The 227872-nt window shown below is 45.9% G+C and overlaps 41 protein-coding genes, 1 long non-coding RNA gene and 1 other non-coding gene across 79 annotated transcripts; 20 read left to right on the plus strand and 23 right to left on the minus strand.

The window, feature by feature from the left end:
• Positions 1–3312: 3312 nt before the first annotated feature.
• Positions 3313–34865, plus strand: LOC108025256 (transcription factor kayak). 4 transcript variants are annotated; one of them, XM_017095610.3, is made up of 3 exons: positions 3313–4930; positions 32092–32419; positions 32489–34865. In XM_017095610.3, the coding sequence occupies exons 1-3, from the start codon at positions 4367–4369 to the stop codon at positions 33709–33711; spliced, it is 2115 nt and encodes a 704-aa protein (XP_016951099.1). In that variant the 5' UTR covers positions 3313–4366; the 3' UTR covers positions 33712–34865. The 4 variants fall into 4 exon arrangements, with proteins under 4 accessions (XP_016951099.1, XP_016951100.1, XP_016951102.1 ...); XM_017095611.3 differs by lacking the exon at positions 3313–4930 and adding an exon at positions 11750–12643; XM_017095613.3 differs by lacking the exon at positions 3313–4930 and adding an exon at positions 22994–23485.
• On the minus strand, positions 19154–20402 carry LOC108025257 (protein phosphatase PTC7 homolog fig). The gene has a single exon (XM_017095614.3). The coding sequence runs from the start codon at positions 20285–20287 to the stop codon at positions 19325–19327; it is 963 nt and encodes a 320-aa protein (XP_016951103.1). The 5' UTR covers positions 20288–20402; the 3' UTR covers positions 19154–19324.
• A 612-nt stretch (positions 34866–35477) lies between the features above and the next one.
• Positions 35478–36597, plus strand: LOC108025414 (D-beta-hydroxybutyrate dehydrogenase, mitochondrial). The gene is made up of 2 exons (XM_017095896.3): positions 35478–35597; positions 35657–36597. Exons 1-2 carry the CDS (start codon positions 35482–35484, stop codon positions 36546–36548), a joined length of 1008 nt encoding a protein of 335 aa, XP_016951385.2. The 5' UTR covers positions 35478–35481; the 3' UTR covers positions 36549–36597.
• Positions 36544–40442, minus strand: LOC108025413 (uncharacterized). Its single transcript, XM_017095895.3, has 8 exons — positions 40204–40442; positions 40002–40094; positions 39087–39680; positions 38688–39026; positions 38418–38624; positions 37815–38356; positions 37677–37752; positions 36544–37609 (listed from the first exon to the last, which is right to left on the minus strand). Exons 1-8 carry the CDS (start codon positions 40363–40365, stop codon positions 36701–36703), a joined length of 2922 nt encoding a protein of 973 aa, XP_016951384.1. The 5' UTR covers positions 40366–40442; the 3' UTR covers positions 36544–36700.
• Positions 40443–40847: 405 nt separating this feature from the next.
• Positions 40848–42721, plus strand: LOC108025374 (caspase). The gene has a single exon (XM_017095842.3). The coding sequence runs from the start codon at positions 41079–41081 to the stop codon at positions 42099–42101; it is 1023 nt and encodes a 340-aa protein (XP_016951331.1). The 5' UTR covers positions 40848–41078; the 3' UTR covers positions 42102–42721.
• On the minus strand, positions 42573–44106 carry LOC108025375 (electron transfer flavoprotein subunit beta). 4 transcript variants are annotated; one of them, XR_007764518.1, is made up of 5 exons: positions 44022–44106; positions 43907–43960; positions 43047–43778; positions 42864–42981; positions 42573–42781 (listed from the first exon to the last, which is right to left on the minus strand). XR_007764518.1 is itself a non-coding variant. In XM_017095844.3 (4 exons), the coding sequence occupies exons 2-3, from the start codon at positions 43955–43957 to the stop codon at positions 43068–43070; spliced, it is 762 nt and encodes a 253-aa protein (XP_016951333.1). In that variant the 5' UTR covers positions 43958–43960; positions 44022–44106; the 3' UTR covers positions 42842–42981; positions 43047–43067. The 4 variants fall into 4 exon arrangements, 2 of the variants coding, with proteins under 2 accessions (XP_016951333.1, XP_050744497.1); XR_001768210.3 differs by having other exon boundaries at positions 42864–43778; XM_017095844.3 differs by lacking the exon at positions 42573–42781 and having other exon boundaries at positions 42842–42981.
• A 204-nt stretch (positions 44107–44310) lies between these two features.
• Positions 44311–45518, plus strand: LOC108025251 (3'(2'),5'-bisphosphate nucleotidase 1). The gene is made up of 2 exons (XM_017095603.3): positions 44311–44809; positions 44874–45518. Exons 1-2 carry the CDS (start codon positions 44431–44433, stop codon positions 45416–45418), a joined length of 924 nt encoding a protein of 307 aa, XP_016951092.1. The 5' UTR covers positions 44311–44430; the 3' UTR covers positions 45419–45518.
• Positions 45414–47897, minus strand: LOC108025249 (protein claret segregational). The gene is made up of 3 exons (XM_017095601.3): positions 47536–47897; positions 46832–47475; positions 45414–46771 (listed from the first exon to the last, which is right to left on the minus strand). Exons 1-3 carry the CDS (start codon positions 47762–47764, stop codon positions 45530–45532), a joined length of 2115 nt encoding a protein of 704 aa, XP_016951090.1. The 5' UTR covers positions 47765–47897; the 3' UTR covers positions 45414–45529.
• Positions 47898–47980: 83 nt separating this feature from the next.
• LOC108025248 (uncharacterized) lies at positions 47981–56200 on the plus strand. The gene is made up of 15 exons (XM_017095599.3): positions 47981–48737; positions 48929–49542; positions 49599–50145; positions 50427–50959; positions 51019–51329; positions 51386–51928; positions 51993–52296; positions 52359–52586; positions 52644–52776; positions 52833–52948; positions 53008–53177; positions 53241–53322; positions 53381–53623; positions 53677–54120; positions 54181–56200. Exons 1-15 carry the CDS (start codon positions 48473–48475, stop codon positions 55555–55557), a joined length of 5910 nt encoding a protein of 1969 aa, XP_016951088.1. The 5' UTR covers positions 47981–48472; the 3' UTR covers positions 55558–56200.
• Positions 56049–57586, minus strand: LOC108025250 (vacuolar protein sorting-associated protein 16B). The gene has a single exon (XM_017095602.3). It carries the CDS (start codon positions 57531–57533, stop codon positions 56196–56198), a length of 1338 nt encoding a protein of 445 aa, XP_016951091.1. The 5' UTR covers positions 57534–57586; the 3' UTR covers positions 56049–56195.
• Positions 57587–58237: 651 nt separating this feature from the next.
• Positions 58238–59128, minus strand: LOC108025118 (trypsin-1). Its single transcript, XM_017095383.3, has 2 exons — positions 58680–59128; positions 58238–58619 (listed from the first exon to the last, which is right to left on the minus strand). Exons 1-2 carry the CDS (start codon positions 59058–59060, stop codon positions 58245–58247), a joined length of 756 nt encoding a protein of 251 aa, XP_016950872.1. The 5' UTR covers positions 59061–59128; the 3' UTR covers positions 58238–58244.
• A 1252-nt stretch (positions 59129–60380) lies between these two features.
• Positions 60381–67766, plus strand: LOC108025539 (uncharacterized). The gene is made up of 8 exons (XM_017096067.3): positions 60381–60551; positions 63548–63941; positions 63998–64158; positions 64218–64419; positions 64610–64861; positions 65272–66203; positions 66810–67010; positions 67141–67766. The coding sequence occupies exons 2-8, from the start codon at positions 63568–63570 to the stop codon at positions 67251–67253; spliced, it is 2235 nt and encodes a 744-aa protein (XP_016951556.1). The 5' UTR covers positions 60381–60551; positions 63548–63567; the 3' UTR covers positions 67254–67766.
• A 1451-nt stretch (positions 67767–69217) lies between these two features.
• Positions 69218–76603, minus strand: LOC108025439 (autophagy-related protein 16). Of its 4 annotated transcripts, none has more exons than XM_017095931.3 (10): positions 76259–76603; positions 75863–76124; positions 75318–75480; positions 74686–74774; positions 73403–73848; positions 73158–73300; positions 70103–70403; positions 69961–70045; positions 69759–69902; positions 69218–69622 (listed from the first exon to the last, which is right to left on the minus strand). In XM_017095931.3, the coding sequence occupies exons 1-10, from the start codon at positions 76356–76358 to the stop codon at positions 69529–69531; spliced, it is 1827 nt and encodes a 608-aa protein (XP_016951420.1). In that variant the 5' UTR covers positions 76359–76603; the 3' UTR covers positions 69218–69528. The 4 variants fall into 4 exon arrangements, with proteins under 4 accessions (XP_016951420.1, XP_016951419.1, XP_016951422.1 ...); XM_017095930.3 differs by having other exon boundaries at positions 73403–73872; XM_017095933.3 differs by lacking the exons at positions 75318–75480; positions 75863–76124; positions 76259–76603 and adding an exon at positions 75197–75279 and having other exon boundaries at positions 73403–73872.
• On the plus strand, positions 72365–73163 carry LOC127011519 (uncharacterized). The gene is made up of 2 exons (XR_007764519.1): positions 72365–72926; positions 72987–73163. It is a non-coding gene; the product is annotated as an uncharacterized LOC127011519 (long non-coding RNA).
• A 211-nt stretch (positions 76604–76814) lies between the features above and the next one.
• LOC108025017 (uncharacterized) lies at positions 76815–77576 on the minus strand. Its single transcript, XM_017095273.3, has one exon. It carries the CDS (start codon positions 77481–77483, stop codon positions 76920–76922), a length of 564 nt encoding a protein of 187 aa, XP_016950762.1. The 5' UTR covers positions 77484–77576; the 3' UTR covers positions 76815–76919.
• Positions 77577–77633: 57 nt separating this feature from the next.
• On the plus strand, positions 77634–78531 carry LOC108025016 (protamine-like protein 99C). The gene is made up of 3 exons (XM_017095272.3): positions 77634–77937; positions 77990–78348; positions 78404–78531. The coding sequence occupies exons 1-3, from the start codon at positions 77731–77733 to the stop codon at positions 78420–78422; spliced, it is 585 nt and encodes a 194-aa protein (XP_016950761.2). The 5' UTR covers positions 77634–77730; the 3' UTR covers positions 78423–78531.
• A 4713-nt stretch (positions 78532–83244) lies between these two features.
• On the plus strand, positions 83245–97021 carry LOC108025284 (cadherin-99C). Its single transcript, XM_017095661.3, has 12 exons — positions 83245–83366; positions 84236–84388; positions 87497–87658; positions 88943–89121; positions 89197–89319; positions 91498–91674; positions 91737–91802; positions 91974–94883; positions 94946–95473; positions 95545–95663; positions 95721–96449; positions 96510–97021. Exons 3-12 carry the CDS (start codon positions 87505–87507, stop codon positions 96643–96645), a joined length of 5121 nt encoding a protein of 1706 aa, XP_016951150.1. The 5' UTR covers positions 83245–83366; positions 84236–84388; positions 87497–87504; the 3' UTR covers positions 96646–97021.
• Positions 97022–97125: 104 nt separating this feature from the next.
• LOC108025283 (KAT8 regulatory NSL complex subunit 2) lies at positions 97126–99922 on the minus strand. Of its 2 annotated transcripts, XM_017095659.3 has the most exons (6): positions 99330–99922; positions 99075–99267; positions 98794–98957; positions 98338–98735; positions 97485–98009; positions 97257–97405 (listed from the first exon to the last, which is right to left on the minus strand). In XM_017095659.3, the coding sequence occupies exons 1-5, from the start codon at positions 99832–99834 to the stop codon at positions 97503–97505; spliced, it is 1767 nt and encodes a 588-aa protein (XP_016951148.1). In that variant the 5' UTR covers positions 99835–99922; the 3' UTR covers positions 97257–97405; positions 97485–97502. The 2 variants fall into 2 exon arrangements, with proteins under 2 accessions (XP_016951149.1, XP_016951148.1); XM_017095660.3 differs by lacking the exon at positions 97485–98009 and having other exon boundaries at positions 97126–97405.
• A 184-nt stretch (positions 99923–100106) lies between these two features.
• Positions 100107–101681, minus strand: LOC108025051 (uncharacterized). Its single transcript, XM_017095308.3, has 2 exons — positions 101519–101681; positions 100107–101463 (listed from the first exon to the last, which is right to left on the minus strand). The coding sequence occupies exons 1-2, from the start codon at positions 101664–101666 to the stop codon at positions 100343–100345; spliced, it is 1269 nt and encodes a 422-aa protein (XP_016950797.1). The 5' UTR covers positions 101667–101681; the 3' UTR covers positions 100107–100342.
• Positions 101682–101996: 315 nt separating this feature from the next.
• On the minus strand, positions 101997–104344 carry LOC108025426 (uncharacterized). 4 transcript variants are annotated; one of them, XM_050889507.1, is made up of 3 exons: positions 104202–104344; positions 102878–104151; positions 101997–102589 (listed from the first exon to the last, which is right to left on the minus strand). In XM_050889507.1, exons 1-3 carry the CDS (start codon positions 104284–104286, stop codon positions 102002–102004), a joined length of 1947 nt encoding a protein of 648 aa, XP_050745464.1. In that variant the 5' UTR covers positions 104287–104344; the 3' UTR covers positions 101997–102001. The 4 variants fall into 4 exon arrangements, with proteins under 4 accessions (XP_050745464.1, XP_050745463.1, XP_050745462.1 ...); XM_050889506.1 differs by having other exon boundaries at positions 101997–102516; positions 102805–104151; XM_050889505.1 differs by having other exon boundaries at positions 101997–104151; positions 104205–104344.
• Positions 104345–104697: 353 nt separating this feature from the next.
• Positions 104698–106093, minus strand: LOC108025427 (uncharacterized). 2 transcript variants are annotated; one of them, XM_017095914.3, is made up of 2 exons: positions 105147–106093; positions 104698–105065 (listed from the first exon to the last, which is right to left on the minus strand). In XM_017095914.3, the coding sequence occupies exons 1-2, from the start codon at positions 105813–105815 to the stop codon at positions 104802–104804; spliced, it is 933 nt and encodes a 310-aa protein (XP_016951403.1). In that variant the 5' UTR covers positions 105816–106093; the 3' UTR covers positions 104698–104801. The 2 variants fall into 2 exon arrangements, with proteins under 2 accessions (XP_016951403.1, XP_016951401.1); XM_017095912.3 differs by having other exon boundaries at positions 104698–105086; positions 105147–106090.
• A 251-nt stretch (positions 106094–106344) lies between these two features.
• On the plus strand, positions 106345–108284 carry LOC108025378 (40S ribosomal protein S8). The gene is made up of 4 exons (XM_017095850.3): positions 106345–106473; positions 106756–106862; positions 107478–107889; positions 108105–108284. The coding sequence occupies exons 1-4, from the start codon at positions 106470–106472 to the stop codon at positions 108206–108208; spliced, it is 627 nt and encodes a 208-aa protein (XP_016951339.1). The 5' UTR covers positions 106345–106469; the 3' UTR covers positions 108209–108284.
• Positions 107989–108034, plus strand: LOC122817831 (small nucleolar RNA R442). Its single transcript, XR_006367402.1, has one exon. It is a non-coding gene; the product is annotated as a small nucleolar RNA R442 (small nucleolar RNA).
• A 73-nt stretch (positions 108285–108357) lies between the features above and the next one.
• LOC108025376 (zinc transporter ZIP13 homolog) lies at positions 108358–113263 on the minus strand. 3 transcript variants are annotated; one of them, XM_050889509.1, is made up of 6 exons: positions 113025–113263; positions 109735–110080; positions 109558–109665; positions 109081–109494; positions 108865–109020; positions 108358–108800 (listed from the first exon to the last, which is right to left on the minus strand). In XM_050889509.1, the coding sequence occupies exons 2-6, from the start codon at positions 109943–109945 to the stop codon at positions 108622–108624; spliced, it is 1068 nt and encodes a 355-aa protein (XP_050745466.1). In that variant the 5' UTR covers positions 109946–110080; positions 113025–113263; the 3' UTR covers positions 108358–108621. The 3 variants fall into 3 exon arrangements, with proteins under 3 accessions (XP_050745466.1, XP_050745465.1, XP_050745467.1); XM_050889508.1 differs by having other exon boundaries at positions 112902–113262; XM_050889510.1 differs by lacking the exon at positions 113025–113263 and adding an exon at positions 111550–111808.
• A 479-nt stretch (positions 113264–113742) lies between these two features.
• Positions 113743–119537, plus strand: LOC108025373 (WD repeat-containing protein 44). Of its 3 annotated transcripts, XM_017095839.3 has the most exons (11): positions 113743–114211; positions 114275–114479; positions 115456–115545; positions 115637–115775; positions 115844–116606; positions 116671–116871; positions 116929–117038; positions 117093–117652; positions 117712–118530; positions 118590–118718; positions 118783–119537. In XM_017095839.3, the coding sequence occupies exons 1-11, from the start codon at positions 114126–114128 to the stop codon at positions 118936–118938; spliced, it is 3258 nt and encodes a 1085-aa protein (XP_016951328.1). In that variant the 5' UTR covers positions 113743–114125; the 3' UTR covers positions 118939–119537. The 3 variants fall into 3 exon arrangements, with proteins under 3 accessions (XP_016951328.1, XP_016951327.1, XP_016951330.1); XM_017095838.3 differs by having other exon boundaries at positions 116929–117652; XM_017095841.3 differs by lacking the exon at positions 115456–115545 and having other exon boundaries at positions 116929–117652.
• A 2129-nt stretch (positions 119538–121666) lies between these two features.
• Positions 121667–139696, plus strand: LOC108025321 (uncharacterized). Of its 11 annotated transcripts, none has more exons than XM_050888467.1 (4): positions 121667–121799; positions 122567–124515; positions 133258–133600; positions 138598–139696. In XM_050888467.1, the coding sequence occupies exons 2-4, from the start codon at positions 123041–123043 to the stop codon at positions 139000–139002; spliced, it is 2223 nt and encodes a 740-aa protein (XP_050744424.1). In that variant the 5' UTR covers positions 121667–121799; positions 122567–123040; the 3' UTR covers positions 139003–139696. The 11 variants fall into 11 exon arrangements, with proteins under 11 accessions (XP_050744424.1, XP_016951223.1, XP_016951222.1 ...); XM_017095734.3 differs by having other exon boundaries at positions 121667–121793; XM_017095733.3 differs by having other exon boundaries at positions 121667–121789.
• A 32-nt stretch (positions 139697–139728) lies between these two features.
• LOC108025015 (uncharacterized) lies at positions 139729–140260 on the minus strand. The gene is made up of 2 exons (XM_017095271.3): positions 140074–140260; positions 139729–140022 (listed from the first exon to the last, which is right to left on the minus strand). Exons 1-2 carry the CDS (start codon positions 140258–140260, stop codon positions 139733–139735), a joined length of 477 nt encoding a protein of 158 aa, XP_016950760.1. The 3' UTR covers positions 139729–139732.
• Positions 140261–142125: 1865 nt separating this feature from the next.
• On the plus strand, positions 142126–143340 carry LOC108025122 (uncharacterized). The gene is made up of 3 exons (XM_017095388.3): positions 142126–142210; positions 142870–142997; positions 143055–143340. The coding sequence occupies exons 1-3, from the start codon at positions 142193–142195 to the stop codon at positions 143278–143280; spliced, it is 372 nt and encodes a 123-aa protein (XP_016950877.1). The 5' UTR covers positions 142126–142192; the 3' UTR covers positions 143281–143340.
• A 1726-nt stretch (positions 143341–145066) lies between these two features.
• LOC108025328 (uncharacterized) lies at positions 145067–150012 on the plus strand. Of its 5 annotated transcripts, none has more exons than XM_050888703.1 (9): positions 145067–145364; positions 146105–146289; positions 146344–146552; positions 146635–147261; positions 147478–147638; positions 147695–147896; positions 147966–149107; positions 149292–149496; positions 149622–150012. In XM_050888703.1, exons 1-9 carry the CDS (start codon positions 145229–145231, stop codon positions 149917–149919), a joined length of 3165 nt encoding a protein of 1054 aa, XP_050744660.1. In that variant the 5' UTR covers positions 145067–145228; the 3' UTR covers positions 149920–150012. The 5 variants fall into 5 exon arrangements, 4 of the variants coding, with proteins under 4 accessions (XP_050744660.1, XP_016951243.1, XP_050744661.1 ...); XM_017095754.3 differs by having other exon boundaries at positions 147966–148984; XM_050888704.1 differs by having other exon boundaries at positions 147481–147638.
• Positions 150013–150085: 73 nt separating this feature from the next.
• LOC108025327 (cardio acceleratory peptide 2b) lies at positions 150086–151462 on the minus strand. Its single transcript, XM_017095753.3, has 3 exons — positions 151298–151462; positions 150576–150737; positions 150086–150510 (listed from the first exon to the last, which is right to left on the minus strand). The coding sequence occupies exons 1-3, from the start codon at positions 151359–151361 to the stop codon at positions 150281–150283; spliced, it is 456 nt and encodes a 151-aa protein (XP_016951242.3). The 5' UTR covers positions 151362–151462; the 3' UTR covers positions 150086–150280.
• A 168-nt stretch (positions 151463–151630) lies between these two features.
• LOC108025326 (transient receptor potential protein) lies at positions 151631–157526 on the minus strand. The gene is made up of 14 exons (XM_017095752.3): positions 157189–157526; positions 156893–157130; positions 156694–156836; positions 155901–156102; positions 155644–155820; positions 155331–155565; positions 154975–155273; positions 154547–154914; positions 154130–154487; positions 153561–153780; positions 153180–153345; positions 152956–153116; positions 152715–152869; positions 151631–152659 (listed from the first exon to the last, which is right to left on the minus strand). Exons 1-14 carry the CDS (start codon positions 157335–157337, stop codon positions 151715–151717), a joined length of 3816 nt encoding a protein of 1271 aa, XP_016951241.1. The 5' UTR covers positions 157338–157526; the 3' UTR covers positions 151631–151714.
• Positions 157527–158026: 500 nt separating this feature from the next.
• On the plus strand, positions 158027–167485 carry LOC108025114 (uncharacterized). 4 transcript variants are annotated; one of them, XM_044094393.2, is made up of 3 exons: positions 158027–158091; positions 166533–166799; positions 166878–167485. In XM_044094393.2, the coding sequence occupies exons 2-3, from the start codon at positions 166673–166675 to the stop codon at positions 167288–167290; spliced, it is 540 nt and encodes a 179-aa protein (XP_043950328.1). In that variant the 5' UTR covers positions 158027–158091; positions 166533–166672; the 3' UTR covers positions 167291–167485. The 4 variants fall into 4 exon arrangements, with proteins under 4 accessions (XP_043950328.1, XP_016950868.1, XP_043950326.1 ...); XM_017095379.3 differs by lacking the exon at positions 158027–158091 and adding an exon at positions 165664–165952; XM_044094391.2 differs by lacking the exon at positions 158027–158091 and adding an exon at positions 165664–165856.
• Positions 159542–160417, plus strand: LOC108025042 (serine protease 1-like). Its single transcript, XM_017095298.3, has one exon. The coding sequence runs from the start codon at positions 159559–159561 to the stop codon at positions 160357–160359; it is 801 nt and encodes a 266-aa protein (XP_016950787.1). The 5' UTR covers positions 159542–159558; the 3' UTR covers positions 160360–160417.
• Positions 161144–162019, minus strand: LOC108025513 (serine protease 1-like). The gene has a single exon (XM_017096034.3). It carries the CDS (start codon positions 162000–162002, stop codon positions 161202–161204), a length of 801 nt encoding a protein of 266 aa, XP_016951523.1. The 5' UTR covers positions 162003–162019; the 3' UTR covers positions 161144–161201.
• Positions 162783–163750, minus strand: LOC108025086 (serine protease 3). Its single transcript, XM_017095346.1, has 2 exons — positions 163482–163750; positions 162783–163426 (listed from the first exon to the last, which is right to left on the minus strand). Exons 1-2 carry the CDS (start codon positions 163748–163750, stop codon positions 162871–162873), a joined length of 825 nt encoding a protein of 274 aa, XP_016950835.1. The 3' UTR covers positions 162783–162870.
• On the minus strand, positions 164009–165120 carry LOC108025077 (serine protease 3-like). Its single transcript, XM_017095335.3, has 2 exons — positions 164685–165120; positions 164009–164629 (listed from the first exon to the last, which is right to left on the minus strand). The coding sequence occupies exons 1-2, from the start codon at positions 164942–164944 to the stop codon at positions 164074–164076; spliced, it is 816 nt and encodes a 271-aa protein (XP_016950824.1). The 5' UTR covers positions 164945–165120; the 3' UTR covers positions 164009–164073.
• An 82-nt stretch (positions 167486–167567) lies between the features above and the next one.
• Positions 167568–169220, minus strand: LOC108025014 (mannosyl-oligosaccharide alpha-1,2-mannosidase IA). The gene has a single exon (XM_017095269.3). The coding sequence runs from the start codon at positions 169189–169191 to the stop codon at positions 167617–167619; it is 1575 nt and encodes a 524-aa protein (XP_016950758.1). The 5' UTR covers positions 169192–169220; the 3' UTR covers positions 167568–167616.
• Positions 169221–169360: 140 nt separating this feature from the next.
• LOC108025477 (conserved oligomeric Golgi complex subunit 7) lies at positions 169361–171918 on the minus strand. The gene is made up of 4 exons (XM_017095989.3): positions 171708–171918; positions 171352–171645; positions 170610–171296; positions 169361–170553 (listed from the first exon to the last, which is right to left on the minus strand). The coding sequence occupies exons 1-4, from the start codon at positions 171864–171866 to the stop codon at positions 169462–169464; spliced, it is 2232 nt and encodes a 743-aa protein (XP_016951478.1). The 5' UTR covers positions 171867–171918; the 3' UTR covers positions 169361–169461.
• A 285-nt stretch (positions 171919–172203) lies between these two features.
• On the plus strand, positions 172204–172835 carry LOC108025506 (uncharacterized). Its single transcript, XM_017096028.3, has 2 exons — positions 172204–172475; positions 172531–172835. Exons 1-2 carry the CDS (start codon positions 172286–172288, stop codon positions 172833–172835), a joined length of 495 nt encoding a protein of 164 aa, XP_016951517.1. The 5' UTR covers positions 172204–172285.
• A 10-nt stretch (positions 172836–172845) lies between these two features.
• On the plus strand, positions 172846–173660 carry LOC108025507 (protein PFC0760c). The gene is made up of 2 exons (XM_017096029.3): positions 172846–172992; positions 173293–173660. The coding sequence occupies exons 1-2, from the start codon at positions 172846–172848 to the stop codon at positions 173524–173526; spliced, it is 381 nt and encodes a 126-aa protein (XP_016951518.1). The 3' UTR covers positions 173527–173660.
• Positions 173651–175001, minus strand: LOC108025505 (translation initiation factor eIF-2B subunit alpha). Its single transcript, XM_017096027.3, has 6 exons — positions 174861–175001; positions 174699–174800; positions 174426–174637; positions 174203–174357; positions 173874–174144; positions 173651–173823 (listed from the first exon to the last, which is right to left on the minus strand). Exons 1-6 carry the CDS (start codon positions 174892–174894, stop codon positions 173677–173679), a joined length of 921 nt encoding a protein of 306 aa, XP_016951516.1. The 5' UTR covers positions 174895–175001; the 3' UTR covers positions 173651–173676.
• A 13-nt stretch (positions 175002–175014) lies between these two features.
• On the plus strand, positions 175015–187364 carry LOC108025272 (intermembrane lipid transfer protein VPS13B). 2 transcript variants are annotated; one of them, XM_017095633.3, is made up of 14 exons: positions 175047–176516; positions 176572–177919; positions 177978–178720; positions 178774–178972; positions 179032–179651; positions 179714–181584; positions 181644–181800; positions 181859–182080; positions 182136–183169; positions 183229–183588; positions 183643–184401; positions 184457–184941; positions 185000–186942; positions 187004–187364. In XM_017095633.3, the coding sequence occupies exons 1-14, from the start codon at positions 175230–175232 to the stop codon at positions 187214–187216; spliced, it is 11241 nt and encodes a 3746-aa protein (XP_016951122.3). In that variant the 5' UTR covers positions 175047–175229; the 3' UTR covers positions 187217–187364. The 2 variants fall into 2 exon arrangements, with proteins under 2 accessions (XP_016951123.1, XP_016951122.3); XM_017095634.3 differs by lacking the exons at positions 177978–178720; positions 178774–178972; positions 179032–179651; ... (7 more) ...; positions 185000–186942; positions 187004–187364 and having other exon boundaries at positions 175015–176516; positions 176572–176859; positions 176918–177057.
• A 2497-nt stretch (positions 187365–189861) lies between these two features.
• On the minus strand, positions 189862–216592 carry LOC108025545 (tachykinin-like peptides receptor 99D). The gene is made up of 10 exons (XM_017096075.3): positions 216123–216592; positions 207652–207960; positions 203977–204203; positions 196330–196504; positions 194862–195077; positions 193628–193778; positions 192622–192818; positions 190947–191086; positions 190820–190885; positions 189862–190735 (listed from the first exon to the last, which is right to left on the minus strand). Exons 2-10 carry the CDS (start codon positions 207834–207836, stop codon positions 190557–190559), a joined length of 1536 nt encoding a protein of 511 aa, XP_016951564.2. The 5' UTR covers positions 207837–207960; positions 216123–216592; the 3' UTR covers positions 189862–190556.
• Positions 216593–227872: the final 11280 nt, after the last annotated feature.

Here is a 227872-nt window from a genome sequence, read left to right on the forward strand (position 1 = left end):
AAAATATTTCTTACTAATATATTTAGATTAGAGTTAAGATCAGGATAATTAACCACAATGATAGGATATTAATAGGATATAATATTTAATATTTGATAGAATATTAGTAGGATATAATATTTTCTCTTTATCATTTATTGATTTTTTTTTAATTCGGTATTAATCACAGTGCATTTATATATGTATTCGCAGTCGTATTTACTTGTATGTATAGTATCTGTGGCGATGGGACCGCTCCCTCGCCAAAAACGGAAAAAAACAATTTGTATCCTCGCGCGCTCCTCGCTCCATAAACAATGAGAAATGTTGCATCCGCCTTTGTTTTTGTTGGCTGAGTTTGCGATCTGCCTGGTTTGTTGTTGGCATTATAAAAGTGTCATTAACATGTCAACGGGTCGCCGAAGTTCGACGCATTTTTGCAGTGGGAGGGTGACCGTGGGGTGGCTATCAAACTGGAACTGAAACTGGACCCAAAATGTTTGCGACCACCAATTGTTTTGAGGGGCTGAGCGAACATGTAGATTCCGCGTTTTTATTAATTTAAATCAAGAGTGAAATAAAACCCTTTAATTCAAAGGTACAGAGCGAGAAAAAATGGCAAGGATTGGCTGATTTATTAAAGAAACAAAATAGAATTAATGGTGACTCATATGATCTGCGGTTGTTTTGTTTCAAATATATTATGGTCTAACTTAAATATAAAATTTAATTGTTACTTCGGTCACATCTATTTTGAAACTCCCCATAGTAACACAATCTTATAGGGTATATCTGAAAGTGAGTAATTTATAAAAATATTTCATTTGTCAAATAATGATTAAGTGTAGGGAAATATTAATTTTAACTTTCTTATAAAACGCAAATATTTAATTATATTTTCTTATACCTTTAAAATCAATTTTTCCACATAATTATTTAAGATAGAACTTGATTTGAATCAAAATGCTATCTAAGGGTAGTTTTAAAACACATTATATTTTTTTTTTATATTTTTGAGCATGCTAGTTCTATTTTCCTATTTGATCTTATTTTTGTGCCGTGTACCCTTTCTCCCTTTTGTTGTCAAGCGAAAAAGCTAAACGGTAACCGGCCCAAAGTTCATTCTGCTCTCCCGCTCACTTCGCCACCCACTCTGTCGTCCCCTCTCCTCTCTCTGAACCGCAAAAAAACCTTCCAGCAGAAAGGAACACCAACACAACAACAACAGGGGCACAACACAGGCAGCAGTCCAAAAACAAAAACTATGTGACGCCAGAGCAGAGAAGTCAATGATCGGCTGGCGCTGGCGTTGTTGTTGTTGCTGTCAAAATTAAACGCGACAAATAAAATTTGAAGAAAAAAAAGAGCCGCCGCCGTCGCCAGGCTAAAATACAACAACAACACAACAATGAGACAACAATAAATTCTTCAATTAACATTCGCACAGGTAAGAGAGAGGGCGAGCGATAGGCAGAACAGAGCGAAAGCGAGTGGGGGTGAGCAGGAGGAGAGGGCGCAGAGAGCGTGACAGTCCGCCAGCGCTTTGGTAGTGGTGTGCATTCACTGTGTGTGTGCCAGGATCATTTGCATTTTCGCAAGGTGTCGCATAAAGGCAACAACAACAACAGTTGGCTGATTAAAATGCATTTACAGAAAATAAACAAAAACAAGAACAAATTTCGCTGCTGCAAAAAAGTGGGCACGTCGCGCATATTTTTGAGATCCCCTTTGTGGTTGTTGCGCTTGTTGTTGTTGCATAGATTAAAAATCAGCAAAACAAAATTTTGAACACAGGTGAGGGAGCGGATAAAATGGCCAGGCAGTGCTGGCTGATCTGGCTATTTTCGAGCTGAATTTTATAGGGGTTACAAAAATATAGTATCTTTCAAATTTAAAGCATACTTTCTGACAGATATTTGACAAGGGGTCAAACCTTATACATGCTTGTTTTTCTTAAAAAATAATTTCAAGAAAATATTTAAACAAAAACTTAAGATAAACAAATTGTTTACTTGCCATTTAATTTCGTTATCCTTTGTTTTCCGAGAAAATATGTACGCAAGTTCATTTAACTAAAAGTCAACAGCTATTAGTCATGTTTTAAAATTTAAACATTATCTTTAAGAAAAAAATGTAAGCGATATTTTCTGCCCATACTTAAAAACAATGAATTCCCTTAGGAATATTTTTATTAAGTTAAATATAGTAAATACAAAGATAGTTAAAATCGTAAATAGAAAAGAATAGAGTTGTAAAAGTCGATTTAAAAAAAATTGCTTGCTATAAATACTAAAACGTTTATTTTGTGATTAAAAACTGACTCATTAAAGTTACAAATGTATATTTACATTATTTTGTACTTATAAAAAGGATTGACACTTACTTTAATATTTGTACGCTTTAAAGTTACAGAGAGGCATGCCCATGTATGTTAGTTTTAAAAAAAATATCACTGTCTTCTTTTATATATCTTCAATAAATGTATTAAAGTAGGGACTTGAACTTGTCCCCCAATATAAAAAAAGGTTTGTTAAATTTTTTCTATAAAAATATTTAGTTTTCTAATGTTTTGGGATCAACATTATTATTACTGTTATCACTACTATTATTGATACCAGCCGGCCTATTTGTGGTGCTCCGGAAAATCTGCCACCTTCCGACCGCACTTGATGTTGCTGTTGTTGCAGCTCCCGCCGCTGGGGTTGTTGTTGCTGCGGCTGCCGCCGTGCCTGTTCTACATATTGTTATTGTAGTTGGAGCCGCCGCGTGCCAGCGGGGATTAGTCATAGTTTTTCAGCGCTGACGTCGGCGCAGGCAGCCAAGAAGACGTCGGCGACGACAGTGCGCAGTGATCTATGGGCCAGCGCACGGAGCGGATCGCCGATTTCAGCCAATTGGCGCCAAATCGTAGCAAACAAACAGTCGCAGAGTGTGGGGAACCGCCAGCAAACCCCTTTTTGCGAAAATACAACCCGGTGGACCACCGCCGCACATGCGATTAGTCACAAAAAGAGAAAAAAGCCTGAAACACGCCTCGTAATAATTCGCTTCTGCGGCCCGTGTGTTATATATATTTCTTTAATTTTTTTGGGGTTTTCGTATTTTGGTAGCCTTTCAGCGCGGTTTTACCTGGTCTCAGAGCGCAGCGAAAAATACTGAAAGCCCCCCGAAAGGCAGAAAAAATAAAAAAAAAGAAAACAAAGTGATCGCGAGCGTACTTCGGCTTTTGTCGCCTGCCTTCGGCTCGCTCGGGCGTGTGCGTGTGTGAGTGCGCCTTTGAGCGCAGGTTTATCAAAATTTTCATTTTCAGTTTTAATACACTTTCTGCCGCGCTGCCGTGTGGACGTCTTCCCGGAGTCGGTCCTGGAAATAGCATAGAAACGAACGCAGGAACGTGCAGTGCTCGATGGAAGTTTGGGGAATAATACGAAACAATCGGCCACAGCTCGGAGGTCTGGCTAGTAAATAAATAAATTAACAGAAGCATGCAGTGTCTGGTTTTTTACGGCTAAATCACGTAACGCGATCCGTGTTTGTTGGCCCGATTCGGTGTTTGTTTACGCCTCGTTTACCGTTACCAGCCACTTGGCCCGCACGTGCTGATCGAAAATCGAATCGAGAGAATCGCAGGCCGATCGAAGGGGCGCAGAGTGGATCGCCTCCAAGTGGGCGTGCCAAATTATTAAAACAAATTCGTGGAGCAGCAGGTTGACTCACCATCTCGTCGTCTCGCCTGTGCAATCGCCAAGAATAAAAAACGTTGTAAATAAATTGAGAAGAAACTGAAGCTAAAAACCAAAAGTCATTAGAGCCAATAAACAGTATTTAATACTGTATTAGGACAACAAGAACTAGGAGTAATAACAATAACTAAAGCATCCAGCCAAACGAAAAGATTAAACCTCAAAGTCAATAAAAAGATTTATTTTTATAGCCCATAAAAACGGATAAATACTTCAAAAACCATTTGAAACAATTTTGAGAAAAATAAAACTATATAAAAACATTCTAGTGCCTGCAAAAGATTTAAAAAGCATGCACTTGCTTCGAAAAACATTTAAAACCACTTCGCGTAAAAACAAAATTATATAAAAATATCTAAGTGCCTGCTTGCGATTTAAGCCGTAATAAAAGCCAACCGCCAATCCAAACAAATTGCCAAAAATTAAATATAGCCACCCAACAAACACACCCGAACACGCCGAAACAAAAGCGTGTAAGTTGCGTAAAATTAAAAATACGTGTAGTAAATGCAGCAAACAGAAAACAGCAAACAAGCAGCGATAAATCAGCCAAAAATAAGTTCGCAAAATACAAAATAATTAACAAAGGAGAGCAGGAAATTGCAGCATCTTGTGATAAACGCTGACAATTTGTTGCCCGTTGAATGATTGCAATAAAGGCCATCGAGATGCAGCACAACAACGGCGGCGGCAGCAACGCACTGCAGCAGCAGCAGCAACAACTGCAGCAGCAACTGCTGCAGCAGCAGCAGCAGCACAATTCGCCCGATAATAATTATATTTGGGGAAACAGCCACAATGGCAGTATGGGCGGCAACAGCAACAGCCACAACAACCCAATGTTGCAGTTGCAGCAGCAGCAACAACTGCGTGCCGCCAACTGGATAACCGATTGCAATAAGCAGCGCCACATGAACAACAACAACAGCATGAATGTCAATTACAATCAGCACTTGCCGCAACAGCAACAGCAGCAGCAGCAGTACTTGCAATCCAATTGCAGCCTCTACACGCAACAGCAGCAACATCTTGTGCCAGCAACAACAGCCCCGTCCAACAATCATTTCTACCCCTGCCAGCAGCAGCAGCAACAGCAGCAATTCCTGGCCCCCACAACAACGGCGGCGGCAGCAACATCCCACCAGCAACACCAGTCGCAGCAGCAACATCAGCGGCAGGATTATGCCTCCCTTCAATTGGCCAGACAAGTAAGTGAAAATATATTTTTTAATCGAAGGAGGTTATAGTTCAAATGATATTTTTTATAAAATAATATTTAGTGATTAAAGTTTGAATTCCAAATGTGAAACATAAAAATCTTTTTAAGTTATTAATATTGCATTAAAGCATATGAGCCTGAATTCCAGACGAAATTAAAAAAATAATAACAAATTCTTATTGTCAGTGAATCTTATGATGAATATTAAAATAAGATAATATTAAATATACCAATATACAAAATGTATCTTAAGGATACAGACATTTCATAGTTTCCTTTTCAAAGAATACTTTGGAATGAATTACTGGCCCCTGATTGAAGCCTAAAATGTTAACCCCTGTAAAGTATGAGACCTTCTTGAACCGAGAACTTTAGTAACCTAATTTCCCTCAGTGTATTTGTAACAAGTGCGCATATGTATGTACACAAATGGGCATTATGGTTTGCCATCTCCCTCATCTCCGCTCATGATTTGCTGATCCCACTCGGCCTGCGGCTTTGTGGGCGGCGCTTCGTCCCAACTTTAAGTTTTCGCCCGCCTTTGTTTCCGCTGATTTTGCACTTGTTTTCCTCCTCTTAATTGCGCCTTAGTTGTGTGCGAACCTAGTGGCTCGGCTGGGAAAACTAACCAAAATGGCGGCCAAGGGGCGTATACTTGATCTTGCTCCCGAGCTTTCGTCACGCATACGACATGTGGAGCGGCGGAGTGTTATCCGCCAAAAATACATACTTTATCTGAGGTAAATATTTACTGCCCAATGTGGCGTGGGAATGCCACTCCCCAAACACACAAAAAAGGGGAATAAGTAAATAAAACAAACAATAAAAAATACATTTCGAGTAATTTAATTCGCTTCAACTGCGAATAAAAAAACTGGATTTCGCAAACACATATAGATGTGTTTTAAATAAATTTAAATTAAATCAGCAGACAGTTACAGCTTTCAGAGGGCACAAAAGGGTTGATTTGACCTTTTGGGAGAGGGAGATCTGACCTGTTTTGACCCCATTACACAAGGTTCCCTTTCGAAAAAAGTTTAATTTTAGCTCTCAGGCTTTCTAAATTTATTTAAAGTGAAATATTTTAAGAAGCAGATCTGTTGCAATTATTAAATTAGCACGTTGCAAATTGAATCATTGATATTAAATCATTTTACAATTGATTAGAGCCTTGAATTACATTTAGGGATTTCAATATTTGTTTAAATTTGAGCTTAAGGAATTTTTCCTTTTTCGATTTGCTCAACAATAAACAAAGTATTTGACTGAATTTTTGTACTTAACGGTTGGTTTTTCAGGCCGAATAATTCTTAAAAAATCAACTTGAAAGACAAGTATTAAGTGTAACCCTGAGCCAAAGTGATAAACGACGAGTGTGATTTTCTTCATTGTCGTCAGCGGGGCATTATCTTCGGGCAGAAAACCCCTTTGCTTTAGGTTTAATCTGGGCGATCGTCGCCGTGTGTATATAGATACATATAGCGCACCGCCACCCTAGAGTCCCCGGCACCTGATAGCGTCATGGGGTAAAAATACGGGGTGATGCATGCCCACATGCGAGCATGTCCGTGTCGCGCCGGAAAGTCTGCGCTGTTGCCTTTGGCCGGGCATTATCGCCAGACTCTCTACAGAAAACCTTAAAGTACGAACCCCACCTGATGACAGCGCGCACATGTCGTTGGCGGAGTGGAAACGGGCATGGGCAGGGGCACTGGAATCGGAATCGGAGCACCTTCCTCCAGATAACAGGCCACTTGCATAGTCACGAACGCTTGGCCAGGAAGTGTAAGAGCCGTAAACAGCTCCATAAGTCCACAAGTCCGCACGGCGAACACCAAGAAAGCAAAAAACCCGCACACAGCTGAAAGCAAAGGCCCGTAGAACGGAAATGCCAAGAGCCGAACACTCCGGAGCACATTCGCAGTACAACACAAAGTGTGTTTGGGTTGGGAAAAGGGCACATTGGGGTGATTCTCGGCACTTATCTTCGGCCTTCGCTGTGGGCCACCTCACTGGGAGGCGGCTGACTAGGCCAAATAGATTCACGTTGGTTAGGCCCGTCAGTTTCCCATGCTGCCTTATCAATCGGGCCTAGCGCCCTATCAGTGTGATGCCGGGGAGATTCTCGAACAGGTGCTGAATCACCTTAAGTGGCTGTTTCAGATACTTCCCTTCAGCTGATTGTAGTTGATTGGGTGGGCTTATACTTAAATAAAGTGCTTCGAGGGAGGTTAAGTACTGCTTGTACTTCGACTTTTTATCCAAGTTATGGTGGCATATGCAATCTCAAGATGTATATTATGTTTATGACTTGTTTAAACGCCAAAAAAGTTTAGAAGTTATCACAATTTTTTAACACTTGAATATGATTTTTTTACCGGAACTCTTTTTGATATGAGAAAAAATGTTGGCGAAGCTCATAAAATTCTTAAGGAGAACTTCGTTGACTTGGGTTTTTGAGAACTTTTTATAAGTATTTATTTAAATTCTAAAAATAGTTGCTTGAATTCCTTGTAAGCACAACCAAAACTCTAAAAACAACCTATTATGTGAGCTGTTTTTGAAGAAACCCCACGCTTTCCCAACAGAATTATGATTAACTATGCTTCTAATGATTTTTCCCCGTAAACTACAACTTTCAGGTCATTCATAAAGATAAGCAACTCCAGAAAACTTTAAAATTGCATTACGCACATATCGATTTCCGGGAAAAAAGATGTTGTAGAAATCGCAAGTACTTGGGGACCTGTTCATAACGTCACTTAGCCCCTGGGAAATGGGTGCTTTCATGTTTTGCTAAGAGTGCTGTCCTTGAACTTATTGTTTTTTCTAGAGGCGATTTCGAGGGCCCCTCTCTGTTTTGTTGGTCTTAATTATTACAAAAACAATTAGGCGCTCGAAATTAACAACTTTAATTTGCAGTCGTTTAGGTTTTATTGTTGCCATATCTGTTATTACTCCGTGTGCTTAATTTTTTAATGAGCGTCGCTCGATTTGTTTTCTGCCCTGTTTCTGGCTGCAAAACGGTTCTACAACAGAGTCATTAAGTTTTCTTAATCATTTAAGCTGCAGCTAGTTGGCACCCAGCCACGCCCCCTCCGCCTCCCCAATCTGTATAAATATCAGCCCATTAGCAGACCCAGTAATCAGCTGTTTTGCGAGCGAAGGTCTCTTGGACTTCGAATGCGCTTGCCTAATTGGGATTTGTTTTTCCATCAATAGATGGGAAAGTGCCAAGGCACTTGTCCCTGAAATGGATTTACACCCGAGGTGAAAAATAGAGCGAAGCAACAGCGGTTGCACGTGCACTTTTCCTGATGATAGTGGCGGCGGAAATGGCTTAGGGTATGATTAATACCCCATAGACCCGCTGGCACCTCAAACTCCCACTGTTTTTGTTCTTGAATATGCCGATGTTAGGTATACCCGCAACTTTCTCGGCTTATTCATTCGGTACCCAGAAGTACAAACGATATTCTGGGAACTCGATGACTTGCTGGCGGATCGATGACGTCGCTCCATGACGCGATCGAAACTTTAATCAATGCAAACATTATTCAAGAGATCATATCGCCGAGTAAATAACTAAGTACGAGTACAAGTTGTGTGGACTTAAATAAATTGAGCGTCAGCCAAGCACTTGAAGTGAAATATACATATAATTATAATGTAATTGAAACTTTGAGATACAAATGACGAGCAAACAGTGAATCGAGATCTGAGTAAATTTATTGTGGATGGGAAAGTGTGGTACTGATAAATGTTTGCTCGAAGTGTTTGAAGTGTACATTTATTTATGTGGTTCTCAAAACAATTTCTTAATGTGAAAGCTCCCAAATTATGTTTTGGTGTTCTTAGGACTATGTTTTTTTGGGGGACTTACCGTTCTGTTTAAGGTTAAGCCTATAAATTTAGTAGTGATAAGCAGGGGAAAATCTAGTAACTGCTGTTTCCGATGGTTTTTTTATGATTACCCCTAAAAAGTGGATCCTTTAGCGCTGAAAACCATTTATTCTATATCAAAATTCGGATGAATTTGATACTCCAGAAATCTGAATTGAACCAGCATTCCAAACTACAATTTGGTGCCTTATCATGCCGATTTTTTTGTTTTGGCAATGGATAAGCCGAACATTTTTCACAGTTTCCGCTTCCGATTTCGAGTGGTAATTCCAGCGAATTCTTAGCCCATAAAATATGAGCTAGAATGGTAACCTAATCGGCGCTGCCCCGTGCAGTCGCCTGGCAAATTACAGCCACATTACCATCAACAAACACCAGAGGAAGAAAAGGCAGCCTGAATCAAAGGCATTCAACCCTCAGCCTTGATATACGCCTCGTATACTCATATATCCCTGCCTCGGAGTCGGGAGTCCAGAGCCCAGAGTCGGGAATCGGGAATTGGGAAGTGCTAGGGCGTCGCCAGGCACTCAGACAGTGCTTATCGAGCTCGTGCTGTGAGAGGATCCTCGGTCGAGTCTCGCTTCCCCGCTAATGGCCACAAAACATTTCGGCTACCTGGGCCCGGACACCTCACCTAATGGGCCTCGCATCGGAATCTGAATCTGAGTCTGAATGGGATTGGGAATGGAAGTGGCATTAATGCATACGCAATGCATTGCTTTGGGAGGCAACTGCGACTAATAGACGCATTTAGCACGCGCCCAAATGCATCCCGGCCATACTCATTAACTGACCTCAATCGGAAAATGTCTGCACAGGGAGAAAATGTAGTACAATAGGGGAAGACAAACAAAATTAAAACATTATTTCTGAAAATCTATATAAGTCCAATGCCCATCTGAATTCATTGTTACTATTTTATTAAATTTAAAAATCTAAGAAATGGGTGGTGGATAGAAACTAATAAAAAATATTAATAAAAATAGTCAAACATTTGTTTCATTAAACAAGACAATACTTAAATATTTTTGGAACGCAAAACAACCACAAAACATCTTAGAAAGAATTTGAAGAAAAGAGAAAGTAAAATATTTTTAATTTCACCACATTTTGAAACACCAGAGAGTTACTATGTGACTGAATAAAAATATATACAAATGTTAATAGAATAAATATAATTTTGAAACCCGCTTTCTCCAGCTTCAATAAATACATCTGAGATTTTACCGATTTTTTTCGGCGTGTGGCACTTGCATTGGCCGCCAATTGGCGATGGAATTAAGAAGGCGGGGGTTTTATAAACGAACCCAGGTAACCTGTCCGCGTATCTGAGCCTCTGAATGCCTCTGAGTATCTCCGGATTGCGGGAGGCCCACAGCAGTTTCTCAGTTTCTCTAGATTCGCCCAGCATTAGTATTGGTGCCTGGTATCCGTGTGTAAAAACCCCGATGAGTCACCGTCGTCATCCATTTCAGAGTGCCGATGCGTGGCACACATAACATACAAATCGGATTCGAAACCAGCAAAAAATCCAACATGTGCCCGGGCAACTGGTCCTCGATTTTCGAGTGAGATACCTTCGCACAGAGAGAGAGAGGCGGAGTGAGAACCGAGAAACCAAAACAAAAACGTATCTTTCAAGTGGAAAGTGTCAACAAACGAGCTGCGCGCCAAATTGCCAATTTGAGTTTCGTTTCGAGTCGAGTGGAAACTGAAATCGCACTCGAGAACTGAGCCGCTCTCGTGCTCTATTAAAAATCGCATGCGACAACTGCCCGACGTGCGATTTGTATCTGTATCTGTGAGTTTGTTTGGCAGCTCTCTCGCTCGCGCTCTCCCCTTTGCCGCCTCGTTCTGACAGTTATTGTGCCGTCCCACTTCACACCGCCGTTCGTCAGGGCCGCGAGAATCATGTGGAGCATACGAAAATCGCTCAGCCGGGTTTTTCCATGCCGTTTCTGGCGGTTTTATGGATTTTTCTGATTACTGCTCGCCGATTGTTACGATTATTTTCGGCGCGGTCAAGGAGGTATTTTTGGGCTGTGTGAAATTCCGTAACGGCTAACGGAAGTGTGGAATTATTTAAAAACTCAAAGCGCTAATTGCCTTACCGAGTCGAAATTAAGTCAATGAGTTACAAACCAGGTGATTTCAAGCCGGAATTAATATTGATATGTTTGGTATTAAGGTAAACACCTGACCAACAATGCTCACTCACAAATCAATAATAAATAACGTAACTCATTTGTTATATATTCATTTATTTCACTATTTGTAGCTTATGTTAATCCTGTTGGTCGAAAAGCTCTTAAGTCACTGGTTTTCCGAAAAGTAGGCACTACTTAAGAGGTTGCAGTTTTAAAAAGCATACTTTTTGTCAACTGGTTAGGCAATAAAAATATGGAACCTTTTCTTTTCTGTAATAATGCTAATAAAATAAAAAAAATTAAAATCAATTTAATTACCTTTTTATATTTTAACAGGCCAAATTACTTATACAGTTTCATTATAATTCTGTGATTTTAGAGCTTAGATCTGTTGTTTAAAGGCGGAAATATTCAAGAAAATATTATAACTTAGTTTAAATGTCCAATATCTACAATCTCTAAGATATATACTTCCCAAATCCCAGCTCTGTCACTGGTTCCGCCTGTTCAGAGACTTTTGCCAGCCCTGGCATCTACGCAACTTGATTTCCAGGCTGGCCGCCTGTGTGCGTGTATCTGTGTGGGCCGCCCGTGTGCGTCCGCGCGAGTGTGTGTGCGAGGCAATGGCCAAGACGTCACCCGTCGCTTGGAAGGCGAGTGCGAGGGAGAGGGCGCGAGCGGCGCGCAGGGGAGAGCGGCAGCGGTCTGTTGCCGCAGCCGTCGCCGTCGCCAGTTGCCAGTTGCTCAGCTCGGTTATTCAGTTATTTTTCGCTTTTTGTTAAGGCAACTCAGGCGACTGCAGCAACGGCAGCGGAAAGCCACGCGGCCGTCTCCCTCTCGCTCTCGCTCTCGCTCTCGCGCCACTCTCTCTGTCTCTCTCTCTCTCTCGTTAATCAGTCGTCCAGTCCGTGCCGCCACCACCCCCCACGCCCATTCGCCGCACTCCCGCTCGCACGCATCCGAGAGCCACGTTGGTAGGAGCGAGACAGAAGACCCCCTCCCCCACTCGGCCTTTATGAGGAAATCCACCCAACTTGTTGTTGTTACACTTAGTTTTTAACACTTTCACAAGTGCAAAGCCAGAACATTCCCAATAAGCCGTGAAGAAATTGCAAAACTGTCGTGTTATCTAGGCAGAAGCCGAAAGTATTGTGTATCTGTGAGAGCGCCCTGCCAAAACCGAGAAATCTTTAAGAAATTACGAAATATTCGAGCGAAAAGCGTTCGAAGTTCGATAAACAACGGTGTGTGGTGCGGGGCGTGGTCCGCCCGACGTTAATCTAGAGAATTCTGCGCTTTTAACTGCTGAAAAAGGCTAACAAAAAGCAGGGGCTGTGCGTGTGTGTGTGAGTGCCAGCTGCACATGTAAATTTTGTTTATGAACGCCAATTGAGAGCGCATAAAAAGCAGCAGCAATGAAAGTTAAAGTCGACCGCACGACCAAAAAGCCCGCCATCACAAAGGCCGAAGATCTGGGGCGGGACCGCGAGGAGCCGGAGGGTGGCGACCAGGACCAGGACCAGGAGCACCTCGAGGAGGAGGAGCTGGACTTTCTGCCCGCCGATCTAACCGCGGCGATATCGACGCCGACCACAACGAAAATAGCAGCAACTGTCGCCACACCAACGTCGGCTGTCATGCGCAATCTTATCGTAAGTGCGATACTCTATTTGTATACCCTACATGCCGGGTGCTATCAGCTGGGGAGGAGACTGAAGGAAGAATCCACAAGTGGTACTGACTTCGAGGTACGCTCTGCGGCTCAAGATTTTCTCGAACTAAGCAGAAAGGTCAACCTATCCCTAGATAAAGCACCATCATTGTTTATATAAACAAGCTTTTTAAAGACCTAGTGAAAATGTATCTTTATCTTATGTGTAGCTCAGTGAGCACTAGCATAGTTCACAGATAACTCTATGAAACTAGGGAAATGCATGTATTATATCTTTCTAGTGTAGGATCATAGGCTTTCTATCTAAATTGAAGCAAAAAAGTGTCTTATATCCATTAATGTTAGGTTCTTATTAGTAGTGACAAAGATATTTTAAAGGAACTTAGCTTAAAGAAGGTAATATATGGTGTTCCTATAATAAGATACAATATTTAACAAGTTACTATTAAAGTATTGATGAGATTTTCGATGGTTTCTAATGGAACCTGGACCAAAAAGTCCTTTAGAGACCACTGAAAGGGTATTTCCGCTTCGTTACCACCTGGTTTTTCGCCATTCCCAGGGATTAGGGTAAGAGGAAGAGCTATAGAGCGGTACAAACTGGTACTGCATAGAACGCAATAATCCCGTACTCCCCCTGGTTTTGGATCCGAGTCCCAACACTTCTCACTAAAGCTGAAAGCTGGGAGGCTAAGCTGACTTCGCCGCTGAAACCTATAGAAAACGGCACACATACGGGGCTCTGGAAACTTGTTTAAAAAATATATTGAACTTTTTTTATACATGTATGGTTTTTGTTGTTGTTGTTGTTGCTATGTATATTTCGTCTGGCCTTTTATTATGATTATTCGCCGAATTGTGTGGTGCGCACTTTGTTGTAGCTTTCCATTGTTATTGTTGCCGCTGTTGCTGTCTCGTTTTGGGTTTTTATTTCGTATTTACTTTGTCGACATCTTTGGAATTTCAATTTACACTTTTGTTGTTGTTTTCGCGCTGTCACTCCGCCGCTCTGCTCGCTCACCCATACTCGGCCGTCGCAGGCAGAGGCAGAGAGAGAGAGAGAGCTCACACAGATACGGATCGGACACGTTCACAGATTCTTTTATCGCATGCGAGAGAGCCCGGGCGAGCGGGAGAGAGGCGTTGACTGGGTCTTTGTGCATTCCCCCATTGCACTTGCTTCGCAGCCGCAGCCAAGGTTGCCCCCTTTGCATTTGTTTTTCTATTTCTCTGCCTCTCTATTTTGGCGTGTTTTTTTTTGTATCTCTGCACATTTTCGCTTTCTGCATCTGTATCTTTTTTGGCGTAGGTGCGGTTTTTATTTCTGCTCGATTCTCGTTTGCAACACGTGCATCGCCAATTTCAATTTCATATTGCTGCAATGTGGCCAATAAGCCAAGAAAACCGCCCTGAGGTCAAGGCTTCCGTTTCCGTTTCTAATTGGATTCCACTTGGGACTGCAGTAATGTGAAGTGCTCTGAATCTTATCTGTGCTTTAAGTATTTCGATTATATTTTAGTATAGCTGAAAGCAGAGTGAAATACTTTTTAATAAAAATTTTAATGATGATCTTTTTGAAAGTGATAATAAAAATAAATGTTTATTGAAATAATAAACAACATCCTCTGTAATAAAACATTAATCACTTATAAAAATTCCCGGAATATTATATATATTTTTATTAGATCATATAACTTTATAAATCGGTTTGATTTTTACTGCTTTGATTTTTGCCATCTAAGTAAGAGACCGTTCATCTGCATCAAATATTTAAAAGGCGGATTCACACTCAAAAATAGACTTGTCTTCTGTTCAGCACACAAATCCCTCGGCTAACACCAGACTTGACAGGCGACATATATGCCACTCTCCCCTCTTTCATTTCTATCCCTCGATTTCCCTCTCGCCTGACATTCGAAATTATGCTGCAGTTGATTTCGCCATAAAATTAAATCCAATGCCAAGGTCAAATGGCACTCAGATGCTGCGGCTCACCCCTGTTTTCGAGACCCCTGAACCCCGAGTCCCCCCGATGCCTCGCTGGTATTCCACTTAGAATGTCAAGCGACTCACGCGTCGCAATGTTTGAGATTCGATGGGGATGGGGTGGTGAGTGCGGCGATCAGGATGGGGTTGGTGCGAGGGGATGTTCACTGTATATGGTGCCATGCACTTGAACAACTCGAATTGCCTTTTTCGCAATGCGCTGCATAAAACATGCAGCGCGCTACATAAATATTCCATGCATTAAAAGCAAACGCATTAAAAGTCACGAGCAAATCGGCTAACGAGCGGCGAACTCTCCTCGGAGATAACCTTTTTACAGATTTGTAAGTGTGCACAGTGGGGGTCAGGAAAATAAAAGTTTATGAATTGTAGGGCATGGGGCTTATCTAAGATCACTTACCACTTACGCCAATTTCTGTAGTTTCCCTGAAAAGGTGTCTAAAAGTATGCAGTGAAAAAAGAAGATAGTTTTCTGTTATTGCATACATTTATACACCTTTTTAAGTGAAATTTATTTTACAAAAATGTATCTCTTCTGGGATGTAGAAATGTATCTTTTATCTTTATCTTTATTTTTCATGATGTATCTTTTTGGAATCGTGTAAACTCTCCTAAAGGCACTTCAGTTTTGACCCCACTGTACAGCGCAGGCACACGTTTGTTATATTCGTATTTTAGCGCTTTATAATCACGATCAGATATCCAGCAGAAATTGCCAATTTAATGTGCGCATCAACTAAAAATAAATAAATATAAAATTGCCAATGCCTTGCCGCCGCCGCTTTTGTTTCTTTTGTTGATCGACGCGTTGTTCACTTAGCCAGCAAATAAATAAATAAACGCTCGCAACCCGACAAACAATTAATTATTATTGTTCTTGCGTTGTTGTAATTTCGGTTTCTGTTCCTCGACTTTGACTTCTTCTCCTTATTATTCACTCCTACGTTTTTTATGGCGAAACTTTTACGACATTTCGCGTTTGCCTGTCCTCGCACTCTTTTTTTACTCTTTATTTGTTTTTATTATTATGGCTTTCGATTGTTCCAGGAAAATTTCAGGGGATTTCGTAAATTCGATAGCGTCGCTAAATGCACGTCCATAGATTAAAATGTATATAGATGGTGGAGATAGCAGAATGTGTACACTTGCAATTGGCATTGAAGCACTTGTTACCCACAGACGCTTTCTTTGATTGACTTTTGGCCTCTTTAATATTTCTGGGAAAATATTTGTAATAATCTTTGATTTAATTGATAGAAAAAAAGTAAACAGAAGTTTTCATTTTTCCAGGGAAAACATGGGAAATATTCTAAGGCTGATTATTTGGCTTGACTTTCAGTGAAAAATAATGTTGTAGGTTCTTAAAAATACGTTTCTTAAATTTCTTATTAAATAGTAGTGAAATGTAGCTAGTCACAATTGATTGAAGTTTTTCTAGGACTGGTAAATGCTTGTGAATATGAATTTGCACATTTTTTATCAGCTCTTTATCAGATTACTTGCTTTATCTAGATCTTTAAAGCTCCTACTCTTTGTTCTTTCTGGGGATTTGCTCTTTCAATTAGGGGAAATCACCTGTAAAAAAATACAAGTCCCCATATCTTCCCTTCAAAGACCGTTTAGCTTGTGCATTTTGGCGATACGCTAATGAAATTATCTCATGACGTCAATGGCTTAAACTTAGCAAAAGCAAAGGCCTTTCAAGAAAAATACGAAAAATCAACTTTAAAGTAGAGAAGCCGGTTTTCGAACTCGCTTCGTTTGAGAGCCCAATTTGGTCACACGATTGCTCCGCCAGATGACGTCACTAGTGGAGGGAGAGGAAAGCGATCGCTTTTCAATTCCGAAGCTAATTTTCCTGAAAAACCAACCATTATGTCATCACTTATTTGAGTGTTTCAAATTAACTGACAGCGATAGAGGAAAAAAAACAACAGGAAAATGTCAAAAGTTGCGTGTTTTCGCACTAGCTTTCGATTTTCTTGGAATCCAAATGGGTCGTCATGGGAGGCAAAAGACAGGGGAATAAATACGTTTATCAGGAGCGCTGTTTATGGGGGGGATAAGTACACATGGGGCAAGCCTGATTCGATGCGAGGTGTAGATAGTGCACTGATAGGGCTTATCTTCTGTATATAGGACACTGCGCAAACTAATAGTCATCCCTTCATCTGGAATTGATAAGGTTAGTGGGCAAAAATATAAACAGCGGAATCCAAACTATTATTTTAATAGCTATTCATTTCGTCATATAGATTTTTCTAGGAATTTTACGTTACGTTTAAGTGCTCTTATTTTAAAGTTAATAACTAAAGATAATTTATTTATCAGAGAAATGTCCAAAAGTATGCAGTGAAAATTCCAATTGCTGCCTACTTTTATACACCTTTTTAGATGTGTTCACACTTTTATCAATTTTTTCGGTAACCCTTTAAATCTCCTTTAAAATTCTATTGACCCCGCTACTGCGCGTCAATTAATTTATTTTCTGTGGGTTTGTTGAACCCCCTGGTGAAAATGGTTTAGCCAGAAAGGTGAAAAGTGGGTGGCGGCGCCGCTACTTAATGCTAAATGGCAGTTGGTCGAAGTTCGGAGATAAACCCCCTAATTGAGTTATACATCGGCAACACAACTAATTCCAGGCGGAAATGGCACATGCCGGCAAATGGGATTGGGAAACGGGTGTGGAATTGGCTTCGATGGGGCTGGCTGGTGGGATTGGCATTGCAAGTGGAACTGGAGCACATCTGGAAGCGAGTGGAGTGCGGCTAAAAATGCACTCGCCAGTGAAAGATTTACACGATCCTGCTTTGCTGGCGATGGTCCGTGCTCCCCGGCCTCCAAAATAATGCACTTTGAGACGCGTCATCCGATGTGGAATTCCGAGAAGGGGCGCAGCATCCCAGGCACTGGCATTCCGCAGGTCAGGAGGGGATCCTCGGTGCGTTGGGGGCCGGACGAGGAGGGGCTTCACCATCGCCATCAGTCGCAATTCGCCACGGCGTTGAAAAGTGCGAAACGGGGAACAAGATAAAGCCAAGGGAAGTTATCGGGAACCGACGCCCGACCAAGCACTCCCCAGATTGTGTCAACTCCTTTGAAACGCAGCTGAAATATAGGGGTATTTCGGGTTCGCAGGGAGTTTGACAAATGCATTTCACGAAAGGCATTCATTTTTACCTGTTTAGCAGAGGGAGATTTTGGAGAGCTATGCTACTTAAGGATTCTTGAACATTATAAATCCAGACTCTTATTATAATCCTAGTTAAGTATGTATCTATAAGATACCTTTCATGATCCCTTAATAAGATAATGCTGTTTATAAAATATAACATATGACTTCTTAGATTTTCTGGAATATTCTATTCTATTTTCAAAAGCCAAAGGTCTATAGAACCATAAATGTGGTTTTGTAAGTTTAAGTAGGGATAGATATATTTTTGTGCAAAAAGGATTACAAAGAATCGAATTTTACAATAGCTAACTATGCAGGGTATATAAATGGCTAACTCCTCATATTAAAGGCTAAAATAATGTTCCTGATAACCAGTGTCCTTTTATATCTTTTATTTGTATTTCTGAGGTATTCCCCTGTCGAGTACCGCCATTATTTTTTATCGGAGCCCTTATGCTGGGGGGAATTTCGCAATGCTGCATTGGGATTTCCAGCGCCATAGCCTCGCATCGCCTGATTTCGCCTGGCTGCCTCTCCTTATGCTGAGTGCACTAGTTTGCGGAGCTCTCTTGGCCTTTCGGCTCACTGGGTTGAGTGACTCAAAGTGGCTGAGTGAAAAGCGGAGCGTGGAACCAGTTTCGCTGAGCACAGTGGATTTGCAAGTGGGTGCCAAGTGTGGAGCTCCGCGGCCCTAGGCCTCGACACGTCCCTCTCTCCCACACCAAGGGGGCCAAAATGGAAAACAGAAAAACAAAACGCACGAATTCTGGTTAAAACGGCTATGAGTCATCGCCGCGATGTGCAGTGTGTGTGGAATCGGTTGTAGCTTTTTTCAGCCCGTCCATTCATAATCGCGTTTGCTGAATGAACGAACGTCTATATAGGCACACACGAATCGGCGTCTTTATAAACAAATATATAGTACAGCTGCGGTCGAGATAGTAGAAAAATGACGGAATTTCACGATATTTGCATGTGCAATAAATCAATAGTAATGTTATGTTACCTCTTCCTGCCCTAATCGACTGAATAATTAGTTGGTAATTGTTTTGTTTGTAATCCAGTGATATCATGGCATCCTACTTGGGGGAATACAAAAATCTTAAAATAATAGATATAGTGATAGAATAATTAAAAATCATTAGTTATGATTTTCTTTTAATACTCCACAAAAATATAGGGACTTCCGACTTATAGCTGAGATCTTTTTGGCCACCACTGCGTATGCGTGATATGCCTTACTGCAATTTTTTAACGCACAGTCTATAAAATAGCAAAACAGAATCATAAAAGGCTTTGAAAACACACTTTCTATTGCCAAGACATTTCCATAATTATATGCCTGCTCCTGTATTTTTCGAGGCCTAGATCTTTGTAAACAAAGTGTATTTGGGTTTTTTATCGCCCACTGCTGATAGACATGGAATAATATTTGCCGCGAACGCGTTTTGCTGGCGACACACTGGCTCTCGACTTTGGCTAGGCATTCGGCACCTCGACGCTGGCCAGGATTAGGGTGATGTCATCGGGCTTGCCGCCGCCGGAGTAGGGAACGTTGTGCTCCCTTGCTTTCAGGGCGAAGGGCGACTGAAAACTGGCATTCAACGAGAGTTCCCTGGCCTTCTCCACCACCTGGCTGGCGCCCTCGAGAAGATCGCGTTCTCCCCGCTCCTTCAGGCCATTCAAAATCTTGAGCAACATGCTCTCGGGCAAGTTGTCAAACAGCCCATCCGTGGCCAGCAGCACCAGATCTCCTGGAAGCAGGGAGTACCTGGTGGACACGGCCATCTCGGGAGAATCCATGTAGAAGGACTCCTTCCGATCCTCCGGAGCCACAGTCAGCTGATAGGGGGTGTTGAAATCGTGCGTCTGCTCCTGGGAGCGGTGCAGCACTCGACCATTTCGCACCACCAGGAAGCCACTGTCCCCCAGATTGGCGGTGTACAGGGTGCAGTCCCTGCGGTGCATGGTGACCACGCAGGCGGTGCTGCTGCCCACCACCGGGTTCTCCCGGTGGGTCAACTCCTGGTAGCCGGCGATGAGCAAGTCCCGCGGATTGCGCCCATCGAAGCCGGAACTCTGGGTCTGCCCGGAGCAGCAGGACATCAGCTCCTTGGCGAAGCGCCCCGCGTCCACGCCCAAGTCCCGCCAGCCGCCCACGCCGTCGGCCACGCCCATCACCTCGGCCAGGGGCGTGGAGCTGACGAACCAGCTGTCCTCGCCGAAACGCTGGTTGGCCCGCTGATCACCTGGGTATCGCGGCTTCTTCGATCGTCCCTGCACCACCGTGATGAGGTAGGGATCCCGCGAGGATTTGCCGGACGAGCGGGCGAACTGCTGGATCGAGTGGCGGGCTATCTGCAGCGGAGTCCTCAGCTGCCGCACGAAGCGGTTGAGCAGACGCGGCCAGCTCTTCAGCCGCGAGCACATGGTGGACATCATCTTTCTATCCTACTGTAAGCACTGGAATTTAAATATGTTTCTGCGAGATCTTACTGAATCGGGTTTCGAATTGTGAGTTTGCTTTGGGGAAACAGTTCCGAAGATGAAGCGCCACTAGTAAAAAAGCCTGCTAGTGGGTGAGGATGAGGATTGTGGAATTTTTCGGGATTTTGCTTTAATATTGTATATAATATTTTAAAAAATATATTGGTAAAATTATTTGTCTAAAGCATTTTACAAACAAAGCTGAGGATACAGATACATATTCAATACTGTAAAAAATATTAGCTTTAAATATAAAGGTCTTCAGATATGCAAAGCTAAAATATTTGCTATAGGTATTATAGTTTTCTTCTATCATCCTCTGCTTATTAATTTATTTAAGTTAATCTAGAAAGTACTAAAAATAACCTAAAGTCCCTGCAACATCCCATGATTATTCACCCACAAACTGCCCACTTTCCTCGTAATGGGAGCAAAAGCTCTTTGAAAGTTGTAAAAATGTATCACAACGCAATTGCAATCTTCGGTTTCTGTTTACACCATAAACATTGGCACTGCCAGATATAGGGGCCATATATGGACGGGCCTGTTCCAGGTATTTGTCATAGGTAGATTTGATTTCTTTGTTGCTCCCTGGCCGTCCATTGTCCAATCTTATCTCGACCAAGTCTACGACACCGTGGACTCGACGTCGGACCCCCAGACCCCCAGACCTCCGGACCTCTAGACCCCCATCACCATCATCACCGGAAGTTTTGATCATGCTGCGGAACTGCAAATGTTATCGTTATAGCTTTTTCCCAAGGCGTTTTCGCTTATCGGCGAAAAGGAAAACAATACGGCCACGCAATGATAACTTTATTTAAAACCCCTGATGTGAACGCCTTTCAGATACCAGGGGCTTATCAAGCCCCCGTAACGCATTCGGCAGAATCGCTCATTATTCATTATTTGAGTTGTTATTCCGATGTCTCCGCCAAATTATAAGGAAACCTTAGGTACCGCTTCCTGTCGAGTGCACTTCTACGAGCCGTACTACATACGTGTTATATGCGGGGCGTTAGAGTGGGAATACTACGTATTCCGGCTTCCGAATGCCGGGTTATCTGGCACTGGAAGTGAGCGTCAGTGTCGCGACACCGAGTTATCACAGCGTTTCTTGTGACGTCTACAGAAAAGAAATAAAAAGTTTTTTCCGGCGGTAGCTACTTTTTTTGGCACGAGTTTTTAGATCTTCCTGCCGACCGGAACCCGTGATAGCGTTCTGAGAAAGCATAGTATAGGGGTTAACCAGCATCCGCTTGAAACATGTTCTATAAAAAACAACAGGCTGCTTGCGAAAGTTTTCGGAGGAAGTTTTTTATAAGCAATTTTTTGTAGCATACTTTTTTACACTATATTTTTGACCGATCAAATTTTCAGGGATGGGAAAAGGCTAAGATAATCCCGAACTTTAGTATTTTTTTTCTTATTCTATACTAAATAACATATATTATTGTTTATTTTTTACAGCTCCTATTTTTTAATCATTTTTTTAAACTGTTATGATTAAATTAAATTTCCCAGGGATCATACAATTTAACCACGAGCCAAGTCACCAAAAGTCTTAGAAGCTTTTGTTTGTTCTGCCTCTGAATCATGGTGATTAAAAACTGTGTTATCCGAGCTGCATTTAAAACACATCCCAAGTATATTAAAAATCCTGACTTAGTATGAATAATGTGTTTTGCTTAAATTTTGAATCACTGAGATTAGGCTTAAGCTAAGGCAGCGCGTGTCTGAATCATAGTGATAAGGTGTGGTTATCAAGCCAGACTTGAGTTCTCGCTCCTTCCTATCGACGGGGTCAGTTAGTGTGGCAGTCGCCAATCCTAATTGACTGTGAATTTCCTACTCCGTTGCAGGTAAGTAGAGCGGAGCCCATAGCCCATAGTTGCCACAAATGTCCAGTGTCACATGACCCAGTTTTCAGCGGCACCAACCCCTCGGCGCTTTTTCACAGAAAGGGGTTCGGCTTGGGTTTCAGTTTCTCATGTAAGTGGCGCCGCAAGGTCAGCGTGGCCTTTTTTACATGGCCGAGCGGCCCCATCAATATTTATTGAAAGCTGGCATATCTATAGATAAATGCCTAGAACACCTAACACCTGCAACCGGCGAGCATAGAGCCACCTGAGCCTCCGCCGGCGGCGATGGCGATGGCGACCCATTTCGGAAAGCTATTCCCTGATAAGAGCCAAAGCCACAAAGGCGCACCATTCACCTAATGGCGCGGCTGCAGTTCTGCTTTTTTTGGGGGGTTTGGGGCCTGGGGGTTTACCTGGCTCTTTAAATTTAGTTGCTTATGTCATAACTAAATTGTCCCGCCGCCGCGATAAGATAAGGCGCAATCGGGGGCCCAGGAATGGGGTAAACAAGAAGCGTAGTCAAAGAAAAACTGGGCACGTGAGAGCCCCCAGAAAAGTGCAAAAAACATTATATCCCAGAGCCACAGAGCAGTGGGTTTTACCCAAGTTGTGCGGACTTTTTCGAGCACCATTTCACACGTATACTGTACGGTTTTTGCTCAGGAAATACCAGAGTAGCGAAGCTTTCGACTCGAAGAGCGAGCTCGCCGAGGTTTTCACTCCGAGAGTGCCGATAAAAACGCTCAATCCGAATTGGCTGGGTTTTTCGTATAAAAAGCGAACCGTCGCCGATGACGCATTTAGTCTAAACAAGTTGGCCGAGCCAAACGCTTCGGTGCTACACAGTGAAATTCCCTTCACCACGGAAAAGGCAACAGAAACCCGTGAAAACTACGTGAAATAGGCGGAAAAGTGTGTGCGAAAATATACGGCAAACTGTCTCAGCATGTGCGGTGCCTGAAAATTAAACAAAAACAGAACGAGAATTCTAGGAAATATTAAAAACAATTCGCACGATCGCGCGCCGCCACAGATACAGATACAGATACATTTGCGACAGATACATTGAGTATATTCGGCGTGTGCGAATTTCGCCAGAAGTCGCTTGACTCACGAATTTAGACTTTGTGCGAGAAAGGCGACCAAGGAAAATAAAATATATACTTGGCGTATTTTAAAAGCCATCAAAACGGAAGACCTACTGATCTGCGACAAGATGACGCTGGACAATTACAACATCTTCAACGATGAGTACTTGTTCAACATGCCGCTGTCGCCGCTACCAAAAGTGGTAAGATCCCGGGGTTTTTACTATATTTTTACACTGCCTGGTGCCATCCCCGCCCTCTTTTGGCACAGTTCAGTGCCAGAGCTGCCTTATCAGTGTTTGCCATGAGTTTTTCTAGAATTCCTATGGGCGAAATACTGATATATTTCCATACAGACCCCTTCCTATAGGGGTGCTCTTGCACGAGCGCTTATCGTCGCCAATTGATTCTCGGAAATCGGAGATCCCCGATTCCGCTTTTGTGTGCACATTGTGTTTGCCCTGCGATAATGGGCCCAAACTATTCATACTTATTCCCATCGTTAACCGAAATTTAATTGTTTTAGTTTTCATTCGCGATAAGGGTATTATTGTTGGCTGTGGCAAGTGTTTTTCGTGGGCACATCCATCATGGGTTTCGTAACTACGGAAAGTGTGTATTTTGCGTTCTCTATTTTCGAAGCTACGTGACTGATTGTTAAGTAAAATACTGCTGAGTCTCGATATGGTTAAAAAAATAATGAATATATTGAATTTAAATATTTATATTTCTAAGTTCTTAAAAAACCTATATATTATCGCCTGCATTTTCCAAAAACCCCTTATGCCTCTCCCGTTAACTTATTAACTTTTGCGTGTGCGGTTTCATTAAATCAAGTGCACCCTGCCGCAACTCCTGCACACCTATTGCCAAAAAATCACCCTCGGTTCGGCATCACGTTGCGATTTCATGCCACCATTAACGGTTACCATTTTCCGGCTTAAAGTCGGTTTCTTGCAGTTTTTCAGCCACTTTTTCATGCCTCTCGTGGCCCATTGCATTTCACAGTCCAGTGATCCGGTCTGGCTTTTTGGACTGCGTCTGGTTTTCGGCTCCGGCTCTGGTTAATGGTTAATGGCAATGTTTCTGGGTCTGTTTTCTGCTTTCGGTTACTCCATCGCCATGGAAAAAAGACTAAAAACCAGCGGCGCCATTCGCTGATATCGCACACGTGCGATTTTCGTGACAATTTATCAAGCTTTGAATATTATTTTTCACTTTCCGCCAAAGCCGAAAGGGTCTTAATTCGATGGTAGAAAGCGAACGAGGGTCCGATTGAGCGACCCTTGACTTGTGAACCCCCGAAGCACTCGCGTGACACTTGACACTCGACTTTATAGCGAGGGACAGATGTGTGTATTATATGTCATATGTGCCACATAAGCACTTGCTAGGCTCTCAAACGGTTCCATTAGGTACCACATGTAGCCAGCAGCGCCCCCACAACACTCGTAATCCCGGAGCCCCGGCCAGAGTCCAACTTTCTTTTAATTAACTGAATAACCGAATATGGTGCTGGTCTTTTGGTCTTTTGGTGAGGGGGTTAACTGGCACTTTCGCAATTGTTTTTACTTTACTTCTTGGGCTCAGGGGTGGGCGTCTTCGATTGGTTGTTTGAGTTTGGGTTTGAGTTTCGTGTTTGACATGAAAGAAATCACTTGAAGGCCTTGCTGTTCGGGCCTGACAATAACTTTCCTTTGTCTGCGGCTGCCCACAACCTCTAGAACTGGCCTAAAAAGGTACAGATCTCTGCTTTTTGGTTAGCTGATCATGCCATGCTTGTGGAGCGTGCAACAAAGACTGCGCTCAATTAAGATCGAGCTTAGTATTAAATATGTCTACGAAATGCGAGCGCACTAATTGCATTTCCAGTCAATTTAATTGGGCTTCTTCTTAATGGAATTAAATGCAATTTGGCATTACTTTATCGTGCTTCTCTTCTGGGCTGCCAGCCAAGCTTGGGCAGTTGACTTGACAGGGGAGCCGGGCGATTGAGGTCCTTTGCTAAGGACCTTCCTTGTCTTGCTTTGCGATTTTTATTCCCCCGGCTGCCGCTGGTAATTTCGTGTTGGCAAATGTCCTGGCTTTTGATGGCTGCGGTCACGTCCTTCTCGGAACTGGCCGGCAGGGAAAGTGAAAACAACTTTTACCACTGTCTGGCTCCCTTTGTGTCTAGGCTGCAGCTCGTCCTTTTTATTTGCGCTCTTCGCTGTCCTTTCTGGCGCCCGAAAGACGCGTCGTTTGTTTGCCATTTCCTCGAACTGCAAACTTTGCCATAAATTCGCTCCCCCATTTGGCCGGGGGTTGCCCCGGTGTCTCTTCGCTTGTCGCGACAAAATGCATTTAAATAAATTGTTCCCCCGAATGACGCGTCATTTTACTAGCGAGTGACCACTCTAGTTGGCCAAATCGGCTTAATTAAGCCATCTTAATGGCCCGAGTGCAGCGAGAAGTGTGCTATCGACTGGAGGGCCACCCAGGCCAGGTAAATAAAATATTGTGCGCATAAGAGCCGGGGTTCAATGCCCTGCTTAACAGGCAGAACATAAATATTTTCACTCTTTCTGCTGCTTTTTTCTGTTTAATATCTCATGCAAATTTGCTTTTCCCTTGTCCACGCCCTCGGAACAAAAGTCTGATTAATTTGACACTGAACCTAAGGCCCGGGCCTCGGAGTCCTGAAAGCGGCTGCAAATTTATTTGTCGGCTGTGTTTTTTACCCCTTCTGCTGCCCCTTTCCTTTGGCAAATTTTGAATTATTGCCCTGTTGCCGGCCAGCGAGAAATGTGTAAACTTTAATTCAATTTCGCTGGCGTGGGCGTTGCGCTTTCGTTCCGAAAATGGACAAACGTCAAGTGATTTCAATGACGGCGCTGCTTTCTGTATAAAAACATATATACATTTAGTATACTTTGCATAAATGTTGGTTATATAAGGGGCCTCGCTGTGTTTTCGTTTGGCGTGCCTAAAAAAGGCCGGCCCGCCGTGGGGATGCGACTTCTGTCGACTTTTTCAGCCGGCCGTTGACTCTGGGCCACTCCAAAAAATTCTTTGGGCCAGGGGAAGAGCCGGCAAGGGGCGGGGAAACTGGGCTTTATCAACCGACAGAAGACGGACGACAGCCGGCACTTAGCACAGTCAACACTACACGCCGATCGGCCATTTCGCTTGGGCATTGCGGTCACGTTCTCCTTTTGCAGCTCGAAAACAGCGAAAATAATAAGCGGCATTAATAAAATAAAATAAAATACGGCGGAATATGATTTCTGTCCCTCCTCCGCGTTAATTGTTTTATTCGCAGAATTTGCATTCATATGCAGTTCGCACAACAGACTTGCAAAAATTCCCGATATGAGCATGGATTTATGCTTATCGCCAAGGGAAGTGCATTACAAAGTTGTGGGGGCACAAGTATCATTTAAAACTGTCATGGTTAAACCTAAAAAATCTGCAAAAAATATATCAGAAGAGAAGAATACTATCCAAGATATACAGATCATATCATAAATATAGTGTTTCTTATAAAAGATACACTTACATTCCAAAAAGTATCTTTGGATTTCAGTACCTGCTGGCCAATATTTAAATGTATTTTTGTATATACCCACTATTTCTCGCTGTGCACTTCCCGCAGAAGACGCCGCACTTGAACTTGTCAACTTTTCAGCTCTCGCTTCTGCACTTTTCGCTTTTTTCGCTGTGACATTGCTGCAACTTTGAGCAAACAATGCTGGAGCTGCAGTTTATTCAAGTCTTTGCCAATTGAAAAATCAAAATTGTATTATTTTTTTCAGATAATTATGCGCATTTCTAACTAAACAACCGCGGCGACCTTCAGCATGCAATTTTCGTATACATTTTGCATTTAACAAGCTAGCCAACTAATTTATTCGCAGCCAACAAAGGCAACTAAAGCGTCTAAACAAAGGCGAAATGCGAGTCTGAATTCCGAGTGTTAACGCTTAACATTTGGCCAAAACCGAGGCCTATGCTAGCCCCGGCTGTTGGCGGTTATTAGCCACTCTTGATATAAACAATACAAATTGTCATCGCCTGTTTTCGTTTTGTTTTTGCCTCTGGTGATGCCAAGTTTTGTTTTTTTTTCGTATTTCTGCCGTGTCATTACGTCATTGTCAGGCTAAAATTGGCTTTAAAAATAGCCCAACACGTCAGCTAGAGGCAGAAGGCAAAGTCTTGGGGGCCCCAGAGAGCATTTCTAAGGCACTCAACTTGTTGCACCTTCACTTGCCTTCGAAAAATCGTTTTCGAGCTAATTAGAGTCAAGGTCAAAGTGTTTGCTTGGATTTAAAAGGAATTTCTTTTCAATTCACGGGAATTAAACGTGTGGAAACCGCTTTCTTTATAGGGTATAGATGTTTATGCAGAAACAAAGCCATTTTTGGTACAGCTTTCTTGGAATTCGGCCTTGTTTTAAAAAATAAAAATATAAACTCTGTGTTTCATGGGTATTTCTAAGCGATATAACTTAAATATCTTCCCCAGAAGGGAAACTGTTTTTTGGTAGTTAAAAAAAGATTGTAGAGTTTTAAAAAATCACTGGGAATTTTTCAACGATTGCACGGTTCACTGTGGCAATCAAATTTGCAGTCTGATGTGTTAGTCAGCAATTTGCTCGTTTTTCGCTGACTACGTCAGTGCTTTTTCACTGCGATGTTCGCTGCCGGTTCCATTTGGTTCATAATTGACCCCAGAAGTGAACTCGCCGCCCAGAGACCTCCGCTCGGCCGATAAGGCAGATCGCCGTGACCATCGCTCGGGCTCCAATTTAGACAATTCAATTCGCGGCCCTTGCCTGCCAGTAGTTCGCATTCGTGTTATTGTCATTTTTATGATCACTTTGCATATGGGGCGAACTCTGGCTAAATTGACTGATTCATCGGCTCATGTGTGCCCGGGGAACAAGTTCAAACGGCCTGCTATACTGCATGGAAAGTGGGTTAAAATGAAAGTCCCCAAAGAGCCACAAAGGTGGCTACAAGCGCGGAGGGCGGCCGACTTGAAAGTAAAAATTCCAAAAGGCAAATATATAAAATGAGCGCCTACAAAGAATAAAACCGATTGTTTGCCGTCAATAAGGGAACGGCCTCTGGGATTGGGAAACGCGGCTGCGATAAGATCGCCAAATAAATAAGCACACAATCAGCAGAAACTCCCTGCACAGAGAGGAAGTCATAAAAAACAATAAATAAATATTTAAATACATGTGACATTTTAAAAGGTTAATATAAAGCTTTAGAATTTATTACAATAATATTAAGACACTTATTTTTAGAGAATAAAATATATAATATATATTTTTTTATCAAATCAAATATCTAAAGATATGCCATAGGTTATCTATAATTAAACAAAAACATTTAAGCAAGTGTTATAGGGTCCTTAGTAAGTTCCCTTCAACATTTTATACCTTCAAGATCTGCCTTTTCTTTTCCTTTAGTTTTTTTAATAACAAGGTATTCCTTGTAGTAAAAAACCCCCTATTTTTCTCCGTGCACCTAGTATATACAATGTTTTTGGCCCACAACAAAGCCAGCAATTAGCGTATTGGCCAACTTGCTGGCGACGGAAATAAACACCCTGGCGAGACAGGGGGTCTGAGCCGAACAGCAGATGAAGAGTCGCTGGTGATGTCCCGCACGCACACACACCTGTTCGTGGCCCATCTGTCACTGTAAATACGTACATCACATCCCATAGTATGTGCCCATTCGGAACCATAACTTTGGCCAAACGATTTCGCCGAAAGTATTGAGTGTGCTTTCCCTGTGGCCTCCAATTTATGGGCGACCGAAAGGCGTTTCGATGGAGGGAAGAGCGGCTGCTGCTGCCGCAAAATCGGCAAATCGGAACTAACCCACACGCGAGCGCTGCATATAATGCCAGGGCATATACTATGCCGTGGCATGGCATATGCTTTTTCCTATAAAAGTGCGGCGAGCGTGGTCGTCGTGTGGGCAGCCGCTCAATTAAGAGCAGGCAGCGTTTAGCATTATTTGATTTCCCCAGCGGCTGTCTTCTAATTTGAGCAAACAGCTCGCCGAACAGGCGGCACACACCCAGAAGACAGCTCTCTTAGTTCTCTAGTTCTGCAGTTCGGTAGATCCGCGGATCCGTGGATCTCTAGATACGAGCGCGTGTATCGCGATCGCTGCCAATTCCGCTCGCCGGAGATTCAGATTGCGATTCGGAATCAGTCGCAAACGAACAACGAACCATCGAAGTTTAGAAAATATCTAACAACTAGAAGCGATCGCGCGCGCGCTTTTTCCCTCGAATCTCTAGAAACTCTCGAATCTCGCGAATACCTCGCATCCCGAACAACGAAACGAAAATAAATTTGGAAAATTGCAATTGTCGTTTTGCTTACGGCGCGCGTGCATTGCCAAAAACGAGCCAGAAACACACAAATGCAGAAAACAACGAATCGAGAAAGGAGAATTGTATAGAAACGACGCACATTTCTCAGTTGCATGCCGCGTGGATCGAAATATATACAGCTTAATATAAAATAAAATACGTATACCCCCACCTATATGATTATATATAGCCAAACTCAGAAGTAAAGGCGAAAAAGGGAGGATAACTCTGAGAGGCGTTGCCCGTTTGGCCAAGGAATTTTTCACAGAAATACGCATGAAAATTAATGCAGCATTTTGGGAAACTAGCTCAAGGCTCGAGACCCCCGCTCTCTTTCTGCGCCACAAATCCGTATAATTATATAATCCAATTTGTGTGATTTATCGCGGCCTTTGCCGGGCAGTGAACTGATTTGAACTGGAGGCACGTGTCACTAGACTTGGGATTTGAGATTTCCCGAGCCTCGCGCCCTTACGATACACTGCGTTGATTATGAGCGCTTTCGCCGGGCGGAATGTACACTTCAGTTTCCATCCTTTGCGAAATCAGCAAATGCTTATCGTCAAGCGCCTGAGACCGCCGGAGAGCCAGAACTTCAGGAACTGAGCCGCTGAACCGAGCAGCCGAACCACGAATACACTTACGAAATCTGCTCGCAACGAACCCTTTTTATTTCAATTAAAAACCAACGAAACACAGAAGCTCTAATATATAGCCATATATAAAGCCAAAAACGAACGAATTTAAAGCAACTATAACAACACACTGCGACAACAAGCACAAAATATCCAAGGAACCGGAAACATAAAGACAACAAAGGATCATCACATTGTTAAAGAACTTTTCGCGGAGCAAAAGTCTCTTTTCTTGTACATATACACTAGAATTTAGGTTGTTTTTGTTGATTTTGAATGCAAAACTCATAGATATATATCATTGTTGTCCCACTTTGTTGTGTTAGCTTAGCTAGACTAAAGAGCCCCCAACGAATACTAGTCAGCCGCCCAACTGTGCGTATACGCAACGTGGCCACATTGCGTATACTTAATATCTAAGTTAGTTCCCTAAGGATAAACGAACAAATGATGAAAAATCTCAACGGTAGGGCGCACAATGCGTGCTACCATCCCTACTACCACCAGTCGCTGCACTTTGCGCAGCAGCAGCATCTGCAGCAGCATCAGCAGCAGCAGCAGCATCAGCAGCAGCAACATCTGCAGCAGCAGCAGCAGCAGCCCCAGCAGCAATTGTTACGTCAGCAGCAACGGCAACTGCCCACGCAGGCTGCCTACCAGCAACAGCAGCAACATCAGGAGCAACAGCAACAACAGCAACAGCAACTGAGGCAATCGTTTGCCCACAATGCCTTCCCACTGCGCAGCGGCAACAGCAACAATTATGGCCATGTTGCTGGTAGCGCCTACGCCGGCAACAGCAGCAACAATGCGGCTGCCATGGCCGCCGTGTGCCAAATGCAGAATTTTTTTAGTCAGCAGCAACCACAGGAGTACAACAACAATTCCTTGCCCATTAACTATTATCAGCAGCAGCTACAGCAGCAGCAGCAGCAGCAGAGACAGCAGCAATCGCAGCCACAACAACAGCAATTGCAGCAACAACAGGCAATTACAGCTGCGACAACGGCAGCAACATGCAATGCCACAGCAGCAGCAACAACATCCTCGGCAGCAGCAGCAACAGCCACATCAGCAGCAGCAGCAACACCAACAACATCCACAAACAACGACAACAACAGCGATAACTTTGCAATGGACGCCAGTGAAATCGCCACTTTCCTCGCCAACGAGCTTTTCCTACAGCAGGTAGCGCCCTTAAATATCGATGATATTCAATCAGAAAATCCCGATGCTGTCGAAGTTCGGGTGGTTCTATTTGGGCGCGAAACAATTGGCAAGCGGTGTGCGTACTTATTCATCGCCGAAAATAGAACAAATGCGGAACAACAAAAGGGGTGGGCAGATATAAACAAAGTGATGGATTGGGTTGATGGTCCTCTCTTGGGTTCTCTTTTCTTTTATATTGGCGAAAAAACAAAAAACACGTTCGCTAATTCCCAGAAGTGTACGGATAAGCTAAGGGGTCTTACCGTCTTAGCAATTGCTTTTGAAGTTGGGAAGATATCTGACTAAATATCTCAGATTTAGTCGTTTACTTAGCCCAATGCTTTTTAAGTAATACAACTTAAAGATATATCATATAAGAATACAAATATAATATAATTTAAAATGCAATCTATTCCTTATTCTTAAAGATCTTTGGAGACTTGATTTTATTAGAGATTTGGGATTGGTGTTTGGTACAAGAACACTTTAAAATTCCACTAAAAACTTAAAATTTATTTATTAAATACATTTTTAAGTACCTCTTAAACCAGCATTGAACTAACGTAGCTTACCCACTTCCCTTGCAGCTCGGCAACTTCGAGACCGTTCAGAGTGTCCTAACGCTGACGACGCCCACGTTGACCCCGACCACGACGCGCAGCATCGAGGACTCCTTTTTCCAGATAATTTCGGACACGCAAAATGATCGTGGAGCAGGCTGCGCGGGATTCGCCGTGCCCCTGGTGCTGCCCAATGCTGCGAACGGAGGAAACGAGTCCAATGGCAACGGCATCGCCGCGATCCCCAGCCAGCAGCCGTACGATGTGAGCCTGGTGCCTGGCAGCGAGTCTGAGGACTCCAATGGCTCGTATAATGATACGCAGATGAACGAGGAGCAGGACACAACCGATACTTGTAAGTGCATCCCTCGGATAGGATTCCTCCTTGCAGCTAACTAATGGACTACCCCTCTCGATCCTTTAGCAAGTGCCCATACGGACAGCACCTCGTACCAGAATGGCCACATACTGCAGGGCGGCAGTGTCAACGGCGGCGTCAACAACTTCACCAATGTCCTGGCCGCCGTGAATACAGCCAACCGAGGCGAGTCCTCATCAACGAATACCTCAAACACCCCGGCGCGACGTGGAGGTGGCCGGCGGCCCAACCGCTCGGCCAACATGACGCCGGAGGAGGAGCAGAAGCGGGCCCTGCGCCGGGAGCGGAACAAGCAGGCGGCGGCGCGCTGCCGGAAGCGGCGGGTGGACCAGACCAACGAGCTCACCGAGGAGGTGGAGCAGCTGGAGAAGCGCGGCGACGCCATGCGCAAGGAGATCGAGGCGCTGACGAACAGCAAGAACCAGCTGGAGTACCTGCTGGCCGCCCATCGGCCCACCTGCCACAAGATCCGCGCGAATCTGCTGAGTGTGACCACCTGCAATGGGCTGATTGCTCCGGCCGGACTCCTGAGTGCCGGCAGCAGTGTCAGCGCGGGATCGAGCAGCCACCACAACCACAACAGCAACGACAGCAGCAATGGCACGATCACGGGCATGGACGCCACCCTAAACTCCACCGGCAGGAGCAACTCGCCATTGGATCTCAAGCCGGCGGCGAATCTGGACAACCTGCTGCTGCACATCAAGGACGAGCCATTGGACGGGGGCCTGGACTCGGGCTCGAGTCTGGACCAGGATGGTCCGCCGCCCAGCAAGCGGTTCACGCTGCCGCCCATGTCCACGATGCCGCACATGTCCACGCTGATGACGCCCACCGGTGCCTCGTCGGGATCTCTGCAGACGCCGATAACGAGCACGGCGCCGGGGGGATTTGGCAGTGCCTTTCCGGTGACCAGCAATGGGGGAGGAGGCGGCAGCAACAGCATGAACAGTCCCACGCTGAATGCCCTGAACAAGGTGCCCAAGGAGCGGCCCAACACGCTGGCCTTCCAGCGACCCCTGGGCCAGAGCATGCAACTGAACCTGGCCAGCAGCAACAAGGCGCAGCCGGGCGGACCCACGCAGATCCAGGGCGTGCCCATCCAAACGCCCTCGACGGGCACCTTCAACTTCGACTCCCTGATGGACGGCGGCACCGGGCTGACCCCCGTCTCCGGACCCCTCGTGCCCAACAGCTCCGCCACGAACAAGCATCCGCTGGAGCTGCAGACGCCCACCGCCGAGCCCTCGAAGCTGGTCAGCTTATAACCACGGGACAGGATGTGGGCCAGGGCCGGCGGGTAGGATAGCTCGAGTCAGGATTAGGTTAAGTTTTATATGATTGGAGGAGCGTAGCGATTATATTTACACTTGCTGACAGAAGAGGGAAGCGAGGAAAACATTTTCTTAGTTGTAATATGTGTGTAATACGAGATGTTTTCACTCTTTTGTAACTTCGTTAACTCTAATGTTTTTCGTATTATTACCTTTATCATTATTATGGTTAATTTATGATTTTGCTATGTCTTTTACATACGACGAGCTGCATATGTTATGCACTCGTGTCTTGTGCAATTTTCAAACCTTTTCATTGCGTGTTATATATTTTCAAAAAATATACAAATGCGAACGATCGATGCCTGGAAACCGCTGTTGAGCATGATAAGGATGTGGGGAGTGTAGATTTGAAGGATGCGTTGTGATATTTATTATAAAACGAATACAAAAGATAAAGATAACAGATAAACGATAAAAAACAAGAGCCGTAAACAAAAGCGTGTAATGAAAGGAACTAAGCCGGTTTTAAAATTGTACATTTAAACATTTAAGCGAATCGCGTGAGTATAGAGAGATATGAATATATGTATATGCAGCATACAAACTAAACACTAAATACAATGCCTTGAGAGAGAATTAAGAAATGCAAAACACTTTATATAAAAATATATGTATATGTACGTTTAAACCTAAACAATAATCGCGTTGAAGCAAGTTTTATATTGAGCAAAAGCAAGAGCCAGAGCAAAAGCAAATGTGAAATGAGATAAATATACTTATTGTACTCTGTAAGCTGCAGTAGAAACCCAAATATATTTTTACTAAACGCAACAAGTGCGCTATTTTCAAATACCATTTATAAGAAATGACAAAAGCAAAGCAATTATTTAATATGTAATTATGTATTATGTATACCCAAGTACGATTTAACGAACGCTGATCAGGTAAAAGCAAAACAGAAATAGTAACTCTCGCCACAGTTTCCACAGTAAGGTCTCCGAAACTCTCTGTTCAAAATTATCAATTTATCCAATAAACCAAACCGATCGATAGTAACTAAATGCACTTATAAGGGCAGAAAACACCAAAATTGACAAAAATGAAATAAAATAAAATAAAAACACCGAAAAAAACCTAAAAACAAATTGTGTATTTATTGTTAGTGATATGAGCAGCGAAAGGAATAACACTGCGATTCACATGACTTGCAAAACGTCTGGCTTATCGGCAGGTAAGCCCAGCAGGTAAATTAGGGTGGACCGGTTTTAAAAAATATGTGTTCGTCCCACAAACTAAGATATTTTTCGAGAAGTCATTTTTGATTACATTCTACAAGCAACACTTTTAAAGATCTTCTATGCTTACAAATATTTCATATATATTATTCTTATAAAGGTGGTCCTATATTTAGGTGAAAGATAATAATAAATCAATTCATAAATTGATTCTTTTTTAAAACCACTGTATAGGATCTTTATTATTATACTACCTTCTGCTAAAAAACTAAAAAATTACCCTTATCTCCCTTCAAACCCACTCGAAAGAAAGATCAAAAAACCTGCTTCCGAAAATGTTGAGCTCCACTCTAAAGGGCAGGTAAACAGCAGTGTTCTTCCATTCGTCCACAGATAATGGTTACATATGTATACCGAATGCATATATTCATTTTCGGGTTCTGCCTTATTTTGCATTTTTTGGATCTGTTATTTTCGGTGCACTCGTAAATCGGATCTTTGTGTCAGTTACTCGAGCACAGGCGACATGAGCGGTAGTCAATTTCTTCGCGCCCTGGGACGCACTCTGGGATGGGGCAGGAGCCAGCTGAAGGTCGATAGCCGGCATGTGGTGGTCATCACGGGATGCGACTCGGGATTGGGGTAAGGGGTAAATGAACCTGTAATGAGCAGCTCATACTGACTGATCTCTTTCTGGATAGCCACTCCATGGCCGTTTACTGCCATGAATCTCTGCACATGACGGTGGTTTCCTGCTGCCACAATCTAAAGTCCGAAGGAGCCCAGCTGCTGCAGGATCTCAACTCATCCAAGGATGGCATGACCAGAATGCACACCTTGGAGCTGGATCTCCTGGAACCCGATTCCATTCGCCAGGTGCATCAGCAACTCAGGGATATACTGGCCAAGGATCCAGGACATCGTCTAACAGCCCTCATAAACAATGCAGGAGTGATGTGCTTCGGCGAATTCGAATGGCAGTTGCCCGAGCAGATCGAGGCGCAGATCAACTGCAACCTGCTGGGCACCATGAGACTGACCCGGGAACTGCTGCCCCTGCTCCGCCAGCAGCAGGGCAGGATCATCAACGTGACCAGCCACTGCGGACTGCAGGCACTCCCCGCTCTGGGTCCCTATGCCGCATCCAAGGCAGCTCTTCGCTTCTGGACAGATGCCCTGCGCGTGGAACTGCAGCAGTATGGCATGGAGGTGGTCAACTTCATACCGGGATCCTTCGTCCTGGACAGCAACATCGCAGCCAGGCAGCAGCAGCATGCCCAGAAGATGCGGGAGGCCTTTAGCCAGGAGCAACATGCTCTGTACGACACCTACTTCGAGGCCTTCAATGGCTACCTGAAGGTCCTGAGTGGTTTCAAGCCACCCAATCGCCTGAGGAACGAGTCGCTGCTGCGCAAGTTCAAAGATGCCCTGACCAGCTCCCAGCCTCTGGCCTTGTACATCGAGGAGCCCCGCAGATATCGCCTCTACCGCTGGCTCTTCGCCCTCTGTCCTACGCCACTGGTGGATTGGCTCACCCTGCGCTTCTGCGCCATGCCCACTTACGAGTCGACAAGCCGGCAAAAGAAGGTTTAGGTTAATACGTAGTCTATACATTTTAAATATACATTGTAGCACATTGGAATACTTGGCGAAGGGCTGTGGCAAATAGCAATTATATCGAGCGGAATCCAGGGAATGGAAAGCGGCGGAAAATACGATCACAGAACGCAACTGGGTGGTGGGGCCTAGTAGCCAGTGCTGCGGCATCGCTCGAACACCGCATCGTTGAGCAGCTGGAACCACTCGCTGGCATAGGTGGAGTCCTCTGCCGCCCGGAACAACTGGAGCTTCTCCTGGGCCGGCAGCGAGGAGCAGAGATAGTAGCTGATGGCCGTCTCTGTCAGCTCGGCGTGGTAGTTCTTTAGCGCCCATTCCAGCAGGCGCAGGCAGTTATGGGAGTCCAGGAACTGGATGAGTCTCTGCTGCAGGATCACCTCCATCTCTGGCATGATGTACACACGGGACATCTCGAAGGCCTGCAGGAGGGCAGGGTAATCCGGTTCCGTAAGGTGCCGTTCCTGGCACACGATTAAATGCAGAAAGTAGCGCAGTCCATTGGCGGTGTAATCCTGCAGCTGAATCTCGCCATGGTGACCCTCGCGGAAGTCACTGTTGAGCATCTTGTTGAACACTTCGCTTGTTTCACAGAGCAACTGCTTGTTAAAGCCAATGGTCACGGAGTCCTCGCCTTCTCCAACAAGGAATCGCATGTCGCAATTGTCATGCAGTGGAGCGGACTCATTCAACTTCTGGTTGCAAATCCCTGCTGTGCTCTCCGCGGGCTCAGCCTCTGGCAACACAATGCCCAGGGTATAGCGGGCCATCGAAGTCACCGCATCCACGGCCTCATCTGCATAGTGATCGTCGGTCTTTTTGCGCAGCATCAGATCGAAGAGCAGGTTCAGCGCATTGCCGTCGTACAGGAACTGGTAGAGCAACCGGTGACTCTTGATGATGTAGGCCACCGAAATGGCGGCTCTCTGCTGGGCCTTCACATCATCGCAGCGTAGAAGACGCACCAGTTCCTCCTTGCCATAATTTGATTCCCCAACGTTGGTGAGGGTCTCCAAAAAAGCGAAGCCATCTTTGCGCATCTAAAAAGGGAAGGAGATTTATTAATTATACAATATATGGAATAATAAGAGCTTTCTCTTATATTACCTCCTCCACCTTGGTGAGTTGGTACAGCTGATGGACCACACCATGCTTGATAATCTGGGCAAAGAACTGGCTCTCCCTAAAATGACATAATATATTAATTGAATGTACAACATTCTGCAGATGACCACTTCAACTCACAGTAATATATTTGTCAGAGCATTTGCAAAGTTGTTGTTCGCTCCGAATAAGTTGAGTGCCCTTATAAGAGTATCCAGCGTTTCCGGCTTGCCCAGCTCCACCCGCTTGTTCACCATCAGCGTGATGCGGTAGATAAGATTCTCGATAATGTCGATGGTATCGCCAGCTTGATTTCGAAACTGGGCTAGCTTGGGCGGTACATCCGAGCTGAGCTCCTCGAGATCTTCTTTGTCGGACAGCGGATCATCTATGGGTTCGCTGCCCTCATCGATTAGTTTCAATATGTCTAGGACATTGGAGGTCTGAGCGCGATTGGCGGCTATGCGCCGTTCCCTAGTATCCCCTGTATTCGTGCTGTCATCCTCATCTTCATCATCATCACTGCAGGCCGGTGAATAGTTGTCGTCGTCATCATTCGTCAGCAGATCTTTGCATACGGGCGACATGCTGCGTGAGCTGCAGGGACTGGTTGTGCGATAAGACCTCGGGGAACTGCTCGGCGAGTCAAAGTCCGAGCCTAAGGCCTCGTGGGTCTTTGAGAACTGTTTATAAACAACATAACAAATTAACACCTGCCATAAGTTTAGAATTATAATCAAATACCTTGCTTAGCGTCTCTGGCGTTGTGGGATCCGTCAACTTCCTCTTTTTGCCGCCTTGCAATCTCTCCTCCCGGCGACGTTTGTGATGCTCATCATCGCTGGTCAGGTAATCGTTCAATTCCCTCACCAGCATGGGCACAAGTCCCTCGTAAAGCAGGAGTTCCATGCTCAAGTTGTCATATTGAAAGTTGTTGAGAATGTGGAGGAGCTGTTGGGTATACAAGATTACTGTCTCATGATGGTTTCTAACAATTAAAGCAAGCAAACATACCGATGAACGCTCACTCTGGGAATTAGAGTCCCGAATCATGGCCACCAGCTTGCGCAGAGCTCCACATCTTCGGATCTTTGAGCGACTACAGGCATCCGTGGATAGGGTCAATATGATATTGATGCAGTGTCGACTCTCGCTCTCGTTCAGTGGCTTGGCCATGTTCACGGCCATCAGCATCTCACAGGCAGCCACTATGGCATCTGCTGTGCTCAGCATATAGAAGGCGCAGGGATCCTTGCAGAAGTTGGAAAGGATTTTCAAAGCGGAGGCCCGCTGATCGCCGTCTTCCTTTACGAAGCACACAATCGAAGCCAGCGAGGTGTTGCGGGAAATTGACTAATAAAGATAGGATACAGATACATTAGGTATGATTTTCTAGGGATTTGACTGACTCACCTCCCAAGCTTTCATTCCAATCTGCTGGGCTGATATCAAGACCAGACACTTTAAAATCTCGAGGGCCAACTCAACAGCCGCCTCGTTCTCCTTGGGCAGCGCATAGTCGCAGTTCCTCGTGGAGTTCTTGAGCATCTGATAGTCGAAGATATCACTGCGTACGCCCTCCAAGTTCCTGGCCACCTCCTCGAAATACTTCTCGCGGTGTTGGTTCCTTTTGAGGCCAATCAGCGTGGACACCTCAATGTCCGGAACGGGCTCCTTGGGCGCCTCTTCGTTTTTCATCACGGCCAGAAAGATGCGCATTAGCTGCAGGAATCCATTGGCCACGAGAAAGTGCTTAAGGAACTGGCTGCTGGCCAGGAGGAAGCGGCAGACGCGGAAGGCCATGATGCGGGTCTGCACCGCACTGGTGGACTCGATGATGTGGCAGATGGCCGGGGCAATGGCTGCATAGTGAACGTTGAGATACTGGGAGGCCTTCTTGCTTTTGGCCAGGTTCCCCAGCAGCCGGCAGGCACGGCATTGGATCACGGGATTGGGAATGGTCTTGAGAATGGTCACCAGTGGGGGAATCACCTTGCATTCAACGGCCTGTGAAGAGGAAATTTTAGAAACCAATAATAATATGTATTCATGTTGATATAGGAAAGTGTGAAGACATTTTAGAATAAGAGGTAAATATTAAGTTGTTTTTACCAATAAGATTAAATTTATAAATATATCTATGTTAATGTTTTTATAAATAAGAAATATTTTATTTTTACTTTAACTTAAAAAGGATTAAGTTTTAAAACATGTTTTATTTTCTTCGAATTAGTACTTAAAATGGTATAGTATAGTATGGTATATGGATTTAAACAACATTTAGAAGCAGTTTCTATAAATATGTTCTCTGTTTTTCAAGTTTCTCACCTCAATGCAGGCTTGTTCGTCCGTGCAGCAGTTGCCCAGTATGCTCAGCACCACCTCCATGATCTTTTCATTCAGCTTGGTGATCAGTCGCACCTGGAAGACGCAATTAAATATCATTCAAAAATCGATTTGAATCACGATCCCAGGTTGTGCAAGGCAGTGGCTGCAAAACTGCCATGAGCGCGGTGACTCCCAAACCCACCATGATGTGAACGCCCCCAGCAGTGCGAAATAAAACAATTCCATTTTTGTCCTTCACAAGGTCGGTGCGCAGCTTCACGAGACATTTGTAGATCACGGTCCGATCGGTGGAGGTTTTGAGAAGATCGAGGTGGAGTTCCACATGCTCTGGCGTCCAGATCATTGGCAATTTTCGTAATATTTTAAACAAAATGGACCAATTCAACAATTTTTAACAGTGCGTCTCAAACCTTTCTAAGGGTGTGCCCGTGAGGCGGACGGTACTTTTAGTATTCATCGGCACTTAACTGCGTTTTTTGAAATTGTAACTGCGGTCTCACGCGAGTGCGAACAAAGGACGAAAAATAGAATGGATTTTATTGGAAATAAGGGTGTTTTTACACTAAGAGAAACGTGAAGTATTTTAATTTCTAAAAGTTCACACTTTATAACATTTTTACATAACTAGTACATATAATTACTTTTGATTAGAGCCTTACTTTGGTCCGTACTTTGTAAGACTATTAATTAGCACTTTTTCAGAAAAAGAAACCCCTAAAAACATCTTGATTCAGATGAATTTAATTCACTTAGCTTCTTTGTTTACTTTTTCATTATTGTCGTGACACGGCCTTAGAGTCCCATCCCAAGATCAGGCGCTATTTGGTATTTTTCAACTGCCTGCAACGGTAACACTAAACTCACGAATAAAGCAAAGCCACTAAAAATAATTAGTTAATAACTAGTTGTCTTTGTTGCACGTAAACACGGACTTCCCCAGAACTTAACAAATTAGCCAAAGTCGTGAAGATCAGTTTTCCACGAATTCAAGGGAAAACCAGTTTGGAAGTGCTTGTGACTCATCAGTTTTCGCAGGCTCAAGGAGACAATTTCACCATGGACGCCAGCAGCAACAATGGAGAGTCCGGCGATCAGGTGGGAATAAGGGTGGATAGCAATCCCGAGCAGCAGCCCCTCGATCACACGGATGCCCTGGGATCCGTTGGATCGGGCAGCAGCGGCCTGGCCACAGGATCATTGTCGCATCCTTACGGCACTGGAGCCATCGGGCAGCTGGCCAACGGGTACAGCTCACCCTCGTCCAGCTACCGCAAGAATGTGGCCAAAATGGTCACCGAACGTCATGCAGCCGAGTACAATATGCGCCACAAGAATCGGGGAATGGCCCTGATCTTCAACCACGAGCACTTCGAGGTGCCCACACTGAAATCCCGAGCAGGAACCAATGTGGACTGCGAGAATCTTACGAGGGTGCTCAAGCAGCTGGATTTCGAGGTCACCGTGTACAAGGACAGTCGCTACAAGGAAATCTTAAGGACAATTGAGTACGCGGCCTCACAGAATCACGGGGACAGCGACTGCATCCTGGTGGCGATCTTGTCGCACGGCGAGATGGGCTACATCTACGCCAAGGACACGCAGTACAAGCTGGAGAACATATGGAGCTACTTCACGGCCAATCACTGCCCCTCGTTGGCCGGAAAGCCCAAGTTGTTCTTCATACAAGCCTGTCAGGGCGATCGATTGGACGGCGGAGTGACCATGCAGCGCGGCCAGACGGAAACCGATGGCGACTCCTCGATGAGCTACAAGATTCCGGTGCACGCCGACTTCCTGATTGCCTACTCCACCGTGCCGGGCTTCTATTCGTGGCGCAACACCACCCGCGGCAGCTGGTTCATGCAGAGCCTGTGCGCCGAGTTGGCGGCCAATGGCAAGCGGCTGGACATCCTGACCCTGCTGACTTTCGTGTGCCAGCGGGTGGCCGTCGACTTTGAGTCCTGCACCCCGGACACGCCGGAGATGCACCAGCAGAAGCAGATCCCCTGCATCACCACCATGCTGACGCGCATTCTGCGTTTCAGCGACAAGCAGTTGGTGCCGGCTGGACGGGTTTGATGGCTAATGGTATGGATTGGGCGCTGGCTACGGCGAGGTGTGTGATAAACCAAGTCGCAATTAAGATAAAACTACCCCGGCTATCGGCCTTAGCAGCATTTTTTATAAAACACTTTTTATATCCTGGCCAAGTGCTTGCCGCGCTCGGCTCCACTGCCACTTTTTCTTTTATTTAAGCACAAAGTATCTTTCGCATTTGCCCGTATGTATATTAGGGTGGGTAGATTAATATAACTAAGAAACCTAAGGGGTTTTTTGGCCATCAGTTTTACAACTTTAACTTGACTAATTTGATCTCAAAATTCAAAATTCCAATTTGAATCTACACAATATTTTCGTCCCCTCTCGATCAGGAAAGTCGACCCACCCTTATCTATATCTTAGACCATTTACTCTCTTTTTGAATGTTTATACACATAAATATCTTTATATTTTAAGCATGTGTGTCATGATCGTCCAAAACAAAAAGCATAGGATTTTAGCCTGTAGTTGAGAATTTTATGAACAAACATATACTATCTCTATACGATTTTTACTCTTATATAAAACACATTAGCAAATGTTTTCCTTTCAAGTTTACCGCTAATAAATACGATCGAAAACAATGAAAAATCAATGAACATTGGGTGTTGACCTCGGCGCCTTTTTTTGGGCATCAAGTTGAGCGGGGTTGCGATTTCCTGAAAAGGCATCATCCGGGGAGAGAAAAAATAGACGAAACGAGTCATTGGCTGACCCCGTTTGTACGATTTCAGAGCTTACAATCACTTTATTCTTACAGCTGGACACACCGAAAATAAATTCCAATTTAGATTTCACTTAAAGCACACGGGGGATGGGTAGAATTTTAAAGCCTGTCAGCAGATCCGACGATCGGAGGCTGGGATAAATGCACGTTTCTGATAGGTAACTTCAACTAATTAAAAACGTAGAATTTGCGCTCACAATTTGCTAGTTAAGGAGGATCTAGACGTGGCCGCCCTCCTTCAGCTTGGCCACCAGGGCATCCACATCGGCGACGGTGGCACCGGCCTGGCGCACTGGAGGATCCTCCACGGAGACGACCTCGATGCGCGGAGAGGTGTCCACGCCGAGATCCTTGGCCGTGACCTTCTTCAGAGGCTTCTTCTTGGCCTTCATGATGTTGGGCAGCGTTGCGTAGCGAGGAGTGTTCAGCCGGAGATCGGCACTCAGGACAGCCGGTGTCTTGGTCTTGATCGTCTCCAGACCGCCGTCAATCTCACGGGTGATGGTCAGACCGGCATCGGTCTTCTCGATCTTGTTGCAGAAGGTGCCCTGGGGCCAGTCCAGGACAGCGGCCGTCATCTGGGCCGTCTGGTTGGCATCATCGTCGATGGCCTGCTTGCCCAGGATCACCAGGTCGGCCTTCTCGTCCAGCGCCAGCTTGGCCAGGATCTTGGACACGTGGATGGGCTGCAGGAGCTCGTACTCGGCGGCTGGGATCTCCACGTGGACGCCACGATCGGCGCCCATGGCCAGGGCGGTGCGGATCACCTCCTGGGACTGGGCAGGACCGACGGAGACGGCGATGACCTCCTCGGCCAGCTTCTTCTCCTTCAGCTTCACTGCCTCCTCCACGGCGATCTCGTCGAAGGGATTCATCGAGTGCTTCACGCCTTGGGTGACCACGCCCGACTTGTCAGGCTTGACGCGCACCTGAGGATTGGGAATACATAAGGAATTACTTTAATTGCCCTTTAATTAAGGCGATTACGCAAAACGGAGCGCAACAAGTGATAAAAAAAAGATGGATGCAGATGCGCAACAGGCGATTCTGGGCTCACCTTGACGGCGTAGTCGATCACACGCTTAACTCCAACCAAGACACGCGCCATTTTCTGTAAAAATATATTTGATTTTTAATACATTGCTTGATTTTTATTAAATTCAAGAGCTTACCTTTTGCAAGATAGAAATGAACTGATTTATAGGCGGAGGGGGAGCGGGTGGTCCAAAGGTCTTGTGTGCCGACAGCGTTGCCAGACTGGGTAAAATTATGTATAGCTATAAAAAGGCTGAAATTAGCGCTTAATTTAATATCTATTTTTTTTTAAGCAACATGTTTAAAAGAAATCTTAAATAAAGGAAAAGGTTTAGGGACATGTAGTATTAAATTATATATATAAATATTAATCGGTAAACTTTTCCCGCACTTAAGAACTTTTGATTTTGGCTCCTCCCTAGCCGCAATCAGCTGTGGAACTTTCACCACAACCATTTCTCCGCAGCGGCAATACCTTCCCATTCCAAATCTCAGAGAAGATCTCCCATATCATATCTCTATCCAACCCAAGTAAACAAGATAACGATGGCTGCGACTGCTCCGGTGATAATGCGCGTTATGGCATCCTCGATAAGCACGGCCAAGCGCGCAGGAGGAATCATCCGAGATGTGCTCAAGAAAGGAGACCTGGGAATAGTGGACAAGGGAAAGAACGACCCACAGACGGAGGCAGACCGCTCTGCCCAGCGCTGCATCATTGCCTCGTTGACCAAAAAGTTCCCCAGCGTGAAGATCATTGGCGAGGAGGGTGGCTCCGACCTAAATGTTTGCGATGATTGGCTGGTGAGCGAGCTGGATGAGGGATTCCTGCAACAAAGCTGCCCGGCGGAGTGGAAGGACGCCAAGCCGGAGGACTTTGTCATCTGGGTGGATCCCCTGGACGGCACAGCGGAGTACACACAGGGTAGGGTCTACAAATTCCGTTTATAACCTTGATCTTATAGCTAATCCTATACCTTCCCCCGCAGGACATGTGGAGCATGTAACTGTGCTGATCGGCATAGCTGTCAAGGATTCAGCTGTGGGCGGCATCATCCATCAGCCCTTCTTCAAGCAACCCGATGGAGAATTGGGTCGCACCATTTGGGGCCTTAAGGGTCTGGGCACGGGAGGATTCACAGCGGTGCCCGCTCCGCCTGGCCAGTTCATCATAACCACCACTCGCTCGCATTCCAATGCCCTGCACCAGCAGGCCCTGAACGCATTTGCATCCACCGAGGTGCTGAAAGTCGGAGGAGCCGGGTTCAAGGTGCTCCAGTTGTTGGAGGGAAAGGCACACGCCTATGTCTTCGCCACGCCGGGCTGCAAGAAGTGGGACACCTGCGCACCCGAGGCAGTGCTAGAGGCCCAGGGCGGCTGCCTCACTAACATCAACGGCGAGCACTATGCCTACAATGCGGATGTGGAGCACGTGAATCGCCAGGGAGTGCTGGCCAGTCTGGGACAGAACCATGCCGAACTGGTGGAGAAGATTCCCGCCGAGGTGCGGGCGGCAGTTGGAGCCAAGCTTTGAATTCCAGCACTTTATTAGTTATGTTTTTTCACTAAAAGTAAACACATAAATTAAGCAATAACAGGTTAGAAAATTTGGAAATTGTTAGAACTGGGAACAAGACTTATTTATTTATTTATCGAAACTGCTGCTGCTGTTGCTCTGTGTGCTGTTGTTGGCCACCGAACTGTTGAGGTAACGATTCCGCTTGGCCTTGGTCATCTTACAGGAGTTTACAGAGGCGGCGAAGCGCAGGGATTTCACCGACTCCTGGAAACAGTCCTGGAACGGCGATACATTGATGAACATGAGGGTCTTGGAGTTGCCGCCCAGCGAGGGCATCAAGAGGTGGGTCAGCTTGGAGTTGCGGTACGGGATGTAATCCTGCTTCTGCAGCAGCGCCAGGATCACGTTGGTGAGCTCCGAGAGCGAGCGGTTGATGTTCTTCGTCTCGGTCATGCGGGTGCTCGTCTTGGGAGATTCAGATCCGGCCAAATCCACCAGATTTATGGATCCAACCGAGATCTCCTGCTTCTCGGCATGGCGACCTATCAGCTCCAGCTTGGTAACAGCGTGGGAGCGGGAGGACCGCTCGTTGCCAGCCGTTGAGGCCGTGGCTCTGTTCATCTTGGCCGTGTGCATCAGATGGCGCAGATGGTTGGGATCCAGCACAGTCTCCTCCGTAATGTTGGACACGTAGATATCGTTCTTGTTGTTCTTGGCCATCCGAATCTCCATATCCTTTTGCTCGTTGCTCAGCAGATCGTACAGCACCTCGTTGTAGATTTCCAGAAATGTGGCCTTGATCTCGTACTCCCAGCCCAGATTGCGGTAGCCCCGAATGGAGTCAAAAAGGAGGTCAACCGTGCGAGGAATGACGCCCACATTGTCTGCCACTCCGTCCATCGTGTAGGTCTTGCCACTGCCCGTCTGTCCGTAGGCAAAGATGCATATGTTGTAGCCATCCAGAGCCGACTGGATGAGCGGGGAGACCATCTCGAAAATGTCCGACTGGGAGGAGAGCGGATGGAAGACCTGGTCGAAGGAGAAGATCTGTTGGCCCATCTTGCTCTTGGCCTGCGCATCGATGCTTTGCAGCTCCACCGTGGCCTCGTCGTGGTACGTCCAGGTGCAGCACATACGGTTCTCCTCGGACTCCAGCGGCGGTCGTATTCGACAGAAGACGCGGATGTTGCCGCGCAGATCCATCACCGTGTTGTGCAGCTCCTTGCGCTCCATGTTCGACTGGAAGAGCTGCTCCTTGCACGTCTCCAGCTCGGCGGCCTGTTGCTCATTGCTGCGCAGCAGTTCCTCGGTGCGCTGGCGCAGATGAACAACTTCTTTGCTCAGAGCAGCATGCTCCGTTTTTACTTTCTGGAAATAAATATTTATTAAAAATATTTTCGCAATAGTTTGTCTTATTTATAGCCTCACCTCATGTATTGCCTGCAGCTCAGAGAGCTCCTCTTTAGTCCTGCCCAGCGACGAGGTGATCGTCTCTATATTCTTGGTATGCTGCTTCACTTGCCGCTGGAGACACTCGTTGTCGGTGAGTGTGTTCTTCAGCGAGTTCTCCGTCTCGTAGAGTTTGTTCTGTGCCTCCTCCAGTTGCGTGGGCATGGACTCCAGCTCTCCCATGTCCTCCGTTTGCTTCTCGTACTTGGTTTTCAGCGCTTTATGCTTCTCCAGAAGATCATGGAAGCGGGCCTTGAAGTCATAGGGTGCGATACGCTTGGCTGGGGCTGCAGAAGCGCCTCCGGCTGTTGCGGATGCCCCTCCCCCTGTGGGTTTTTTGGTGGCTGCAGGCGCGGCAGCTCGAGGAGCAGGACGCGTTACTGCTGGTCTTTTGGCAGCTGTGGAAGCAGTGGCTGTTGCGGAGACCCCCGGACGTCCGGGCTTCTGGCCGGGGGCAGTTAAAGTGCTGCCTAGGCGGGAGACTTTGCTGGGAATGCTGGGCAAACTAGGAGCAGCAGCTGTGCGTTTGTTTCCGCGCAGTTCGTTGATGTCGCAGGCGCTCCGACTGCGTCTTAGCTTGGCCCGATTGCCCATCTTTACGGGCTCCGGCGAGGCGGCACGTGCTGGTGGCAGATGAGCAAAGGATTAGGGGCAAATCCTTAGAAACGTATTCCTTTACTCACCTCCTGCTCCTGCGCGGCGCTCCAGCACCTGGGGAAGATTGCTGAGGTCCCTGGACAGGGGGGGCAGCAAGTTCCCGCAGTACGTCTGGTTGACACTGAAGGTACTGCCGCCAGTAGCTCCTCCGAATCCTGCAGTGCCTCCTGCGCGAATGCGATCTGTGGGCAGAATGGTTTTCACCGGCATCTGCGGTCTCTTAAGGGCCGATGGCTTCGGCAATCGGGATTCCATTGTAGTACTAAATTTATGAGATTATTTCCCGATCGTCTACCGCCCTGCAATTGCGTTTTTCAATTATTTTCGGATTGTTGATATTCAGACAAGCGACGCCTCCAATTCCCGCCGTTATTTTCGATTGCAGGGATGCACTGGGAAAGTGTGACCGTCTTGGACTGAGCCGGCTGGCGTTGCCACCTGGCTGCCCTTTCAGTTCGCCAATCAGATGTTTTCAGTGCTGCAGCCTTGGCCATCGGGCACGACGTTCCGCCTTGATTCGCGTTTTCCGCAGGTTTTCCGCGAGTGCAAACCACCCAAAGGGGTGTGAGAATAAGTGGCTGCTACTGATGAAGCGGGCTTTTTGCGGAAAAGTCGGCGGCAGTTGGTTTAACAGCCTGAAAATTAAAGACTTGTGCGCAGCACGAGTGGCGTTGCCAGACAGCTGCAGCAGTTTACTGTGGTTATTTTAAGAGTTTTCTTAACTTTTACCGTGTGAAGTCAGTGCGGAGGGGGGCCGCGGTTTTGGGAAAACGTAATTTTCCCTGAGAAGCATTGCAAAACTGTGTTTCAGTTGGAAAATCGTTGCGTGAGTAGGGCGTTGCCAGACCGCCGGCAGGTCTCACGCGCGCATCACTAGTTTGTTTTCATTCGGAATTTTGGGGAAAAAGCTCCTTGCACTGATTTTGTGAATTAAAATTGGCTTCTCCCACGAATCCCCTCGAGATGTCGGGGCAGGCGGAGCTCAAGGAGCTGGGCATGTTCGAACTGCGCCCGCTGATCACCAACATCAGTTGCAAGCTGTCCGCGGTGACGGCTGGCCTGGATGAAAAGCAGTTCCTGTGCCTGGTCACCGATGAAAACGAGATCCTTTTGCGCTACATCAGCGCCTCCTCCGGCCAGGAGGTGGTCAAGATGATATCCTGGTTCCGCAACCGCGTCATCCACGACGTCTGCTTCGATCCGGCGGGCACTTGGCTCCTGGTGCTATGTGAGTATGAGCATGAGTGTGGGCATGAGTATGAGTACCACCACCCACTTTTTGATGGGTGGCAAGTGCTAAAATTACTTTGCCTTCATGTGTGCGTGTGTGGTTATTGATTTTTTGGTTGGCTTCTCGGCTTTCATTCACCGATCAAATGGTGCTCCTTCACTGACCATGTCCACTGTGATCCCTGCCAGGTTTCGACAACACACTGCACATTGTGCCCGCCCTGGCGCTGGTGGACAAGTCCCATGGACTCTCCGCCTGCTCGCTGTACAGCACCACCCAGGTCACCTCCTACATCATACCCTTCGTGGGTCCACACGAGTGCCCCAACTCGAAGAAGTGTCCCAATCACTCGGCGGGTCTAGGCGAGCAGCCGCCCACAGTGGAGCAGGTGGCCGAGAACATGGAGCAGGTGCGGCTGCAGGAGGGTGAGCAGGACCAGGAGAACGAGCCACTGGGTCACGATCTGCCTGAGCACATGCTGGTGCGGAATAGCGGACCAGAGGAGTCGGGACTCCAAACACCACAGCAACCGCAGCTGCCGACAATCGATGCCACTGGCAACAGCCAGGTGATGGCCACCTCTTTCATGGCGTCCAAGACCTGCCCCTATCCCCTGTCCGTCGTCTGGTGGAAAACCAACAGCGGCCAGAACAGGGCCATCATCGGCTACTCGGACGGATCCATCTGCTTTGTGGGCCTTAGTCCCAACTGCCCCATGATTGCGAGCACTGCCATTGAGAACGGATCTGTGATGCGCCTGGTTATCTGCAAGGACAAGGCCTATGATGGCGTCATGCTGCTGGTAAGAATTTGAGATGAGTTTTTCGATCCTGTTGATTAATAATAATCACCTTTCAGATAACCTCCTCGCTGAAGCAGCAGTATAAGCTCCTGCTGGAGCAAAAGGCAATCAAGTACGTTTATCCTGGAGACAGTTCCCCAACGACCCGCGAAGGAGCCTGGCAAATCGTAATGTCCGTGCAGGAAAAGCAGCAAATGGCAGCTACGGGCGCCAGACAAAGCAATAGTTCCGATCCGGCCTCGGACAGCAGCCAGCTGGAGGAGGATGTTTTTGCACCGCCGTCCAGCGAGGATGCAGCCTGCAGTAGTCAAGCGACGGCCCCCGCAGACTCGACCACCGTCCCGGCGTCCATCGCAGAGGGTTCAGTAATAAACGCAGATGAGCCACCACCGCCGGCGCCGCCTTCTTACAGCGAGGCAGTGGCGCGGCAAAGCGGGGAGCAAGGAGGCGTTCGCTTCCAGCAACAGCAACTGCCAGCGGGCAGCATGGATGGCATTCTGCCCGCCACCAGAGCCCGCCTGGCCTCGCTCAAGAGCCTGGGAACCAAGAAGCTGCAGGCCATCAAGATGCGACTCTCCGATCAGCGGCAAAAGTTCGATGAATGTGCGTAAGCTAGCATTAGGCAGTTCCTTCATTTTTCCATTCCCTATTTTAACATATTTTCTTGCCTACATTCTGTTAAACTTTGTTAATTTTTAAATGCCGTTTTTTGTATATTTTATATTTTTTATTGGTGTGCAGTTTTGAGAGAACTGTTGCATCTATTGAAGCGTCACTTGCGTGGTGAGTTTGAACAACTCTCACACTCGACAGACCAAGTAGAAGCAGCTTAAATCTTTCGCATAAATCCCATTCTCATCGCAATCCCTCCTATTTGCTTGTAGTTATGCCGGACTCGACGATGGGCTCGTTTGCAATCATGGATTCGCCCTCGGTGACGCCAGAGCCACTGGGCACCACCACCGGCTCCTTTTACACCATACAGAACCTGCGCAGCACCTTCCTTTTGAGTGCCCTGCACAGCAATAGCCACAGCTTGACCGTGCACAGCATCGACATCAGTCTGAAGCCGCTGTTCGTTTACAAGATCCCCAAGCACACCCAGGAAATACTCATCAGCTCCAACATACTCTACGGCATACACTACGTGGACCTGCACTGCCGCAGCGATTCGGCCATTTCCACGGCGGCATCGTCGCTGGAGGATCCTCTGGTGGCCAATACGGATAAAGAGAACCGGGATGCGGACATTGAGAAGCTGGAGCAGGCGGACGTGAGTGCCCAGAAAAGCGATACGACCAGCGCCACGACCACGGCCACCTCGAGTCTGGATCAAAGCGAGATGCCTAGTAACGCCATAAATGCCGTCAGCGTGATCAGCAGCGCCATGGCCTCTCTGCATACCTCCGATGAAGATGTGAGTTATAAGTTCACCTATGCGTCAGCTATTCTTTAATTCCCTTTTTCCCTTGGCAGCGCTTCAATAATATGGCTCAGTTAGGTCTCTTTCGCTTCGAGCATGAAACTGTGCTGCATTTATATCAGATGGCACAGTATCGCAATCCCGCCGCCCAACCAGAGACCCTAACCAAAGAGGAGAAGGCCAAGGCCTTTGAGCTGAAGGACATTCACACGCCTATGGATTATATCCAGTTTTATGAGACGGCGGATGTGAGCAGTGAGTTTTCGCTGCGGCAAATGGAGATAATGCAGTCTGAGTTTCCGAAGATCAACTATGATCCGAGCTATGTGATCACCAATAAGAATGTTTACACAATACAGCTGAGGTGCGTTTTTCTTATTAATTATATGTCGACCGTTTACTGAGTTGTACGTCTTGCAGGAAGGAGCCCTTTGAATTGTTTCTGGATGCCGCCTTGCAGAACGAGTTTAACCAGTGCCGCGACTTCTGCAACACCTTCGACCTCTCCTTCGAGCAGTGCATCGAGTTTGCCGGGGATTACCTGCTGAGGCGTAAGAAGATCACACAGGCGTTGCTCACGTACAACAAGGCGCGTGTGAAACCGATACGCACAGCTCTGAAACTGGCCATGTACGGACATACCTACGCCCTGATGCAGCTGAGTGCTATGGCCCTAAAGTCCACATATCTGCTGCGATCGCGGTACTTGGGGCATCCGCTGCTTAAAGGAATTCTAAGCGACATTACCTACCGACACTCGGAGGATGTGCGTGTGATCCTGCCCGAGAAACAGGAGCAGGAGGATGTAATCAGCGGCGCCGTCTGCAGCGATTATCACTATGGCGTGGACGAGTCTATTAGCGCTCTTCAAATGTCACCTTCATCGCAGTTCCATTTGGCCAACCTGCTGCTCATTACGATGGCCGAGAAGGCAGTGAACGATAAAAACTACATACCGCTGTGGTGAGTTGGGCTTTATAAGGGTTTAATCTTTGTACAACCTTTAATACTTTTTTTATATTTTTAGGAACTTCCTGGTGACGAATAGCAAGTATCACACCAACATGACGAGCATAGTTCTCTGCCAAAGTGGACTCTTCTCGTCGGCCATTATATTGGCCAAGATACGGGGCGTCTGTCTGGACACTTTCAATGCCCTGATCAGCGTGGTGGCCCAGGAGTTTGGGTGGTACAACGAGCTCAACGTGTGCCTGTACAATCTGAGCGAGAATATATTTATGGAGACAATAACTTACTTGCCGCACGTGTCCATGGATTACTTTGCTTTCATCCAGGAGAAGCTGGATCATATCAGGCCTTGTGTGTTGCAGGTAGATATGAGGTGTTTTATAGGTGTAGCTCAATTTGCTAATCAAAATAAATCATTTTTCAGCGCCTGGCGAAGCAACTGAATCCTTTTTCTGCCGCTCTACGACCCATTGTATCCCACAACAGTGATTGCGCGATATCGAACGACAATAATCCGCAGTTGTTTGAGTTTTGCAAGAGTCTTGTTGAAACTTACTTGGCCGTGCTCATACATATGGAATCCCAGCGAGTGAAGCGTGACTCTATTGTAAATGCTTTATCAAATTTCCGTATCAACTATGAAGACAATCAGGCAAGTCTTTTAGCTAAATTTTTTAGTTATATATTTAAAACGATTTTCTTTCCTTAGTTTGCCATTGAATCATCACGCTTCAAACCGATCTCAGCTGGTTGTGCCTACTGCGCCTGTGTGGTGGATGGAACCGCCTACTTCTGGGGCTCCAGCGGCATTCCCAGTTACTATAGTGCTCAAAAGTCAACAGGTGGGATTTGTTCTTATACTAACCTCCATGTAATATAACATATATATCTATTTTAGAGCCGCCTGAGCCTGCGCATGCTGTGAAAAGTCTGGACCTCCTTTCCCAGCTCAATTTGCAAGTGCACGCCATCAAGTGTGGACGACAGCACACACTTATTCTAACTAATAATGGCGTAGGTTTCCTCAGTAGGACTTCCATTTAGTATAATACTAATTGCTGTGCTATTTCAAGGTCTATTCCGTGGGAAATAACAATCTCTGCCAGCTTGGTATTGGGCGGCACATGCAGATGGCCTTGCAACCGATGCTGGTGACGGCATTGGATGGCATGAATATAACCATGCTCGAGGCGGGTCAATATCACAACGCGGCCGTCGCGGATGGCAAGCTCTATATGTGGGGGTAAGTGAGGAACCATCTCTGTCTCCCGATTAGTGAGCTAACTCATTGGTAAACCAATTCCAGATGGGGCGTCTATGGCCAGCTGGGGCAGGGCAGCTGCGAGAACATAGCTACACCACAACTAGTCACTTTTTTCAAGTTTAAGGTGAGTGCTTCAAACCAATTACTAAAGTGTCCTAACTAAATCATTTATAATGTTGTAGAAAATTGTACAAATATCGCTGGGCCATGCCCACACCTTGGTGCTGTGCCGCGGAGCACCCAACAGAAGCTACATGGAGGCTAACTACTGCGGCAACGAGCTCTTCGTGTTCGGCTCCAACCACTTTGGCCAGCTGGGCACCGGCAATAGCGACCACGGAGGCGACACCAAGACGAATCTGCCAGTGCGCCTGGATGTGGGCGGCTGCAGCCTAAGACTGATACACACCAAATTTTTTACCAATGTAAGTTAGGGGTATACAAATGGAATCCCAGTTACATTCCTTATCCGCCACAGTTAGCTGTAGACGAAGACGATCGTCTGTTCACTTGGGGCAGCTCACCGCAAGCCTTGCGTCTGGCCAATCAAATCAAGCGTCGCGCCAATGCCAAGCAGAAGTTGGAGGAGAACCAGCAGCGGGAGCTGTTGAGCAAGCAGCTGGAGGCCACTCTGATGCCGGCACCCATACCGACTACCAGCACCCTGGTGGAGCCCACCACTTCCTATGCGGCGGTGGTGGCCGGTGCCACTCCGAAGGCCACCAGCGAGACCAAAGATTGCCAGCAGGGGCAGAACGAGGCTGCGCCATCAGATGCTAGGGAAGTGATTGCCCCTCGAGAGCCGGAAATACTTAAAATGGCACCACCGCCAGCCGCAGCTCCGGCACCCGAACCGGATCCCACGGAGCACCTGACGCCTCACCTGGTGGACACCAGCGAGGTGGCGGGACAAATTCTGCAGGTAAGAAATGCCGCAATCCAGTAATTACTTATCTAACTGTTTTTAAATCGCATTTGGCAGATCTCCAGTGGCTTGTTCCACTTTTGCCTGATCTCGTCCAGCTGCACGCTCTACACGTGGGGCAAGAACCTGGAACACCAACTGGGCACCGAGGACAAGGATCGCCGGGCGGTGCTCAAGCCCTCGCCCATCGATAGTATCGAGCGTCCTATGTACGTGGACTGCGGCGCGGACTTTACACTGGTCATGACCACCGATCACATTGTGCGAGCCTTTGGCGGCAACTCAAACGGTCAGTGCGGCCGAGATTTGGGTGCCAGTCTGGAGAGGATGCGTCAGAGGGTGGTGTGCCTGCCGACAACCAAGCGACTGATGCGTTTCGAAAGCCAGTGCGTGGAAGCGCCGGTGGAGATCAACCTGCCAAGGCCCCGCATCCGATTGGACCACGATCCAGTCAGATATCTTAAGGTTATGCCACCATATCAGCCGCACTTCCTGCAGCCGGCAAACATAAGCTTCGATCAGTGCTACTCGGTGGGCACTGCGAACTACAAGAGCAGCACGGAGCACGCGGCCACCGGTCAGGACTCGGACGACATGCTGAGCAGCCTCGAGAACCTGAGTCAGAACGATGCCAGCTTCTCCTACAATGCTCCGGTGCTGGGCGAGGCCCACAGTTCGCTGGACATGGACTACACGCCCGAGGAGCAGAGCTACGTTCCGCTGCCCACGGAGGTCGTGGGCCCTGGGATGCCTGCAAATGCAGAGCAGTTGCTGGGCCGAGATGACGACGACGGTAGCACCTACACGCAGAGCACCGAGGGACTGGAGGACTCGTCGCTGCAGCAGCTGCGCCACTACATCCACTACTGCCTGTACGCCTTTCACGGGTTGTATAATCCCGACAAAATTGGCGAGTGCTCCCGTCCAAACCGCAACGAGTACCGCATACGCATCTGCATGCTCAACTTTCGATTCGTGGAGGCCTTTCGGCTGTGCCTGCACAGCTGCGATTCCGCCCAGCGCACCCTCAAGCTGTTTGAGTACTTCAGCAAGGACACGGGCTATGTGCCGCTGAGGAGATCCGATCTGAAGCACCTCATCTACCACCTGTGTCTGCACTTCCTGGAGCGCAAGTTCGATATGCTCGAGTGCGAGCGCTTCTTCATGGGCGATCTGGACTACTACCTGCTGGAGCTGGCCTACGTCTTCTACTTCAACAACAACAACTCAACGCTGGAGCAGAATCTCAATCAGAAGTTCAAGCAGCTGATCGCCGCGGCGGACAGTAACCAGGCGGCCACGTCCACGGGACAGGAGCACCAGCAGCAGCAGCTGCAGGACACCGACGTTATATTCGATAGCTTTACGGTCAAGTTCAAGACGATCCTGTGCCAGCGCCTGCTGAGCTACTCGGACTGCGAGGCTGCCAATTAGCAGTGGCTGGGCCCTGGAGTCCCGTTTCCGGTTCAGATCCTGAGCCCAGTCAGCTTTCGTTCGACACGCATCCGCATCAGTTGAGGGCCCGGCGTCTTTGTCGTCTGTCTTGTTTAATATGTTTCGTTATAAATATTCGGTCCGAGAACCGGGGACTGCCCTTCAAACACACACAACCCAAAAACCCGAACCCACTTCTTTCCCTACATGTTTACGCGTAATTATATATATACCATAATTGTTGTTTGCGGTTATTTATACATCAAATGCTTTTTACAGCGCTGTTATTTAAACGAAATATTTAAGACAAACAAATTGTTTAAAGAATCCAATTTTTGTAACGCTTTGTTTGCCATTGGCCACGCCTGCTTTTATTTGTTTACTCAATAAACTACAAGAAAACTAAAATAAATCTGAAACCGAAAGAAAGTAATCCAAAACTGCTCAAGGAACAGATCAAAAGGAGGCTGCAGGATATACACACACACACATAACATACAAATTTTTTGTTTTTATTCGATATTCAGCTTGTGATTTGCATTATTTAATAAAACCAGAGTAGATTTAATATAATTATATACACATATATATGATTAACAATAATAAAATACGTTTATACAAATAAAAGAGAGATGATCCTAGAGTTTGAGCTTGATGTTGTCAGTGGTCCATCGCTTGCTCTGCAGGCTTTTCAGGGCGTTCTCGCAGTAGAACTGCTCCTCGGATCGCTCCGGCAGGGTGTCCTTGAGCTGCTGCAGCTCCTGCTGCTGCTTTAGCCCGGCCATGGCATCGATGACCGCCTTGATGCACTTCACCCGCTGGGCCAGCGCCAGTTTCTCCCCGCTGTTGCCCATCTTGGAGAGGAATAGCTGCAGAACGGTTGACGGAGCCTGCAGCTCGTAGAGTCGAAGAACGGCCAGAGTCAGATCGAAGCTGATGTGGAACTGCTTGGTCTTCAGCGGATGCCAGCTGGGCACTCGCTCGAATATACACTCCAGATCCGCATAGGCCTGTGCCTGTGCCCTTTCGTTCAAAGCAGTCCACTCGTACTGGGCCGGGGATATTTGCTGATCCGCCGCAAATCGCTGGGGAGACACGGGCTTTAGCATGTCCTGCTCCTTCCAGTTGCTGTTGGCCTGGCAGCACGCATAGAGCACCTCAATGGGCGTGGGCTGATCGCGGAGCATCTTGCTCAGCCCGTTCTCCTTCTCCATCAGCTGCTGCATCTTGAGGGCAGCATGGAAGACCTGTTCGTAGAGAGGTATCACACCCACGCCCGCAGTGGCGTAGGCATCTACCAGGAGCTGGAGATGCTTCTTCCTGGTGCTCACATCACCTGCAGCAAGAGCAGCCTGGAATTGCTTGAGGGCCGCCTCCTGGTGGCGCCCAAATCGCTGCAGTAGCTCGATGTGACTGGCCAGGTCACCGCTTTCCTTGAGATAGCTCAGGTACTGCTCTAAGGCCTTGGGACGCTCCCTGAGAATGCCATGAAACTGCGCCGTGTTAAGGGTTCTCTTGAGGAACAGCAGCACAGTAATGACGGCGTGGGCACCTCCCTGGGCCATCAGGGTGTCCAGCAGCTGTTGCTTCTCCTGCAGGGACTTGAACATCTCCAACGGAGCCGTCTTTCCCTGCAGTAACTTCTGCGCCGTGGCCTCCAGATTGGGACTGTAAAGGGTGCTCTGGAGTTGGCGGCGCAGCAGCTTCAGCTCCTCCTCCGGCGAGACGCCCTTGGGCAGGACCCGGTCGTCCAGTGTCTGCTCCTGGAGCACAAGTTTCAGGGCCTCTTCACTTAGAATGGACTTGATCGAGAGATTCAGGGTGGCACTGTTGTTGAAACTGGCCTCCGAAATGGTGTCGTCAGCGAGGATTCCATTGCTGGCCAGTTCCGGGGCGAGGTCCACCTCGTCCTCGTCGTCGAAGCTGAACGCCGCTCGGGAGGATCGGTTCCAATAATCGTCGAATTGCAAATCCATTGTTATTGTTTTGCACAATGGGTTTTTTGTTGTGAACAGTGTGGCCGCAACCGAAATCAGTGAAAATACCTTTTACTCATTTTTCATTTTCGGGCATGGTCGCACTATTTATTTAAATTTTGTTAATGTTTTACTTTTTAAGATTTATTAAAAGCTTTATTGATTAATCGTTCTTGTTTGCAGTAAAATATTTATAACTCTTGGCAACCTAAATAAAAGCGATGACTATTATATGTGCACAAATTTATAAACTTAATTATTCGAAATAAAGTTGTTTACTTGTAAAAGTTTTTGATTTCACCATACATTTTTACTATTAATTAGAATTCCAATAACACATTTGCATCGTTTAATTAGAAATACACTTTAATTTAAAAACTATAAGTTGATCCTGATAATTTTTTTCTGTGCCTCATTAAGAACTCCTTTCCAAGGTCGCAAAAAAAAATGGGAACATATTTAATTATTGGAAAATCCAGTTAACGATTTTTTAGAAGCACATTTAGAATATGTACATAAATGATTTTCTCTTTTGTATAAATAAACTAGTGGCGTTTTTATGGACCTATAAGTTTTTTTGGCGGTAAAATCTCTTCTTGAAAGGTGAAAGCATTTTCTTGGCACATATTTTAACGGCCTTTTTATGTGTGCTAGCCGTGAGGTAGCGAAAACTGATATACCCATGCGCTCTAACTATAGTAGAGTTTCAGTTTAGTTTCCTTTATTTAAGACCTGGTCTAGCCAGGGATACAGTGCATCGAGGCGGGAGTAGACGCCTGGCTTATCGGCCAAGGCGCACCCAACTCCCCAGGACACAATGCCCACCAGTTGCTCCCTCACTGACAGCGGTCCCCCCGAGTCCATCTGGCAGGCATCCGTGCCTCCTTGAAGGTATCCTGCACAGAGCATCCGGTCGGTCACGCTCTTCCCCAGCAGGTTTCTGCAGGCTGTCTGGTTAACGATGGGAACCCGGGCATATCTCAAGCTATCCGATGGCGGACCATTCATGGACTTGAAGCCCCAGCCAGCTATGGTAGCATAGGTGCCATCGGCCACTCTCTTGGGGTTCACAGGAATGGCCTTTACCTATAAACATAAACATTACCTTCAGCTATAGCATCTGCAACTCCAAGGAACAACCCTTACCTTATTGGACAAGGTGAGGTTTTTGGCCAGCCGGATTATGCCAATATCATAGTCCATAGTCTTGGCATTGAACTTATCGTGGATCTGCAGACCGGCCACCGAGAACAGTTGCCCATCTTGGCGATATCTCGACGTTCCTCCAACCTTAACCCTCAGCAGGCGATGGGAAACTCCGTTTAGGCAATGGGCGGCAGTGAGAATGGTATGGTTATCTACTATAGAGCCACCGCAGTGGTGTATGCCGAACAATTGTACGGATACTATGTACGGAATGTTGGCAATATCAGCTGGAAAGCCGCCAACTATGCGGGGATCTGGGCGGTTCTCCAGGCCCAGACACCGAAAAATATGAAGGAAAAGTAACAACCACTTGTAGATCATTTTTCCACTCAACCGAGGAGGGAATCGTATCAAAGTAGGAATGTGCGGCTCTTGGAACAGACCTTAAGTACAGCAGAACGTGAAAAGTAATGAGAAAAGGCATTTCAATAAGTGCCCATTATTTTGTAATTAGGCAGGAGTTTCGTTATCTCACAACTGTCCACACGAGACCAGAGGACTTCAAGTTCGCCGACAGAATCTAACTAAACGTTCGTGCTGTGAGCTATTAGGAACGGGAATTAAGGTTCGTAGCAGCAAAGAATGGGCTAGCTTTCATAATTCCAAGCACTATTCAATACAGATTGCAGCCATGACCGGGGATTGGGTTCTTGAGAGAGGGCAAACGGTGCCCAGAGTCTGGAATCTGCCATGAGTCACTGCAGCAGGGCTTTCTTCGGTCCACTTCGCCTTTATTTTGACACATATGTGTGCTGCGTAGGCCATATCATCTGTACACAGAACTAATGGCCAAATTTGGTGGCCGCTCGTCCATTGTTTGCCCAATTGGTTATCAAAGCACGACCCGTTTTCTCGGGGAACGGACTCGAAACTCTGATTTGCATTGGCTTGACCCATAAATTTGGAAATCAAACACCGTTTGATGGGCCATTCCGGCTTTGCTTATCTGTGTGTTTGTCTCCCCGTCTTCGCCAATAAAGTGGGCTACTCGAGATCGGCGGATAGCATTGATCTGGGCCCGTGGGACGGGGGAGCTGGAGGTGGGGCTGGGGCCAAACCCACACAAAGTGCTGGGCTACATTTAATTTAAGCCGCTTAGGCGTGTGTGCGGCTAGAATGGGAGAAAATGGGCAGCGATTTCGGGTGAAATGTGCCTTATTAGTGAAAGTGAAAAATAGTAAAAACGCCAGCGACAGTTATAAGCCAAAGCCCATTACTACGCCCGGGTTTACGGGCGGGTCTCGCAAGAGAGCCCTGGGGTGCTAACAGGCCCATAAGAAAATTATTAGGCGCGGGGAAACCATGTTAATAACAGGCGAAGAGAGGCAGGTGAGGAGCAGGTGAACACTGTTCTCGAGCGTTGACCGCAATTGCCAGTTGCATCCCGAACACGTTCGAGTTCGCAGTGTAGAGATCGTGTCGCATACAGGTGATCCGCGAGTGCTCACCAGCTAGGCCAACAACTTCCTCTGCTCGAGGTTCTCTCTCTGGGAGACCTTACCACACCGAGCCATAGCCCCGAGACTTTCTTTTGTGGGCATTCCGGAGACCAACCGCCTTCCGCTCTCTTGCAGGTTGATTTTCTCCCAGCGAGACGGCCAGCCAGCCGGAGAAGTTCTTTATCTAATTTTTATAACAAGTCACTCGGCGGCTCTGAAGACTCCAGTTCTGCGGCGACCATCGCATGGTCAAGTTCGGCGTTCCTTTGTCCCAGTGCGAAATAGGTCTTGGGCTGCGAGAGTGTTCTGTTTCAGTGTGACTAAGCTGAATTTCCGACCTCGGGATAGACTTTAAAAATAACTTGTTAATTAGGTAATTGTTTGGACACATAGTCGGGCTGGTTGGGATGGGAAGGAGAGCCCCATATCACTGGCCTTCTATGGAAAAAGAGCCTGGGTTTCTGTGGCTCAAATCGAACCGCTATGCAGCGCATGCACCAGCTCTGCGCCGGACTAAGAACAACTAAGAAAAATCGGGAAAAAGTGTTAACCGGTTTGTTTAAACGGCAGAGATCAGGCTGACGGATGACTCTGCCAGCATGGAAAAAACGGAGACAATCATTCCGAACAGGCGAGGAGGCCTCTGCCTTTGCAGCAGCAAAAACGCACGAAGCAAGGGGAAACTGAAAAAATACCATGTTATGAGTATTATGTTCTTTCAAGATTCCCAGTCTCCAGTCTTCAGTCTTCAGTCTGCAGTCTTCAGGCTGCAGTCTCCAGCCTGCAGTCTGCAGCTTCCGTCAAAACATTAGCGAGCATTAGGACGTCCGTTTTGAAATGGCCGGCCAGCAGAGTTGAGGGACGGCATGACGTGACTTGGTCCGGTCTCCCTTCATCCCATAATGGAGCGAATGTTCCCTGAAATATGCACGCCTAATGGGCAGAAACTGCGAAAACCATGGGCTCCCAAATGCTGCACAATTAACACAGTGGTTCGTTAGCCCCCAGAATCTCGCCAAATGGCAAATTAATTTAGCAGTGTGATATTTGCCGTTAAATTTTCGGCAGCGCTTTAGTCACTGGAGAAATGAAGTCATTAACACACTCAGAATGGTGAAAGTTTTTCTCCGGCGGCTCCTCTTGAAGATCGGATTTCTATTGACTCTGTGGCTCCGTCTGCTAGATCTTTAATTACATCATGCATCGAGAAATAGGCTGAATGTGAACGGAATTGAAGTCGGTCAGCCTGGGTGTAGTCGCTTTTGGCAATAAAATAGAGGTATTAGGACCGGGAAACAAAGCCTCTAAAATAAAGGAAAAGTTCGAAAGTGCTAAACAGTTAACAAGTGCTGATTGGCCGAAACAGTGATCATTGTGATGTGCCTGCCTGATTGATGGATCGGTTTTGTGCACATGTTCGGGGTCTTTGACTGGTTATAGAGAAGTATTTTTATAATAAAAGCTGACTTGTTCTTATTAAATTGGACTCTTTCTTAAGTTAAGAGCCCAATAAATGTATTCTCATCTTCAAAATACAGACCTCTATAGTATAATAGGAATACATTTTTTGTTAATGTTCTGTTCTAACTACAGAACTCCTATGCCACAACCTATTAAAAATATTATCATTTTGAATATACTATATAATAATCTATTTTTAAAGATGAGTTTCTGAAGTGTTTTGAAACACATTTATTGACGTTTCTAACCACAGAACTCCTAGCCACAGCCGATACATACAGATCTCCTTAGTTATCAAAACTATTATCATTATGAGCACACTATATAATGATCCACTTTCAAAGATGACCTTCTGAAGAGCTTTAAAACACATTTATTATTATTCTGTTCTAACTACAGAACATGCCACAAGCGATACCATCAATTACAAAAGTTCCAGGCCGCATCCAATGCTATATTGCCCCTAAAAAGCTTAGATGAATACTACTTCCCAATGGATCTCTAATCGCCTTGCACTCCCCACCTCCCACAGGGGGAATACTCAACCCGAAATTCCTGGCCCCCAGAAACGAGCATCGTTTAACAGCAATTTGGGCAATAAATGACTGTTCGCACTAATCGATTGTGATCAGCGACACAGTTAGGCGGTGCTGTTTCCCCGGCTGCTCATGTCCATACCGGTTGTCTATGGGTAGGGGTAGGGGTAGGGGTCTTCGGTGTGGGTATGGCTTTGGGTTCGACCTGATCGCTGCGGGCGCAGCAACCCATACGTATGTCTATGCTAGGCGAAACAGCTTTTTGACGATAATCATTGACCCAATTCTTCTGCCGCTTTCTACAAGATTTTTGTACAATAACATGGTCATGGACTCGTTATAATGCAGCTTCCTGAGTGGCCATTCTTTACATGGCACTGCCGAACGAGCATGTGCACCGGACCCAGACCCCATAGGGGGGAGAGAGCACCAAAAGTCTTTCAAGCATTTTATCTCTAATTAAGTTACGGCTCGTTTTGACCGGTGCAGGGCTTATGAATCATTCGTACGAGTCCATGAACTAACGGTCTGTGTGCCTATTCCATCTCGGAGTGGAAGAGATCGACCCGTCGCCACAGCGGATTAGTGTGTCTGGTGCGTCTGCAGTGGAGCGTTTCCTAGGCCAAGCCCGCCGAGTACCACCTATCCGTATCTATTTCACACCGCGGTTTTTCTGCACACATGGGTATTCATGAGAATTCCTATGCCGTAACGGGGTCCGACGGGTCCAAAATGATCGTGGATTATACATACGTAGTTTTATAACACAGTTATCACGTTAGTAAGTCATGCTTGAAGAGGGTTCCTAACGAGCTGTCCGCCCCTGGCAACTGCCTTGCTTGAAAACCCAATGCGCTCCCCCCGTAATAATATTCTTTTCTATAATTGAATTGTTGTCCCGGTCTCAGGTATTTGTATTAATAATTTTCGAAATTGTGCATTCCCTTTTGGGCTCGCAGAGGTTCTTGGCGGGGAACAAGTTCTACATGGTACCCGATGGCTGGCGAAAAACTAGAGCTCATGACCCCTTGATGGTCTCTCCAGCGCAACCGTCAATCATAAGCGATGCCCATTAACTCGGGACCTGGCGGTTGCGCAAGAGTTTAGCCCAGCGAACCAGAAAGAATCCCAGTGAATGGTGCACGGGGTCATCGACGTGAGCCCGCGCTCCTTAACGGAGTTGCTGGCCGTGATATTGGTTCCCCCGTCGGAGACTGCGACTCGTAATAACTCGCGTTACGCCTTATGGCAAACAAATTAATTTGAAGGGATTGAGACAGTAACTGCGTGGGCAATGTGCAGCGTCAATATTGGGCTGTCCATAGGAACCTTCTTGGTGGACCCTCTTCTCACGGACACACCTTTCTTGCAGGCCCCAGTGATACTTAAAACATGGCCAAGGTAAACCTACTGCGACACCTCCTCCTAGCCCTGATGCTCTACAGTGCGGCCGCGGCCAAGGAGCATCTGCGCATCCGAAGACAGGCCTCGGAATCGGTGACTGCCTCGCCACCAAATGCTAGCAAAGTAATAGCCCCCGGAGAGACGGAATCCCCAACGGAAATCCCCGGTCTAAATGAAAACCCCACGGAGGTCGCCAGGACTGAGAAGCCCATCGAGACGGTGGAGACCCGCAACTCGGCCTTCGACCTGCCCGCCGCCTCCGATCTGTCCAGCTCCCTGGGCTCCGAGGAGGACAGCAACTACTACGACAACGCCCCCATCGACTGCAATCCCGAGCTAGTGGGCTTCGAAATTGTGACAGGGTGAGTAGCGCCAACTGGCCAGCTGGGTGGCAATCGTCTAACAAGTCCTTCGCCAGCTATGTCTTCTCGGCGCCCGAGAAACTGATGGACTCCCAGCCGGGCACTCTGATGCTCACCGACTGCCTAGACACCTGCAGGAAGAACAAAACCTGCCAGTCAGTGAACTACGAGACCGGGCTCTGCGTGCTCTTCTCAGCACACGCCGATCAATTACCGGGTAAGCTACTTAGGGGCCTAAACAAGCCACTTCAAATCATAATTACCACTATTGTTCAGGGGCCCTGACGAAGTCGCAGTTCCCCGTGTTCACAATCTACGCCCAAAAATCATGCCTTTCCGTAAAGCCCTGCTCGCGAGCCTGGTACGTCGATCGCGTCCAGAACTACAAGCTCAAGACGGAAGTGAAGCGTACCGTGTCGGTGGCTTCCAGACGCGAGTGCTTTGAACTCTGCCTCAGCGAAACCGAATTCACATGCAGGTAAGCACCCTTGGCTCTGCCCACCGCAGTGCGAAGTGCTCTATTTGACAGTCGAAATAATTGGGCTCCGTTTGGCACCCCTTCATCGCCAGCAATTCGAGCATAGAACTGCCTCATTTGTGCCCCGGAATCGCACACTCAACTGGTCCTTTTCCTTTTCCTTTTTATTTGTCTTTTATGTCCCACATAGATCCGCCAACTACGATCGCGCCTCCGGAGCCTGCGAGCTGAGTGAGCTGGACCGTTTGACGTTAGCCGGCTCCCAGGCCTTCCAGGCGAGCGAGGGGTCCGATTACCTTGAGAACCACTGTGTCGATGAACCCAATAAGCTGTGCGAGTTCAAACGGCTGCCTGGCCGCATCTTGAAGACGGTGGACTCTGTCTACCAAGAAGTCAGCAGCATCGACGAGTGCCGGGAGTTGTGCCTCAATTCGCCTTACAGGTGAGTGACAGGCCTTATTAAAAATAATAGGCATAATAAAGATCGAGAAAGATGCACAAACAGTGATCTCAAGCAAAGCGTGCCAATTAAAAGGGAAATCGCATCGTATCATCTTTCGATTTTCATATAGCAGATTAATAGTAGGAAAATATAGGGAAATAAAAGTAGGATCCCTATAACAAATGATATCCCACCATATCATCTTTCGATTTATCTTGAAAGATCCATAAAAAGTGATATCACATCATATCATAACATAACATAATAGTAAGGTATGATCTTATAGTAATATCATATCACAGCATCTTTCGTATCTTGGTCTGAAAGAAAGATGCATTAATAATGATCTCATGGTAGTATCACATCATAACATCTCTCTTTTCTCTTCGCATTTTCTGTGTGTCTTCAAGGTGCCACTCTTACGACTACAACGACACTGGCGACATGGTCTGCAGGTTATCCCACCACAGTCGTGCCACCCTGGCCGATGTGCAGGAGCCCTTCCTGGAGGTTCCCGAGGCCTCGACCTACGAACTGACTTCCTGCTACAATGTGACCATCGAGTGCGGCGGCGGAGACATGCTGGCACGTATTCGCACCTCCAAGCTGTTCAACGGCAAGGTCTACGCCAAGGGATCGCCCAAGTCTTGCTCGGTGGATGTCAGGAGCTCCCTGGACTTTGAGCTGCGGATGAACTACCACGATCTGGAGTGCAATGTGCGACAGAGCACCGCCGGTCGCTATGTGAACGACATTATAATCCAGCATCACGACATGATTGTGACGTCCTCGGATCTGGGCTTGGCCCTGGCCTGTCAGTACGACCTGACCAACAAGTCGGTTAGCAACGGCGTGGACTTGGATGTGCGCGGCGACATCATGCCAGCGCTCTCGGAGGAGGTGATCGTGGAGTCGCCCAATGTCATCATGCGCATCACCTCGCGGGATGGCTCGGATATGATGCGGTCCGCCGAGGTCGGCGATCCGCTGGCTCTCAAGTTCGAAATCGTCGACGAGCAGAGCCCCTACGAGATCTTCATTCGGGAGCTGGTGGCCATGGATGGCGTGGACAACTCGGAAATTACCCTGATTGATTCGAATGGCTGCCCGACGGACCACTTCATAATGGGCCCCATCTACAAGGGCTCGGTGTCCGGCAAGATGCTGCTCTCCAACTTCGACGCCTTCAAGTTCCCGTCGAGCGAGGTGGTCCAGTTCCGAGCCCTGGTCACCCCGTGCATGCCCAGCTGCGAGCCAGTCCAGTGCGAGCAGGAGGACACCAGCGGGGAGTTCAGGTCCCTGCTGTCATACGGACGCAAGCGCAGATCTCTCAACGAAACAGGTGAGTTTGTGGTGCATCAAGGGGTTTTTCCAGGGAAAATGTTGGAGAAGTGGATACAGAAATTCAGTTATCATGGAGGAAAATGATAGTTTACAAGTAAATGATCTGAAAGTATCTGATTGAAGGCAATTCCTATCCGCATATCCATTTAAAGTTGGAAAAGTAATGGGTACAGATATCTAGTTATCATAGGATAATAAAATATTTTCAATTTACCGGGAGTAAAACGTTTGATCTTATACTTCTTTTATTGCTAACCAAATATTAAGACTTCGGAGTTTCTAACAGTTCTATTATGATATGATATTAAAACATAATTTTTTTTTCATCCAAATTTTGAACAGTTCTATTTTGATATGATATTAAAACATCACATTTAGTTATCATTGGAATTTTTAACAGTTCTATTATCATCCCTATTTTTATCAGCTTCATTATGATATGATTTTAAAACACCATACTTGGTAATCACGAAAATATTTACAAATTCTGTTTATGATATTAAAACATGATATTTAGTTATCCGAATTTTTAACAGCTCTATTATATGATATTAAACATGATAATTATCCCACTTCTCTCCATCTCCGCCTGCTCCCCGCGCAGACGATCATCCCCGGCCACGTCGCGACATCGACACTTCAAAGAAGTCCGCACCTAGCGACATGCTGCTGGTCCAATCCATCCAGATTACGGACAAGTTCGGATTCAAGCAAGATAAGCAAGAAAGCGGGGATTATTACGACGGAAACGAGACCACGTTTACGGCCAACGAAGAGGGTCACGGATTCTGCGTTAACGCCATTGGTAAGTGCGCTTCTGCGGTCGTAAAAGTAAAACTCTCGAGAGAGCCACTTGGCCAAAAGTGGGCCTGATTAATGAGTTCAATATGTGGCTGACGCGTACTTTTCCCTGCTTTCCTCCGCTCCACAACTAGGTCTTATCACGGCTGCCACGATCTTCCTGCTCACTCAGCTGGCCGTGATCGCGATTTGGACGTACTGCTACCAGCGCCGCCAGAAACTGCAGCCGTACCAGCACTCCTACTGAGCGAGTGGGGGAGGATCGCCGAATCGCATTTCTTCACATTAACCACATTAACGTCTAAGCTTCACAAGGTGCAATCAATATTTACTTTACGAACACCCGTCGTCCTGATACCACATCCGCTATTTGCCTTATCTAGTCAGTGCACGATTTTAGAGAAATGGAATGAATTATGTGTCTTGTTCGGTGGAGTTCAGAGATTGTTTGCATTGCAGCCACGGCGTTGGGTTTGTGTACTCCTCAAGCAGACTCCCCACTTGCAAAGGAAGTTCGACAGCCGCCCGCCTTGAACTTCTTTTGCGACTTCGGAGATCAGATGGTTGACACTTGTAAAAACTAATACGCACTACACGTGCCCCTCGAATTAATGCCCCCCATCTGTACCGAATGCGATCTAGCTCTTAAGCACTATAATTTATTACACATCAATGACAGTTTAATGTTTGCATTGGACCCCTAATTTTATGGAACGAAACTCATCTTATTATTAATAAACCTAAGTTTTTTAATGAAATATTCAGCGAGTGTGCTTCACTTGGGCGGGAAACAAAGTGCTCTGCATAATCTTCTCTTTTCACATATGGAAATTAGCTTTCTACGCGGAGAACACAATAAAAGTATTATCATTTTCATTGCTTGCATTTGGAGCAGCTCATATGTGATGGGAATGGCTGGAGAACAGCCGGAGCGCCGGGCTCTTACCCACGCATGGCAAACTGTGCGAATTGGACGTGGAGGGCAGACACCTGCGAGTTATTATTTGTGCTTCAATAGGACTTAAAATGCATCCAACTGTAAAAGGCGGCTCGAGGGCTTCCAGGAACATGCTCACTTAGAGTCGCCCAAAATGCACGAATCCCAATCCCCAGGCACAAAATAGAGATGCGGCGGGAGGGCAGCGATTCACTTTTCGGTGTGGGCAGAAGGCAGAAAGGTCCAAATGTCGTGCTTGTTTTCGTAAGTTTTCCCAGCGACTCGACGGCCCATCTTCATTATGGAGTATGGAGTATGGAGTATGGAGTATGCAGAATGCAGTTTAGAGCCCAGCCTCTGGAGTGCCCGGTGGATGGTGATGGCGTACACCTGTACGAAGATCCAGCAGCTGTGTAAGTATCGCTAGCCGCAGCGCTTGTGTGAATCATGCAAATAAATGCACCCTCAGCACAACAGGAAACAGGCTTCGTGCAGATTTGTATCTTTATCTGCTGGAGGAGCGCTCTCGCATACGGGAAAGTGACTCCTGTCCACGTCCAGTCGTCTGCCCGTCACTTAGCTCCTGGCTTCTGGCATGTAGCATCTCCTGCTCCCCCTCCCCCTCCTCCTCCTCCTAGTGTGTCCACCAGTTGGCTGACTGGATTCCTCTTCTCTCTCAATTAATTTACTTAGCAATGCGCCTTCAACGACACTACCTCGAGTGGTACCCAGTACATGGAGCGTCCAGAGTTTGCAGTACTCGGAGTACTTAAGATTTTAGATCGCTCTGGCGGCACTTAACGCTAAGTTGTAGTCAGTTTTCAGGCATAATCTGAAAAGATTCTTAATTAAAGCATGCATGCAAGGCGATAAAAATGAATGTACGTTAGATTTGTAATGATGGTGCCGTGGTTATTTTCCCCGCTCAATTAGAGATTCCCCAGCGCCGATTGTGCTCCGTCAGCACACGAAATAATTGGACGTGTTCTCGCCAATGGCACAGCTCGGCATTCGTGCTAAGAATTGATCACATATGCAGAAATTAAAATGCATCACGTTCGAAGGATGCCCAAGAAGTTTTGCTGGCTGAGCTTTATTGTCTGAAAGCGACGTGGTCTTCCTAGGCTCTTTTATGGCCAAGGCAACTGGTTTGTACATAAAGACCGAAGGCCGGGGAATTATTGGCTTGCCGCTGCCCCAATTTAATTTCCACTCCGAAACGCGATCCCATGTCACCGGGCTGTTAGAAATAATGAGGAACATAAACACTAATCTCCTGTAAGATTGGTCGTATCTGCAACCCCGTATATATGGTTTTATTTTTACAATAGGAAAACACGTACTTAGATTAACATATGAATTGATACAATTTGTATACTATATCCGCTTCAAGTATAAATAAAATAATCAAGTAAAGTAATTAAAAACAGTCGGCTCGGGATGAATTACCTGGGCCATTCGCCAACCGAATTTACTATTTACTATTTACAGCAGACTCCGCAAGGCCGTTCTCTAACTACAGCTCTGACTCTTAAGCGTTTCGGTGAAATGGAACTGACTGGCGCTTTTATGGCAACACTCGGGGTTATGAATCCGAGTAGATGGTGCATCGCTTGTTCTTGCCCACGGAGGCCAGCAGGTTGCTGTTGGGGCTCCAACTGACCGCGTTCACGGCGGTGCTGCGGAATGGGAGCAGGGAACAGATAAACCAGGATTAAGCACAATAAAAGCCAGGGGATAGCACCTAATCAGGCACTTCCTGCGGGGCAGGCGGGCTCCTTGAAGGGGCCACTACTAAAAGGTTTTACTACCCACCTGTGTCCCTTGAGAGTGGCTTCTAGGAAGCCATTCACATTCCAGATGTATATAGCGCCGTCCGCCGATCCACAGGCAATCTTCAGGCCGCTCGAGTTGAAGGAAGCCCGAGCAAAATCACAGCTGATTTTAAAGTGTTCGTTTCTGCAGGAAGAAACCATCGTTAACCCCTGGCTGGGACCCGTATCTCGGTGAAACTTACGTAAACGTGGATATAACTTGGTTTTTGCGTAAGTCTAACAATTTAATAGTATCATCTCTTACAGAGCATATGAGGTAATTGCAATCTGTGGAAGTGACTCATTGTAGCTGCGATCGTAACGGGGGATGGGGCAAGCACTCACCTTTTGACAAGTCCAAGGAGGTGATCTTGGCCGGCATCAAGACGTCGTCCGCCTGCTTCTCCGTGCGTATGTCCCAGAACCGGATCTTCTTGTCGTAGTGCCCGCTGATTATGGTCGAGCCCAGGCTGTCGGTGGTCACGAGATCATTGCAACTTGAGCCCGCGAATTTGGTCTCTATGCAGGCGATGCTGCGCAGATCCCAGATCTTCAGCGTGCGGTCGTGGCTTCCGGTCACCACCTTGATGGGCTCTTGGACGTACTTGGCAGCCATCACCTTGCCACTGTGACCCGTCAGCGTGTGCTGCAAGCAGACATACAGTTAGCGGGGAGTTGCGTTACGGGGCAAACATCATTCTATAAAGATCCCAATCTCGACATCTCTCATCGTGGCAAGCGCAGAGGAACACAATGACTACTCGAGCCAGAGGACCGACCGCCAACACCTTTTCTGGCCCGGCATCATGTGTGCTCATAGCATACCCTCCTCCAGAAACCGGCTAATTACCCGGGCTAAGTATCTTTCACTAGAAAGGCGCGCAATTAAAAAGTGTCCGCAGACATTAAGAGACGGTAGACATTTAATTACGGCGTTATAAACAAGGATCTTAAAAACACCACGCATAACTGCCGTAGAAAATTTATTGACATAGGTCGCATGGTGGGGCATACTCGCCCCTCTTCCCCCAGCCAGAGTCATTGACACTGGGATTCTGGCTTGGAGAACTGTAAACCGCGATCTATCTTTCAACCGCGATGCTTAATGGTGGCAACAAGAGAGCAGATAAGATGTAAGGCCTTCCCGGTGATCGGGGAAATTGTTGATTTACGAGATTCGGCAGGAAGCTGTCCGCCGTGCCGGTAGTGATATAAAATTCGCAATTAGAACAGGGCATTCTTGGCATATGCGTTGGGGAAGGATCTATAAATCCAGTGCCAGAAAAGGGAATTGCGGGCCGCTGGTCAGCCTATTAAATATATAATAAAAGTCTTCTGCTAATTGCCAGCCCAAGCCGTTCCATGGGGCTGCCCTTCGGGGGAGCGCAGACTCTGCCTCTCTTAATGGAAGAGCCTCCAAGTCCGAGTCCGACCGGCAACCGGTCAAGTCGAACGGTCAATGTACGCGCAGTGTGGCTTGAAACGCAGTCGCCGCGGTCTCTCCGCCTTGTGGCGACGGTGTCTCAAACATGTTTGACGGGAGCCCAGGTCCCAGTTCCGCGCAGAATTGGAGACCTCGAGAGCGGAGAGCCGCAGAGAAGAGTGGCTGGGTCTTCTCGGAGAAGAGGCCGGTTCCCCACTTATAACGCGGATTGAAATGTTCTCTTAAACAGTCCTATTTGAAGAACCAACCAGCGGTTTATACTTGGCTTCGAAAACGTGTTGCCGCCAAACCGGTGGATTTCAAATTCTGCCTGGCAGTCCGCAGTTTATCGGAGTGCCTGCGTGGAAGGAAGGTGGAAGTGTCCTCTTTTTCGATAGCCATAAATTAAGCAAAATATTTTTAATGCCCGACACATGGCCGGGGTCTAATATGACATGCACATAAATAACCCAGACAACTGGGAGCTCCTAAGCCGATTGATTCAAATAGGAATAGTTACATATATTTGATTAGCTTCTACCTGTGCTAACCCATGATGAAAAGGGTTATTTAATATGTTATAGAGTCCTAATGCTTTTCGAAGCCAATACCATTTTGTAGGCCATTTCATGTTGTAAGACATTGCACCTTGTGGCACTATTTGGCTCGGCGGCGCTATTCTTCAGTTACAGTTTCCAGTTGTGCGCAAAAGAACCGTTTAAATGTCAATCCAGAAATACCAGTTAGAGGAGAGGAGTCGCCAGAGTCGGTGCTTTGCACGGATGGAGGATGGTTGGGTGGCTGGGAGGCTGGGAGGCCGGGAGGCCAGCTCCGGCTGGCGGAGAACAGCAGGAAGAACTGCACTTGTATGTCTATTCGCATGCTGACGATGTGCAGCATAAATGGATGAAGTTGCGGATCTCGCCTGACCAGGCGAGAGATGAACCTTGGGGTAAGAAAGATTATTCGGCCGCAATTCAGGCCAACTGCCAATGCATCGGCCAGTTTTCCCCGCTTGGCTTGCATGGACGACTTTTATTTATGACCGCCAATTGAAAACGATTCGCTCGATGATAAACGCTCCCAAAAGGTCTGAAGAACCCAGTTCCGCAGTTTCTAGCCGATTCTTTAATTTAATAATAAGAGTTTAAACACAAAGAAATACAAACTCAAACCGATCCCTAATAAATTAACCTTTTTTAGAAGCCTTCTCGGAAATCTTGTTGGGATGCATGCAAGCATTTCTCCAATCATTCTCAGCATCTTCCCACCCGCAGACAGACCCACCAAACCCATATATCATGGTTAAAGTGCCTTATTTACTATATCAGTACACACTTTTGTTTGCCATCAGCGTCTCTGTAATGTTTACGTGTTTACTCTTCGCCTTTTTCCGAGTTAGAAAGCGGCAAACATGCAAAATTTATTTATAAACATTGACATTGCTATGAATGTGGGCATATATGTATGTACGCGAGCGTATGTACAGACCAACTTGAGTAAACAAAGGCAAAGAGAATTATCACGAGGGCTGAAAATTCTTTATAAATCAAGGCATCAAAGAAGTCGGTTTAGAGCCACAATGGAAAAGGAAAGTATGGCTAGCCCATTCTGCGTAGACTAAGTGTTGGCCAAAACGAAATGATTCCTTTAAAATATTACCCCTATTTGTTTATGGTAAAGAAATGGAGGTATCTTAAGAAATTATTTGAAGATCATCTCTGGGAAAATCTAGCAAACTTGCGGGTGAGTAGGTACTAGAGTTCAGCCTGTAATCGCAGTGCAAATCACACTCTTATATTCTAGTATAAACAATGTATAGCGTCTAGACTAGTCGACGACAACGAAAATGTGCTTTCCCCGTATATATTATGCTGAAATGCGTTTCGCTTTTGTTTAATCACAGCAGGCCTATGGCTCATACTGTAACAGATACCTTATAATATATCTTTAGAAATAAACAGAGATTTTACTCACCCTTAATCGATTGTCCATCACTGTCCATACCCTGGCGCCGTAGTCGTTGGAGGTGCCCAATATGTAGGCACCTGTTGAATCGAAGTCTACGGAATTGATACCTGCACTGCTCCCGCTTAGAATGGCACGTGGTTCGGTGGAATCTGAAATTATGCAGGTTTTTTTGTATCAGATTTATAACTATATCTTATCTAACCTGATTATGCCAAACACATTTTGTATAAAATAAAACATTATCCACTCACTTTTGCCAATATCCCAAAGTTTCACCTTGCGATCGGCGCCCCCGGTGGCCACCATCCGCTCCACGGGACTCCAGCGCACCGCGTGCGACTCGTTCTCGTGCGCCTCGAACTTCATCAGGATCTTGGTCGGATTGGCCTGGCCCAGGTAGCCGGTGGCCTTCAGGGTGTCGAGCGAAGCACGGGAGTTCTCGCCGATCTCGGCGCCTGCTGTAAAACGAGCGCTAATATATTCATTATCGTCGAGACCTATGGCTTCCATGGCGCCGTTCATCGCTGCCTCGTCGAAGTCCTCGTCGCCGATGAGGCCCCCGACGAACTGGGCGGGGCTGGAGTTGCGCTGCAAGGACGCGGCGCCCGGCGAGGTGGCCGTGTTGGTGTTGCTGGACGAGGAGCCGGGCTCACGGACCGCGTCTTCGAGGTCACGTTTCAGTTTGGCCGAACGTTTCCTGAAAATTGACGGCAGTCTTTTTCTAGATATGTCCAAGAACGGTTATACATTTATATTAAACCAAAAATAAAAAGGAGCAAATCAGAATGAATGACACAATCGAGAATATTCGTCTAAATGGTCCGTTCTACTCCTTGGCGTTTGTTAGAGAGTGTTAGTATACAGGAATATATTGGTAAATATTTATTACATGCAGTTTTTGTGTAGTTTTCCGTAAACCTTTACGTATTGGTAGTTCCCGTGCTCCGCATTTTTCGGTTAACTTGCTTGCATGACGTTGAGTGGGTGGGCAATAAAGTGGTTGTGATTAACACGACTAGGTGATCAGCGGTCGGGTGGATGGGCACTGTAATCTCTAATCGGGTATTAAGATAATCGCCTAATATACATGCCCTAAAAGTTGTTTTTTCTATTTAATGAAATTCTCTTTGGCAAGGATTAATATTCTGGAATTTCCTAAACTGCGCTGACTTCTTAGTGACATGGAAAGGCAATTATTTGCTTATCTGCTTTCAACTATTATCGGTAGAGATTGGCTTTTAAAATATATATTATCCTCTGTTCAACATCGATTTTAAGAATTAAAAAAAATAAATATATCAATGGAATCATCGTATGTATTGGTTAACAATTTATGTGTAACTTTTATCACACTCTTTTATAAGCATTAGATAAGCTTCGCGATTAACCATTTTATGTGTATCCTCTGTACCTATCTTGTTACGAAAATGCATTTATATACATGTATATTAATGGTCGAAGAGATAAGTAATATTAATCGTTATGTTTCGCATGATAATAGGGTTAGGATGCTTGTATTCCTCAGGAGACCTACCTTATTATGCTCTCGTTCTCCTCGTTCAACTTGTCGGCATCCTTTGACTTGTATTGCATGAGCCGTTCCAGCAAACGGCGATTTTCATCCTGTGAATTGCAAGAGAAGGAAAAGCTTTTTAGCAGACGCTTTTTCATATTTGGAATATAAGCAAGTATTTAGCGCCGTTGTGCCGTTTTCCGCGTTGAACGCTAATATGCTACTGGATCGAAATCGGAAAGATAGCAAGCTTTTCCCCTGCTGTGCGGGCCATCTGCAATGTATTTATCGAACGAGCCAAATACCGTGCAAATCCCCATTCTCAATGGGATTCGGAAGCCTCGGGTAAGTGCCAATAAAATTGTTTTATTGGCAACTTTGAATAAACAAATCTTTAGCTTTAATTGATAAATAGAATCTAACAAATGAGTAGCCACTCTTCGATCATAAAAATAGCCCCATAGAATGTATATACACACTATCAAGTGTGGTTTTAGCGCTTTCAAATGGTTTATCAACAGTAGTTGTTTACCAAAATTTAAGCAGATACGAAGAATTTACTTTTTAGTGTTTCTTTTTAGGATTCAAGTCAACTAAGCCAAAGCAGTAGTGATTGTGGGGGAGTATAGAAGTGCGCCAGCCAAACCACTTACTTGTACTCCTCTCAGTTTGTCCTCGAGGGAGCTAAATGCCAATTGAAGCGCTGTGTGTTCGTCCAACATGGTGTTGTTCAGTTTCTTGAGTTCCTCAAGACTCGAGTGCAGGAGCTGCACTTCAGCGCGCAATCGATTGTTGTTGGTCTGCTGCTCGGCGAGGCTGAAAGAAATAGATATATTAGTGTCTGTTAGAAATATAAGTCCAAATGATGTTCTAATTATAGTCCTGGGTCAAATTAGTGCCTTTAAGGTGATATTTTTAATAAATTATGTTTAACTTGGTTATTTTGTATAACATTTTCAAACATAATAAGCTGAAAGTCGATCATTTAACTTAACAAAAAAGTAATGTACTTTTAAATTGTGATCCTCGTCATTAACTATAATTAATTGAAAGATTGAGTCATAGTAGCTAAGAAAACAATAGTCTGTTGAGTGATTGTGACTCAATGTTAATTTAATTGTTTAGTTATCTTTCCTTCCCTAGGTCTTTGTTCGCTTTCAAACTTGGGCGCCCAACCCGAAAGACCCTCTCTAGCTACCTGTGCTCCTTCTCGGAAATGATGATCCTTTGCTGCTCGACCTTCTGGTTGAGATCGACGATCATCTGGGAGTTCTCGCCCTTGCGCTTGTGCAGCTCGGTGAGCTCCTCCTGCTGGCTGAGCAGCTTCTTCTCGAGCGTGGCGATGGCCACGTTGGAACCGGTGCCACCTGTTGACACCGCGCTGCGTAGCTGCTCGTTTTCCACGGATATCTTCAGGTTGTCCGCCTTCAGCTGCGCCACATGGTCGATCAGTCGGTTGTCTGCAAGTTGACGATGCGGTTAATTAATATGTGAGTGCGTGACCATGAAGTCTGGAGAGCAGACGGTTCGGATTCGGAGGTCAACTGGGGTGCTCCGCTGGCCAGCTGGCCGCGCCGCTGACCCAGATACCTACTTTGCTCGATGATCTCCTTGAAGTTGTCGCACTCCTTGCGGTTCCGCTCGCGCAGTCGCCGCACAACATGCGCTCGCCACACATGCTCCTCCGTGGACATGCTGCTTTAATGTGTTTTCCCCGGAATTTACACTGGGTGCTCCGCACTCTGGATTCCCGACACTGGGGCTTCGGTTCTCGGTTGCAGGACTCGTGGCGACACCTTGGCTCGGTCGCCTGTTCGCATCGCGTGGGGGCGTGGCACGGGCGCTATAAGGCGGCTGCGTTGACTCGCATAATTGTTTAAAACTCAATTCAATGCGCTGCGTTGTTTTTGTTTTTTTTTGTTATTCTCTTCAGCTGTTCATTAGAGGTGGACCTAGGTCAACCGCGGAGCTATCGATATTCATCGCCCCGAAGAAATATACCTTAAATACCGTATATGCATACTGAAATATACCAAAACTATTGACTGCCAGGTGGATGTATCGGCTAAATGTGGATGGTGTCTCCGCTGTTCAAGCCGAAACGGTACAGTCAAGCGGTTGAGCCGTTAAGAAAATAACAGTTTTTCAAATTCAAATACAAATATATAATTAAATTATAAGTACTATTATTTGTAAGCTGAGGTTATATACAAATGATTCAAGATTTCGACTCCACATTAAATTTATGTTCCTTTTTACATATTTAATTCCTTTTTATATCGACGATTGTACTTTTCCAGCTTTCGCATGTTTTGACTAACCAGATCAATGTAAACGTCCTTGTCGAGATGCACCTTTGTTTCCTGCTTTCTATAGATCGACTTGATATCGAAGAGGGGTAAAATGGCCATTTTCATGATCGCAAACAAAGAGCCGGCCAGAGCTGTGGTGGGAATCAATAGGAGCCAATACTCCAGGGCCAGGTAAAGCTCGTCGTTCATTCCCAGGGAAAGAACTAGCAGCCTCACCAGGTGATGGATCAGTTGTTCCAGCGTGCACCAAACCACGTTCGAGAAGAACTCCAGGATGGCCAGGGAGCCGGTCGTCTCCACCAGAAACTGTATGGCATACGGCAGGTGCAGATAACGATCCGGATACATTTTAATGTCGGTGGCCAAGAGCCCGAGAGCTCCTAAGAAAATCCAGCCTCCCAACTTCGGAGCAGGTGAACAGCTTTCCGTAGGTTGCGAAAGGTATACCGAAATCCCGAAAACGAAGTGTATAAATCCAGCAGTACAAACCGCTTGATAAGAAGCCATATTCTAATTTCCTTTCTTTTTTACAAAATTTTTACTAAGCACTTCTTTAAAGAATTTTGATGCTCTAAAATCTCCCGTATATGAGTGATAGATTCCCGGTAGATAAGTTTAAAATTAAGAACGAGTAACGAGTATAAATACCCAAGTTAGCTGGGAGAACGCCTTCTCAATCAGAAATAGTGTTCAAGTGTAAAAGATTCTGGGCCTTTTGGAGAGAAAAGATTGTAGGCTTCCGCAAATAACCAATATGAAGGAGAAAAGGCGTGGAAAAGCCGGTTGTAAAACCATGTACAAGTACCAAAAAAAAGCGCGTGCTTCACCCAATGGCTTCCTGAACTTCTTAAGAGAATACAAAAGGCGGTGCTGTGGATTGCCTCCACGGGACATAGCACACTTTGGAGCCAGGCAATGGAATAGGCTGTCCCTGAGTGAAAAGCAACGCTTTCAAAACATGGTAAATATAAAAAATACCTCAATTCGAAGCTAATATATCATGAACATGCTAGGGAGAACCTGTAATCGTTATAAAAAACCCACCCAAAACGTTTGGAAGTCACTCTACTGTTGAAGTCTCTCATCGGGATGGAGCCTGTTCAAGGCGCTCCCCATATGCCCGCCAGAAGGAATCTTTCAAGAAAAGGATCCCTCGAAAATCCACAAAATGTCAGCAGAAGCCGAAAGCAAGCTCTTTGCAAAGCAGACGAGACCCGAATCCTTTAGGCTCTGCGAATGCCTACATACATTTTATTCGCAAGTTTCAAAGATTGTACCCCAAGTTCGAGTCCAGGGATCTATTGAAGAAAGCAACCCGTCTGTGGTGCCGCCTAGAAGGAAACCAGCGCAAACAATTCGAGCGGCACCTTTGGTAGAGCGTTCAATCCTCAGCTTTTTCAAAATAATAATATCTTTAAATATTTCAGGATTATAAGAACTGGTTAGGAAACTCTGTTAGGTCCCATTATGATGTGTTTAAATTTAAAGTGGCTAATAGGATTTTGTAAGCCGAATAAAATGCATTAAAAAACACTTTCGCCCAAATCGAAATCCATTTTCTCAACACACACGTACTATTTCTCTAAAACCCTTCTGCGTGCGGCGTTTATATCAATAGGTGCCATAATAATCTGTGCAAATTCCTTTCAATTTTAATCCACATCGATAAGCATTAGAGATCGTGTGCTGGAAGTGTGAAAATAGACTTCAATGTACTGCTGCACACATATCCCCTGGAGCGACTAGAAAGCCGCCGTGGCATTTGGTCAGCTGCTAAACTACGCAGAACATACGTACGTGTAAGTTTTCTAAACACGCAAAGGCAATTAAAATTTTTAAGCGACATACGAACCCCCACGAATTGCACGCAGTTAACAGGGAGCTGGACATCCCACAAAAAGATTGACTGCAGCAGCCCAATGCGGGAAAACAGGAAAGGTGCACCCGATTGGGTCGCCGAAGCGTGGGTACACTCGAGAGGCCAGCCACTAGTTGGCTATCGAACATAATATTGTACTTATAAAGGGTGTGGAGATATGGAATGTGCCTTCGTATATTTATAATATTTAAAAATTAGTGAGATCCAGGAAATATACTTGTATTCCTAATTTGCTATCCTAATAGCACCTAAATATATTTTTAAGCGTCTAAAAGTATGCAGCAATATATTTGTAACTTACAAGTACAAAGAATTTATTTAAATATAAGTATCACTGCATACTTTTAGGCTCCTAATATGACAGCCCCACACCTTTAAACACTATTTTCTAGCTTGTAATGCCCCTCCTCAGTTATTAAGGAGATAATCAGAGGGTCACAAGAGCTTCACCCTAATGACAACACCCATCCACGCAAGCCCCATAGAGCAGGACATGTACCCCTTCGCCCATTGTAGCCGGGTTGTACAACATATCGTATGCTTAATGCATAACTAATGAAGCAGCAGCTCCTACGTCCGTGGCACGACGCTCGCAGTCGCTTGTGGCTAGTATAGCACTAGCATTTGTGGCGAGGCTGTCACTAGGACATGCCACAATTGCTGGCCTTTAATACTCGTACCAAATACCCCAGTGCAGCAGAGCAGGGCAGTGCAATCGAATCGAATCGAATGGAAGCGAGTGGCCAATGTACAGGTCTCCCTGCCTCTGCTCGTTTTGGGCTGCAGAAATGTTTCGTGGTTCGCAAAGTGCCGCTGACGCCATCGAATTAGATTACAGAAACCGCTTTTGTACGAAATGTTGGCTAATTAGGCCCAGGTTCACTGAACTATATGCCATAGTCGGGTGCAAAGGGTTGCATATGTTTTCGAATCCATAAAGGAGGACTTCAAAAATGCGCTTTTTATTTGAGTGGCACTCATTTGCATGGCATCCGTTTGGCTTTGGCCTGGGTTCGGGATCGGGATCGGGATCGCTGGAGCCTGAGAAGTGGCGGCGTAATTCGTTCTGTACTCTACGAACTACCCATACTCGCTTTGTCCCGCACTGAGCATGCGATGGTACTCATAATCTGCATTCGGAATCTAATTCAATTAAGCAATGTTAATGGCCTGGCTGCGGGACGGGTACAGCTGCGGTCAGGAAGTTAGTGCTAGAGTATGTACACTGGGAAAAATACCTTGAGTTTTTAAAATACAAATGATGAAGTTCGATTCCCATGGCTCCTGAAATTGGTATGTACATTCTGCAATGAGAAAAAAATACAGCTCTGCTTATTTTTTAATAAGTTCTAGATTTAATCCTTGTCAGAATAATCAATAAATGTTAGTTCCAGTTTTAGGATGCAAGGATACACAATTTTTAGAAAATAGAGTTCAACAAAGTAAACTTTTTTATTTTAATGCATTTTTTCTTTTAAATATCAATTTCAAATCAGTATGGACAAACCATTGTTAGAAAAAATCTTTCCTTTTAAAAAAATCTTTCTTTGTTAGAAAAATCTGCCCTTGGTTGGAAAAGTCAGAGTTCAAATCCCACTGCTTCCAATAAGGGTGTCTATTATTTTGTAAATTAAATATGAGGTTTATATTTTTAATATTCACTTTAGGACTCTGAAATATCAGCAGTTAGCTGGCTTAGAGACAGATAGTAAGTGATTATGGTATAGAGCCATACCATTAATTTTCCATCATACACCACAAGCTATTCTCTCTGTGTAACTACAAAGGCGGGAAGCCCCACATAACGTGAGCATCCAGGAGATGTACTCCCCGTTCTCGCCGAGACCGGATTGAATTTCCACCTTATAAATCTGCCATCCGCTCCGTACTTTTCTTCTGACCGCAACTGTGCACACACATTCGCCCCTGCCATCTATACGGTGTATAGGTGTACTTATATATATATATTTTCCTGGCCGGCCAACTGATCTGGGCAAAGTGATTGTTCAGTTTCAGTCCGCCAGCAAGGCATCTTTTGGTTATTTGGTGCGCATGGCTCCCAAATCGAATTGTAGTTACTTCTTGCCATTGCCATTGGCCAGGAATAGGAATGCGGTGTGCAGTGCTACTTGGTGGAGCAATTAAAGCGGCCGAAGAATGATTTAACAGCCCGTGGAAAGCCGAAAGATCCATGTGAGAGGCCAGAACAATGCACTCGTTGCGAGTGGTGACTCGTAACTCGGCTACAGCAGCAGGGAAATTTAAAATTATAATTGCAATCACAATTTTCATGCTACTTACCAGCCCAAGTAGAGCTCTGTCGAAGTAATTTGAAGCCAGTTTATTGCCTGGCTTTATTAGTTCGTTCGCATTTTGTGCTGATATCGTAATATTTTCTCGCAGCCAACAGGTTGCACTTTTTCAGACCTCCAATCACATATACACAGCATATATTTTTCAAAGAACCCAACAAACCGGTGTGCTGTTAAAATACATAAAGGTCTAGACAACTATTGTCTTTATGGGGTTTGGGTTTCCAGAAGTGCTTTTAATTTATCGTACATGCAGATTGAAAGAGTATTTTGCTAAGAGTTCAAATTATTTGCTTATATGGCACCACCTGACCACATTGCCACACATTATTAAACGTTTTTATGTGTCGACTGTCGGGAACCAAGAGTTCGCAAGAAGGTAAACTGATTTAAAACGGCGCGACCAGCAATTCGAGCTTATGAGGATGGTCGAAGCGAAACCCTACAATTTGGCTGACACATTTCATTTAACCTTTTCATATCCGGTGATCGTGGGTACGAGAGCATACTGAAAGTAAAGTAAAATCGATTTTAGCTGGTTCATTGAACTACAACTTGCTGAGTTTAAGAAAATATTAATAATAATAAGTACTAAGTACCATATGATATCTTATACCCTACACATTTAAAACTTTATAATAAATTTCTCACCTAGAACCACTATAATTTTGCTTTCTGCACTTGACATGAGTAAAGTGATCGGCACAGCGACTCGAATTGTCGTGGAAATGGGACGTTCGAATTGTAAAAGTGTCGACAGAGCCGGAAGACAAAAGCAGGGCCAGCACACATTATGGTAATCCGAAGCCCCAATAAATTTAGCAAGAAACTACCTTTTTATAATGACGACAGAACAAGAAACCGTGGGCCCAGCTTCAATTAATTCCCAGCTCAGGGGATTCGGCAAGACAGAGGCTAAGTAAACAGTAAAGCGAGCCAATGATGAACATCTTCCTCGCTGGAAACCCTTGCACTTTCTCCCCAAGTGAGTTATGAAAATGGAGGCAACATCCCATGGACTTAGCACCCCGGAGGTACTGCGTTAATGGCCACTAAGCACATGTCTTAATCTCTGAAGGCATTAAAGCGGGGTCCGCAGCGGAGATTTGTTTACCCGCTGAAGATGAAAGCTGTTGGGATCTTCGGTTCGCAGATGGGTGGGAATATTAGAAGTCGGTGTTTTGGCTGGTCGTTTGGCATTTCAAGCCACTAGATCTGGGGAAATTATCATATCTGGGCGAGTTGAGGTACAATAAAATCTCTAAGTAACGATATTACTATTGCAGCATCCGGCTGGGCAAGAGGTTGGCTGGGTGTGCGACTGCAAACACCTCGCCATGGTACGATGGCAATTTGGTGGATGGCCAGGCAACTGTCTCATTGTCCCCACACAATGGGCATGGAATATGCATGCAGGCCACTCTGCGGCCGCCTGACAGGTACAAAAATGCTGTCTGCCCCTTTGGTGAACTTCATTCATGCACCGGGATCGGGATCGGGATCGGGATTGGATCGCCACCGGATCGGCGGGGCAAGCGGGCGCGGCGGCCACAGATTGCTGCACAAAATCGCAGCAACATCGGCCAAAACATTTTAATAAAAACTTTTACACAAATGCAGCTAGAGACAAAGAGAGAACCAAAACCGAAAGCCAAAACTGGTTCCCCAGCTCAGACCCCGCTCCATGCCCAGTCCCCAGTGCCCAGTCCCCAGTCCCCAAGCCCATACACCTATGGAAATGAAACATGGTGGTCTCCTATTTACCTTTGGCTTAACAGACCGCTGTTAGCCGCTCATGATTTTCCAGCGGCGGAGCAGACATACCTACGTGCACCTGCAGATCGGGGATCGCAGTACCTGTGCTCCACAGGCGCAGCCTTTCGCACTCGAGAAGCGGCCTGGTATCTATGGCCGAAGCGCTGTGTATGCCCCTGTGGTATCAGCTGTGGCAAACTAGTCCCCGAGAACCGGTTTTACCGCAAAGCGAATGCCAGCCGGAGAGCCAGGCCAGGTCCGATTCCACCCCGTTCCATCTGGGTTTTGGATGGCAGCGCCCACTTGTTGCTCGGGCCAGTGGGACGGGCAGAGCGAAACAGTTCCGACCCGACCGCCGAGCCGACATCACGTACTTTCGCGCAGTGCAGTGCTATGTGCCCAAGCGTACTTTAGGTGGCTCCCGCGATACCGGTTTTCAAGCTGGTATGAATATGCCCAAGAGCTAATTTTTTAGGAGTTATGTCTGCCGAGAAAATGTGTAAAGTTCAGAATGGTCCGTTTATGGCGACGTGCGATGTGTGTGGATCCGAGGATGCCTGTGGCTTCGAGGCCCCCTAAAAGGGCAGGCTACCCATTAATCCCGCGGCCAGTGATGGAAAATACGAAACCATAGTAGTACCCGTTTAAATAACAAAGAAACCCCGAGTGGCAGGCAAAGCATCCAGCCGAAAGCCAGACTTTCTCCTGCCAACTTATTGTTTACCCGAATCACACAGTTGTGCAAAACAAACAGAAACCGCCCGTCGAATTAACCATCTTTATTCGCATAATAATAAAATGAGAAGTATAGAACGTGATCGGTGTACTAAATGCCAGTGTGTTTATGGGCTGGTAGAAATCACACTCCACGAATTTACCTATCGCCCGGGATTTTTTGCGGCCTTTTCAGAGAAAACCAAAAGCGAAAAACGTTTCTGTCAGATCGGCAAATGAGGTCACGTATGTCGAGATTTGTGTAAGAGAACCCATGCAGTCGTGTTCACTGTACGGGCAGACACAGATAGCCATCAACTTGCCAAGCTACTTTTACTACATGCCACCAAAAACTCCCACGCGCCGCTTGCTGCCCGCTTTTCGCGAGATATTAAGATTTATAATCAATCCCGGGGAGGACGGCCTCCAAAGGGGAGAAATAAGTAGTTAAAAATCAATCTGGTGTGGAAAAAACAAAGAAAACCTGTCTGGTGGTCATCACTTTTGAAATACGGTCTCAAGCCGAGGCAAATGCATAATATAAATGTTGAAAGCAGTGCCGCGCGTGTTTTAATTTAATTTAACCTTATTTGTTGTAGCGTTCGGGTGGCAAGAGAATACACACTTAACCCCACAACTCCGAAATGTAATTGGGGACCCAGAACTCCTTTGTTAACGGCGTGTGATACCACTCTTCACGTTGGATACCCAGCAGAAGCACTCTGAGCTATACTAAATCCTTAGAATAAACGGTGAGTACGGGGTGTTTATCTTTAAGTTATGCAGAACGCGTACTGGGGACAGTGCTCGGAGCCTCGGCGATTAATCTTCATTTGCCCAAAGCAGTTCGTAAAGAAGAAAACTTAATCACCTAACAGTTGTTTTTAGCGGCCAGTCAGGTCAATTAATTTAATCGTCACTAAATTTAGCAGTTTGGCTTGGTCTCAACTTATAGATCTATCACTATACCATACTATGTGGTATATTTAATATTTTTTGCCGTATTATATCATCTCTTGTGGTATTAAAGCCCAGAGCTGCGGCTTTTAAGACGATGACCATTTAAGACAACCATATGTGAAGATTGTTTCTGTTAGTCAGCAGTTCTGGCTTCGTATAGGCGTTCTCGAAAAAGCCAAATCATTAAAATTAATCATCAACAAAAATGATTCCCAGCAAATTGGCTCTAAGGTACTTGTTGAGTTCATTAGAACGATTAGAATTTTAGAGTCGTTTGAAGTCGTAAAACTTTTTAACAGCCATTTTGGCAAAAGTAAGGAAGGATGGCTTTTGGGTACCCACCTTAAAGATCATGCACGCCCCTACAATCGTACATAAAATAAAATAAAAATAAAAGAAACAAACTCATATGGTAGTTTCCAAATGGCCAGTTTGGGATGGTTTATGGGCTGATAAAAGGGCATATTTCACTGCCAGATGGTATTATGAAACATCTCACGAGCCGAAGAGGTGAGGAATGCATAAAAGCGTACGCTGGGCATGGTCGCCGGCGCGTCCTCCCGTCCAATAAAATTAAAATACAATAAAACACCCGCGGAATTAGCATAACAATCAAAGCTGGGGCTGACAGAACGATCGGCTATGATTGGTGGGCCGCTTGCACCGGGCTCCGAGGCAGCCCGAGGTTGGGTCCCCCAAAAAGCACTCGTTCCTTTCTTGTTTGCCCAAGATTTGTGTGGCAACCATCGTTCGCATTCCAAGCGATCTCGGATTTAAGTTCGCTACGTATTGTACCACATTCAAAACTAGAAAACGCTGGCAAAACAGCATCAATAAGCAACAGGTTTCCCGCATATCGAATCTGCACCCAGCGTTCGGGCATTCAGCCATACAGCGCGATACCTCGGCTTTCGTTTATTTTGCAAACCAGTTTGGCACATTCGGCTTTTTCTATAAGTTTCCGGTTGAACATAATCAGCAACTGACTTTCTGCGGCCACCGCTCCACCGCCGAACCGAGCTCGGGTTCCAAGCTCCGTGATCCGTGCTCCCTGCTCCCTGCTCCCTGCTCCCTGCCCAGCGCTCCTCCCGCTTTTGTTTATGCGGGGGGAAATGGCATTTGGTACATGTTCAGTGAAAGCGGAGGACTGGCAGCGCTTTTCGCGATTTTCCCGATTTTCCCGATTTCTGCAAATACCAAATATCAAGTGGATACAATGCGATATCTCGCACTTGGCTTACGCAATGGCCGCTCGTTGCTTTTATGATTTCGGAGATTATTTCAGCAACAGTTGCGTTTCGCGACAAGTTTGATTCCATTCGAGATTGCGGCACACACATTGGCGAAATTAAATAAATCGTTGCAAAATTATACACACTTTTATAGCTTTATACAGCTTTGTGTAGGGTAATTGAATGATGTTGGGCAATCGAAGCTAATAAGCTAATAAAATGGTTTCTGAAAAGGGGAAAAACTTTATACCAACTATAGTATAAACTTCTGGATTTGAAGACATAAAAATATTTATCAGATATATAAAATACATTTCCAGTTAACTTTGTGAAGCTTTCGACCTTATAAGCAACATTGGATATAGCTTCCTTTTCTTATTTAATATTTTATACCTTATCTTATCTTATATCTTATTTTATATCTATGAAAATAATATGCAAAATACAATATAAGGACTTATAATAACAATATTAGAGCACTTGATCTTGGTCGTGGCATCCTCAGACTAGCATTTGCCCTATCTCCTCACATGATCAATGATCTAATCAGGTTTTTAATTGCCCAGCATAAAAATGGCATTAGTAGGCAAGTGAATATTGATGTTATAATTTCTCCGCGAAGAGCCCCCGTTCATTAGAGCGTGCACTTTATATCCTCATTTTACGATATATTTGGCTAACTAGCCCAACTAAACTGGGCACTAGCTGTCCATATCTAATGAGCGGGCCCAAATAAAAGCCGGGGAAAAAGCGAGAGGACCAAAAGATTACCTTCGATCTGTTTCATTAAACAAATGATCCGAGTAACGGATACGATGCGATGCGATGGGATGGTATAAGGTGGGATGGGATGGGCCAGAGAAGTGGCTGCTGGTGCCAACGAGTCTTGGATGGAGATTCAGATTGAGGTGGCGATGGCGGTGGAGCGGAGATGGGGCAGAACCCAACGGATGCAAGAGCTGAAACCCAGGGATAGAGGCCGCGGAGCAGGGGTTCCAGCTTCTAGCTTCTATCTCCTAACTGTAAGCCAGCCGCAGCCGCAGCCCCAGAAAGAGCCACAAAAGTTGATCGGCCAGTCGGAGCTGGCCATTTAGGCACTCGATGAGATGAGGTGGGCAAAATGTGCAAAATGTGCACCTGATCGTGGGGCCCGTTGTCTGGCTGCTATCCGCCGGCCTGGCTTCCCACTTTATTAACCAATTTATGATCCCACCGTTATGAACTCTTCTCTGTCAATAATTCCCCGGCCAACCGCTGGTTTCGATCGCCTCAGAACGGAACCAGGAAGGTTTCCACCTATCCACCCATCCAGCCATTTCCAAAGCCTCGGATCTTCGCATCTTAGATTTCCACAACGCCATATAGGTTCGCACAGATACGAGTGTGTATTCGGCAGTCGAGAGGAGAGTAAGAGAACGACTAGACAGCGCCAAGTTTGTTAAATTGTTTATTGCATATTGATATCACACCATTTAAGGCTTGAGAAGCCGTCTTTGCATACGAAAGCAGCAAAAAGCAGCGCATGCAGAAGGCATTTTTGTTTCGCCGAGCTCCACTCGGATATCCACATTCGCTGTGTGGGCCCTGGTGGCGTAGGTTAAAAAATAATATTCAAATCGGTCCCCAGATGACTTACAGAAATACACATTTGCTTACTCTTATTTTCAGCAACCAAAATGACTGCCAGAGACCTCACTCCCCAGCAGGGATTGGGCTTCTTGGGACTGCTGATCCTGCTCTGCTCGGCGGTTTTGGGCAAGTCGCAAATGTGCGAGGTGGAAACCGGCCAAACGAACATCATTCTGGACATCGAGGAGAGCCGGGAGTCCTGTAAGTATTCCTATTCTTCTTGTATACATAGTGGCCCGGGCTAACTAAGTAATTTGAGTCGCTTAAATGGCTCTAAACAGGAAATATGAGTTTTTAATCTGCATGCTTCAACGTCAAATCTATTACGTGAATGCAAAAACATGAATGGCCATATGCTTTTTAGACAAAATGCCTTCGGAGCAACCTCGGCTTCAAGATCATAGACCAAAAGCACGAAAGGTGCAACACCATAATTATAATTTTAAACGTGTTCGAGCACATAGGCAGCCCATCACATCGCGTCAAAGAATAAGAGCACGTCAGAGCGGAGAAATTAAATGTTCATTCAGATACATTGTATAATTTACATGCCGCAAGGGTGAGCCCTCCATAGGGTGAAGCAAGCCATTATTTGGGCGTGCCATTGGCAATTTAGGACCTCTATTAGGCCTTCTAAAATCCATAAGGTTCCCATACATAATTACTTAAGGTATGCCAGGTGGTAGATCAGACCATGAGAAATATATAGGAATTATTCAATATGAATGCTTATAAAGCATCTATAAGATTTCCATATTAAATGACATAAAGTATACCAAATGCTAGGACAGAATATTAGGAATAGATATATCTTAAAGATACAAACGAAAGGATCTGTTATATTTAAGTACTTCCCAATATGAATGCTTATAAAGCATATTTTTAAAGATCATAAAGTGTTATAGATAGTTAACTAATAAGGTAACTTAAGGCCTCAGTTAGGGTTTTTGGTATCTATAAGGTTGCCATATAAAACTGCATAAAGCATAACTATTATTAGTTCAGAATATTAGGAATAGATATATCTTAAAGATACAAACGAAAGGATCTGTTATATTTAAGAACCTCCCAATATGGCTGCTTATAAAGCCTCTTATAAGCTCTTTTAGAGATCGTAAAATGTTATAGATCTCGTTACCACCAAAATTAGGTATTTTGCCTCGTTGTGCAACGATATGATCTCACTTTGGAGGCGCTTGCAGCCGGGTAACAAGATCACGCGAAATGGCAAAGACTTTCATGCGCACATGTGATGCATCTGCGAGATGTGCCCGCAAATATGTGCATATATAGTCGCGCACACATCGCAAGTGATCGCTGCAACTTGACCCCAAATGCAAAGAGAAAGGCTGATGTCTGCAGTTTTCTCGGGTTTCTCGTTTTCCCCCGACTTGTTTGCCGTCGGTCTAAAAGCCACTTGTACCAATAACCCAGCTTTATTTATTAGACATCAACTTTTACTATATTATTTATGCGTTTCCGCAGTCATCGGACAGCCCACCACGCCGCCAGAGCTTCCAATTTTCGGCGATCCGGAGACGGAAATCGCCCTGAACTTGGTCTTCCCGAAAGGCCAGCCGATCTTTCAGCTCAGCGGCAAGAGACTGCAACTGCTGCAGCCCCTGGATCGCGACGAGGAGAACCTCAGCCACATTGTCTTCCAGGTACACCGCGCTCCCCTCCAGTTCTGTTTGCACATCAACATATTTATGAAAATACCCCGCCGCTCTTCGTTTTAGGTCTCCTGCACCATTAGGTCGACAAACAAGAAGCGCACCATTCCCATTATTGTTCGGGTGTCGGACATAAACGACAATGCGCCGCGCTTCATGAACACGCCCTACGAGGTTACCGTTCCCGAGGTGAGTAAATAGTAACGTAGTCCGGGTAAATAGACATTTTCCAGCGTCCGCACGATCAGCTTTTCGTCGCCTTGGTACTGGTACACCCGAGGTTGCCCGCATTTCTCGCTGCACTTCCTCCGGCTCCTCCGCGCCGGGTGCCAAACGGACTATCACGCTGCAAACGGTCACAGGGGCACTGCGAAAAATAACTGACTGCTTAGGTCACTTGGGGAATCGAGCAGGGGAATCTAAGCTGCGTTAGAAGATACATTTCATCATATAGATTCTTCCATGTAAGGTTTCCCTAGGGATCGTTTTTAAAGATACTTTATAAGGCTCAAGAAAAGATAAGGTTAGAAAAAGATTATATTCTGCTATTATCCTGATATCAACCCTTGGGAAGGGGTTCTTAACTTATTCATAAACCGGAAATAAACCATTTTCCTACGATTTTTCTAGGGTTTTACTACCTTTCGTTCTGAAACTAGACTTCTTTCACTCCCTCCCTCACACACCCCAGTCCCAGAATTTCTTCCAGTGCATTGGTCAGGTGAATGTGCACAGTCTTCTCGGCGAGACAGCAGCAACTACATACTGAACACTAATGAAGTGGTAGTGAACATGTTTTCTGCGCTTCGGCAACACAATAGCATGTCGAGCGGATCGGATCCCCAGTATCCTTGGCATCCGCATCCACAGAATCCCCAGCCATCAGAAGCTGAGGAGGGGATCTTGGCCTGCCGGCTTTTAATCACGTATTTAGACTAATAACGTTCAATTACAGAACTGTTGACATATTAGAAAGCAGCGTCAGCAAAAAGCACAAAACAAAGCGGAAACGTGCTGCAAGACGGCTCAAAAGAACCCCTACAGAGTGCATTACTTGCTAAGATCGCACCTGCGTCTTTACATAGTAGGAGAAACCCCATTTAATTGAGTTATTAAACCTGTAGAATAATTGACCAAAACGTTTGTTTTCAAGAGACCGTTTAGCAACCATCAAGAAAGAAATTATAACCGCCTGGCAATTTAGTTAATAGCTTTTCCACTACCAAGAATAGTGTGGAAAATGTAAATATCACTCTCCCAGCCGCAAACACTTTCTCGGTCTGCAGTAGCTTGTATCCCTGTATCTTTCGATCGCCTGGAACCTTGAAAGTATCTCCTGCCCAGCCAGTAAGCACAATAAAACTGAATATATATCGTGCATTGGAATTCGCAATCAGGACGTCTGCCCATGCGAAATTTATTTAACAATGCCAGGCCTTAAAGTTTAAGAGGCCTGGTGCGGAATAAACAAAAGGGCGGCCTGCCTGCGTCATCGTTTTGTTCGCGGAAAATTGTATATATAGTGCATTGTAAATTCGAGGACCAGGTCCCTATATAAGGCGTTCTGCCACTCAAGCTGGAATATAATTGGTATGCACTTGCCGGCTTGGGCGAGCACTCCCAGGGGACCGAAAAAGCCCGACCATGTCCAGGCCAGAGAAGACAAGACAACAGAATAGCATTTCATTGCCGCTCTATCAAGTAATTACAAGAGCCCAGATAAATTATGCCCCCCGAGAGGCCGGCGGGGCAGCAGGGTATCTGCAGAATCAATACACAAAAAAGGGGGGGGATCACGGGACCCTGGGAATGTGTAAGACTGGCAACCGAAAATTATGAAAAGCGAAAAAGATGACCTAAGCCTGCATGCCATTTGGCAGAAAACGCGAAAACCCGCAAGCCGAGTTGCAAAGTTCAGCAGACGAGCCATGTCTGGTGGCAGCCCAGCTGCAGTTCTGGGCACTAAATAACCAACCGAGGCAAGCCGAGGCAAGTGGCAAACTGGCTCCTTAGCAGCGCTTAAGAGGCTGCCACCGTTATGCAACGAACCCAGCAGGCTGCGGGGCCCATCTCCACAGCCCAGCCACTTGGCGCTGGAAAACAATGCGAGCAGAGTAATGATCTCGCGGTTTCCGTTGGCTTCCCAGTTGGGGTTCCATGGGAAATGTTACTGAATTTTAGTGGAAAAGTATTTGCCGCGAACCAGAAACAGTTTACTAACCGGGCAGGAAACACTTTCGGTTCTCGAACAAGAGCGGCCTCTCTAAAAATGCCATCCCATCCATATCCCGCGGCTTCCCATGTCGAATTAGCTGACATTTCCACGGCTCTTGCTCATAATGCCCCATAACCATGTCTCCTCCCCAGAGCACTCCGGTGGGAACCACTATCTTTCGGAACATCCAGGCCCTCGACAAGGACGCCGGCGTCAACGGGCTGGTGGAGTACTTCATAGCCGAGGGCGGTGCCAATGCCACCGACATCGAGAAGTACTCTGCCGATGGCTACGGCACCTTTGCCATATCCTTTCCCCACCAGGGCCAGGTGAGATCTTCCCAGCCCCCTTCCTCGGAGACATACTACATTATCTGCCCCCTTTCATTTAGGTTACGGTGGCCAAGACTTTGGACTTTGAAAAGATACAAACCTACTACCTTACCATTGTGGCCTCGGTAAGTGGAGAGTTCATAATTAATAAAATTAGTGCAGAGGGCTAATTAGCTTGGCTGCCTTGTTATTACAATAGTTGAGATTTGGGCCAAATGGCCCCCAATTATCTGTAGCTTTTACCATGCCTTTCACCTGGGAACTGGGTTGCGAATGATGTGCTATTCCGTTTTCAGGATCGGGCGCGCAATACCGCAGATCGCCTGTCGTCGACCACAACCTTGACGGTCAACATAGCCGACTCGAACGACCTGGATCCGTCGTTCATATACAGCGGCTGCGCCTCGCTCGACGGGGCCTGCATAAATCCGGAGTACTCGGCCTCGGTGCCGGCTGGCTCCCTCTTGGGCGTCCTGACAGTGCTGCCCGAACGCATCCAGGCGGTGGACCTGGACACCATAAACTCGCCCATCCGCTATAGCTTCGCCAGCGGAATGCCCGGCAACTACGCCGACTACTTTCAGATCGATGAGAGCACGGGGGTGCTGAAGCAGACGAAGGCCATAGATACTTCGACGGCAAAGAAGTATGACATCATAGTGAAAGCAGAGGAGCTTTCGCCGGGTCCCCAGCGCTTCACCACCGCCAAGCTGGAAATTTTCGTGAAGCCCGTCGATGCCAACCCGCCCGTGATATCATCCTCACAGACGGAGGGCTATGTGGACGAGAACTCGCCGATCGGCACCCGCGTCTTGGACGCGAGTGGTAACCCTATATCGTTCAAAACCACAGACGCCGACCTGAGCGACAGCGACCCGAGGCCAGACTACATATACGAGCTGACCACGCCGTCGTTCAATGTGACCGCCGACGGCGTGCTGATAGTGAACGAGGACAACCTCGACCGCGACCCTCCGGCGCCAGGACGCTTCAAGTTTCAGGTGGTGGCCCGGGAGCCGCGCACCAATGCGGCCAGCGCTCCGCTGAGTCTCACGGTCCATCTGCGCGACGTGAACGACAATGCGCCCAAGCTGGCGATGGTGCCGCCCATCTCCATAACGGCCGGGGATCAGAGCGAAAGCCGGCTGGTCACCCAGGTCGTGGCCAGCGACAACGACGAGGGCCCCAACGCCGTGGTCACCTACTCCATTTACCATGTCTCCAACAACGGCATTCAGAAGTTCACCATCAACGAGACCACCGGTGAGATCCGAACCCAAGGACGTCTGCTGGCCGGCGAGCAGTATAGCATCACCGTGCAGGCCACCGACATCGGAGGACTGTCCTCCCAGGCGATCGTGGAGGTCAGCGTGACCCCGGGACCCAATACGAAGCCCCCGCGTTTCCAGAAACCCATCTACGAGGTGCAGGTCAGCGAGGGTGCCGAGATCAACTCCACGGTTACGGTGGTTCACGCCGAGGATCCGGAAAACGACGCCGTTGTCTACTCCATCATTTCGGGCAACGACCTGCGCCAGTTCGCGGTGGGTCAGGAGAGTGGGGTGATCGTGGTGATAAGGAAGCTGGACCGCGAGAGCCTGACGCGCTACCAACTGATCCTGAAGGCCGAGGACACTGGAGGACTCTCCAGCAGTGCCACTGTGAACATCAAGGTAACGGATATCAACGACAAGAACCCGGAGTTCGATGCCTCCACACTGCCCTATGTCTTCCAAGTGGAGGAGGGCAAGGCGCAGGCTTCAGTGGGAGTGGTCTATGCCACCGATGCCGATGAAGGTATCAACGCGGAGATTACCTATTCCATCCCCACCGACATACCTTTCACCATAAACGCCACTTCCGGGGAGATCCTAACTGCCAAGGAGCTGGACTACGAGCAGTTGAATGAGTACAAGTTTGTGGTCACGGCCAAGGATGGAGCTCCCGATGCCCGACTGGGAACGGCTAGTGTGACGGTGATGGTACTGGACCTGCCGGATGAGGTGCCCAAGTTCAGCGATGCCCGCATAGATGTACACATTCCGGAGAACGAGGAGAACTACCTGGTGGCCACTGTGCAAGCCTTTGATCCGGACACGGTGCCCGAGATCACCTATGTGCTGAGGAAGGGCGATGCAGAGCTCTTTAAGGTCTCGGATAAGACGGGTGAGGTGAGGACCCTCAAGGGGCTGGACTACGAGAGCCAGAAGCAGCACCAGCTGGTCATTGGCACCATAGAGAATGATGGCGATGGGCCCGGGGACACGGTTCTCCTGGTGGTGGATGTGGAGGATCGCAACGATCTGCCGCCGAGGTTCATAACCGTTCCGGATCCCGTGACCGTGAATGATGACCAGAGCATCGGAACCGTCATAGCCACTCTCCCAGCCATCGATGGCGACGGCACTTCGCCGGGCAATGTGGTTCGCTACGAGATCGTGGGGCGCGGCAAGGCACCCAAGTACTTCCAAGTGGACCCCGACACGGGGGCTGTGCGGATAAGGGATGAGCTGCGCAAGGAGGAGGACACGGAGTACCAGGTGGACATAAGAGCCTACGACCTGGGGGAGCCCCAACTAAGCTCGGTGGCTCCGCTGCGGGTGGATGTGCATCACCTCCTGGCCAACGGCAACAACGAAATCAAGTTGGACAACAAGTTGGAAGGCGGGATGGGCATGAGCAGCGAAAGTATAGGCCTGGCCTTCAGCGATGACAGCTACACGACCAGTGTGCCAGAGTCCATGGAAACGAACAGCTCGCTGAAACTCATTCAAATAGTGAACTCCAAGGCATCCACAGATGGACCGCCGGCCTTCAAGTGCGAGTTCGTCCAGGGCAACGAAGAGGGCATCTTCAACCTGACCTCCGCCGATCACGGTTGCAACCTGCTGCTCATCCAGCCCCTGGACTTTGAGAACAAAACCTCCTTCACCCTGAAGCTGCGCCTGACCTCGCACCGCTACTTTGTCAATCCGCTGAAGGACACCGCCACCGTGGAGATCATAGTTCAGGACGAGAACGACAATGCCCCCGAGTTCGAGTTTAATAGGCTGCGCGGCCAGCAAGACACCTTCTACACGGTGGTGACCGAGGAAATGGATGTGGACACAACCATTTTGCAGGTGCGGGCCACAGATCGTGACTCGGGTAAATTCGGCACCGTTCGCTACACCCTCTACGATGATGACGAAAGCCGTGCTAATATGGTGAGTAATCGATGTGTTACAATAGCTCACAGTATTTATTACCTGATAATTGGTATTTCCAGCCCACCAGCTTCTTCGTGATGTCCGAAGACACTGGCGTTCTGAGGACGGCCAAGCATTTCAAGAGCGAGAACGACTTTCCCCTCACGTTTTTGGTGGAGGCCCGTGACAGCGATGCCCAGGAGCAGGGCTCCCACCGCACGAGGGCCCGCATAGTCGTCAACAGGCTGGCGGATATCAATCGCATGGCTCTGTCCTTCCCGAATGCGGCGCCCAGCGATCTGCGCAACTACTACACCGAGCTGGAGGAGCTGCTGGACAAGAGGACCGGCCTGGCCAGCGGTATTGAGCGCATGAGCAGCCAGAAGTATCTGGCCAAGAACGGATCGGTGATCGAGAATCCGGCTGCCACGGACATATGGTTCTACCTGATCGATCCCAAGACGGAGCAGCTGGTGAGCCGCAAGGACAGCGTCGTGGAGGCCACTTTGCTGGAACCAGCTGCCAGGTCTGAGCTAAACATCGCCCTACCAAGGGCCACAGCCGAGGGTATTTCCTTTCCCCTGGAACGAAAGGAACAGGTTCATAAGGTGGGTTGACCTACGGGTGATGTATATTGGGCTAAAGGGATATATTCACTTTATTTGTTTTACTTTTGCAGGTCAAGGCCGCTGTGGCCATCGACAACGAAGTCTTTCCCTTCACCCTTATTGCCATATCCCTTGTCATACTGATTCTGGGCACCATTGGCATCATATACATATGCATTTCCTGGTCAAAGTAAATACATATAATGCAGTATTTAATAAATAGTAATATATAACTTCTTTTGAATAGGTACAAAAACTTCAAGCAACGCATGCGCCAGTACTCCTCCACGAACCCCACCCGGTATGACCCCGTGATCGTGAACCAGCAGGCCTCGAATGCCAGCGAAACCATAGCCAACATGAAGGAGTACGAGACCCAGATGCTGGCCATGGCAGTGCCCCCGGATGTGGACGACGATCTGCAGCTGGACTTCAGTGCCAAGAACCACGCCTTCTCGCTGGACAATGTCAGCTACATAACGCACAAGGAGAACACCAACGGGGGCGGCCAGTCGAGTCCGTCCCACTCGGACGCCACGACGGCCACGATTGCCACTCTGCGCCGCCACAAGAACCTGAACAACGCCAACATGAACAACAACCTGGCCATCAACAACAGGCAGAACACCTTCAATCGCACCCTGGAGATGAACACCCGCAACAACGCCAATCCCCTGGGGTCTCCCCCTGCCAATGGTGCCCTTTCGGGCACCCTGACTTTGGGTCGCATCAAGCACCAGAACAGCAATCACTACCAGAACGGCGCCTACAACGCGGACCCGGCTGGTGCGAATAACATGGCCCATGCCAAGAACAATGCCTACAGCACGATGGGCAGGCGGGGCAACACCTTCGGCGACGTGGGCCTGCTCAACGGCAATGGCGAGCTGATGAACGCCACACTGGGTCGCAACGGCCAGCTCAACAACCGACTCTACGGCGGAGAGGTGCCCATCACCAACCCCCTGTTTCAGAGGTAAGTGTCTCGAAATAATCTAAGTACTAGAGTACTATTATATTATCCCATATCTTGCAGATCCAGCTCTGATCACAACCACCTGAGCAGCACAAACGAGAACGTGTCCTTTGGCAAAAGGGACTACGGTCAAATAGGCTTTTCGTATCTTAACGATTTGGACAGATCGGAGGTTGAGACCACCACGGAACTGTAGGGTATATTGACTAGGAAGGGCGGTTCCAACTTATAACAGACTTTGTTAATACATTTAGCTGCCAATTTATATTTGTAATAGTGCATTTTAACAACGAGAGCGGTTGCCATCCAATTATGATCATAGCATATGCAATCTGTACATATTTTAGTGGAAATACTGAATGGAGGAACTGATAACTGATATATTTAACTGTGCTTTAAGATCAAATAATTACAGTCATTACTTTTAAGACAAGAGCGAGTGCATATTGTATACTTTTTAAGAAACCGCCAATGCTAGGCATTGTTGAATATATGTACATGCATGAACTTATCAAAATATTAAGTTGTATTAATTATGAAAAGCCAATAAATGTAAATAAGTAATTCAGAAATGGCATATCATTTTGACAAACTAAGTAAGTGACTATTTATTAGCGATTCGAAGAAACAAAACTTGGCGACGTACAAGGACCAATTGACATTTTCCAATAGAAGATTTACATCTAGGCTTTTTGTTTAATATATATATATATAAATTGATTTACGATTGCAACAGTAAACATTTATACTACGAAGGTTTAAGAAGTAGTGCCAGTTGGCTTTTGTATGGACTCTACAGGTTTAACGCCGCCTTTGCGGTCTTCGTCGTGGGCTGTGGTGACGTTAAGGACTTGGTTCGTGATTGGAGTATCTGAGGAGTCCTCCTTTTCCGTTTTTACAGTGGTACCCACGCCCGCAGACACGGTCTCTTCCTCTTCGGTCTCCGACTCGCATTTCTGTGGAGAAAAGTGTTTATCAGCAATGGGAAGTAGTGCTACAATCAGCTCTAATATGGTTGGGATTGTGGGTTATTACATTTACAACGCTATCGGACTAGTTCATGAGGGCATCAAACCAGGGCATTTGCTCAATGCCCTCGAGCATTCTCAACACCTCGTTAACATTGCTATCCGCCTCGTCGATTTCAAAGTTAAGTTCACTACTCTCGTGCACCGATGGGGCTTCTTCTAAATCTAAATGACGTTCGATGAGGCTGTCTTGAGCCTGAGCCTCGGCGGGGTCAACGGAATCGTTGGACCCGCCATCGCCTTCCTCCTCGAGACCTAAGTCTACAGGGGCACCGTCCACACTGCCATCGTCAATGGCCAGGCCCAGCTCACCACTGTCCATGTCTAGAAACATGGAGCACTCATCGTCGAGGGAATTGGCCAGGTCATCAGCCGTGTCGAGGTCAAACTCGAATATACCATTGGCAAAATCCAAGAGATCATCGCTCTCCGCATGCATTTCAATCCGTGGATCTTCTCCGACAAAATTATCGGCACCACGGCCTGCTGCGAAAATACTTTCTTGCGACGGAGTGCTTGGAACTTCATAAAACTGGAGGATGAGAGGTCGGCAATTTATTCAGGGTCGATCACAAAGGGCTTAAAAGCAGTACAGTACTAGCACTTATATACATGTGTTTCGTGTTTGTTTCTCAATAGATAGTAGATAGTATATATACGCTTAGCTCTACTACAAATCAAGTCTAAATACTAGTTACGCAGTATTCTTTGTTACAAACTGTTCAACAGTTCGGTTACTGTTGTCTCGCCAGTTATGGGCAACACAACGTATGGCAATGAGTGAAGAGGCAGTTGGAATATTTAAGTAGTAACGTGTGGTGGTTATGGCGTGGGTTAGGTTTAGTTTTTAATCAACGCACCTTTTGTATATACTGGCGCTTGGCCGGCGCCACGGTCAGATGCAGCACGCAACTGGAGTCTTCGAGGATGCTGGCCACCGGCTCCTGGCAGACCACCCCACTGCGTTCCACGCCGCATGCCCGGAACAGCACCTGGCGCTTGTCCTCCAAGATGTGCTTGCGGCAGTGCTTGCAGCAGGGTAGCGTACGCTCTCCGCACTTGACGCCGCCCTCGGTGAAGACGCACTTGGGGTTGCTCGACTTGGATGCATACAAGGTGTCCCGGGCGCGCTTCTCCTTTAGTTTCTTGTACAGCACTGCCTCCATGCCCTGACGACGATGGTAGCTGTTCAGCGCCTTTAGCTGTTCGTACAGCTTTCGCTCGTGTGGCGTTTCCTTCAGCTGATCGTGGATGCTGCCTGAAAGAAAGGTATTACATATGTTTTCCCACAAATTTCGTATCACTTTCAAACATACAATAAAGTTCCCGCTCACGGCGTATCTCGTGCAGATACTTGCGACGCCGCTGCTTCAGGATGTGCTGCAGGTGCGAGATCTGCTCGCGATAGAGCCCCTGAAGCTTTATCAGCTTGTTCTCGGCAATCCTAACAGCCTCGGCGCGCGTGTACACGCCAGCATGCCTGCAAAGAAATGGGTTGTAAGATAATGCTTACTAGGATGGCTTGTAGAGTCCTGCTCTCTCGCATTTCTCTTCTTTAAAGACGACTTAATTATTTGAAGAGTGAAAGCCAGCTTACTTGAGGGGATCATCATCTTCCGAGTCAATGCTTTCATAGTCCGACTCGTAGAACTCTATGTCCTGGGCTGTGTTTCGCAGACAAGGCGGATCCTCATCGTTGCTGGAACTGTCGGAGGCGTAGTCCAGAATGCGACGACGCTTGCGAGAGCTCTCCATAACGTGTCCTATGGAGTTGCGGTGATCTTGGGTGACTGAAAGGGTAAAGAGTTATCTTGGTGTTCGGGGTAAGAAGAGCACTGCTTTTTGGACCTACCAAACGGTGTGACATGCGGCGAGACCACATCGATTTCATCATCATCGGTCTTGGGTATCTCTGGCTTGATGTCCTCCACATTGATGTGCGACGAGAGGCTGTGGAGCAGGGTCTCGTTGGTCTCCACCCGGCTGCGGATGCGACCCACATTCAGGTGGGTCTTTTGCAGCTGCGTCTGGCGGTTGTGCTCGAAGCAGAGGGTCGTCAGGATCTGCTCCTTCTTGTTGTCGTACTTGGGCACTGCATTGATGCACTTCCTGCCGTTCGAGTAGACGTGCGAGCACTGACGGTAGTTGGAGCGCGGATCGCGCAGGATGTGCCGGATGCAGTAGTCGTAGCCCTCGATCCGCATCAAGCTGCACTCGTAAGTGGGATTGGCGCAGTACTTGATCTTCGCCAGCTCGCTGTGGATCTGCTCCCGCAGCTGCTGCTCCTTGTCTGGCAAGCAGGGCGTGCCGGTGAAGCGGGCGCACTGGCGCAGTTGGTTCGGCGAATAGCTGGACATCTTGTTGCCAGTTTAATTTGCTTAATTCAGGGTTTTGCTCTTAGTTTTTTGTGGTGGAAGTAAAAAAAATGCGAAGCCTGCTTTGTGTGACCACAGCAAAGGAACTGTATAATACCAAGCGCATGCTCTGGCTGCCAGGTGGGGAACTTTGCTAGCATGTCAGCACGGCCTTAAACCATTAAGGGGACTCCTTTTGAGATCCTTTTTATGTGCACTAATTTGTTGCAATAAAAATCTTATAGATTATAACCCAATAAGTAAGAAAACATTCATTATAATTTTTAATCAATTGTAACAATATACTTTCTTGGCATTTTAAAGAAGTTTGATGACAAAAGGTGACAAAATTTACTTTTCAGGAAATGTATAGATTGATATATGTACAATCCGTCATACAAAACGTAGTTGGCTTTGTAACTCTTATAGTTATTTCTTATAATTACACCTTTCCTGAGGTTTAACGTCGATTTGGAGTAAAATATTGAACTTGGCTTCGGCCTTAGGTTTTTCACTTCCAGTCCACACGTTTGCATCTCTCTTGGGAGGAAAGTCGAGAGTTACTGAAGTGTGGTATGGCGTCTTCATGTCTCCAGGTCTTGAGCTCTTCGTTCTCCATAGGCAACTCGTCTGATTCGGAAGAAAACACCTTGAGCTTGGCCATTCGAATGCCGTAGCGAACCTTGTAGCCGGCGGCTTCCAGTTGGGGAAGACAGCGACGGTTTATAAGGAACGAGAACGACTGACTTGTCTTCATTTCCTGCTCTGCGGTGAGAATGCTCCAGTCCGACATGTCTATATCGAGGTTCTGTGCTCTCAGGCAGCTCAGGATCCGGTTGTGATCCCTTTGACCCTTGGGCAACCAGATGCGGGCACGCGGCCTCCAGGGAATCTCGCTGACATGGACTAGCCTGATGCGTAGGCCATCCCAGCTGTCGCCAATCTCGTCCACACACTCCGACAGGAAGATCTTCGAGAAGCCGTCTTCGCATCTGATCACGCGGTGACCTCGGATCACGTCGGAAGAGTCAAAGCACGGGATAGGACCGTCTGGCACGGCCATCAGTCTGTCAGTGACCATGTTCGCCAGCCTGGTCTCGATCTCCTCCCATTTTTGATTGAGCAGATAGCCGTCCTCATGCAGCTCGTCCACCAAGGCCATCACCAGATTGTCCTTGGCCTCCTCATCAAGCTTTCCAGATCCGGACGGACCTGTACGCCTTGATCTTTTGGGCGGCGTTCTACCGTTCTTAACCACAGAGCGATCTGGCATCGGTTTCGTGGGCTGGATGTCCTGCGTATTCCTCCGGCTGTGGCGTTCCAATTTCTTCAACATCGCCTGGCATCGAACTTTGTCCTTCGCATCTTTGGGATGCGTCCTTCCTTCCGCCTCGTTCTTGGCAATCCTGGCGAGAATATGGCGAGCCAGTTGCACCTTGGTCTTTCGCATCTGGTAGGGGTTCTTTTTATTCGTCTTTTGCTTGGCTGGCTGAGGTCCTGTTGGTTTGTGATCCGGGAAATCGTCCTGCGGGGAAAGGGACCCCTTGTCATCAAATGGGGACTCGAACCCCTTGTCTTCAAATGGGGATTCAGACTTCATTTTACGACGCCAGTGATAACTATCAGATCCATCTTGGGAAATCAAATGGGCAAGTGAGAAAAGGGACGCAAGGGAACCTTCACTTACCATCATCATCATCGATTATTATCGTATCGTAGTCCTGTTCAGCCTCTATTTTCTCCCAGGAGCAGAAGCTGCGCTCCTCTTTTGGCCAATAACTAGACATTTCAGCGTCCAAATGTGCTTCCGAATCAAAACAATAAACATTAAACATGTTGCTCTTGAAATCTTGGGAATCACCTAAAAAATGCCAAAAGATTAATGTCTATGCTAGAAAGCTAGCGCCGTCACAAACCATAGATAGGAATTTGAAAATATTTTGATTCCTTTTTCTGAAATCCTAAATATTTAAAAATATGATTTATTATTAATATGTTTTTATCTTAGAACGTTCTTTTTTAGAAATAATAATATAATGTCCTAAACTTAGATATCATGGATATCATATCAATAAAAAATATGTATGTAATATATGTACATATGAACAAGGTACGTAATATGTTCGAGTATATAAACAAAATGTAGCAATGAAATAAAAAACAAATTATTTTAGGTGTTTGGAATTTTATTCTTGCCCTCCATAATCTGCTGCGCTTTCTTTAACTCGTTCAACTCCTCTATCTGGTGGCTTTCCCCTGGTTCTTCCTTCTTCGGCACAGTTCCAGTATACTTGTTAATGCGTATTCGACCACCTTGACACAGGATTACTCTCCAGGATTTCAAGCCATCATGAACCAGAAACTTCTGCCGCGGTCTCGTCCGCATAGTGAGATCGCCTTCTATAATTTTCTTAATCGCTGTGTCCGAGAACTCAGCTCCCCGAGGTACTATCCAGCCGAAAGAGTTGACCTCTGTCTGCTCCTTATTGACCTCTTCCTCAATCTGGTTCATCTCCTCTGCCTGGGGGCTTTCCTCTACTTCCTCTGGTTTTTCCTTCTTCGCCGCAGTGCCAGTGTACTGGCCAATGCGTATTCGACCACCTTGTAACAGGGTCACTCTCCAGGATTTCAAGCCATCATGAATTAGGAGTTTCCGACGCGGTCTTGTTCGCCCAGTGAGATTAGCTTCTATTATTTTCTTGACCGCAGTGTCGGAGAACTCAGCTCCTCGAGGTACTATCCAGCCTAAGGAGTTAACCTCCGTCTGCTCCTCTTTGACCTCTTCCTCTATCTGGTTCATCTCCTCTGTCTGGTGGCTTTCCTCTACTTCCTCTGCTTCTTTCCTTTTCGCCGCATTTCCAGTATATTTGTTAATGCGTATTCGACCACCTTGACACAGGATTACTCTCCAGGATTTCAAGCCATCATGAACCAAGAACTTCTGCCGCGGTCTCGTTCGCATAGTGAGATCACCTTCTATTATTTTCTTGATCGCAGTGTCGGAGAACTCAGCTCCCCGAGGTACTATCCAGCCGAAAGAGTTAACCTCTGTCTGCTGCTCGTTGACCCCTTCCTCTATCTGGTTCATCTCCTCTGTCTGGTGGCTTTCCTCTACTTCCTCTGCTTCTTTCCTTTTCGCCGCATTTCCAGTATATTTGTTAATGCGTATTCGACCACCTTGACACAGGATTACTCTCCAGGATTTCAAGCCATCATGAACCAGAAACTTCTGCCGCGATCTCGTTCGCATAGTGAGATCGCCTTCTATTATTTTCTTGATCGCAGTGTCGGAGAACTCAGCTCCCCGAGGTACTATCCACCCGAAAGAGTTAACCTCTGTCTGCTGCTCGTTGACCCCTTCCTCTATCTGGTTCATCTCCTCCATCTGGTGGCTTTTCTCTATTTCCTTCTGCGCCCCAGTTCCAATGTACTCTTCATACGACTGGTCCACCTCTTCCGTCTGTTCCTCATGCGTCTGTTCCTCATCCGCCTGCTCGTCATCCGTCTGCTCCTCGTGCGTCTGCTCCACTTCCTTCATTTTTGGAACGTGTTCTACAACACGCACTTTATGGCCTCGGCCTAAGAGTACCCTCCAGCTTTTTGAACCATCCTGAAGCAGGAATCGTTTCTGTTGGCCTTTTGGCTTGTTCACATTTCTGTACTGGATCTCCTGGATCGCAATGTGGGATAGTTTCGCTCCCCGCGGTACCATCCAGCCTAAAGAGTTTTTCTCCATCTGATCTATATTCTTGCTGGATAAGGTAGTCCGTTCATCCTGGCCTGCTGCCAGGGCCGCTGCACAAGGTATTGCGCTGGCGTGCACAAGCGTGATGCGTAGGCCATGCCAAGCTTCACTTAGTTCGGCTACGCAGTCCTCCAGGAAGATCTTTGAGAAACCGTCGGCGCACCTGATCACCCGGTGGCCGTGGATCTCGTAAGACGAGTCGAACGACGGGTGGGGGCCCCTTGGCACCGACTGGATTCGTGTGGCCACCATATCCGCCAACATGGCCTCGATATCCCCCCATCTCTCGCGCAGCAGGCAGCCGTCATCGTGGAGCATGTCCACCAGAGCCATTGTCAGGTTATCCTGGAGCAACTCGGAATACTTCCAAGGCGAAATGGACGACATAGCATCCGTATACGTTTCACCACTTGGCTTCGGTGCTCCGGCTGGTTTTCGCTGCCGATGCCTGCGGGGGCTTCTATCTGGGGATCTAGACGGGGGCAACCGATTGTATCCATGCCCTGGCCTCGTTACTTGTGAGCAGTCCGGCTGTGCACGGCGACTCCAAAGGGAGAACTCCCGATCTTGGGAAGCTGAAGAAACCAAGGTTAGTGGAGGGATTTCCAGCCAAATACGGACATACCACCATCATCTGATTCGAAGCTTATGTGCTCCCAGGAGCAGGAAGAGCCAGTCAAGCTCTGCCTTTCCGGTGAATACTTGGGCATGGCCTGAATTCAAAGACTTTTAATATTTTAGAGAAAGAAACAACTTCCCAGGGAAAGTGTGCCCGCAGTCGAGAAGTATAAATATCTCAAACTACAAGTTGACGTTATTTTCTACCTTTCAAATACAGTGATCTGTCCAAAAAGTGAACTTTCACTCACATTTTTCGGGTTTTTAGAATATTATTATCGGTAAGTTAAGGTTTATTATATCAGGGAGGAGTATAAACGAATATGTTGATACATTTGTCTTATTTACCAGAAATATAAGGACACACTTAAAAAAAATAAATATATTGAATTTATACTTGCAACTTTGACAAAGCTCCCGCTTTTCTAAATGCTTTTTAACACCGTTTAACATCTTTCCCTGTTGGGAATACCGAAATCCCCGCACAATAAATTCACAGATCGTAATGTTGTCGTATTGTTTAAAGTATATTCGTACCTAAGTGTAATCTATCATATTGCCCGCCTTATCTCCCCTACAAATACAAGCCGAAGTAATCGTCGGTTGGCTAGTTGTCCACCACGTTCATGTCGAGGAGCAGCTTCTTGGTCTGCAGGTCGATGAGCCGGCGCTTGGCCCTGGCCAGTTCGGCCATCTCGTTGTAGTATATCGTCTCCGCCTTGAGCTTCTCGTCCAGCTGGGTGGTGGACTCCGCCAGCGAGGCATTGTCCGGTGGCATCATGTTCTGCATGTCCGCTGGCTCCGGCTCCTCGCACCTGTCCACCACCACGGAGTTGTCCGAGTTGTCCACCACGTACTCGTAGAAGGGTTCCTGCAGCGAAATCGAAGTGACCTTAAAAACCAGAGATCGAATTGCTTAGCAAAGAATATGGAGTGGGTGAGGAGCACGAACCTCTTCGTCCAGATGATCGGCCACCTTCTCGATGATGCTGTCCACATCGTCAAAGTTGACTTTCTCCAGGGGATCGGCCGCCGTCTGCCGGCGCTCCAGGCCGCTGGAGTTGGCTTCCTTTTTGGGCGTCATCAGGTGCTGGTGCGAGTGATTCAGGGTCTTGGCCAGATTGTTATGGCGTCGCACGATGTGTCGCATCAGATTGGAGGAAGAATGTTTCGAGGAGAGGGTTTTGCCGCAGTGCATGCACTTGGCCATGAACTCGGAGATGCGGATGAAGTGGGCCCACAGCTTGTTGTTCTTCCCAATCACCTTGTTGCGCATCTCGGCGGCCTCCTGGCTGTGCCGCTCCATCTGCTCCTGCTCCCGATCACGCTTCACGCCCATGATGCCGCGCACCGCCGACTTGGTCTCGCCCTCGCCCTCGGCCAGCTCCATGCTGAGGTCCTCGGAGGCCTCCAGCTCGTCCTTGAGCTCGGCCAGCATCTTGCCCTCCTCGCCGGCGAAAATGGTGCGGGCCAAGAGCTTGTGGTTCCGGATTAGGTGGCGCGTCAGGTTGGAGGAGGTGTGTTTGGAGGACAGTGTTTTGTCGCAGTGCTTGCACTGTACTATGTACTCGGTCAGGCGGTGAAAGTGCGCTAGAGCCTTGAAGTTTTTCCCAACCATCATCAGCAAGTCCGGGGATCAGGGGCGCCAGCTCCTGGCCAAATTGTTTGTAAATTGCAATTGACGCGTTTATTTATCAATTTGCTATTATTTTCGCTGCAAAAAGTACAGTGTATTTCGCGGTGTGACCGTTCGCGGGAAGCCAGTCCGCCAGGCAAAATGTTAGCCTTATTGGTCACACCTATTTTGGTGATAGGATTGAGGGTATCCATTGCACTGTTAAATTTCAAAACTAACGGATTTGAAATACAAATGTATTGCGATTACATTAAAATACTTCATTTCATTTTGTTAAGCCAGTGATAAATAAATAAAGAAAACCAGGTTAGTGTGTTATTCATCAATTGACAGAGTTGCCATTAAGTTTGAAAACTATAGTTTGCGTGAACCATCTAATCAAAATTCGACCTTTTAACAAAAGTATAGATAGTCATAAAATAAAGTAATCTTAAAAATATGTTTATTTGTTATTTAAAGCAAATTTAATTCGCAAATACTATTTATTTGAATATATTTAACAGCACTCAGTGTGCTGTTGGACGCGCCTTAACAGTGCAGCGTTGCCAGACCGTGGCAAACGTCAAAAAAATAACCCTACTTTTTTGACACGAGGTGCTGTGCGTGTCTTTTCCTTTCTTTCTCGCTTTTTACTCGAACATGGGTAAGTCGACTCTCGCAAAATGCGTCGAAATATCAAGAAAATGGGCTGAAATTGGCCTGCAAACATGATGAGAGTGCGCACAAAGTACGTTCACAACGGCATCGAGCAAAACGCAACGCGAAATATGTGAATTTAAAGAAATACGAGTGATTAACTTGGGGTCCGTGCAATGCGGCTGGTTTTAGTGCTCTTCCAACGTGCCCCCATGTTCTTGGTATTTTCGGCTGGTTTCCCAGCGCCTCGACTACCTTACTAATCCGTTTTTATTTCTCCTAATACCAGGTATTAGCCGCGATAGTGCACACAAACGCCGGGCCACCGGAGGCAAGCGCAAGTCGCTCCGCAAGAAGCGCAAGTTCGAGTTGGGCCGCCCCGCCGCCAACACCAAGGTAAGGATAAACCCCGGGTAGTCGCTATAAGGTGGTTCCGACGCCTTGCTCCAGTTTCTCATGCTCCGGTTAAGAATTGATGGTCCCATAGGTACCCAAAACATTTTCAGTGGTTCTATCTTATACAAGGAAAGCCAACACATGGTTGATTCCCTGTATATGATAATAATCATTTGGAAGGTATTATCACCTTGATCACACCTCTCAATTAGTTCTGTTTTACTTCCTATTAGTTACAAACATAATCTGTTTCGAATGGATTATAATGAAATTTACATCATGTTTGAATATGTTAATTTAAATATTCTAATTTATAATCTCTTTGAAATCTAACTCATTTATCTTGTTAATGATAAATTTCTGCATCCCCCATATCATTTTGTTTTAGTCCTTGACCATAAACTCTTAACATATAGAATCCCAATGAGAAAACCGGTCTTAGGCCTACTTAAGATTACAAAGTGATGTTAACGCGTGTCAACTGCAATTGTGCTCTTGAGCACGCTTTTTGATGATTGAAAAGCATTATGTTCGGACTACTGATTATATGGCATAAACCTAGAAAAGCACTCCCCCGAAATGAACGCAGACTAACCCGAAACTCTTCCCTTTCAGCTTGGCTCCAGCCGCGTGCACAAGGTGCGCACCCGTGGTGGAAACACCAAGCTCCGTGCTCTCCGCTTGGAGACCGGAAACTTCGCCTGGGCCTCCGAGGGAGTGGCGCGCAAGACCCGTATCGCCGATGTGGTCTACAACGCCTCCAACAACGAGCTGGTGCGCACCAAGACCCTGGTGAAGAACAGCATCGTGGTGATCGATGCCACACCCTTCCGCCAGTGGTACGAGGCCCACTACGTTCTGCCCCTGGGACGCAAGCGTAACCCCAAGCACGCCCAGAAGGAGGACGAGAACGACGTGCTGACCAAGAAGCGCAGCGAAAAGGTCATGAAGAAGTATCTGGAGCGCCAGAAGTACGGCAAGGTCGAGCAGGCCCTCGAGGATCAGTTCACCTCCGGCCGCATCTTGGGTGTGTATTTCGGATTTCTGTTTTTTTTTCTTTTTTAAGGTGATGTAAAAACCCTAGCGATCCAACTACTTTATTGCATCGATCTTGTTTTAAGAGAGATGCAAGCCTGTTGGGCGTGATTCGGCTTGTCATAGTTACTCTGATTTCAACACTTCACAATCTTATTGCCCCTTTGTTGGTTGCCCTGTCTAATTCCTTGTCCTTTTCCCTTCCAGCTTGCATTTCTTCCCGCCCCGGACAGTGCGGTCGCTCCGACGGCTACATTTTGGAAGGCAAGGAGTTGGAATTCTACCTTAAGAAGATCAAGTCTAAGAAATAAAGGCACTAGATAAGCTTGCAGACGCGATCTGCAAAGAAAAAACAGAATAAAACTGCTTGTTTTTATAGGAAGTGCATTTGTATGATTTTTTCTTTCCATTTGCCTGGCATCCGAAACCCTCTGGTGTTCCCTCAAGTAAACGCAGTTCGTGGATAGTGGAGAGCCAACGACTCTCCCTTAAATGTCTATTGAATTTTCGTTTCATAAGTATGATACAGTAATACGTAATCATTAACAATAGTTTAAATATCATTCATATTGGCTATAATTACATAACGCTGGCAGGATTGTGGTTAATCCCATAAAGTACAACAAATTCATGTAAATTTGAAACTGCCAAGTGCAATCTTAGCGCTCACTAAAACTCTGTTCTGGTTTAATTTTTCATCCTATACTGCTGTCATCTAAGGTTTCTAATGTTCGAATAGCATGGTCATCACGGCCATTAACGCAATGCCAAATATCAGTGCTAGCAGCTGCTTGATGGACTCCTTTCGCTCCTCCTCCTTCAAGAGATCAGGTAATACTGTGACCAGAGCAATGTGCAGGAAGCCGCCGGCAGTGAACGGCATAATCCACGAAGTACGTGCCTCTGTAAATGTAAAGATAAGATCAGTGGTTGACACCTGGCACTTGGCAAGCCCCCTTAAGCTCACCCATGGCCGACGTTACGCCGGAGCCGCCGATGGCCACCAGAGCGCCGAGGAGGCCGGCGCCCGCCGTCAGAAGCTGCGCACGCGCCGCATCCCAGCGACTGAAGCCGGATCGAAGCAGGATGGCGAAATCCCCCACCTCGTGCGGAATTTCATGCACTGCCAAGAGGGATATAAATCAGTTTCTTTCCGGAGCCAAGTAAGCTTCGAAGTACTCACACAATATGGCAAACGTGGCCAGGATTCCATGCCTGAAGGAGACCAAAAAGGAGCCCGCCACGGCCAGACCATGTGTGAAATTATCAATTGAGTTGGCCAAGAGGTTCAGATACCCCGCCACCTTCTTGGGCTGTTCCTTCTTCTCCTTCGACTTCAGTTCCCGTTCGCGGAGGAAGCAGACCTTGTCCACATCCTCGATGTCGCAGGCGCCGCCACAACTTTCAGCGGTTTCGCCCTCCGGCAACTGTCCTCCATGTCTTCGCAGCAGGCAATTGGCTATCTCCACGCACTTGGGCTGCGGGTTCTCCTCGTCCGCGCTGGCATATCCCGAGAAGATTTTCTCCACGATTGTGAAGATGAGGATGCCGGAAAGGACCCAAAGTCCCGATCGCAGCGATGGGTGACTAGATGGATCTGTGGAGGATATAGTATTTACAGAGATTAGTTTACCATTTGGTGCTTGCCTTGCGAACTCACCTTGGTTATCGCCTTCCCAGGCTTCTGGCAGCAAGTGGAGGAATACATCGCCCAGGAGACCGCCGACTGCGAAGCTCAGGAGCACTCGCAGGAGTTTGGACTCTGCAGCTGGAGGGCGAGTAAGCCGAAAAGTTTGTAGTTAAAGATACAATCTCTCTTCCAAAGCGTGCAACTTACGATCTTTGTATCCCTCTTTAGCCATTTTCTCCTCCGTGGGAATGATGATCAGTGGGAATATGCCACTCAACCCGATGACCACCGATCCCAGCAGAGAGAAGACCCATGGCGTGTACTCGAAGCTCTTGAAGTACTCGGGCATGTAGTTGTCCATCAGGTTGGAGTATATCATGGCGAAGTGTTCATCGAAGAAGCTGCTGTGGTTGGTCATTTTCGGCTGCCCTGCTGCGGCTATCTATGAGCTGTTTTGTGCTGGAACTAGGGATGTATTCTTCAGTCACTACCGCCTGCTCATGTCCAGTGACTTTCGAGGGAAGTGGTGCGGTGTACAATGGTCCTGGGCCAGCTGAAAGGCGAAATTTGATTTTTACTCTTTAAGAAACTGTCAATCCACACGTTAATTTTGATTCAAATATGAAGTATGGCAGATATTTCCCCCAAATCCGCCACCTGGCAACAAAAGCATTGAATAACTAGATGCGTTTCCCAGTATCAGACACACGGTGATGGGAAAATCTTTTAGATATGGACAATGTCAGCCATAATCAATATAGGGGCGGTGATAAGCAAGTCTCTGTAAGACTTAAGCACAGCGACTTAAGTGTGACTGCGAGGAACAGCAGTCAATCAAACTAAGACCATTGCCCGATAATTATGCGTCAGGATGGGTGGGCGAGTCCTGCTTACTATAACCATCAAAATTTCACTTAGTTAATTGCAAAAGTTAACTTCCATATCGTATCTAGAGTATAGACTTTATCTAAAGTGCAGGGTTTAGGAGGTTTTCATATGGGATGACAGAATCGCAATACAGCTTGTTAGGAGTCTAAGAGGTATTATAATAGTTATAGTACCCTACTTGATTCCTTTTTCGAAAACGAACGCTTTCTTTTTCAAATTTCAGGAGTATCACTTGTAAATCACCCCCAAAGAGACCGTATACTACACTTGTATCACTTCTAGCAGCCGAAACAGACCGTAAATTAGGCGAAAAATAATGATTCCAGAGGGGCCAACTCGATAACCGTCGTTTCCAATGTGCACAAACAGACTAAACGAAACCCCAGAAGACGCTGGGCTCGAAACGCCCACGTCAAGATACTTTGTTTCCATTTGATTTCCGATTTGATGTGCACGATGCAGCTTAAACTGTTCACTTTTCAGCGATAAGATTACGCTGGCGCTGGTCCCATGGAGTGGTACGCTTTCGGCGGCTTTGTGGAACGGCAATACTACACACGGGTATTGGGGCATTGGAATCGAAATCGGGGGAGTACGTTGCTGCCACCGTCTCAAAAGCTCCCGCAAGAACTGCGACTCGGCTTCGAAATCTACATTCGTATGGCAGTAGCGATGCGAAAGTCGAACCTGTGGGCGAGGAATATACTATATCTATGGCCGACTCTTATCTTTCGCAGTCATTGTCATTGAACTATCACAAAGCAAATTATTTAGATTAGATTTAGACGCCGTGTAATTACTCGAAAAAGGGCTGGAGAGACGGTTCTTCTGAGGATCTATTTGATCCAGAACTGAGAAGCTGTAAAGAGAGCTTGAATTTTAGTCCGATTGCCACGACCTAAGCTATTTAAACTGTGTAATTGCACATTACTATCTCTATAGAATTCCATACGATATGTAAGCGAAGAAAATCTGGTTGTTCGAGTTCAAAGCCGGTTATAAGACTTTGTATAAAGTAGCCGAAATTCGTTACTAGGAAGCCACTCAAGTTGGCTCGCACACATGCGTCGACCACTTGAATAAATACTCCAAATTTAGCACAATAAATAAGGAATATTTGTTTAGCTGTTGGACCTATTTATTGTGTTCTTCGGACGAGCCTTCAGTGAAAAGACCGTCTGGATTTCCGGCAATCCTGTATGATTTAATCCCAAATTCGCAGCGATTATTATATGCGAATCTAGAGGCGCTCCGAGTGCTCGTTGTACATAGAACTCGTGGACAATGGGTTCTTCTGGGCTCCAAAGTTGATTTGTGGCGTGTGGGAATGTGTATTTCAACTGTGACTATAGCACACTTGACTGTTGCTAATGCGGAAATTTATGCTCCGAGCTCCACAAGTCGTGTCTTATCGCGCCGGTAACTGAGCTCGTTGTGGGGGAAGAGTCGGCTTCCCTTCCGTTCATATAGAAGAATTGAGTGGAGAGCCTAATTAGGGGGTTCCACAGCTTTGTGTGAAATATTCCCTTCAACGAGTTGCTGACTCGCAAGTCCATGCTGAATCATTATTGTCGCCACCAGGGCCGTACTTTTTCAGTGGATCATCAAAATGGCCGAGATTATTTTGCACGCTGCACTAAAATGAGAACAAGCTTCGATTATCAATCCAAACGTGCGGAACCCAGAAATTAAGTGAGAAACTGGCTCCCTTGGGCAGATAAGGTTGGTGTCTGACCAAGATATCAGCGTAATGTACGAAAAACATGTAGTATTAAAGGGTCGGACAACGAACATTGGTACTGGTGCTTTCCCTTTATCAAGCGGGAGCTCTGAAGGAGATCTGCTCCTCTGAGGAAATTCTTTGTCTTGACCTGGGTGATATGTACTCTAGGCAATTACTGAGAGACCCATGGGCAGGCCCGCATAGAGTCGAAACCCTTCGATTCTCCATAAAAATAAATAATCAAGCTTGAAGTCGCGGAACCAGTTTGCAAAACAAGTTATCATTGTGTGCCTTATTGTTGTTCAACAAAGTCTAGTCGATTTGTTTTCACATACATATGTACATGGCGCTGATAAAGAGCAATACGCGCATATTATTATGGTGCCAGAGCACGGATTTCGGATTAGATTGAGTACTGCTGGGAATTTATCAAATATGGCGCTATTAGTGACGTGTGGATGATAATCTTGCACTAGGTTAGTTATGCCGGAGATCTCCTGGTTTTCGGAAAAGGTTTTCCTGCTTTTGTCCCGGAACCACATGGTATGATAATGGAACCTAACAAAAGAGATCTCCCATTGTACATTGTGCATATGACTGATAAGCATTACACATATATTATCTCCACATATATAATAGATATTATATTTAATTGATTCCCCTAATTCTATGCCAGGAAAGTGCACCTAGTACTAGGGACTTCCATTGCTTTCCAGGCTTTGTTGTGAAATCGGTTCGGTTATTATTATGCAGTTATTTTTACCGTATTTTGGTTTGCGGCAGGTTAACGTGCCCTTATCACTTTTATGGCCGCGAATAAAACGCAAAACTTTCGGTTTTGTTTCAATTGGCTTTGTGCGGTGGCCGAAATTGTTTGGTAAATTACTTTTCTATTGCGTAGTAGCGATCATTGGCACCCGTTTGGTTTTACTCCGCAGTTACGGCGCGGATTCACTTTTATTTCGCCTGGGCTCTTGGGAAGTTAAATATACACTTGGCCCCGCGGAACTCGAATTCACGGGCTCTGCTTGCGCTGTGGTCGCCCCGCGCGTCGCTTGCTAAAAGCTACAAGCTCGCCAAAATCACATGCATTTATACATTTGTTTATACTTTTCGAGGGCCGTGCGGAAAATTGCATTCGGGATGGCAAAACGGTAGCAAAATGTCCGTCTATCGATATCTTATCAGCAACTATCGGATGTTCAGCACATATCCAAACCAAGGTAGGTGACTTTGATAAATAAGGGTACTCCTGAGAAAGGAAAATTCGTTTCAGTTTAACAACAGCTCGATACAATTTAAAAATTAAATAAGGAAGGCTTATGTGATGAAAAACAAGATGATATTAGAAACAAATTGATCCACTTTGCAATATCAAATATTGGATTGCCTATATCAAGTCATAGCATCACAGATTTATATATTTTATTAGTACTTCACTTAGTTTTTGGCTTATTTCAACCAATATTTAGCATCTTTAATTTAATCAATAAATCAGATAAAAAGTACTATATTTCCCGATGCAGGTGACTTCTTGTCACGACATTAAATCACGCCGATCGGCCCACCTCTAGTGCAATCGATAACTAATGAATCACACTCGTTGCCATCGAAAACAATTGCATCTTTGACACCACTAGTATTTACGCATATCAAGCGTAAAAACTCAATTAACAATTGATTAAGCCCCAAATTAACAGTGAGACTATGTTTATTCACACGCGGACGATGGCAAAATGCTAAGTGCAGTGCCTTCAGCGCCAGGGCGGCAGCCAGTGACGTCACACCAGTAGATAGCAACAGCAGCAGCAGCAACAACAACAAAAGGCAGTGGGGCGCCGCAGCAACAAAAGGGAATCAATAACAAAAAAAAAACAAAAGCGTAATTTCGTGGACAATTTGCATACGAATTGGGTGGTTAGGTAAGAGCGATAGGATAGCCATCACGAATCGCACAAACCACAGGCCAGAAATCGGAAGTCACGAGATGAGTAAGCTGGAAACGGATTCGGACAGTTCAGAGGAGTTCTTCGACGCCGAGGACACTACGCCCAATCGCCATTCGACTTTGTGGTGAGTACTCAATGGGTAGCCCTTGGAGATCCCTAACTAACCTAGTCACTACCGCCATTTCAGTCGAAAACTGCCGCCCGAGGTGGCCCAGGAGTTCATCTTTCCCGATCCCGCCGTGCGTGTGACTGCGGCCGCCTCCTCCGACAGCGATGCTACGCCCATTGGCGCTGGAACGCCCGCCACCCGGAGTCCCACCAACAGCCTGGGTGCCCGGCTGAAGCAGCAGGATGCGGGGGTCTTCGTCGAGCCCAAACCCGTGCTCGGATCTGTAAGTGCACGGGGTCCAAGTGGAATGCCCTCCCTTTCCCCCTTCGTTTTGCTAGACCCAGTCAATGATGTCATCGGCCAGGGCAACGATCCATCATCGGTGGCCTTGGGAAACCATTTTCATATGTGCGAAAGCCCTCCTGCAGCTCACATGGCTGGTGTTATGATTTGTAGAGTGTTTTAATGAAGACTAGCGTTCATTTTTCAAAATTATAAAGTAGGAGAAACTGAACTTTGTTTGGTAACGTTTATAGGTAGCTAGTTCATTTTATCTCCCATTATTAGACCAGTAATTAGCCAAGTTTATCGTGCTATGAACTCGTGAAACCAAATTTCGTCTAGGAATGCATTATATTCCATGTTACTTCCCTTTTCACCTATATATTCCCATATACCTATCAGTTTTGACAACTGCCCCTAGTTACTATCAGAGTTAACTGCCATAAAATGTTCAATTGCTCCACTTTCGACCTTTAAAATTGTATCACCTAAGAAATTGATTAAAAACCGATATGATATGGTTTATAGAGTTTACCCAGTTTTTATTTGCAAAAGCACAGTCACTTCAAGGTATAAAGATAAAGCTAGGTTTTTAAGTTTAGCATTTAGTTGTATCACACGTTTTCCACTCGAGTAAAAAAGTCTTCATAATTAGTTGCCACTTTATAGTTTCGTAAACCTAGGCACTATCACCCTTATATTTCTTACAATTCGGCGATTTCTATTTTTCCAAAGTCTAGGAGAAACATATTTGAATGCCAAACACCACTATCTACTGAATAATAGCCAAATCACCCCCTTAATTTTGTGTCCATATTTGTGTTCTTTACTTTCATATTTTCTCCGCCTCATTTCGTAAATCCAACGAATAAAAAACAATACCCAACTTGAATATGAATGGAAAAACAACCTAAACTCCAATTTCGACCAATGTTAAATATGCATACGTTAAAAAATGACATAAATACCGCATATAGTTGGGTAGACAGCGATTTCACGAACTACGTCAGTGCATGCAAAACGATGAGGATGATAATCCAGGAAATACACTCACACCTGATTCTCAGGTATACATTTTTGTAATCTAGCGTGTTTGCTCAGCTTTTCGTGTTGCCACAGGTCTCCCAGGTGTACTTACGACATTAATTCAAATTACAGAACAGCTCAACGGATGGCATTTTCACCAACCGTTCGACGCATCCGTTTAAGGTCATTGAGACCGATGCGATGAGCATACAGAGCATGACATCACTGGGTCGCGTGGGCAGAATCTTGGCGGGCAGCATTGATCCATCGGGTGAGTAAAAATCGGTTTTTGTTAAGAAACAAAGCAGCCACTGACACTCTTATTTTATTTGTTCCCAGCTATCAGCATAGATCGCGAGTCGCTGGCCTCGCTAAATGCGCAACAGCAGAAGCAGCAGGCGCAGCAGTCACAGCAGACGTTGCCCGCATCCTCCACCAACTCCACCACTCCGCCGAGCACTGGAAACACCTCCTCTGGGATGAGCACGCCCAGGGTTTCGCCCAAGCATCAGGCAAGTGGTCAGGAGGCAGCGGCCCCCACGACAGGGATTCCTCCTAGCGCAGCCTCCTCCCTGCAATCCTCAACTACTGGCGCCATAATGCTGCAGGAACCGGATGTGATAGCGAGCACAAAGCTTGCCCAGTCGAAAACCACAGATTCCATCACCTCGTCTGGACCTGTGGCGCCGCCGCGAAGAAAGAAGAAGTCTCGGAATTGCTCCATCAGTTCCTCGGATCAGTACAGTTTGCCGCCGGCGGACAACGAAGACACCGATAGTGATACCCGATCTGTGAAGAGTGTGCAGGGTCTTCAGCAAAAGTTGCGGGAGTTTGAGAGCTCCCTCAATGATGCAACCACTTCAGCCTCCAATAATACACTGACCTGCTCTTCCACCAACACAATCGTCTCGGCTTCGGCCTCGACCACGGCGGCATCCTCGTCCATGCCTTCGACAAGTGCAATTCACATGCGTCCCATGGCCGCGGTCATGATTGCTGGTCCCAAACCCACGCAATCTCTGGGCAGCAGTTCGACATCGGTTCACTCAAAACCAAGTCCATCGAACTCGGCAAAAAGCAACTCGGCTCCAGGAAGGGTTAGGTAAGTAAAAGGCAGTTGGCTGAATTGGTTATAAGTCTTTGACATCTACATCCATCTCTTGTAGTTCCATCGATCCCAATCAGGGTTTGAACCTGTTCAAGGCCATTCAGGGAGGTTATGTGGTCAAGCCACGCGATGAGGCTAGCAACAAGGCACAGGGTCCGTCCCAAGATGAAATCGAGCGCATCGAGAAAATGCTCATGGAGAGTGCGAACAGGCCAAAACTGGCGGGAACTGGATCCAACAGCTTGGGCAGCTCCACACGGTTGGTGCTCTATGTTTTGTGTACTTAGTTTTTATAGCTCTTTATTTTACCCCTTAGATATCCCGGATTCTATCGTGGCGTCAACGACAAGGAGCGCCGCAAGTCCGCCGGCGACGAGGATGTGCTCAAGCAGATGAACATCTACGTGCGCACGCGAACCAGCTCAGGCAAGCAGCTAACCGACTTTGAGATCCTTGAACAAGTTCCTGTTAAAAATTTAGACACGGGCGAGAATATGCCGCTCTCCGAAATGCGTTCACCACCAGTGCCTGAGGGATGGAATCCGCTCTCGCTGCACATCCTAAAGCTGACCTCCCATCTGGAGGTGATCCAGAAGGAGTCCGACGAGGAGAGTGTGATTGGCATTCCGCCAAGCATCGAGGGCCAGCAGCCCGACGAGGAGGAGCTGGAGGCGGAGGATGGCAGTCGGCTGAAAAAGAAGACAGCGCGAATTAAACGCTTCTTTGGCACCACCATGCGGAAGACGGTGGACAAGGCCAAGTCGATTGCATCCGAGGTGTCGCATGCGCGGCACAAGGAGGATGTGGCCGACATTGTTGATGCCATGAATCCCGAGCAGAACATCAAAATCAAGGCCTCGTCGTCCAACAAGGGCCCGTACGAGTTCACCAAACTGCAGCATGTCCAAGACTTGAGTGGCGAAGACACCAGTGCTGTGTGGTGCATGAAGTTCAGCTCGTGCGGACGACTGTTGGCCACTGCTGGGCAGGACAAGGTGTTGAGGATTTGGGTACTTAAGGATGCCTATCCGTTTTTCCAGGTAACCAAATGCACTCCGCTTAATTATACATTTTTGTAATGCTTATTTTCTCATCAAAGGACATGCGCAATAAATACAACGCTGACCAAAAATCCTCGCCCACGCCCTCGCAAGAGTCGCTCGTCTCGCAGCATTCGGCAGAAGAGGCCATTGCCATGGCCACCGCCGCGGAGAAGTGTACGGGCCCCTTCATGCCCAAGCCCTTCTGCACCTACAATGGACACACCTCCGACCTGCTGGACGTCAGCTGGTCAAAGAATTACTTCATACTGTCGAGCAGCATGGACAAGACTGTGCGGCTCTGGCACATTTCCAGAAAGGAGTGCCTTTGCTGTTTTCAGCACATCGATTTTGTCACCGCTATTGCGTTCCATCCACGCGATGATCGCTACTTTCTGAGTGGCAGTCTCGATGGCAAGCTAAGGTTGTGGAATATACCGGACAAGAAGGTGGCCCTCTGGAATGAGGTGGATGGCCAGGCGAAGCTTATAACGGCTGCCAACTTCTGCCAAAACGGACAGTTCGCTGTGGTGGGAACATACGACGGCCGTTGCATATTTTATAACACGGATCAGCTGAAGTACCACACGCAGATTCATGTGCGCTCCACCAGGGGTAAGAATCGCATTGGCCGCAAGATCAGTGGCATTGAACCGATGCCCGGGGAGGACAAGATCCTGGTCACCTCCAACGACAGCCGAGTCCGCCTGTACGATTTGCGGGACCTCAACTTGTCCTGCAAATACAAGGGCTACTTGAATGTGTCCTCGCAAATCAAGGGGTCGTTCAGCAACGACGGAAAGTATATAATTGCTGGATCGGAGAATCAATGCATCTATATTTGGAAAACCAACCACGACTACTCGAAACTCAGCTCGGTGGGTGACTCAAAAGCTATTGTTTAAAGTATTTTTATACTGATTTTGTATACCCGCAGGTTCGGCGCGATCGCAGCGACTTCTGGGAAGGCATTAAGGCCCACAACGCAGCGGTCAATTGTGCCATATTCGCGCCACACCCTGAGGCTATCATCAAGCCCGAACCGGATGAAATCTCGAATGAGAAGGTGGGTGATACTCCAGATTCGGATTATGTCAGAGCACTTCTAACAAACTGGTTTCCCCTTGCAGTTGGCCCACAATCAGCCGGATCCTCTGGTCGAGCAGCACAAAAAGGGATGTGGCTATGTGTTGGTCAGCGCCGACTTCAATGGCGCCATCAAGGTCTTCATCAACAAAACGAAGCCGAAACACAGCAGCCTGCCCTACACGGCCATTGCGGATTAGTCTTTAGCCAGAGGTTGGGAATAATAGAGGAGTAAAAGTAAAATATTATTTTATTTTTGTATTCGTGACATTTTGTATCGTTAGTAACTAGCGCCATCGCTTATTTATATGCTTAATCCGTAATTACTAATTTCTGTCTGTCCCCCGCACCCACTTTATTCCCATTGTAAAAGTTGTTAACAATTGCTGCTGGCGCGAACTGTTTAATCTTACGCAAAATATGTTATGTATTTTTAACGCTGAGTGTGTGAATATGTGTATAGGTATTTGTTTAACAAATTGATTATTTCGAAAGTCAATTGTATATTGTTATGCCCTTGTAAGTTACACTTTGACTGTACAGAAGCTTTGTTTTTGATATTCTTGATTATGATTAAATCTGTCCGTGGACACCACTCTGACTTTAACTAGATTAAAAACGAACTACTGGCCAACCTGCAAGGGTACGAATGACTCGGAGCGCCGAATCGAAGATAAGTTATTTTAAAAGTCTACAAACCTAACCTAACCAACCTATTATAATTAACTTTTAACAACATATATTTTGTGTAAAGTAAAGTGTGCAAACAGGACATAAACTGTAACTTAAATTCCGCTAACGACTTTGCTTATGATGATGGGTTGAGGGGCTTGGTTTTGAAGTGCTTCGGGATTACAGATGTCTAAACATTCGTTCCTGCTATTTAACAACAGCTTAACCTTCGTATTTGGGGCTTCCTTGGGTGCGTGCTGGTAATAAGTCCACAGTAAACAAAGATTCTTGTAATTCGATATTGACAACTGCAGACATTTGTAAATCTTAGGTATTATAATTGCAGGAAGGGTTGATTTTGAAGTAACAGAAGAGCCAGACCAAAGTGAAACCGCCATAGGTTTAAGTGATTTGGCTCCTGTTGGCTGGTTTTTTGGCTTCCCTACCTCATTTGCATATTTTAGCGATGACCGTCTACTCCCTCAATAATAAATGCGCCAGTTTCGAATGGCTTTACCCCCAAAAGAGCGAATAGTCTGCAACAAATATGCACATTGCCATGCGGACCTATAAATTACTTGCATTCTAAAGTATCATACATTTCGGGGCCCTTTCCTCAGCAGGGACATTAGTAAAAGTGGTGAAAAGGGAAGCTATAAGAGCTATTAATTTAACTCGATTTTTTCGTGTCTATAGGTAACTTGCATTCATGGAGTAGCAATTCTCCAAAATCCGTGCATATTCATAGGGGTGGACCTTGTTTGAGCTTGGTATTTTTATTATTAATAAAAATAATTAATTATTCATACGTCGTGTGGCCCATTTTACAAGACTTTAATTAAAACAATAAAACATTTCGATAAGAACTGTTTGTAAAGCACTATTAGAATATCTAGGGTTATTTGTAATATATTCATTCTGGTTATTTTTCTTTTACAAAGAAACCCACGTCGGTAAAATACCTTTTGAGTCTTTTGTAAGCCGCAAAATGGAAGTCTTTGTTGGGATCTTGCTTTCACCCCGAACGTACATTTTTAGCATTCCTACCAAGTTCGAAACGTGTTCCCTTAAGAAGATGTTAACCGAGTGAACATGTCGTATGAGTAATTTTTGCGTATGCGTAATTTTTTTAAATTTAACTGGTGCAATAAGTTTTTCAATCAAATCAAATCATTAACATAAATCACAGATATTATTCCCTTTGTGGCCTTTAAAGGTCCACCCTATGGAACATACAGCAGTACTTGCACATGCAATCAATAAAGATTTATTTCTGGGAGTTGGGGTGGCGGGTGTTTTGTCGCGATGCGGCAACAACAGCTGTTGCAGCGCCAGACGACCCCCCGAAAAAGCAAAAAACGAACAGCAGCCAGACGCCGGCAACGGGGACCCCATCTCATCACCCTCGTACGGGTACACCACCCGTTTCGAGAAGCAATCAATGCACTTCTGGCCATGTGCCAAGATTCTCTTCCGAAAACCCGGAGAGCCATCGGAAAGAGCGGAGCCAGAGGTGTATAAGAGCTGGTTTTGGCGTGGTTCGTTTCGTTTCGGTTGAAAAGTTAAAGACAAATTAAAGTTCAACTCGTGTTGTTTCCAACTCCTCGAAACTCTAACTATTTGGGTTTTATTGGGGGAAGTTTGGCGAAAAGAAACTACAGAAAAGTTTTGGAACTAATGTTAACATAGTTTTCCTAAATTCATGTTGTTAACAGAGTAAATATGTTTAAAAACTAGATTTTAAGTTTTTTTACAAGAATATATTTTAAGCAATATTAAATAATTCGTATAATGTACATAACATAATAAGCAATATAATACTCAGTAAAATATTCGTAATCTTTTTTTTAAGCAAATAAATTATTTATATATTTATTGTTATTATTTACAATGCTTTGAAATCGTATAACTTAAGTTCTAAGAATAATAATAATAATTTAAAACATGGCATACTCATTTATTAAAATGTTAATCATGGATGATCAGAAAATTATTGTTTGCAGTCGTAAAAAGTAAAAAAATATATTTCTTTTACAAGATACTGTAATGTATCTCCCAGTCTCCCCGGAGTATCTTTGGATCTTTGAAGTGCAGACTTTTCGAGTTCGCCGCGTCACTCGTTTGCCCAAGCACCCACACCGGCGCACTCTCACGCACACACTCGCGCCCGCAGCCGTGTCGCCGTGTGGCAACAACAACAGTGAGCAAGGTGCGCTTAGCACTCGCTCTTCCGAATCTTCGCCAGTTGACTTCTGGCTCTCGTGCAAAGCGCAACGTTCAGCGGACACAGCGCCCAGAGTATCGTATTCGTATTCGTATTCGCACTCGTATTCGTATTCCTATTCGTATTCGCAGCGGTGTGAGTGCGCCCGAGTGAGTGTGAGTGAGTGTATGCGATGCAATGGTTTTCAGCTATTCGAGGCGCAAAAGTGCAGTATTTACTATTTGACACACGCAGATGAATCACTCGCCCATTAGAATCCCCGAGATAGCTTCCATTTCCCCCTGTATCTGGGGGAACTACTACATATCCCTAACTCAAAACCCCATATACTAGGCAAACCCGTGTAACCCTGCCTTAAAAATCGCTTCGGTGATTTACTTCTGTGTAGTTGTGTGGGTGCCGTGCATAATATACATAAAATTTAAACAAATAAGGCCGCTAAAAGATCGTAAACTCGAGATGCCAGTGCTAAAGTGAAACTTCTTTGTACACACAACACAGGCCGTTAATTGCCAGCGCCATTCTTTCAGAGCCCAGTTTATGAAGCGAATTCGTGTGTGTTTTGTCAAGTATCTGAGTGCCCGTATGTTTTTGTTAACAGTTTAAAGCTTTCGGTTATCGTTTTTTATGGCTTATTCGTTGTCAGTTTATCTCAGCCAATGAGCTCAATTTAATAACTGCCCTCGGGCCTTGTGATCAGCAGCTCTTGAACTAAGGCCGCGACCCTTTCCCTTTAGAGACCACAGAGTCTGGGCACAGTTTTCATGGTGATAAAGCAATTAGATAGCTTATTATAGGCTGTTGAGGCTCGGGTTCTTTTTACGAACTATATTGAACAGCTAAATTGGCCTGGCATTGTGGGCCTGAAAGTTTCCACTAGCCATTGGTAGGGGCACAGAAACCAAAATAAACGGAACCCTTTCACTTTAAAGTCCACAGAACCCCAGAGATCGACGAAAACGAGTTTCGCCAAAGAGCAAAAAGCCGAGCGGCCATATTCCACATCCCAAACCGCATATCGAGTAACTGAATAGCCGAATAGCCGAGCAATAAAGTGTTACTTGGCACATCCGACAACCAACCAAGGCAGCATCCAACTAGCTCCGTTGCACTGGCCTATATTCAAAATAGATCAGAGATCGACTCGGCGAAGGCAGCTGCACCGAGAGGCTGGCGGGGATCGGCGGCGACCGGGGAGCTGCGGAGATCGCCATGCGAGAAGAGCAGTACGAAACTAGTTTCCCATTTGCGCGCTTATGCTAAGTAATAATAATAAATAAGCGCAGTAGTCTCTTGTGCGCCGCTCGAGAAGTGACCTAAAAATACTGGTTTCGAGTGCGGTTTCGGCGTGAGAACGTGCAGCACAGCTATATAGTTATAGTTGCAGTGTAGCCAAGCCACCACCGATGGCCACCACAGCCGCCGGAGCAGCAGGAGCCACCGCCGTGGTGGTGAAGCGCCCAGGCCCGCCAGTTCCACCCAGGCCCAAAGCCAGTGGCGCAGCAGGGGCAGGAGCAGGAGCAGCTGGAGCTCCTCCCATCATCCAAAAGAAGCCCACCTTTGTGAGCCAGCTGAGCGCGGTGGGTCGCACCCTGGTCTACAAGTCGCCCAGCGTGAACCTGCCCAAGAAACAGGCCCAGACCCAGACGCCCACCACGGCGGTGCCCACTCCGCCGGTGAAGCCACTGAAGCTGCGCAAGGCACCCGATGTGCCCACGGCCAAGCCCAGGGAGGCCACCTCCATCTCCTCCACGGTGGTGACCGTCAATCGGCATAACTCCATCAGCGTGATTGGGGGTTCGCCGCAGACCACGCCGCGCAAGGAGACGCGCCTGAGCCTAGGCAAGGTGGACTTCGAGAGGTCGGGGCTCCACCTCCAGCCGGCCAGTCAGCCCCTGCCCAGACCCAGGAAAATAGTCCAGTTGCCCGTGGCCACGCTGGATGTGGAGGACATACCAGTGGCGCCTAGTAACCCATCCACCGGGCTCTTTAGGCGATCCAAGACCACCCTGGACGGCTGCCAGAAGGAGCAGGCAGGAGCCTCGCCCCATAATGGAGGATTCCTCTCCGGCCGTACAGTGGAGATCAAGAACAATCTGAAGAACGCCGCCGAGCGCCTCTTCTCGGAGATCATCATAAACCAGAGCCAGAAGCAGGCAGCCACCGACACCACCATCATAACCAAGCACGAGGCCCTGAAACAGGAGGCGGAGCCTGTCCTGACCATCCAGTCCTCGGGTAACTGCATGAGGATCAATGTGAACGGGGGATCGACCCAAGCGAGCTCCATGAAGAGTTCGATCAGCGTGGGCAACACGCCCCAGAAGAAGCAGGCCTTCCACGAGATGCTCATCTCGGAGCTGGCGGCCATGAGGAACAAGTCCTGCTCCCTGGAGCAGCTGCCCACCACCAAGACCCCTCTTACGCCCCCGACCACTTCCACGCCCAAGAGTGTGGCACCACGCAGGCGCTTCAACTCCATCGACATAGATGATGCGGACACCGAAGATGTGGACGCGGACAATGTGGAGGATGCAGATGGCGATGTGGACGAGGAGGATACCCTGACCTTCGCCGTGAATAACACCCTGAAGGAGAGCATTGGCAAGGAGGGTGTGTCCTCGAGGAAGCGCTGCCCCTCGGGCTGCTCCACGGACTCCTCGCCCTACGGAACCGAGAGATCCCAACGCATCCGCACCTCGGATTGGATCGAGGTGGGCGACAATGGCACCGCCGTCACCCTGACCAGTTGCCACATCAGCCTCGAGGACTCTGGCATGGAGGATGAGGAGCGGCTGGACGACATGTCCTCGGGCGTGGGCGACAGCTGGGACAGCGTTAAGGAGGCGGAAACCGAGAAGCGTTCCCGCAACGGAAAACGGTGAGTTATCAAAGGGGCTTACTAGAATAACTTTTCTAAAATGATCTTTACCACGACATATTTTTAAAGATCTTTAATCTTTATATTTTATTCCACACGTGTTTTATCCTAAAGGGTATCAATTACCATTTCAAAGACATTAAGATTTCAAGACCATCTATCATCAAGTGTTTTAGTTTAGGATTAGCATAGATGCCAATCATTATGAATGGGAATGGCATAAATATTGGAGGAATGTTTATTGTTATAGCCTCTTCTTTAGTGCTAATAAATATGGGAATCTAAATTTTGGACGAAAGAAGAGAAAGACAGGGCTCATCAATGGGAGACCTACATGATGATCATTTGACGGATTGAGTTTGGAGGTCGTAACCCACACTTTATGTGATGATACGGAGAATTCACCCATCGCGATCTGATTATTGAGCCACCGCAATTATTTCACCGAGTTTCGCTGGGCTCCATTGACACGGTTTTGATCGACCGTGCGCATCCCACGGAGCGCGCATCCGAGTCTCCACCTCAGTGCGAGTCCCGAGCAGCTCTTCATCATCCGGGGGCATCTATTGTTTTTGCCAGCTCGCAGCGCACACTTTCCGAGGCAGATCTCCCACAGAAGCGGGTTTCGGCTTGGCTTACATTAATTTATCTCTGCTGACATCATTTCGAATGTGGTCTGTGTTGCATGTTGCACATTGCAAGCGGTGAGTTGCACGTTGCACGTTGCACATTGCATGTGCGAGCTTCGGGCCTGCGGATTGCGGCAAGCATTTGCGGCGGCCACTTGCGATATTAACAATTTAGGCTTACTCGTTAGTATTTTGAGCAGCCAGCCCCGAGGCAGCAGAATCGAAGTGGCCAAAACCCGTTTCGGAGGCGCTCTTTTACGACTCGAAATGTTCGGTTTTAGCGGCTATACACAATGGGCCTGTGCTTATATTAACATATGAATAAAATACTTGTGTATATTGCGGTACGTGTTTGTCGCCGCGAAAAGTGATTATCGTGACTCACAGAGCTTGGCATTTGCGCCATCGCACACACGACCAAGATACCTCATATATCGTGCACATATGTGTATTCCAATATTTGCTTATTCACACGAAGCGCGGCTTTCGTTGGCTTTGAGGAGCCATCAGAATTTGAGGCCGATAGAAGTCAGCTCTGGATTGGCCATAGATCACGAGCTAGTATTCTGCGATCATGTGCGTTCGCAGTTAGAAAGTTTCGATTTGGCCAGCTTTAGTGCGAGTTAGTATCTCAGATTATCTCTTACCTTATTTCCAATCCTTGAATCATGTCTAAAGATAGATTTATCACTCAGATAAAAACTGATCATTCGGTTTTGCAATGAAAAGGAACTTATATTATTCAAGTTATTCATTCGTTATGAATAAGATATGCAAAAAACCGAATGTTTTCCATGCATTGCACAATTGCATTTCAATAACAAAACGTATGTAATTGAAATTACACTGTTCGACTCTCGTTTCTCAGGCCAGCACTTAGTGCCGATAATGTATTGTAATTGTAAAGTATTTCACTCCATCTATTACTCACTCAATCAGTGCATATTTAAGCGAACGTTGTCGAGAAGTCATTTCCTTAGGCGAGATGCAACTGGCAATTGCATCTCTCAAATGCCCGAACGTGTGGATTGGCTCTTATGCATATGAGCCGATTCAGATAGATATGTATCTGCATCTACATGCACTTCCCCTGGCTGCGGCTAACTGTTGCCACGGCGGGGCAGGCGTTATAAAATAAATTCAAATTCAATCACACAGCGGAGCAATGTGCCGCACCAATCCCAGTGGCCAGTTATGGCTCCTTCGATGTCAATTTGCATAATGGTTGCCGTTATCAAGAATGGTTCACCGTTTCCTCGTTCTCCTATATACAGAGTATCTATGGAATACCTATAAAGAGGGGGAATAAAAGTCGTAAAACTTTTATCAGGCCATTTCCGTGTATTGTATTCATGGCACAAAAGCACTTCATTCACTCTTTTGGACTTTAAAGAACTTACTTTCCTCGGAAAATACAAAATCGCGCTTAATTGTCATTTGTGGGCCATTATTAAAAGCGAAATGGAATGGAATGCCCGCATGTGGTAATGTCTTGAATAACGACGACTGCAACTTGATTATTGCTTCGCATTGCCAGTTTGCCACCAATCATTTTCCACATAATTTTCTGGGAATTGCAAGGCGAACGAAAGCCAGTCACAAAATAAACTCCAGCTGGCGATTTGCATATCTCCAGAAATTCAATGTAAATGCAAGCCACAAAGGAAACTGTAGTTTTGTATGGTATCTTAGTTCGATATCGGAGATTTTCATTTATTTTGGACCAGGGGCTCTGGGTGATTAGCAGTTCAAGCGCGTAAGCTTTCTCCAAAAAGCATAAACATATTGCTGGCCAACCATCCTGGCAGCTTTGCCGTGCTTAAAGTTATAAACCTTTCTAAGGTGTGCGGCTTGATACAGATTTTACATGGGGTTTTAAGCCAATACCATAGAAACTAGGCGCAGAAACACCTTCAACTGCGATTAAAATCATGGCCGGTTCGGATTTTCGAGTCTGGGCTCTTGGTGGCTGTCAGCCACTCAGTAGTTTCGGTCTCCCAGCTGCCACAGTTGTAATTTCTGTGTGTTTGCCAAAGAAACACAAGTCAGGTTTCGAGGCTGTTACGAGTGTGAGAACCGTTAAAGTACGACAGGTGACTCGACAAGCGACTGACTGACTGGCTTTCAGGTGCGCGGGACCTGGCTCTCCAGTAGTTCTGCGTAATATGCCCCCGCCTCCGTTACTGTTTCACTGGGCTGGCAGCTAAAGACCCCAAGATGATGCGACAGATACGCGGGTTCAACTACCCCTTTGTTCTCCGGCGAGGAGAGAAAAGATACCAGGTCAATGGATCTTGGGCCTGTTCCCCCACTCTGCGATCCCCGACCTTTCGAAAAGAAACTTCTTAGCTTCTGGGAGAGATCCGCTCAGTTAGTTGTGTGATTAGCGGAGTGCCTGCCTCTTGTACCAGAAGTGAATGCCCAAATGAGTGTTACTAGTTTACAAGGTGAGGAATACGGAGCGCACCAAGAGCCAAACTTCGCCAAAAAGTGGCCAAAATACCCAGAGACACTGTAAACTTGATTTTAACGGAAAACAAACATGCGGAAAAGCAGCCTGCTGGACCTGGAAGCCAAAAGTGGATGAGGCTTGGGACGCCACTCCACTTGGTCCACGAGTGTGGGCCGGCTTGGCTTACATAAACCGAAGACTCTGGGTGCACATTGTGTGCTACAGTTTATAAACTAATGATATAATCTGGAGTTGTACAGGGTTAACGATATAATAAAGGGTTTAGCTAAGGATAGGCATATATTTCAGGGAATACTAGAGAGGTTATTGTGTAGTTTCAGTAAGCAGAAGCGAACTTGAGCATTGTAGATACAATATTTCCTAGCTACAAAAGCCCTTTCGTTCGAACAGATGCCATATGTTCCCCGCTGAGACCTCGTTTCCCGTTTGATTCGTCCCCCACTCTGAACTCGCGTTACCTTACTTTTATTTTTAATGCCAATTTTTTAGTGCCAACAACTCCACGCAGATGTCTGGTTAAAAATAGCCGGCTGAGCCGCGCTCGAGCAGCTTTGTGGACTCGTAGATCTGTATCTCAGGTGCGCGAGTATTGCCCAAGTTTCCTGTTCCGTTCGGTGGTCAAGTGGACGGATTTGCGCGCCTGCGGTTGCCAAAAGCTGCACACTGAACATTTTACTTTCACATAAGGAAATTTTTATAGCACTTGAGTTTTCAGATTAGTCTTTTTTATCTCCACGCCTGCGTATCGTAAAAATGGCTAAAAATACGGCTTCCATGGGTTTAAAATTACTTTAATAGGTTTTACGACCAGCATTTCTTTTAAAAAATGCCATTAACTATTAAATAAATTAAAAAGTGAATAGGAAAAAGGTCGTGGGAGGTTTTAAACTGATTTTTGAAAAGTTCAAGGCAAGTAAGAGTGGCTGTTTACCCTCTTTAATCCAATTTTAAGCGCCTAATAAATCTCGTAGGCCCTCTCTCACTCCAAACTGGGATAACTCGACTGCTTCAAAAGACAATTAATCATCAGAGCCCCTTTTCGTACTGTAACCCGTCTTTCTTTAATGGGTTCAATAGCGTGTCTTGCATATTTTGGTATTCTCGACAATGTCCCGCTCATATTGCGGGGCTTTCGCTTTTGGGTTTGCGGCGAACAAAGTCTCAGCAGTGGCCCTGTGCCGATATCAGCCATATGTAAGCGTATTTAGTGCCCGAACACGGGGAATCTGCATAAATTAAGCCACTCGCAGAGCCATTTGTGAGGCGGTGTAAGGTGGGCCAGGTATTGGCCGGCTTCGTTCTACTAATCAGGAAACCGAAATCAAAATTTCGCTTTTTACTCGGACTCGGAGGCGAAAGAGAAACGCGCGACTAATCGTATGCCGCAGCACACAATTTATTTGGGCAGCTAAACCGCTCTAGTCGGCGGCTCATTTGCATACGGCTCTATTGGTTATTTGTTTAGAAACTCGGCGCGGTTCGAGAAATAAAGGCTAGAAAATAGAAATTTACGGGCTCTGCGCTGAGCAGTTGCGAGGGCATTTTAAACGAAAGCGAAAACGCTGCGATATGAGTGCTTCTCCGGCTTGGCTTTCATGTTTCTTGGGAGTGGCGGTACGTGGGTAACTGGCGATGACAACTCCCCCGAAAGAGTGGCCAACAACTTCTCACTTCATTTGCACTGGACTGCGACTCCCCAGTCCTCAAGACAATGGATCAAGACAACGCTGCCTTATTAGAATGCGTGAGAAAGTTACTGTGAGAAACTGGAACCCGATTGTGCAGCGGCGCTATTAGTCTTAACCGTGCCCTCATTAAGTGGCTGGGAAACGGCCTCCCATCGCCGCGAAGAACTGACCCAGAGATCCCCCTTTTATCGCCTGCGCAACGCGACTGGAGTGCCATTTGTTTTGCCAGGTCTGGTGATATTTTTGGGTCAACTATTGGTATTATGATCACGTAGGCAGCGGCGGACTCGAGAAATCGCCTGGGCGCTAGTGCATATAGATGTATCTGTGCATCCACTGCGCTCGCATATTGTTCTGCCTGCCTGACATCCTGCAACGTGCGTGCTGCGATTCGCCACCTGCGCAATGGTCCGCATGATTTCCCCGTTCGATGCACTTCTTCTGTGGGTCACCGCCTGGCGTGGATCCGATTCTACAGACTCACCCGGTTTATATATAGCGTTCGTCGCATTCCGCACGCTCCCGATTCGCTTTGGTCTTTGCTCTCGAGAACTGAGACAAAAATACAATGAACACACGCTGTTGGGGTCCGAAATAAGACGGTTTTGACGGCTGCATCACTCGCCGTCATTTCGGGTATTTCTGAATGGGAATGGGAACGCTTCTTCTGTTATTGCCGGCTCTTCGGACTCGGGCTCGTACCGCCCTAAGGTCTCGCCGCCCGATTATTTCGTACATGATGTACTACATCGGTGCGAGCGTGTTATTTTGTTAGGTCTAAAAATATCCGGGTGTACGATGGTGACAGGGGCTCCACAGGGTGGTGCACGGCTGGGGATCGCATGGGTCTTGTACGACGATTTTACGACTGTGTTGTAGAAAACATTGTACAGGAAATCAGCTGGGGGAGTATTATAATACTCAGAACATAACAAAGGAGATCTGGGACTTAAGATCTTCAAAGATGCATTTTTGGAATACTTTTTATGGAGGTTTTCAAGACCCTTTTGCATGATACTACAAAATATCTGAAAGATAAATAAAGGTTTTAAAATGATATATAAAAGTCCTATTATGATCTTTGGAGTTGTGCATAACCTTACGTTACTTTCCCCCATTTCCTGTGCACCCTGTCATCTTATTCTTTTATTAAATCAATTTGCTCATTTCTTGTATATTTTTATTTTTGTCTCGATTCCTAATTCTCACTCGCGAGCGTTTTGTGCTCGTCGATCGCGTGGCTTTCTCTGTTTTGAGGTTCCTTGGGGCCCGCTCTCTGGGGGATTTCGATTCCGATTCCGATTTGGATTTGGGTGCTCCAACGTGGCCGAAAGTGGCAGCATTTAATTTTTAGTTGCACGCGAATTTCGCAGCGAAACAAACAATATATCCACGTCGAAACGGAACTAGGAAATCCAGATTATATGTTCATTTTTCCCATACTGTTTGTACAAATCGTAATTTGTGAGTACGCGCTGAAACGCAGACCCTTCTTTTTTTCTTTAATCACAATGTTTACGCAGCTGTGTGAATTCTTCAGATAAAAATGACAGATTAGCAAACCAAATTAGACACGCTGCGAATAGTAAAAATAATAATAATATCTTTTCCGCTGCCTTTGCTTCGCAAATAAATAAATACAAGATATACAAAGTTTTCGTGTTGATTTCTGTGTGTGTTGTCTTCAAAAATGTTGCCGCAGTGTTTTTCCAATGTGTTATTACTTCACAACATCATCGGCTATTCGAAAAGTAACAACTTGCGGATCGAATACGACATACATGTGTTTGCATTAACCGACATGTGAGACATTTCAGATAAAGCCATCACCTACGTGTTTGTATAAAATCATTTTCGTTGACCTCCAGCCTTGCCCCGCGCAGAAAATCGCTTTTCCCCTTGTTTCCAATGTGTTTTTGTGAAAATCTCATGACGTAATATCAGCTCACTAGAAATTAAAAAAGGAAATCATAATTATTATCACTTGTTGCATTCCTCGCATTGACAGTATATTCACTTTAATTAGGCATCATTAAGGTGGGAAAATAGAGCTTCAAGCAACTGCTGACAGACTCAATTCGCTTAATTTAAATAGTTTGATGTGTGGGTCGAAAATAGATGATAGGTGTTGATTATGGCCACGAATATGGCCGGTCAGCCCTACTGAAACATTATAGAACCAGCTGGTTTTTATTTAGCTAAACTACTTTTGAAAAAGGTCAATATAAAAAAGTTATAAGAGACAAGTTAGACTGCACAATAAACTGGAATTTACTTAAGGTATAATTGAAAGACCGAAATATTTTTTACTTTAAAATATCTTTTAAAATAAAGGTGCCAATAAAGTAGATTTTAAGTGTCGGAACGTCTTCTTAGTAAATAAAAAACACCATATGATCATCGATACTTTTTGATAATACTGCAAGATTAAGCTGTACCAAAAATAATGGCCATTTTTGTGGCCATTACTTGTTTACTGAAAGCCAAGAAACTTAATTTGCTAGTCTGCATTTCGACTGAATGAAGTCACTAACTAAATTACCATTGCATTGACCACGTTCTTGCGACTGTATTATGGTCTTTGATGCAACTGACTGAACTGAGTCTATAACAAATTTTTTGAACTCGTTTGCTAGCATTCTAAAAGGCATAAGTTGATGGCCTTCGTGTCTGGTTTCTTTGACGATTGGAGTTGTGCCTGCATTATGTACATAACTTTATCTTTTTCGCATACCTGTCCATGTTCTCATGTATCTGTGTACATACGAATGCCTGTGCTAATATTACAGATTGTGATTGAAATGCCATTCTTTCGAGTGCAACTTCGAGTTTAAAATGAGAATGTGCGATTCCTATCAGCTCAACCTATTACTTTGTTCCCTTTATCTGGTTTAATAAACTCTCATAGCAGCTTTTTGATAGAAAGCTGGTTTATTATCGGAAAAAGGATAGCTACGAGTATATATAGGAAGGGTCTTACTTTATCTTATCTGCTTACCTGATGATGATCGATTATACTGCCCACCTGTTGCGCTGTTCTATTAATAATAAAACACACATGTAAAAACAGTTCTTATCCACTTTGCAGCTTATGTCATAAGTCGTTTCATAGAATATAATACAAATAAGCCATAACATTGCTGTGCCTAACCAACATCTGATAATATCCCATGCTGCAAGAACCCATCACCTCATCCAGTGTTCTGTTTTCTGTGTTCCTGCGTTTTTTGTTCTGTGTTGAAACTAAGGAAATGCGTTCTTCACACTAAGGAAGCACCAGCTTTTCCAGATCCAATATGATATCTAAAAGATCCTCCTATCTTATCCCCAATGGAAACTTTGCAGCTAATGTGATAAAAAGCTTGAGGCGCCATCTCAAAAAGTCACCGAAAATGTCCGAGGATTTGGATGAGCTGTTCCTGTCGCCGATTCCGGCGCCCTCGGCTGTGGAGCTGCAGCAGTGCATCCTTTTTGGGTTCCGGCGCCGCCTTCATCCCGCCCAGATCTTCGAGGAGTGCCGCAATGCCTTCGGGCCCTTCTGCCCCAGTGCCCAGTACGTGACCAAGTGGTATCAGCGCTTTCAGGACGGATTCTTCAACATTGACGAAAAGGACGAGGATGAGGAGCTGAGGATCGGGCATGGGGAAACTCCCACAACCTGCAGTGATTACGATGACGATGAGAGTGAATTCGGTGAGGCGGCGACCGTATTACCCCTGGTCCTCAACGAAATGATCAATCGAAGGGAGGAGGAGCAGGAGGATGATGATGATGATGGTGCAGTTGAGAGTGATGATGGTCTAGATGGTCATGTGATTGGTTATTGGCAAGGTTATGGCTATTTGGGTGGCAAGCAAAGGTATAGTTGGGTTGGAAATAAATTGTATGTATTGTCTCTAAGGTCTTTACTTTATATAACTAATGCTTTACCTCTTTTATCTTCTCTTTACAGTGGAAGTTCAGTTTGCGAGCTGCCGCCGCTGCCAAAATCTCTGATTGGCTTTAATAAACTTTTGTGCTCCGACTCGGGACTCCTGAGCGATGTGGAAGGAAATAATAACAACAACGATATCAGCCAAAAACCAAACGACACTTTTGCAGGAGACATCCAGGCTCGCAATGAGCATGCCATCGATAAGTCACTGCCCTCTTCGCCGAACGGAAACACGGCGGTAACACCAATAGCAGCGAAATCCGAAGCAAAATCCCCCAGTCTATCCGCCAAAGGAAACCCCCAAGCAGTCGAGGCTGGCAGCACTCTGGATGCACAAATTGCGACGCTGCGGAAGGAAATGGTGAGATCTCATATTTTATTGTATTGTTAATCGCAATATCAACTACAATCGGTAGAGTTGAGGCCTTAAATGGGAACTTAAGACATACAAACTGGAAATAGAAAACATAAACTACGTAGATCAGCGTTTTTGTACTACGGACGTTATTTTGGTAAATACATATAAAGGGGATATATATAATTTAATTATTGTTTTCTTCGCTTATTGAAAACTATTTGGTTTTCCTGAAGAATTTTAAATAAGCTTTAAATTACACCTGATACCGAAATGTATTAAAATTCCCCAATGACTCAGTTTCGAAATAAAATATTTCAACAAATTTGCATTGGAACCATAACAGTTTAATCGCCAATTTTGTGCCGAACAACTAAAAACCGGTTCTCTGACGAACAGAGGTATTTGTATTCGAATGTTGTCACTCTCGGCCTGGAATATAACACTCTTCTTAAGGGTATTAGCTGCATTTGGAAGTGAACTTTATTGACCTGCCTTAGTAAACTATAGTTCAGCCGCCTAATAGCGAAACTTCTGCGGCTGGGGGCAAAATCTAAGAGTTGGCCAAACCTTTCACATTTAATTTTGTTCAATACATACCTATAGATATGCCATACTATTATGGCCATAAGAACCTGTTTAATACTCGCTTAGGCGTAGGTGTAAATACCCCACAAGTGAGCCTTGAGTTTAGGAGCGGCCATTTTCAGCATTGTCTCGGATCAAATCAAAACCGAAACCAAAACCGAGACCAAAAGTCTTCTGAATAAAAATGCTGACTTTTTCGTGCTGCTCCGATTTAGACGTCGATCTCTGTTGGTGGTGAACAATTGGAAATAAATACTAAATTGTGCACCATTTAAAGCATTTTGCGCAATTTGCATGTCTGCTGTTGTGCAATATGGCTTTTAAGACTTGGCGAGTCTTGGTCTTGGTCTCGAATGGAAGTATATTTGTGGGCCACATTTCCTGTGCCTAAATTATTATTATTACTATTACACGCACTTCACATGGAGTTCTATTAGCTGTTACCTTTTCTTACATCAACGCTTGGCGATTTCAGCCCAATGACACTTTAATTGGTCATTGTATTTACCCAACCACTTATTATTGTGTGTTATTTCTGCGAGGCATTTAAATTTATTCGTTGCCACAAAATCTCTGCGGCTTTGTTTATCTATCTCTACCGGGTCTTAGTCATTTTCTGGCCAGGTTGAAATGCCATTGGGCGAAGATACTCAAGACCCCGGCTGTTTAGACGCATTCAAAAGAAAACACAAATTTCTTGGCAATATAGATTTGAATCAATAGCGGAAGTGCTTTGGTTTATTTTTTAAACTAATTACTGGCTCTATGTGTTAGAGTATCGCAGCGTTGACCTATCCGAACTATCTTTTCTGGGTTTTCGCAAATGTTTCGGTTTCGGTCGGTTGATTAACGATTCAAGCTCTGATCGCTCAGTTCGGTGGGTGTGTAAGCCAGTAAGTATGGGTCCGGTGTGTGAATGTGTTTTGTCTTACTTTATTTTGTTGCTTTTGTTTTGCAATTATGTTAGTTGGCCGCTTTTGCTTTTGCTTTCGAATGCCGCACTGGGCAGAGATTGAGTGGTTAGCCTTCTCGGTGAACCCGGGTTATAGATATTGATATGCATTGTTCGCTCGCTGTGCATTTGATATGAAGCCGCTTTTACCCACTACTGGACACGAATTGAAAGTAAATATTTGCTGAAGGTCAGCGGCGGAGTTGGTTATTATTGGGTTATTAGATCAGCTTTCGATTCGGGGCACAATGAGTTTCTGACGTGCCACACATAAGGCGATTATCCAATCCACAGTTTCTTACAAGAAAAACAAACCCAAAAAAATGACATGCTAAGAAACCTAGTTGGTATTAATTAAACTCGATACAAAAGATACAAATATGTCATAGAATGTGGCCCATTTCCGCGTAATATCAGTTTACACCAGAAATAAAGATCTCTATAGCACTTTGAAGATATAAACGGTATATGTTTTACTGCTCCCCAGCTTAAAGTGCGATTATTCCTTGGCATAGTTATTATTCCCGATCTGAGAGTGCAGAAATCATAAAGCCCGAACCCTCCATATTAATAGATGATTGTCAGGCCAAATTACGCTCAATTGTTAGGCCGCCATTCCCATCGCCATCAGCGGCACCATCTCTAATGTGTACAGCGATGAAAATGAAGTAATAAACCTGGTTAATGCAATACAACGCATCGGGGAGAAGTAAAAAGCACCGGGTAGAGCGATCCGAGCCGATCCGAGCCACAATGGGAGAAAACGGGAGTACGACTAATCAGCGCATGCGCAGCCATTAAGCCAGGCAATCTGGCAACTTGGCAAGCGGGCAAGTGGGCAAGCGAGCAAGCTGGCTACAAAGCAACAAAGCGGGTCCGCTTCAGCTAATTTATGTTGCTTTGCCAGATACCTCGGTTATGGCAGCAAATTAAATTTATGAACAAAAAGCAAAAAAGCCTGAAACAGCCGAGTAAGTAAAGAGCCAGCGGACAGTTTGTGAGAAGAAATGCATCAATGCATGAAATGGATTTTTACGGCTTACATAAAATGGCCTTGACTGGGGCATTCTTTCTCCGGCTTTAAGATCGTCGGCCACCGATTAGGCCTCCAGTCTGAAGTCTCGGGGCCCCGCGTCTTGGCCAAGAAAGACCCCATTTGCGGCTAATCACACTTTTCTCACTTGTTCCACTTTATTTGGCACATGCGAACCGAGCTCAGTTTATCAGACCGCGAACATGACACGCCAACGTCTCCTCCGAGGGCTTTATAAAGATACATGTTCGTTCTGCAATCCATCTATTGCTTCATTTGCCTGCCTCTCGAGTTAATTAAATTTGTGGGAGATTTAAAGGGGTGTAGAAAAAGCCATTGGGCTGGCTTTTATTTTCCTAATTTGTTTGATAAATGGTAATTAGGAAAGAGATGGCCCAAAATGCTTACTAACTTTTACTACAGGTAATAAAATAGTTGGCAGATAACATTGTTTATAAAATGTGTTTATTTGGTAAATATTTCATCATGTCATTTCGCCCCTATAAGCTCATTTGAGTTAGTTAAAATAGCTATTTAATATAATAAAGCACGAGCCACTTCCATAAAAAGGCAAATGAATGGCAAACGCCACGACTGGAATGGGTCTATAGAAATGCACGTTTCGTTTCCCTATGCTAATTTTAAATGCAAATATCTGGAATGAACCCAAATTGATTGTGGTAAGCGGCAGCCAGACATCTGGGACTCGGATTCCCGTTTTCCCCTACGGATAAATGCTGAGATTCCCGACTCCCTGCGTTTCCTGATCTTCCGCATTTCTCGGCAAAGGTGCCGCCGTTCAGCTGCAGAGTTCGCGCTTCAGTGCAGAAATCTTTGATGTAAACTGAATGGCTTCCCGGCTAAAGATAGAACGCGCCACTATTTATCTGGCAGATCCATATGCACATGGGTGGTGTACCTATGGGCGACTATGTGTACTCTTGCAAACACAGAGGGCAGCGGCAGCCTTGTCTGGCATTTGCAGCGTTCATTGCCATTTGGCGCTGCTGCATTCAAGAGACACTTCTGGGGCTTCTGCTTGTGTCCAAGCCTCCTATTACCACGCGCCACTCAAAATGAGCTCTTCGAACAGGCCTAAGCAATTTTAGCGCAAGGAGCTTAGGGCTAATTAAATTGTCAACCAATATTGATTTGATTTTGTGACAGCGAGGGGAGAAATATTGTCTTCAGGAAGTAGAACCCATGGAAATTTAAGTCCAAACGATCAATCATCCGTATAAAGATATAGTTTATATCTTTTTACCTACAATCTTAATCATGGGATTTACTTAAGGCATACTTCCCCCACGAATTGACTCACTTTGCCAACAGTTGACCTACATTTTCCCTTAGCCCGAGCTGCACTTTCTGGTCAAGCCAACTAAGGGTATTAGCACACTTCTATTTGGATCAACTTCCCACGGCTAACCCTGCAAGTATGTTAATTTAGTGTGTTAATTCGCCACTAATTCACATTCGACCCAAGGCGACGCCCCCGCCAGATGCGGCGAAAAGGTTTTGTACAACCGGCATTAATCTGCTAAAAACTGGCACACACACTTAACTTGGCACATGGAAAACGGGGGAAAATAAAAAAACCGAACTGCAGGCAGGCAGTTTTTGCTGCAGAACACGTAGATACTTCCTCATTGTTGGGAAAGTTGGGGAAAAGCGGAAAGAAAGATGCATGGGTATTGGCTATTGAAGAAGAAACCCCAAGTGACTAATTGTTAACCGTATTCTAGACGGAAGTGAGGAAAATGGAATTTTGTGGTTTTGAGGAACCGCAGAGGGAAAGCTGCTTCGGTTGATTTATGGCTTAGAAATTGTATAAATATTTAAAAAGCATTCAAGTTTTAATTTATTGAAAAATGCAAAGTTTTCGAATGGTATTCCAACGTCTTCTTTTATTTTCGCGGACAATTCGTGGTTTTTTTACTTGATTTAACTTTAATTTGCATTCAGTCTGAATGCATTAGCAGCCAGGTGGGAGTGGGCCGAGGCGAAAACGCAGGCTTGAGCGGATTTTGTTAATACCACGAGATGCTGCGGCGGCTGCAGAAAGTTTTCTGCTTTTCTTTTCGCGCGATATTATGCCGCGATATTAATTGACAAATGAGATTTTTCCTTCCTACTCGACAGCGACAGGGGAACTTTCATTTTGACCACAAGCGTCATGTCGGCGCACAAAATACAGGCCAAGGCTTGGGAGGACACGAGTTTCTGGGATTATTCATGGCCAGCCAGACGATATGTGCTTCGGATAAGGCAATCTGAATCTGTGAGATGTAAAGTGACTACTTTGCAGTGATAAATCGGGGGGAGATACGCCCATATCGACCATAACTTTGAAAGTTAAAAATAAGTTTTAAATTAAAAATCCTGATGCATTATAAAATAGTTATGATAATCCTTTCTTGTTTATTCCAGCACGGACTGCGTCAACTAGATCTCTCGTTGCTGTCACAACTGTGGGTGCTCAACGAATCGATCCAGGAGTTCCGCGCCCTGATCGAGGACCAGGAGAACGAGGACGAGGACGACGAGGTGGAGAACGGCAACGAGCTGGACGAGGAGGGCAACAGCCGGATTTCCTCGTCCGTGGAGTCTGTGCGGTTCGAGGGCGGGGCGGATGGACGGGCGAAGCATCTGGGAACCATACCAAAGGTCATAACGACGCAGCCAAAGGTGCTGAGGGACTCGAATCTGGCCAGCAGGGATCAGAAGCCGGTGCCCCGGATGCGGAGTGCCCCCCCGCCGCCGCCACCCTCCGTTCTGCAGCTGCAGTCCTCCTCCCTGGAGCGAAAGCCACCGGCGCCGTCACGGCCCACATGATGTTACCTCTCGGACTTCCTCGCCGGAGTCAGGATGGTCATGTGCAAGGCGATCGTGAGCGACGTGCCCGCCGCCTCATCCACGTCCTCATCCCTCGGAGGAGACGGATCCCGGCTCCGAGCCCGATCCCCCCTCGGAGTCCCGGACCAGCCGCGCTGTTTGGGCAACCAAGGTGGCCTGCTCCAAGCATAGTTTTAGTTGATATAACCGATAAGTAAGGTGTACGAGCGATTTGCGAGCGAAGAACTGATCTAAATTTTGGGTGAACTATGTAGTGGCAGTTCTCGAAGTGCCCCCAAAAGAAATCCTGTTGTGAAGCCTAAATTATCTGCTGCTTACCTCAAATATAGCGAGACCCAACATACGGTGTATATGTAATTGGTAGAATTCGTAAGACCCGCCTCTGTGGTTAGGAGTCCTTTGTGATCTTCAGTTGTAAGTTTATTGTACATTTTTCTCTTTGTGGTTTGGGCTTGATGGGTTTCACCGATAACTTTTTGTTTTGTTTAATAGCCTTACTCGTTAAGCTTAGCTGTCGAAAGGATTATATGTCCTGGATCTGACTGGGTCCTGTGGTTATCATGTTACACCATGCATTTGACCAGTAACACTTGTATATATAGCGATTTCCCGGCTAGCTGCTGAACATTTTATAAACCTAACGAATGCATAAAGAATAAAATACTTGAAAGAAGCACTGTGTATATTCTTCGGTACGGGGTATAAGGCTTCAGACCAGGCCAACACCATTCACCCCTACTTGAACGCAGGGAAAATCGTATCCTGCGACCTGGCTGCTGCTATAGTTGGTATAGAAGGTGGGACAGGCCTTGACCGCGGCTCCCTTCACCTCGATGTTTACTTTGAGGCACACGTCCAGGGAAGCCAGTGAGATCGCAGGCACGCAGTATGTGGGCGGGGTCAAGGGGTTAAGGGAGAACGCGCCCACCGAAGTTCCATCCAGGGTAGCTCCCAAGTTTATGGATCCACTGGGTGCACCAATAGACAAGCTGAGGCAAACTGAAATGGATGGTTCATTAAAGTAGGTGTAAGTATATCTGAGCTACTTACGAGTACTGGTTTCGAGCATAAGGCTGACCGAAACGCTTTGGCAACAGCTGCAGGACATCTTCGCAGAGCATTGGCAACCCTGGCTCTGTGCAGCCGAGAGTGTGAGTCCTTGATCCAATCCAATTGCACCACTTAAACTGGCCATAATAGCCAGAAGACCAAGCAGGATGGCATGGGACTTAGCCATGTTAATGCCTCTAATATAGATCACCTAGTGTCCCCCAGGCAGTCAAGCAGGTTCTTTTTGTCACTCGCGTATAAATAAATTGTAATATCATTTTGCTCGATTTAATTAGTCTTTTGAAAGGGTCATTTAATTTGGTATAGCACACCATTTGGCTGTATAATGGAAGGTGCAAAAGTCATACAGCATGTAGTGAACTAAATTAAAAAACTGAAATAAACACTGTATTATTATTTCGAACCGGAGTTTTATAAATGGTTTTCACGGCAAATTAAGTAATTTAAGAATTGTCTACACTTTCACTGGCGCCCTCTACCGAAGTAGAATGAGTGTAGAGTGTTGTGTAAGTCTGCTTTTTGTCATTAAGCTAAGTAAAATTTGTCCGTATATATAAAAAATTTAACAAATAATTTAAATGATTCTATTAAAGTAACCATTAATCCAGTAATAAAACTGAATTGGCAAGTTAAAAGTGCAACTTAAGATCAATTTTAATCTATATAAACAAGTTTGCAAAGTCATTCAATCAAGTCATTTTCTATGTGCATCGAAAAGAAGCGCTGTTAGCAAATAAAATAAGGTACAAATAAGAGATATATCTAGCTCTCATTACAAAAAGGTTAATTAAATAAAAAGTACTTCTATTAAAATAAATTATCTATTGGTAACGATTGTAAGCCAAGACTTCGTTAAAGGGTTTTAAATCTGTGTTGTGAAGTATACTTTTGGGCAAAGATAATTTGCCTTTGCATTCAAGCTTAAAATAATCGTTTGGATAGAATTATTTCAAAGAAAGATAAGCCTTATAAGGAATAAAAGAAATCAAACATTTTGGAAATAAAAAACATTTTTATATCATGTCATGAATATATTTAAAAATCTCTATCTTTACCTATTGATTTTTGGTAACAGTTGCTAGAATATTCCTTTTCAGGTCTCCTTCTTTGAAGGTTCATACCAAGACGACAGGAAGATTAAAAAATTACAAATTGTGATTAGAAATGTTTCTACCTAAGATAATTAAATTTAAGAATATATTTTCCTGCAAATCGGTGTACTTTATTGCTTTTTCGGTACTACAAATTAAAGTGTCTGCGTCTAGAGCGTTGAACCTAGAGTTGACGTTTAGATTGATGGATACAAAAAACAGGTCCGAATTTAAGTATTATTTAATTGCCATCCAGGAACACCTAAATTCAGCCACAGCAGAGTCCAGAAAGGATTTATGGTGTCAGAGTGAGTCAGCACACAAACATTTTCGATGGTTAATTACAACTAATTACTCATCTCATCGCACAATCATGTAAAAAACCGCGAAAACCTTTTCCGAAGAAAACCTGATTCGCTCAAAGAAAAAAGCAAATGTTGAGAATGCGCAGCAGAGTTTGGGCTTCACCTATAGAAAGTGAAATCACTGCGAGACTATAAACCAAAATAAACTAGTTTTCGAGCATTCCAAATAATTTTTTCTAAATTGGCAACTAAAAATATGCAAATATCGTTTTATAAATCACTGGTTTCGCCAGCTTGAAGACCAAGGATAACCGCATTTTGATGAGATATAGAGAAGTGGTGGGCACCTGTTCCTCGCACATCGGGAGAATGGTGAAATGCGTCTGTGCCGGGCAGATGTGTCGACTCTGCATCGGGTTCCTTCGCCACAGAATTGGATTCCTTCGTCCGAATCAATCTGCCAAAAGGCAAAACACAATGGCTGTAAGGCGTTGGCGTTTTGATTCGGCATTTGCGTTCGAGAATCGAGAAGCGACCGGTTTTACTCAATAGTGGCAGCTACTAGGCAAAGAAATATGACTTATCCGCTGTGTGAGTGCCTGACGACGCGCGCTTGAAAGATCTATGCAGATCCTAACTTTATATATTAGGGGCGCGCTTCGCATGCTTTAGTATAGCTCCGTGACTTCAGCGCGCATCAACATGGCCTCAGCGAAATTGGTAAGCAGCTGCCCAGGGCGGAACCCGATCAGAATCCGCATCCGAATGCGAATACGATTTCCAATCCCCATGCGGAACCCTCGCCCGAGACCTACGACTTCAGAGCAACACAAGGGGCGCCAATTACAATTACATTGGCATGTGAAGTGTGTGAATAATCCAAACAGAGGCCGTCAATGCCCACAAGATATTGATACTGATATTGATGCAGCTGTGCTAATAGCCCGACTCAAAGCCGTTACGATTCGCAAGTAAATTGCAAAAATTAGAAATTTGTGGTTTTTTTATTAGATACGCAAATGAGCTCAAAAACTAGTTTTATATATCTCGTTATCAAAAAAAAGTTCAACGGATAAAAGTGTAATGGCTTTGAAGATAAACCTAACAGTTTAAGGAACACAGATTTAAAATAAAATTGGAATCCTCTAAAGTAGGATTTAATGTGGTTTCTGAAGATAAGAACATAAAAAATAAAATGGAAAATTACCAAGAATGATAAATGATATAATACTATGTAGTATACGTTAAAATATTATTTATTTTGTATAGTTGACACTAAGACAGGTACTTTGTGAAAATCTCTGTGTAAAAAATACCATAATTGCATTTGAAATTATTTTAAAAGTTGATTCTAATTCTGATTTATTATCTCCCTATAGCTACTCTGCACTGCCCTGGTGGCCATCATGGCAGCCAACTGCTCGGCTGGACTTTTGGATTCCGTCCTTCCTACGGTTGTGAAAGATTTTTACAACTCCGCTCCCACCAAGGAGGGCTATCGCTTCAAGTACGTTTTCCCCAGTGTTCCTCAAAGATGAGAGTCTAATATATAATAAAATTGCAGCATTGACGACCCGAATGGAAGCAAACGCGAGGAAGTGGGTGTCATCATGAACCCAGGAACCGACAAGGAGGAGCTGGTGGTCATGGGAACCTACTCCACGTACGATGAGAAGACTGATACCGATACGGTCACCATGTACACCGCCGACAAGAATGGTTACAAGGCGCGCTACCAAATCAAGAACCGCAAACTGAGCCCTGGAGCCCTGAAGTCCGCCGCTGGTTAAGTCTCTCATAGATTAGAATTGTAAACAAAGATTTAAAAAATATATTTTCTACCGCCGAAACTGGTTGTTTGGTCGAGCGTCTGCTAATCTCTTGAGAATTTCCACTCGCCTTCGGACCAAGATCAAGTTTACTTGTTTCAATATCATTGGATTCGACTAGCTCTGGATAGACGAGTTTGCTGTTGCGTAATGGTTTTGACCTTTAAAAAGACTTTACGCCCGACAAATTAGCGCATTCTACACTCATGATGGACCTGGCACCCGAAACTAGTTTCAAGAATCTTGCAGGCATTGACAAATACATTCGCTTGGTGTTTCGCCAAACTTCAATACATGTATCTTTTGTGCGAAGACGAGTCAGCTGAGAGCCGCAAGTTAATAAGCGCCTACAGCTCAAAATTATGGCCAGCTTTGACAGCCTTAATTCATAGCAAAGGTATAATTAAGTTCTAAATTCAGAATCCAGATAACAACAAAGAAGCACCAAGAATTAGACTCTTTCCTGGAAGCATTTAGACCAACAAACTTGTTTCCCAAGATGATGAATGGTCTTTCGTACTAATTATGTATTTTTCGGGGGTTTTTGGTAAGCCTACATAGATAACCTTGTCCCATTGTGTGACGTATTTGGCTCGGAAACAAGTTTACCCAAAAATGTAGGTGGCAAGTTACTCAGTACATCCCCATGATTACCATTAATTAATCAATTGTTTACTGGTCGGGTGTTGGTATGAAGACAATAACTCAGGTATTAAGACGAAGGCCGCGCGACGTTTTCCACAGAAGTCGTTGGGCAATCGGATTTATTACTTGAGGAAACATTTTTCAATTACTTAATAATTATAATTAATTTGTCATTTCTGTGCACGAGTATTTGATTAGTAATATCAAGGCCCTTTCTTCCACACTTCGCAGACCAAAATGACACCTTAAGTCAGTGACTCATTAATCATCCACCCATTACCATTGCGAATTATTAGGAGACGAATAACAAGATATGTTTATGTGAACAAAATTAATGCTGGTACTTAATTTATTAGTAAGGTTTTGTTGCTTAAAACTTGCTAATTATTATCAATTAATCAAGCTTTTACCACATTGATAACTTTATGCTTTTAAAGCTAATTTTCATGTAATGTTATGAAGGTTGTTTCAAAGCTTTTCACAGTATTCTTTTATGGGTTATACTTTTAGATAGACCTTAGATACGAGACTTTAAATAATAAATATTGAATGAAATATTGTTATTATTATTCAATTATAAAAGTTATTTTGGCTTATTGCGCTGGTCACCTATTAGCTACATAAACTTTAATAAATTGTATTTTAAATCGAATTTATATTTAGGACACCTACGAAAACTCTTTCACCAATATAATTATAAATAAATAATACTTAAATATATATGTCGTTATATTGTTTTTTTCAAAATTTATTATCATACTAAGCAGCTTTGGTATTGATTTAGTATAGCTTTTATAAACCAAGTCTAGAACCACGATTAAATGTTTCTACATGGTATATTTTTGTTACCAATGCTGCCAAAAGCCATGAAAAGTTGTCAGAAAAAGTCAGACTTTCCATAAAGCTCTTCTCTGTTGACGGAAGGCGGGAGGTTTTTGTGTTGGCGCGCTTTTCCGATGTATGCCTGTTGCCTCTGAAACCCCGACTGAGGTAACCCAGGTAACTGACCAGGCATAAAGCGGCCCAAACAGAGAGCGGGTTGTAACAATGTCGGCCGTCCGCACCAGCGTATAGTCAGATATAGCCCCCCAGAATGTTTGGATTACAATGGAGCGTTTAGTTCCCGGTTGACGTTCGACGGTGCCGAATCGGCTTTTCATCGCCCATCATCTATGAGTAGAACATTTCCCCCATCGCAAGTGAATCTCTAGCTCGTGGCAAAGGGAAATGCGGTGCGAAGTGAAAACCCCCGAAAGTGACCATAATGCCCATGAATAATCCAGTGAAAATGAAAGCAAATCCCACGATTCTGCTTGTATCTTTACTCTTGGTCATCCAACAAAGCTGCCAGGCCACGCAAAAGCCGCCGCTTGGCCAGCCGCTTATACAATTAAGTCACGGTGAGTTGAGCATCCAGCGGGGAAGTGGTTTTGTTCTACATCATCTAGGGGCTCTAGGGTTCCCCTACGCCCAGTACCCAGGGGTGCACGTATTTTGACCTTTAACGCTCTACGCACTTCTGGCCGAGAGCATTACCACAAAAACATGAAAGCAAAAATTTGGGACAATCAATATGAGTTAATTGCGAAAACCGAAAGGTAAAGAGAGGTCTGACCCAGGTGATTCGAGCTGCCAAATCAAGCCAGGTGTTCGGTTAATTGCGGGGGCCAGCACGCAAGCAGATTGTCAAGTTCCTGTCTTTGGGTTTTCGGTAACGAAAGTGCTAATCGATAAGTAATGCTTTGTTGTCTATAGGGAGAGGGGTTCGTTAGCCATATAGAGTGCATTCAGCAGAACCCACCAAGAGCATAAGTGCTGCGGTTTTACTGCAATGTGGAAAATATGTTGCCATTAGCGCAATTGATCAAACAAACTCGAAAGCCTGTGACCAAATAAGGGGTAACAAATCAAAAACCAATAAATTGGGTAAATAACAACTGATAAATGATTGAGGCACCTTGATTCAGCAACTTTTCACAGGGTTTATATATTAGATACACTATATAAATTAAAATAGCTTTATAAAAAGTCCTTATGTACAGGCAGCATTTTTGGCCAAGCAGCATTGTTTACTTTCTATGGAAACGGGGTGAAAGTTCAAGAAACTGCTGTAGTTATTATGCCACCATGACATTTCCAGACAACGCCGATGATGACTATCCCGAAGTTAAGGACGAAATACACTTGGAAGACTTTTTTTGGACTGGCTCGGGCGACGGCCCTCCGGATTTCCTGAAGAAGGTGCACACGGGCATTACCAAGGGCAAGGATACGGTTTTCAAGACCGAAACCGTGGTGGCCACCATCTATGTGGATGGAAATAATGTGAGTTGCAGTAGGGGTTCAGCTGTAGATAAGATCTTAAGGATTGGCTTCTAGGAAATCGACATACCCATTTGCCTGGACTGTAAGCCCGACGATGGCGGCGGCACTTGGGATATGGGTGGTCCGGGAATGCCTCCCCTGAACTACTCCGCCACGGATCGAAGATACTGGCTGCTGACGGTCATGTCGGGCTTCTATACCGCCAAGGATAACCCCAGTTTGGAGGAGAAGCTGGCACGGCTCTACCGCCTGGCTTTTACCAGGTGAAAATAACTAAATATTGTGGGTTCTTATGTTAGGGATTTAACTTATCACTTTCCTATGGATAATAACCCTAAACAACAGGCAGCAAACGCGTCATCTGGGAATAAATGGAGCTCAGCAAATGGGAGGGGCTAACCCTCCGGCGGCACCTCGAGACCGTAGGAAGTCCCTAACCCCGCCAACAAGACCTGAAACCACGACGGGATCACCCGCAGATGATGTGGAAATACTGGACATGCAGGAGGACGAGGAGCACTACATCAAGAATGTGAGGAGACTGGGCGAAGACACCGAGTGGGCCAGCAACTCGGAGGAGGAGGACCAGCAGCAGCAGTCCGAGGAGCCCCCTCCGATGGGGGTCACCACCTCGACCAGCACAGAGTCGATGGATTATGGGGCATACGTTACTCTGATCCCCTGGGAGCTCATACAGCAGAATGGGAAATCGGAAAAGTTGCGGGAAGTGCACGAAGCCTTGTTGACTAAGCAACCGCCGGTGCAGCAACAACAACAGCGGCAGCGGGGGATGGAAATGGGGATGGAACCACCCCGATCCCAGCCCCAGACCCAGTCGCTCTATAGGGACGAGCACGTCAGAGTTGTCATACACAACCTAACGCAAATTAGCGAGGCGGATGTGCAGAAGTGGAGCACCAACACCAACGGCTTCGGTGCCATGGAGGAGCACAACTACGTCAACCTCAAATTGTAAGTGCCTGGCCCGCCGAACTTGTTATTGTATTGGGAGTTTGATTAACCCATAAAGTGCACTCGCAAAAATATCAATTTCATGATGGGGATTTGGATAGGAACGGGCATTATTGGACTGCTTTTTGTAATTTATTTAGCCCTGTGTTTCAACTTATTTATTTATGAATTTTAATCTGATCCATAAACATATTTTTCGTTTAAAACAATTATTAGCAGCAATGATCGTCCCATAGCCAACCAAACCGAGTTGATATACACGGTTTTGGTGAATGGTCGACCTGTTTTGGCCACCACAGCAGCCAAGGACATGGAGCTGGTCAGCGAATTCGAGGCGGTCAAGACATTTGGACAGGCTGTCTACATGAAATCAGAGCGTGAGTTTAGTTATTTCACCCTAAAATCGATTAACATACTTTACTTATTTATATAGCCTACATAAGGGAGCCCACAGCCACTGCTTTGGCACCCGTTCCTCGGAGTGGACAGGCTGGGTTCTTCAACTCGGTGAAAAACAATGTGGCTTTGGTGGTCATTAGCTCCTTGGCCATTCTCCTGCTGATGTTGCTCCTTGTGGCAGTCTTACTTCTGGGAAGAACGCGTTCCCGGCAAAGGGAACTAAGTGCAGTCAACAGGTAAGATAGATTCTTTTTTCATTATTATTAGATTTCTCTGAGATTTAAATTTCCCTTTATCCCCTGCAGAAACTCCTCCCGCAACGAACTTCTCTCCGAGGGTCAATCCATGCGACCCACGACCAGTGAGAGGGCCGAAGGAGAACCCAGTCCAGGACACTCGCACTCCAGGGAGTCGGCGGGTGTGCGTAACTTCTCCTACGAACGGGAGCCTCGCATCAGCTTTCCAGCTCCGCCGCAGGAGACCCAAGCCCGATCCCGTCGCGATTCCATATCCTCCTCCACGGACAACACTTCCGACTCGTCGGTCTACTGCCCCATCAATCCGCCGAGTGCCGATGTCCAAAGGATTCTGGACGACAAGGCAGCCCGTTTGTTTGATGCCCATAAGAGGCGTCATCAGTACGATCGAGCCGAGGGCCACGAGGAAACGGTCTACACATCGGTGGTGTCCGAGAAGAAGGGCGACAAGATGCGGCACAAATCAAGGAGGCGCTATCTGAACGAGAACCGCGTGGGTTCCCTGGAGACGAGTCCTGTCCAGGGGTCCCTGGCTGGACACTCCTCCGCGGAGGATTCCCCGGAGGTCATGCGTCGGAGTTACGAGAACTTTCAGAGGAACGAGGCCTTCAACCCCCACAACAACTACCATCGGAACAAGTTGCTGACCCAGAAAACCGGGCGAGGCGTTTCCGCCGAGGCCATTAACAAGGAGATGATGAGGAATCTGCAACCGTCTGACAAGTCCGACACGGCCAGTGTGGGATCCTTCCTGTCGATGGCTTCTGTGAGGGCGTTCCCCAAGAGTACTCACCCGGAACCGCTTAACCGAGTGCTCGATCCCGTCTTCGTCACCTACTACGACAACGTGAATGCAGTGGCACCGCACAACTCCACGAGATCCCTGAGGTCCCACAAGTCGCAGGGCAGCAAGGACACCACCATAGCCACCATCGCCAGCTTTCCCAGCCCCAAGGCACCGCCGTCGTCCGTTAGGAACGTGCGTTCCGCCTCGCACAGCGACAATCCGGATCCGGGCGTGGTGGGTCCCGTGGTCTGGGAGCGGCACAAGAAGAAGCAGTCGCAGGGTGAGCCGGGAGGAGAAACCCCAAAGAATAAAACTAACCGTAACAGTAATAATAATAACGATGACGACGAGGACGAGGACGAGGACGATGACAATGGCGACGTTCGATTTGGGGCCAAGTCGCGTTAGTAGGACAACCTGTAGTCGTTGATTTTGTTATTGTTATTGCTTGCACCACAAATCCCGACATCCTGATAACATCCCGATAACCAAACCGTAGCCAACTAACAACGTAGTCACACCCTCTTCAACCTGGTAATGTCAGTCCCCCTATATCGTACTCAACTTCTCCAATCGATCTTCCCCAGAGGCCCTCGACTATGCGGACTACAATCCCAGTCCGCTGCACAATCCGTCGGCGATTCGAAATCACTACGAGGGGCTCTTGGAGGGAGCCCTGCAGATGTACTCCAGCCAAGACGACATACCCATGCCCTTGCCCACCCAGAATTTCACGAACAACAGGAGGGCTACGAAGAGGGAGCACAGGGGCTCGTCGGCGGGGTTGCCCAGGTGAGAAACGATGATATAATATGGTGTGATATCATATAAAGATATATGATAAGATAATATAGCATGAAAAGATGATGTTTTATAAAGACTATATGATGTCTTATACTAATCCTTTTCTTTCCCAGCTTTCATCCTTCGGGAGGGCCCCAAACCATTGCTGAACGCCCGGCAACAGCCCAGCCGGAGAAGACCTCCAAGTCGGCGCACTCCACGCAACCACCATCCCCGACTTATAGTGCCTGGGGAGGGGGCAGCATGTATAGCTCCCATTCCACCCTAAACCGACCCGTGAGTGCTGGTCCCACTCAGAGGAGGGAGAACAGATTGGATCCGTCCAATCCCACTGGAGGCTCTTCGGGAACTGCGCCCCTTATCGAGGCCATACAATCCGAGCTGCGCAAGTTCAAGCAACAGCACGAGTAGATCCCGTACTTAATGATCTTAACTTTGTCATGGCATATGTGTACCAAAAATGTTTGCAATTCATGTAGAATAAACTTTTCTTAATACTCGGAACGCATTGTGCAGGCTATGTTATGAATTTTATTGTATTTACATATTGAAATGGCAAGGACAACACACAAAGACATTAATTACAAGCTCTCACCAGCCCTTAGTTCGTAATATATTTGACCGAAAAACATATTTGCTGTATACCCGTTACAATATTCAATTAGAAGCGTTCTCTTTGATGTACAAAAAGGTGAGTTCACGACATGGAGAGTGTCAAAAGGAGGTGCCTTCCATCATCAGTTCATTAGTCATCTGCAGGGAGTGTGTGGGCTTAGTTGAACTCCTTCTGTCCCTTGTTGGGGTCCTCGAAGGACTTGGCGTCCACACTGCGCTTGCCGAGGCGGGGGCCGAACCACAATCCCGAGGAGGCACTGGGTCCCGTGCGCTTGTCCAGCACCTGCTGCAGGGCCAGCAGATGGGCCCACTTCCGCAGCTCGGCGTCTCCGCGGCCCACGCGGGGGTAGGCCACCAGACCAGTGGCCCTCTTCTGGAAGTCGGCCTCTGCAATGGCAGATACGTCCCCGCGGGCGTTAGGGCCAATTAGTTATCCGGCCGCAACGACTTACCATTATAATCCTCCTGGGAGGCATCGCCGTAAATGCCGTCGAGCACCCCAGCTTCCAAGCCGTCGCGCAGACTGGTGGCCAGACTGGGATCTCCGCGGCCGACGCGCGGGAAGGCATAGAGACCCATGTTGGCACCTCGGCGGTTCTTGTCGTGGTCCATCTCTGAATGGAGTGTTTGTGGTTTGTAAATTATGTGCTTGGGATGCCATGTCGGGCCTAACCGCTATGACAACTGAAGCGACTTGGCGGTCTTTATAAGCAGGCTACTTGTGGTCCATTAAATTGAGTAAAATTACCTCTAGCATTTTTTTACAAGTGTTAGAAACAGGAATACTATATAGGAATATTAATTTTAAGTTGCTAAATTCATCACTATTGTCGCTTCAATTATTTCAGCAGTTAGATTTGATATAATCGACCTATTCCATTTAAAGATTTTTAAGAAAGTTGTAAAAAATTTAGAAAGGTAACTCAATTTTCATGCCTTTACGATTAAAAAAATGTCATGTTATATGCAAAAATATTTTAAAGGTGAAGAAAAATTATATCTGAATCTTATTGGTTTACCTTTTTCTTTTAAAGGTGCTGTAAAATATGTTTGAAAATCATTAAAAACATTTTGAAAGTTTCTCACTTTTGAAAGCAATTGGTTTGAAATCTTTTTGGTAGACTAGTTGGGAGGTACTCCTGTAATATTCCCCGGAGAAGGCTTTCACACTCACCTGCTGCGCTGAATTCTGCGACTAGGAAAATCACTAAGACCGCGTTGACCAACATTGACTTCATGTTTGCAAAAGACTTTTTAAAACGAGGCACCAGGCTGGAGAAATATGTTTTTCGGTCAGATGTTCTTTCTAGAACGGTCACTGGATGTCTGATGCTGCTGGTCCAGGTCCGCGGTCTTTTATAGGCCAGGAAAACCGAGAGAAGGATGGCAGGCAAATGAATTGCCATTAGACCCACGGGGCGGCTGATGAATGTTGCTGGCATGCAAATCAGATGTTGCTAGCAACAGGTGGCCCTGGCAACATGTGTAGATAGCATCTACTAGATACTTATGTTTGAGGTTCGTTTATTGTTCAGACAAACAGGGGATCTTAGCCTAATATAACTGCTATCCAAATGGGTGAAACTGGAGTTTAAAGCCAGCCGGAGATCATGCGGCCTGTGACCGTGGATTTGCCCCGTTCTCCGCCAGCTGCCGCACTGCTTTGGCCCACTTTGATGGCTGGCTTCAGAGGAGCTGCTCCTGGCTTCTTGTCCTTGTCATCGGCTGGTTTCTTGTCCTTGTCGTCACCCGGCTTCTTATCCTTGTCGTCTCCTGGTTTCTTATCCTTGTCGTCGCCTGGCTTCTTATCCTTGTCGTCACCCGGTTTCTTGTCCTTATTGTCGGCAGGTTTCTTGTCTTTGTCGTCGGAAGGCTTCTTATCCTTGTCGTCTCCCGGTTTCTTATCCTTATCGTCACCCGGCTTCTTGTCCTTGGCATCCTCTCCCGCTTTGGAGTCACTCGGCTTCTTGTCTCCATTGGTGGCCTTAGTGCCCTCTGGAGCTCCAGCAGCGCCGGTTTTCAGCTTGGAATCCGGCTTGGCATCCGAAGGAGCTGAGGGAGCTGCACTTTTGGCTGCTCCATTGGTGGCTCCCGGCTTGCTGGGCTCGCTCTTGGAGGAGTCCTCTTTCTTGGCAGCTGCCTCGGGTTTTGCAGGCTCTCCAGATTTGGGAGCCGAGGGCTTCGTGTCTCCGGGTTTGGTTGGCGGAGCCGGAGCATCCTTCTTTTGCTGGTCCGTTGGCTTGGTTTGGCTTCCGGCTGCCTGGGGCTTTGGAGCACCTGCTGCTGGAGGTGGTTTCTGGTCACCGGGTTTCGCGCCTCCTGGTGGCGGCTTGGAGTCCTTGGGAGGCTGTTGCTTGTCCTTATCATCACCTGGCTTCTTCACCTCACCTGGTTGGCTAGCAGTGCCAGCAGGTTTCTTGTCCTTGTCGCTGTCTCCCGACTTTTCATCCACATTCTTGACTGAGGCTCGCAGAGCAGCTGCCGCTAACATGGAGGCTCCTCCTCCACCTCCGCCACTGGTTATGGATTTTTTGGACTGCAATGCGTTGAGATATAGCATTTACATAGGAAGAAATATAAGTTTAAAATACCCCAGCGGCATCCAGAGGCTTCTTCTGCGCCTCGCCATTCGGAGCACCTTCCTCATCGGCTATGGAGACCTCATCGGCAGCCATCTTCTTTCGCATGAACTTGACGTAGGCCACTCTCGTTGCCCGAGTCACATCACCCAGATTGGGATTGAATTCTGGAAGGGATTAGAGGTGGGTCATATATCATAAATATCTCTTTGCGAAGGAGTTAGTTAACGAGTTCTCAAGAATCTTTACTTACCAATCAACTGGTTCTGGTTCATCTGCAGACCCTCATTGGCCTGCTCGATGATCTTTCTCCTCAGACTTCGTTGGCTATGACGCTGCATGGAGGATCGCTTCGAGCCAATGGGATCGGAAGCAAAAGTGTTCTTTCTCGCAATGGCATTCCAGTCCTTGTCTCTGCAACAGAATAAATTATTTTAGATTGTATCTAAGGAACCGTATTTAATAAATAAGACCAACCCCTTCTGAGTCTTCTTTCGGCCAATGACCTTGGCCAGGGACGAGAAGATATCTCTTCCGCTCTCACTTTCGCTCATTTCCTGCTTCAGATTCTCCACAAAACCTATCTGGAAGTCCTTCAGAATGCGACGTTCCATTACCTTGCCCTTGGTGGTTCGGGCAACTCCTTAAAGGTTGTCAGTAATTAAATAAAAATGTTAGGGAAAATAATTTAATTTCTAAGATATTATATCTTGAAAAGAGTAGCTACTATCCTTTGAAAAGGTTCTTTACAAAATACAGAGATATTTGTAAAATAAATTCATTATGATTTGATGGGCCATAACTTCTATCTTTGGCAAGTTCAAGCTGCCATCATTGATAAGGACATTCTTGCCTTACCCTGCGACTTCTTCTCAATGTCCGGAACATCCCAACTGTTGTTCGTGAAAATCTCCAGTAGCTCGAATCGCAAGGAGCTGATGTCCTGGCGCACCTCAATGATGTCATCCTCGGTAATGCCGTAATCGTCCCGCCGCCTCTGCTCCGCCGTAATGTACCGCCTGACCAGCAGCTTCATCACTTTGTCATGCAGGGTCTGTGCCCGTTCCAGGGATTTGCGCTGGTCGGAGTTGGAAAAGAGAGGAAGTTCAAAACGGGGTGGAAGGACACGGAAAAGGATGTATTGGCCTCCTCTTTGACGCACAGCCAGCGCTGCATGGGCTTGATTGAAAATGATTTTGCCAAAGATTTGTATTGATTGTCCCGCCTCTCACTGAGAGGTGGTTAAACTGGGAAAAATGCCGGCGTTCATAAAATTGTATCTAGCTTTAAAGAGTTCTGAGCAAAAAGTTCAGATGTTACTTTTACTGTTCAGAGAAATTTTAGTAAAGGGATATTTGTGTTTTGAGAAATCTCTCTTAAATTTAAAGCCCATTTTGCATTTTCCAATTTCTTCCAGTTCATCTTACCATGAAGCTCTTGGTGCGCGAGGGTCGCTTTCGCCCCAGCGTCTTCTTCAGCATCTTCATATTGGGACAGAGGTTGAACGGCGGTGGAATGGTGCCGCCATCCTCGAAGTAGCTCATCCACAGCTGGGAGCGGGCGAACTTCCACTCGGTGTCGGCCCTCTCCGAGATGATTTGATACGAGTTGGACATCATGGCAATGAGCATGTTGAGCAGCACAATGATGTTGATGACCGAGTAGGAGCCGAACATCAGGAGGGCCCAGAAGCGGGTGAAGCTCTTGATGCCCGCCAGATCGAAGGAGACCAGGTCCACCAGGCCAAAGGAGGCCCAGAAAAGGGATTGCGAAGTTTCAAATAAGCTGAAAAAGAGGATGAAATTTAAGAATAATATATAATGTGATAATACTATTACACCCACTTGGAAAATCTCCGCCAGATGGTACAGGCCTTCTCCTGGTCATCAAAGTCAGCCACATCGGGGTGCAGGTGGTAGCACTTGTTCTTCTCGAGTTCGGCATAGTACCAAAGCAATTGATTGAGACCACAACCGAAGGCAAACAACACCAGTGTGTAGATGAAGAAGAACTTTATAATATCGATTATCATGCGACCCAGTGACACTTGCAAGGGACCCAAATGGGGATTGATAGAGAAGATATGGACCAGCTTCAGATAGGAGAACACCATTCCGGCGGCAAAGGCGCCCTCCGACAAAAGCATGGGGTCAAAGGGATGCCAGTGCTCACGGGGGAAGTACGGATCTATGCCCCGGAACCAGAGATCACGCTGAAAGAAGTACCCATAGATGTATTATCTCCTAGTTATTCAGTAACAATCCCAACTCACATGAACTATCACCCAAGCGGTGGCTCTACAAAGAATCCACGTCACGTAGAACATATTCGATATGTAGTCCACTATGTTCCAAAGATCCATGATGTATTCAAAGAGGCCATCCGAGTACAGGGACTTCAGTTCCTCAAATATAAGAGCCATTATGTAGGTGATGATGGCCAGTTCGATGGGTCCTGGCAGGGAACCCCGTTCGTGCTTGCGCCAGTCCTCCAGCATGGTCAGCATCCAGGGAAAGGCCAGGAGTTCAAAGGTGATTTGCACCACCCTCAGGGAGGCGGCACCCAAAAGCACTGCGGATGGAGGAGTATTTACAGGGGGAGTTTGGTGATGATCCGGACTTTACCCACTCAAGAAGAACATGTAGGAGCAGGAGTGCGTGATGAACTTGACAAAGGGCTTGCGCATGAACTTGGCCCCCTCGGAGTCCGGGGCCAGGATGTACTTCATACTATAGATGGGGAAGCTGCAGCCCAGCTTGATCACATCCATCAGCTGCTGGGAGGCCTGCTTGCGCCGAAATCCCGGCAGACCATCGTACCAAATGGCGGCCAACAACTGCTGGACATTCGGATGGGCCACAAACTATCGGGGGATTTTACAGGGTTTTATTGGTCTTAAGAACTTAACTTATAGAACTATTAGTTATTAACCCAAACCCACCGTCTTCTGCTTATATCGAATGGCCAGCTTCAATCGCTCCAAGGTCTGTCGCTGGCCAAGGCACCAGATTTCGTGGGACGGCTCGTGGTTGAAGTTGAGCATCACCTCGAGCTCCATGGATGTGCGTGCGTGGTCCAGAAGCGAGGTGCCGAAGTCCTGCACCATCTGACGCATCTCCTGTTGGGCAAACACAAACAAAGGCATTCGCATTCGCAGCGCTTACATTGGGTAATGCGAGTATAGCACAACTGGCGTACCGTGTACTCGGCACGGAACTCCGATTCCATCGCCTGCAGGCGCTTCAGTTCCCAGGACAGTTGGAAGGCGGTCAGTACAGGGTCCCGGGAGCTGAGTGCTATCAGCGAGCTGGCCGAGAGCGCCCTGTAGGCGTTGATCCTCGACTGCGAGTGGCGCAGGGAGTCCGTCGTCTGGGAGGTCACACACTCATCGCAGCCGCACCTGGAAAAAATGAAAATATTTTATATTTCGAATGTCCTTTAATACTTTGCTTATTTTAAAAGGAATATCCAAAGATAAACGATCTCAAAGCAAGAAACCAAAGGTTGGTGGTTCAAAGGACATTCTGACCAAATTTTTCGAAACTGTAAAGCTATACATTTAGCGGAGGTGGATCCAAAGACTTCCACTTTTCTATAAAACTTATAATTATTATACATTTACCTAATTTATATAACCAGGTGTCCTTAAAGGATATTATTTTTTAAAGCTAATTATAAATAAAACAAAAAAAACGAAATTAAGAAGGACACTAAAAGAACTCTTCGATTTTGGAGTCAGTATAAGCCCTTTTTCAAGGACATTCAAATAATCGCATTACTAAAATTACATTCCCTTCCCCCAAGCATCTCCACACCCTGTATGAATTGTCCACCCTAATTTACCCACAATTAGGTATAATTAGAAGTTCTCAGCGACGTGCTACATGAGTGGGTTGCCCGTTGGGCAAACAATGGAACGTGCCTCCCGAAGGACGAGGAGGCTCACCGCATCCACAGCCACTACATCTCCAAAAAGGACATCGCTACTCACTTGACGTCGTGCGGCATGGGCAGCGTGGCCCCGCGATCCAGGAGGATTTTGAGTATCTCGTAGTTATTGCGGTGGGCGGCCAGGATGAGGGGCGTGATGTCCACGGTGAAGGTGGACTTGGAGCGGTCCACCGCCTCCCAGCTCTGCCAAAGGATCAGAAATAAGTCCCCGGCCCATCATAAGGATGGATGTAACCTACGTAGGGCTGGCCCTCCTTGTGGTTCGTCTCCTCCCACTGCAGCAGCTCCTCCACGGCCTCCACATACTCCTCGGAAATGGCATGGAGCAGGGCGTCGCCCACCTCGATGTTGTTCTCCAGCAGGATCACCATCAGGTCGAAGTTCTCGTTCTCGATGGCGGAAATTAGGGCGGAGCGGTTCATGGGGTCCGTGCAGTTGATGTTGAACTTGTCCGTGCCCTGGTACTCCTCGAGAATCCTTCAAGGATAATCCGTTCATAACTCAGGAACCAATTAGCAAAAACCGAAACCCTCACTTCTTAACACCCGGCAGATCACCACGCTCGCAGGCCAATATGAAATTCTTCTCCACATCACTGAGGATATACTCCTCGGCCATCATCAGATCGTAGTCCAGGCGCGAGCCCAGAGCCTTTTCGGCATCCGATTCCGTGTTGCTACCCATTTTGCCACCGATTTATATCTATGTGAGCTCTGAGCCACTCGGTCACTTCACATTTCACACACACATATGTTAGGAAAAGGATATTGGTATATCCCTGCTCCTGCGAGAGGAGACCTGCACTTAATCCTTTCGCGCACTGTATCCTTTAGTGTTCCATCGTGACGATGTTTAGTCTCCAATTAGCCGCGTTGCACTGAGCAGAAGTGGCAGCCACTAGTCGCTATATTCCACTAATTACATTAGTGCCTAAACTCGGCTAAAACTCGGTCAATGTGTTGGGGGAGCGCCCAAGTCAATGGGCCCGTTTGACCACCATTTGGTAGTTGTGGGGCTGCATTTCGGAGGCAGCAACCGATTTGAGCGATTTTAGCTGCGGAATTTATGGTCTATTTTTTAGCTGCAGGGCACGTGATGAGTGAGCAGCGCATTATTTTCGATTTTCGAAGCCCTAGCAAAGGGCGCTAACCGCTTTGATGCCTGAAAATCCATAGTCTGCAATGGGCTTCCAAGCAAAGTGTAAAGTGATATAAATATTCTGATTGTTCTGATTGATTTGTAATTCTTGTTACACCTTCGGAATTCGATTAAAAAAAAGGAGTGCTAAACCTTTAAAAAATATGTGAAAGTGTTTAAAAGTATGCTGCAAAGAATTAAACTTGAATTTAATTGCATACTTTTTGGCACAGAGTGTTTGAAATCCTTAAGATTGTGGCACTCGTATTACGTATTTATATATCTATTTGTGTTTTAAAATGTAAGTAAGCAGGTTATTTTGCTAATATTGATTAAAGAACTAACATTTTCTGGCCTCAAAAGACTGTTTATGATCTTGACTAAAGCTTAACAAAAAATCATACCAAATCATACTACTATGTCTGAATTAGCACATAATTATAAACAAGTAGAAATAAAACCCACATTATCAGAAAGCTATTTCTAAATCAGGCTGTTCTGCGTTAACAGTCCGTAAAACTAGCGAAAAGGCAGCTTTTAAGCTCCTGGCTATCCAACAGAACCCTCAAAACACACCACACTTGTACTTTACAGTCGGGTTCTACAGAAATGAGATGGTTTTAAACCAACTTTTTGCCACTGGGTCAGTGAATCTGACTTTGTGATTGATTAATATTGATTAATCCAAGCGGGACAAGGGACATGGGGGAACCCAACTGGGAGATTCCAGCTCGTCCTTGGCAGCCGAACATCTTGAACCTTCAGTGCTGAAGGCTTTTTGTATGTCAATGCACTTGGAGTTAAATGCCAGGCAAAGGCACAGGCAAAGTCAAATCCAAAGGAGCAAGCCCACTTCCAAGGAGCCTCCTTTGAGATGGATGTGTGTTCGAAAGGTGGAAAAGGGGTTCAATGGGGCTCCGGGCGGAATGGAGCGGGGAATGGGAATGGGCATGGCATCAACGTACGTGTTCAAGTTTGTACGGGGCTTCCAGCGGGGCCAATGCACCCTGCTCACATTTCTCGGAGGGAAGGAAGTTGCCTGGAATTTCGAAATTAAAGCCACAGCTGCGAATGGAAACTCATTAAGGGCAAATTAATTAGTGGGCATAACTGAAGGTACGTGCGATGGCATTCTGCTAATATCATTTATACACCTAAAATAATGGCATCATTATTTCTCGCAGTGCATCATGCTGCTGCACTCAATGATACATTGGCCTCCAACAGAACTCCTGCCTTATTTAGCCTTTCAAGAGCCCTCGTGAGTTATGTGCACAATTTTCTCTGCGGCACGAGAAAAAAGGGAAAGAGCTCATTTTGCCTGGATTCTACGTAGCAGGTTGCACTTTCACTGTCTCCACAACGGAAACGTCAAGATTGTGGCCTGAAATCTATCTTTTATGGGAATCTATGTGCCTGTAATATAACTCAAAGCTAATCTAAATGATAATAAAAAATCGAATTCAGATAAGATAGTTCAGGCTGGCAGGCTGTGTAAATTAAATGTACTTCCTCAGATAATGGTTTTCATGAATAAAAACCAAATTTATTATATTGTCAACTGAATCGTCGAATCACTGAAGAAACTGATTAGTTCAGCTCTTTGTTTTTTATTATTGTTTACGTTTAAGTTTGAGGCACTTGCAAAAAACGAAGTGAATTTACAGCCCTCGAGTTTTACATTCATAAGTGAGATAAGACCCGAGCTTCTTTTGTATAAAAAGGCTGCGATTCCTAGACCCCTCATAAGTTGTACGACTTGATCAAGATGAAACTGTTCGTATTCCTGGCCTTGGCCGTGGCCGCGGCTTCGGCTGTGCCCGCTCCCGCCCAGAAGCTGACCCCGGTGCCCATGAAGGACATCCAGGGTCGCATCACCAACGGCTACCCGGCCTACGAGGGCAAGGTGCCCTACATCGTCGGCCTGAGCTTCAGCGGCAACGGCGGCAACTGGTGGTGCGGAGGCTCCATCATCGGCCACACCTGGGTCCTGACCGCCGCCCACTGCACCAACAACGCCAACGGCGTGACCATCAACTACGGAGCCAGCATCCGCACCCAGCCCCAGTACACCCACTGGGTGGGCAGTGGCGACATCATCCAGCACCACCACTACAACAGCGGCAACCTGCACAACGACATCTCCCTGATCCGCACACCGCACGTGGACTTCTGGAGCCTGGTCAACAAGGTGGACGTGCCCAGCAAGAACGACCGCTACCAGGACTACGCCAACTGGTGGGCCGTGGCCTCCGGCTGGGGCGGCACCTACGACGGCAGCCCACTCCCCGACTGGCTCCAGAGCGTGGACGTCCAGATCATGTCCCACAGCGACTGCAGCCGCTACTGGTCCCTCCACGACAACATGATCTGCATCAACACCAACGGCGGCAAGTCCACCTGCGGAGGCGACTCCGGCGGCCCCCTGGTCACGCACGAGGGCAACCGCCTGGTCGGAGTGACCTCCTTCGGCTCCGCCAGCGGCTGCCAGTCCGGCTACCCCGCCGTCTTCACCCGCGTCACCGGGTACCTCGACTGGATCAGCGACAACACCGGCATCTCCAACTAAGCGGCTGATGGTTCTCCCAGTTTCATCTGGGTCTTCAATAAACGATGTAGCACATGAAGCAATGGGTGTTTTCTCTTTGACCCTTGTGGGTTGTGGTTCAGCATATTGGGTATCAGTTAGATTATCCTCAGAAAATGAAGTTCCTTAAGGAACGGGACTTTTCTGAGCTTATATGAAAACATAATAAAATATTAAAAGATTCAGAAAGTTTTTGAACTGGGAGAGAGGTAGTTCAACATATCGTATTGGATGGAGGGACCATGTGGCTTAAACCCACTTAACCTCCATATTTGCAATGCAAAAAATGTTGAATACCAGAGATACTTCTGAAGACTCAAGCAGGACCGTGAGTGCGTGCAATGGATATTTAGGAAATATTAAGAAACCACCATTTTCAGAGAAAATAGTATATTACCATAACATTCTAGACTTGAAGGTCTGCAGAAAAAAAGAGTATGAAAACTCATATGGAAAATGAAAATGCTGGGTAGAAGGCTTCCGTCGATTAAAGAAGAATTATGTGACTGGATCTTTAAAGGAAATTATAACTAAAGAAGCGTTAACTGCGAGATTCAACAAAAAAAACTACAGAAATTAATCCACAACCAAACAGAAAGTTAAGAAAAAGATATTTTATTTATTTATTTTATTTCCAAAAATAAGGTAAATAATTTTGATGCTTTTATATCGGAGATATTTGTAGGCAATTTGGACAACCATTGTTTTATAACCGGTAAAATGGAAAACCACAACCCACCAAAGGTCAAAAGAAAACACCCATTGCTTCATGTGCTACATCGTTTATTGAAGACCCAGATGAAACTGGGAGAACCATCAGCCGCTTAGTTGGAGATGCCGGTGTTGTCGCTGATCCAGTCGAGGTACCCGGTGACGCGGGTGAAGACGGCGGGGTAGCCGGACTGGCAGCCGCTGGCGGAGCCGAAGGAGGTCACTCCGACCAGGCGGTTGCCCTCGTGCGTGACCAGGGGGCCGCCGGAGTCGCCTCCGCAGGTGGACTTGCCGCCGTTGGTGTTGATGCAGATCATGTTGTCGTGGAGGGACCAGTAGCGGCTGCAGTCGCTGTGGGACATGATCTGGACGTCCACGCTCTGGAGCCAGTCGGGGAGTGGGCTGCCGTCGTAGGTGCCGCCCCAGCCGGAGGCCACGGCCCACCAGTTGGCGTAGTCCTGGTAGCGGTCGTTCTTGCTGGGCACGTCCACCTTGTTGACCAGGCTCCAGAAGTCCACGTGCGGGGTGCGGATCAGGGAGATGTCGTTGTGCAGGTTGCCGCTGTTGTAGTGGTGGTGCTGGATGATGTCGCCACTGCCCACCCAGTGGGTGTACTGGGGCTGGGTGCGGATGCTGGCTCCGTAGTTGATGGTCACGCCGTTGGCGTTGTTGGTGCAGTGGGCGGCGGTCAGGACCCAGGTGTGGCCGATGATGGAGCCTCCGCACCACCAGTTGCCGCCGTTGCCGCTGAAGCTCAGGCCGACGATGTAGGGCACCTTGCCCTCGTAGGCCGGGTAGCCGTTGGTGATGCGACCCTGGATGTCCTTCATGGGCACCGGGGTCAGCTTCTGGGCGGGAGCGGGCACAGCCGAAGCCGCGGCCACGGCCAAGGCCAGGAATACGAACAGTTTCATCTTGATCAAGTCGTACAACTTATGAGGGGTCTAGGAGTCGCAGCCTTTTTATACAAAAGAAGCGCGGGTCTTATCTCACCTTCCAAGAGCCCTACTACCGGTATGTAAAACTCGAGGGCTGTAAATTTAGACCAAGTTATCATCGTGTCCATTCTCTTCGCCTGATAAGTTAAGCGCAAGTGCCTTCTTTGTAAAAATTATGGCCCACATTTGAAGTGGCGTGACGTGTGCCTAATTTGCAACTCGTTTTATGGGGTGTCAATAATATTTGAAGGTAGTACTAAGAAGATAAACAATTTCAAAGGATCTTTACATTTAGAACATATATATGATAGGAAGCCCCTGTTGATAAGAAACCTCTCGTGATGGAAAACCTCCAGTTCATTTTTTGCCAGTAATATTAGCATTTGCTTTAAATCGTATGCTAGGAAAGCCTTCATAAGCATGATCCGAGGTCAAACCAGAATCCTATGTTATAAAGTTATCCTAAAAAAGTTATACTAAAAAAGTTATCCTAAAAAAGTTATCCTAAAAAAGTAATGCATGAAATGTAACTGTTCCTTAAATTTCATTAACAATTTTATTTAAAAGTTATTAAGTAAATGAAAGTAAATTCCAGAATACAGACTATTTCAGATAAACAAATACTTGTAAATTAAAAAAAAGACTAATTCCTTTAAAAAGGTTCCGTATATTGGAAACCGTCCTACGAGTATTATTGGAATATATATCAGGCTATATATTTCTTTTATTTTATTGATAAACCAAAACACACTACAATTGAAAGAGTAAATCTGTTTATTTAAAAATACAGCAACTGATTTCGTAAAGAAAGAAGTTAACCAAGAAAGCAACTCCTTTCAGGCATTTAATAATAGATGCCAGTCTCCTCCTTGATCCACTCCAGGTACTTGGTGACCCTGGTGAAGCCAGCAGGTCCTCCAACCTGGCAGCCGTAGTTGGAGACAAACGAGGTGATTCCGATGAGCTTGTCCCCCTCCTTGGTGACCAGAGGACCGCCAGAGTCGCCCTGGCAGGTGGCCTTTCCGTCGGGAGTCTCCACACAGATGGTGTTCTCGGAGGCGGTCTCCGTGCCGTAGTAGGCCTGGCACTCGGCCACAGAGATCACCTTCAGGTCCACCACCCGCAAGTCCTCGACCACGTTGCTGCCATCGTAGATGGCTCCCCAGCCGGAGGCCTGAACCCAGCTGTTCTCATAGGAATTGTAGCGATCGTCCAGGCTGGGCAGCTCGATCTTGTTGACCAGGCTGTAGAAATCCACATGGGGAGTCCGGATCAGGGCCAGATCGTGGTCGAGTCCGACGTAGTGGGGGTATCTGATAAAGTTCTCCTTGCTGACGGTGTGTCGGAAGGCGGGTTCGTTGTAGTTAATGGCACCGTAGTACAGTGAGGCTTCATCAGCACTGAAGAGACATCATATATTAACGGATTCTTTGATATTCCACTTTTAAAACCCACCCAGCGGTACAGTGCGCCGCAGTCAGCACCCAGGTGTGTCCAATTATGGATCCACCGCACCACCACCAGTTTCCGTTGCTGTTCAGGCTGACTCCCACGATGTAGGGCACCTGACCCTCGGTCGCCTGATTTCCGTTGGTGATGCGACCCTCGATGCTCCACCCATGCTGAATCTGAAGATCCCGCGGGTGGATGGCCGAGTGGGAAAACCTGAGGGCGCTACAGACCCCGAGGAAGAGCACAAGCGACAAGAGTGTAAGACCCCTCATTTTTGAAGACTAAACCGCTCCATTGGTGGTCCGATTATTATATAGCCTAGCCAAAAACATTATCAATGTAAGCTTTAAGAGCCAAATCTTATCTCGCATGTGCCCCTACCTCAGCGACTTTTTGATTTATACTGCCAGATACTTTAGCTAAGTGTTTGCCAAGATTATTATTTAAATGAAAATACTACAGATTAAGTGCCTACTTGTAAATTTACAGTATTCAGATTGGGCAAGATTGTAGACTAATAGATACAAATGTAAAATGATCTAGTTTATTCAAATATTATAAAATATTTTATTCATTAGATGGCACATGCCAGCTCTTAATAGGAAATGCCGGTCTCCTCCTTGATCCACTCAAGGTAGTTGGTCACTCGGGTGAAACCAGCCGGGGCTCCAGACTGGCAGCCATAAATGGACCCAAAGGAGGTAACTCCGATGAGCTTGTCACCCTCCTTGGTGACCAGAGGACCGCCGGAGTCGCCCTGGCAGGTGGACTTGCCATCCGGAGTGTCCACGCAGATGACGTTGTCGGTGGCCGTCTCAGTGCCATAGTAGGCCTGGCAGTCCGAAACGGAGATCACCCGGACGTCCACCACTCGCAGATCCTCCACCACGTTGCTGCCATCGTAGATGGCTCCCCAGCCGGAGGCCTGGGCCCAGCTGTTCTCGTAGGAGTTGTAGCGGTCGTTCAGGCTGGGCAGCTCGATCTTGTTGACCAGGCTGTTGAAGTCCACGCGGGGAGTCCGGATCAGGGCCAAGTCGTGGTCGTTGCCAACGTAGCCCGGGTATCTGATGAAGTTGTCGCTGCTGACGGTGTGCCGGAAGGCGGGTTCGTTGTAGTTAACGGCACCGTAGTACAGTGAGGCTTCGTCGGCACTGAGGAGATACGAATATATACCAATGGTGGGTCTTATTTACCACTTTCACCTACTTAGCGGTGCAGTGGGCGGCTGTCAGCACCCAAGTGCTTCCGATGATGGATCCCCCGCACCACCACCAGTTCCCGTTGCTGTTCAGGCTGACTCCCACGATGTAGGGCACCTGACCCTCGGTCGCCTCGTTGCCGTTGGTGATACGACCCTCGATGCTGTGGTGCTCGACCTTCAGATCCCGTGGGTGGACAATCTTGTTCGGTACAGTGAAACCACTGCAGAGCCCTAGGGCTGCCAATAGGAGTACCACTGCCTTCATTCTGACACACTAAAATCCTGCTATGGTGGTCATAGTTTTATATAGCCTAGGTGAACTCATAATCAATGCAAATTCAAAGAGCTTGATTAGATTCAAACTTGATTGTATCAATAAATAATTTTGATTTATATCACCAAGTTAGTACTTTGACTGAATGACTGATAGGTTGAGTTGAGATGTACTTACAAACCAAAATAACAAAAGCTGATTAGTGATTAGAATAGAAGTTGAATGGAAAATACTACAAGCATGCTTGATAGATATTTAGCAAATATTTTCATTTCCTATTGAACGGCCAGAAAGCCCAGGAACCCAGTTAAACCCCCGACACAGAAATTTCCTCGAGGGTCATGCGATATCCTTGAAGTACAATGGGAACTGGGCGGACAGAGAAGAAAATACGATTATGGCAATCAAAAGGGAAGTCCAGTTTCGGAACTCCGGTGCAGTGCAGCCGCTCCTACAGGGCGACGCTGGTGTGTGAAACCCGATACAAGTTCTGAGGAAAGCCTCAGGCGGAGTGGGTGGACTAGAGCACTCATTAAGATTCTATTGGGAATGTTGATGTTTGCATTCTCCGTGCTGCCCCTTGGCCGCCGCACCCGCGCTGCCCCGTCGAAATGTGCAACATCTCGGGGCAGGAAACTCACCACACGGAACGGCGAGCTATTAAAGCCGACCCCCAGCGAAGCGTGAGTCAGTTCCCGACTCGGCGTCCAGGCATTCAGACCTTCATCCTCGCGAAGGATAACGCGCAGGACCTCCCACGAACATTACGAACAATTGATAATACAATTAAACGTTTAGCGCGCGTACATGGTATTCAACTCGATTCCAACAAAAAACAAAGTGCAGTCATTAATTAATTTAATGCATGTGTACAATATCCTGGAAGTACAAAGAGGATACACGGTATATAGCCTGCCTGCTCGAAGAAGTGCTTTAAAGGATTGTGTTGTTTGCCGTGCACGCTGCCCATAACAACAGGACTCGCGATTGCCTTTTAAGGTGGGGCTATTAAGTCACGCTCCTGCCCCATCAGCGGCATCATCACGCCAGGTCCTTTCGCTGGGAGTAATGACATCGTGGAATGCGGAACTAGAAGTTCGGGATATTTACTAAACTGATTCCTGGCTAATAGGGGCAAGAGGTGTTATAAATACATATATATGAAATCGTTCGAAACCCAGTGAACTTTTTGGATTCATAATAAAGATAAGATCTATATAGGAAATGATCATGAAATATTATTATCCTATCTTAGTTTCACAACAGTATAATTTAAATATATTAAACAAACATATAAAATCCAATGTTTTGTTTATAGTAATTATTATAGTATATAATGTTATATAACCTATGTGTGAATAAAAATATTAAAAAGTGCGGTATTGATAAAGGTATATTTTGGTTAGGATCACTTAAACATATACAACTCTCGACTTCGATTTTTTTCAACGTTATGGGTTGAAATAGATTGTAATGGTATAAAAAACTAAGGGCATAGGTTCCCAGATAAAAAATGTACATATTGTACTTGATAGGTTTTTATATGATTAATTCAATTATATAGTATCTTATCAAACAGGTGACGCTAACTGCCACCAAAAGTACAACAAAGGAAAACAAGATGTTCCAAGGCAGCGCTAAAAAACACATTCGATCGGCTCGAAGTGATTAGGTCAGGCCAGAGGACCCTAGATTATAATCCCCCAGAGAGCCCTCAGGATGCACCAGGTACTCAGCTACGAGACGGCGGTGCGGGCCAACAGCTCCCGCGAGTTCCGCGAGTACGTGTCCAAGCGCACTTGTGCCTCCCTGGTCCTAACGATTGCCTTCTTCATGCTGATAACAGGTGAGTGGATCCAGAGGATGCGGATGCACTGCCTGCAACCACAGGACATTCGCTAACGAGTCGCACTTGTTTCGGCAGGATACTTGCTGGGCAATTTCGTGGCCGAGCGCAAGTACCACATACGCCAGATGACAAAGGGCGTGCTAAAGGATGTGGACGCCGAGAGGTCCGTGAAGCTGAATAGCGCCGAGTATGCCAGCCTGCAGGAGCTGCAAACGTACCAGAAGGCCAAGGGCAAGCTGCTGGCCTCCGCCCAGGACCTGGACAAGCTGCAGCAGCTGGAGGAGACGGAGCGCTACCTGGCCACCTCGCTGAACACGGAGATCTTCAACAAGTACATCTCCTGCACGCAGGACATCCCACCCAACACGAACATAGCGGCCAGCCAGTTCACGGAGCAGCTGATCGACAATACGGTGGCCAGGCAGCGCCAGTGCATGCGCATCATCCAGGGGGTCATCGACAATCACCTGGCCAACAGCCAGCTCTAGGTGCGGGATTCTAGACGGGATTTACGGTTTAGTGGGCCAACGTTCAGAACTTATCACTTATGTATGTGCTTTTAGGTGTGCTCAATGTGTGTGTTTCCAGCTAACTAGAAGATAACTTTTGTAATTTACAGAACTTTTTATACGTGTCAGCATTAAAAGAAAGGCTATTAATAAATGTGTGGTTAATAACTTTTCGAAAAAATATTTATTTAGTTATTACAGTTCATTATTAAGTTACTATTGCAAAAGTAGTAGAACTGATTACTTAATACTACTGTTACTACTCTCTTTTACTTCTACTTTTACTACTTAGCTTTAATAGATTTTTATTGATTATATTCACGATACATTGAATTTGCACCCTTAACGGGTAGAAAATGTCCTGCGCTGTTGAAAACCCACTCCTCCAGGGGAACCACATCATCGTCGGAGAACAACAGGAACAGATACTTCAGGGTCGCTCCTAAGAAGAAGGTCCTTTGCACATCGTCCGGTTCCGAGGTTTTGTTATTAACGTCCAAAATACCAGTGTAACCATTGGGTGTCCTGCAGTACTTCTCTATGGCCAGCAGGATCTCATAGCCCCAAAGGCGATACTTTTCATCATGGGTCAGACGCCAGAGTACGAAGTAGCTCTCCACGACTTCTGGTCGCAACATATAGAAGTTTCTCTGGAGGGGAAGGATTTCCTTCTGACTTTTTTCCGTAAAAGCGAAAGTATCCGGACCTAGTCGGGTGGAAGAGTCCCAGAACATGTCATGGCAAGTGTCTGTTATGCCAATGCCGATCTCCGCGTACTTCTCCCAGTGATCCATCGAGGTGGCTGCTGCTCCCAGGGCAAAAAGAGCGCCAGCGAAACAATCCGACTGTCTCATCCGGTGGGTAAGAGTACCATCCCTCATATCCGTTACATAGGTCGCTTCTTCGGCATTGATGACAACCAGATTTTGCACCACAGCCAGCAAAGCGTCCTCAAATAGAACTTCATTTTGGGAATCGGTTTTCCCGGATTGCATCCATGCTTTAAGGAGCGTGTCATGGTATCGGTTTATGGAGCAGTTGTGGCTTTCCCATGTGCCATACTTTGTGCAAAAGGCATTGGGATACAGACCATTGACCTTGGCTGCCTTCGCAATCCTATCCTGAATACCCTGCACCCGATCCCTGTACACTGGAGATCCTGTGATTTCGCTAAGGTAGAAGAACTCCAAGTGCAGGGCTCCAAACTCTGAGGTACGGGACATGTCATCCAGATACTTGGTTAGGGTGCTGCCTTCCTTGGGAACCACCAGTCGCCTCGGTATTCCAGTTGCCGTGTCGAAGGCCGACAGGATCCTATCGCCAATATGTACTGCCTTGTCCTTGTAGAGCAGATCCCCAGTGAGGGAGTAGAGGGTTAGCATGGGACAGAGCAGCCTGGATGTTAGCGCTATAAGGGGCAATGGTTCATCAACTCGATCCAAGCTAAAGGACTTCTCGATCCAATCCCGAGAACGCTTCAACTCCTTGTCCAGACCCATTAAGTACAGAGTGTCCAAGCTCTCTATAATCGTTGCACCGAGTTTGTAGGTTCCGAAGTCACTGCCCACATGCACGCGTTGTGAAACCGGACGGAATTCATTGGTGCCCCACACAACGCGGGCATAACTCCGCCAGGCGTGCTGCATCATCTCCTTGAGCTGTACTCGCACCTCGGCGGGATCAATCTCCTTCGTTAAAATCACTTCATCCGCCATATTTTCTTGAAACGCTTGCCTAATCAACGCCCTGCACTCGATAAAGGTAACGGCGATCACGCCGACTGAAAGGATTCCGGTAAGAACTAACCCGATTCTGGATGCGGTATTTGCCGTATACCATTCGAAATGCGCTCGTCGCACAGCCAAATGAAAGAAATACATTCCGAAACTAAGTGAGCTTGCGTTATAAGTGAGATTGGCATTTGTGCAATTTAGTAAACCAAACCGAGCCACTGGCCCTAGTTTCCAGACACTTGATTAAACATTTGAGTTCGCATTGTTATACCTCTTATTTTTAGCAAGAAAATATATGTCACTCTATAAATAGATATTAATTAATATAAGTTTTGTGTTATTTAGGGCCAACAGTTTTGTTTATATAAATACATTTTAAATATATTAGTTTGATTATTTAAGACACCTATTTCACATCTACTGAGTAGATATAATATTGCGCATTTGCCGAATGGCCGTCACCAGACGCGGCTCACATCCACTGCTGAGGGTAAAATACTGATCCGGAGCAGCCTTAAGCAGCGTAAGGATCTGGGACAACTGCAGGTTGATGGACAAGCCCAGCTCTTCGAGCACGTTGGAGAGGTACTCAATGTCCACGCTGAGCTGAGTGGCCGCTGAGGCGGGCAGCGACTTTATCTGCAGTATCTGCGCCTGGTATAGGACGCAGCACTGCTCCACCACCAGGGAGAGCAGGACGTCGGCACAGGGAATGGCTTGCGTATACTTGATGTTGCACACCTCCAGAGCCTGCTTCAGCAGGGATGATGGCGACAGCAGCAGCGGTTCCAGGTGCTGCGGCAAGGTGAGCAGGTACTGACCAATCTGGGTGATACTCTCCTGCGGAGCAAAGCTGAACGAGGGCATATCAATGCCCGACGCGGCGTGATCCTGCACAGGCGGACGAATGTGCGCCAAGTGGGTCTCAATGGGCTGCAGTAATATATTGAGCGTTATGTCGTGTGTATCGGCAAAGTGACTCTTCAAAGTGGCATAGATCTGCGGAAAGATTCCTAGGCTATCGGTGGCCTCCGACTTCTTTTGCTGATAGTCGGCTATGCTGTTCAGCAGCTGCGTGCGAGCCGCATGGTCACAGGTCTGGAAAATGGTTATGGGTCCTGTATTGGACGGCTTGGTCAGCTTGTTGGACAAAGTCGCCATGCGTGTATGCAGGTCCTGTTCGAATTGATGCAGCTGCGCCTGAAAGTCCGCCAGACATTGCAGCTGCGACATGGTGTACTGCAGCAGAGACCAGTTTTCGCTCTGCGCCGCATAACTGCTGGACCCCAGACTGAGTCCGATCTGCCGTTGGATGCGTCCGAAACTCTCCAGCTGTCGCTTAAAGATGCCGTTCAGCAGGGTTATGAGTTTGCATAGAGCCAAGTCACTGGTTATCGAGGCACATCGTTCGCAGGCCTCCTTCAGCCACTCGTAAAGTTTCCGGGTACTCTCCTCCAGATGACGCACACCATCGCTAGGGGTGGCCTGATTGGACGAAAGGCGATCCACCTGCATATAAATAATTAATTAGACTCGTAAATAACTTACAGATTTGATGGATTTACCTGCGTAGATAACTGCGTCTCCTCCAAGCGCGGATATTGTTGGATAAACTTGTGGAAATACTCGAAAATCGCTTCGCCTAGAAGACGATGCAGTTCCTCGGACAAGGTAATATGCGACTGCTCCAGCAAGGAGTTCAAGTGCAGCACGAAACTGTGATTCACCTGGGCGAACAAGGCCAGCATCTCCAATCTTTCATTGGAAGTCTTCAAAAGCTGTAGAATATGAGCATCCCGCGTGGGTTGTAATGCCGGCAACAGTTCGGCAATCACCAGAAAGGGCTGCAAGTTGTCCTCGCCGAAGAGATTGGAGCACCACTTGACCTGGCGTTGGCAGTGCTCCAGCAGTTGATCGTAGTAAAGAGTGAGGAACTGTTGCTGTTGCTGCTGAGAGTGGTCCGTGCCCTGCAGCTCCAGAGTCTGCTTCCACTGCTGCTGCCAGAAGTTCTTCTGGACAGCACGGTAATATTGCTGGAGTTGCGGCAGCCGCTGAATGCTAGTGAAGATCTGAACATAGTGCTGGGCCTGTTCCGTGTTACCCTCGGCGAAGCACTGGACCACGCTAGGCGAGGCCAGGGCCTCCAAGCGATTTTTGAAGTCCTCCACTTGGGTCTGTCGCTCGGCATGTCCTGGCAACTGCTCCTGGGCGTGCAGGGACTTTTGCAGAGCTATCAACTTGTCGCAGACTCCCTAAAATGTAAGGATTAGCATGTGGATTCCCATGTATGATTGGCTTTTCTCGCACCTTCAGATCATTGCGTTCGAATCCATCCTCCAATTCGGCCAAGAGGTTTCCCCAGCCATCCGACTCCTGCAGCGACTCCTTGGCCACCTGGAGCTTCTGGCTCTTGGTGTTAAGCCGCTCCAAGGTGGCCATGCACTCACCGGTTTCGTTTTGCACCGCAGCCACCTCCAAGCGCATGGCGCTCATCTTCTCCTGCAGCCGGCGGACATCTCCTTGCAGGGCGGCCGACTCCTTGGCGATCCTCGGCATGCTGGCCACCACCTGACGACTGGACTCCTCCACAGCATTGTTTACCTGGGAATAATAGATGTTTTGTATTTTAAGCAAACAGCTGGAGGATGACGTGCTCCACTTACGTTAAATATGTACAGCTGCAGCTTGGCCACGTAGCTCCGGATGAAGGAGGAGGCGGCTTCGCTGTCATCCTGCCCATTCTCCTCCACAAACTTCTTGTAGTTGGCGTTTATCCACTCCGCAGGTCTAAAACTTGGCCCCGAAAGAGCCGAAACATCCATGATGCACTTGGTTTTGGTGACGTTGGTCTAAGTAGTGTGACCGTGGTGGGTGAGTAATATTATACCACAGAAATGGGCATCAACAGCTATTAATATGCGGATGCGGATGTTTATATTTATATGGACTACTCTTAATATTTCAAATATTATACAGAATTCAACATTTAAAAAGAAAAATAAATGTTTAATAATACTGTACGCAGAATATTAAAACTAAAATAAAAATATATTTAGTGTATAATTTGTAATGTAAAAACCCGAGAAATAAATACGACTGCGGATGTTGTGCGAATAACTAAGCCGGCTATTTTCGCACGGCGTTCTGGTATTTTAGGGGACCATCCCAACGGTCACACTGCAAAAAATACAATAATTTTCTGGGGAGTTTTTGGGGTTTAAGTTTATTTGGTTCGTAAAACATGTCACTTGGCAATGCCGATCCCTGGCAATTGAAAAACACAACCGTTGAGCAAGAAAGCAAGGAGACCGCGGAGGAGAGCACCAGATTCGAGGACAACTTTACCCCACCCACTGACACACAGAGCAACTTGGAAAAGGACGTGAAAATCGAGCCCCTGCCGGATTCCAGCGACTATCTAAAGTTACTAGGTAGGTTTAAGTCCAATAGAGCGCTACTATCACCACTAAACACTCATCTCCTTAGAGAGGAAGCTGGCCCGGGTGCAAAAGGGTAACAAGCTGCTGGACAACCTACGCGACAAGCGGCAGGATTGCATGCGGGGATTACTCTCATCAGAGGGAGTGCCCATTTCCATATTCGAGCAGTTCCTCGAGCTAGACGCCCCCATCGAGAGTGGTCGCCTCCACCGACACCTGCTGCCCGTCCAGGCGTTGAACGTCGGCGAAACTTTCCACATATTGGAGCACGACGCACTGCAGCAGTCGGCGGAGGAAGCAGCAGCAGAGGAGGAAGAGGAGGAGGGGGACCAGCCCCCGGCTAAGCACTGACCAAATCACAATGGACTCCACGTTCGGCAAGGTCTTCATGTTCCTCACGGATCTCGCCTGGAAATCTCGTCTCACCATTCCCATCATGGTCACCACTGCATTTCTCGTGATGGACATCCGCTTGCAGATCGAGATCAACATTCAGTCCGGCCAATTTGTGAGTGTTGCAACAATACTTGGGTGAACCGAATTCTTTGGAACCTGAACTTTGAAACCTGTTTGTGGCGAATGTTTACTCAATTTTCAGAAAATGTGTGCAATTTAATTTAAATCCGATTTGCCCATTAGTAAAAATTGTTTATTTATTAAATTACTTATTAAAAAGTGATACATTAATGAGGAACAATGGTCATTTAGTCAGCTCGTAGCCAAGATACTTAAAGTTAAAGGTTGAAGTAATCAAGCGCCATTTTCTGTTTTTCCAAACCCAATCCAAATAAAACCTTTCCTTATCCAGAACGCCAGCGATATGGAGGATGGTGATGATGGCGACGACCAGTTTGGTGGCCATGATCACGGATCGGACGACGAGAGCGGCAGCGACAGCTACACGGATGAGGAGTACAACAGCGAGTACACCAACGACGATGGCAACAACAGCGAAACGTCCCACTACAGCCAGGACATGTACGATCCTTGGGGGTCAGAGGACGAGATCGACGCCAACTATTCGCGGGAAATGCAGTTCTAGGACACAATCTAAATTTTAGGTTTAAGCGGAAGTAACTAGCTTTATTTTATGTACATATACTCAGTAATCGAGCCTCTATTTAACCATCTCAAGTAGACAGTCAGTCATAATTAAACAAACGTAGTTAAGTGCAATATCTTTATTGTCCATTTACATGTAGAGCTTGATCAACTCGTCGCTCACGGCCGAGGGCGTCAGTCGTCCCAGGTCGGTGAAGAGCAGAGTGATGTAGGCAGGTGGCGTATAGTCGACCAGAGGATGCACCTTGCTCACATCGTTCAGATGCTTGCGGGAGTACTACAAAGAAGACTTTTAGTTGTTTTGATGATGATTATTACAGAACTCACCTTGTACTCGTTCGGCAGGTCACGCTGATTGAGTGGATACAGGCGGCTGAACTTAAAGCTCTCGGCCAGGACATAGAAGGGTTTCTTCATCTCGCGGGCACACAAGCCCATGGTGTAGGATCCTATGCGGTTGATAATTCCGCCGCTCTCCACCACCGCTTCGGCGCCCACCATCACAAAGTCGACCGATTCCATCATGTAGCCAGTTGCAGAGTCCAGGATCAGGGTGCAGTCAATGCCAGCGGCAAGCAGGTCCTTAACCATCTCTTCGCTAAGGATGGTATGGGTTTATAGTTGCATATTTTAAGGCGAATCGTGGTCTAAGCTACCTGGAGTTTCCTGTGCCACCCTGGGTCACGTACACGTGGAAGGACTTCTTGTTCTGCGAGGCCATAATCAAGGCTTTGAGGACCACGCGGGACCGGGAGTGGGTCAATATGCGGCAGCCGTCGGTGATGAACCTCTGGGCCTGCTGGGCAATCACCTTGATGAGGTTTTAAAGGGTGAATGGGAAAAGTTATTGGGTATAGCTTTCTCTAATAAGGTAAATACCTGCCGCGAGTTGAGCAACTTGGTGAGGAAGATCTTGCCGCGGTTCAACATAATCTGACGGCACTCCTCCATGTGCTTGTCGTCCAGGCTGAGGGTGATGAACCGGCAGAAGAGCTCCCCGGCGGAAACAATGGCTGCAATGGACAAGTCCGTGTTCCGCATGGCGGCCACCGCTTCCCTCATGGTTGTGTGGAGGATGTGAATGGTGCCAACTGGGGAAAGGGTTACACAGGTTAAGCATTAACTAGAAAGGCGAACTTGTAGCCCACATACACTGCTTCTTTTCCAGGATCATCAGCAGGGTCCTGATGGCGGCAATGCCGGAGGACAGGTCCTTATCCTCCTCGAGGAGCTGCAGGAAGTACTTGACCACATCTGAGGGGCGAAACTGTTAAAAAACCTTGCCCAACACTTTACCCCATTAATTAAACCCACCGAAATCCTGGCCATTTTCTGTAATTTGCGGCATTTTGATGAAATTGTGAGAGTCGCCGCACGTTAAACGTCAACAAAGTAAACAGCTGTGCGTCGAAGGCCCCTCTACACGGTGGAACTAATCGATGGCCGATTGGCCGCTCGCGTTATCGATTGCCAGATTGCCGGGGCTGAAACGTAAACAATCAAAAATTCTATGGCTATGTTTTTTTTGTTAAAAAACATATTCGGCCCAGAATCGTAGCAAAATCCACAGCATGTAAATTCAAGTAAATCGCCGCCAACGCAGTAAATGAAGAGTTCCCATTGAGACATCAGCAGCCAAGAGCGCGCGAATCGAGGCCAGAGCCTCCGGAGCCGAGCCACACCATGTTCAAACTGGAGTCCTACATTACTCCCATTCTGCTGAGCTACGTGGCCAAGTACGTGAAGAACTTCCGCGACGAGGATGCCCAGGTGTCGCTGTGGGAGGGCGAGGTGGCCTTCCAGAACCTGGACCTGCGCCTGGAGGTGCTCGAGGAGGAGCTCAATCTGCCCGTGGAGCTGGTTTCCGGCCACATCCACGAACTGAGCATCCAGGTGCCCTGGACGAAGCTCATGTCCGAGCCGGTGAAGATCGTCATCAACACCATCGAGTTCGTGGCCAAGTTGCCGGACAGCGAGAGCAAACAGCGCCGGGCCTCCTTTCAGCAGCAGCAACGAAGGAACTCCAAGCGAGCCTCTGTGGAGCAGCCGGATCAGCAGCCCAAGAGCCCCGGGCCGGCCAGCTCCTCCAGCGTCGTCAACAAGATCATCAACAACATCAGCCTGCAGTGCCACAACATCATCTTGAAATATGTGGAGGACGACATTGTGGTCTCCATGAACGTGCAGACCCTGAACTTTAGCTCTGCCGGCGAGAACTGGAAGCCCACCATGGTGGATATACACCCTGTGGCCGTGGTCATGCGCAAGTTGCTCCAGGTCTCAGATCTGACAATCTGCCTGGACAAGCGGAACACGGCTGGCAGGATTGAGGTGTGCCAAGAGCCGGTGCTCTACCGCTGCACTCTGGAGTGCCGGGTGCTCCGCAAGTACAACGCCAATACGGTGGCCACCTCCAGCACCACACGCATAGGAGTCTTTACCAAGGCCCTGGACATCAATGTGTCATCTCTGCAATTCCCCATGGTAATGAGACTGGTCAAAATGCTGATCGAACTAAAGCCAGCCGCGAGCGTGGAAGATCCCCAGAATCCTGAGGACCAGGAGGCTGTGACCGACGGCAACGAGGCGCAGCAGGGTGCGGAACCCACTGGTCAAAGCGTATTCTGGTGGGCCTGGAACTTGCTGCCCAGCTTCGATCCCCAGGCTCCCTCCTCTTCCTGTGACTCTCCTATCGGTCACGCCTTCGATTTGGGCATATATGCCGAGGAGTTGAACTTCCACCTCAAAAACTCGGAGTACTTCACCGACCAGAGCATGGGTGGCATCAAGCGGATTCGCTATACCCCAATCCTACGGATCAGTCTAGGCGGGCTCTATTACGAGCGGACGCTCCTGAAGGAGTGCGATTGGGCCAACGTCAAGGCGGGCCTCTCCAGTATGTGCATGGAGCCATTGGGCGCCTATCGAAGCGAGGATCCCGTGGATCGCAACTTGGTCAATACCCAGGAAGTGAGTATATCTAAGAAGTTCATTGCGCTCAGTACTTATTAATTCCCTTTCACAGTTTCAGGAAGAGCGCTCCTTCATCGACAAGAGCCTGTTTGACGAGAACTACATGTTTGCCGATCGCTCCTGGTGCAGCTACAACTACGAGAACTACGTGGCCAGGAACACGGATGAGTACATGCTGTACCGCAGTCCCGTCCTGGCATTCGACATTATCGAGCACCGGGTGCCAAAGCCAAGCAGCCATCCGGTGGCGGAGAGTCAGCTGAGAGACCTGGGACTTCGCATCCAGTATCGCCTCCTGTCCGCCGGCATCACCTTTCACTTTTCGCAGTCATTTGCGCAGGTTAAAAATGTAATTAGCGATTTAATTCGTCCTTACGATTACCCGGGATATCATTCAGAATCGGTAAAAGAAGAGGATCGCAGTGTGCCCGAGCTGGAGAACAAGAATTCCGATATGACCATACCGGACTTGGAGTATCTGATGGGACTAGTGCCCACGTGCAACTACAAAATTGAGTTGCGGAATATAGTGCTACAGCTGTATCCTCGCCAGCAGCAAGAGGAGTCTTCGGCAATCAATCAACACCAGCTGACAACCACAGTCAAGCAATCCCTGTTGCCATATCTGCAGCTGAAGATCTCTCTAGTCGAGGGCACAATGTGTGGACCAGTGAATCCCCTTCGCCTGGTCCAACTGATCACTCATCTGCAGGATAAGCCTCGGGAGGTGGTCAACGCCTGTTACAACTGCTATAACTTTAACGTAAAGAACTTGGCGCTGATGATACTTAACACAACACCGGATAATGGCCGGGCCAAGCTTTTGAACATTCCACGCATGCAGGTGAGCTGGAACCGCCTGCTGGTACCTCAACTCTGGCGTCAGAATGAAGCGGCTCTAGAGACGTCCGAGATCAAGTCTGAGATCATAACATTAGAGTTCTCAAAGCGTGAGCTGATCCTCGCCAAGCGCTTGGTGCCACTGATCTCGAGTTTCAATGGTCCGGATCTTTGCGATCTGGCGCACATTGTAGCCCATGCCAACGCCCACTCGGATGTGATCAAGCTGCAAAGCGTGGGCACCAAACTGGGCCTGAGTTACCACAAGTATCACACTCATTTGGCAGCCGTGGGCTCTCTCCAAGGAATCCACACCGATGCCGTCCACACCAAGATGAATGTACGGAATGTTGTGCTGTCTACTTCGAAGAATGCGAACAACAAGTGGCTGGAGGTGCAGTTTCAGTTCCCCCGGGAGGAGGCCACTACGAAGCTGGACAAGATGCCCGGCACCGTGGTGTGCCTCTGGCTGGAACCATTTCGCATCACCACGGACATCTATCTGTTGCAGTTTCTAAACTTTTCGGATATCAGTGGGAAGCACAATCCAAAAGAGAAGGGTATGTTATACAATCTTAATACTCGGGTATGAGGTATTATAGAACTATCTTCTTTCAGAAACTGAAACAGAATCGGAATCCGTCGTGAACCAAGCGGAGCCACTTCTTACCCAATCCGTTTCGAACTATTCCACGATTTCTGCCTCTGCGTTGCCTTTAAATGATTTTCAACCACGTCGCATAAGCAGAAACAATAGCCGGAAGATCTCGGTTCCCGAGGAGACGGTACATCTGAGCTCAGAACGGGATGAGAGACACACCCAGGCAGAGCCTGTAAACATACCCATAGCCAATAAGCCTCGGCCAAGTAGTTTTGATGCCATGGATCTCGTGAAACGGCTGACCAACATAGTGGTTCTGGTGGAGATTGCTCAGGCCAAGATTGATGTATGCGAGGTGATGATGCGGAAATCCCCTGCGGAGACGGATGTAGAGTATACCTCCATTCGGCTGCCCCACTTGAAAGTTAAATCCGGTAACTGCGAGGCTGTCCAGCGGGGAAACATCAGAGGAGTTATTCCGGTGGCTACCAACACGGAGCTTTTCAATTGGGTGTTTGACCTAAACGAGTTCAATGTATGCTACCGCAAAGCTGAAGTCACCGAAATGATTGTGGCTCCAGTTAGGACTACTATTACCTTGGCCCTATCACACAAAATATTTGAGAAAGTCGACGGGAGGAAAGTCGGAGGGGCCAACGATCAAGAGAAGAAAGCTAAATCTCCGGACTTGACTGAGCAAAATACCTACTCAATAAATGTCCATGTAGACATGTCGGCCATCAATATATTTGCCCAGAGGGTAAGAGGATTTGTTAAAGAATATTTAGCTTACTTACGTCGATTTCTTTCTAGGTGAAATTGATGCACGAACACTACTTGATTCTCTCCAAGATGTACTGCTCGATGTGCCCGGACGAACCTCCTTCTAATTGGCAGACAGCGAAACTAAAGCCACGACTTGAGGTCTACACAGGCAGTGCCCAAAACTATCCAGTGATAAAGGAGTTTCTGGAGCTGGATCCCAACTTTGAAGCACCTCAGGTGAAAAGTGGTAAGAAACAGTACAGGAAAAGTTTTATAAATCAATTACATTGCATTTGTTTCGCTTAGCTCCCACAAACTCTGTTGTATTCTTCTGCCAATGGACCATTCCTCGAATCAGCTTTGAAATGGAAAACTCCAACGACTTGCAGCACAGTAAAATCGTCATAATTCTGGAGGACTTACTCTTGAATATTGATAAGCACAGCGATTTCACCAAGATCACCACTAAAATAGAAAACTTTGGCCTTAACTACTACGAGGAGAGGCATCAAGAATGGGAAAAGGTCGAAGACTTTCACATAAAAATGTTGGGCGACAGCACAAATCTACCCTTGGTCAGTGTGGTAATTACCACAGTGAGTCTGCAGGATCTGTATGCAAAGATTGGCGCCAGAAACCCGCACAACAAGCAGCACACTATTTCTGAGGTGCTGATCGAGGTGCAACCAATAGAAATGGTGCTGAACCTGGACCAAATAACCGAGTTTATGGTTCCCATATGCGAGGTTCTGGAAATTATGGGAGGTTCCGAACCCTCACAGCCTGCTAACTCATCCTGTGCACCAGTTCCCAGCCAGGTTACAACGGTTCAGGATCTACCAATGGTGCACTTAAACAGCAAGGGAATTTATGTCTACCTTCCTCTATCCACTGGCAGAAAGAGTTGCAGTGTCTTGCTGCTAAAGGTTTGTTTAATATTACTTAATGATATTTTTCAAATTATTTATTACATTTGCATATATTCCAGATCGAGAGCATTCAGCTAACACCAAGTCTGGAGAATCCCCTGGTGCGTCAACTTGTGCGCCCGGATATCTACCAAAAGGCAGCGGAGCTCAACATGCTTAGCACCCCGGGAGCTCTGGTAGAGGATCGTCAGTACGAGCTTAGTGTAAGAAAGGTATCTCTGTCCACCGGGAACTGGAAGCAAACCCAGAAGTATCGCATTGAGAAGAGTCTCGCGAGCAAACACGACAATCCCGCCTTTGAGTGGAACAACCAAAGTCAATCCACCGAACTGGATCACATGGAGATATTCAAGAACTTTGACTTCATTATGATCTATGCGCCGGCCATTAGCTACGATCGGTTTCTGGTCTGCGGTCAGAGTGTGGAGTACAATTGCGTCACGGACTTTGTGGCCTCGTTGAACACTCACCAAATCAGTTTGATTAGCTGCATCATTGTGCGCTTGCAGCGACTGAACTGTATAATAGATCAGGTCTGTGTGAAGAATGCCGAGTTCCCAAAAGTCACATCGCACAAAATGCTGGGAGAAGTATCCAAATACAGCAGCGTGGACAACTCGATTTACTTTCCAGCCGACCTTAGTTCTCTCAAAACATGTAAGGAAAGTCTGAGTCGGAAGCCCTCTAAGAAGCATCTAACTGAAAAATTAAGAAAACCAAGTGCAAACTCGAGTTTTGCAGACGCAAAAGGCAGCAGCGACTATTTTTACGGATCCTGCCAAAGCGACTCCGGAATTCATTTGGACAGTCGTGTCAAAGGCAATCAAAGATCGCTTGGATCAGAGGAGATTTATCGCATTGGACGTAAGCCGAGTGTCTTGAGTTATCCCCGAAGCGTATCCTTTGTGGCTGGCATATTTGTACTAAAAATATACGATGTATTGGAGTTGGAGGAGATGGAACGGCCCGTCATGAAACCACTCTTTCTGTTGACCGTTTCCCAGCCCAGCTTCATGTCCACTCAGAATCTAAAGGCAACCGTAACGCAAGCCTCGATTTTTAACGTTAACATAAGCGTTGCGACTGTTGAGGCTGAAGATAGAGAGGATTTGGAACAGTTTAATGAATCTGTGTTCGATACATTACCTGGCCAACTCGGAAGCTCGGGGATTCCGCCTCCGCTGCTCACGATTAAGACACAGTATGACCGCCTACAGCAGAAGGAGGTCGATGTGGAGCTGCGGAAACCCATACTGTTGAGAATGTGTGAGAACAGCATCAAACAATTGGCCACTGATGTGATCCGTATCTACACGGTACTCCACGAGACTCCCTGCTTCGCGGTGCGGACCCAGCGTCCAGTGCCCGAAGGATCGCAGCTTCGCCAGATGAAGACGAATTGCTACAACGCGGATCGGCTGCACATATCCTGCGATCGCATAACTGTCAAGTTCTACGATGAGGAAAGGACCTACAAGTGCAGCTTCGTTTGGCTTGATCTTAGCACCCGCATTAAGTTCAGTACTCGTCCTCAGAAGGCTGTTATAAGGTCCAATCTGGGATCGTTCTACGTGCAGTCAGGAGGGAAGATGCTGCTGCATCCCTTGCTCATGCGTCTGTCGGTGGACTTGATCAGTGAACCATGGTGTGATGATCTGCTGATTAATGCCACACTCAAGCTTAACTATCTGCACATCGATGCTGGAGTTCTCAGTATTCTGCAACTGCAAAAGGCGCGGGACGGGATGAATCGGATTCAGGAACACGCTGGTCAGGAGTGGCAGCAGTTTTTGCACCGTCGCCCCGTTTTGGGAACTCCGAAAGAGGTTTCCCCATGTGACCTAATTAAATGCACTCCCTCGCACGAGTCTATAGAGCGTTTAAAGCGTCCTGTGAAGTCAAATGCGGAGTTTTACCAGGATGATCTTAGGTGGGTGTTATTAGGGATAACGTTTTGTATTTTACTGATCGGCTTACCTAATATTTCAGAGCTGGAGCCTTTCAGTTCGTGTATCTCAACTCCGAGTCCGTGCTGCCAATGCCCTACCAGGTGCAAATCATCAAGAAAAACTATGGCATCATCTGCTGGCGGTATCCGCAGCCGCGCCAGATGACTAGCATACACATATATCCAGTGCCAATGCCAGTAAGTAGTGTTAATAAAAGTGCACTTTACTAAATTAACTGATATACGTACGAAAAAGGTAAGCAGACCCATACATATCAGGTGTCGCATGGAGTACTTCAGTGAAACCCACGAAACCTTCCTGCATTACTGCGATTTCATGCTCTCCGAGACATCCACCAAGCAACTCACGCCCCCAGATCGTCCGATTTGTGCAACCATTTGGAGGGTGGTTATATTGCAATCTTTGATCTCCGTCGATGGGACTTGTTTTGAGGGAAGCGAGGATGAAGATCTCTCGGTGGGTTTACAATATGTAAAATAAAGCATCATCTAATGATTAACTACCACTTTAGATAGAGTATCTCCAGTCGGATTTCAAAGTGGACGAGAATAACGATTTCATACTGCATCCAAAGGTTCTAGTGGGCTGCATGCGAATCGATACCGTCTTCAAGGCGGAAAAAGTGCCCAAGCTGCAGCTGTTGCTTTGCTGCCAGGACATCGAGTTGAACTTCCTAAACCAGCCGGATAACTCCGGAGAGTTCCCACATCAGCTGAATAAGTACAGCCTAAAGCAGACCACCAATATCAGCCAGACTTTTCTTACTGTGCATGTGGAAGATCTGCAGACGCACTCGACCATATATTCAAGAAGAGATTTTAGTCTGCAGACAGAGCTGCGCACTCGGATAAAGTGCTTGGACTATGGATTCCTAAACATGCTGGATGTCCTGGAGCCCATGAAGTTTAATAGCTATGTCAGGTTAACAGACTGCCCACGGCCTCTGGTGCAGGCTAATTTCCTGGTGGACAAGCTTAGGCTCAACTGCGGACCCTATGTGATCCACACTTTGCTGAGTTCCAAATACCACTGGCAGGAGGTGCTGCAGCAGAAAGAGCTGCGACACGCCTTTATGCCCAAATGCGTTATAGTGAATCGGATACAGGCACCCATAAGCTTTGGGCAAACTGGAACAGTGGAAAAAATCCAGGTGGCTCCCGGTGAAATGCAGCTCTATCACTTCCGAAGCTGCAACCACGCGCAAGAACTTACTTTCTTCATCACGAATCCCGAATCGCGTCTGGTGGAGACCAGCGACTCCGTACACATAGCACTTAAGTTCGAGGACGAGCATAAGATACATCATTTGCGAGTGGGAGATTACTGTATCACCCTCAAGTTTGGCAAACTTTCCGCCACACAGATTTATATTCTGGTTAAGGGGCAAATCGAGTTAATAAGCATGATGCCTTTTAATCTGATCACAGAGTTTCGAGTAGAGGAAATAAGCTACGAGGAAACCAGCGCACCGGAGCATCTCTTATTGTCCAAGGAAAGATCATCGTACTACCAGAATGTAAAGCGCAATGTAGACATCAACATGCGGTAAGTGGTTTACGCCTATAAGTGTTTAATAGTTATTATTGCTATTAATGATTCTTCAGGCTTAAGCTGACGGCTGGACTTGGCAGGGGACGCACTGGGGATATCCCGCTGAAAACCAACAACAACTTGCCGTGGCTGGTGAAGGTGCCTACGCAATCTGCGCAGCAGTTCATCAGCGTTTGGGTGCGCATCTTGCGCGAGGACATTGTGATGGAAAAGGCGGCTGAGGACTTTCAGCCACAAAAGATACTAATCTGCATTTGGCCGATCTTTGAGATATGCAACATGCTTAGTTGCGAGATCCAGGCGACTGAAAGTACCACCGGCGAGAGCTCCACTCTGGACGCCAAAGGAGGCAGATGGGCGCTAAACACTGCCACCACCCATGCTACAGAGCACAACGTGGGATTCACTTTCTCGTATGATCATAAACTAATTTTGATTGATATTCTAACTAACTATTTTCATATCAGGGGTGTCTTACGAGGTTCCTCCAAAAATGAATATTCGCTCATGCTGAGAACGATGGACTGGCACAAGTTCTTTTATTACGATCCCAACATTTGGACCATTGAAAATGCGCTGCACAAGCTGGGCAAGTCAGCGAAGCCCAAGTGGCCCTTGAACGACCCGGAAGAATTACGCGTTAGTCGCGTATTGGATTTTAAGAATTCGTTTGATGTTAAGTACCGGACAAACGCGACTAGGGAGTTTTCCTGCTGCCAAAGCTTGGAGGTGTGCGCCTGGGGAATGTTCATCAATGGGACCGGCGTGGACGTCAGCATTTTTATGATCCAACAGCAGGCCCGCATTGAACTCAAGGCAAATAGTTTGGAAATGATGCCAAAGCTGAAGAGTGCTTTCACAATTGATGTGCCCTTTGATAATGGTTGGGTTGCCTCGACTCCGATTTGTTTGGAGGACTTTACGCAAAAAACGGTCAACAACGCCGGAAGATCTATGTTTCTGCGGTACAATTCATATGTGGATATAGTTATAGTGGAACGAGACGAGGTGATGCGTCTGATACTAGAGTATAGGAAGGAAAACGACGGACGCCGAGTGTTCAAGCTGCGATCGAAGTTCGTGTTGACCAACTTCACGGATGTGGTGCTGAATGTCCTTCCTCTGGCCATGGACCACAAGGAGACCTCCACGCGGGAGGAAGTTGAAGCTTATTCCAGTGCCAAGAGCGCACGTAGTCTTATTTCTGCGGATTCCAACAAGAACTGGTAGGGATCGTAATTCTTAATTAGTTTATGTGGTTGATCTCCTCTTTTCACGCAGCATTGGTAATGCTATGGACGTTTTCTACGATCTCAACGCCCACAAAGCCAAGCACAACTGTGATACAGCATTCGTCTACTTTGTGTGCTTCAGTGTCGGTGGCAATCGAGAGATCTCCATACCCATTCCCTTGGCCATACCCTTCACCAGGCGCTGCTTTAGCTTGCAGGCGAGCCACGAATCCATTGCATTGATGATCACCCTGATAGAGAAGGACAATGTTCACTACCTGAACATATTCCGGGACACGGCACCTGCCATTGTCATAAGCAACAATACGAATGTCAAGTTTATCGTAGCCCAAACGAGTGCTTCGGAGAACAGCAATGTTTCCTGCACGAATTCGGAGTTCGTGGGCAGGCACTTCGAGTGGAATCAGTTGGTGCTGCCGCAGAGCAAATGCTATTATACCCCGCCGCAGATGTACGCCAACTTTCCGGATGTGGAATTCACAATGTGCAATTTATCCCTGGCGGTTTATAAAGGTAGGAGGTTCCCAATTCTTTTTTGTTAGATTTTGTTAAGTTATATTTTATATTTCAGATAAGCCTTGTGCCAAGAACAAGATCGCCTGGTCAAAGCCCATTCGTACGGACAAGTCCTGGCAGAAATTCCTGCATGTTCCCCTCCATGGCGATGTGAAGGTGGTTGTTTGTGACAAGCATCGAGCTATTCGCCTGAACATCTACTACATAGCTCAGCAGCTGGAGTTTTCGGTAAAGGACTTGCGATCCCGCCTAACAAAGCCAGAGAATGCTTTGTTGCCTTCACAAGAGCAGGCACTTTCAGGATCAGAAGATAACTTCATAGAAAATAAGGATACATTTAAGGATCCTTTGCCGGATATGGTGGCGTGTGCTCACTTCAGCGAGGAGTGCGACGTCAAAAAGCAGACGAGGATCAGAATCTTCATCAAGAGTTTTGTATTCAGCCTGCAGACCGACAACCGAGAAAGTGATTTTTTGAAGACAGAGGTGTGTAACATCTATGCCGACGACTCCATGCTGATTTTCGACGACGACGACGAGCAGCGCGAACTAAACTTGCATTTGCCGAACCTTCAGGTGGATAACCAGTTGTACTCCAGTGGGAAGTACGATTTCCCGGTGCTGCTCTGTGCAGAAAAACTGTATAGACGCAACTGCAGTCTGCCGCAGGTGTACGACTTGGATTGTGTCTATAGGCAGCAGGCACAACGCACCCCCGTCTCCCTGTTCACATTTGTGTTCTACCAAGATGAAATGCAGCTGCAGAATGTTCGATGCCAGATACCCGCCTTCCGGGTGTATATCGAAGATGCCTATCTGAATCAGCTGCTGGAAGCACTGGTAGAGTGTGAACCGTCCCATTGTGTGTATAGTCCGCCCGTGGAAGAGGATAAAATCCTTCTTCCCGTCGGAACGACCCTGCTGCCCGACCAAGTTGTGGCCCAGTCTCTGTACATATCGGAACCCTTGCGTCTCAATAGTTTTTCGGTGGAGCCCCTGAGTCTACTGCTATCCGTCCATACTTCCTCGAGGCTGTACATAGCTTTAGATCACTCTCCGCTCTCTTTCTCCCGCTACGAGCGGCAGCAAATCCTTACCGTGCCCCTCCGTTTCGGACAATCGCTGGGTCTCCACTATCTCAGTGGAGCTATTTTCGGTGCCGGCTGGGTCGTTGGTTCCCTGGAGATCTTGGGCAGCCCTAGTGGGCTGGCACGCTCCTTTAGCACCGGCCTTCGAGACTTTGTCTCCATGCCCGTTCAGGGTCTCTTCCGCGGACCTTGGGGCTTTCTAGTGGGAGTGACCCAGGGATCTGCCTCGCTGCTGCGCAATGTGACTGCCGGAACTGTCAATTCCGTGACCAAGCTGGCTGGTTCAGTGGCCCGGAATCTGGACAGGCTTACGCTGGACGCGGAGCACATCGAGCTGACCGAGGCCAGGCGGAGAGCTCGACCCCAGGGCTTCGCCGATGGTCTGACCCAAGGTCTGACTGGATTGGGCATTAGCTTGCTCGGCGCTGTTGGCGGATTAGCCCATCATACCCTGGAGGCGAGGAGTTCTGTTGGCGTCATCGCTGGCCTGACCAAGGGCATTGTGGGAGCCCTGACGAAACCCATCAGTGGAGCAGCTGAAATGCTAGCCCTTACGGGCCAAGGCGTCCTGCACACGGTGGGCTTCAATGCCATGCCCCAGCAGGTGGAGCCCAGCTTCACGCGAAATGTTGCCCTGCATGGAAGCTCGCATCGCATTTGGAACTATTTGCCCGAGGAGTTGAGTCACGATCAGATGCTCTTCTTTTGTGAGATCACCCTGCTGGTCAGCACGCAGCTGCGCCCTGCTCTACTGTTCCTAACCTCGTCAGTATTGGCCATCATGCAATCGGACAGCGAGGACCTGGCCTTCGCCTCCCCCGTTTCCAAGGTGGAAGTGGTGGCGGACCGCGAGGATTCCTCCAAGCTGTACTTGAGCCTAAAATCCGAGAGGAGGGATGATCTGGAGGGGGTGAGTAATGGATAATCAACTAGTGGTGTAAAAAGAAATAAATATTTTATATATTACGCAGCTCAACTACACCAACGAGCGCATCATGAAGTTCCTGAACGCCTCGCGTCTCCAAAGCATAGCCAACGATTCGCTGAACGATCTGCTCCAGCTGCAGGAACTGGGTGTGGATGACCGCATCCAGCGGCAGTCGCAGTGCATCTTCTATATTAAGCCCAACATAGGTGAACACCTCATCCACTATCTGAAGGTCATTAGTCGGATACAACATTGAAGATACATATGCATCTGTGCGTACGTTTCCGGATTAATCTAAAGTATTCCTAGAATCATGTGTATTTTATGCCAAAAATCAAAAGACATTTTTTGTTACTTTTTTGCAATAAAAATTAAAAAAAGTCAAGCCCATTTGACTGAATTCATATCATCTGGCCAGTTTTAGTAGCATCTATTACATACTATTTTCCTTATTCAGTTTCATTTTGTGTTGCTCAAGTTCGCCAAATCCCCTTTCAATTGCTTTGGCCAAAGCCGCCCACAAGCCAATATTGGATCTTAAAACTTACAACTAGAACACTGATGCATTTTAATCAGGCCCAGATAAATCCAGCTAGGGCAAAGCCTTTGGAATTGGAAGAAACTTGTAAAAATTAACCTGTCGCCCGCAAAACCGTTGAACCAAAGTGCTTCTTATTTTTCGAGTTAAATATAATTTGCCTGGCGGTTGCTGCAGTGAGAGAAAACTAGCTTACATTGTATGTAATAGAAAGAATTTCCATATTTATATGAATTTATTTTTGAAGAAAAATAATATCTCATATCTAAGAGATACTGATGATAATATGAAAGTTGGCTAGAAGGATGTGCATTTATGTAGCTAATTTCTTCGCGTGTTGTGGCTATCCTTCCTGTTTGGAAGCCGGGATTTAGCCTTGTGTGTGCGCCAGTGCGCGACCCAAAGATTCAATTATGGGTGGTTGGTGGTCGGCTCACCGCACCCGCAAGTTTGCCCGTGCAGGTCGCTTATTGGGGCCCCCGGATCCCCTGCTCCCCAGTTCCCCGTATCCCCGCTGGCCTTCTTTATGTGTTTGACATGTCTCGGGGGGCGGGCTCCTCCGCCATCGACATCGCCATGCTAGCTGGCAGCCACACAGATTTGCACACCGTTTCCGTGGGCCAAATGTAGGTACGTCTATTGTTTTATGCTTATGAAAGGTGGGCATTTAACGACTCTACTGTGCCTGGCCCTAAAGTTGAGCCCATTGTGTCCGCTTCCGGCTTTTGTCTCAGCTCGCACATTTATGTAGGCAGACACACATTAGCATTATGTGTGCTCCTTGCTTTTTTGCTGGTGGCCTGTGCGACTTGCCCCCAAAAGTGGGTGATGCGACTTCTTCGGGAAGTGGTTGCCACGCCCGCGGAAGCCGATGATCTCCGCTAATGAGCCCTGGCCAATACAAGCCATCTGGCTTTGATTGACGCCCTGGTAAAGACCTGCATTTAAAGGCTTTCCCGCCAACTTTCGTAAAACACACATATCACGCATACGCACAGTATGCAGTGGTGGCAACAAGGCCATCAGCCGATGCATTATGGCGGCCTCTGCTTTCATTTCGTTGTGTTCCCGGCCTTGGCAGCAGGGGCGCCGCAGAGGGGGTCAGAGTTGGCATGTGCCATTAAGATAAGCCAATTGCTAGTGGTCATTACTCGGCTAAAAACTAATCCACAAATGTTATGCCCCGCCATTTCGTGGATTTTAATATACCAACAAAGGGGAGGGCCTTGAGAGCTGTTACTCAACGAAATAAAAGTAAGAACCAAAAGATTAAGGCTGTTTATGCACCAATGCACTTTGTCAAACCTTAATGTTAGCATAAATTTTAATATTCTTCGTTTCAGAACGAAGTACCTTTTGGATTAATCTATTTAGCTGGGGTAAATGGATTCCTGGAACCTGTCACCCCTCGAGTACGCCCATGTGGCAGAAACCCTTTAGCAAGTTCCTGTCGCCATCACAAGAGGCTGTGCTTAAAACCTTTTCAAAGAATATATTATATATGGGAAATGGAAAAGCAAGTATTTAAGTATATCTGGTCAAACTGGAAGGCCTATGACTTTCGCCAATGTAGATACTGTGGAAACAATCCTCTGGAGATTTAAACACACACTTTTGCGGGACTTAGGGAAAGAAATATGGCAAATAAACCAAGTTATAAGGAAAATAAAAAAAAATAAAATATATATTAAATACAGGAATAGAGTTAGGAACTGCAATACCTCTTAAACATTTAAATATTGTTAAAAACATTCATTAATCTGCAAGTCCCTGGAACTCCATCCTGACAGGTATTTTCATTTCGCGGAATTATTCATAACTTGAGGGTTGGAAATGTTTCCTCGTGCTCGGCTGGTTTGGGGAAGTGCTTACGCGGGGCACATGAAACGAAGTCGAAAAAATCAAATGCAATTTTCTCTAAAATGGTTACTGATAAAAAATTGATACGCCGGGCGGGAAAGATGGCTTGTGGGCATAACTCGCATAGACACAGGCACATGTGCATTCGAATACGTTGGACTCGCACTCGGATTCGGATTCAGAGACCTTTATTCAGAGGCCCTAGGCAGTTGGATTATTCATATTTAAATTCGTCTTACACCCTCTCGCCGGAGCCGGGGGCTTGCTAGACTGGCAAGGGCGTTTGCCACTCCTGTCCCGGCTGCCATTTCTCATCACCTCATCCGCATCCGCATCCTCATCCCTATCCCTAGCCCCATCCCCGTCCCCATGGCCATTCACACGCCGAATATAATATGGATGGAATAGCTGAATAAACAGAGTCGCTTCCAGAATGTTGACAGTCCCTATTTGTGCACCCGGAACGGAGGTGGGAACCCAATACAACTAGGAACCACTTGGTGAATGGAGCAAGTCGCTTTATTCGCAATAACGTTTATATTCAGACATTTATATTTACACGAACATTCACATTCATAGTCATTTGTTTATTTGTTTTCGCGTTTTATTTGTTACAACTTAAGCAAGCAGCCGTAAGCGTTGAGAATTAAGAATTAAAAACAGTTTCGTTTAGGAACCAATCCGAATATTTACAGTGACTGGAGTGGATCAGTAGCACAGGGTATCTTAATGAGGCCCATGGAGATGGGAATTCGTATTATATTTAGTCTTTCCTTGCCGGCGAACAACCTTTCCCGCTGGAATTCAACAAAGTATTGGGTTTCAGATGTACAGATGCCTATTTATGATTGAAAATACCCAAATTAGTGGGCACAGAGCTGCATCCGATATGTTCGAGGGCCAAGGATGGCATCCTCACCTAGCTTTGGTTTCTCCAAGAGTGGATCAAAATTTACACTAGGCGGGCAACCAATCAACTCCCAACAATCCAAAAAGACCTTTTGTAAATGTGTAAATTCGAGACCTTATAAGTAGCTTAGAGCCAGGTTTTGTCATCGGATGAATCCCGGTCGGAGAGCCCGGGATTGGCCCGCCGGTAGTTGTTGTTGTAGGGCGAGGAGCAGATGATCTGGGTCTGCAGCTCCAGGTTCTCCCGGCCCTCCCGCTCCGGTGGCGGCACCACCTGGATGGCCGGCTGTCAGGAGAGCAGCTGGGTGGTGTTGGCCGTACTGCTGGAGATGCTGTTCTGGCCACCAAGCGGTGCTCCCGACCACCGTTGCTGCAGCTCCTGCTGGTAGGACATCCTCTTCCGGTGGCCACCAGTTGACTGGGACTCCGCCGGCAGACTATTCCTCAGTGTCGCACTGCGTGGAGCTCCTGAGAATGGAATTTCAAGATTAGAGACCATCAGATTTGATGCTACTCCCCCACTCATCCGGAGGATCTGGACTCCGAACTCACCGCTGTGCGAAATTCGATGCGATTTCGGGGAGCTGGGGCAGGTATAAAGTATCGATTTCTGGGTATCTATCAACATCAATTGAGGGGCTCATTAGCGTGCTATCCCTTTCGAGGGGCAAGAACTCACCATTGCGCTTGATGCGATTGTGATCCGGGGAACCCGAGCAGGAGTACCGGGAGGTCAGGTTCTCCCGCCGGCTGAAGGGCTCGGAGCCCACGCGTGCAAACAGACACCAGCGGAAAACCATCTTGAAACCATAGCGAAAACTAAGAAGATACATGGAGAAACAACCAACATTATTATTTAATTTAAGCAATAAACTAAAAAAATAATAAATAAAATTGTTGAATTCTCCTATCGATTAGCAAAAGGGATACTTTATACTTCACAATATTTTTGACAACAAATATTTTTAAAGAATTTTCATTTGTTATATAATAAAAATAAAAGTATCCCCCAATTTAATTATTATTTAAATTTTCATAACAAAACAGCTCATGTGCATTAAGACAGGATAACTCAATAAAACCCACCCGAGGACACCTCAATACAGTGACCCCCGGGCGACTTGCTTAATTCCGTATTTATGGATAACAATTCTGGCAATCCTTGAAACACATCAACTTGTCTTATTTATGAGCAGCTTTTTGTTCCCGGCTTCCACAGACCGTCCTGTGTACGGCGACCTAGTCAGCGCTTACTCATGTAATCTATGGTGTACGCGGGAGTGTTTTTTACGGGCCATCACGGCAACTTAATATCCCGTGTTCCCCATGGGTAGTAAATATAAATAAGGACCTCCGATGTCGTTGTCGTCATCATTTGCATATGGGGCGCCATCAATTGACAGGCGCTGATCCTGGGCCGTGGCTTTCGGGCTCACGTGCTGCCCGGCGTAGTTTTTTATTTCACGTAGGAGCCCCATTATGCCCGGCATCCCGGTGCCAGGCCAGCGTTTCCCCATCAGTCAGATATCCGCTGACTGAGCAGAATTAATTGCAATCCGCTACGTTTTTCCGGACACGGGCGCACGAACACCGACTGCCAATTTGTACGGCAATACGTGTGTGAGCGACGCCTTTTGTTTAAGTGGGGATATATGTAATACTATGTATATATATTCTCATACCCACAGGTTTGGTTAAAAAAATAGGTCTGGTTATTTTTGCTATCCCAAATTTACTTGTGGAGGCAGCCAGGGAAATCCCTAGGGTGTGAAAGCTTGTTCAGAGGTGTTAAAAAGTATGCAGCGCAACAATCGACAACATATTTGGCATAAAACTAAATTGTTGCATACTTTTTGGTCCTTTTGTGAATGATTTCAAAATATGCAGAACGTTTTGGGTTAAAAATATTATGGCATACTTTTAGACACATTTGAAGTGATTTGAAATATTTACTAAAGTTAATATTTTCGGGGCAATGAAATCCCTCCAAATAATTAAGAGTTATTCATCTTCCCAGCTGCCTTAAATGCCTGTCAACTTGTGTGCCATTGTTTCGACCGCAGCTGTATGCCACTTCGCCGGGCATCAAGTTGTCATGTATTTACAAACTATATTCAAAGTGCGAGACAGTGACAACCACCAGCCGAGGGAGCCTTCTGCCAACCAATCAACTAATCTGTCTACGGGGCTCTCCCGCCCAGATGCCGAAGTCTTGAATGCCACTGCACTTAGGGCCCTAATGGCGCTAATTCAACCGCAAATTACCCAATTTGCTGCGGGTTAAAGCAGCCACATGAGCACGGCACGTGGACTCGTGGAAACTAACTGAAGTGCCTATCGAATCAGCTACTCACCGCGAATTCATCCAGCAGTATATGATGGGATTGTACATGGAGTTGCTCATGGCCAGCCAGTAGATGGCCAGGTAGAGCTCCTGGATGAAGGGAGCCTCGGTGATGGCCGGGTAGCAGGATGTGATGATGAAGTAGCTGTGGAACGGCAGCCAGCAGATGGCGAATATCAGGACGACCACAATCATCATCTTCACCACCTGCGGGAGGGCAAGGAAACTTTATGGTCAGAGCATGTGTTTTCCAGGCGTTTTGAGTCTTTGTAGAGTTAAAAGCCATTAGTCTATTTCTGTGGGGAAGCAACGTAATCAAATGCGATGTCAACAGGAAATGGCTTAAATGCAGCTTTATTCTATTTTGTTTTGTTTTTGAATCTATGGATTAAAGTCAGAAAACAAAATCTGTTATTCCGGGCAACTAATTTCTTTAGCCACTTTTTTAAATGCTATAGGGCACTGCCAAACTGCAGGTAAAGTTAATCAAAGCTTCAAACATCAACAAAGGTAGCCAAACTAAGAAAAGTTCCAGGAAAAGTAATGAACGTTAAACAAAAGCTAAAGCACCTAGAAAAACATCTGCAATACAACCAGCTCAAAATTCCGAATAGATTGAAGCTCAATTTATTATGCAGAGACGAAAACGCAGACAACAAGAAAATCTATCAAAAATAAATGAAATTAAATGCTAAGTATCATAAGTTTTGAGACAATAAAGATTATATTTATTAAGTTCCGTTATAAATAATTAATTACTATTAATATATTACTAAGAATATATATATTTAACTAACATTTTAAGTAAATTAAATTGCCAAGATTATATTTATAAAGTTAGCAATTAATTTTTAAAGGAAGACTAACAACTTTAATCACTCCAAAAGCAGACTATCTTAACCTAGAGTTAATGTAGCATTTTTAAGATCCCAATCTGGAATCTACCACAAGCAAGTGCTAATTGCGGTGCCCACATGGGACCTCTAAAGCACCCCCTGAAAACTCCCCCTACTTACCCTCCGCTTGCTCCGCACATTCTCCACCTGGCGGGGCGTGCACTCGCCAATGGTCTTGGATCCCCAGAGCTCGATGCCCACACGCGAGTAGGTGACCGTCATCGAAACGATGGGCAGGAAGTAGGTTAGGATGATGATGAGGATGTTGTAGCTAAACGACAGAGGGGCGCAAATAGTACGTAGATCAAACACCGTGTTTACAAGCCTTTCAGTTAGTCAGCAATGCTTTTAAGGCCCTCCTAACCCCACATCCCCACATCCCCGCATCGTTCATATCGCTCCATCGGACATTGTTGCCGCCTTTGGCTTTTGTTTTATTTTTTATTGAGCAAGTAGCAATTTGGAATGAATCTAAAATTAATGGCCTTGCATGTGGGACACAATGCAGGACGTGGGACGCAGGACGCAGGACGCAGGACCCCCGCTGCCTGCTGCCAAATTGCCATACAAAATGGCTGTAAAAAGCAACACGTTTTATATGCCCCTCTTCCTGATTTCCTCCCCGGAACGTCCAGCCCTTCACCAAACAAGCCACCCATCCACCCACTTAGCCATTTGTTTTTTTACGAGAACGTCTTGGTTCAGTTTTGTCTCCGAATGTCCGCTTTTACGACCCCATCCCCGATAATCCCCATGTGCCACTGCAGATCCGGACTCCGATTGCTCCTGCATGTGCATCCTGCAGCTGGAACGGCGTTGTGATTTTTGATTTACACCTTCATCTCGACGGCAACCAAATTCGAGGTGATTTCCCATGCACAGCCCTCAGTTTTTATGCACTCTGGTTATTACATTAAGAATTAAGAGAATTTTCGTATGAGGATTGATAGTGCCTTAACTTGGAAAGCAGTTCAAAAGATGGAACAGCCAAGTTGCCACTAAAAATTTTAAATATTTTTGGGGAAAAGCTTAAGTTACTAAAGAAATATTTATAATTAAATAACAACATATTCAAATTGATTTCAAGGGCATATTTTAAATGATCCTCTTATAATAACCAAAATGCAACCCTATAATGGTTAAATAAATGCTGTTCCATGTATCTTTTTATCTTTAGTTTTCAGGAAACTAAAATGCAGGAGTAGGAAATACAATCGAATTGTTTTCAGTGTACAGCCCAAAGAGTTCCTTTGTTTCTGGATTGGATTCACTAACAAGCTCCGACAACTTCGACTGGCAAACATTCGGCTGAGTTCACCGAGAAGCGGAAAAAAGACAGCTGAAGGATACTCACAGGGTCTCCAGCTGCGAGTGATTGGTGTCCCCGTCGGGCCACTCGGGGTAGCAGACGGTCCGGCTGCCGTGCCCCTGGACGGGCACCTCCTCCGTCCGGTAGATGATCATCATGGGGCAGGAGATGAGGGTGGAGGCCAGCCAGATGACCGCGGCAATGGCCAGATTGCATCGCTTGCTCATCCGCGGCTGCAGCGGCCTTATGATGGCCACGTATCTGCGAAAGAGTGCTCCAATTTAAAACAATTTCCAGCCCCCTCTGGAAAGGGGAGGTGGGGAAAAGGGGCTGTGGGACCCCCATAAGCTGATTATCGGAATGCACGAGGTCACCCGAAAAAAAGGCTCCGCAAAATGAAATTAAAGCGCGCTAAAGCCCGAAAGTAATTTAATCTGCGAATTTTGGTCTGCGTGGAGCTGTTTTATACATCGAATCGCGGCGGGCCATTAAAAGTTGCAGTCATTAAGGGAGTTGTTATAGAAACCTAATAGCCGGCGAAAGGCATTATGCTTTGGTATAAAACTATAGATGTGAGTACTATTTCCGGGATTTCAATGGATTTAATATTATTTTTTTTATTTCTCCCGGCAAATAATATTTATGTATTGAAATTTCAATTTGTCTGGGCATTACTCTAATTTATGTGCCCAGCTTATGTGGGTAAGCCCCTAAGATACTTTCTGGAGCATACATCATGCGAATTTATTCACTTAAGATTTCCAATACATAAATTTTCACTGATTGCTTGAGCCCAGCGGCTGAAACATTATTTATTGTTAAAAAAGTGAAATAAAATAATTCTCCCATAAACAAGTTGCCATTGCTAAATGTTTTGGCCTCAGCAGGTTGAACTTTTGCACATGCCTTGACTTGACAGTATATTTTAATTTATATGCCTGCTTTCGATTTCGAAGCGATAAATTTTCAATAAATATTTGCCACTGAGCAAATTTATAAACATGTGATTTTGTTTACTAGACAATATAGTGCGATGAAAATGCCTTAAAGGCGGAAAAGGGATTACTCCTCCCTCCAATGAATTATCACTGGGCAATCGGAAAAGATTATTTATAATCTTTCAAGTTATTTGCCGGCTATTTTGTTTACTAGACGGAATAATTCGATTGGGCTCTCGATATTTCAAAATTGGATGAATCATCAATGGAAGCTGCGGCCTAAGTAGATGGAACATTATTTATTTATGTTCTCGGAGCGGAACACAAAATACGTGTGTGGGGCTTTTTTATTTTGATCCTTGTGACGGGCAATCCAATTGTGTTCCCATGTCTGCGGCCCTATGAAATCCTATTAAAACGAATGGGTTATTTGCCCTGTGCTTTTGAGCGTGATTGATAAGGGTCTCGATAGGTCGGAATATTTGCATGCATATGCATATGATGGGGGCTGGTATGAGCCCCACTCCCAGCTCCCAGCTCCAAACTTCAAACGCCACATTCCACATTCCACTCACCTGTCGATGGAGATGGCCATTAGAGTGAACACGGAGGCGCAGATGCTCAGCATGGCGATGAACTGGGACAGCTTGCAGTAGAACTCGCCGAAGGGCCAGTCGCTATCCAGCATGTAGTAGTAGTTGAAGGTCACGTTCAGGCTGGACACCATGGCGTCCGCGATGGAGAGATTCACTGCAGGATACGCGATTCGGCAACCGGAAAAGGCAACAACAGGCAATCATTCATAACTTTGCGAGTGGCAAAAGCAAACAAATTATGCAAAACAAAGGGGAATTACCCAACCCTCGAGGACCCGACTTGCCTCTTATTTATGCCAGGTACCTACATTTATAATTACCCAAATTACAGGGGAATAAAGTGCACTTTCACCCGCATATTTGTGCCAAAATCAACAGGAAACGAGAGATATATATCTCGATGGAGAAAGTATATACTTTTATTGTGTTCCATTTGCATGGAGCGATTTACATGCCAATGAATCAGCCGGCATGGACAACAACAGGGGCCGAGAAAAGAAAATGGAAGCGCCGAAGAAGAAAAATAAAAAGAAAAGTCTGCCCCGGCGTCTTTGTTTACTTTTCATTATCTACCGTGGAGATAAGGCGACGAAGTGCCAGAAAATAAAAAGCATCACGAAACCGAAACAGCACCTACAATAAAACAAATGTCCCTCCGCCGAGCATTAGCCCTGTGTGCGTCCTGTGAACCTTGTAGGTCCTGAGGATCCGGCGACGCCTACGACACGACACGAGGCGACGTTGCGCATCCTAACAATCGACCTGACTCCCGGGGCCATTGACTATGGCTATATGGCTATCTGGCCACCTCGCTGTCTTGCCTCCATTGTCCCCGGGGCCTGGACCTGTCAGCCACGTACCCAAAATCGATTCTGGCCCATTTTAATTAATAACAAAATCGTATTTCCAAATCCCACGGTCCTTCCAGGGGGTACACTTTCTCTGGCAACAAATCATTCATAAACTAAAGGAAATTAAACAGTTTTGCCTTGCGGTGAAGCCAGCTTAAATGAGCTTAAAATCTTAATTATTCAATGGTGCCATCTCCAAAAGTAGGCTATGATATATTTTGCACTCTTTGCAGCATACTTTTAGGCGCATTTAAAGTGATTTGACAAACAAGAGGTTTTATTTTTCTTTTTAAATGAAATATGATACACTTTTTATAATTACAGAAAACAAAATAAATTGCTTTTTTTCCAAAGAAACCTCTTGATGTGACAGTGATATAGCCCCCCTTAAGCCCCCGAAAAAGCGAAGAGACCCCAAAAACAAAAGATACTCTAACCAACGAACACAAACAAAAGATGCAAATACGCATTGATAATGAACCCAAAGAAGATTATCATCCGGTGACTGGCTTGCCCCGAAAAACTCAGCCCAACCCCACCCCTGAAAACCTCGAACTGTTCCAGATGTCTGTGATGTGAATTTGAAATTTTCGTGTGCCCAAAAATGATTAAAACGTCAGAATTTGTTACTAATAATGATTGCCAATGTGTATTTATAATGCAAATTCGAAAAGCCCTGCGAGCTCAGCGGGCATTTAGTTTACGCAATAATAATAATAATCATTACCAAGTCAGACAAAGGCAGAGCCAGGATGGAAAGAGGATGTGGATGGTTGTGCCCCTGCCATTGTTGTATTGTATATCTGTATATCTGCTTGGGTAGCCGAAGGGGGATCTTCCTTGGAGCACAAGAGCTGGATTAGTTGTAAGCTCGGCATAAACGGAATCAATTCCAGGTCCGTTTCATTGCCCTCTGCCCTAAGATGCCGGGGGTATTGTATTAAAATAATTGCGCATGCATAAAGCGGGCAATCAGGTAGCCAAGTGGTTATTTCGAGAGCATCCTTATCTGGAAAATGCCATTACGAAGATAAACTTGCGCCCAACTTTTAACAAAACTCTCGACGAGTTCGGGGTCTCTATGTGTGCATGTTAAAATTAATAAAAGTGTGATTAGTGGAGGCAAGATTTCCGGATGAGCCTGCAAATGCAAATTTAATGCACTCTGAAACGTGACTAAAAGCAGTTTCAATTAATGAAAGTCAGGCTCAGGCTTTAGCAGGCGAAACTTCATAACTTGATTTGATGCCCAAAGCTGAGGAAATTAAAATTAATGCCATCCTGGGCGCTGGGCTGCTCCTCCACTTAGTCGAAATTGGCAAAGGGTGGAGGATTGGGGGCAGCAAAGTTAATATCTGCGAGGTGCAACAGGGCGTATGCAAAATGCAGGGGAGGACGGCTTGGAATGGGGACAGCAACCAATTCAGTTGCTCTTTAAGTGCTCCACGGTGGAGCAGCCATAAATAGGTAATCCACCCTTCATTTTTCCCCGGGGAAGACTTAAACAAACTCTTCCGACGGACAAGAGCTCGTCGACCTGGACTCTGGACAAACTAAGGGGGAAAGTTACTTCCTAATTGGAGAAACATTTGTAAACAAATAATATTTCTATAGTCTTTAATTTTGTATTTCTCTGTTAACTAGTTCAATTTAAGAAAAAGCGGGGTTTTTAAAAACTCTTATTAAGGTGTTAAAAAGTATGCTATGAAAAAGTAAATTTATCTTATTTAAATCTTAAAAGCAATTTGTCGTGTCGTGGGGAAAAAAAAAAAAAAAAAAAAAAAAAAAAAAAAAAAACAAAGTGCGTGCTTACGCGTTATTATTTTGTTATCTATTCTTCGTGTGCTAATAATAGCACAGATCATAAAAATTCGGACGCTGTCTAGCGCAGTGTCGGCAGTGGGACAACAACAACAACATAAGTGTAGTGCGACAAGACTGCATTTGTGCCCGCTAGGGCACCGCTGTTCCCCTCACACTGCGCGCAGCCGTACAAGAGGGGCAATAAAAGCAGTGATTGACTTACATTCGACTTTGCATAAAATCGAGAGAAATGGCAAATACCAGAGAAACAATGCTTCTGGGCGAAGCTCTGAGAAAAGCCGTCATGGACGAGGTGATTCCAGGAGAGTTAACCCTGGCAAAAAATCTGGCCACTAGCGGCAAGCTTAACTCATATGGTATAGCAGTATCAAGCAGTAATGCAGCCTGTATCACCAGTACTCTGACAACAACTCACAGTCCAATATATACCAACACTACATCATCACCCAGCATATGCAGTGGCATGTGCTCAACGCCTATGCCTCCTAAAGCATTAAGCACTTCTATAGACTTCCCCCCTCTACCGGATTCACCCAGATGGCAAAAAATCCAGAGCCAGAAGAGGAAGGGGTCATCGAACTCACCAATAAGTCAACGAAAACGTGCCGATATTAGAAATTTAGAACCCAGTGACCCTGTGTCAGCAAACAGGTTCGAAACACTATCAGTTGATGACGATGAGATGGACTGCAATAGTGTGGACGAACCATCGACTAGCGCTGCAGCAGCGGCTTACCGTTCTCACACCGCTTCTAAGGCTAAAGACAGCAATGCACATAACAAGAACGCAAACGTACAAAGTAAAACTGATTCATCTACGGTAAAATCTGCTTCTACTGGTAGTCCAAAACCACCACCAATCGTTCTTATGGACGTGACAAACGTGAACGAACTTCTTATCGCTATCGAGGAAGTTACAAATCTTGAAAATGTTGAAATCAAATCCTCTGTGGGCTCCACTCACAGAATCTACACCAAAGACGCAAACACCTACAGGGCTGTAGTACGACAACTAAGTTCCCTGAAAATTGAATTCCATTGCTATCAATTGAAAGACGAGAAACCATTCAGAGTTGTTGTGCGAGGATTACACCATTCACAGCTCCATCATAAAATCAAAGAGGAATTACTCAGACAGGGGCATAAAGTTCTATCAATATATAACCCAAAAAGCAACAAGAGCGGTGAACAGATGAACCTCTTCTTCATTAATGTAGAAAAGAATCTAAATAACAAAGATATACTCCAACTACGATCTCTATGTCGCCAACGCGTCCGTTTTGAAGTAGCCAGAAAAGCACAAGACATAGTGCAATGTCGGAGATGCCAATCGTTTGGTCATACTGCAAGATATTGCTACAGACCTTTTATCTGTGTCTCTTGCGGTGACTACCATAAATCATCAGATTGTCCCAGAAGCAAAGAAGCACCAGCAACTTGCACTCACTGTGGTGAAAATCACCCAGCTAACTTCCGTGGCTGCAAATCCTATCAAAAATTGCTCAAAATGAACGAAAATGTACAGAAAACCCCAAAAGTGAGCATAAACAATAACTCTACACCCAAACATTATGAAAATGGAGTTTCTTATGCTCAAATAGCCAGAAATGCAAATCCAATCACGGAAAAACAAAACAAACGACCAGGAAACCTAACAAATAGGCTACAGGACGCCATTCAACAGCAACATCACTACGGTGCAAAAAATCATGCGCACTTTTTCCCAGATGTGTCACAACAGCAAAATGCACAAGAATCTAAACTAGAAATGGCAGTTGCATCGCTCTCAAAAGCTATCGAGGGTCTATACGCCATGCAAGCCCAGATGCTGAAGATGCTGGTTGCAATTAACGCGCAACTTACACAATGTCCCAAATAAAAATTCTCACCTGGAACACGCGAGGTGCTGCCGGCAAAATGACGGAAATCGGCCACCTTGCGGAGAGAGAGAATATTGACATTCTCCTTCTCACTGAAACGAAGACATCCAACCTTCAACTATTTGGATATGAAGTCTACACTTCAAATCTACCTGACGGCAGCCACAGGGGTGGAGCTGCAATCCTGGTTAACAAAAAGATCAATCACTTTCCCATCGAGCCAATCGTCCATGCTAAAGTCCAAATCGTGGGTGCCAGAATCCAAACATGTATAGGACAAATATTCATCGGATCAATCTATTGCCCTCCGAACTTCAGCTGGACTCAATCAGAATTTGATGACATATTCGCTAACTTCAACTTCCCAAGATCATTTATCAGCGGAGACTGGAACGCCAAACATCCATGGTGGGGTTCTGCGATCACCTGTCACCGAGGTAACTTACTTGCCGCAAGCGCCATCTCAATTAACGCCAACATCCTGGCGACTGGAGCACCAACATACTATCCAAGCGCAGTAAATCGAAGACCATCCTGTTTAGACTTTGCAATTTATCGCAACATTCCACACGACAAGCTAAGCATCAGAGACAGCTGGGACCTTGAATCGGACCACCTATCTCTCATCACTACATTAAAAACAGAAGCCATACAATGCACTCAACGTAGACAACTTCTTAGCAAACACACAAATGTAGCTGTTTTCAAGGAAGAACTATGTAGATCGATACGCCTTAACATTGAGCTCAACTCTGCTGCTGAGATTGACGACGCTGTAGACCTCTTCACTACCAACGTGACAAATGCGGCGAGGAGTGCAAACGTGTACACTGCAAACAATCATGGCAGAGCCCTCATACGCCACTCGAATAGAATTGACCCAAACATTGCAGAGATTCTAGTCCGTAAGAGAGCACTGAGAAGACGTTATATTCGAACGCACAGTCCTGAGGATAAAGCTCAATGGCATAGATGCGCCAGAGAGCTTCACGTTGCCATGGCTGAATTGAAAAATGCGCAATTCGAACATATGCTGACCAATATGGACTATTCTAATGATTCCATTTTTAATATGTGGTCCTTTACCAAAAAAGTAAAAAGAATGCCACAGAAAGTTACGCCTCTGAAGAACAGCAATGGTAACTGGTGTCGCTCCTTAGAAGAGCAAGTACAAACATTTGCGGAACACCTTGGCGACAGATTCACTGCGTTTAATTTCGCATCCGAGGAGGATATCAACAGAATAAACGAAATACTACAGCGCCCTTTCCAGATGTCACCTCCAATAAGACATATCCGTCTGGAAGAAGTCTCAAACATGATACGTACCCTCAAAAGTCGAAAGGCGCCAGGTCATGACCTAATAAGCAACGCAGTACTTAAAATCCTTCCCAAGAGAGCACTATTACTTATCACATTGATATTCAATGCGATACTTAGAGTGCAATACTTTCCCAAAAAATGGAAGAGTGCTAGAATCAGTATGATTCTAAAGCCAGGGAAACCGGAACAGGATCCATGCTCCTACCGGCCTATCAGCCTCCTGCCCTCTTTATCGAAGGTAATGGAAAGGCTGATAGCTTCCCGACTTATAATACACCTAGAAGACAATGATACTATCCCAATGCACCAATTCGGATTCAGAGCCGGCCACAGTACGATTGAGCAATTGCACCGTGTAGTCAATCACATCCTGAAGGCCTACGACAATAAAGAATACTGCAACGGCATCTTTCTTGACATACAACAGGCATTTGATAGAGTTTGGATCCCGGGACTACTAGCCAAAGTCAAAACAGCGCTGCCAGCCAACCTGTTTGAGCTCATCAGATCGTTTCTCACAAACAGAGATTTTTGCGTCCAGTCCAGAGACGCAATCTCTGCAAATGTTGCCATTACAGCTGGCGTTCCCCAAGGAAGCGTCTTAGGACCGCTACTGTACTCCATCTTTACAGCAGACATCCCCAAGCCAAGCTATGAAGAAATGACCTACGACAACAGCAAAATGCTGCTGGCCAGCTTCGCTGACGACGTCTGCTTTCTCAGCTCCTCGAACAGTGAGACCGAGTCTTCACAAACGCTGCAAACCTACCTCAACGAATTCGAGAAATGGGCCACGGCGAACAATATCAAAATCAACGAAAGCAAATGCGTAAACGTTTGCTTTACGTTACGCCGAAAAACAACTCCGGTGGTCCACATTAATAATGTGGACATAGAGCAAGCGACTAAGGCGAAATACCTAGGCCTCACACTGGACAAACGCCTAACCTTCCGAGAACATATTGCCAGAGTCGTCAAAATGTGCAACCTAAAGCGGAACCAATTATTCTGGATGCTAAACAAGAAAAGCAAATTATCTCTAAGATGCAAGCGGCACATTTATCAACAAATCATCGCACCAACTTGGAGATATGGAATCCAAATTTGGGGAGTGGCGGCTGCGTCCCACCGAAAACGTTTCCAAACCGTCCAGAACAAAACATTAAGACAAATCACTGGCTGTGAGTGGTTCGTTAGCGGCCAAACGCTTCACAATGACCTAAACCTGAGTCTTGTTGAAGACCAAATATCGTTCTTCTCAAGCAGGTACAACGACCGTCTAACTGCCCACCGTAATCGTCTAGCCCGGAGATTACAGGGGGCTATCCCAATTCGCAGGCTCAAAAGAAGACATTTTGGGCTGCTCCTAAGAGACTAATATGAATATATTATTTACTTGAAACTAGTCGTAATTTGAGCTACTCCTATATACCAAGTTGAAAACTAATTATAATTTATAATTAAGAGATTATTTACTTAAGAAAACATTTAGGTTAAAGGCTTTAATTAGATCTGTTCCTGGATTATATTAAATAAAGATGTTAATTAAATAAAAAAAAAAAAAAAGCAATTTGTAAATCCCTGTGATTTTGTGGCACCCCAGTATATTACCCAAATATCTGCACACTAAGCTGGCAAATATTTAATCTACAAGCTAAACACACACCCGAACCACACGGCGTATGAGTGATTTTTATTGCGTATACGCAACGTTTGCACACACAACACCGGCAAATCAGCCTACTCACCTATGAAATAGTTGGTCACCGTCCGCATCCGCTTGGTCGTCATCACGATCCAGACAACAATCAGGTTGCCGCCCGTCGCCACAATGACCATGCCGCCGAAGAGGATGCTCCAGAGCACCTGACGCCACCACGGGACCACGAACGCAAACGAGCCCGTCTCCATGGACGCCGCCGCATCCTTGGCCGCATCCTCCGTATCAAGGGTGGCGGGCAGGTCGGTGGATAGCCTGTGGATGGAGGGATGCGGGAGGCGCACGGGTTACAATGGGGAATTAGTGACATCGGGATTAAGTGTGTGTTATGTTTCACGGCGTCCCGCCGCCCCGCCATAAACGAGTGCCAAGTGGGTGATGTGTCTATGTAAGCATGCGAATGGGTGCTTTCGGCTTACAAGCAAGAGTACACCGCGAGAAAAAGGTACAAAGGAATTTAGTTTCTAAAATAAATAATGAAATATTAACCAGGGGTTTTTTCTGCATTATAAGAATGGGTTCCTCATCTCAGTTGCTACTTAATTTTTGTTATTTTAATATAGTTATATCATTCAAAATATATTAATTTATATTTTTAATAACTAAAATATGTATGAAATACATAATAATGTACCAGAAATATCTTCGGACTTCAAATTAATTATATTGGCTCTTTAAGACCGTACCCTACTCAATAAAAGTTATAAAACAACCTATTTTGTATAAATTTTTTGTTAAATGCATTCTACATTTTATAGCCAATATCATGTAATTTCATAATCTATGATATTAAATTGATATTTAATTTGTAAAGTGTCATCGTCAAAATTTTTAATTCACGGATGAGGAGTTTATAGTGGCACCCAATCCCCATTAAATTTACAAGCAAACCCAAAACGCATTACGATTTTCTCCCTGTGTAGTTCTATGTGCGACTCCAGGATGTTGTCGCTATTAAGCGTGTGTAATTGTGCGTGCGTTGACAAATCCGTGTTTTTCCTCAGCGCCGTCTGCCGCATAAAACATCGTGTTCGGGTTCGGATTCGGGTTCAGCTCAGCCGGAGGGCAGGAGAATCCACTCCACTCCACTGCCAAGCCGCCTCCGTTCCACTCACTCATCGGCGGTTGTCGTCATCTTTTAATATTTTGCGAGCCTCGGCTTGTTTATTTAGGTTCGCTTCTAGGCGGGTGTTTAGATAGAGGGAGCGCACCCTCGGCGGATTTGTGGGACAAGATCCCGGCCAGTCCACAAACTGGAGGGCAGGACACTGGGAGACCAGGACGCCAGGTCGCCAGGACACCATGTCAGCCCTGTCATTTAATATGCACGCAGTGTGCCGGAGATGGCACTAAATTGGCTAGGTAGTCATTAATGCTCTGTTTGCTCACCCTCCAGAGCAATTAAAAAGATGCCCACATAAGTAATTCTCATCCACACCCTTTTCGCATGACAAACTGCGGGATTTACACGAAATCTCTTTTGTTCGAGGCCCTAATGCAAAGAGGATTATTGATTTGTTTTCATGGGGCCTCTAGATGGGCCCAAGAATTGAGTGGCATGAGCAGTGGCTGAGGGGCAGGAGCAGGAGCAGCAAGTAGAAAATGGAAGAGTCAGGGAGGCAAATTCAGGATGCCTCGGGCCAGGAAAATGTCATGACAAAAGTACAAAAAATGTAGCTACTACTCTGAAATCCCCCACTCTTGTTGATATTGATGTTGAGGTTTAAATACTGCACTTGTACAGCGAACTTGGGGGTATATCAGCTCGGGAAGAGCCCTATAAATTAATGGCATAGAATGGAATTTAAGATAATATAAAATAACAACAATAAAAGCACTTAAAAACTCCATTGTTCCCTTGCCCTAGTTATTATCTTCCTTAAAACCACACTATTCGTTAGTAAATATAACGTTTCTAATATTCTTTCCCCGCCATAATTATTATCCTCCTTAAATAAATATTTTTTCAGCAAGAGAACATTTTTCTTTCATACTTTCTTTATAAATAAACGTACCTATTTGAACTGCTCCCAAAATAGACCGTGCAGCAATTAACCCATGTCTCTATATTAGTTGTTATGGGAATGTGGACAGTTTGGGCAAATAGAATTGTTATTGTGCCACTTCAGTGAAATGTGTACAAATATGTTTTTGCTTTGATGCACGAATTCTTTTGTGTCGAAAAATATGCCATGCCAGAGGAATATCCCTCGTCCTCCCCGAGTTTTTGGCCAACTTTGGTTCGCCTTTTATTTGCACATAAATCGGACGTAGTGTCTGCGCAAACAAATGGAGGGCTCGGCGGGGAAAGGAGCAGCAGCCAATATGATACTGGGATTGAGTGTTGAGCACTGCCTGAAGGATCTGCGGCGGTGGAGGGCTGCAAAAAATCTATTTTCGATGCGTCAGACGCAGCCGCATCCCAATAATTATCCCAGCTCCATCCCGAAGTTGGCAGAAAAACCCCATTTGTTGCTGCTGGTACGCAAATGGCAGTAAATTTGGGACATGTCTGCAAAAAGTGCCGACGAATGGAACAGAATTGAATGCTATGGACCCGCAGTTTTTTGTGTGCACGAGTATATTTAGTGAGTATCTCTGCATTAAATGTGCTCGCCGTCTCCGCCGTTTTATGTATTTGAAACGGAAGTGAAGCACCCACGTCGAGCGGTCCAAACGGAAATGACTGAATGGCGGAATGACTGAATGCCTGGAGGCGTCATTAGAGATGCATGTCAGTGTGGCAAAACCACTCCCACATCGCGAATTAAACTGAAGCGGAGGCGGTCTCATCAGCACTCATCAAAAAGCCACGAAATCTAGGAGTTATGGGGCCCATTCCCCTTTCATAAGGCAGTGGAGTAGGTGGGATAAGATTTTATATCTATCTATCTATCTATCTATCTATCTTTCTATCTTTCTATGAATCTATCTATCTATCTTTCTATCTATCTATCTATCTATCTATCTATCTATCTATCTATCTATCTATCTATCTTTCTATCTATCTATCTATCTATCTGTCTATCTATCTATCTTTCTATCTATCTGTCTATCTATCTATCTTTATATCTATCTGTCTATCTATCTATCTATCTATCTATCTATCTATCTATCTATCTATCTATCTATCTTTCTATCTTTCTATCAATCTATCTATCTATCTTTCTATCTATCTATCTATCTATCTATCTACATATCTATCTATCTAAATATCTATCTTTCTATCTATCTATCCTTTTATCTATCTATCTATCTGTCTATCTATCTATCTTTCTATCTATTTGTCTATCTGTCTATCTATCTATTTATCTATCTTCATATCTATCTATATATCTATCCATCTATCTACCTATCTATCTATCTATCTATCTATCTATCTATCTATCTATCTTTCTATCTTTCTATCTTTCTATTTTCTATCTTTCTATCTTTCTATCTTTCTATCTTTCTATCTATCTATCTATCGATCTACCTATCTATCTATCTATCTATCTATCTATCTGTCTATCTATCTATCAATCTAAATTACAACTGCCCTTTCTAAGAGATTTAGAAATGGGTTCACTTTTTCTTGACCCCCTTTGAGTGAAAACTCGGCACCCCTGCCTAGAGATACTCCATTCGTGCGTGCGCTTGGACATTAATTGGGTTTGTGTGTCATAATTAGGCATTAGATCGGCTGGACGCGGCCTCTACTCACGTTTGGCTGTGATTGAAGGGGCTGGTGGACTGGCCGAGGTCCTGGCCAAAGTCGGGGGCGGGCGTGTGGTTGGTGGCCGCGAGGACACTGCTCATGGCCGAGTAGAGGACGGCCGCGGGGGTGCTCCAGTTGCTCCAGGTGACGTCGGCGTAATCATCCGCCTCGAAGTCACTGCGATTCTCCATGGCTGACGACCCCTGGAACCGTGCTTTCACTGCGTCCTTATCCCTGCCAGGGGGATTTCAGAGTTAATGTTGCGAATCCCTTTGCCTTCTCCCTATTTGCTTTCCATTTGCCAACTCCTGCGACCTGAAAAACGCAAGGAAAACGTTAGACAAGACCGTCTAATTTCATTTCTGGCATGTTTTATTTTATTTTATTTCATCTTATTTTGTGATCTTTGTTGTTTGTGCCAAAGACAAAGCTTTTTGATGCTCATTTTCGGTGGAAAGTTTTCACATTCCTGCTACGTGCTTAGGGAAGAAGGTACGAGCATTCATATCGATTTTGATTTCTCCTTGATTTTGTTTCACTTTTCGGCACGTGACTCATTCACGCGCTATCTCCGGCACTTCTTTAGAACTTTTCTGTGGTTTCTTTCTAGTTCTTTGAATAATCTGACTTAGGACTTGCCCCACAGCAAAGTTCTCGAGCATGTGCCTCCTGATGAGGCCGGGAAGTGGTGGCCATTAGTGAATCGGATACCTTGGAAACTTCGGGAGCGGTAAATGGCGGTGATTTGTCCAGTGCGAAAGTTTATTTTTTCGTTTCCAGGCCAATAATACTAATTTATGATGCCAAACGTTAATGAAAAGCAATCGGAAGAGGGGCTAAAGCTGGTCAATTAAAAATGTTTCTGAATGGTAAATTACATTATGTTGCGAAGTTTCTCCATACTTGGAAATTAAGCTAAGGTGCAATATTTTAAACTAATGTCAAATAAATGATATGTGAATGGCCCCAAAGCTTAGATAAATTCGCTATTATCTCTAAAAAAAATGCGTCATTGTCCGGACAAAAATAGCTCCAATCCAATTGAAAAAAGAATCCCAGTGGAGCTATTACCTTTTATGCGTCCCCCGAGCTAGATTCACCTGCCTTTCGAGTGTCTGATGAGTCGCAAACAATTGTTTCAACAGAAGTAGTCAGTGGACCTTCTTCTCTTCGCCTACTTTTTGCCAAGCTGAAAGGCCAGGACGAGTGGTGGAAAGGTCCTTCCTCGGGAGCGAGCCGGTCGTCCCTCAATTATGCCCGAGATCTGTCCTTGGCAGCTCGAGATAATTGCGACGACCAGTCGCGTCACTTGAAGTTTAACAAACGATAATCCCAGTAGCCGCTTCACTTTTCCTTCAGCCGTTTTTATTACTCGGCTAGCTTTCATACTTTGTTAGCAGCCAGCAGTAATGGGAAAAATTCAACTGTGTTTACCCAGGGAGAGAGAAAGGTGTGAGTGGAAAAATATTCATAGGTCAGGAATAAAGAAGTCCTATTTCGGTTACAATGGAAGGTAAAGATGTTTATCGAGAACTAATATTGCTCTAAGGAAAGCTATGCATAAAAGAAGTAATTAGGAAATGTGTTGAGGTCTAAGTGGAAAATAAGTTCAAACCTATTACTATTATTTAAGTAATAAGTAACATTTTTTAGAAAATATTTTTATTAAGAGTATTTAAACATTTTTGAAAACAATTTAAAAGATACCTAAAAGTATGCAACGTTATTTAAGTTATGTGGTCAACTGTATTGATATCTGTTCTATTCTTCTTTGCATACTTTTAGAAGCCATTATTGATTTTAAAATATGAGAGTGCTATGGGTTATATGGAAGCAAGTTTCAAAAAGATTAAAGAAAAAAAATATAAGCTAAACCTAAAACCTAAAAATTTTACTATTATATTTTATGGTTTATGGGAATGTTTGCTTTGGCTGTGAGAAAAAAACATTAATTTTTAATCTGCTAGATTTAAATAAATCTAAATTTTTTCTCCCTCTGTAAGAGTTTGTGTCGGAATAACACTTTATCAGCCAAGTAAATATCAACAGTGCGCCTCAGTACCCCTGGATACGAAGATGCATCCCGTTCTCCCGAGTCCACCCATCGAAAGCTATTAAACAAACACCGAGGCGGTTGGAAATCAATTGCCGGCAGCTTGTCTGCCGAGGAAATGATTACAAATAATGACTGCAAATAGACAAAACAAAGCATATGCCACAGACAAATTAATAAGTTGGTTTCACTTCTGGTTCTGGTTTGGCCTGGAAACTGCGAGCTGAAAACGGAAAACTGGCTAGCTGAAGTGCAAGTGATGCAGTCTTAATGAAAGGCAAACAATCTTCAAAAAGAATGTTCACCATAATTGGCAGATCGTTTCACGCCCCCGAAAACGAAACGTTCGATTGTGCAAATATTTGAAAAAAAAAAGTAAATGCCAGCTAAATGCTCAACCGACTAAAAGTTGCTGGCCCTTTTTTCCCGGAGTTTAGTAATGTTCGTGGGGCCTTTTGACTGATGTCCTTTGGAAAATTGCGTTTTCTGCAATAATCGCAAAAATTAGATTCCCCGGGAATTTCAGTGAACTTGAAAAATGGCCAAACTGTCACGTTCCATTGGGCAGCCACCGAAAGTGATGGAAAGTGCTGATGCGGTGGAAGTCGTGCGGGTTGCGTATACGCCGTGTTGTGCCATCAGTTTGGGACGACCCCGTCGAGCCGTAAACTTTTAAGCGAATTTGTCTCGCTGACTCGCGGTTGTTTCGCCTTTTTCCCAGACCACTAGCCCCTTGTTTATCAATTGAAGCCCAGATAGACAGTAGCAGCCGTAGAGCTGCGCACTGGGAGCCCAGTACTTGGAAGTATACTCCTATAGAAGTGCCCCAGACACCGTCGCGCCTTTCAGAACGTCAGGGTAAACACTTTCGAGAGGCTCTGCCGAACTCTGGACCACCTTGTTCAAGCGGTGGAAACGCAAATATTACAGTTTTCACATAGTGCCAACTTTTAAATAAAGTTTCGCTGCCCATTATTTAGAAATTGTTTGGGTTGTTCTCGAAATTGTTTCGTTGTATGATGAGGAAAATTTAAGGAATCTTTCTATAGCGATTTTGGTAACGGAAGTGTTAGTAATGTCCAGAAAAATCAAGAATAAATTGCTAAGTTTTATAAAACGTTGGCTTTTAAAATCACCAATTGAGGTACCTTAAACTATGCAACAATGTATGTTATGTCTGAAAATCAGTCGAATTTAATTACTGCATACTTTAAGGCACCATTTTAAAATATGAAATATGGAGAAACTTACCAAGTATTCAATACTTTAAATGTCTTGTAAAACCAATGTTACCTTACCATTTTTTTGGAAAACCAAAAACAAAATCTATTTGAAAAAATTTAAAATAAATTTGCCCTGCTCGGTATTGATTTTGTGTAGATTGGTGGCCGACTCTTTTTGCTGAAATAAAGCAATTCCCCCTGGACCTTCGACTCGCCACGGCTGCTTAGAGCATTCCACATATTTTGTAGGAGCGTGGAAAGCACATGCAGCGTTCATTACGACCGAGAATAAAAGGGCCGGGTTTTCCCGCTCCCTCGGCAGCTTCAGTTTCAGTTTCTCTTTTTTGTGTTTTGTGTTTGACAAGTCAAGTACGGGGTGGCACAGTCGTAGTCTCATAGTCGCAGACACACAACGCGGAGGCATAAAGACGAGTTAGTCGGTGGGACTTTGTGGATTGGTGGGTCAGTGGGCGCGGGATCGGGGCATCGGCAGAGGGAGTGCGTGGCTGCAGCAACAGTGCGGGTCTATGAGGACGGCCCAGTCCCTTGGGTGGGCACTGGGAGAAAAGTCTATTGAGTAAGTCAACAATTGGGAGTGTGACCCCTTGAAATACATTAAACGGCAACTTCCTATGAGTAATAACTTTTCACTACTTTAAATATATTTTTTAATTTTAAATACATATGTTATATAATACATATATATTTAATATTTTTATATTTTAAAAAAACTACTAAAGAATTTCTATAGATAGTCTATGATAAGACAAAAATCATTTTAGTCTGATACTTCAAAAGTGGGATAAAGAATTCCATATCTTTTTATCTATGTGGAAATAATAATATTTATATATTAACCTATTAACTATTATAGATCAAGACAGATCATTAAAATGTTAAGAAACTATTTTAGCTAAATTAAGCGCTGTCTAAGCTTCTTTGGAAAAGATGTATTTTTAAATGAACAAAATGTTATCAATTTTTTCCACTGTATTTCTCTGCGCACGTGTGTGTGTGCCACTATATATGTATGTCAATAGGAGTAGGGGCGCTGTCCTAGTGCCCTGCCCGCCCCCTTTTCCACCATTTTTTTCTGCCCGGCATGTCGGTCCACATTCACAGTACTTTCACTTCCTGCCGCACATATATTTCTAAAACAATTTATTAAAAAACAAAAATACGAGCTGGCCCAGCAGAAATGAAATAAAGGCCCGACGAAACGTACTAAGCACTTTTCTGGGGTAGTGGAAGTGAACTTGAATTGTAATTACCAACGCCTTTTTGCTGGCTTAAACGAGCATTTTTAATTTCCCCACAAGGCACACAGCATCCCACACCCAGCATACACTGGCGGAACAATTAAGCACAAAATGAGCATTAAATATATGGTGCTGCAAATTGGCCACATGCGCTGGAGGCTGGGGGATGGGGACAAGCCACTGCCACTCCCGGCTCCTCCTCCGGACTCCCGAGTCTTGGCAGATTCATCAAAATGATTGTTTAATGAGCTCCACGCACAGCGCTCGGAGCAAGAATTCATTTGCGAGCTGGATTTATGTTTCGCACCTTGCCGAAGAGCAGCCAGAAAAACAAGAAACAATAACAGCGCGGCAGCAGAAATTAAACAATCCCCTTTTCAGATACATATAAATAAACCCGGGTGATAAAAGCGCCAAAATACTATATAAACAGCAGATATGTGTGCGCAAGTACTGAATTGTTTTCGAAAGTATTGAGGCAGGACAAGTTGCCTCTGCGAATTTAATTGCCCAAGCCATTCGACGGGTTTATTTGCCTTTAAAGCTGGATGGGTCTTGGCAGATAACGCGCCTGGCAAGTATTTGCAAATGAATCAGCTTTGCCGGGGATATGTTGAAATTAAATTTCCGCACTCAGGTCCTAAGCCCAGGGCTCATAAGGATAGCCAGGGCAGTGATTGCAGAAATACCTTTAGCCCTCATTCAATCCGCATTGCTCATACGCCCCGTTGTGTGGGGTATTTTGTGGCCAGCATTACCAATTACCAGCCGTACCTGTGGGCGTTCCAATGTCTTATCTTATCGGCAGAAGTCCATCAGCAACGTAAGAAAGGTAATCGAATGAAAATAACCAGCTGCAGCTCCGCCCAAACGTCTGGAGCCGTGGAAATCCAGAGATCTGGACCTGGGAGCACCATAAATTTTGCACCCCAGCACCCACTTAGTCAATTTATTGCAATTATGTGTAAATTGAGGAACAAAGCGGAGACAGAACTACATTCCCGCCTCCACTCCACTCCCATTTCAATCACCATCTCGGATCCCTGCGACCTCCAGTCGGCGTGGACGTGGACGAGGACCAGTGGCGAAGCCAGGCGGAATTTGAGTATATTTCATTTCTGATTTGTATTGCTTTCCCTATTGATGGGGAGTCGTTCAACCGGAGCTCTTACAATTGACTTATTTAAGAATCGAGCGATTTATGGTCTCGCGTTCGAGCAGTTGTAAAAGTATTCAACAATTCTTTATTCAATTTATGGAACGTGGGATGGGTTTTGAAGATAGATTTGAAGTATCTACATGGAGCTATTAGTAGCTTATTATAGGTTAAAGTCGTTTTAAATATTTATTTATTTCTTTCTTTAAATCTTTGTAGCTTGCTCAGGAAAAAGTTTATTATAAAGTAGTTCGATTTAGAATTTATCATGGTATATATTACAAAGAGGTGAATTTTTAAGCTGCTTAAAGTATCTGTAGTTTTAAAAAATATCTATATTTTTCTTTAAATATTTATAGATACAAGTAAGAGCTCACTCAGCAAGAAGTTAATCACAAAATGGTTGAAAATGGCTGCTCATTAGATTGTAGATTTTCCAACTTTTTATAATAAACATAAATCTCAGCCTGCCAATTTTATGTGCATAACCTTGTTAAATTAGATTTACCTACGAAGTTTCGAGGCGAATAAATTGGGCGATTGTGCTTTCGATGTATATGGCTTATAGCCCGAACAATACCTTAGAATTAACCCATTTATCCGAGGGCAAGCCCCGGGGGGAGCACATATATCCTGGTTTCGTTCCCGCACAAGGACGGTGCATAGTTCAATGGAGCTGCACGAAAGAAGGCCGGACCTCACTGGACACCGCTAAAATATGCACATGATTCACGGACTTGTTTAGGACTGTCCTCGCCTTCATTTAAATTCATATAGTATAGGACGCAGGAGATGAGATAGTGGGCTGAACTGGTGTGGTGTCCAGCTGAGAGCCGAAGTTACACACGTCTCCGGCGCCAAAGGACCTGCTGTCCTGCCCTCCGCCCGCCCAGCTGGCCCTGCTCCTCCCCGGAAAAGCTGGAAAAGGAGGAAAAGACGTCAGCGGCGGGGGCGGATGCCGCATCGGTTTCAATTTAATTAAATGTTTTGATGCATGACAGCACTGTGGACCGGCACACTGGACATACGGAGCATACGGCACTCGCTTATTACTTATTCGCATTCGTTTAAAGATTCCCAGCCCCCTCCTCGGTTGGTCTGTTTCACGCCTGCCTGGCTCTTTAAAGGCCTCTTTTGGAGGCCAACTAATGGCCTTCTGACCACTCCGCCGCTTACAGGACCTCTTAATCCTCCGGCTCCTCTGAAAGCAATTCGCGTTGAAAGGATTTCGGTTTGCTCATCTGACCGTTGGCAGAGCTTTTGTGAAGATGCCAATGGACGCATCCGTCGGCCCACCAGGCAGCCATTTATCCGGATCCGAATCAGACCACATCCGACATCCCACATACCACTTACCAGCCCACTCACCACAAAACCCCCTACATTTTGCGGCCCACTAATCATAGTTGACATTAAATATTTAAGAGCCACAAAAGTTTTGCTCGCCCGTGATTGAGTTAGATGACTTTCGGCTCGGAGGACCAATTAAGTGGCCTGTTTGGCCAGCGGCATCACTTCGATTTTGAATAGCAGCTTGAAATGGACACTTTAACCTAATTAAATTGCAATATCATATTAATCTGGCACTTAATTGGGGGAAAAATCTCTTAATGTTTCGCAAATATCTTCCAGGTTATGCCGCTTTGAGTTTGAAGTAACTTGAAACTCAAGTTCTTAATTGAATCGATTTCTTACGATTGAATAGTGAAATAGTACATATGATATCTTACTTTAATAGATTAAGAGCTTAAATATTTTAAGAAAGGATAAAACCTTTTTTATTCCAAAAGCATCGAAATTATTATAAATTGAGTTAAATATATACATTTAATTACTTATCATCATATTGAGTTATATTTGTTTTAACTATTAAGTACATTTAACGTAAAATTTGTTAATGTTTTTAAGCCATCAGATTTGATTCTTAAACCCGAACGATATCAACTTTTCCAATTACCTATTTCGGAGACTATGTACCCTTTTTATTTGTATCATTTTGTTTAACGCATTTTCACATTAATTTAAATGTACTTGGTGCCTTTAAATTCTCCGAAAGTGAAAACCCCCAGGCCGAAATAACTTAAGTCCCAGTATAAATACATTTTAAGCACTTTGTTTATTTGCATTATAAACATCGGAGCTATGCACATGTGAGTTCACCCAAGGGATAATCCAGAGCGCACAGTTTTTATTTAATCGCACAGGATGTAAACGAAATGGCGTGCATATAATTTAAAAAGATTATGTTCCGTTGAGGGTTCGAAAAAACACACAGCAAATGCAATAAAATTAATTGGCATTCCGGGAGATTTGCCTTCCGGCATGATTTTCGAATTTCCGAAATCTGAGATCATCGGACTCGGATTCGGAGGACCTCTCAATCGACGGGGTCAATTGGGCGTGATGATTTTTGGTTATCGCTTAACTATTTCTCGGTTCGCTGGAATCCCGGCACTCGGTGCTCAAATTGAGTGGAAAACCGGAGGAAAATCGAGTTGCCCCGCAGTTTGATCTCTCAAAAGTGTTTAAGCGCTTGATTAGGCGATTGAAGTAATTACTTGTAGAGCCAAAGTTTGCCGGGCAGCCGAAAGTTGTCCACAAATAGCAGTTTTCTAATTACTTTCGCAACTCAAATTTGCACTAACTTTTAATTCTGCCGGACCCCAAGCCAATTTGAGTTGCTTTTCTGTACGTAAACTTTGCAATCCAGCCGCCCCATTCGAAAACAATATTTGTGTAATATGGAAAAACAATAAAAAAAAGGCGGAATACTTAGGAGCGCTTACCAGGAACTATGCTAAATTCCCCCTTTTTCACTTTTCACTGGGCCACGGGGCGTATGAGCAATGTCAGCCAATTGCAGGCAGCGAAAACAAAGAGATTGTATTTAAAAATAAATTCCGCTCTGTGCTGTGCGGCTTGGGTGTTTATGTTTATTAGTTTTAATCAAAACACCAATTTGTATATTCAATTTAACGACTAGTTTATCGTTTTTGTGTGTTTGCTGTGAAATTCAATTTGGCTTTCAATCCACTGGGCCGAATTCAATTACGCTGGGGATCGAATGTGCCGGCGGCATTTTGGCCAGGTCTAAGCTGATGTTCCAGCATTACTTTTTCGAACACTTCTCCACCGGCGCTACGAGAACCGAGAACTGAGAACCGAGAACCGAGAACCGAGAACCGAAAACCGAGAAGTCCGGACAGAAGTTTTCCGGACCCGTCGCTTTTTCCGTTCGAACCGTACGCGCGCGAGTCTGCCGTCGAACTGAACGGAAAATGGAAATGCCGCATTTTCTGAGGCTGTGCGCGCTGATACGGCGGTGTTATGACATGGGGCTGCGAAACATGGGGGTTCTTCGGGGAAGGGGCGTTTTTGGGGCCCTTTGGGGACCCCGAACCGCTTGTTGCAGTTTCGCCCCGGGGACTGCGGCCCCCTAACCCTTTGGGGGCACAAAATAAAAGGTTTCGATTTAAAATCCGCTGAAATCTCCGGCTAAATCAAATTAAACCCGCCCAAATCGACCAGTGTTGCCGAGTCTTCGCTTTCCACGCCTGCGCCTGGCTCTCTTTCTCCCCGCTCTGCGCCTCATTCGCTCTCTGTTGTCATACGGTCATTCGTAAACAAAGCGGGACTCCGGGGACTCCGGCACGTGGACGCCCCCTAGAAGTGGCGACTATAATAACCATCCTATAGGTCAGCATATCCCTCAAGTGATGAGCACTAATAACACATCATTATTACAAGCCACATACTATGTTTTATTAAATGTTTCACAATCATTCTCTGATTTTATTAAAACTACACTGAAAGTATTTGTATTATGCTTACTCACCCAACTCATATGATATCCATATTCGTCCTTATTAAAATTCGAGTAAAATTATTTATTTTGGTTGGTATTTTTCCTAAACTACTTAATTAAGCAACTCATGTGCTCCCCATATTCATCGTGTTTAAAAAGTCAAGTAAAATGTCTTATTTATTTATTTATTATATAAATATGTGTACATTGTAGGAATATTTTTTACATAATTATTCATTAATTAAAGAATGCATGAGAATAACTGTTATGCTGAAGATTTTGCTTTTGTTTGATTTAAATCGTATAACTTTTTATAGTAAATAGTGAAATAGTAATTATTGGTAATTTAAGAATACCCATTAGGTTGTTTCCAGTGCAGTGCGTCTGTTTGTTGGTTTTGGGCCAAATGACTCGGCTCTTTCACACCAGACAGCCGCAGGTGTTGGTGGCTGATCCGGCCAAATATGCCTTAAGTAAGCAACAGCAATGAGTTGAGGTTCTCCGAGATTCCCCGCACCAGATTCTGACATCTTAATTTGCTGCCGGAGATTGGAAAACCGCAACTTCACTCGCCGCAAATGCATCACTGTCCAATCAATCACTCAATTTGGCTGCAGGAAAAGTGCATAGGTCAAGAATGTGGCTCGACATTCATTTCGTTGGTTATTGATGATATAACTGAGAATTTTGTTTTATAATTATGGAACATGTTTCAAAAATACATAATAAAAAACTATACTGTTATTTTGTACTTATTATAATTCATGGGACCCATCAGATTTCACAGTGAAATCATTAAATTTAATTTTGTTGTTAGGGAATATAAAACTGAACCGACACACCATTTAATTTGTTTAATCTTCGCCATCCTTGCAGTCCATTGAACACATCCATAATGATTATGATGGACTGTTTTTGGGGAGTGGGCGGGTCGGGAGGGGAGGCCTTAGCCACGCAGTTTGCAATGCCCAATATCCCGAGCAGCTGGGCATCATTAACTATCTGCGAGGAACGCTCGTTACCAGAGCCCTGCCCTGCTGATGACCCTATTTAATCAACGCTAAGCCCGTCTCGTCCTGCACCTCATCATCGTCCTGGTCATCCTGGTCGTCCTCCGCCGATCTTCCCCCGGCGGCTAGCAAAATGATAATTTGTTTGTCAACATTATGCTGGCAAAATGTATATTTGGCTAAATACCTAAACACCAGCCTGCCGACAGCATGTGACAAGTGGTTTGATTGATGACCACGGCTGCCAAGGCTGCACGGCCGCTGAAAATTAAATTTTCCGTTTTCCCCAGGATATCTTGTTGCGTATCCTGCTGTTTTTAAGTGCATGTCATTCGGTGTCGCTGTAACTGTGACGGATAAATTGGAAAAACCGCCGGCCCCAGAGCGGGTCACTGATATGTACACTAGGTGGAGTCCAGTTCGGAGAAAGAAACTCTAAACCAGCTTCTTTTTTTTTTTATTTAATTAACATCTTTATTTAATATAATCCAGGAACAGATCTAATTAAAGCCTTTAACCTAAATGTTTTCTTAAGTAAATAATCTCTTAATTATAAATTATAATTAGTTTTCAACTTGGTATATAGGAGTAGATCAAATTACGACTAGTTTCAAGTAAATAATATATTCATATTAGTCTCTTAGGAGCAGCCCAAAATGTCTTCTTTTGAGCCTGCGAATTGGGATAGCCCCCTGTAATCTCCGGGCTAGACGATTACGGTGGGCAGTTAGACGGTCGTTGTACCTGCTTGAGAAGAACGATATTTGGTCTTCAACAAGACTCAGGTTTAGGTCATTGTGAAGCGTTTGGCCGCTAACGAACCACTCACAGCCAGTGATTTGTCTTAATGTTTTGTTCTGGACGGTTTGGAAACGTTTTCGGTGGGACGCAGCCGCCACTCCCCAAATTTGGATTCCATATCTCCAAGTTGGTGCGATGATTTGTTGATAAATGTGCCGCTTGCATCTTAGAGATAGTTTGCTTTTCTTGTTTAGCATCCAGAATAATTGGTTCCGCTTTAGGTTGCACATTTTGACGACTCTGGCAATATGTTCTCGGAAGGTTAGGCGTTTGTCCAGTGTGAGGCCTAGGTATTTCGCCTTAGTCGCTTGCTCTATGTCCACATTATTAATGTGGACCACCGGAGTTGTTTTTCGGCGTAACGTAAAGCAAACGTTTACGCATTTGCTTTCGTTGATTTTGATATTGTTCGCCGTGGCCCATTTCTCGAATTCGTTGAGGTAGGTTTGCAGCGTTTGTGAAGACTCGGTCTCACTGTTCGAGGAGCTGAGAAAGCAGACGTCGTCAGCGAAGCTGGCCAGCAGCATTTTGCTGTTGTCGTAGGTCATTTCTTCATAGCTTGGCTTGGGGATGTCTGCTGTAAAGATGGAGTAGAGTAGCGGTCCTAAGACGCTTCCTTGGGGAACGCCAGCTGTAATGGCAACATTTGCAGAGATTGCGTCTCTGGACTGGACGCAAAAATCTCTGTTTGTGAGAAACGATCTGATGAGCTCAAACAGGTTGGCTGGCAGCGCTGTTTTGACTTTGGCTAGTAGTCCCGGGATCCAAACTCTATCAAATGCCTGTTGTATGTCAAGAAAGATGCCGTTGCAGTATTCTTTATTGTCGTAGGCCTTCAGGATGTGATTGACTACACGGTGCAATTGCTCAATCGTACTGTGACCGGCTCTGAATCCGAATTGGTGCATTGGGATAGTATCATTGTCTTCTAGGTGTATTATAAGTCGGGAAGCTATCAGCCTTTCCATTACCTTCGATAAAGAGGGCAGGAGGCTGATAGGCCGGTAGGAGCATGGATCCTGTTCCGGTTTCCCTGGCTTTAGAATCATACTGATTCTAGCACTCTTCCATTTTTTGGGAAAGTATTGCACTCTAAGTATCGCATTGAATATCAATGTGATAAGTAATAGTGCTCTCTTGGGAAGGATTTTAAGTACTGCGTTGCTTATTAGGTCATGACCTGGCGCCTTTCGACTTTTGAGGGTACGTATCATGTTTGAGACTTCTTCCAGACGGATATGTCTTATTGGAGGTGACATCTGGAAAGGGCGCTGTAGTATTTCGTTTATTCTGTTGATATCCTCCTCGGATGCGAAATTAAACGCAGTGAATCTGTCGCCAAGGTGTTCCGCAAATGTTTGTACTTGCTCTTCTAAGGAGCGACACCAGTTACCATTGCTGTTCTTCAGAGGCGTAACTTTCTGTGGCATTCTTTTTACTTTTTTGGTAAAGGACCACATATTAAAAATGGAATCATTAGAATAGTCCATATTGGTCAGCATATGTTCGAATTGCGCATTTTTCAATTCAGCCATGGCAACGTGAAGCTCTCTGGCGCATCTATGCCATTGAGCTTTATCCTCAGGACTGTGCGTTCGAATATAACGTCTTCTCAGTGCTCTCTTACGGACTAGAATCTCTGCAATGTTTGGGTCAATTCTATTCGAGTGGCGTATGAGGGCTCTGCCATGATTGTTTGCAGTGTACACGTTTGCACTCCTCGCCGCATTTGTCACGTTGGTAGTGAAGAGGTCTACAGCGTCGTCAATCTCAGCAGCAGAGTTGAGCTCAATGTTAAGGCGTATCGATCTACATAGTTCTTCCTTGAAAACAGCTACATTTGTGTGTTTGCTAAGAAGTTGTCTACGTTGAGAGCATTGTATGGCTTCTGTTTTTAATGTAGTGATGAGAGATAGGTGGTCCGATTCAAGGTCCCAGCTGTCTCTGATGCTTAGCTTGTCGTGTGGAATGTTGCGATAAATTGCAAAGTCTAAACAGGATGGTCTTCGATTTACTGCGCTTGGATAGTATGTTGGTGCTCCAGTCGCCAGGATGTTGGCGTTAATTGAGATGGCGCTTGCGGCAAGTAAGTTACCTCGGTGACAGGTGATCGCAGAACCCCACCATGGATGTTTGGCGTTCCAGTCTCCGCTGATAAATGATCTTGGGAAGTTGAAGTTAGCGAATATGTCATCAAATTCTGATTGAGTCCAGCTGAAGTTCGGAGGGCAATAGATTGATCCGATGAATATTTGTCCTATACATGTTTGGATTCTGGCACCCACGATTTGGACTTTAGCATGGACGATTGGCTCGATGGGAAAGTGATTGATCTTTTTGTTAACCAGGATTGCAGCTCCACCCCTGTGGCTGCCGTCAGGTAGATTTGAAGTGTAGACTTCATATCCAAATAGTTGAAGGTTGGATGTCTTCGTTTCAGTGAGAAGGAGAATGTCAATATTCTCTCTCTCCGCAAGGTGGCCGATTTCCGTCATTTTGCCGGCAGCACCTCGCGTGTTCCAGGTGAGAATTTTTATTTGGGACATTGTGTAAGTTGCGCGTTAATTGCAACCAGCATCTTCAGCATCTGGGCTTGCATGGCGTATAGACCTTCGATAGCTTTTGAGAGCGATGCAACTGCCATTTCTAGTTTAGATTCTTGTGCATTTTGCTGTTGTGACACATCTGGGAAAAAGTGCGCATGATTTTTTGCACCGTAGTGATGTTGCTGTTGAATGGCGTCCTGTAGCCTATTTGTTAGGTTTCCTGGTCGTTTGTTTTGTTTTTCCGTGATTGGATTTGCATTTCTGGCTATTTGAGCATAAGAAACTCCATTTTCATAATGTTTGGGTGTAGAGTTATTGTTTATGCTCACTTTTGGGGTTTTCTGTACATTTTCGTTCATTTTGAGCAATTTTTGATAGGATTTGCAGCCACGGAAGTTAGCTGGGTGATTTTCACCACAGTGAGTGCAAGTTGCTGGTGCTTCTTTGCTTCTGGGACAATCTGATGATTTATGGTAGTCACCGCAAGAGACACAGATAAAAGGTCTGTAGCAATATCTTGCAGTATGACCAAACGATTGGCATCTCCGACATTGCACTATGTCTTGTGCTTTTCTGGCTACTTCAAAACGGACGCGTTGGCGACATAGAGATCGTAGTTGGAGTATATCTTTGTTATTTAGATTCCTTTCTACATTAATGAAGAAGAGGTTCATCTGTTCACCGCTCTTGTTGCTTTTTGGGTTATATATTGATAGAACTTTATGCCCCTGTCTGAGTAATTCCTCTTTGATTTTATGATGGAGCTGTGAATGGTGTAATCCTCGCACAACAACTCTGAATGGTTTCTCGTCTTTCAATTGATAGCAATGGAATTCAATTTTCAGGGAATTTAGTTGTCGTACTACAGCCCTGTAGGTGTTTGCGTCTTTGGTGTAGATTCTGTGAGTGGAGCCCACAGAGGATTTGATTTCAACATTTTCAAGATTTGTAACTTCCTCGATAGCGATAAGAAGTTCGTTCACGTTTGTCACGTCCATAAGAACGATTGGTGGTGGTTTTGGACTACCAGTAGAAGCAGATTTTACCGTAGATGAATCAGTTTTACTTTGTACGTTTGCGTTCTTGTTATGTGCATTGCTGTCTTTAGCCTTAGAAGCGGTGTGAGAACGGTAAGCCGCTGCTGCAGCGCTAGTCGATGGTTCGTCCACACTATTGCAGTCCATCTCATCGTCATCAACTGATAGTGTTTCGAACCTGTTTGCTGACACAGGGTCACTGGGTTCTAAATTTCTAATATCGGCACGTTTTCGTTGACTTATTGGTGAGTTCGATGACCCCTTCCTCTTCTGGCTCTGGATTTTTTGCCATCTGGGTGAATCCGGTAGAGGGGGGAAGTCTATAGAAGTGCTTAATGCTTTAGGAGGCATAGGCGTTGAGCACATGCCACTGCATATGCTGGGTGATGATGTAGTGTAGGTATATATTGGACTGTGAGTTGTTGTCAGAGTACTGGTGATACAGGCTGCATTACTGCTTGATACTGCTATACCATATGAGTTAAGCTTGCCGCTAGTGGCCAGATTTTTTGCCAGGGTTAACTCTCCTGGAATCACCTCGTCCATGACGGCTTTTCTCAGAGCTTCGCCCAGAAGCATTGTTTCTCTGGTATTTGCCATTTCTCTCGATTTTATGCAAAGTCGAATGTAAGTCAATCACTGCTTTTGTTGCCCCTCTTGTACGGCTGTGCGCAGTGTGAGGGGAACAGCGATGCCCTAGCGGGCACAAATGCAGTCTTGTCGCACTACACTTATGTTGTTGTTGTTGTCCCACTGCCGACACTGCGCTAGACAGCGTCCGAATTTTTATGATCTGTGCTATTATTAGCACACGAAGAATAGATAACAAAATAATAACGCGTAAGCACGCACTTTGTTTTTTTTTTTTTTTTTTTTTTTTTTTTTTCCCACGACACAACTTGTCAAAGAGTTGATGGCCTACGAAACCAGCTTCTAAAATCAGTTTGTGTACGTAGGTAGAAAACTGATGAGCTACTATACCATGGGAAAGTAATTAAAATGCATTTCGATCCGTTAAAAGATGATTGGGTACATTCGAATCTTAGATGTATTTTACAAAAATGATTTAAAGATATTAAAAAAGTTAGAATAAAAAAAATATTAAAATGTATATGTATTATAAAACATGTAAATGAGCCTAAAAGTATGCAGTAGCAAAAACAATGTTTTATGTGGTATTGTACTTTCAGAATCAAAATATATTGTGGCATACTTTTAGATTTTTTTGTTAAATCATTACAAAAACAATAAGATTTATTATCACCTTTATCCCCCTTCAAAAACCTATATTTTGTAAGCAAATTTATTAAATAATATGGTAAATAACTTTTTTGCTGAATTTTTGCCACATCAGGCATAGTTATGTTTCCCTCTGCGCACCTAATGAAATTTCAATGAAATTCCGAGAGTTCCTGCTATCCATCGCTTCTGTCAATGCCCCATAAAATATGCATCCTAATATAACCGCCCGCCGCTGCCCACCCCGCCGCATCTGCGGTTTTGGCCAGTTTATGCAAGAGTGCTCCCCGGCAATTAGCGAATGCCGCGATGGCCAGCGAAATGGTCGGCACACAGGAGGCTTTCAAATTGGATTTTGACCCGGCTATGTGAAACATTTGGCTGTTTTAATTCCCACTTACGCAGCCACATTTTCCCAATTACCCTTTGCTCGCAGCGGAAAGCAAACAAAATATAAGCCAGCCACAAGTTCGGGGAAAAAGTGAAAGAATTCGCGAAATGCTTTGCATACTTTCAGTTGCGAAATGCGGATCTGGAGAAGGGAAACCGCCCTTAACAACCCAAGGTCGGGGCATAAAATTTCATTGGGCTCAGGTGTCACTTGGCAAACTCACCGCCCACTCAGAATTTATGGCCAACAAAATGCAAACATAAGTTTCATAAAGCCAAAAACTTTATTAAAATATGCGACGCGCGGTGGAACCCGCTTTTTTCTGACACTGCTTCATTAGGCCAAGTTAAATCTCCATAAAGCACAGAGAGCTGAGCTGCTGTTCTTTGTTTTCCCTCGCCGGGGCTACATTAGACAGCTGCTCGTAAAGGAGGAAAACCCCCGAAAACCCCCGAAAAACCCACGAAAGAGCAGCAAATCAACGACGAAATGGGGAAAAGCTGGAGCAGATTGGGCCCAAACTTTTTTCGGGCTGGCATGTGTGGGCGGGATCCGATGAAATATGAAGGTATCGCAATCTAGGTAGTCCATTTCTCATCATCTCCCTGCACGCACGAGCCCTTCAAATCGAAAGTCAGAAGTTGCTAGGTAACAACACTTGAAAATATAATGGGTTCTAATACAAATTGTATGCTTGAGCCCTCATACACTTCCAACTTTTTTAATAACTACAACTTATACATTTTAAATGCCTAAGAAATAAATTCATTTTATTAAAAGGGTTTAAATCTCGTAGAAAAGTGCAGAAAAATATGCAACGATAATAAATATAATCAAATAAAGCCTACTTTTAGGCTCCTTACTAAAAGGTTTCGTAACTAGATACTTGTATATCAGACCCATAAAGTTTTTGTTGTTTTCTGAGTGTGAGGCCGTCGGTACAATTTGCTAGCCGATTCGATTCCCGAATCAATGTTAATTGTGCGTCTGGCCTTGCGTTGGAATTGTCATCCGGCGCGAGAGCACATTCACTTGTTGCTCCGCTGGACTTCCGTTCCGTTTCCAATCCGATGGCATCTGAACTTTGAACTCTTAAATCATACAAGTGCCAGACACACTCGACTTTAAACTGCCGCCATTTATCAAGGACCCCGTCAGCTAAGCATCTAATCAACATCCCAAGGACCATGTGCCAGGCCGCCGAATCAATGCGAATTGGCTTCAGCCTGAGCCGTCGGCAAATGGGACTGCACTGAACAGAATACTTTAGATGATTAGATGATTATTACAAAATAAAAGAATAATCCCTAAAAAATATATTAAGAGATCTTGAGAAAGCACTGAAGAGTTAAGTAGTAAATAGAATGCTTTGTATGATAATGTATCACAACACCTTTATTTCTGTTCATACCCGAACAACCCTGAGGAGCCAGCACCTGATGCAGTCAAAGTTTTTGTAAACTCCATGTTTTCCAAGTGTAATCCCTGGAGTTTGGGTTCCAGTGGAGGAGCACCTACCTTCAGACTGGCGCTCGTTACTTGCATGCATGTTCACAAATTGAAGTGCAAAGTTTCGGAATGCGAAACAGCGGTACGTCAGGAGGTGATTGGGAATGGGAGTTCCCGAAACAGAAGCAGAACAATAATACAGTGCCAATTCCATAAAGGTTCTTAAAACACTTTTAATAATCTTTCTGAAGATATTCCTAGCACTCCTTACAATTACTTAGATAGCTGTCGAAAAGTATGCAATGATAAAACACGTGCGGTCTATAAATATATTGTTGCCTACTTATAGACAGCTATTAAAAATAATGAAAGTTTTCTAAGACATTTACATGTGTTCTCAAAAAAAACTCTATAAATATTGATCCCCAAGAAGTTTCTCATATCGAAGGCACTCTGTGTATGTAAAACACAGCTAGCACTAGACTTATTGTTGCGAAAAACTTTGATTTGAGTTTAGATTGTGTGCCGAATGGGAGGCACCACCGGGACTGGGGCCTCCAACTCGAGTGGAAGGAAGTGCCTGTCGTCTGTGTGCGGTGTATGTAATCTGGTAAAGAGAATCGTGCTTAAAGGTAATCCCAGAGCAAGCCAAACTTTGTTTACAACATCAGTTAAGCCTGAAATGCACCCTATTCGGCTCCTTTTTATTAGTCCTTGTTTAGACTTGAATTTAATTTAACTGCTGGGTGCACTTAACGCAGCACTTGACCCATTTAATTTCTCATTTCCATGGAGTGGCCGGCCTGAAAAACCAAGGCAAAAACAAGTAGCCATTTTGGGACTGAGACTCGGAGGGGCCCTTTGGCCAGGTTTAAAGTAAGGGTAGTGTTTCGGAATGCTGGGAGACAAATATTTGTGCACCATAAAAATCTGCTTTTCAATAAAAATACAGCTTGTGACCACAATGGTGACGGTACGCTGGGGGACGTGGGTCCTGTTCTCGGGGAGTCCTGGAGGAAAGACAAGATCCAATTGGCCGGCAATAAAAAGTTTGTCCTTGTCCTTTGGCTTTGGAAAGGCGTTCCAGGGAGTTCCCCCGAGGCTTCTTCGAAATGCCAGGAAAAATAAGTAAAACTAAGCTGCCGGTGGGGGAAAAGCACTTCCTTCCGCTGGCGACACATTTTCCTAAACCTACAAAATGTCCTTTAAAGCGACATCATCGCCTTCAACGCGCCGACAGACAGATTTATTACAGTTTATGTAATTCTCCTCGCCCATCTGCAGATGGAAATCTTTGATGACAGCCCGCTTTTTCTGCCCGGAAAGCCACATAATTTGGTGGCCTTTGTTTGTTCATATCCTTTCTTGAAAGAAGGTATCCAGAAACTTGTGCTCAAAGTTCTGCGCCGGCGAGCACCGAAGTGCAGAAAAATTAAGAGTTTATATTTATTTACTGGGCCCGTAATGAAGCTACCATGCCGGAATGGCCAAATTAAGTTGAGCGTGAATGTGGGCCAACCGGATTTCATATTGCCCCTGTCCCATGGCCCCGGAAAAAAGGATGGAAAAAGTTGTATCGGGACCCCCTATAATAATAACGAACTGAGCCGAGCAATTTGCCTGTCAAGCTGAATTCCTGCCGCGGCGCAGAGGGGCCAGGAATTTAAAGGGATAATATTGAACAAATTACGCCACATCTCACAGAAAAAAGCAGTCCTGGGGGTGTGAGCATGCTCCTTGAGCATATTTTGCCGGCTCGAAATGGGAGCATTTTGTAGCGATCCTACTCGGATTTAGCTTAGGATTCCCCGGTAGGTTGGCTTCATCCCGACAATATGGTAATTCAACTCGGAATAATTTAGGATAATTGCCGCACAGACGAGGGCGACAGGATAAAAACATCTTCAAGCTTGAGATGAAGCTATCATACTCTTTGCGGGGTAATGGTGCTTTTTTAGTGGGTATTTGTGAGCTAGAAAAAAATGCACGGATAATTAAAAAATATAATTAATTTATTGATTATGTATACACTTGAAAAAAAAGGTTTATTTTTTAAACTTACTATATAGAGCTACTCAAAAAATTTAAAAACAATATGTATGTCGTATCGTTTGTAAATATTATTACTACCTCACATAGTGCACTTTCCTAGCCTTGTTGAAATGTGAAGCCCAGAAAATTGGTGTCTCTTTAACACCACTTGCCCCTGTCAGGTCTTTAACCCTTCTGTAAGCCGCTCCCGAAGCACCCCATCCGGA

The sequence above is a fragment of the Drosophila biarmipes genome, chromosome 3R, assembly GCF_025231255.1.
Source record: "Drosophila biarmipes strain raj3 chromosome 3R, RU_DBia_V1.1, whole genome shotgun sequence".
In the NCBI taxonomy this organism is placed as follows: Eukaryota; Metazoa; Arthropoda; class Insecta; order Diptera; family Drosophilidae; genus Drosophila; species Drosophila biarmipes.

Coding starts and splice junctions, on each gene's coding strand:
- LOC108025257 (XM_017095614.3), bottom strand. CDS start 20,287: ATGATGTCCACCATGTGCTCGCGGCTGAAGAGCTGGCCGCGTCTGCTC.
- LOC108025256 (XM_017095609.3), top strand. CDS start 30,743: ATGATGAAAAATCTCAACGGTAGGGCGCACAATGCGTGCTACCATCCC. Junction 31,484..32,091: donor ACGAGCTTTTCCTACAGCAG/GTAGCGCCCTTA, acceptor CTTCCCTTGCAG/CTCGGCAACTTCGAGACCGT. Junction 32,420..32,488: donor GCAGGACACAACCGATACTT/GTAAGTGCATCC, acceptor TCGATCCTTTAG/CAAGTGCCCATACGGACAGC.
- LOC108025414 (XM_017095896.3), top strand. CDS start 35,482: ATGAGCGGTAGTCAATTTCTTCGCGCCCTGGGACGCACTCTGGGATGG. Junction 35,598..35,656: donor GGATGCGACTCGGGATTGGG/GTAAGGGGTAAA, acceptor CTTTCTGGATAG/CCACTCCATGGCCGTTTACT.
- LOC108025413 (XM_017095895.3), bottom strand. CDS start 40,365: ATGATCTGGACGCCAGAGCATGTGGAACTCCACCTCGATCTTCTCAAA. Junction 38,357..38,417: donor CGCCAGAGACGCTAAGCAAG/GTATTTGATTAT, acceptor GTTTATAAACAG/TTCTCAAAGACCCACGAGGC. Junction 37,753..37,814: donor GCTCTGACAAATATATTACT/GTGAGTTGAAGT, acceptor ATGTCATTTTAG/GGAGAGCCAGTTCTTTGCCC.
- LOC108025374 (XM_017095842.3), top strand. CDS start 41,079: ATGGACGCCAGCAGCAACAATGGAGAGTCCGGCGATCAGGTGGGAATA.
- LOC108025375 (XM_017095844.3), bottom strand. CDS start 43,957: ATGGCGCGTGTCTTGGTTGGAGTTAAGCGTGTGATCGACTACGCCGTC. Junction 43,779..43,906: donor TGATCGACTACGCCGTCAAG/GTGAGCCCAGAA, acceptor CCCAATCCTCAG/GTGCGCGTCAAGCCTGACAA.
- LOC108025251 (XM_017095603.3), top strand. CDS start 44,431: ATGGCTGCGACTGCTCCGGTGATAATGCGCGTTATGGCATCCTCGATA. Junction 44,810..44,873: donor CACAGCGGAGTACACACAGG/GTAGGGTCTACA, acceptor CTTCCCCCGCAG/GACATGTGGAGCATGTAACT.
- LOC108025249 (XM_017095601.3), bottom strand. CDS start 47,764: ATGGAATCCCGATTGCCGAAGCCATCGGCCCTTAAGAGACCGCAGATG. Junction 47,476..47,535: donor GCGCCGCGCAGGAGCAGGAG/GTGAGTAAAGGA, acceptor ATCTGCCACCAG/CACGTGCCGCCTCGCCGGAG. Junction 46,772..46,831: donor AGCTGCAGGCAATACATGAG/GTGAGGCTATAA, acceptor ATTTATTTCCAG/AAAGTAAAAACGGAGCATGC.
- LOC108025248 (XM_017095599.3), top strand. CDS start 48,473: ATGTCGGGGCAGGCGGAGCTCAAGGAGCTGGGCATGTTCGAACTGCGC. Junction 49,543..49,598: donor ATGATGGCGTCATGCTGCTG/GTAAGAATTTGA, acceptor ATCACCTTTCAG/ATAACCTCCTCGCTGAAGCA. Junction 54,121..54,180: donor TGGCGGGACAAATTCTGCAG/GTAAGAAATGCC, acceptor CGCATTTGGCAG/ATCTCCAGTGGCTTGTTCCA.
- LOC108025250 (XM_017095602.3), bottom strand. CDS start 57,533: ATGGATTTGCAATTCGACGATTATTGGAACCGATCCTCCCGAGCGGCG.
- LOC108025118 (XM_017095383.3), bottom strand. CDS start 59,060: ATGATCTACAAGTGGTTGTTACTTTTCCTTCATATTTTTCGGTGTCTG. Junction 58,620..58,679: donor ACCTCACCTTGTCCAATAAG/GTAAGGGTTGTT, acceptor TTATGTTTATAG/GTAAAGGCCATTCCTGTGAA.
- LOC108025539 (XM_017096067.3), top strand. CDS start 63,568: ATGGCCAAGGTAAACCTACTGCGACACCTCCTCCTAGCCCTGATGCTC. Junction 64,159..64,217: donor ACACGCCGATCAATTACCGG/GTAAGCTACTTA, acceptor ACTATTGTTCAG/GGGCCCTGACGAAGTCGCAG. Junction 64,420..64,609: donor GAAACCGAATTCACATGCAG/GTAAGCACCCTT, acceptor TGTCCCACATAG/ATCCGCCAACTACGATCGCG.
- LOC108025439 (XM_017095930.3), bottom strand. CDS start 76,358: ATGTCCACGGAGGAGCATGTGTGGCGAGCGCATGTTGTGCGGCGACTG. Junction 70,404..73,157: donor TGATGGACAATCGATTAAGG/GTGAGTAAAATC, acceptor GTCTGCTTGCAG/CACACGCTGACGGGTCACAG. Junction 69,903..69,960: donor CAAGTTATATCCACGTTTAC/GTAAGTTTCACC, acceptor TTCTTCCTGCAG/AAACGAACACTTTAAAATCA.
- LOC108025017 (XM_017095273.3), bottom strand. CDS start 77,483: ATGGCTTCTTATCAAGCGGTTTGTACTGCTGGATTTATACACTTCGTT.
- LOC108025016 (XM_017095272.3), top strand. CDS start 77,731: ATGAAGGAGAAAAGGCGTGGAAAAGCCGGTTGTAAAACCATGTACAAG. Junction 77,938..77,989: donor AGCAACGCTTTCAAAACATG/GTAAATATAAAA, acceptor TGAACATGCTAG/GGAGAACCTGTAATCGTTAT.
- LOC108025284 (XM_017095661.3), top strand. CDS start 87,505: ATGACTGCCAGAGACCTCACTCCCCAGCAGGGATTGGGCTTCTTGGGA. Junction 91,803..91,973: donor ACCTTACCATTGTGGCCTCG/GTAAGTGGAGAG, acceptor TTCCGTTTTCAG/GATCGGGCGCGCAATACCGC. Junction 94,884..94,945: donor ACGAAAGCCGTGCTAATATG/GTGAGTAATCGA, acceptor TGGTATTTCCAG/CCCACCAGCTTCTTCGTGAT.
- LOC108025283 (XM_017095659.3), bottom strand. CDS start 99,834: ATGTCCAGCTATTCGCCGAACCAACTGCGCCAGTGCGCCCGCTTCACC. Junction 99,268..99,329: donor GCCGCATGTCACACCGTTTG/GTAGGTCCAAAA, acceptor TTACCCTTTCAG/TCACCCAAGATCACCGCAAC. Junction 98,958..99,074: donor GAAGATGATGATCCCCTCAA/GTAAGCTGGCTT, acceptor ATTTCTTTGCAG/GCATGCTGGCGTGTACACGC.
- LOC108025051 (XM_017095308.3), bottom strand. CDS start 101,666: ATGTTTAATGTTTATTGTTTTGATTCGGAAGCACATTTGGACGCTGAA. Junction 101,464..101,518: donor AATAATCGATGATGATGATG/GTAAGTGAAGGT, acceptor TGATTTCCCAAG/ATGGATCTGATAGTTATCAC.
- LOC108025426 (XM_017095910.3), bottom strand. CDS start 104,286: ATGCCCAAGTATTCACCGGAAAGGCAGAGCTTGACTGGCTCTTCCTGC. Junction 104,152..104,201: donor CTTCGAATCAGATGATGGTG/GTATGTCCGTAT, acceptor TGGTTTCTTCAG/CTTCCCAAGATCGGGAGTTC.
- LOC108025427 (XM_017095912.3), bottom strand. CDS start 105,815: ATGATGGTTGGGAAAAACTTCAAGGCTCTAGCGCACTTTCACCGCCTG. Junction 105,087..105,146: donor CCGATCATCTGGACGAAGAG/GTTCGTGCTCCT, acceptor CTGGTTTTTAAG/GTCACTTCGATTTCGCTGCA.
- LOC108025378 (XM_017095850.3), top strand. Junction 106,863..107,477: donor GCCCCGCCGCCAACACCAAG/GTAAGGATAAAC, acceptor CTTCCCTTTCAG/CTTGGCTCCAGCCGCGTGCA. Junction 107,890..108,104: donor CACCTCCGGCCGCATCTTGG/GTGTGTATTTCG, acceptor TTTCCCTTCCAG/CTTGCATTTCTTCCCGCCCC.
- LOC108025376 (XM_050889509.1), bottom strand. CDS start 109,945: ATGACCAACCACAGCAGCTTCTTCGATGAACACTTCGCCATGATATAC. Junction 109,666..109,734: donor TAAAGAGGGATACAAAGATC/GTAAGTTGCACG, acceptor CTCGCCCTCCAG/CTGCAGAGTCCAAACTCCTG. Junction 109,021..109,080: donor GGCCACGTTTGCCATATTGT/GTGAGTACTTCG, acceptor CCCTCTTGGCAG/TGCATGAAATTCCGCACGAG.
- LOC108025373 (XM_017095838.3), top strand. CDS start 114,126: ATGAGTAAGCTGGAAACGGATTCGGACAGTTCAGAGGAGTTCTTCGAC. Junction 115,546..115,636: donor CACTCACACCTGATTCTCAG/GTATACATTTTT, acceptor TTCAAATTACAG/AACAGCTCAACGGATGGCAT. Junction 116,872..116,928: donor AGCTTGGGCAGCTCCACACG/GTTGGTGCTCTA, acceptor TTTACCCCTTAG/ATATCCCGGATTCTATCGTG.
- LOC108025321 (XM_050888467.1), top strand. CDS start 123,041: ATGGCCACCACAGCCGCCGGAGCAGCAGGAGCCACCGCCGTGGTGGTG. Junction 124,516..133,257: donor CGTTCCCGCAACGGAAAACG/GTGAGTTATCAA, acceptor TTCTCTTTACAG/TGGAAGTTCAGTTTGCGAGC. Junction 133,601..138,597: donor CGACGCTGCGGAAGGAAATG/GTGAGATCTCAT, acceptor TGTTTATTCCAG/CACGGACTGCGTCAACTAGA.
- LOC108025015 (XM_017095271.3), bottom strand. CDS start 140,260: ATGGCTAAGTCCCATGCCATCCTGCTTGGTCTTCTGGCTATTATGGCC. Junction 140,023..140,073: donor TATGCTCGAAACCAGTACTC/GTAAGTAGCTCA, acceptor CATCCATTTCAG/TTTGCCTCAGCTTGTCTATT.
- LOC108025122 (XM_017095388.3), top strand. Junction 142,998..143,054: donor AAGGAGGGCTATCGCTTCAA/GTACGTTTTCCC, acceptor ATAAAATTGCAG/CATTGACGACCCGAATGGAA.
- LOC108025328 (XM_050888703.1), top strand. CDS start 145,229: ATGCCCATGAATAATCCAGTGAAAATGAAAGCAAATCCCACGATTCTG. Junction 147,639..147,694: donor TGTCTACATGAAATCAGAGC/GTGAGTTTAGTT, acceptor TTATTTATATAG/CCTACATAAGGGAGCCCACA. Junction 147,897..147,965: donor GAACTAAGTGCAGTCAACAG/GTAAGATAGATT, acceptor TATCCCCTGCAG/AAACTCCTCCCGCAACGAAC.
- LOC108025327 (XM_017095753.3), bottom strand. CDS start 151,361: ATGAAGTCAATGTTGGTCAACGCGGTCTTAGTGATTTTCCTAGTCGCA. Junction 150,738..151,297: donor CGCAGAATTCAGCGCAGCAG/GTGAGTGTGAAA, acceptor CACTCCATTCAG/AGATGGACCACGACAAGAAC. Junction 150,511..150,575: donor CTCCCAGGAGGATTATAATG/GTAAGTCGTTGC, acceptor CTGCCATTGCAG/AGGCCGACTTCCAGAAGAGG.
- LOC108025326 (XM_017095752.3), bottom strand. CDS start 157,337: ATGGGTAGCAACACGGAATCGGATGCCGAAAAGGCTCTGGGCTCGCGC. Junction 155,821..155,900: donor AGTTCCGTGCCGAGTACACG/GTACGCCAGTTG, acceptor TTTGCCCAACAG/GAGATGCGTCAGATGGTGCA. Junction 153,781..154,129: donor CGCGCACCAAGAGCTTCATG/GTAAGATGAACT, acceptor AACTCCGACCAG/CGCAAATCCCTGGAACGGGC.
- LOC108025042 (XM_017095298.3), top strand. CDS start 159,559: ATGAAACTGTTCGTATTCCTGGCCTTGGCCGTGGCCGCGGCTTCGGCT.
- LOC108025513 (XM_017096034.3), bottom strand. CDS start 162,002: ATGAAACTGTTCGTATTCCTGGCCTTGGCCGTGGCCGCGGCTTCGGCT.
- LOC108025086 (XM_017095346.1), bottom strand. CDS start 163,750: ATGAGGGGTCTTACACTCTTGTCGCTTGTGCTCTTCCTCGGGGTCTGT. Junction 163,427..163,481: donor GCGGCGCACTGTACCGCTGG/GTGGGTTTTAAA, acceptor ATGTCTCTTCAG/TGCTGATGAAGCCTCACTGT.
- LOC108025077 (XM_017095335.3), bottom strand. CDS start 164,944: ATGAAGGCAGTGGTACTCCTATTGGCAGCCCTAGGGCTCTGCAGTGGT. Junction 164,630..164,684: donor GCCGCCCACTGCACCGCTAA/GTAGGTGAAAGT, acceptor GTATCTCCTCAG/TGCCGACGAAGCCTCACTGT.
- LOC108025114 (XM_044094393.2), top strand. CDS start 166,673: ATGCACCAGGTACTCAGCTACGAGACGGCGGTGCGGGCCAACAGCTCC. Junction 166,800..166,877: donor CTTCTTCATGCTGATAACAG/GTGAGTGGATCC, acceptor TTGTTTCGGCAG/GATACTTGCTGGGCAATTTC.
- LOC108025014 (XM_017095269.3), bottom strand. CDS start 169,191: ATGTATTTCTTTCATTTGGCTGTGCGACGAGCGCATTTCGAATGGTAT.
- LOC108025477 (XM_017095989.3), bottom strand. CDS start 171,866: ATGGATGTTTCGGCTCTTTCGGGGCCAAGTTTTAGACCTGCGGAGTGG. Junction 171,297..171,351: donor TCGAACGCAATGATCTGAAG/GTGCGAGAAAAG, acceptor CTTACATTTTAG/GGAGTCTGCGACAAGTTGAT. Junction 170,554..170,609: donor AGACGCAGTTATCTACGCAG/GTAAATCCATCA, acceptor ATTTATATGCAG/GTGGATCGCCTTTCGTCCAA.
- LOC108025506 (XM_017096028.3), top strand. CDS start 172,286: ATGTCACTTGGCAATGCCGATCCCTGGCAATTGAAAAACACAACCGTT. Junction 172,476..172,530: donor CGACTATCTAAAGTTACTAG/GTAGGTTTAAGT, acceptor TCATCTCCTTAG/AGAGGAAGCTGGCCCGGGTG.
- LOC108025507 (XM_017096029.3), top strand. CDS start 172,846: ATGGACTCCACGTTCGGCAAGGTCTTCATGTTCCTCACGGATCTCGCC. Junction 172,993..173,292: donor ACATTCAGTCCGGCCAATTT/GTGAGTGTTGCA, acceptor TTCCTTATCCAG/AACGCCAGCGATATGGAGGA.
- LOC108025505 (XM_017096027.3), bottom strand. CDS start 174,894: ATGCCGCAAATTACAGAAAATGGCCAGGATTTCG. Junction 174,801..174,860: donor AGAAAATGGCCAGGATTTCG/GTGGGTTTAATT, acceptor TTCGCCCCTCAG/ATGTGGTCAAGTACTTCCTG. Junction 174,358..174,425: donor AGTTGCTCAACTCGCGGCAG/GTATTTACCTTA, acceptor AACCTCATCAAG/GTGATTGCCCAGCAGGCCCA.
- LOC108025272 (XM_017095633.3), top strand. CDS start 175,230: ATGTTCAAACTGGAGTCCTACATTACTCCCATTCTGCTGAGCTACGTG. Junction 177,920..177,977: donor GCACAATCCAAAAGAGAAGG/GTATGTTATACA, acceptor ATCTTCTTTCAG/AAACTGAAACAGAATCGGAA. Junction 183,589..183,642: donor AACGTGGGATTCACTTTCTC/GTATGATCATAA, acceptor TTTTCATATCAG/GGGTGTCTTACGAGGTTCCT.
- LOC108025545 (XM_017096075.3), bottom strand. CDS start 207,836: ATGGAGAATCGCAGTGACTTCGAGGCGGATGATTACGCCGACGTCACC. Junction 192,819..193,627: donor ATGTGCGGAGCAAGCGGAGG/GTAAGTAGGGGG, acceptor GCCCTCCCGCAG/GTGGTGAAGATGATGATTGT. Junction 191,087..192,621: donor TACTGCTGGATGAATTCGCG/GTGAGTAGCTGA, acceptor GTATCTTCTTAG/TTTTCGCTATGGTTTCAAGA.